Consider the following 261,780-nt stretch of genomic DNA (forward strand, 5'->3'; position numbering starts at 1 on the left):
GCCTGATTGCTATGGCTCTTGTTTCTAGTCCTTCCTAATGGACAGAGCTAGGAAATAACTATTTTTTTAAAAGAAACATCAAGAGTTTCAACTGATATTTCCAATTCAAATTTAGGATTATAGGGTTTTAACATAACTCCTTTGAGTTTATATATATATTTCCTGAAAATCATGGCTTCTAATGATCTTAGTATACTTGTTTATTTGATTTAATCTATGCTATATTCATATAATTGTTTCAGAATACAATTATTATTAATAGTAACATGATCACTGAAAACAGTTTAAAATTTCATTGCTGTTCTTTTTTTTTTTTTTTTTTTTTTTCTTTTTTTTTTCTTTTCATTTTGGATGATCTGTCCATTGGTGTAAATGAGGTGTTAAAGTCCCCCACTATTATTGTGTTACTGTCAATTTCCTCTTTTATAGCTGTTAGCAGTTGCCTTATGTATTGAGGTGCTCCTATGTTGGGTGCATATATATTTATAATTGTTATATCTTCTTCTTGGATTGATCCCTTGATCATTATGTAGTGTCCTTCCTTGTCTCTTGTAACATTCTTTTATTTTAAAGTCTATTTTATCTGATATGAATATTGCTACTCCAGCTTTCTTTTGATTTCCATTGCATGGAATATCTTTTTCCATCCCCTCACTTTCAGTCTGTATGTGTCCCTAGATCTGAAGTGGGTCTCTTGTAGACAGCATATATATGGGTCTTGTTTTTGTATCCATTCAGCAAGCCTGTGTCTTTTGGTTGGAGCATTTAATCCATTTACGTTTAAGGTAATTATCGATATGTATGTTCCTATGACCATTTTCTTAATTGTTTTGGGTTTGTTTTTGTAGGTCCTTTTCTTCTCTTGTGTTTCCCACTTAGAGAAGTGCCTTTAGCATTTGTTGTAGAGCTGGTTTGGTGGTGCTGAATTCTCTTAGCTTTTGCTTGTCTGTAAAGCTTTTGATTTCTCCATCGAATCTGAATGAGATCCTTGCCGGGTAGAGTAATCTTGGTTGTAGGTTCTTCCCTTTCATCACTTTAAGTATATCATGCCACTCCCTTCTGGCTTGTAGAGTTTCTGCTGAGAAATCAGCTGTTAACCTTATGGGAGTTCCCTTGTATGTTATTTGTCATTTTTCCCTTGCTGCTTTCAATAATTTTTCTTTGTCTTTAATTTTTGCCAATTTGATTACTGTGTGTCTCGGCGTGTTTCTCCTTGGGTTTATCCTGTATGGGACTCTCTGCGCTTCCTGGACTTGGGTGGCTATTTCCTTTCCCATGTTAGGGAAGTTTTTGACTATAATCTCTTCAAATATTTTCTCGGGTCCTTTCTCTCTCTCTTCTCCTTCTGGGACTCCTATAATGCGAATGTTGTTGCGTTTAATGTTGTCCCAGAGGTCTCTTAGGCTGGCCTCATTTCTTTTCATTCTTTTTTCTTTATTCTGTTCCACAGCAGTGAATTCCACTATTCTGTCTTCCAGGTCACTTATCCGTTCTTCTGCCTCAGTTATTCTGCTATTGATTCCTTCTAGTGTATTTTTTATTTCAGTTATTGTATTGTTCATCTCTGTTTGTTTGTTCTTTAATTCTTCTAGGTCTTTGTTAAACATTTCTTGCATCTTCTCGATCTTTGCCTCCATTCTATTTCCGAGGTCCTGGATCATCTTCACTATCATTATTCTGAATTCTTTTTCTGGAAGGTTGCCTATCTCCACTTTATTTAGTTGTTTTTCTGGGGTTTTATCTTGTTCCTTCATCTGGTACATAGCCCTCTGCCTTTTCATCTTGTCTATCTTTCTGTGAATGTGGTTTTTGTTCCACAGGCTGCAGGATTGTAGTTCTTCTTGCTTCTGCTGTCTGCCCTCTGGTGGATGAGGCTATCTAAGAGGCTTGTCATTGCCGTTCTTTTTGTTCCTAGGATATATCCCCAAATAAGGACATACCACTCAAATTGTTTTTAATTTAGCATCACTTGAAATTATTCCTTTCTGTGTGGCTAACCTATCAACTGGAAACACAATTAAGGATATTTCTTTAATTTTGCATTTTCGAGATTCTTTTATTTTTACATTTTTAAGTTTGTTTTGAAATTATGTAAAACATTTACATGGTATCCAAATTAAATCTTCAAAACAGGGTACATTCAGAGAAATCTAGCTTCTATACCTGTCCCTTCCACCCTGTTTCCTCCTACTCCCTAAGGTAAACATTGGTTTACCTTAGTTTTTGTTTTATTCTTTTTTTCTTTTTTTTAATATTTATTTATTTATTTGGCTGCACCGGGTCCTAGTTTTGGCACTCGAGGTCCTAGTTGTGGCATGTGGGATCCTCGTTGTGGTGTGTGGACTCTTAGTTGTGGCATGTAGGATCCAGCTCCCTGACCAGGGATTGAACCCAGGCCCCTTTCATTGGGAGCGTGGAGCCCTAGCCACTGGACCACCAGGGAAGTCCCTTGTTTTATTCTTCTATTTTTAAACAATAAGCAAATATGTATAGATATGTTCACATATTTTCCTTTTCTAAGATAAAAATGTAGCATACCAAATATATTGTTCTGTATTTCGCTTTTCTCTGCTGAACAACATATTTTGGAGATTACTCTATAGCAGTTTATGTTCCTTTTTGTAGCTACATCCATTGTGTGGATATACAAAAGTTTATTCAACAAGTCCCCTCCTGATGGATATTTGGATGGTGGTAGAGAGAGCTGAGATAGAGGAAATATGTTTGAAGGCCCTGTGGCTGGAGGAGGAGCAGGGTGGGAGATGAGGCTGCAGAGATAGGCATGGGTCAGTCTATGCAGACTTGTTGGCCCTGTAAGCTTTTTTTTTTTTTTTTTTTTGCCCTGTAAGCTTTTTATTATTACTCTAGAAGGAATGGAAGACTACTGAAGTGTATTAAGCAGGGTTGTGACTTGATTAAATCTGCATTTGAAGAGCTCACTTTTATTGAAGCATAGTGTGTGGGTTAGAAAAGATGAGTGAGTGTAGAGAAATCTTTTAGAAAGTATTGCAGTAGCCCAGGTGAAAGGTGATGGTGGCTTGGACTAGGGGAGATGGCAGCACAACAGAGAGAAAGGGAAAAGTGAACGGTATTTAGAAAATAAAATTGACTACTTAGTGATCTTTCCGATATGGAGCTATAAAAAGGGTATCAAGCACGACCCCGAGATTTCTCACAACACCCCAAAGAGGCAGGCAGGTTATGAGGTCCAGATGGAGAAACTGAGATTCAGAGCTAAATGCTTTCTAGGACCTCAGAGCTAGTCAATGCAGAGCAGCTGCTTGAACTCAGGACTCCTGAGTTAGGCTGTCGCAGCAACACTCTCACCTAAAGGCTTCCATTGAAAGAGGAGGAAAAAGGGCAACAAATGGAGAGAAGGAAGGACACTGTAGAAATAGCTGGGCCTCACAGGAGAGAGAAGGAGGTATTGCTACAAAGTTGTAGGGGAGTTTATGAGGTTTCCCTTGGTGCTACACAGACGTTCTCAATCTCTGAGTGCACTAACCTCCCAAAGGGTCAGCAGAGAGTTCTGCTGCAAACCCCAGAAAACAGGTTTGATTTTCTTTTTTTTTTTAATGTATTTTATTATTTTATTTTATATGTATATTTATTTATTTATTTTATTTTTGGCTGCATTGGGTCTTCATTGCTGCCTGTGGGCTTTCTCGTGTTGTGGCACACGGGATCAGTAGTTGTGGCTCTCAGGCTCAGTAGTTGTGGCTTGCGGGGTCTAGAGGGCAGGCTCAGTAGTTGTGGTGCATGGGCTTAGTTGCTCTGTGGCATGTGGGATCTTCCCTGACCAGGGATCGAACCCATGGCCCGTGCATTGGCAGGCGGATTCTTAACCCCTGCACCACCAGGGAAGTCCCAAGGTTGATTTTCTTAAAACAAAACATCCCCTGCTCCAACCCCTTTTTGTCAAAATATAAATTTTGGGATTGGGTGGTAATTTTCAGATGAACTGGTTGCAGTGGCAGTATTCCACAGTCCTCTACGTCTCTGGCCTCTAAAGGGACTCCCCAAAGGTTCATGTTTTAGCAGAACAAGAAAGATCTTCTGTGTTAGGAATGAGGTGGAAGCATGTGTCCCAGAAACACAACTGATGTGAGGGTACAGCTGCTGCTGCTTATCCTGAAAGGTAAATGGGGGAGGGGCTATAATCTCTCTCAGATGTCCTCTGAAGGGTTCTGTGCTGTTCTGCTGAGTCACCGTAACACAGCAGTTTCTGTGGTAACCAAGCCCAAGCTAGGGCAGCCCAGCAGCTCAGTGGTGACTCATGGTTCTGGAACAGCCTAAGGGCTGACCTTTCCCTAGAGAAGCTGGGGCAGTTCACCTCTGGGTACTGTGCCAGCTTCTGTCCCTGCATGACTTTCTCTGGGCTCTTCCTCCCCTCTCTCCGTGGGTACTCCATCCTGAGGTTGGCAGGGCGAATCCCAGGAGCAGGGATTCAGGAAGGCTCTAGGAGAGGAAAAGGCTTGGAGTCCGCTTGGTGGAGTTGCCTGTTTGGTTACCTGCCCCTGCCATCTTCCTGGGCATATGGGCCCAGGGCATCCATATCGCTCAGGGCTCAAGACATTTCTTACTCCAGGCAGTGGTTTTCACACTTTTTTATTCGCAAAAAAAAAAAATAGACAAAAATCCTTTTCAAAAACTATGTGTCCCGTCTCACATTTTTAAGTTGAGATCTAAAATATTTCATCTTAAATTTAAATAGTGCAAAAGATATGATTTCTGGTCATAAATACTGAATTTAAAACTCTTATATCAGGCTTTTAAATATGTGAAGTGGAATTCAGATTTCAGAGCAATTTGATACTGTAATCATCCACTAAAAAGCACCCAGACAAGTTCTTCTTTAAACAGAAGTTTTAAAATTTCATTTTTCTTCCAATATTTATATTTTCATTCTACATAAGAATTATATCCTGCTATATTTTATGCTTTATTGATCATTCTTATCTGCAACAAAATATATGTAATCTGACATTAGTTTAAAATTTTATTTTCTGTGACCATAGGGCTATAAGTGTTAAATTTCTTCTGGATTTAATTATCATTACAATATTATTAGTGCACAGCTGATCAAAACAACATTATTTTAAATTATTTTTATGTTATTTAAAGTATTATTTCAGGGGAATTTCCTGGCAGTCCAGTGGTTAGGACTCTGTGCTCTCACTGTCGAGGGCCTGGGTTCAATCCCTGGTTGGGGAACTAAAATCCCATAAGCCACATGGTGCGGCAAAAAAAAAAGTATTATTTTAAATATTAGTAATTATTGAACATAAAAAGTGAAATTTTATTGGACCGTTGGTGAAGCTGAATTTTTCCAAATAATTATTATATCTGTGGATGAATATTAATTATTGCTAGAATGAGACTGGGCTCAACGTTAATTTCTTTCTGTTTTTCATTTTTATGGACAAGCTCTGAGAAACCTAATTTGCATAAATTAGATGGGAAAGAAATTTCATTATAGGAATGTCAGCCAATTATTTGAATACCTCTGAGTTATATGATAAAAACCATATAATGATCTATCATCAAGAACTATTTTCAGTGATCTATTAGCTGGCAACTTAATTAGGTATTCCTTCAATTTGTTGAAAGCAAAGATTTGGAAACCACTCAACCTGTAAAGGATTAGTTACCCAGTCATAAGTGTCATTCCGGTTCTCAGCTTCTGGGATTATGCCAACAAAGCTTTGCAAAGATTTATCAAATGATTATTAATTATTTCTGCTACTTTTTCACTTAGAGGCACTTTATTTTTATTTATTTATTTTATAAATTTATTTTATTTATTTATTTTTGGCTGTGTTGTGTCTTCGTTGCTGTGCGCGGGCTTTCTGTAGTTGCAGCGAGCGGGTCCACTCTTTGTTGCTGTGGGTGGGCTTCTCATTGCGTTGGCTTCTCTTGCTGTGGAGCACGGACTCTAGGCGCGCAGGCTTCAGTAGTTGTGGCTCACGGGCTCTAGAGCACAGGCTCAGTAGTTGTGGCGCCTGGGCTTTGTTGCTCCGCGGCATGTGGGATCTTATCAGACCAGAGCTCGAACCCGTGTCCCCTGCATTGGCAGGTGGACTTTTTTTTTTTTAATTTAAATTTATTTATTTTTATTTATTTATGGCTGTGTTGGGTCTTTGTTTCTGTGCGAGGGCTTTCTCTAGTTGTGGCAAGCGGGGGCCACTCTTCATCGCGGTGCGCGGGCCTCTCATTATCGCGGCCTCTCTTGTTGCGGAGCGCAGGCTCCAGACGCGCAGGCTCAGTAATTGTGGCTCACGGGCCCAGCCGCTCCGCGGCATGTGGGATCTTCCCAGACCAGGGCTCGAACCCGTGTCCCCTGCATTGGCAGGCAGATTCTCAACCATTGCGCCACCAGGGAAGCCCCGAGGCACCTTGCTTAAATTGATATACTCAGGAGGATATGGAAAATAAAAGTGTTAATTCCAATACACTTTTGCTAAGACAAGTTTTTGGACCAAATCCTTTTACCCTATCATGTGCTTTAAATATATTTTTATTAGGGGAGGGGAGGGGTAAATTGGGAGATTGTGATTGACATATACACACTACTATATATAAAATAGATAACTAATAAGAACCTATTGTATAGCACAGGGAACTCTACTCAGTAGTCTGTAATGACCTATATGGGAATAGAATCTAAAAAAGAGTGGATAACTGTATATGTATAACTGATTCACTTTGCTGTACAGCAGAAACTAACACAACATTGTAAATCACTATACTCCAATAAAAATTAATTAAAAAATAAATACATTTTTATTAATATTTTGGAGTTGTAGACTTAGCCCATTTATGAAAAACATCTGTGACATTCTTATTGGCAAAGCCAGCCGTCATTGTTTTAAACTAATCAGCCAAGTCAAATTACTTTCTATCAGAAAAGATTTCTCATTTTTCAAGTAATCTTTTTTTTTTTGGTTTTTTGGCCACGAGGCATGTGGGATCTTAGCTCCTCAACCAGGGATCGAACCTGCACCCCCCACATTAGAAGGCGAAGTCTTAACCACTGGACCGCCAGGGAAGTCCCTCAAGTAATCATATTAATTCATGTCCTTGTGATAACTGTCTTGCTTCTGAATTTTAAGAAACATAAAGACAGGGAGTCTTTCTCTTCTAGATAAATTATGATACAAAGATTTTCACTATTTCTCAGTGATGCTCTTTTTGCAATATTCTCTTGGGACTCTTCTTCACATATGATGTATTTTTGACACTGGAGGACGGAAGAGGTCATTAAATTTAAAAATATTGAGAATTTTCCTTTCCTTTCCTTCGGCACCCTGCAGTTTTTACCCTCCAAGCCAAGCATCACAGTAAGATTGGGGCTGGATGAGAGTAGGCCTTTCTTTTGTATACTGGGAGAAAGGCGGTTGGAGATCGGAGATGGAGGAGAAGAACTGGCATTACTGCTCAATCACAACAGATAAATTATAGGAAAGTACATATGGAAGTTCAAGATCTGGGAAAAATGAACCCCTTAAGTCCATTCATACCTGTATGTGCCATTTAAAGTCTTTGTGAACTACCAGGACACATTTCCTGTGGTAGCCCCCAAGCTGCAAGCTTAATCAGCTTTCTGCTTATCGGAGAACTGCTTGCCTCTTTCTTGGTATGCACTCCTGACTCTGTGGTTTGAGCGTAAAAAAGGAAAATGGCTGGAGGCCAGTTTCGTTCCAGGAGTCTCCTCTGGCCAAAGAGCCCCTGGTTAATCCCAGGAGTCTGCTCCGGCTAAAGAGCCCCTGGTTGCTCCCCAGAAGAAGGACGTGCTGCCCTGAAGGGACGGTCTGTAACTCCAAAGAATGGCCCACTGGGCATGCTGACGCATAGTCAGGTGGCAACAGGATCATGTGGAAAACAAGGTTTACTGATTTATTGCCTTCTTTCTGTTCCTTAACTAACCTATATATGTGATCATGTTCTTTGAATAAACTTGCCTTGCAACCATCAGTTGTCTTGGCCCTTCTGATCCCATACTGGTGCTTTTCAGTTCCTTACCCCTCACCGCCAGGAACTCCCAGCTTTCTGCAGCCGGTCTGCGGCAATTTCCCTTGTTTGGAGACTGCTGTTTCAGAAGATCACCTGCTCCCTGGGCACTTCCACAGGTACTGTGTCACTACCATCAAAGGGTCCCTTTTGTGGGTCCCCCTGAGTAGCTAAGCCCAACTAGAACTTTGTAGTGAGAATTGTAGGAAGCAACTGGACCGCCTTACATAGGAGGGTTCCAGACAATGAGGCATTTGCCTTGATGAGGTTTATGAAAATGCTCCCACTAGGCACCCAACAGTGCAGTGTGTGTGTGTCTGGGAAATGCTGGTGAGTAGCCAAGAGGCTTCATGATGGCCTTCAGTACTTTAGAGATCACTGTGATCCAGGGTCAGACCTTCTGCCTTGTAGGCTCAAAACCCCAGCTTGTCAGCATGTGGAGAGTAGGTGTACAGTCCACATAACTAAGTTACAACATTCAGATGTCAATGTGCTAATTTAAAAGGAGAAATCATTGGCAAGAGGTCTGACCCCAAAATCTATAGGTAGATCTACATGGAAAGCCAAATGGTGAGCGAAGATTCTGGACAAGGTGGGATGATTGAGATGAATTGAATGTTTAATACTTAATCTGAGATGAATTGAATGTTTAATACTTAATCTGGCTAAGACAGCAAGATATATCCACCTCTATACCTGGTACAACCTTGCCATTAAGATCAGAAATGATATAATAAAATATATTTAGCCTTTGTCCCTGGTTCCTGGCACAGAGTTCCTGAAACTCTTGGAATTTTGTGAATGATAGGAGTGTCTTTTGTTATTCATGCTAATGAGGGGCTGGATATCTTTAGAATGGGGACTAGTCACTAGTCGATTAGATTAGAGGGTAGAAATTTTCAGCCTCAACCCCTGATCTCTGGGGAGGGGAGAGGGACTGGAGACTAAGTTGAATCAGGTGGCCACTGACTTAATTATTCATGCCCACTAATGAAACCACCATATAAAAACCCTGGAACAATGAGGTTTGGAGAGCTACCTAGTTGGTGAACACAATGATGTACTGAGAGAATGGTGCACCAGAGCATGGAAGCTCTGAGCCCGTTCCCCACCTCCGGTACCATGCCCTAAGTATTTCTTACATTTGACTGTTCCTGAGTTGTATCCTTTATAATAAAACTGTAATCATAAGTATGGCACTTAAGTTCTTTGAGTCATTCTAGGAAATTATCAAACCTGAAGGGAGGGTGGTCAAGGGAACCCCCAAATTTGTAGCCAAGTCAGAAGTGTGGGTAATCTGAGGACCTGGGAGATGTGGCTGGCTTCTGAGGTGAAGGCAGTCTTATGGGGCTGAGCCCCTTCACCTGTAGGGTCTGCACTAACTCCAGGTAGTTAGCGTCAAAATAGGACTGAATTGTAGGACACCAAGTTGCTGTCAGAAAGTTGCTGCTAGAAAATACCAGACAACTTGAATTGTTTGCTCAAAGATCCTCCCACCTGGAATGGCCCAACCAGCCTTTGCTCCCATGACTCCTTATCTAGGCTTCCCTGGCTGACCAGCTTCCACTTTTTATGGTTACATCTCCCTTCTACACACATCAGCATGTTCAGATGTTCTAGTCTTGTGGGCCTAAGTGCTACCCTTTGCATGTCTCTGCTGTAGTCCACTCTGTTTTGATAATATAGTGTGACTTTAGCCTGAAGCATTGATAGCCCAGCCTTCTGTTTAGCTCTGGGCCTTGGCATGCCTGGACTCCTTTGGAGTTGTATCTAGAAGTCCCCAAATGTTTCCTGGCTTGTCCTGCAAACCTCATGAGTATCTCTATATCGTACAGGAGCAACTGTCCAATGTCACCATGATGTAGCACTATCTGGATTCAAATAGTAACCTGCCTCTCTGGTCTCTGACTCAGCCAGTTCGACTGACTGCATTTCCTCTCTTTCTCATTTACTGAGGCACTTGGTAAGATTGCCTCAGACCCAACCCCACAAGCATAGGAAACTGATGAGTTACAGCTGAATTACATACAACTCCCTCCCCGCCCACCTACCCCCACAAAAAACCCTGCCTCTTATTAACCATGGTGTAAAACTTCTCTGTTAACAAAACAAAACAACAATAAAACTACAGAGAGCTGTAAAGTTGCTCATACTCTGACCCTGAAACTCCACTTCCAGACCTAAGGAAATAATCAGAGACACAAAGAATTATGTAAAAGTTGTAAACTGCAGTGTTATTTATAAAGTGAAAAAGTGGATATAACATAAATAACAAAGAGGAATACTATGTGATATGCAATGATTAAAATATTTTCTAAGCAATTTTAAATGAAATACAAGATTTTATAACATTATGCTATATGAACAGGGTGGGTTGTCAACCATCTGTGTTGATGATTTAGGTTAGGTTAAAATGTATATATTATGGTCGCCACTCCCCTGGCTGGCCCGACAAGACGCGCCAGTAGCGCGGCACCGATTCCTCTCGGGCTCGTGGGCGCTTCTCTGAGCAGCGTCACCCTTTATACCAGAAAGCTGGCGGGCACTATGGGGAAAAAACAAAACAAGAAGAAAGTGCAGGAGGTGCTAGAAGAAGCGGAAGAAGAATATGTGGTGAAAAAAGTTCTCGACCGTCGAGTGGTAAAGGGCAAAGTGGAGTACCTCCTAGTGTGGAAGGCGTTTTCAGATGAGGACAACACATGGGAGCCAGAAGAAAACCTGGATTGCCCCGACCTCATTGCTGAGTTCCTGCAGTCACAGAAAACAGCACACGAGACAGATAAATCAGAGGGAGGCAAGCGCAAAGCTGATTCTGATTCGGAAGATAAGGGGGAGGAGAGCAAACCAAAGAAGAAGAAAGAAGAGTCAGAAAAGCCACGAGGCTTTGCCGGGGGTTTGGAATCAGAGCGGATTATTGGAGCTACAGACTCCAGTGGAGAACTCATGTTCCTGATGAAATGGAAAAACTCTGATGAGGCTCACCTGGTCCCTGCCAAGGAAGCCAATGTCAAGTGCCCACAGGTTGTCATATCCTCCTATGAGGAAAGGCTGACGTGGCATTCCTACCCCTCCGAGGATGAGGACAAAAAAGATGACAAGAATTAACTCTCCTGAGTACCAGCCCCTGTCACATCTGACTGTGGGTTTCAAGTGGGGAAAGAAGGAGTTCTACTTGTCTTGACACCGTAGAGGGGGCTTGAGAAGATGTCCTTTGAAGAGCCGTATAGTTTCTGTGCCCTAAATTCACTAAATTGCTTTAAAGCCACTCCATGCTGTATAGTTTGCACACCCATCCCAGTGGAGGGGAAGGAGGGTCAGTGTTTCAAGGCAACCCATTCTGAACTTTGCTGAGAAAAGCAAAGGGCCTTCTATGAAGGACAAAACTTGCAGAATGGGATGTGGGAGAGCAAAAGATACTGTAGATCTTCAAAGAGCATCTCCACAACCCACAGCCTTCTTCCCAGTAGTGTTAACTCTGCATTTTTACAGTGTAGCATGTATGTAGTTTTTGGCTATTTCTGGTGTATTATTTGGGGTGGGAGGGATGGGGTGGGAAAGAAGCGAGATGGGTTAGGATCATTTTTGTTAAAATTTGGGGTCTGTTGGGGGGAAATGGTGAAACAAAGGAAAGAACAACTAATGATGATTTGGTTCTGTGTCCAGAATATTTCATCCTTTCAAAAAATGTCATTGGCAACCTACATGAGGACTGTGAGAGACTGTTTAAAAGCTGTGAATGCCTGAAACTTAGAAGCCAAGGTGTTCCCTGCCTGACCTTAACACTGTTCCCAAAAAGCATTAAGCTTTGGTAACTTCTTAACTTTCCAGTTAAGAAGTTACCAAAGCTGCCATTTGGGGGATGGAAACTGGTTGAGGAGGAAAAGTCTTATTGGAGTGTATACACAGGCAGATCATTCTGTCTTAGAGGTGCTAATTCTTGAAATTGACAAGAAGACCCTTCCTTTTCCAATTTTGAAGTTAAATATATCAGCTTCTCCATCCAAGCCACTGGCTGAAGTATTTGGGGAAGGGCAGAGGGTGGTATAGGAGATGGGGGAGTAGGCAAAGACAAGGGCCGGTGCTCTTAGGGTGGAAAACTCTTGGAGCCTCTGTTTTTTGAACTTTGAAACCATTGGTGGCAGGGTCCAGTCACTGACAGCACAAGTTCACTGACTCACTTCAAGAGTTGAATGATTTCTGAAGCCCTGGTCTCAGGAGAAGATTAAATTTTCATACTGGGGCAGTGGTTCACTTTAAAACAAAACAAATTTTTTTAATCCTAAGAATTAACTAAAACCCCAAATGCTGTCTTGAATCATGAGATCCATCAGTTCTTGACATCATTTAGACCTGCATCTAGAACTCCGTTGTAAAATCTTTTTAGGCACGTGTTAGGTTTCTGTGAAAACTTTTGTTTAAATGTTAAACTTCATACCAACACTGTCAGTTTTTGTCTTAATAAAACTATAGATTTATATTAAAAATATGTATATATTATGTGCACTGAAAAAAGACTGGAAGAAAATAACAAAAACTATCAACAGTTTTCATTTAATGTGAAATTATGAGTAACTTATTTTCTCAAGTGTTTTTGAGTGTATATTACTTTTGCAATCAAAATTATAAAAGTTTCATATAAGTACTCTTTATACCGCAGCACTGCTTGATGTCCTTTCAGTTACCCTGAAGAAAGTAGCCTTTTCTCCTTTGGCCCCATCCATCTTCCCAGTTTCATTTATCATTCTCTCATACATACTATTTTCCAGCCACACTGAACTTCTCACCATTCTTTTCACACAACAGGAACTTGCATATGCTATTCCTTAAACCTGGAATGCTTTTTGCTCTCTTCTATACTTACTTATTCTTCCAGATTCACTTCAAACGCATTTTCAGGCTCCTGAATGCACAGTTGATCGCTTCAGGCTTTACAGTTCTTTTTTTATATCTGTTACAGCATTTATCACATGGTAATGTGACTCAATTATAAATTTTCTTCACTAAATTGTAATCGTATCTGCGGTGGGGTGTATATATTATTTACTTTTGTATCAACAGTACCTAGCACACAGTAGGCTACTCAACGAATGCTAAATAAGTAAATTTTAAATGTACTTTTACCTCTAACTCAGAAAAGAATCAAGCAGCTGAACAGATAAATGAATGAATGGACTAGTGGTCAGCTTGACCACCCAGAACAAATCTGTAGTTCTTGGCACCCAAGCTCAGAAAAGGAATTGTATTGGAGGTAAGCTCCTTGAAAGGCTGTTATACAAAACCTGAAAATGGGAGAATTTTATAAACATTAACAAAAGACACTTTGCCTCAGATAGCATGCTTTTGGAATTCAGAAAACTGCATGATGATGTCAAGAAATGCCAGTGGCCTATGGTATTCCCTCCCTAGGGACACTTGGAGGCTGTACAAGCAGACTGGCCTGGGGTTGCTATTAAGAGAAAGAAAGATGCACCATGGCCAGGAATGATCAGGGTAGAATCCTGAATTTTCAAAATAGGTTATATATACTCTCTACCCTCATCGTTCTGATCATGACCCAGGAGGTAACCAAGAGGAGATGAACCCTTTCTGGGGAAGGTTGTATTCATTGACCACACTAAGTTGTGTGGAATAGGAGGAAGTGAGGGAGGTGGAATCAGAAATCTTTTTGAGTTGATTTTTGGGAAGACCTTTCCAGTGCTCAACAAAATCAGATGCCTGTAGATGGTGGGGAGTGCGGAATGTCCCTCAGATACCCTGTTGTTGGGTGGTCTTTACATTGGTTCCCCTTTTCCCCAGGTCCCACAGGGGTGATGTGGACCAGATAGATGCCACACATGCAGTGAGCTGCACTCTAGGACAGGAACACTGAGTTCAGGGAATCTATCTCTTTCAGAGCAAGCAGTAAGCAAGCTTGCTCTTGGTTCTGAAGGGAGACATCACTTCATTTTTCAAGGTTGCTTCCTGCAACATAACCCTGAAATGGTCTGCATGAAGAGTGATTAGGGCCTTGTATTCTTGGCATACCCAGCAAGATGTGTGGGAATACAGAGACTCATGGAGGAGTCTCCCAACAGATATGCCCTGTGAAACTATCAATGCCTCACATTCATGCCAATGACCAACACTAAAAAAAAAAAAAAAAAAAAAAGGAACAAATAAAGTGGACTAAGTAATTCCAATTAAAGAAGAGGATCTCTTTAAATAAGATAAATTGCTTCCTTAACTCATTCTTCCTTTTCAGTATCTTCTGCCTAGTATTTTTCAACCACAATATAAGGCATTACTTTTTCTTTAGGATCTATAGTTTTCTTCTAAAATCATAAAAGCTGTCTTTCATAGTCCTCTGATGACTTAATTTCCTTTTCTTCTTAGATATTCTCCTGAAAGAAAACAGAATATGGTTATTACTTATGAACAGTACATTATCACAATATGATTCATTCATTTATTCCATAAACGTTCGTAACTACCATGTACTAGGCACTGTGCTAAGTACTTGGAGATACAAGGATGACTGGATAGTTAAGACCCAATTCCTGACTTCAAGGAGTTCATTGTCTATTAGGGGAGATATATATACATACAATGCTCCTAGAATCTTTCATAATAAAAAATTTTAATAGTTCTTTATTTCCCAAATTTTCTATAATTGTCATGCACAATTTTTGAAAGAGAAAAATATAATTAAAAGAAAAACAAGTCAAGGAAATAGAAGTAATGAGACATGAGGGAATTCCCTGGAGGTCCAGTGATTAGGACTCGGCGCTTTCGCTGCAGTGGCCCAGGTTCAATCCCTGGTTGGGGAACCTGCAAGTGATGTGGCCGCAGACAAAGAAAAAAAAAAAATTGAGACATGAGATAAGTAACTGGCTCCTGAGTGGATATCAGCCTCATCCATCCCTCATGAGCATTCAATCACTTCCAGGATAGCCTATCCCTTCCCAGAGTAGTGAGATCTTAGTGGAATGATGTCAGCCCTGTCCTTCTAAATAACACACATTCTTTGGAGACTCTTGTAGCCCTAAGCACTCTTTAGTGCCAGCCACAGAATCTACATTACAGTGGTCAGGCAACTTCTCTGGTCTTCTCCACAGGATACCTGGGGAATTAGCCCTGGGCCACAGCTGGTAGGATAGAGTCTGGCCTCTTTAGAGCCTAATTGCTCATTTTCCTGGCTTCCTTTTCTGGATAGCTTTAATTCGATAATTAGCCCAGATACACAAGTCTCCGTTCTGTCCTCCTGCTCCTGCCCTACCCTACTGAAACTGAACCTCCCTTAAATCCTGACACCTGCTCAGGAAAGATCCTCGGTGGTTGTAATTGCCTGTTCCTCCCATGTTGGAGTTCACCCCTCCTGTTAGGTGCTTCCTAAGTTGTGTCTTGCCTACGCTCAGTCCTATTTGCTCTTAGAATACCTCATTGCCAGCTGTGTAGCATGGTTTATGACAATCCATGCCAGGGAACAATTTATGACAACTGTGAAGGTCTGTACTTATATACATTTTGTGTGTGTGTAGTTTCTGTGATGGTAGTTAATTTCTCAATTAATCCTTTAAGATTCAGCTGTCTGAAAAATGGTATAGATGATCTTATTTGCAAAGCAGAAATAGAGACACAGATGTAGAGAACAAACTATGGGTACCAAGGGGGAAAGGAGGGGGTGGGAGGAATTGGGAGATTGGGATTGACATATATACACTATTGATACTATGTATAAAATAGATAACTAATGAGAACCTACTGTATGGCACAGGGAACTCTACTTAATGCTCTGTGGTGACCTAAATGGGAAGGAAATCCAAAAAAGAGGGGATATATGTATACATATAGCTGATTCACTTTGCTGTACAGTAGAAACTAACACAACATTGTAAAGCAACTATACTCCAATAAAAATTAATCCAAAAAAAAAAAAGATTCAGCTGTCTGGAGCCCTCCCAGATTCTGCTAGGCAGAGGTCATTCATTTATCTGTTCATCAAACATGCATTAATTTCCTACTCATCATTAGACACTGTTTTAAGGACTGGATTAAGACGAAATTCTTGCCTTCTAGGGGCTCACAATCAAGGTAAACAAAGGACTCTAATGTCAGTAATAATAAAGGTATGCATAAAATACATAGCACAGTAGAGAGAAGCCCAAGATCTGATTTGGGTTTTCAATGATGATTAGGAATTTGCCAACTGGATGTGAAAGGGCAGGGATAGAAAGGGAAGATATTTCAGGCAGATAGGGCAGCACTATCGTATAGAGGCATGGAAGGCAGAGACTATCTTAACCAGCTTTGATTTCCTAGTTTATTAGGATAGTGCAGTGCACATACATATAGGTCGTCACTGAGAATTCGTTGAAAGAATGAAAGATTGGCTGCTTTCCTCACTAGCAGAAGTAGATAGAGGATTCTACTATTTCAAAGGAGTGTTCAAGTAACTCCAACAAAAACTTTTTTTAGAAATTTAAATTTAGGGGACTTCCCTGGTGGCACAGTGGCTAAGACTCTGCGCTCCCAATGCAGGGGGCCTGGGTTCGATCCCTGGTCGGGGAACTAGATCCCACATGCATTCTGCAACTAAGAGTTCGCATGCCACAACTAAGGAGCCTGCCTGCTGCAACTAAGACCTGGCACAGACAAATAAATAAATAAATAAATATTTTTTTAAAAAGTGACTACTAAAACTGCTAAAAAAAAGAAATTTAAATTTAGATTAAAAAATCTAAACACAGATACAATTTATCGTTTATTAAGCTCAACTCTCATAGATATAATTTCCCAGTTAGTTCTACATTAGATCTTTATTTAAAAACATAGAGACATGGAAGGGGAATGCAGCAGATACCAATAAGCCTGGCTCACAGTAATTTCTTTTTCCGTAGAAAATCCTTTTATAGAGGATGGCCCCCAGCAACTACATCTCTGCTTTTTTACCCTGCCCTTCCCACCTCCTAACCCCAGCTGACTGATATAAGGGTAAACTATATGACCTAAGACTTGTCAGATCAGGGTTCTAAAAGAAATTAAGAGATAGGATGCAAGGCTTGACCATGACACCACCAGGAGAGGAGGCAGTCTGCAATCGGATGGAACAAAGCTGACCCTCTTAGGAGGAGAGACTAGAGAAGAGTTCTAGCAGTGTTCCAGTCCCTGGAATCCATTTTCCTTGTGGCTCAGCTGCACTCTGCTGTGTGGTCCTTTCTGTACTCTGCACTCTGTGGTCCTTTCACCGGTTATATAAGTAACCCCGGTACCCTTCCTATAAATTCCTCCTTTCTACCCTAGCTGGTTTGATTGGGTTACTTGCAGTCAGAAGACTTGACTACCACAGGGAACAAAGACAGGCATTGGGAGCAAACTTACCCAATTTCTCTGTGGCTTCCACACAGACACTAGGATACATGCCCTCAGTGTAAGTTGCCACCAGAAGATACAGATGGGTCTTCACAACAACCACACCAGTGTTTTCCTGGATAAAAATAAAACAGAATGCCCTTCTCTTGGTTCTAATTACAGGACAAGAAGTTACGTGCCAGCCACATTTTTCACCGTTTCCTGACTTCCATATTCATTATGTTTGTTTTTGGACTCTCCACTCTTTTTCACTAATATAGTTGTCAAAAAGTTTTAGACTGTTGTAATAACAGCATGTATATTCTGAAAAAAGCTCCCGAATTGATTGTAATATACCCCTATCCCAGTGAGAACAACAGATGTCATGGAAAGGAAATACATTTTGGAATTAGATAGCTCTGGGCTTGAATCCCAGCACCTCCATTTTCTGCTGTATGACTATGGAAGAGTTATTTAACCTGGTTAAGCCTCAGTTTCCTCATCTGTAAATGAGGCTACTTAGTTTATAATGTGGGTGAAGTGTGCCTAACCCATAATATAGGGCATCCAGAAATATGACTGTCATCCCCTTAATTCCTTATAGGCAACAGTGAACCAACAGACGTTTTAAGCACAAGAGTAATATCACTTTGTTTTTTAAAGAAGGAGAATGTAGAGTATGAGGGATAATTGCAGTGGAGAGAGACAGTTCAGGCAAGGTTCAGTTGATAAATTCTGGAATGAACATTTTTCAAAACCAGGCTCTCTGCTAGTACTTTCTTTTACATGTGCCTTCCTGGCACTAGACTGCTATCTCAAACATTGCCATTGCAGTAACAGGCTTAGTCTGTTTTAAAGATAGGATCAGGAGAGGCACTGAAAATTGGAGTCAAATTCTTTTCTTAAGGTTTTTACAAAGTTGTCTTCAAATCTTGAACACTCACACTCTTAGCATAAAGAGAATAGTCATCTGCCCGGACACATTTGTAGTCCTTCTCCTTGAAATACAATCCTTCTCTTCTGGTTTTCAAAGGGTTCTTGGCAAATCCATTCACAAGTGTTCGGACATCACTGGGCATTACCTGCGGAGGTTAAATAGACTAGAAGTTGGCAACCTATGGTGGGCTGGCCAAATTTGTCCCACTACCAGTTTTTGTAGGCCTGCAAACGAAGAATGGTTTTTACATTTTTAAGTAGTTGAAAAAAAAATCAAAATAATAATATTTTGTGATATGTAAAAATTACATGAAATTCAAATTTCAGTGTTCATAAAGTTTTATTGGAACATAGTCACTCCCATTCTTTTATGTACTGTCTATGGCCTTTACAGAAAAAGATTTAAACTCTTATGCCCAAACCTGTTTTTTTCTTACACTAAATCCAGGTGATGCTACACATAGGCTCTGCTCCTGGAGTTTGATGAGGGCTGCACTGTCCACATGCTTTGTTCCCAGGAGTGTATCTAACAGTAAGTTCTGCAAATGGCTCATGCTCCCTCAGCCCTGAAAAAGGGAACTGCAGTTGAAACGATCTGCTCTGGCTAGCTTTTAAAAGCCCTGTGAATACAAATGTCCCTAAGACACCCCGGACAGCTTTAACATCAGCATGTGCACTTTGAAAAGATGAAGGGTGAAAATGGAGTTCCATCATCCAGTGCCTACCAATACTCAAGAGGAAAACAGAATCATAGAAAATCAGTTCACAGAGAGGGTTATGAGTTTGGAAAATCACAGCTCGTAATTTTCTATCTATGTCAATGGTTTGCATCAGAATCACCTAGGATTAAAACTAAAAAAATAAAAAACCTGACGAAATGGAGAACTACTGAAGTAACCAAGACTAAATGAGATATACTGGTCATGAGTCCTCACGTTCCTTTCTCGCTGACCAACAGCACCAACTATGGGCACTGATCAATACCCCAGGGGACTAAAAACACCTTAAGGCACCTAAAGAGACATTTTCTGCACAAGTTCCCGAGTCTTCTTGGGCCCTCCTCATCGGGACCAACTCCACAAACACTCGTCATTCCAAGGGATCCTAAGGGCAGGAGCCCCTAGCCCGCCATTCCCTTCGCAGCGATTTGGCCCACGGGGGTTCCCTGGAGCGGGGTTACTGAGGGCGAGGGAGTGTGTGTTAATGTCCAGTCTGGTTGGCTGCGGAGACGCACAGGAGGGGCAGAGGGTTTGGGGGATCGCGCAGGGCCAGACCAGGAGAAGCCCCCTGGCTCTCGGGAAGGAGCCCAACACTCAACCAAAGGCTGGCTTGAAGCGCATGCGGCGGTCAACGGACGCGGGGGGAGGCGGGGCGAGAGGGCGACGAGCCGAGCTATTGGCTGTGGCAGCTGCCCGTCACCGAGAATCGCTACGGCTCCGACCGCAGACGACGACCAGCCCTTGGGCGCCGGAGCTACGACTTTCCTGGTTCCTTCTCAGCCAGACGGGTCTGCGGTAGCGCACTTGCGCGGGGCTCAGGGACGCAGTGGCCGAGTCTCCGGACCGGGCGGTCCCGCGAAATTCGAAGTCCTCCGGCCGCCTCGGCGGCGCGCGGGCTCCTTGTCCGCCGCGGCGGAGGGGTCGCGGGGTGCTGCGAGCCGAATCTCTGGACGCGAAACGTTCTTAATCTACCGCGGCGACGGGCTCGAGCTGACTGGGCCTCAGGTGGGACGGGCTCACTCTCCCGCCGCAGCCGACGACTCAGGCGCCGTGGGTTGTCGGGCCCGGCCCTGTCGTGGTGCCAGAGAACCGAAGGCCCTGCTAGTCGAGGGAGGGGAGCTGAGGTACCTGTCGCGGCCTGCAGCTTTTACTCCAGGCCGGGCGGAGGCCACACGCACCTTGCCAGCGGGGTAGGAGGGAAGGGGCGGGGTCGTGGGTGCTCCTCCCTCAGGCACGGGCTGGACGGGGCTGAGGGGCTTGGGGTGGCGGTTTGGGCCTGTCAGAGCTTGAAGACAAGCTGATTGTGTTCAAAAGCCCTTCCTTCCTTCTCTAAGAAGCCCATCCTGGGTGTGCTTCAGGAACCAGAAGGCTGCAACTCTGCCCACTCCGAAAACTGCAGATGCGACTCCTAGAGGCCAGGCTGAGAGTTGCCACACCGGCTCCATTGGGGCACGTTGTGGGAAGCCTGGAATTCGAGGGGACGGCGGGTGGGTCTGGAGCGAGCTCCTTTGCTTAAAGGAGGCTGGCTCGGAAGACACCAGCAGAAGCCTGGGTGAAGGCCCCTCTTCTTAGGGAAAGCGTGGGTGTCTAAAGTTCAGAATCCGTTCCACGTCCGTTCACGGCCACGAATAGTGATTATTAATCAAATAGAAGAGAGAATAAATCTCAATTCTCGTTACTAAGTAAGCTAATTTTTTAGTTTTTCTAGGGGCTCTGTTATTTGTGACCACAATGAAAAGTTCAGACAATGATGATGTGATAACTGACAGACTTCCCAAGCTCAAGAGCTCAAACGAATGGCTGGAGCCCCAGCCACTTTCCTTCATGGAGGTACAGTAGTAATGGCATTCTGAAGTTTATACTTGGGTGGTTGCACTGACAAGTGGCCTGTGCTAAATATATTATTCTCTGTGTTTTCTATTCTATTCTTTATTATCCCTTTCTTTCTATTAAGCTTGTGTTTACTTTGCTCTCCATTTTCAGTTTAACATGGAATCATAGGTCATTGCTTATATACCTTTTCTAGTATAACAAAGTTATAAAGTTTCTCCTGAAGCACTGCTTTAACTGCATCACCCAAATGTATATATGTTGTGGTTTTGTTTTTTTAGATTCTTTTTTTCTACACAGCTTTATTAAGGTATACTTGATATACAATAAACTGCATGTATTTGATGTGTACAGTTTGATAAATTCTTAGCTATGTATTCACACATGAAGCCATCACCGCAGTCGAGACAGTGAACATATTCAATACTCCCAAAGTTTCTTCATTGTGTCCCTTTGTGAGCGTCCCCTCGCTGCCTGCTTTCTGTCACTATAGTTTATTTTATTTTATTTTTCTTAAATTTTATTTTAATTTTTTTAATTATTTTTTTTGAATTTTATTTATTTTTTATACAGCAGGTTCTTATTAATCATCCATTTTATACATATTAGTGTATACATGTCAATCCCAATCTCCCAGTTCATCCCACCACCCCCCCCACCACTTTCCCCCCCTTGGTGTCCATATGTTTGTTCTCTACATCTGTGTCTCTGTTGCTGCCCTGCAAACTGGTTCATCTGTACCATTTTTCTAGGTTCCACATGTATGTGTTAATATATGATATTTGTTTGTCTCTTTCTGACTTACTTCACTCTGTATGACAGTCTCTAGATCCATCCACGTATCTACAGATGACTCAATTTCATTCCTTTTTATGGCTGAGTAATATTGCATTGTATATATGTACCACATCTTCTTTATCCATTTGTCTGTCTCTGGGCATTTAGGTTGCTTCCATGTCCTGCCTATTGTAAATAGTGCTGCAGTGAACATTGGGGTGCATGTGTCTTCATGAATTATGGTTTTCTTTGGGTATATACCCAGTAGTGGGATTGGTGGGTCATGTGGTAGTTCTATTTTTAGTTTTTTAAGGAACCTCCATACTGTTCTCCATAGTGGCTGTATCAATTTACATTCCCACCAACAGTGCAAGAGGGTTCCCTTTTCTCCACACCCTCCCCAGCATTTGTTGTTTGTAGATTTTCTGATGATGCCCATTCTAACTGGTGTGAGGTGATACCTCATTGTAGTTTTGATTTGCATTTCTCTAATATTAGTGATGTTGAGCATCCCTTCATGTGTTTGTTGGCAATCTGTATGTCTTCTTTGGAGAAATGTCTCTTTAGGTCTTCTGCCCATTTTTGGATTGGGTTGTTTGTTTTTATGATATTGAGCTGCATGAGCTGTTTATATATTTTGGAGATTAATCCTTTGTCCGTTGATTAGTTTGCAAATATTTTCTCCCATTCTAAGGGTTGTCTTTTCGTCTTGTTTGTAGTTTCCTTTGCTGTGCAAAAGCTTTTAAGTTTCATTAGGTCCCATTTGTTTATTCTTGTTTTTATTTCCATTATTCTAGGAGGTGGATCAAAAAAGATCTTGCTGTGATTTATGTCAAAGAGTGTTCTTCCTATGTTTTCCTCTAAGAATTTTATAGTGTCCAGTCTTACATTTAGGTCTCTAATCCATTTTGAGTTTATTTCTGTGTATGGTGTTAGGGAGTATTCTAATTTCATTCTTTTACATGTAGCTGTCCAGTTTTCCCAGCACCACTTATTGAAGAGACTGTCTTTTCTCCATTGTATATCCTTGCCTCCTTTGTCATAGATTAGTTGACCATAGGTGTGTGGGTTTAGCTCTGGGCTTTCTATCCTGTTCCATTGATCTGTATTTCTGTTTTTGTGCCAGTACCATAGTGTCTTGATTAGTGTAGCTTTGTAGTATAGTCTGAAGTCAGCTCTGTTTTTTTCCCCTCAAGACCACTTTGGCTCTTCAGGGTCTTTTGTGTCTCCAAACAAATTTTAAGACTTTTTGTTCTAGTTCTGTAAAAAATGCCGTTGGTAATTTGATAAGGATTGCATTGAATCTGTAGATTGCTTTGGGTAGTATAGTCATTTTCACTACATTGATTCTTCCAGTCCAAGAACATGGTATATCTCTCCATCTGTTTGTATCATCTTTAATTTCTTTCATCAGTGTCTTATAGTTTTCTGCATACAGGTCTTTTGTCTCCCTAGGTAGGTTTATTCTTAGGTATTTTATTCTTTTTGTTGCAATGGTAAATGGGAGTGTTTCATTAATTTCTCTTTCAGATTTTTCATCATTAGTGTACAGGAATGCAAGAGATTTCTGTGCATTAATTTTGTATCCTGCAACTTTACCAGATTCATTGATTAGCTCTAGTAGTTTTCTGGTGGCATCTTTAGGATTCTCTATGTATAGTATCATGTCATCTGCAAACAGTGACAGTTTTACTTCCTCTTTTCCAATTTGGATTCCTTTTATTTCTTTTTCTTCTCTGATTGCCGTGGCTAGGACTTCCAAAACTATGTTGAATAATAGTGATGAGGGTGGACGTCCTTGTCTCGTTCCTGATCTTAGAGGAAATGCTTTCAGTTTTTCACCATTGGGAATGATGTTTGCTGTGGGTTTGTCGTATATGGCCTTTATTATGTTGAGATAGGTTCCCTCTATGCCCACTTTCTGGAGAGTTTTTATCATAAATGGGTGTTGAATTTTGTCAAAAGCTTCTTCTGCATCTATTGAGATGATCATATGGTTTTTATTCTTCAATTTGTTAAGATGGTGTATCACATTGATTGATTTGTGTATATTGAAGAATCCTTGTATCCCTGGGATAAATCCCACTTGATCATGGTGTATGATCCTTTTAATGTGTTGTTGAATTCTGTTTGCTAGTATTTTGTTGAGGATTTTTGCATCTATATTCATGAGTCATATTGGTCTGTAATTTTCTTTTTTTGTAGTATCTTTGTCTGGTTTTGGTATCAGTGTGATGGTGGCCTCATAGAATGAGTTTGGGAGTGTTCCTTCCTCTGCAGTTTTTTGGAAGAGTTTGAGAAGGATGGGTGTTAGCTCTTCTCTAAATGTTTGAGAGAATTCACCTGTGAAGCCATCTGGTCCTGGACTTCTGTTTGTTGGAAGATTTTTAATCAGTTTCAATTTCATTATTTGTGATTGGTCTCTTCATATTTTCTATTTCTTCCTGGTTCAGTAGTGGAAGGATATACCTTTCCAAGAATTTGTCCATTTCTTCCAGGTTGTCCATTTTATTGGCATAGAGTTGCTTGTAGTAGTCTCTTAGGATGGTTTATATTTCTGTGGTGTCTGTTGTAACTTCTTTTTCATTTCTAATTTTATTGATTTGAGTCCTCTCCCTCTTTTTCTTGATAAGTCTGGCTAATGGTTTATCAATTTTGTTTATCTTCTCAAAGAACCAGCTTTTAGTTTTATTGATCTTTGCTATTGTTTTCTTTGTTTCTATTTCATTTATTTCTGCTGTGATCTTTATTATTTCTTTCCTTCTACTAACTTTGGGTTTTGTTCTTCTTTCTCTAGTTCCTTTAGGTGTAAGGTTAGATGGTTTATTCGAGATGTTTGTTGTTTCTTGAGGTAGGATTGTATTGCTATAAACTTCTCTCTTAGAACTGCTTTTGCTGCATCCCATAGGTTTTGGATCGTCGTGTTTTCATTGTCATTTGTCTCTAGGTATTTTTTGATTTCCTCTTTGATTTCTTCAGTGATCTCTTGGTTCTTTAGTAACGTATTGTTTAGCCTCCATGTGTTTGTGTTTTTTACATTTTTTTTTCCTGTAATTGATTTCTAATCTCATAGCGTTGTGGTCAGAAAAGATGCTTGATATTATTTCAATTTTCTTAAATTTACTAAGGCTTGATTTGTGACCCAAGATGTGATCTATCCTAGAGAATGTTCCATGCGCACTTGAGAAGAAAGTGTAATCTGCTGTTTTTGAATGGAATGTCCTGTAAATATCAATTAAATCTATCTGGCCTATTGTGTCATTTAAAGCTTGTGTTTCCTTATTAATTTTCTGTTTGGGTGATCTGTCCATTGGTGTAACTGAGGCGTTAAAGTCCCCCACTATTATTGTCTTACTGTCGATTTCCTCTTTTATAGTTGTTAGCAGTTGCTTTATATTTTGAGGTGCTCCTATGTTGGGTGCATGTATATTTATAATTGTTATATCGTCTTCTCGGATTGATCCCTCGATCATTATGTAGTGCCCTTCCTTGTCTCTTTTAACATTCTTTATTTTAAAGTCCATTTGATCTGATACAACTATTGCTACTCCAGCATTCTTTTGATTTCCATTTGCATGGAATATCTTTTTCCATCCCCTCACTTTCAGTCTCTGTGTGTCCCTAGGTCTGAAGTGGGTCTCTTGTAGACAACATATATATGGGTCTTGTTTTTGTATCCATTCAGCGAGCCTGTGTCTTTTGGTTGGAGCATTTAATTCATTCACGTTTAAGGTAATTGTCGATATGTATGTTCCTATTCTCATTTTCTTAAATGTTTTGGGTTTGTTATTGTAGGTGTTTTCCTTCTCTTGTGTTTCTTGCCTAGAGAAGTTCCTTTAGCATTTGTTGTAGAGCTGGTTTGGTGGTGCTGAATTCTCTTAGCTTTTGCTTGTCTGTAAAGCTTTTGATTTCTCCGTCGAATCTGAATGAGATCCTTGCTGGGTAGAGTAATCTTGGCTGTAGGTTCTTCCCCACTTTAAGTGTATCATGCCACTCCCTTCTGGCTTGTAGAGTTTCTGCTGAGACATCAGCTGTTAACTTTATGGGAGTTCCCTTGTATGTTATTTGTCGTTTTTCCTTTGCTGCTTTCAATAATTGTTCTTGTCTTTAATTTTTGCCAATTTGATTACTGTGTGTCTCGGCGTGTTCCTCCTTGGGTTTATCCTGTATGGGACTCTCTACGCTTCCTGGACTTGGGTTGCTATTTCCTTTCCCATGTTTGGGAAGTTTTCGACTATAATCTCTTCAAATGTTTTCTCGGGTCCTTTCTCTCTCTCTTCTCCTTCTGGGACCCCTATAATATGCGAATGTTGTTGCGTTTAATGTTGTCCCAGAGGTCTCAGGCTGGCCTCATTTCTTTTCATTCTTTTTTCTTTATTCTGTCCCGCAGCAGTGAATTCCACCATTCTGTCTTCCAGGTCACTTATCCGTTCTTCTGCCTCAGTTATTCTGCTATTGATTCCTTCTAGTGTAGTTTTCATTTCAGTTATTGTATTGTTCATCTCTGTTTGTTTGTTCTTTAATTCTTCTAGGTCTTTGTTAAACATTTCTTGCATCTTCTTGATCTTTGCCTCCATTCTATTTCCGAGGTCCTGGATCATCTTCACTATCATTATTCTGAATTCTTTTTCTGGAAGGTTGCCTATCTCCACTTCATTTAGTTGTTTTTCTGGGGTTTTATCTTGTTCCTTCATCTGGTACATAGCCCTCTGCCTTTTCATCTTGTCTATCTTTCTGTGAATGTGGTTTTTGTTCCACAGGCTGCAGGATTGTAGTTCTTCTTTCTTTTGCTGTCTGCCCTCTGGTGGATGAGGCTATCTAAGAGGCTTGTGCAAGTTTCCTGATGGGAGGGACTGGTGGTGGGTAGAGCTGACTGTTGCTCTGGTGGGCAGAGCTCAGTAAAACTTTAATTCTCTTGTCTGCTGATGGGTGGGGCCGGGTTCCCTCCCTGTTGGTTGTTTGGCCTGAGGCGACCCAATACTGAAGCCTGCCTGGGCTCTTTGGTGGGGCTAATGGCGGACTCTGGGAGGGCTCATGCCAAGGAGTAGTTCCCAGAACTTCTGCTGCCAGTGTCCTTGTCCTCGCGGTGAGACACAGCCACCCCCCGCCTCTGCAGGAGACCCTCCAACACTAGCTGGTAGGTCTGGTTCAGTCTCCTATGGGGTCACTGCTCCTTCCCCTGGGTCCTGATGCGCACAGTGCTTTATGTGTGCCCTCCAAGAGTGGGGTCTCTGTTTCCCCCAGTCCTGTCAAAGTCCTGCAATCAAATCCCGCTAGCCTTCAAAGTCTGATTCTTTAGGAATTCGTCCTCCTGTTGCCGGATCCCGAGGTTGGGAAGCCTGATGTGGGGCTCAGAACCTTCACTCCAGTGGGTAGACTTATCTGGTATAAGTGTTCTCCAGTTTGTGAGTCACCCACCCAGCAGATACGGGATTTGATTTTGCTGTGATTGCGCCCCTCCTACCGTCTCATTGTGGCTTCTCCTGTGTCTTTGGATGTGGGGTATCTTTTTTGGTGAGTTCCAGTGTCTTCCTGTTGATGATTGTTCAGCAATTAGTTGTGATTCCGGTGCTCTCACAGGAGGGAGTGAGAGCACGTCCTTCTACTCCGCCATCTTGAACCAATCTCACTACAGTTTATTTTGCATTTAAATTTTTTTATACAAATGTAATCTTATGGTGTGTATTATTTTTGTCTGGCTTCTTTCATTCAGTATAATTTGCAGTTCATCCATGTTGTTTCATGTTTCAGTACTTAGTTCCTTTCTTTTTTTTTTTTTTGCTGAATGCTATATACCCCAGTTTGGCCATTCTGTCATTGGACATTTGGGTTGTTTACAGTTTTTGGCTATTACAAATAAAGCTGTTAGGAACATTCATGTACATGTCTTTATATGGACATATATTTTCATTACTCTTGGGTAAACATCTACTTGTGGAATGCCTAGGTCATATGGTAAATGAACTTAATATTTTATGAAACTGCCAAACTGTTTTCCAAAGTTATATTTTATATTTCCACTAGCAGTGTATGGGAGTTCCAGTGTTTCACATCCTAGCCAGCGTTTGGTACAGTCTGTGTGTGTGTGTGTGTGTGTGTGTGTGTGTGTGTGTGTGTAGTCTTTTGAGTCGTTTTAAAAGATGTAGAGTCACATTTCATTGTGTGGTTTTTTAAAAAATTTTTTTAAAAATTTTTGGCTGTGTTGGGTCCTCGTTGCACCTCGTCGGATCTTCGTTGAGGCATGCGGGATCTCTGTTGTGGTGCGTGGGCTTCTCTCTAGTTGTGGTGTGCAGGTTTTCTCTTCTCTAGTTGCGACGTGCAGGCTCCACGTTGTGTGGGCTCTGTAGTTTGCGGCATGCAGGCTCTCTAGTTGAGGTGTGCAAGCTCAGTAGTTGTGGTGCGCGAGCTTAGTTGCCCCATGGCATGTGGGATCCCAGTTCCCCAATTAGGGATCGAACCCGCGTCCCCTGCATTGTAAGGTGGATTCTTTACCACTGGACCATCAGGGAAGTCCCTCATTGTGTTTTTAATTTGCATTTCCCTAATAACTAATGATGTTGAGCCTCTTTTTATGTTTTACTTGCCATTTATATATATTCGTTGATGAAGTGTTCGTTCAAATATTTTGTGCATTTTTTAATTTAAAATTCACTACCTTAAAGTGTACAATTCAGTGGTTTTTAGTATATCCACAAGGTTGTATAACCATCACCTCTCTAATTCCAGAACATTTTCATCACCCCAAAAAGGAAACTCATACCCTTTAGCAGACATTGTCCATCCCCTTCTCCCTTGTTCTCTGGCAACTGCTAATCTACTTTCTCTTAGATTTGTCTATTCTGGAGATTTTATACAAATGGAATCATGTAGTATGTGGTCCTTTGTGTCTGACTTCTTCCACTTAACATACTGTTTTCGTGGTTCATCCATGTTGTAGCATGTATCAGCACTTCATTCTTTTTTATGGGCAAATGATACTCCAGTATATGGATATACCACATTTTATTTATCCATTCATCAGTGGATGGGCATTTGGATTTTTTCTAGTTTTTGACTATTATGAATAATGCTGCTGTGAACATTTGTATACACGTTTTTGTGTGAACATATGTTTTCAGTTGTCTTGGGTATATAACCTAGGAATGGAATGGCTAAGTCATATGGTACTTCTGTGTTTAACTTTTTGAGGAGCTGCCTACTGTTTCCCACAGTGGCTGTACCATTTTACATTCTCATCAGCAATGTATGAAGGTTCCAGCTTCTCTACTGCTTAGAGTTCATTGAACCTCTAGTATCGGTGAGCGTATAGTTCCCAACACATTTGGAAAAATTTCAGCCATCCTTTCTTAAAATATTTTTTCTACCCCACCCCTTCTCCTTTTGGGAAATAAAATTACATGTTTAATCGCCTGCTTAAAGTTATCCCATAGCCCACTGATTATCTGTTAAATTTTTTCAGACTTTTCCCCCCTGCATTTCATTTTGGACAGCTTCTATTATGATTTTAAGTTTACTAATCATTTCTTCTGTAATATCCAATCTGCTGATAATCCTGTCTGGTGTATCTTTCATTTCAGACATCGTGGTTTTTATCCCTTAAGTTTTTAGGGGGTCTTTTAAAAAATCTTCCATGTCTCAAAACGTCTGCTGTTTTGTCTAGCGAATGCACTTAATGAACTATTTTAATGTCTTGGTCTAATAATTATATCATCTGTGTCATTTCTGGGTTAGTTTTTTAAAAAATATTTATTTATTTATTTGGCTGCGCCAGGTCTTCGTTGCTGGGTGTGGGATTCTTAGTTGCGGCATGTGGGATCTTTAGTTGCGGCCTGCAAACTCTTAGTTGCGGCATGTGGGATCTAGTTCCCTGAGCAGGGATCAAACCTAGGTCCCCTGCATTGGGAGCACAGAGTCTTAGCCACTGGACCACCAGGGAAGTCTCCTCTGGGGTAGTTTTGATTGATTCTTTTCACTAGTCAAATTTTCCTGCCTCTTTATATGCCTGGTGATTTTTTTAATTGGATGCCAGACATTGTGAATTTTTCCTTGTTGAGTGCTGGATATTTTTGATTTCCAATAAATATGCTGAGCTTTGTTCTGGGATGCGGTTAAGTTACTTGGACACAGTCTGATTTTTTTCATGTCTCGCCACGAAGCTTGGTAGACAGAACTGTAGTATCATTTAGTGTATGGCCAATTTTGCTTTAGTACTTATTTTGTAAAACCCCTCTAAGTAGTCAACTCTGTTTTGTGCACCATAAAGTTTGTCACCGTGGCTGATGTTAAGAGGAATAACTCCTGGGGTTGTGTGACCTCTAGGGATTGTTCCCCTAATCCTTTCAGGTACTTCTTTGCCCAGTGTTTCTTTGGGTAGTTTCCCCACATGGATACAGTGTTCAGCATTCACCTGAAGACGCAAGGGGGACCCTCTACAGCTCTAATCCTCTGCAGACCCCCAAAGCTCCTTCTCTGTGTGACTTTCTTCCCTCTGGTACTGTGCTCTATGAACTGTAGCTACCCTGGCCTCCCCAGACTCCCAGCTCCCCTCCTCATTTCAGGAAGACAGGTGGATTCCACCTGATTTCCTCCTCTGTGTGCCACAGTCTGGAAATTCTCTCCAGGCTCTAATGAGCTATTTTAAGGCTCACCTTGTGTTCTGTATCTCAGGGGCCACTGTCCTTCATAGCCTGATGTCCAGTGTCTTGAAAACTGTTGTTTCACCTTTTTTTAAAAAAAATTATTTATTTATTTATTTATTTATGGCTGTGCTGGGTCTTCGTTTCTGTGCGAGGGCTTTCTCCAGTTGCGGCAGGCGGGGGCCACTCTTCATTGTGGTGCGCGGGCCTCTCACTGTCATGGCCTCTCTTGTTGCAGAGCACAGGCTCCAGACGCGCAGGCTCAGTAGTTGTGGCTCACAGGCCTAGTTGCTCCGCGGCGTGTGGGATCTTCCCAGACCAGGGCTCGAACCCGTGTCCCCTGCATTGGCAGGCAGATTCTCAAGCACTGCACTACCAGGGAAGCCCCTCACTTTTTTTTTTTTTAAGGTAGGAGGATAAATCTGTTCCCTCTTACTCTATTTTGTCTGAAAGTGGAGGTTTTCATCTCACCCATTAGTTCTTCAGTCTTTTTTTTTTTCTTTCTTTCTTCCTTCCTTCCTTCCTAACTTTCTTTCTTTCTTTCCTTCCTTTCTTTCTTCTCCTGTTCCATTCTTTTATTTATCACTTCTGGGACTCCAGTTATCAACTTGTTGAACTTTTTGTTATTGTCTCATAAGTTGCTACAAGTCTATTCATTTTCCTATCTTTTTTCTTCCTGTTTCCCAGACTGGATAAATTCTAATGATTTGAATTCAAGTTCACTGACTCTTTTTTTTTTTTTTTCACTGACTCTTTTTATGTCATCTTTAATCTGCTGTTAAGCCCATTTAAGTTTGTTTGTTTTTTAAATTTAAGAACTGTATTTTCCACTTGGTTATTTTTCAGTCTCTGTTTTTCTGCTGAGGTTTTCTGTTCATTCATTGTGAGCATATTTTCCTATAACTTCTTAAACATAGCTGTAGTAGTTGACCTAAAATCCTTGTCTGCTAATTCCAACATGTGGGCCATCTCAGAGTTGGTCTCCAGTTGATTGTCTTTGTTTTAAGTATGGGTCACGTTTTCCTGTTTGTCTAGTGATTTTGGACATTATGAGTGATACATTGTAAAGGGTCTGGATTCTGTTTTGTTCCTCTGATTAATACTGAGTTTTTGTTTTAGCAGGCAGTTAACTTGGCTGAACACGAACTCTGAACTTTGTCTCTCCTGCAGTTGGCAGCAGGTGAAATCACTGTTTAGTCTTTTTTAGCTTTAGCTGGGCTCCACAGAGTCTGCTTTGTGCTTATGTAGTTCAAGGGTCTGCCAGAGATTTGGTCTGCAGAATTTGTGGCATTCTGTCTATGGCTTTCTCCTTTCAGGTATTTCTCCTCTCATTTTCCTGCTGCTATGGTTGCCCTGAACTCTGTCTTCTAATTATTGAATCTGTAAAACTGTGTATTTCTGTCTGCGTTTGAGCTACCTTGTTTAGCTATGACTGAGGCCTGCTGTTAGACAAAAGTCCATAAAGAACTGAAAACTTTTCCAGTGCTGTTCTCTTTTTCCAAGTGTTGACTACCCTTTAGTTTCTTCCTGCTCTGGGTCTGTCTCCAGTGTCTTCAGGTGGTGGTTTTAATATTTCAGTACTCATCTTGGTTTTGAGAGCAGTAGATTTGCTAGGAATAGCAACTCTGTGAGGCAGAAAGAACAAAGAAAATGAATTTGGAGTTAGATACATGTGAGTTTGAATTCTGGGCTCAGTGCAGGATTTTCTAGGTCTCTGGTTGTTACTTAACTCCCTTGAGCCTTAATTTCCTTGTGTGTTAATGGGGAAGGTTAGTTCTTAGATTTCGAGATTTTACTCATCTATTCTGGAAAACAAGGGGAGTGGAACGGAAGACAACTAATTCCAATGACAGTTAATTTGAGAATATTTTATTTTTGTGTAATTATGAGAGGATTTCAAAGGCCCATCCCAAATGTCCACTTTGGGACTCTTTTATTATTAATTATTTTTTCCATTGTGGAAAAATTATATCATAAAATTTACTCTTTTTAACTATTTTTAAGTGTGTAAGTCAGTGATGTTAATTACAGTCACATGTATGCTAGAAATCAACCTCTTGCATTTTCTGACATGTTTAATTGTGGAAGATTTGTTATGAAAATGGAGAAATTTAATTTTATGAGCTATTTCCTGAAGATTGTGTTGCTTTAAAATACTGAAAATGTGGCTTGTTCATAAAAAGTATTAATATTTGATAGCTATAATGACTAAATGAATTCAAATAGAATTCATTCATGAGTAAATGAATTCAAATAGAGGCCTGATTGTATCACTTTATAGGATGTGAAAAAAGATGGGTTTTACATACCATGTGTGTCTGGGCAAAGTCATTTGACCATATTGGGACTCAAAATGTCTGTGATCTGAGTTATTTTTCCCCTAGAATGAACTGTAGCTGAGAGCAGAAAGATTCAAATACTCTTTAAAAAGTACTGATGATATGATTTGAAGTAGAAAAATTGGATTGACAGAGAACTTTCCAGGGATATGTATGTCACATATAAAACGAGTCTAGGTAGTATTAATAATTTAATTTTCAAATATTTGATTTTCAAAATGTCATTCTGTCATTTTAGGCATTAGCTAAAGAAGATATTGATGCAGCTATTCAATCAATATTATACAGAGAAAATTATATAGTTAAGGTAAGAATTGGCTGCAGAATATGTCTCAATTAAAAATTAAACTTTGTTTTTCCATTTCAGATGTAGTGCGTTGTCATTATAAAAATTTTAGAAAATATAGAAAACAATTAAAACACTCATTAGCCTTTAGGATTGAACTTAAAAGAGCTCTGAGATTGCTTTAATTTAGTTCCTGTCTTCGTATACTTTGTGAGGACTCTTTTATAGATACCTTATAAGAGTTTCCTCCTACTCACTTGTTCCTTCATGTTAGTGGGGCTTCTGTGGAGTCACTGTGTATTCTTAAAAGCTTTAAGAGCTGTTATTGGAACACACTGACCAATTATTACTCAGGTATACATAAGTAAGAACAAAGCTTTAACTGTAGCAGGATGGGCTTAATTATAAGACAAGATGAATGTCTATGTGAAGTGTACTAAACACTGGAGTGGGTAGCCTATTTTTGTTTTTAAGAATTTTCTTTAGAGTTGTTTAAAAAGGAAAGGAACTGTTCATTGAGAATGGTTGAAATGTGCTATGACCTGAAGTTAGGGAGGGATATCGCCTGGAGAAGGTTACAGGGCTTTTATTATTTTAGTTTTTTCATTTTAAATTTCATGTTGTTGATCCTAGTAATCACATGATTTCGTTTGCTAGATGAAAGGTATATGAGAAGTTTTGGTGAGAATGATTTAGTTTATAGCCTAATTTAGGCATTTTCTTTGCAGGCTACTTGTCATTTTTACCAGGTTGTGCTACTGTTCTGTCTTTTTTTTTCCCCCATAGAATATTCTTTTTTTTTTTTTTTTGGCTGTGCTGTGTGGCTTGTGGGATCTTAGTTCCCTGACCAGGGATTGAACTCGGCCCCTCGGCAGTGAAGGTGTGGAGTCCTAATGACTGGACTGCCAGGGAATTCCCTCCATAGAATATTCTTCTTGCTCATTCTGTGTCATTCCTTCTCTTCCTAGATAACTCTGTTCTTTAAGGCCCATCCCAAATGTCTACCAATTTGGAAATCTTTTAAAAAATTTAATTATTTTTCTATTGTAAAATATATATAACATAAAATTTGCTTTTTAACCATTTTTGAGTGTACAATTCAGTGACATTAATTACATTTATGTGTTGAGCAACCATAACCACTATGTATTTCTAAACCTTTTTCATCACCCCAACCAAAACTTTGTACTCATTAAGTAGTAACTTCCCAGCCCTCCTTCTGCAAGCCTCTGGTAACATCTGATTTATTTTCTGTCTCTATGAATTTGCCTATTCTAGATATTTCATATAAGTGGAATCCTACAATATTTATCTACACAATATTTGTGTCTGTCATATTTCACTTAGCATATTGCTTTTAAGGTTCATCCATGTTGTAGCATGTGTCAGAACTTCACTCCTTTTTATGGTTGTATAATATTCCATTATACGTATATACCACATTTTGTTTATACCTTCATCTGTTGATGAACACTGGAGTTGTTTCCACCTCTTGGCTATTGTGAGTAATGATGCAGTGAACACTGGTATACTAGTATCTGTTTGAACCCCATATATCTCTTGCTACATGGTCCCTCCTCCTTTTGTTTTGTAGATTTGTTTTGTAGTCTGTCTTCTAGGGAGAGCAGGCATGTTGTCTAATTTATTCATGTATTCTTTGTTTCCAGTATTGTGTGTGTCACACAGTAGAAGCCAAACAAATGATTTAATTAATGGATGATTTTGTGGGTTATTCTTATGAATATAAATGAAGTTTAAATTTTGGAACAAGAAAACTTTAAGATAATATATTTGTCTTTCCTATCACTGTTTACTAGGAACTAGGTAAGTATTTAAAGCATCATGACTTCTTAAATGCAAGAAGAAAAGAGATATTATATAAAAGATGGGTTGATCATGTGGCAGATCCTCTCCAGAAGAAAATTATAGAAAATGTTACTTCACATAAGAAGATTAAAAAAAGGAGACAAGAGGAATTAGATGGTTTTTTAAAATACGTAAATAAAAAGGTACTAAGAGATCATTTGTTACTTTTTTCAGTTGCTTTAAAAACTATAGTTATCTTTGTTTATTTACAGTCATCCAAACAGCCTGCCCTTCCCAATTCTGTATATGTGTAATCTGTACTCTGTTATAGCACATACTATTCTTAAATCCAGGGCATGTGGAAAGGATGGAGGGAAAGGGTTAGGTCTGGATTTAAATGTGTACATTAGAATAATTTTTCTTTCTTTCTCCTATGTAATTGTTAATTTTATATACCGATTAAAAAAATTGGACTCTAGGTTCAAGATATATGTTTTTTTGTTTTTTATTCTGGAACTTGATTATTTACAGGCTATAAAATATTTCTGTTCTCCTGGCATTTTTAAGAGATCTGAGATGTTTGAATATTAAGTATCTAAAAACAAATTCCTATATCTTTTAGTGCTGCAACATCCTTTATTAAAATCTTGAAAATTTTAAGTAGATTCCTTCTAGCACTATAATATTTCTTACTTAGATACATTAAATTTAATTTCCAATTTGATCTTCCCTTCCCTTTTGCATTTGTCATTAATGCCATTTCAAAGCATAAGAGTGGAACTGTGTGTTTGACTCTTGAGTCCTGTTATGCTCAAAATTAATTATGGACTTCTTGTTCTTATGTGTGGTTTTATTTCCTTCCTATAGGGAAATGCATTTATAGAGCATTATGATCCAAAAGAATATGATCCTTTTTACATGAACAAAGAGGACCCGAATTTTCTGAAGGTAGATTTCTTTCTTTCTTTTTTTTAAAAAAATTTATTTATTTATCTATTTATTTTTGGCTGCACTGGGTCTTCGTACGTGCTTTTTTCTCTAGTTGCGGCGCATGGGGGCTACTCTTCGTTGCAGTGCTCGGGCTTCTCATTGTGGTGGATTCTTTTGTTGGGAGCACGGGCTCTAGGCGGGCGGGCTTCAGTAGTTGTGGCACACGGGCTCAGTAGTTGTGGCTCACAGGCTCTAGAGCTCAGGCTCAGTAGTTGTGGCGCGTGGGCTTAATTGCTCAGCAGCATGTGGGATCTTCCCGGACCAGGGCTCGAACCCATGTCTCCTGCATTGGCAGGCGGGTTCTTAACCACTGCGCCACCAGGGAAGCCCCTGAAGGTAGATTTCTAATTTTAACTTTGGTATTATGTGGTTTGTTTTTTTGAGCAGTCCTAATATATAAGTAGTCCTTTAGTGATTCCCAACGAATGCAGTAACATCTTAAGAATCATGTCCCATCTCCATATCTTAGAAAGGAACAAAAAACCCAAAGTCCAAGTAAATTAAACCTCTGTAAAATTTGAAAATATTGTATAATAATTGGGTAATAGATAATGTTAAAAAATTTCATAGACTTTTAAATTTGTTACAAAAGTAATATATTTTTATGATATATAAATGAGAAAATCAATTTAAAAATAAAGAATAAGAAGACCACTCAAAATTCCATTACCCAGAGTGAACTCATGAACATTTTTCTGTATATCCTTCAAGACTTCTTTCTAATGGTAAACCAAGTATACTTCAATTAAAAAAAAAAAGACTTCTTTCTATGTGTAGGTATATGTACACATTTTTATTTAACAAGAATGGGATCATACCACACGTTAGGTTTTAAAATCTTCTTTTTCTCAGTAGTTTATGATTTGCTTTCTTTCTTTGTCAATAAATATACAATTGTAATCAATGCATGGTATTCTGTTATTAATAGCTAACTTGCACTGAGGGATTAACCACATGTTAAGATTTCTTTTTACTTTATTTCAGCATTCACTGATAATTTACAAATAAGGCAGGTGAGGCACGGGTAGGTTAAGTTACTTGTCCAAGGTTACACAGTTGTAAATAGCAGAGTACGGGTATGTTTCTAACCACATATACTACCTTGCTGTACCATCTTTTTTTTTTTTTTAAACATATTCCTTATTTTGAACCTCTAGATTGTTTTTTTTTTTTTTAAATAAATTTATTTATTTATTTATTGGATGCATTGGATCTCCGTTGCTGCGTGTGGGCTTTTCTCTGGTTGCAGTGAGCGGGGGCTACTCTTTGTTGCAGTGCGCGGGCTTCTCATTGCAGTGGCTTCTCTTGTTGTGGAGCACAGGCTCTAGGCGTGCGGGCTTCAGTAGTTGTGGCTCACGGGCTCTAGAGCGCAGGCTCAGTAGTTGTGGTGCACGGGCTAAGTTGCTCTGCGGCATGTGGGATCTTCCCGGACCAGGGCTTGAACCCGTGTCCCCTGCATTGACAGGCGGATTCTTAATCACTGTGCCACCAGGGAAGTCCCTCTAGATTGTTTATGACCTATTGTTGTCATAAATGACATTATGATGAACATCCCTGTAACTATTTATTTCTTAATTTTTTCCTTTGGGTAAGTTGCTAGAAGTAGAATTGCTGGGTTAAAAATTATGCATGATTTTAATTCATATCACGAAATTGTCCTCCAGAATGGTTATATAAATTTGTACCTCCTCCCGAGAATCTATTTTTTCCACACTTTTGCTAGTAGTGGATATTATTAAAGAAAATAAAACAAAAAACCTACCTTGAATCATAGACATTTTAAACTGCTGGTAGTTGCAGGGCAAAGCAGTCTTTTAAATTTTTCCCCAAATTCAGGTGTTTGTATGTGCTATTGTCCCTATTTTTATAGGTCAGAGTTAAACTGAGAGTTTAGAGTTAGATCCTTAGACATACTAACTAGTAGCATACCTGGTAAGGGTTAGAATTGGGATTTAAAACCAGATCTTTTTTTTTGTTTTTTTTTTGTTTTTTTTTTTTAAACATCTTTATTGGAGTATAATTGCTTTACAATGGTGTGTTAGTTTCTGCTTTATAACAAAGTGAATCAGTTATACATATACATATGTTCCCATATCTCTTCCCTCTTGCATCTCCCTCCCTCCCACCCTCCCTATCCCACCCCTCTAGGTGGTCACAAAGCACCGAGCTGATCTCCCTGTGCTATGCGGTTGCTTCCCACTAGCTATCTGTTTTACATTTGGTAGTGTATATATGTCTATGCCACTCTCTCACCCTGTCACATCTTACCCCTCCCCCTCCCCACATCCTCAAGTCCATTCTCTAGTAGGTCTGTGTCTTTATTCCCGTCTTGCCATTAGGTTCTTCATGACCTTTATTTTCCCTTAGATTCCATATATATGTGTTAGCATACTGTATTTGTTTTTCTCTTTCTGACTTACTTCACTCTGTATGACAGACTCTTAACTCCATCCACCTCATTACAAATACCTCCATTTCATTTCTTTTTATGGCTGAGTAATATTCCATTGTATATATGTGCTACATCTTCTTTATCCATTCATCCGATGATGGACACTTAGGTTGCTTCCATGTCCTGGCTATTGTAAATAGAGCTGCAATGAACATTTTGGTACATGACTCTTTTTGAATTATGGTTTTCTCAGGGTATATGCCCAGTAGTGGGATTGCTGGGTCGTATGGTAGTTCTATTTTTAGTTTTTTAAGGAACCTCCATACTGTTCTCCATAGTGGCTGTATCAATTTACATTCCCACCAACAGTGCAAGAGTGTTCCCTTTTCTCCACACCCTCTCCAGCATTTATTGTTTCTAGATTTTTTGATGATGGCCATTCTGACCGGTGTGAGATGATACCTCATTGTAGTTTTGATTTGCATTTCTCTAATGATTAGTGATGTTGAGCATTCTTTCATGTGTCTGTTGGCAATCTGTATATCTTCTTTGGAGAAATGTCTATTTAGGTCTTCTGCCCATTTTTGGATTGGGTTGTTTGTTTTTCTGTTATTGAGCAGCATGAGCTGCTTGTAAATCTTGGAGATTAATCCTTTGTCAGTTGCTTCATTTGCAAATATTTTCTCCCATTTTGAGGGTTGTCTTTTGGTCTTGTTTATGGTTTCCTTTGCTGTGCAAAAGCTTTTAAGTTTCATTAGGTCCCATTTGTTTATTTGTGTTTTTATTTCCATTTCTCTAGGAGCTGGGTCAAAAAGGATCTTGCTGTGATTTATGTCATAGAGTGTTCTGCCTATGTTTTCCTCTAAGAGTTTGTAGTGTCTGGCCTTACACTTAGGTCTTTAATCCATTTTGAGTTTATTTTTGTGTATGGTGTCAGGGAGTGTTCTAATTTCATACTTTTACATGTACCTGTCCAATTTTCCCAGCACCACTTATTGAAGAGGCTGTCTTTTCTCCACTGTATATGCTTGCCTCCTTTATCAAAGATAAGGTGACCATATGTGCGTGGGCTTATCTCTGGGCTTTCTATCCTGTTCCATTGATCTATATTTCTGTTTTTGTGCCAGTACCAAACTGTCTTGATTACTGTAGCTTTGTAATATAGTCTGAAGTCAGGGAGCCTGATTCCTCCAGCTCCATTTTTCGTTCTCAAGATTGCTTTGGCTATTCGTGGTCTTTTGTGTTTCCATACAAATTGTGAAATTTTTTGTTCTAGTTCTGTGAAAAATGCCAGTGGTAGTTTGATAGGGATTGCATTGAATCTGTAGATTGCTTTGGGTAGTAGAGTCATTTTCACAATGTTGATTCTTCCAATCCAAGAACATGGTATATCTCTCCATCTATTTGTATCATCTTTAATTTCTTTCATCAGTGTCCTATAATTTTCTGCATACAGGTCTTTTGTCTCCTTAGGTAGGTTTATTCCTAGATATTTTATTCTTTTTGTTGCAGTGGTAAATGGGAGTGTTTTCTTAATTTTACTTTCAGATTTTTCATCATTAGTGTATAGGAATGCAAGAGATTTCTGTGCATTAATTTTGTATCCTGCTACTTTACCAAATTCATTGATTAGCTCTAGTAGTTTTCTGGTAGCATCTTTAGGATTCTCTGTGTATAGTATCATGTCATCTGCAAACAGTGACAGCTTTACTTCTTCTTTTCCGATTTGGATTCCTTTTATTTCTTTTTCTTCTCTGATTGCTGTGGCTAACACTTCCAAAACTATGTTGAATAATAGTGGTGAGAGTGGGCAACCTTGTCTTGTTCCTGATCTTAGTGGAAATGGTTTCAGTTTTTCACCATTGAGGACAATGTTGGCTGTGGGTTTGTCATATATGGCCTTTATTATGTTGAGGAAAGTTCCCTCTATGCCTACTTTCTGCAGGGCTTTTATCATAAATGGGTGTTGAATTTTGTCAAAAGCTTTCTCTGCATCTATTGAGATGATCATATGGTTTTTCTCCTTCAGTTTGTTAACATGATGTATCACGTTGATTGATTTGCGTATATTGAAGAATCCTTGCATTCCTGGGATAAACCCCACTTGATCATGGTGTATGATCCTTTTAATGTGCTGTTGGATTCTGTTTGCTAGTATTTTGTTGAGGATTTTTGCATCTATGTTCATGAGTGATATTGGCCTGTAGTTTTCTTTCTTTGTGACATCTTTGTCTGGTTTTGGTATCAGGGTGATGGTGGCCTCGTAGAATGAGTTTGGGAGTGTTCCTCCCTCTGCAATATTTTGGAAGAGTTTGAGAAGGATAGGTGTTAGCTCATCTCTAAATGTTTGATAGAATTCGCCTGTGAAGCCATCTGGTCCTGGGCTTTTGTTTGTTGGAAGATTTTTAATCAGAGTTTCAATTTCAATGCTTGTGATTGGTCTGTTCATATTTTCTATTTCTTCCTGGTTCAGTCTCGGCAGGTTGTGCATTTCTAAGAATCTGTCCATTTCTTCCAGGTTGTCCATTTTATTGGCATAGAGTTGCTTGTAGTAATCTCTCATGATCGTTTGTATTTCTGCAGTGTCAGTGGTTACTTCTCCTTTTTCATTTCTAATTCTATTGATTTGAGTCTTCTCCCTTTTTCTCTTGATGAGTCTGGCTAATGGTTTATCAATTTTGTTTATCTTCTCAAAGAACCAGCTTTTAGTTTCATTGATTTTTGCTATTGTTTCCTTCATTTCTTTTTCATTTATTTCTGATCTGATCTTTATGATTCCTTTCCTTCTGCTAGCTTTGGAGTTTTTTTGTTCTTCTTTCTCTAATTGCTTCAGGTGCAAGGTTAGGTTGTTTATTCGAGATGTTTCCTGTTTCTTGAGGTAGGCTTGTATTGCTATAAACTTCCCTCTTAGCACTGCTTTTGCTGCATCCCATAGGTTTTGGGTCGTCGTGTCTCCATTGTCATTTGTTTCTAGGTATTTTTTGATTTCCCCTTTGATTTCTTCAGTGATCACTTCGTTATTAAGTAGTGTATTGTGTAGCCTCCATGTGTTTGTATTTTTTACAGATCTTTTCCTGTAATTGATATCTAGTCTCATAGCGCTGTGGTTGGAAAAGATACTTGATACGATTTCAATTTTCTTAAATTTACCAAGGCTTGATTTGTGACCCAAGATATGTTCTATCCTGGAGAATGTTCCATGAGCACTTGAGAAAAATGTGTGTTCTGTTGTTTTTGGGTGGAATGTCCTATAAATATGAATTAAGTCCATCTTGTTTAATGTATCATTTAAAGCTTGTGTTTCCTTATTTATTTTCATTTTGGATGATCTGTCCATTGGTGAAAGTGGGGTGTTAAAGTCCCCTACTATGATTGTGTTGCTGTCGATTTCCCCTTTTATGGCTGTTAGTATTTGCCTTATGTATCGAGGTGCTCCTATGTTGGGTGCATAAATATTTACAATTGTTATACCTTCCTCTTGGATCGATCCCTTGATCATTATATAGTGTCCTTCTTTGTCTCTTGTAATAGTCTTTATTTTAAAGTCTATTTTGTCTGATATGAGAATTGCTACTCCAGCTTTCTTTTGATTTCCATTTGCATGGAATATCTTTTTCCATCCCCTCACTTTCAGTCTGTATGTGTCTCTAGGTCTGAAGTGGGTCTCTTGTAGACAGCATATATATGGGTCTTGTTTTTGTATCCATTCAGCCAGTCTGTGTCTTTTGGTGGGAGCATTTAATCCATTTACATTTAAGGTAATTATCGATATGTATGTTCCTATTCTCATTTTCTTAAATGTTTTGGGTTTGTTATTGTAGGTGTTTTCCTTCTCTTGTGTTTCTTGCCTAGAGAAGTTCCTTTAGCATTTGTTGTAAAGCTGGTTTGGTCGTGCTGAACTCTCTCAGCTTTTGCTTGTCTGTGAAGGTTTTAATTTCTCCATCAAATCTGAATGAGATCCTTGCTGGGTAGAGTAATCTTGGTTGTAGGTTTTTCTCCTTCATCACTTTAAGTATATCCTGCCACTCCCTTCTGGCTTGCAGAGTTTCTGCTGAGAGATCAGCTGTTAACCTGATGGGGATTCCCTTGTGTGTTATTTGTTGTTTTTCCCTTGCTGCTTTCAATATGTTTTCTTTTTTTTTTTTTTTTAATTTATTTTTATTTATTTATTTTTGGATGCGTTGGGTCTTTGTTGCTGTGCGTGGGCTTTCTCTAGTTGCGGCGAGCGGGGGCTACTCTTCATTGCAGTGCGTGGGCTTCTCATTGCAGTGGCTTCTCTTGTTGCGGAGCACGGGCTCTAGGCGCACGGGCTTCAGTAGTTGTGGCTCGCAGGCTCTAGATCGCAGGCTCAGTAGTTGTGGCTCACGGGCTTAGTTGCTCCGCGGCATGTGGGATCTTCCCAGACCAGGGCTCGAACCCGTGTCCCCTGGATTGGCAGGCGGATTCTTAACCACTGCACCACCAGGGAAGTCCAATATGTTTTCTTTATATTTAATTTTTGACAGTTTGATTAATATGTGTCTTGGCGTGTTTCTCCTTGGATTTATCCTGTATGGGACTCTCTGTGCTTCCAGGACTTGATTAACTATTTCCTTTCCCATATTAGGGAAGTTTTCAACTATAATCTCTTCAAATATTTTCTCAGTCCCTTTCTTTTTCTCTTCTTCTTCTGGGACCCCTATAATTCGAATGTTGGTGCGTTTAATGTTGTCCCAGAGGTCTCTGAGACTGTCCTCAGTTCTTTTCATTCTTTTTTCTTTATCCTGCTCTGCAGTAGTTATTTCCACCATTTTATCTTCCAGGTCACTTATCCGTTCTTCTGCCTCAGTTATTCTGCTATTGATCCCATCTAGAGTATTTTTAATTTCATTTATTGTGTTTTTCATCGTTGCTTGGTTCCTCTTTAGTTCTTCTACGTCCTTGTTAAATGTTTCTTGCATTTTGTCTATTCTATTTCCAAGATTTTGGATCATCCTTACTATCATTATTCTGAATTCTTTTTCAGGTAGACTACCTATTTCCTCTTCATTTGTTAGGTCTGGTGTGTTTTGACCCTGCTCCTTCATCTGCTGTGTGTTTCTCTGTCTTCTCATTTTGCTTATCTTACTGTGTTTGGGGTCTCCTTTTCACAGGCTGCAGGTTCGTAGTTCCCGTTGTTTTTGGTATCTGTCCCCAGTGGCTAAGGTTGGTTCAGTGGGTTGTGTAGGCTTCCTGTGGAGGGAACTAGTGCCTGTGTTCTGGTGGATGAGGTTGGATCTTGTCTTTCTGGTGGGCACGTCCACGTCGTGGTGTGTTTTGGGGTGTCTGTGGCCTTATTATGATTTTAGGCAGCCTCTCTGCTAATGGATGGGGCTGTGTTCCTGTTTTGCTAGTTGTTTGGCATAGGGTGTCCAGCACTGTAGCTTGCTGGTCGTTGAGTGAAGCTGGGTCTTGATGTTGAGATGGAGATCTCTGAAAGATTTTCGCCATTTGGTATTACGTGGAGCTGGGAGGTCTCTTGTGGACCAGTGTCCTGAAGTTGGCTCTCCCACCTCAGAGGCACAGCCCTGATGCCTGGCTGGAGTACCAAGAACCTTTCATCCACACGGCTCAGAGTAAAAGGGAGAAAAAATAGAAAGAAAGAAAGAAAGAGGATAAAATAAAATGAAATAAAATAAAGCTATTATAAAGCAAAGCTATACAGACAAAATCTCACCCAGAAGCATACACATATACACTCACAAAAAATGGAAAAGGGGAAAAATTAATATATCCTGCTCCCAAAGTCCACCTCCTGAATTTGGGATGATTCGTTGTCTATTCAGGTATTCAACAGATGCAGGCACATCAAGTTGTTTGTGGAGTTTTAATCCGCTGCTTCTGAGGTTGCTGGGAGAGATTTCCCTTTCTCTTCTTTGTTCGCACAGCTCCCGGGGTTCAGCTTTGGATTTGGACCCGCCTCTGCATGTAGGTCGCCTGAGGGTGTCTGTTCCCCACCCAGACAGAACGGGGTTAAAGGAGCAGCTGCTTCGGGGGCTCTGGCTCACTCAAGCCGGGGGGAGGGTGGGGTATGGAATGCGGGGCGAGCCTGCGGCGGCAGAGGCCGGCGTGACGTTGCAGCAGCCTGAGGCCCACCGTGCGTTCCCCCGGGGAAGTTGTCCCCTGATCACGGGAGCTTGGCCGTGGCGGGCTGCACCGGCTCCCGGGAGGGGCGGTGTGGAGAGTGACCTGTGCTGGCACACAGGCTTTTTGGTGGCGGCAGCAGCAGCCTTAGTGTCTCATGCCCGTCTCTGGGGTCCGCGCTGATAGCCGCGGCTCGCGCCTGTCTCTGGAGTTCGTTCAGGCGGCGCTCTGAATCCCCTCTCCTTGCGCGCCGCGAAACAAAGAGGCAAGAAAAAGTCTCTTGCCTCTTCGGCAGCTGCAGACTTTTTCCCGGACTCCCTCCCGGTTAGCTGTGGTGCGCTAACCCCTTCAGGCTGTGTTCATGCCGCCAGCCCCAGTCCTCTCCCTGCGATCTGACCGAAATCCGAGCCTCAGCTCCCAGCCCCCGCCAGCCCCGGCGGGTGAGCAGACAAGCCTCTCGGGCTGGTGAGCGCTGCTCGGCACCGATCCTCTGTGCTGGAATCTCTCCGCTTTGCCCTCCGCACCCCTGTGGCTGTGCTCTCCTCTGTGGCTCCGAAGCTTCCCCCCTGTGCCACCCGCAGTCTCCGCCCGCGAAGGGGCTTCCTAGTGTGTGGAAACCTTTCCTCCTTCACGGCTCCCTCCCACTGGTGCAGGTCCTGTCCCTATTCTTTTGTCTCTGTTATTTCTTTTTTCTTTTGTCCTACCCAAGTACGTGGGGAGTTTCTTGGCTTTTGGGAGGTCTGACGTCTTCTGCCAACGTTCAGTGGGTGTTCTGTAGGAGCAGTTCCACCTGTAGATGTATTTCTAATGTATCTGTGGGAAGGAAGGTGATCTCCTCGTCTTACTCTTCCGCCATCTTGCCCTATCCTCCAGATCTTTTTTTTTTTTATAAATTTATTTATTTAATTTTTGGCTGCATTGGGTCTTCGTTGCTGTGTGAGGGCTTTCTCTAGTTGCGGCGAGCGGGGGCTACTCTTCGTCGTGGTGCGCGGGCTTCTCATTGCAGTGGCTTCTCTTGTCGCGGAGCACGGGCTCTAGGCGTGTGGGCTTCAGTAGTTGTGGCTCGCAGGCTCCAGAGCGCAGGCTCAGTAGTTGTGGCACATGGGCTTAGTTGCTCCGCGGCATGTGGGATCTTCCCGGACCAGGGCTCGAACCTGTGTCCCCTGCATTGGCAGGCGGATTCTCAACCACTGCACCACTAGGGAAGCCTGAGACCAGATCTTTTGGATACTAGAATTCCATTCCGTTCTTTCACCACGTTGCCACTCTAAATGAAGCTGATAGGTGACCTCTTAAGGTAAGCTGAGCACTTTGAGGTTATAGCAGCAGTTCTCAAAGTGAGGTACATAGACCTTTGACAGCCCGGAAACCCTTCTAGGGGGTACATTAGGCGAAAACTTTTCATAATAGTGCCAAATTTTATTTGCCTTTTTCATTGTGTTGACATTTGCACTGATGGTACAAAAGCAATGTTGGGTAAAACTGCTAATACCTTAGAACTACTTAAGTCAGTGTTACCAGATTATACTGGTACTGTACTCATATTCTTCACTGTCATGCACTTACAGTAAAAAAAAAAAAATTTCAATTTCACTTAAGAATGTCCTTGATCAAACAGTAAAAAAATTATTAATTTTATTAAGTCTTACTCCCCCCTTTTTTTATTGAAGTATAGTTGATTTACAATGTTATGTTATTTAGTTCCTGGTGTACAGCAGAGTGATTTGGTTTTTTATATATATATATATAGTTTTTCAGATTCTTTTCCATTATAGTTTGTTACAAGATATTGAATATAATTCTCTGTGCTATACAGTAGGACCTTGTTGTTTATCTGTTTTACTATATGTAGTCGTTTGTATCTGCTAATTCCAAACACCCAATTCATCCCTCCCCTCCAAGTCTTGGTCTTTTCTACATATCTTTTTAATATTCTGATGAAATGGGAGGTATGCAAAGAGCATTTATGCATACTGAAATACAGTATGATTGTTTGAATTGTGAGCTGAACTGTCTGATTTTTTTTTCATGGAACATCATTTTTACTTGAAAGAATGAGTTACAGACTATATTTATTAAGTCTTGGGTGTTTGGTAGACATTTTCTGGAAAATTAATGAAGTGAGTCTGTCACTTCAAGAAAAACAACTGACAGTATTTGTTGCTAATGATAAAATGTGAACTTTCAAACAAAAATTTGAATTTTTGAAATATCATACCATCGTATATGACAGTGTTCCAATACTCAAAGACTTTACTGATGAGACTGGTGATATTAATGAATGTGATTGTTGTATAATGAAATGTATTAACATTTGGAAGACCTCACATAACTCAGTGATCTAATTTTCTCTAAACAAACAATTCATGATATGGATAAAAGATTCATTCAGAGTTCAAGTTCAGGATGGACCAATGGATTTTAATGTAGCAGAGTTTGAATAATTCACTGATATGGTTTCAGATTCTACATCATAACTGACCTTTAAGAAGCTGCCACTTGTTGAGTTTGGGTATAGTATTGATATCTAAAAAGAATATCCACAATGATCTGAAAAGGCTATTAAAACAAGAACTAACCATGCTTCTTTGGCTGAAGGGCCTTGCTAGGAGATGTATTGGAGTGCCGCCATCTCTTTGTAATGTGTTAAATATATATAATAATTAGATTGCTGTTAGTTTGTAGATATTGTAATCTTGATTCTTCTGGCATAAGAGCCATACATGGATGCTTAGAATAGACTGAAAAAGAGCTGCAACCCAGTCCTCAAAGAAGTGTTTTTCTTGTAGGTTACAATCCCACCATTTCGTGACCCTTTGAAAAAGGCACAATATGACAAAGACGATGGAAAAAGAATTCTTCTGCAGTGTGAGACTGGTACTTAGTTTCTAATTGTTATGTGGTTTCATAAGCCAAGAACAATGGGAGTTGCATTTAAGGATGCTAATTTAGCTTGCTAATCTTCCTACAGGCAAAATATTTACAATGAAAGAATTTAAAGAGGTTGAGAAGGCCAAACTGCATTCCAGATTTCCAGGAATTTCTAATTCAAGGCACTTTATGACTGCAAATGAGTGGCTTAAACTGCCAACAAACTACATAGAAAGTGAATTTTGTAAAAGGAGCAGGTAATGGTTAGTATAATAGAAATTATGGAACCTCTTCGAATTTGAAAACTGTTTCTTGAGACAGTGATATATATTTTGTCATAATTATGATTTTTAAAAAATATTTCATTTTTCAATGAGAAGTCTACTGTAATTCTTGTCTTTGTTCCTCTGTATGTGATGTTTCTTTTTTCTTGGGTACTTTCAAGATTTTCTCTTTGTCTTTGGTTTTCATTAGCTAGTCTATGATGTGTGTAGGTGTTTTTTCCCCTTCCTTTTTGTTTTATCCTACGTAGGGTTCACTGAGATTCTTGTATCTGTGGTTTGATGTCTTTCATTATTTGGGGGGAAATTCTAGGCTGTTATCACTTCAGATATTTCTTATGCCCCATTCTTCCTGTGTGTTTTTAAAAAAATTTATTGGAGTATAGTTGATTTAAAATGTTGTGTTAGTTTCTGCTGTATAGCAAAGTGAATCAGTTATATATATACATATATCCACTCTGTTTTTAGATTCTTTACCCATATAGGTTATTACAGAGTATTGAGAAGAGTTCCCTGTGCTATACAGTAGGTCCTTATTAGTTATCTATTTTATATATAGTAGTGTGTATATGTCAATCCCAGTCTCCCAATTTATCTCTCCCCCGTGTTTTTTTTAACTTAAGTATAGTTGATGTACAATATTATATAAGTTTTTCAGATGCACAATGCAGTGATTCACAATTTTTAAAAGTTATACTCCATTTATAGTTATCATAAAGTATTGGCTATACAAAAATATCCTTACAGCTTATTTATTTTATACATAGTAGTTTTTACCTCTTAATCCCCTACTCCTAACTTGCTCCTTCCCCTTTCCTCTCCCCACTGGTAACCACTAGTTTGTTTTCTGTATCTGTGAGTCTGTTTTTTTGTTGTTGTTGTTATAGTCACTAGTTTGTTTTATTTTTAAATTTATTTATTTTATTTATTTATTTTTGGCTGTGTTGGGTTGGGTCTTCGTTGCTGCACGCAGGCTTTCTCTAGTTGCGGCGAGTGGGGGCTACTCCTTGTTGCGGTGCTCGGGCTTCTCATTGCAGTGGCTTCTCTTGTTGAGGAGCACAGGCTCTAGGTGCGCGGGCTTCAGTAGTTGTGGCATGCAGGCTCAGTAGTTGTGGCTCGCGGGCTCTAGAGTACAGGCTCCGTAGTTGTGGCGCATGGGCTTAGTTGCTCCGCGGCATGTGGGATCTTCCTGGACCAGGGCCCGAACCCGTGTCCTGCATTGGCAGGCGGATTCTTAACCACTGCGCCACCAAGGAAGCCCCTGTTTTATTTTTTAGATTCCATATGTAAGTGATATCATACCATATTTGTCTTTCTTTGTCTGACTTATTTCCCTAAGCATAATACCCTCCAAGTCCATGCATGTTGTTGCAAATGGCAAATTTTCATTCTTTTTTTCAAGGCCGAGTAGTATTCCATTGTGTGTGTGTGTGTGTGTGTGTGTATCACATCTTCTTTACTCATTCATCTGTTGATGGACACTTAGGTTGTCTGTATATTTTGGCTATTGTAAATAATGCTGCTGTGAACATTGGGATGCTTTTGTTTTTTTCAGATACCCAGGAGTGGAAATACTAGGTCATATGGTAGTTCTATTTTTAGTTCCATTCTTCTTTTTTTTTTCCCTTTCTGAGGCTCCAGTTGTATGTATGTTAGACCACTTGATGTTGTCCCTTAGCTCTTAGATACTCTGTTTTTATTTATTTATGTATTTTTTCTTCTTGTATTTCAGTTGGACAGTTTCTACCCACCTATCTTTAAGTTCACTGAGTCTCTCCTCAGCTGTGTCCTATCTATTGATCACCATCAAATGAACCTTTCCTCAGCTTTGTCTTATATACTGAAGAGACCATCAGAGGAATTCTCCATTTCTTATGTGATGATTTTTATTTCTAGTATTTCCATTTGATTTTTTTCACATAGTTTTAATTTTTCCTAAAATTCTCCATCTGCTCATACATATTGTTCATCTTTCCACTAGACTCTTTAACATATTAATCATAGTTATTTTAAGTTCCTCATTTGAGAGTTCCAACTCAGGTTCATTCTGAATCTGGTTCTGTTGACTGCTTTATCTCTTGACAGTGGGATATTTTGTCTTGCTTTTTTTTGGCATGTCTTGTAATTTTTAATTGAATGGCAGGCATTAGAGGTAGAATAGTACAGACTGAATATTTATGTCTAGAAATGAATATGCCTTTTCTTCTGTCAAGCATTAGTGTGGAGAATTGGGCTTATCTAGTCAGAAATTGAGCTGGGTTTAGGTATTATTATTGCTATTGTTACTTTCAATGCATCACAGACTTCCGATGCCTCTAGTGGTGGGCTGTTGTTACCTTGTGCTTAGGGTAGGGGCTGGGGTACCTGAGGGGTTTTCTCAGGTGTTCCTGTGCCCTCCTCAGTTTTTGGCTGTCCCTGCAAGGCTGCATCACAGAGGTGGAGGGAGTGAGGTGTCTCCATGGTCTTGCTTCATCCCAGAAGTATTCTTTTTTTTTAAAATTTATTTTAATTAATTAATTTATTTTTGGCTGCGTTGGGTCTTCATTGCTGCGTGCGGGCCTTCTCTAGTTGCGGCAAGTGGGGGCTACTCGTCGTTGTGATGCGTGGGCTTCTTGTTGCAGTGGCTTCTCTTGTTGCAGAGCATGGTCTCTAGAGCGCAGGCTCAGTGGTTGTGGTGCACGGGCTTAGTTGCTCTGCGGCATGTGGGATCTTCCCAGACCAGGGCTCGAACCTGCGTCTCCTGCATTGGCAGGTGGATTCTTAACCACTGCACCACCAGGGAAGCCCCCGCCAGAAGTATTCTGCTGTTGCTTGTTGGTAGGCTCAAAGAGGGAGGCAAAGGAATGTTCTCTGTTTTCTTTTTCCTAGCCTCAGTTTTAGGCAAGCCCTATATGCTTGGGCCTCAGGAGTAGGGTTTTCTTAGAGTTCCTTTCTCTTCTCCCTATAGCATCCAAACACTATCTTATGTCTGTGGTTGTTCTTGGATGGTAGTTTCCTGCCCCTCTTCCAATAGTAGCAGACCTCTGCTGGGTATAAGTATAGGATTCTGGGCACAAGGCAATTTCTTGTGCCTCCTCCTGGGACAGAGGGTTTTTACTCCTATCCCTATCTTAGTAACAATAGAGCCTTAAGTCTGCCTGGATATAAGAGGATTTCTCATCCCTCCTCCAGAGGTAGATAGATTTTGCTTTTACTCCTCTCCCAAAAGCACTAGATCTTTGCTTATCACCCTGAAAAAAAGTTTGCTTCCCTTACCCCAGCAGCTTAATGCTTTGCTTTGTAGGTGGGGGAAGGATCCAGGAAAGTGGGAGGGGCACTTGTTTACCTAGCACTGTCAGTCTCTTCCTGCATATCTTTGCGACTAATGGGGGTTTTCTCTGGTTTTCTGCTCTGTGCCCAGTCTTTCTTGTTAGCACCTGGTGCAGGCCCTTGGAAAAGCGCTTGCTCATGAGTGTAAACACTTCTTGTATGAGGCCTCCCCAGCTATTCCAAAATGACATGCTAGCCCACACTTGGACTTTAAGGATTCATTAAAATTTTAGCTGATATCTTTTAATTATTAGGCTTTATTTTTAAGAGCAGTTTTAAGTTTATCAAAAATTTAAGCAGAAAGAGAATTTCTTTATATCCCATCCTCCCCATTCCCCACTTTAGTTTCCTCTATTAACATCTTGCATTAGTGTGGTACATCTGTTACATTTTGTGAACCAGTGTTGATTCATCCTTAAATGGAAGCAGAACTCTAATAATTTTCTTATTTTTTAAAATTTGCTACAAATGGCACTGTAAATGTTAGTAAAACACAAATAAACCTTAAGACAGAATTCTGAAAGAATGGGCTTTCTACTTTTTTTCATTGTCTTTGAGAATCATAAGCCTAACTCTAGTAATTAGGTAGGGTCCACCCAAACCAGGAATCTGTTTATAACAGATTTAACTCAGGTTGTATGCAAAGGTGATGATATTGAGAATATTGATTTTATGGTGGGCTAATAATGGGCATATGGTAGGTTTCAATTGCAGTATTTTATTTTCATCCTCAGGAAGGTTCTGGAGATGACTAATATGGTAAGGAAAATGTTTTCTTTGGATGATTTTCTGGATTTTTCTCTGTGTCTCACATTGCTCCACTCTCGTGGAGGCTAGTATGTTTGGGGAAGACTGGCTTATCTGAGCCCTTGTACTAAATATTAGTCTTTGTATATATCATATGTAAATATCTTATATATTAATACTTTTAATACCTCTTTCATATTTTCCATCGCCTTTGGTAATTTCTTTGGATATATTTTCCAGTTTACTATTCTTTTTTCACTGTATTCAATATTAAAATTTTAATTTCTGAAATTTTCTCCCCGTACCCACCCCATATGCTTGTTCATTCCTGATAGGCTCTTATTGTTTTCTTGTCGTGGTGATTGGATTATTTATTTTTTTAAACATTTTATATATTGCTATTCTACATTCTATATTTGATAATTCCAAATTCTGTATTTTGGGAGAATGCTAATAAATCTTTTGTTTTTCTCTGCTGACTTTCAATTATAATGGTTTGCTTTCTCGTATGCTTAGTGAATTTTATTTGTGAGTTCATTTTATCTTTGGGTGTCCTGTTGGCCTAAATTGGGGAAACTTTTCTACACAGATGATTTGCTTCTGTTTCTGCCTCTGCCAGTAGCTGGGATGCCATCAACCTGGGCCTAGCCAGCTCCCTTCAAATGTGTAGGGTCAGTGTGGCAGTCTCAAGTGTAGTGTCCCCACCTTATAGCTGGCATAGACAGGGCTCAGTATTCTGTTAACTCTGTTATTGGCATCTGCCCTCAGGGATTATTATCTGTTATTCCACCTGCCCTTGCTGCCCACCATTATGGCCCTAACTTCCCACACCTCTAGCCTCTACTACATTTGTGTGTGTGTGTTTTTCTTAAAGACCCCCCTCCTTCTCTTGTAAGACCAGTGACACCTTGAAGGGTACATTCTATCCAGGGTCTAGTTGTTTGCAGTAAATGGATTCCCTCAAAGCAGTGAATTTCAAAATATACAGTAATGGCTTGTAAAGACTTACCAAGGTATACATAGGCATGGATAGTTTTAAGGGTCTCAACTTCCAGATTCTGAAGTCTATATGTACTCTTTCCAAAAGTTTATCTGCCTGAGAACAAGCCTGCATTCATATGACTTCTTATCCCATTTTTTAAAAGAGAGGCATATCTTTCAACCTGGGTGTGAAAAATTTTAAGGTACCAAATAAAGGAACAAATAAAAATACTGGCTTTTGAGAGACTTCCTTTAATGAAGAAGCAAGAAAACTTAACCCACAGGTCTTTCTGTATTTCCCTGTCATGTATATTTTATTTTACTGTAATTAACTGATTTAATTTAACTGATTGATTTAAAGGCATGCTACAGAATCAGGGTACTTGGTCTGTGTTGGGTTGCTTTGAATTTGGAGTAGCTAAAGCTATATAATTTAGTGATGCTTCTTTTATTTTATTTATTTAATTTATTTTTTAATTTAAAAAATAAATTTATTTATTTATTTATTTATGGCTGCGTTGGGTCCTCATCGCTGTGCGCCGGCTTTCTCTAGTTGCTCAGTAGTTGTGATGCACGGGCTTAGTTGCTCTGCGGCATGTGGGATCTTCCCAGACCAGGGCTCGAACCCGTGTCCCCGGCATCGGCAGGCAGATTCTTAACCACTGTGCCACCAGGGAAGTCCCGATGCTTCTTTTAAATATAGCTGGAATGTTTTCTGGTACTGTCAGAATTTCAAAATATAATAGCTATAATCCTCTGATAACAGTTTTTTGTGATTGCTTTCAGATTTGGTGTGCTTTATTTAATATGGTGGTTAAAATCTATTTTATCAAATAATATCCTAAAATTTTCATTTCTTATAAGACCAACACTCATTTTATCTTAATGAATATTTGATATTTTTAAAAATCTATTAACAAGATACAAACTTATTTAAAACTTGCAATGAAAAATTGTAGGTGTCAGCTTTAAAATGTTCAAGGGGTTATGTGGTTTTTCAGAACTCTTTTAAGGAGTATATAAACAAAACTGCTTGAAGATCACTGCCTCAGAGCTCCTAGTCAGCCATTATTATATATAGTATATTTTTTGTTCATATATATGTGTATATATATATTTATCTTTACATGTACTGTAAATTCCTTGAGGATAGTAATTGAGTGGCATAAAGTGCTTGTTTCGTGGACTAATGAAGTAATGAGCAGGGAGGGGGGAGGCCAAAGACCCTGCTATATAAATCTAGGTCACTGGAAGGATGGAGGTGCTGTCAGCAGAAGATGGAACATAGGAGGAGCAGATTCAGAAATGCAATTGATGAGTTCAGTTTTGTTCATACTGAGTTTTATATACTGGTAGTCCTTTCAAGTAAAGATGTATTACAGGTTGTTGGAAAAGTGAGACAACAGCTCAAGGGAGAAGGGGATTTGAGGTTGGAGAACTAAAAGAGTTGTTCACTTTGGAAATGAGAGTAAAAGCATAAGAATGATTAGATAGGCTGAGGAGAGAATACTGGGAAAAAGAAAAATACTGAGATGAAAGGTTGTGCTATAAAATTTAGGAGGTGGGAAGGAGAAAAGGAGAAAGAAGCAGTAGTCTGTGATTTGCCAGATATCAGGAGAGGAAAGGGTGACAAGAAGGATCAGGCACTATGCCAGATACAGAGAACTGAGAGGAGGCCATTGGATTCGTTGACTAAGGACATTCCTGCCCCTACTTTTAGTTGGCTCTGAGCAGGAGGAGAGGTAGTTGAGAAGGTCGAATCCAGTAATACTCTTCTCATCCAACCTTTTCATTATCGTTTGGTACCCTTAGTATTTACTCTCATCTCCAGGTTCTGCCCCAGGATAGCTTTGACTAAGAATGTTCCTGCAGACAAATGGGCCACTGCATTAGCCCTTCTCAGATATATTAACACAGGAAACCCTTTTGTCCTCTTGTTAGTAGTGCTTTATACCCTAATCTAAATGTTTGCCATACCGATTTCTTTTACTCAAAACATATTTCAAAATCCACATTCTCTAGGAAGATTCATTCTGATTAAATCAGGATCAGACTGATCCTTTCCATTAATTCTTTGTGTGGCTATTTGCATGCTGGGTGTACTGGGTATGTTAGTTACGATAATGGCTCTTGGTTTCAGACAACTGAAGCCACCCCGGAAAAGGATTCGTTTATTGAGGACTTACACCGCTCATGAAATCATTGGGAGGTCTTAAGAAACAGGACTGAATTTCAGAAATAACTCCCAAAATCACAGTGTAGAATTGGCTGGCCAAGGGATGTGTTGTTTCTGCTATGATCGGGAGACTGCAGGATCAGGAAGCTGCTGCTCCAGTGGTTGGCTTAGAACCCCACCAGCTCTGCTGTAATCTGTGCCAGCAAAATGGATGCTCCTCACAGGGCCAGTATCACCCAACCAACTTTTTTTTAAAGATTTTTTAATTATTTATTTATTTAATTTATTTTTGGCTGCGTCGGGTCTTAGTTACGGCACGCAGGATCTTTCCTTGTGGCGCACAAGCTCTTTGTTGTGGTGCGTGGGCTTCTCTCTAGCTGTGGCCTGCGGGTTTTCTCTTCTCTAGTTGTGGCGCGCGTGTTCCAGAGCGTGTGGGCTCTGTAGTTTGCAGCACGCGGGCTCTAGTTGAGGTGCGCAAGCTCAGTAGTTGTAGCGTGTGGGCTTAGTTGCCCAGTGGCGTGTGGGCTCTTAGTTCCCTGACCGGGGATCGAACCCGCGTCCCCTGCGTTGTAAGACGGATTCTTTACCACTGGACTACCAGGGAAGTCCCCCAACCAGCTCTTGACTGGGGCAAGACTAGACGGATCTAAGGCACCTGCCTGCTACCTTATGGCAAAGGAGACTGGGAAATGGGGTGTTTGGGTTCTTTCTTAGGAAAAGCATTTTACGTTTATGCTTGTAAATGACAATCTCTGTAGCTTCTTTTTACATTTAGAGTATAAGCCCTAGGATATAGGGAATACTTTAAACTTTGCCTAGCTGATTCTAGGGTCTCAGTAAATAGTAAACCAGTCTCTATCATAGTTTCAGCAACTCTGAAACACCCAAGAATGCACACCAGTTTGCAGTAATGATATTTTGGACAATATATGTAGCAGTCAATGTATAACAATGATTTCTGTATAAATGCAAGCTAGTATTGTTTTCAGAACATCCTCTCACACCTGTTATCTTATTAAAGGTTAAAAGTAAAAGTGAATTTTAACGAAAGTAGTTTTGACTTGAAACCCTCTGCAAAAACTCCTCATCTTCTGGAATCTCAGGAAGAAGAAAAAGCAGTTGTTTACAAGTAAGCCTATTATTCCATAGCTTTGTTCTTCTTTCATTTAACATGCTTGGCTGTGTTTTCATCCCCTGCCATCATTTTAAGTTGCTGGAGTCAGTGCCAAGGAATACACCGGGCTCTTGTGGCTGGACATCAGGCATTTCCCACCACTGGGAAAGGTGGCAACTTTCCTCAGCTTTTTCTGGTTTTAAAGAACAGACAACTGACACATTCAGAAATAACAAGCATAGACATAGAAAAAAGTTGTTAACAACTCATATTAAACTTAAAGGTTAGGAGGTTTTTAATTGAATTGGAGTGGTAAAAATGGAATTTTGGACTAATTCTAGTGGGTAGTAGCTGTTACAATATTGTACCCAGAGTGAAGAGAGGTTATAAGCAGAAAAGTGGTACATACTACTGTGTGTGTAACATGGCAAATCATCTCAATTTACTAGTTAATGGAATTAAAAGTAAGAGATTTCTCTGCATAGTTATATAACTGGTTAAGTATCTGATTAAAAGTAATGAGATCCCTCAGACATTGTTTTCTTGTTTTTTTTTTACTTCTTTTTTTTTGAATTTTTGAATTTTATTTATTTTTTTATACAGCAGGTTCTTATTAGTTATCTATTTTATATATATTAGTGTATGTATGTCAATCCCAATCTCCCAATTCATCCCCCCCCAACACACATACACTTTCCTTGGTGTCCATACATTTGTTCTCTACATCTGTGTCTCAATTTCTGCCTTGCAAACCGGTTCATCTGTACCATTTTTCTAGATTCCACATATATGTGTTAATATACGATATTTGTTTTTCTCTTTCTGACTTCACTCTGTATGACAGACTCTAGGTCCATCCACGTCTCTACAAATGACCCAGTTTCGTTCCTTTTTATGGCTGAGTAATATTCCATTGTATATATGTACCACATCTTCTTTATCTATTCGTCTGTCGATGGGCAGTTAGGTTGATTCCATGAGCTGGCTATTGTAAATAGTGTTTCAGTGAACATTGGGGTGCATATGTCCTTTTGAATTATGGTTTTCTCTGGGTGTATGCCCCTCAGACATTGCTGAAGGGAGTGTAAACTGGTGCAGCAACTTTGGAAAACAGTTTGTCAGTTTCTCAAAGTGTTAAACATTAAATTACCAAGTGACCAGCAGTTTAACTCCTCGGTTTCTGTCCAGGAGAAATGGAAATACATGGCCACATAAAGGCTTGTGTATGAGTGGGTGTACATGGCACCATATTCATAATAGCCAAAAAGTGGAAACCACCCAAATGTTCATAAAGTGGTGAATGGATAAACAAAATGTCGTGCATCCATACATGGAATATTATTTGGAAATTAAAAGGAAAAGAAGTACTTACACATGCTACAACATGGACGAACTTCAGAACTATTATACTCAGTGAAAGAATACAATCACAATTTTTATTCTATTTATATTTAAGTGTAATGTTCAGCAAAAGCAAATCTATAGAGACAGGAGGTTGATTATTGGTTGCCTGGGGCTGGAGTTGGGAATGGAGAGTGACTGTAAGTGAGCATGAGGTTTTGGACTGATAGAAATGTTCTAAAATTAGATCGTGGTGGTGGTTACACAACTCTGGAAATACACTAAAAATCATTGATTTGTGCATTTAAAATGGGTGAATTTTATGGTACATAAATTATATCTTAGTAAAACTTGATAATAATAAAAAAAAAGAACCTAGCAAGGCAGAAGGTAAGTGAGCTTACATGATGTTTAGGAGGTTGGCTTACAATTCCGTGTTCCTAAAAAGCCCGAAAGTAAGCTGCAGTAGTTTCCCTTTCCTCATTCTGAATAAACTCAGAATTTGTTGAATAAGTACAATGTGGCAGAAGCCAGAGGGCTCTTAGAGATGCTTGATTCTGACATGTCCAGCAGAGAGAACAACTGGTTGCCTCATGAGGGTCTTTTTAGTGATTTAAAGTAGAAACAGATAACTGTTAGAGATGGTGCTGGCCATTGTGGACTTCTCAGTGTTTCTGAGGTGTGGTTTAACACTTTGCTGCTTTTTTGAATGGGAGCTGAAGTTGAGGGATAATAGGAAGTATTGAAATTAAGCCCTATTCACTTGGTAGCTGAAGGCCTTAAAAGATGGAATGCTTTAGCATCACTCTTGTCTGTTAGGCTCCAAAAGAGTAGTAAGTTCCTCTGCAAGTTCCTCTGCAATCTGTAACTGCCATGGTCTCATACATACTTGTATGAGTCAGCTTTTAGGATAATAAACATCTTAATCCTATTTAATTTTTATATATTGTATAAAAGGAGAGGTTTTGTCCTTTAATGTCTTTTATAGCAGAGTGTGACTCAGATATGAAGGAGAATATTGCATTGTTGGAGTACCTAGGGACTTAAACTAGAGGCTTAAACTCATGAGCTCCCCCTGGAGGAAGGAGGAAGATTATATTTTCTTCCATGAATTAGGGAAGCATACCAATTACGGCATTGAGGTGGAAGAGGCATATTTGTCCTTGATAGACCTTCCCAGGGAAGCCACAGTGGACACCTCTGTGAGGGGGTCATATATGCCAGAGAATCCTCACTCAGCTATTTGATTAAGCAGCAATGAAATTTCAGATGAAAATGTTACTAGAGCAAGGTAATGCTATTTATTTGGGTTTATTTTTCATAAAAATGTGTAAATTCATATAGAACTCACCAGCTTCAAATTTAAATAAAATAGTAAATGCTACAATTGAGTTGATAGGATAATTTTTTCCTTTCTGGTTCCTCCCTCTGGAAACACAGGGTCATCCTTTCTGGAAAAAGAACCTCTGTGTTATCAGGAGGGATAGAATCCAAGTCCCAAAGAGGCCAACTCTAAAGGGCACTTTTCTTCCTTGAACTTTCTCGAGCTAGGAGGTAGACAGGGATAGGACCAGGTTGCGGTGAGAGCTGGTGTAGTTCCATTTTGTAATACACAAGGCAGCAATTGCTGATACCAAAATCTGAACAGCTGGGAACAACTTCTCTGTATGGCAGTCTTCCCAGAAGACAGGAGGCAGTGGGCCACCCTCCCTACCCTCTCCCCCTGCCAAAAGGGAGTGAGAAGAAACTGAGGCAGGTTTCCTTGATTCAGAGGGAATGAAGAGAGTTGCCCCTGGCAGCTGCACAATAGAGGTGTCCTCTAGAAGCTGGACTGTAGGATTTCCCTAGCTCCCTCTCCTGATTTGCCCTTCTTCCATCCCTCCACCATCTCTACCATCTCTCTACCACATTTACCAGTTACCACACCCAAGCCAGGCCCCAAATTTTGTTCCCCTTAATTTACCCAAGAAAGGCAAAAATTTTCAAAAGGACCATATACTAAAGTAGTAAAGTTTAAAAAGTAAAATAAAAGTCCCCAAATGTAAAATGTATAGAAATCTAGTTGTTCACAGAGCACAGATTTCTCATCCTAAGGTGACTATGGTTAAACTTGGTGCCATTTGACTTGTCTAGGCTAGCCTACTGCTTCCCGGTCTAGGGGCCACTTCGCTTCAGTTCTCTTCTCTACACCCTGTGTCCCGAGTCTCTGGAGTGTAGCTTCTTTTAGGAGTGGATTTGAAGGAGAAGTCACAGCCTATCCTCCCCATCTCCCAGTTAGAAATCAATAGGGAAATGATTCGTTTGTCTGAGTCTACAGTCAATCTATCATTCTTCTTTTCCGACTCTATTTCCCCACTCCTAAAGGATAAGGGAGCTACTTTTTTTTAACTCACGGTAAATGTATTAAGACTTAATTTTGTGGTTTCACTCCTTTTACTGTCATGTTTTAGTATCCTCCCATGTGCTTGCTTGCTTTCTTCCTCAAATTTTAACAAGAACCTTCTCTGAACCAGACAGTGTTTGAAAGGCTGGAGACTAGAGGTAAACAAAACAGATAAATCTCTGATCTCAAGGAGCTCACATTTTGATGGGAGATAGACAATAAACAGGCAAATATATAATATCACTTGAGCTAGTAATAAGTGCAATGAGGAGAATAAAACAGGAAGTTGCTGGAGAACTACCCAACCAAATGGGTTTAAATGGAAAGTGAGGGAAAAAAATACAATAAGTTGCTTTGTAATCATACCCTACACACCCTTCTTATGTACTGTACTGGTTATGGGTCTCTTGATATAACCAGCCCCAAACAGGATTATTCTTTTTTCTTTTTGGCCACACCACGTGGCATGTGGGATCTTAGTTCCCCTACCAGGGATCGAATCCGTGGCCCCTGAAGTGGAAGCACGGAGTCTTAACCACTGGACCACCAGGGAAGTCCCGAGGATTAGCCTTAATTTTGCACTTCTGCCCCTCTTCCTGCCAAATTTCTCTTAGTTCAGTGAATAGGACTATAATCCAAAAAGGACCCCCAGGATAAAAGTCTAGGAGTCATTTTTTATTTCTTGCTTTCACTCAGTTCCCGTGTCTTATAGGTAACGAGCTCTGTTAGCTCGTTCACTTCTCAGTTCTTCACTACTACCACTGGTTCAAGTTTCTGTGATCTTACCTGGCCTATTGCATTAGCCTCCTAACTCGTTTTCCTGCTTCTACTCTCGCCCCTGTATAATCAGTTCTCCATGCAGCACCATATTCTTTTAAAAATGTTAATTAGATCAGAATTCTCCCCTACTCAAAACCTTCTAATGGCTTCCCCTCACACCTTGAATTTTATTCTAACTCCTTATCATGGCCTCTAACCTCCTATACGATTGGGCACCTGCCTCCTCCCCACCCTTATCACCTGCCTTTCTTTCCACGCTCACTATGTTCCTTTTCTTGTTCTGTGAACACGCCAACCTCACTCCCATCTCAGGCTTTTGCGTCCGCCAGTCCGTCTGCCTGGAACACTCCTTCCCCAGATCTCTCCATGTCTCCTTTTCTCAGGTCACTCAGACTTCTGCACAAACATCATCTCTCCAGAAAAGCCTTCTCTGACTTCTCTACTTAAAATACTCTCCCTCATCCATTCCTCCACCCTCCCACCTCCTTTACCTGTGGAGAGGTAGGATCCAGGACTTGAGGTCAGGACAGTCCATCATTATAAGAGGAAGGAAGGCAGAGGGCATAGACTTAGATGAAACCAGCTTGGTGAATTTTGTGAAGGAAGATTGTTTACTTCTGTTTACTTTGTTTTCTCATGTAAGTCAGAAGGTCATCCATCAGCTGATAGTGAAGGTGGACAGAGATTCAGAGGTTTGAAAAGACAAGGGAAGAAAGGAACCTAGTATTTTATAAATCACAATAATCCTAGTGTAAATTAGCACTCCAGACATATTGACATCAGAAAGCAGGACCATAGGGGGTCCCTCAAATCATATCACACATCAGTGCTCTACCCCACCTATAATAAGGTTGGCTCTGTCCCGGAAGCTCTTTGTTTCTTAATCCAGATAGAGTGAGGAGAGGCTGAGTCAGGAGATTTAGGTGGGGACCCTGCCTCCAAGTCATTTAGCGCCAACAGGAGGGCTAGGTTTCAGGGAGATCAGCTCAGCTAAAGCAGAGGAATTCTTTCTGCTCTTGTAAGCCCCTCATCCCTGTATCAATTACACTTTTCTGTCATTTTCAAAAGGTTTTAGCAACCAAGGAGCACACACCCTGAGCCTTGACTGGTAAAAGAGGACACAAAAGAAGGCTGCTTCAAAGGAAGCCATCTGCCAGCAGGAATCATTCAGGATGAGGACCAAGAAAGGCACTCAAGGATTGTTCTATGTCTAAGAGCATCTGCAATAAACTTCATCTTTGAGTCCAGTGTCTGTATGATAATTAAGAAATGACAGTACTGTATATTGACAGTTATTGCAAATGTATTTCCCCCAGGAGTTAAGAAATGTTGCCTGAAAGATACGATAAAAATACTAATAGCTACCTTACTTAGCGCCCATCTCAATTCACTTGCTCTTTCCCTAAATTGTCAGGCACCCTTAAAATCCACACCCACATATTCTCCCCAGGTTACTCCAACGGTCTTTAGAAAATTTAAAAATTCATTTTGATTACCCACGTGCTGATTCTGAGTCTGCCAAGTTACAAAAATTCATTTTGATTACCCCTCTGGCTCATGTTGAGTTTGACTCCTAGTCACAGAAGACTTAGTAGGACCTGGAGCATAGGAGGAGAGACTTCTGTTTTCCTTAGGTAAAAGGGGCACTAAAAATCAGTCCTCGCTTCTACTTGTAGCCCTGGATCATACAGATAAATGGTAAGTTCTCTTTAGGATTAATTTGCATGACCTAAATTTATATATATGTGTATATATATATATATATATATCTTTTTTTTTTAAATCAACAGAAACTTACTTTTTTATTTTTAAACTTTGGGTTTATTTATTTATTTATTTTTATGGCTGTGTTGGGTCTTCGTTTCTGTGCGAGGGCTTTCTCTAGTTGCGGCAAGTGGGGGCCACTCTTCATCGCGGTGCGCGGGCCTCTCATTATCGCGGCCTCTGTTGTTGCGGAGCACAGGCTCCAGACACGCAGGCTCAGTAATTGTGGCTCACGGGCCCAGTTGCTCCGCGGCATGTGGGATCTTCCCAGACCAGGGCTCGAACCCGTGTCCCCTGCATTGGCAGGCAGATTCTCAACCACTGCGCCACCAGGGAAGCCTATATGTATATTTTTAACTAAAACCTGGGGTGGTGTCGGATTGGACGGTTGAAGGCCCGACGGGTGAAGGCGCGTCGCGCGGAAGGGCCGGGGTGGCGGCTAGGCAGAGCCAAGGGTGGAGTGGGGGGCCGGCTCCTTCCTCTCCACGCCCCCTGTAGAGAGAGGTGTAGGGGGCTTGCGGGAAGAGGGGCTGGGGTCTAAGCGTACTGCTTTAATTTGTTTTTAGAGGAGCTCCCCTTCCCGTCCCAGAACAGTGAGTCGCCGTGCCACCGGCCCCGGAGCGCCCCAAGCGCAGACCCGAGGTGGGGAGCAGAGGGCGGGCCTGCGGCCACCCGCAGCAGCCCCTCAGCGGTGTGGCCCAGGGGGGCCCAGCCCCGGGCAGACCCTGAGGCGGTGCCTGGTTGGGTCCTTAAGGCCACGGGTCGGGGAGCCTAATCACCCCCTTTTTGAAACAGGTTTAGGGGCCCCGAGGATTTATTTTTTGTTTTACTTACCGGGTCTACTAAGTGGCAGAGCAAGGATACACTGCTTTCTGAACTCGAAAGACCTCACTTTTTCAACTGTAATCACCTATCTGCTCAATTTACTCTTTCTCCCTTCGGGGATTCTATTATTTATGGCTGCCACGAAAATGTCCAACTATGATAAACATTTTGGGCCAGAACAATTAAAAAAGTGGCCAGAACCCGAGTCAGTTGCTTTGATGGAGGTAAAATTATGTAGCATTTGGGGGCCGCCTTTGGGTGGTGGGACATAAATCCCTTGAAATTAGGATCTATTGTGTCTTAATCACAGTTTTCCCCAGAACTAGAACCGCGCCTGGCATAGACTTGGCTCTTAAAGAATTCGCCGAATGGGAATGGCCAGGGATCGCATTTGGCCCAGGGTGGTTGTAGTGTTTCCCGAGGTCACCGCAGCGTCAGGACAGCAACAGGGCGGGCTGTGGGTAAACAGCAGTCCCCGAGCTGCCCTGCGGGAGAGGCGGGGGAAGCCAGGTCTGGGCTTGCCAGTTAATTCTTGATACTCCAGGGTCTGGTAAAGCAATGATTTTCTCATAAAGTTTCATTATTTTATAGAGAGAAGCTCTTGGATATTTCCTTTATTTTACCCCTTTTACTGTGGTGGCAGTAAGAGTGGTGAGAGAGTGTGTGTGCGCGTGCGTGCGCGTGTGTGTGTGTGTGTGTGTGTGCGCGCACGCGCACAGAAACATGGATTTCAAAAGTGCTGCTAGAAATCATTAACATCTTCCTTATATTTTCTGACAAAATCACCAAGAAGGAGCTATCAAAAACTATTTCCTTAAATGAAAAAAAGGTGGTTCAAAAATCTGACATACAACCAATAGTGTGTATAACATTTGCTAATAATGTTAATAGGATGGCTAAAAAAATGTGATTTCTCAAGATGATTGTTAGTGTATGTTTCTACTTCAGATAAATTGATTTATTCTAAATTTGTGTTGTATTAGGGGAAAACATTTAATTGTTTTACATGATTTTTCAATTTCCATCTTAAAATAAGTGTAAGAAGGCTTTATTTTAAAGCAAGAGTCTGTTTATATTATCAAGAGAGTTGTATTTTGGAGAAGACCCTAGTTAGCTGTCTGAATATCATTTTAGATTTCATGTGAAGCTGTTAAATATATGGGTAAAAATACAACTCTCCCTTTTGAGATTTCTCTTATTCACAGATTTGGTATTTGAGTTTGAGGTTTAGTTTATTTTGATGCACTCATTGTGGCAGAACTGAAAGACGAGCCAGAGATTGAATAACATAGTTTTAAGAACCTGTATCAATTTACACTAGATAGTTCTTTTAGGTAACAGAATTTCTCTTCCAGATGCTGAATTTTTATTGCCTTTCCATTTGTCCCTACTTAGTTCTGTAAGAGTAAAAGCTGGAAGATCAGTTCATAGTGATCTAAATGAAAAGCCCTAAAGTAAGGATTTAAGTGCATCAGCTTTACCCAAACTCATAATGGAAACAGCAAGTCCCTAGATGTAAGACCATCTTGGTCCTCAGCCAGGAGTTCCCAACTAATTGGCTCTGGACCCGTTGAACTAAATCAAACTTCTGTAGTTTTGACTTATAAATAGGTTTTAACTTATAAAGAGACCTAGCAGAAGTCAGGAAACTTCAAGGGCTTTTAAAACATACCTACAGACTGCCTATAAAGAGGCTTCATTTTATAGAGGCTTCATTTTAATTAGTAAGCTTTCTTGGTACTTTAAAAATAATGGTGTGATATAAGGGATTTGATTCAAAATAATCTGGTTGGGGGGCAGGGGAGTGAGTAGGGATTTGGATGAAATAAGATCGACTCTTTAGTTGATCATTGTTGAACCTGGGTGATGGGTTCATGGAGAATTGTGTTTGAAAATTTCTGTAATAAAAAGTTACAAAATATGTTTTGAGGTACAGATGTTAGATTTACACTCAAACTGTTGGTAAGATACACTGAGTTTTGTCACTGGTTTGTTTCTTCAGGATCTAAATGCTAATACTTAATTCTGTAATTTTAGGCATTGGCTAGAGAAGACATTGATGAAGCTGTATACGTGATATTATTTAGAGAAAATTATGTTGCGAAGGTAAGAGTTGGCTACAGAGAGTGGATTCCAAGTGTGTTCTAGGTAAGCAAGAGTGATACAGAGCAGTGTGGCCAAGAGGATGTTACCATGTCAGAGAGATTCATTTTTCTGGGAGAATGAACCTCCTCCGAATCACCCATTCACACTACATAGATCTGAGATTGTGCCATCTCCTTGCAGAATCTCTAAGAGGTTAGGAGTCCCAGATCTATCCTTAAGGGATCTGAGAGATTGTTCTCACTGCTCCCCGTCTTTGTCCTGGTACTGAATAGAAATTCTTTCCTAAAATTTACCTCTCGCTCATATGTTCCCACATCACAGTGGGAATATGTAAAGCCACGAGAGAGGAATTAGTATTTAAGGATAATGACCAATCAGTACTGATCGTTACTATGGAATTAATAAATTTAAGGAGGTTTTCATCTCAATGAGAGGGATTGAAATTTGGTGTATAATACGTTAACATTTGTACGTTCTCATTTGAGCATCAAAAGAGGTAGGTGGGTTTACCCTCCTTTATAAAAGAGTCAGAGAGAGAGAGGTGCTGACGCAAGTCTAGTGCTCTTTTTCTTCTACCACTTTTATCATAGTCTTTACTGATGATGAAGGCTGGAGACATGGAATGGTGACCAGGGAATGCTTTGAATTCTTAAAAAGAAGCAGGAGTTTTCTGAGTTAGGAGTGGTTTGGATGTGGTTTAATCTGGAGGCACAGTTGTGGTGTAGAACTGTTCATGGGTTCTTTCTGCTCTGTGCTCTCAGGTTCTCTTTCTGAAATTTATACTGTTCTTCAAATATCTTATTCTATGACTTTGCAGCCTGAATGTGCTGAGAGCTTAGGAGTGGGAACAAGTGTTCCCCCCGCTTATTCAAATGAAAATAAATGGAAAACTTCTTAATAATTTGTTTTCCTTGTTTGTATCACTTCCTTAGAGATTGGATACGTATTTTCAGCATCTGGATGTTTTTAAGGAAAGAAGAAAAGAGTTGTTACATAAAAAATGGACTGAAAATGTTGCAAAGCCTCTTCAGCAGAGAATTACAGAAAAAGTAATTTCATATAAAGGGTTGGAAAAAACAAAACAAGAGAATTCTGAATATTTTTTAAAGCACACAAATAAAACGGTATGAGAATTTTTTTTTTTTTTTTGGCAACTTTAGAATCACTGGAGCATGGGGTTTTTATTTTTATTTATTTTATTTATTTATTTTGGCCGTGCCACAAGACATGTAGCATGTGGGATCTTAGTTTCCCAGCCAGGGATGAAACCCGTGTCCCCTGCAGTGGAAGCACGGAGTCTTCACCACTGGACCACCAGGGAAGTCCCATGAGAGTTTTTTTTTAATGAAGCATTATTTGAAAAGTTGGGTCAGCATTTTCATTTATGCAAAGAGTCTCAAATTTATTTTTGTATCTAAGATGAATTCATGGAACTGTAATACAACCTACTGCATTTTTAAACCTGAAATTCCAGGTAGAGGGAATAGAAGTGTTGATTTGGAACTAGATTTATCAGGAATGCTTTTAGGTAAATGTTAATAGAATAACAGCTTAACCCTTAAGCTGTTAACCCTTAACCCTTAACCCTTATGGCTTAAACCATAAGAACATTTATTGGTTAATAAGAAATAGAGGGATAGGTGGTCTCATGGTGGGTTCTGGCAGCCTAACAATGTCATTAATTATCCAGGTTTTTTCCTGTTGTTCTATTCTGCTATACTGAATATTTTCAGTTTATGCCCGTCACCCTCATATTTGAAAGCACATTTGGTTGCTTATAGCTCCAGGTATTAGGTCTGTGTTCAAGGCAGGAAGAAAGGGTGAGAAATGATGCCAGGGGGTCCTTTTCTTACACCTCATCTCATCCTTTGATCAGGAAGCAAAAAGAGTCCCCAGAAGCTCCTCGCAGATTTCCCCTCAGGTCTCATTGGCCATAACTGGGTCACACCCCAAGTCCTAGCTAAAAGCAGAGCCAGGAAGGAGTGTGTGCCTTTCCAATCTCTCTAATAGGTTGTGGGCGAAGGAGAAGAGGTTTCCATGGCTGTTGAGTTAGCCAGCCATTAGGTGAAGGGATCACCAGTTTATACCCTCTGTTATTCAGTTTGGTTTTACAAAACAAGAACAAAATTTTGGTTTCTTCTATGGAAGATTTTTCGATTTTAACTTTGAGATCAGGACCTTCTTTTGAAATTAAGGCCCACCTAAATTTCCAGGTATTTAGCAGAGATCTAGAGTAGTTTGACTGGAATGTTAGAGCATTTAGGTATATTTACTGAGCAAAATTTCTGGATGTGTATGTTAACTACTTCTTCCTAAATGCCCTAAGAGACAGAGCTCAAGGTTGAATCCAGGTCACTTTGAAACCAAAGTGCAACGTCTTACAAGTATGCCCAGAAATGTGATCACACAAGTGTAGGATGGGGAAGCCATGCCTTAGAAAAGCCATGTGTTGAAGTCCAAGAGATTTAAAATGACAGTAAATTCAATGTGAGTCAGCCATGTGAGCTGGCTTCCAAGAAACCATCTGAGCTCTTAGGCTGTATTGAGAGGCGGTGCTTCGAGTGGGAAGCATCAGGCCCAACCTGTCCACTGGGGATAGTCACCAGTTACAGAACCTTTAGAAGAGGGTGGAGCTGGACAGCACTTCACAGGAGCGAAAGTGGAAAGAAGTACAGCATATTTAGCCCAAGGCAGAGATGATACAAGGGGAAATGAAACCTTTAAGTGTACATATTGTAAAAGACTGACATGTGGATGAAGAGTAGATGTGTTTTGTGTTGCTTCATGGGGAGAACTGGCAGTGACAAGGCAGACTTCAGCTCTGTCCTAAGGACAAGCTTTCTGGTGGTTAGAATGACCAAGAGAGTACTGCCTAATGCAGCAGAAGGTTCTCAGACAAGGCTAGTGGACGACTTGAGACTAAAGCTGGATGATTACTTCTCCCAGAAGGTGGTGGACTCACTGCAATCTCAATTACTTCTGAGGTTTCTTCCAACCCTTTGAATCTATGATTTTATATAAGAAATGGAATAAAGTATTTGGCTTTTTTGAGTCTTGCAAAAACACGTTTAAATGTAATGCTTTGCTCTTAAGTGTACTTTTTTTTTTTAAAGGAAATTATATTTGGAGACTTTTATGATCCTGAAGTATACAATCCTTTTTATATGACAAAAAAGGACTCAAATTATGGAAAGGTAAGTAAGTTTCTTACTTTTACCTATTTATTCTTAGAAGCTCTGGGGTTGGGGAAAACCTGGTCATTTTAGAAGTCTCATAGTTGTTCTGCATTCATTTAAAAAAAATTCACAAAAGCATTTCCTCTGAGTTTTAGATTAGGAACCCAAAGTAATTTTGACTACTTGGGAATTGACATTGTGAAAAAGGCACTTGCATGTGTGTGATAATTCGTCCATTCATTCATTCATCCATCCACTCCCATTCAGCAAACTGGAAGCCCAGGAGGTAGGGGAAGATAAGTGGACAGTGAGTGTGACGAGAGCGTCACAGAACCAGCGCAGGGAGAGCTCCTTTCCAGGGGAGGTGAAAGGAGGGATGCAAGAACGGCCACCCAGGGAGCCAGTAGTTGAACTTGTAATGAGTCTTCACATTTTAAACCGACAATATAGGCGTTAAAATTTTGAGATGTAGGTTTCAGGTGTTTTACTCCTGTGTAGCAAAAGTGACCATCTGATAATACTATTCATTAAAAAAATGTGTGTGGCTCTGAAGAGAAAAGTGGTTTATTTTGCTTCTCCCGGAAACCAAGGCAGATCATGGTTGTGAAGATAGGAAGGTTCTTTTGGCTCTGGGGGACTCACTGTATTGTGTTGGGCAGTCATTATGCTGTCTCCTCATTCAGTGGATGTTGTCCTTGCAAATAGCATTGGGTCAAGGTCAAGTATGTGGGGAAGTAAACAAGGGGAAATAGTCCCTCTGTCTAAAGCCTATACTTAGGATGGGGGAGGAGAAAATCTCCTTCCTCCACGACCTCTGTAGCTGGTCCCTGACCCTCAGCACACTGATGTTCTCCTGCCCCGCGGTTCTCACGGGCCCTTAGAGACCAGTGGTCAGCCCCCAAGGGGGCGCTCTTCCTCCCAAGCCGGCTTAGGGCTCTGCCTTGTGCTCCTAAAGCACCCGAGCTGACGCCTCTCATGACAAGGTGGTCGTTGTCTATGACTTGTCTGTTCTAGACTGAGAGATCCCCAAGAACAGGACCTTGCTGGGATGCAGCACGTGGTGGCATTAGCAGATATTTGTTGACTGATGCAGTGATACTGTAGAACTCTGAACAGGAGTATGTGTCTTCTCTTTGGGTGGCCCTTGCTCCATTCAGCCACTTAAGGCTCAGTGAAATATCCTAGTGTGAGGCAGGTGGCATTTACGCTTCCCTTGCTCTATATGACGTTATTCCTGGGTCCTTATTCTCAGCCGAGTTGGTATAGAGTAAGGCCACACTCGAATGCTTCAGACAGATTTAAAATGCTTAATACAAACTGTACTTGGGTCCTCAAAGAGTCATTTTCTCGCAGGTTACGGTCCCACCGTTCTGTGATCCTCTGTTTAGAAGACAGCAAGAGTTGGATGAAGAGCGGAGGGCTGTTTTTCAGTACAAGACGGGTACTTTGTGATCATGGGGCTTTGTCTTCAGAGACTTCAATTGTCAAGTGATTTCCTACCCCAAGAGTGACTGGAGTTGACTTTAAGAGTGTTGATTTAGATTTTTATCTTCCTGTAGGAAAACGATGTACCTTAAAAGAATTTAAAGAACTAGAGAAGGCCAGGCAGTATGCCAGATTGCCCCAGCTGACTTTCAGTCTCCACAGAGTGGTTCCAAAAGAGCAGCCCAAAGCTTCTGCAAGGCCTGTGGGAAGCAAAACTCGTAGCAAATGCAGGTAAAGGTCTTTTTGCTGTGTCCATAGTTTTGCCTTTTACAGAATGTCATACAGTTGGAATCACACAGTATGTAGCCTTTTCAAGATTTTACTTTCATTCTTAAAGGCTGTTCTCACAGGATTAAGAATGTTACGTTGGCAGATATTTTCTTTCAACATATATTATATCCCCCTGTCTTTTGCTCTTTCAATTGCCCATCCTACTGTTGTTCCTTTGAAGATAATTGTCTTTTTCTCTGGATGCCTTTAAGATTTTCTTGTTGCCTTTGATTTTAGTAGCTTTCCATGATGTTTCTAGATGCAGATTTCTTTTTATTTATCCTACTCAGGATTCATGGGTCTTTTTGTATCTGTAAAGTGATATCTTCAATCAGTTCTGGGAAGTTCTCATTCATTTTCTCTTTGATTGTTACCTCTGCCATATTCTCTCTCTGCTTTCTTTCTGGTACTCCAGTTAAACATATTTTAGATTTTCTCATTGTGCTCCCTGTCTCTTACCCTTTCTTGTGTATTTCCCATCCTTTTTGTTGCCCCATATTTGATACTAGGTGTTTTTACTAATTATCTCTTCAGTTGTGTCTAATAATCTGTTGTTAAACCCACCCACTGAGTTCTTATTTTCAATTGTTTTATTTTTATAGTTCTAGCGTTTTATTTGGTTCTTTTTCAGATGGGTTTTGGGGAAGGCTGTCTATACTCAGGGCCTGGGGGGACCTATTTCAAGTGCCCTTGTTTGACTCCCCCCTTCCCAGGGTGGGGTGGTGTTCAGAACAAGGTTGACTACTCACCTTCCAGGACAGCACCAGGCCTGGGAGGAAAGATCCACCAAAGGTATGCCGGGGGCATGGAGGAGTCAGTCCCTGCTACCTGATGTTGGCCAAAGCTCCCAGGGCACAAAGTAGCCAGAGATTGCCAGCTCATTCTGGAAGGGCTCTTTCCTCTCTGGAATTGTTTACACTGCTGTCCAAAGACTTTAAAATATGAATTTTGTGGGGCTGGGAGGAGGTGAATTCTTTTTATTTTTCTCTAGTTTTTGCAGCAGGAGTGTTAGTCTGTGCAGACTTCTAAATTCTACAAAAAAAAAAAAAAAAGAGAGAGAGAAAGAGAGAAAGAGAAAAAAAAAAAGAAAAAGTCCTGTTGTGTTTTCTTGGTGTTTCCTTTTTATCCCCCATCCTGAGTTTTGCTGGAATGAACAACACTGCTTTGTTTCTGTTTTCTTGTGATTTTGGAAGTTTTATGTTCTATTTCTGGTTTCATGGTTTCTTTATCAGTTTTAACAAATATTTTTATTTAAATGTCAATAATTATATAACTCCCCATCCCCTAGCAAGACAAAGACTTTATATTGCTTTATTTCCTCATCTCCCTTCTCTGGCTCCTCAGCCTTTATAGATGGTTATAGCTCCTTAACTGGTATTCTGCCCTTGGGTCTGTCTCTTCTGATGGACTCTCTACCTCTCCATCTTTTTGAAGTGATCACCCCTCCCCAACAAAAAACCCTTCAGTAGCTTCCCATAACCCTTCCAATAATGTCCAGACTCAACATAGTACATAAGATGCCCTCTGAGCCCTGCCACCTTTTCTGGCTTCTTCTAAAAAATCCCCACTCCCTAAAGAAAAGAAATATACTAAAGCACAGAAATATCTGGGTCAAGTCAGCACTTGAGAGGATTATCACATGATGATGTACCTCTACTCCCCCATTTGCCTCTTGCCTCTGCAGGAAGCCCCTTGAGGGCAGGGGCTGCTAACTTATCTTGGTGCTCCTAGCACTTACCTGGAACATTGTAGATGAGTAAATGCTTGTGGGATGAATGAAGGAAGGAAGGAAGGAATGGAGGAATGAAGGAGGAGGTGATTTCTCTAGATAGGCCTGGGCTTCCCAGGGCAGGAGTGGAGACAGCCCTGGGAAACATTCTGAGAGGACACTCCTGGAGGTGCCTCAGGTGGCTGTTCAATAAAGTAAGAAAAGGACTTAAGAGCAAGGTGCCTATGTTAGAGACAGTTTGATTACAAAAAGCAGAGTCCTTCTCAAGTTAAAAAAAAAGGCAAGGGGGCCTGGGTATGTTAGAAAGCATCAGTCTGTCATGGAAGCCACAGTCAGTGTCTCTGTCTGTTCAGGCTGCTATAACAGGATACGAGACTGGGTGGCTTATAAATGACAGAAATATATTTCTCTCAGTTGTGGAGGCAGGGAACTCCAAGATCAAGGTGCCGGCAGATTCAGTGTCTGGTCAGGACCTGCTTTCTGGTTCACACTGTGGAAGGGGTGAGGGAACTCTCTTAGGCCTGTTTTATAAGGTCACTAATCCCATTTATGAGGTCTCTGCCCTCATGACCTAATCACCTCCCAAACGCCTCACCTCCTAATAACATCACATTGGGGGTTGTGTTTCAACATGTGAATTTTGGGGGGACACAAACATTCAGACCATAGCAGTCAGGAAGATAGGCCACTTGAGGGACCACGAGGCCGGTCCTTTCCTCTTTGGGACTATGTGGCATTCGTCATAGCTTCTCTTTGTGAACCTGCTTCCTTTCTCTTTCTCTGCTTTCTTGTGCATGTCCTGGAAAATGGATGCCTTGGTCCTGCCTTTCTGGTCTGAGCCCTCTAAGGCTGCCTGAAGCCCCTCTGTCCCAATTACAACTCTAGGGACTGAGGCTCTGGGCCAGGTGCCTCAGCCACAGCCTGAGAAGGTCACATGACTTACTGCCTAAGAGTGGCATCAGCAGAGGTGTGGGTGGGGCAGGCTGATTGATTGACAGCCACCAAGTGACGTTTTCTCAGTCTCTCTTTTTCATAAAGTGAGTATTGAGTTCATTAACTTAATTTTCAGACAGTTATTGAATGGTACAATTCTGTTTATACTGAGTTAAGATAAATTTTTTCTACTTTTCTTTGCAGTCCTGAAAAGCTTGTCTGTGCAGAAGAGAAATATCCGCCTGATAAAGAGAAAACGACTAGTGACCTAAGTCAGACTGTTTTTGAAAGGCAGTTTTATTCCTTGAAGCTTGGCCAGGAGAGTAAAAAGCATGAAAAGAAGAGTCTGGTGAGCAGAGATCTGGGGGGGGAACAGGGCTGGGATGGCAGAGTTGTGTAACATCCGACAGATAGCAAGCAGAGTCCAGAATCCATTGACAAATCCCTTCCTCTCAGACAGACTCCGAGGGCAGAACAGGCAGTAGTAGCCAAAGAAGGGAGTGAGAGAGAGGAGCCAGAAGGAGGATTTACTTCATGCAGAAGAAGTGGTGGGGTCTCTTCTGGGCTCAGTACTGCTGCATGGACAGGCACCCTTCAGCAGGAGAGCCTTGGGTGAAGACACTCAGAAAGGAGATTGTGGGACCCCGGACCCCACTTCTGGGGGACAGATTGTGCCCTCATAAGGTGAGGGGAAACCTGGCCAGAGGGGATCTTCCCTCTAAGATATCCTCAGCTCTTTTTTTCTGAGTTTTTGCTCTCCTGCCATTTTCCTACCATTTACTGCTTATTACATCCAAACCAGACCAAAAATTTTGTTCTCCATAGTTTGGTCACAGTAGGTGGGAATGTTTTGAAATGAAATTTATACTAAAAAAAAAATTAGGGCAAAATGATAGTTTATATATATGAAAGGCCTTTACATGAAGGAAATTTCCATGCACAGATTTCCTACCCAGAGCTCACACCCCGGTTGGCACAGCTGACAGCTCACGGTCTATTTCCCCTTCCATCCTCTCTCCCACACCCTGTACCCTAAAGCCTGAGGGTTAGGATGCTTCCAGGGAAGGCTTCGGGCACTTGGTAGGTAGTGGGTTCCTGCCGTTCTGAGCGAACTGTAGATTTTTGCGTCTCTCCTTTCACTCACCAGCCTGGCTCCATCCCTCCACCACACACAAAGCACGGGGGGCTGTCCTTCTCTCTAGCTTGAAAACCTTGTTAGACAGGTATTTTGTGACCCAACTCCTACCCAATCCCGTTGTTCTCCTGTCTGTCCAGAGAGAAACGGATGCCTCTTATGTGGTAAGTTACCTCTGAGCGTAATTCTATCTGAGAGCACGGGGAGCCAGCCCCTCAGTCAGGTTTGAACGTGACTGTGGTCAGCCAGGCCCTTACGGTAGGGCAGCCTAACTGTTGCTCCCAAGAGATCAAAAAGTGGAGTGTGGGTTACGTACACTGGAAGTTTATTTTTTGCTCCCGTACCAGAGCCGGTGGGTCAGCAGGTTGGCAGGCCGTCCCTCTTTCATGCAGTCTTTCGGGCGCCTGGCTGAAGGAACATTTCTCATCTTCAGCACTTGGCTGCCAAGCTTGCCCCAGGAACTCATTCCTGTCAACCTGAAAAGGGAAGAGGTCATGGAGGAGGTCTGCCCTGGGGGTGTAGGTGGGCCCCCAGGACCAAGTCACAAGGCGGCCCCTAACTGCAGGGGGTAGGGGGTGCTGGGAAGAGTAGTCCCTGCTGCCCAGAGCACAGTGGCAGGGAGAGCTGGCGTCTCATGGACAGCTGGTCATCTCTGCCACACCACAGAAAGTTAGTGCTGTGTGGAGTCCAGAGACACAGGAAGCCCTGTCTGAGAGGTGCAGACCCCAGATAGAGTGAGGCTAAGGTGAGGGGAGGGCTGGCTGGGAAGCTGCCTGGAAGATGAGTGTCAGTTGGAATCAGCCGGGAAGTTCCTCCCTGTCCCGTGAGCCCCTCTTCCCCACCCTACACTCAGCTCTTCTTTCAACAGGTTTTAGGAACCAGACGGCCCAGACCCAGATCCTGGGCGGCTGGGGAAGGCCAGCAGAGGCAGGGGTCACAGCCCGTGGAAGGAAGAGTGATGACAGCAGAGGTCCTAGGGCAGCACCTGGCCACCCCCGGAACTGCGCCCCATAAGGGGCTGTTTGTAACAAAGCTTTGCTGACCTTTACTTTGCAGTGTCTCTACAACAGTTAAAACGCTGCCAACATTTTTTCTCTCCAGAAGTGGAAAAACAGAAGAAAGAAATAGAAAGTAGAAGATCAGCAGTTTGCTTTGCTCAGTGCAGCTCAGCCTGACCAGCCAGACTTTCCCTAAATTGAGGAATATCCAAATAATAAGTTACTGTTTATTGAGCTCTCCTTGTGAATCAGGAACTGCGTGAGGTACTGTGTATTCATTTAAAAAATTTCCCAGCAAGGTAGTATTATCACCTCCCATTACACAAAGCTCAGAGGTTTGGTAACTTGCTCCAGGTCAGCTGCACGGTTTGAAAGTGGCGGTGTTTTCTATCCCATGTCCAGTCCCTCTGGTGCCAAAGCACACGGTCATTCACCAGGGCGCACGCTCTCCTCGAAGCCACTCGGACTTTGTGATGTTAGACTGCTCAGAATTTGGGTCCCCTTTCAGAGGGTGGAGCTGTCCCGCTTGCCCACCTGGGCACCCTGATCCTGAAGAGCACAGGAGGGGCCGGCTGGGCCCTCCTCCAGCCACTCAGTCCTTCCCCCGGAGGGGTAGGTAGTGTAAGGTAGTCCCTTCCTCGCCCTTAAGAAATCAGGCTCCCGTTTTTGTCAGGAGAGAATGTGATTTCTTAAGGAGCAGTGCCATGTTCCTCCATCAAAGGGGGTGACTGGAGTTGCTGGAAGTACTGCCATTAACTATCCTCTGTAACTTCATAGTTGTCTGACTCACCTCTTGCAGTCTCCTCTGTCCTAAGTCCCACAAGAACGCTAACATATCTAGACATGGAGACATGGCACTAGCCACAGTTCATCCCAGTGAGGAAGTCCCACAGTCCCAGGAAAGGATTATCCTATAGCTATTGTCACAGGTAACCCCAGGACTGGTTTTAAGCCTGACCCATCAGTGGCAGCTGTATGCTTTGAAAGTCAGCTGGTCAGAGGCAGACTTGTGAACATCAGCCCACAGCTGCCTCCATAACCAACACAGCTCGAGTCTCAGAAACCTGTAGAAGATCAGCAGTTTGCTTTGCTCAGTGCGGCTGAGCCTGAGCCTGAGCAGCCAGACTTTCCCTAAATTGAGCAACATTCTTAGTTGTCTGGGTTCAGATATTGAGTGTCTCTTCCTTTGACACTGGGGCATATTTCTTTTAGGTCTGTGTTTTAGCCCATCAGTGCCCAGGGTCAATACCTGGAATGATGAATTTTTTTTCCTTGAATATTCTGAATTGTTTTCCAGTTTTTCTTTGTCCAGTGATTATGTTTAGGCAGAAACAGGGGCTATGGTGGGGGGACATTTGAATCCTTCCTTCTAGCTGTTAGAGAACACCTGCTCCCTGAGAAATCAGGGCTTCTGCAGCCTGTGTGATTCCTTCCAAAAGGCAGATCTTTTCCCAGTTGTACTCATTAACCCAGGGATTTAGTGTGCAAGAAAGACCTTATTTTTATCAGTGTTCAAGACAGAGTTCACATTTCAAAATCCAGAGGCTGAGTAAACAGCTCTGACAGGTGTGGATGTGTCTCTGACAGCATGGGGGCAGGGGGAGGGAGACAGGTGCTTCTGGAGCTGGAGGGGCTGAGGGACCTGCTGATGATCTTTAATAGTTGTGCATTTTCTTCATGGCTAAGCTACCCCTGAGGTGTCTACTCAGCCAGGCAAACAGAGGCACTCAAAAGGGAACGCTCTAGCTCCCACAGAGATCATCCATTCTAGCCATCAAAGAAATCAAGCCCCAGAAACAGTAGGTCAAGTGACCAGAGTCACAGAGCAAGTCAATGGCAGTCAGTCAAGACGAGGCTCTGGGGTCTCCTGACTACTCCCCCGCCACATTCTGTCCTTGGTTTTTCTCACTGTTGCAGAAAGGAGATTTGGATTCATTACAAGCAGCCCCTGAAATTACCTTTTAAAAGCCTTTCACATAGAAAGTAAATCAGTCAGGCTTTGAAGTTACATTCATAAACTTATATTTTTATTCTTTCTGTACATATTGGCAATGATAAAGCTTAAAGATGCATGTCCTATGACATGCAAAAACAAGGAATTTACATAAATAATTTATACTTCAGAAAATTAACGTTGAAAAATATTTTCCGCATCATTAGAGTTCACAGTATTTAAAGTAAATCAAGCTTTCCCCCTTAGATTTCAAACTATATTGTCTCAGCAGAGAATGATAAAATCTAATCAGGAATAAAATGATCAAGTTCTGTTTTTATTCAGTGCACAAGTGGACACTATTTCCGTAATCATCAGGCTGTTCCCACGCTGAGGCTGCAGCATTTCTTCCCAGTCCTTCACCTCCTGAGTGGCTGTGACCCAGCGGAGGTCACGTGGTGTGGAATGGTTACAGCATCACCCAAACCACCCACAGTGGACACATTCAACCAAGTGGTAATGTCTGTCTGGTGGTCTGATGCCTCATTTCCACATAATACTTTTTATAGCCCTGAAAATGGAAATCCTGGCATCTAAACACAGCCGAACATGTTAACACTAATACAAGGCACTGTGCTATGGGGTTTGGTTTATTTATAGGGCAGGTCATGTTTGCATAGATTGCTAGCCATTTAGTGTGCAATAAAATAGAGGCCCCAGCACGCGTGGCCTTGTGATGGATGAAGCGGCGTGATGCTCCGCCAGCACCGGCTATCTTCTCCAGCCCCAGCCTAGTGAGCAGATCCCTAAGGCCCCTACAGGACAGTTTTTTGCTCAAAAAGCTGCAGGTCAAAGCGGACCCAGACCTCCCCGGTGGGGACCTCATGCAGCAGGAGTCGGCGGGTTGTAGGGCCTTTGCTTTCCTGTTCTGTTCGAATTTTTGCCACTGGAACTTCAGTGCGACCCAGGAAATCTGGTGAATAGACAAGTGAGAGTCAAAAGTCTTCTTTAAAAAACTTTAAAAAACTATCACAGAAGGAGTGTCTGAAACAGGATTCATAAAACTTTCAAATTCAAAACAAGTAACTTCTTTTGGTTAATGGCTGTTGAATACTGTGAATGGATGGATGCATGCAGAACAAGGGATTTGTGTGAGGGAAACTCAGACTGCTGGGAATCCAAGCCCCCTTGGTCAGGGAATGGCTCACCCATTCAGTAGGTGCCAGGAACACAGCGTTTCCATTAGGTAAGCAGGGGTGACTGGGGTCAAAGACCAGAAACACACCTGAGGCCACCCCCCTTTCCCCTGAGAAGGTACCCCAACTGCAGCCACTGAGAGCTGCTGAGGACCATGGCCTGTGTCACTGCCCTTAGGTGTCTTGCGGTGAAAACAAGGCTGAGCACCCTGCTTCCAGACCCCAGATCCTGGAGTATGGGGGAAACTTCATATCCCCGCCCCACCGCCCCCCCCCCCCGAGTTATACTTTACCATCTGGTGAAAACTGGTCTCTGTCGAACATGGTAAGACAAAGCACATCCTGATAAAGATCCTTAATAAAGAACTGGCAGTTAAAATTCCACTTGGGATTTAGTGTGTCCTGAAGGGTTCTGGTGGTGTAGCTCTGGGAGCCCATGCTGATTTCACAGTATGGATTGCTCTTTCCTGAACAAAAACAAACCAATATACATGTGGCATGTGACAATAGGGCCTCCTTTGAGCAGAAGCAGGCTCTAAACAGATGTTTCTCTATCGACCATGGCCGCAGGGGTCACTGCCTGAGGGTCTGCATCTGCCTTGTGGTCTCTGTTCCCAGTGCTGACAGCATCATAAACCTGGGGAGGGACTGACTGTGTGGGCTCGAACGCCAGGGCTGCTCTCCATGAGCATGTGTCAGTGCAGCTTGCTTCCTGCTTTCTCCACTCAGAAGCACTGAGGAAGGAGGCATCGGTATTTACTGGGAAACTAGAGTGATAATAATATTGGTCCAATAACCATTTTAGTGGCACTGGAAATACTGACTTTTTAAAAGTGTCCCATTATTCAATGTTCAGAAGAGTCATCAGCAAAGAGCAGGGTAGTTACCACACCAGTTGAATGAAAGAAGCATTTACCATTTGGTTTACAGGCTTTTAGTTCTGTAGCTTCAATGACATGCACCATCAGACGCCCGATGCCTGAAGACTTTTGAGAGCGAGCTACAAAAGAGGAAGACGAGTGATGTTAATTTCTTCTTTGAGAATGCAGACAGCACAGTGATGACGCTAAGCTGTAGATACTCACAGTCTGTCTTTCTGACCAGCGCCAGCACTCCCCAGCCTCACCTGCCACTGAACTGGGCCTGGCAGCATCTGGCTGCTCTGTGACTTTGCCCAGGCTGTGTCGCCTGCTAGGGTACCTCGCCACCATCTCTGCCCATCAGCATCCTACACATCCTTCAACATGCAGGTCCAATCTCACCTCCCGGATCGCTTCCCTCCTCTGTGCATCCCATAGCCTGCTGGGTCTGAACTTCTGTGTCAGTCCATCCCCTCTGTCAGGAGGGGCCATGGCAGAGCACAGATTGTTTACTCATCCTTGTATTAACCCCTCAACTGCGTAGCAAGTAGTAATAACATCATCATACATTATATTCATTCAGCACTTAAAAGCAGCTAACATTTATTGGATACTTACTTTGTGTTAGGCATGTGCTCGACTTTTACATAAGTTATATTATTTAAACTGCACATTTACTCTACAAGGTAGCTCTTTATAACTGCCATTGTCATATATGAGAAAACTGAGTCTTAGAAATGACTATAACATGCTTATGTCACAGAGCTTCTAAATGGCAAAGTCAAAACTTAAAACATCAGATACCAAAGGCCACGTTCTTTTTTTAGAATTTATTTTTAATTATTATTTTTTTTGGCTGTGCTGCGTGGTATGTGGGATCTTAGTTCCCCAACCAGGGATTGAACTCGTGCCCCCTGCAGTGGAAGTGGACTGGACCACCAGGGAAGTCCTCAAAGTCTACTTTCTTAACCGCTCACCATAATTCCAATTACATGTAAACACTTTAGCTTATAAACTTTTACTTAAGACCTTATTCTATTTAAGGAGGTACTCAGAAACACTTTTAATATGGAGAGAAATGAGTTAGTGAACTCAGATTATCTTGGTAACTATAAAGTTAGTTAAGCAGGGTTTGCCCTTAGGGGTTTAAAAACTAACAGAAAAGCTGCTTGGTGAGCTACTGACTTTTCAAAGCTCAGGGCAAGTAGAACCTTCTCTGTGAGAAGTGGCCTACCCCTCGTATGTGCCCACCCGTCCAGCAGGCACTTGCATTCAGTTCCCCTTGAAGGCAGGGCTGGGCCATATTCATTTTGTAGGCCCAGTTAAGCCTAGCACAGGGCCTGGCACAGAGTAAGTAATAAATGTCTAAAGAATGGAACACGTGGAAAGTGCATAACAATATGTACAGATAATGGTGTTAAGCAAAACTAATAAAGAAAAACTTTGATTTATCTTTGACCAATTAGATTATATGCTTTCTGAAAAGATTCAATCATTGATTTTTCAATAGCATGCCTTTAAAGTACCATTAAAGTAAGATTCAATTAGCAAAAGCCAATTTACACATACCTTTCAGGAGTATATAACAAAATAAGGGAAACCTGAATAAAAAAACATAAAGAGCTGCAACTCCAGCAGCCAGGAACCTAAGTGGGAGGACTGGTTAGGGAAGGGCCTCGTGCCATAGCCTGGTGGGAGACTGGAGGGTCTTAATAGGGCTGTGCCACCAGGAGAGGACAAGACTATGCAAATGGGGAAGAGAACCATGGAGAGAACATGCGGGACTCAGCAACTGTCTAGAGATGCGGGGGCGATGGGGGTGGTCAGAGAGCACATTTCCAGTGTGCGCCCAAGGACAATACTACCGTCCACTGAGATTCTCGGGAGGAGCTACTTCTGGAAGGAGGTTAACCCCATGGGAGGAGTGGTGCAGGTGTTTCTGGAGAGCAGGGGCTGCAGGGACAGCAGGCCAGCCGTGACCGCTGAAGCTGGGGTGACATTAGGGAGAGGGGCTCAGAACTCCCGGGGTACGGTGGGAGGAAGCAGAGCTAGGAAGGAGATGATGAAAGAAGATCTGATGGTTAGAAGGACCCTCAGGGGTGTCATGGGGTCTGGGGGAGGGAGGGGCCTCAATTTCCTGCTGTTGGGGAAAGCAAGCCAAGTTGTTGGGGGTGGTCACTGATGTCGTGTGAGCAAGCCATTCGCACAGAGTGATGGGACAGCAAGCGGGGTGAAGGGCTCTGAGTGTGGGGTCCCGGCCCCAGTGCTGGGAGAGGGAGGCTGGCTGGACCTGGAGGAGGGCTGGGGTAGAGGCTGGGTGGGGGAGGAGGAGCAGAGTGTGTATGAGCTGAGGGGAAACAGGCCGTAGAAGTGAAGTTTGATGGAGCAAAATGGACCAAGCAGAGGCGGGGCTGGTTATGCAAAGGACAGACCCCTCCTCCTGGAAACAGGAGTGAAGAGCATGTGTGGGGCGGAGGGACAGAGACTGCCACAGAGATAAGGGAGGTCCCAGGGCTCACACTGGATGACCCCTGTCTGTGTAGGGGGCAGTGGGGGGGCTCAGGAAGGCCCCCAGGAGGTTTGAAACGCCTGCGGGAGGCCAGCGGGCTCTGCCGAGCTCGCTCGCGGCAAGTCTGGTCTTTCAGGCTGTCCCTGTTTATCCCCTCACTGCAGGAGCAGCAGCCTGTGCCCTGAAGCCGGGACCCCGCCCAGTGCCCAGGGTCCCCTGGTGGCTAGTTCCAGCCCTCCCAGGCACCCCCGACTACCTTGATAAGCCTTCTCCCGTTTCTTCTTTTCAGTGTCAATGTACTGCTCAGATGCTGCCTTGATCTTCTGGACCCAGGCCGTCCTGGAGGAGAAGCAGAGAGCGCCATCGGGCAGATTTCTCACACGTCTCACAGGTCCACCAGGAGCCCCAGAGCTCTGTGCTCGCTAACCTTGGCTTTGAGAAGTTCCCAATCATAGACTTCACAGTAATTCAACTGAAGGACTTGTTTGCTAATTGAGGATCAAGCTGAGAATTTCTAGAAAGTTCTTGACGGCACCAGGCACTTGTCAGGTGCTGGGCGCACAGAGATGGAAGATGCAATGGCAGCTCAGCACGACAAATGACAGGTTCTATTGCACAGAGAGCTGTGCACACAGCGGAGGAGGAGCTACACCCAGAGGATAGAGGACGCGTGGCTGGCCAGGCAGGGAGGGAGGAAGGCACCCATGCAGAGGGCAGTGGGGGAGGGCAGACAATCCAGCTGGAGTGCAGGGGTGGGACTGAGACCCAGAGGCACGGGACGGCCCCAGAGAGCAGGCGAAGGCGAACAGACTGTCCCTGAGGGATTGCAGTAGGAAGTGAGGTGTTGGCTCTCCCACTTCAGAAGATCCCGAGGAGAGGCTGGAAGCAGGGAAGTGTGTTAGAGGCGTTTGCGGTAACCTGGCACGTCTAAACCGAGGCCTTCCAGTGGGACTGTGGTGGAGGGGGAATGAGTAGGGCGTGAGCATGGGCTGGAGGTGGGTTTACGGCGGAGAGGTCGGGCTTTCTCCTAGGCCCCAAGGCAGGTCACGCGTGGTCAGGACTGACCTCTCGTTAACGTTGTCTGTCCGGAGGGTGTAGACCCGGTCAATGTGAGAAATGTGGAAGACAGGTTCATCGCTGGAAGGGTCTGTGGGCAGTTTCACCAAGGCTTCATTCAGGAAAATGGGCTGAAAGAATTAGGGCCAAAACACAGGCTGTGAAATGGGTCAGAACACTCCTCCCTCCCATGTCCAGAGAACTGTCTGTTCTGAAGAGCCTTGTAGAGGGGTCCAGCTTCCAGAGTCCTTTACTTAGGAGAAAAGAAACTGCCTCTGTTTCGTGAAAGTAAATATCTAGGGTAGATCAGATGTTACTAAAGTGGGGACAGGAGCTCCGAGTGTCTGTGACAGCTCACGTGACAGGGTCTCTCCTCCAGGCACTGACACTTGACCCTTCGTGTCAGCCTTGGTTTTACGGAGAGACCCGATGCTGAATGTGGATGGAGGCGGGATCACACATCGTGTTTGCTGGGAAGCTGGAATCCATAGCTGGAATCCAGCTGGTGGCTGTCAGAGGGCAGTGAAGGCCCAGCCACACTAGGCTTCTTCCCTGGGAAGTGACAAAGGAAGCGTGAGCCGTCTGGAGGCAGGTGGAGAGAGTCCCATGAGGACAGGAAAGGCTCAGGCTGGGAAGGAGGTCCTTAAAGGAAACACCTCGTTGTGCTCTTGATGCTACTGCCAGGAACGTTACACTTACCATTTTATACATTTTGAACTGAGCGTTGGACTTAGAGCTGAAAAGTTTCTCCGAGCCCGAGGAAACAGCAAACTGCTTGACCATGTAGGTGAGAAGCAGGAAGTCATTGAAGAGGAACCCGTGCAGCTCCTTGTTGCTCTTGGTCTTGTACAGCTTTCCGCTGTGCAGGAGCTTGCGGGGCCCCAGGCAGTTGGTGAGGGAGTTGAAAACAAGTTGCTTAAAGAGAAAGAAACTGTCACTTTGTAACTCCCAGCACCCCTGGCGAGGCCAGTGCCCTGGACCTGAGGGAGGTGTGGTAGACCCTTCTAGGTGGGAATGTGGCTGTAATCATTCACTTTTACACAAAAGATCCTTACATTTATTTCTCTTCAAAGTTCAAACTGGCACAGTGAAAATAATTACTTACAAAACCACAGAATACTGATTCTACCGGCTGAATTCAAAGAACTCAAAACACCTGTCTTTATGAGAAAGGAGGATGACAACCCAAGAATGGGCAGGATGGTGAGTCTGCATGGGCTGAGCGGAGGCGTAGACTGTCTACACTAGGGGAAGGCACGAACCTGGTTCCCCACCCAGAGCCTGCCTGGCGGCACCCAGCTCAGCCCCACAGGCCTCACCTCCGCGAGACCTTCACACTGCACGTGAGTCTGGATCCACTCCAGTCGGTCTGAATTTTCCTTCTCCCGAACTCCTTCATTAACTTGCGAGCAGAGCTCCTCTGCCCGCTCGAGGGCCAGCTTCAGAGAGGAGTGGTCTACGTGATTTTCTGGGGTGTTCTCCAGAATCTGGAAGAGAGGGGGCTGCGTCATGTGGGATGTCTTACGTCTTCCACCTGCCCTGCCAGCTGGGTGCTGGGCGCTGGAAATACAATAGTGGGCGAGACAGTCGTTTACCCTTGAGAGGCTCAGGGCCCCTGAGTTCTCGGGGAGACAGGTGACTCAGTGACAAGAGGGTGGGCCAAGCGCTACGTGGACCAAGTGCCCTGTGGGTCTCTGGTGGCTCTCTAGCTGGGTCTGGGGATAGGCTGTATGTGTAAGGGTGCCTCCCTACTTCCCCTAGTAACTTAAGCCATGTGCCTTTAGGGTGAACCCTCCAGTATAAACTGGCTGCACCTTTGAGAAGTATGTTAACTTGCTGAATAGCAACATTTCATTATATTTTTGGGGTCATTGATCCTTCTGAGAAATCTGCTGAAAGCAATGAATCCCCTGCCACGGAAAAAACACAATAAAACCATGTTGTCAGCATGTAGGAAAATGCATTCATTTCATTGGAAAGTGACTTCACACTAATGTTCCAAAGGTAAAGGGATAGAGGATGCAAATTTGTGTGGTCCCTCTGGAAATTAGCGGGCCCATCAGTAGACGACTCCTGTGCTTCATTTACAGTTCCAAAATGTGAAAAAGCTCTGAAAGCCTAAAGCTTTTTTCATTACTCATTTAGTGGCAAAACTTGACCTAAACTGAAGAGATGTACTTTTTAAGTCTACTTATAGTGATTATTCATGAATTTCACTGTAGAACTATTAATGTGTTGCTTATCGGTGCTGCCCAGGCTTTGTTGGGGTGTCATGTAATATACAGCATTTGAATTACATTCTGAATTCTGAAACACATCTGGCCCCAAATATTTCAGGTAAGGGACTGTGGATTAATGTGTATTAACGGGTCCATTTGGTATCAGAACTGTGACATTAGCTCTGTAACATAAGGTCTATATTGAGTTAACATGGCTTACAGACCAGAGATCAAGGCATCGTCAATAAAAGCAACAGTCTTATATTATTTCTACTGTTTTTCTTTGTAAGATGATTAAAATTACCTCAATGATTACCTGTGGAATAATACTTTGAAAGTCTGCCTTCCCCTTAGAAGGCATATCAGCTCGAGAGGCCAACACTGTTTGTCTCAGAAAGATGAGTGGAATTCTAGAGGGACTGTGTAGTCAGCCAGCTGAGGTAGGGTACAGCCAGGGGACAATGAGCTGTCTAGGACACTGAGTGGAGACTGCTGGGACGTCTAGGCTACACATTCAGCTGGTAGATGAATTCAGATCTCAGCAGGAAGACTGGACCCCAAGGTCATACTAACTGTGGACTCCTTCCACAGCTGGAGACCTAGAGGCCGTTGCCCTGCCTAGACAACATACATTCATGACCCCGAGAGGCCAGGGAGCTTCCTGGGAAGGGGGAGGACAGGTAACCCAAATGACCCTGGATACCTCTTTTATTTGCCCACTTCAAGGATTTATCCCTTCAGACTGCATGTGTGTCCATGGGCGCGTGCGCGCACACACACACACACACGGTGCCTGGTCCATCAGACAGTGGAGTAGGACCATGGGGTGGGTGGCTGGTGTATTTGGAGGCTCCCTGACTATCAGCCTCTGTGAACCTCAAAGGGTCCTGCTTCTCCCAGCCGGGCACTCACACTTCTGATGAGGAGGGGGTAGCGGGTGATCCTCTGCATGGGCTTCAGCAGAAAGCTGGAAAGGGGCATTCCTTTACATCGAGGGTCAGATGCCAGCTTCTGCAAAATAATTGAGAGGCTTATGAGGAAATCATAGCCTAAGGAAAACAAGGAAACATTGGCTATTCTCCTGACTTTGACCACCTTTTAGATTTCTAACTTCTTTTAAAAACTCAGGATCCAAAATGATACGTATCAGGTTAACAGCAGGAATATCCCACCTCATGTGCCAAAGCCAGCGGATGCTTTCAGTTCTTTCTTACGTGAGTTTGACAGCCTGTGCGATCCCTCCCTCCCATTGCTTCCGGAACCAGACTGTCTTCCCAGCCCACTGACCCTCTCAGTCTTCCTCACTCCTTTCCTCTCCTCTGCCCAAGATCCCACACGATTGAGCCCCACAGTGTGACCCAGACCAGCTGTGGAGCTCTACACTTGCCAAATTACTCTCCATCTCACCTGGATGTCCCAAAGGCACCTCAATACCCCAACATACCCCCAAGTGAAGTCCTCGTCTTCCCTCATAAAAGCATCCTCTTCTACCCCTATTCCTTCCAGAGTTGGTAGCACCATTCTTTACCCACTCACCTTCCCCCACACATACCTAGGAGTTACCATTGATGCCAGTCTGTCTTCTAAGTAGCTCTTGATCTCCCCCATCTCTGCCTGCTCATCACCCTGCTTCATTCATAACAATACATTTACTGAGCACCTGCTATGAGCCAGGCTCACAATGTCCCTTCTGCTCTTCCTTCACTTGGCTAATTCATATTCATCTCTGAAGACTCAGATTAGCCTCCTCCAGTCCAGGCTCTCCCCTTCTTCACGCCTCCCCTCCTTTTCAGTGATCCTTCTCAAGCCCCCAAGGCTTCCTTTATCATCATGCCACATCTGGACTGGGTAACACAGGTAGAGGCATCACATATGAGGTGTCTCCATAACTCCCACCCAGACTGTTAACTCCAGGATGCCAAGGACCACATTTATTTGCTTCTACTCCTAGGACTAGTACAGGACCTAACAGAGTAGCTAGTACTCTAGTATGATCATTTTAATGACTGAAAAATAATACATTTACTATAATTTACCTAATCATTTCCCACTATGGGATATTAAAATTACCCCCTCCTTTTGTTTTTGGATATATATATGTTCCTAAGATAAGCATCTTCATGGTTATTTATTTCTGTATTTTCTGAGTCTTTTTAAAAAGTAACATTTTAAAACACAGCTTGTTAGATCTGCTTTTTAATGTAATCAACACCACGCCTTTCATTATGAGACTAAACACTTTTTATTTTTGCTATTGTTACAATTGTGGTGACACTGATGTCCTATTTACATCCTATTTTTTTAATTCCTATTTTTATCACTATTTGAAAAAAATTTAAATCTTTTACTATGCTTTAGAAGGTAAATGTCCTATATTTAATACTACTATTATTTTAAAACATTCACATATACTCATAATTCCACATTTATCTAATTATTCTGATTAATGTTTGTTTCTGTGATCTTGGTTTCTTTCTATGTTTCTTCTAGTTCATTTTTAGGCAACACCTTGCCTCCCACCAATTGAAGGGTTCTGTCCTCAGTGCCTTATACTGAACCATTTTTACATCCCTGAGATCATCATAAGATAAATAAATAAAATTAGCATTTATTGAATGCTTACTATGTGCTGGTCTCTGTGCTAAAGTACTTTAAAAGTATTATCTGATTATCTCCAGGTGAGAGATGAGGGGACTTAAGGCATCAAATGTTAAGAAACTTGTCCTGGTCACACAGTGGACCATGATGGGGCTGGAATTTCAGCCCGAGCAGTCCAGTTCTGAAGGCTGTCTTGTTCTGAGCATGAAACTGTGTTGCCTCCTGGAATTGATCCTATTTGGTTATGACAGACTCTTCTTTTCATGTAATGCTTAATTTTATTCACTGTTATTTTAATTAAGATTTTAACAACTATATTTATAAAAGATATTCAGTTATAACTTTTTTTTCATTTTTGTAATTAAACACAAAAACAGGCCTTGGGGTTAGAGTCACTTTTGTCTTATATAATGAATTAGGTAGGCTTTCTATTTTTTTCTGGGATCTGTAACAGTTTATATAAAATGGAATAATCTATTCATTTATTGTTGTAAAGAATTCACCATTAAATCCATCAAGTGAAACTAGCTCCTCTTTTGGGGTAGGTTACTCAATTTTTTCCCTTGTTTAATATTATCTTCAGATTTTCTATTCTTTTTTTAAACACCTTTATTGGAGTGTAGTTAACTTTAAAATGTTGTGTTAGTTTCTGCTGTATAACAAAGTGAATCAGCTATATGTATACATATATCCCCATATCTCCTCCCTCTTGTGTCTCCCTCCCACCCTCCCTATCCCAGCCCTCTAGGTGGTCACAGAGCACCGAGCTGATCTCCCTGTGCTATGCAGCTGCTTCCCACTAGCTATCTATTTTACATTTGGTAGTGTATATATGTCCATGCCACTCACTTCGTCCCAGCTTCCCTTCCCCTTCCCACGTCCTCAAGTACATTCTCTACATCTGTGTCTTTATTCCTGTCCTGCCCCTAGGTTCATCAGCACCATTTTTGTTTTTGTAGATTTCATATTATGTGTTAGCATACGGTATTTGTTTTTCTGACTTACTTCACTCTGTATGACAGACTCTAGGTCCATCCATCTCACCACAAATAGCTCAACTGCATTTTTTTTATGGCTGAGTAATATTCCATTGTATATATGTACCACATCTTCTTTATCCATTCATCTGTTGATGGACACTTAGGTTGCTTCCATGTCCTGGCTATTGTAAATAGTGCTGCACAATAGACATTGTCTTTCTGAATTATGGTTTTCTCAGGGTATATGCCCAGTAGTGGGATTGCTGGGTCATATGGTAATTCTGTTTTTAGTTTTTTTTCTGTTTTTAGTTTTTTAAGGAACCTCCATACTGTTCTCCATAGTGGCTGTATCAATTTACATTCCCACCAACAGTGCAAGAGGGTTCCCTTTTCTCCACACCCTCTCCAGCATTTATTGTTTGTAGATTTTTTGATGATGGCCATTCTGACTGGTGTGAGGTGATATCTCATTGTAGCTTTGATTTGCATTTCTCTAATGATTAGTGATGTTGAGCATCCTTTCATGTGTTTGTTGGCAATCTGTATATCTTCTTTGGAGAAATGTCTCTTTAGGTCTTCTGCCCGTTTTTGGATTGGGTTGTTTGTTTTTTTGATATTGAGCTGCATGAGCTGCTTGTATATTTTGGAGATTAATCCTTTGTCAGTTGCTTTGTTTGCAAATATTTTCTCCCATTCTGAGGGTTGTCTTTTCGTCTTGTTTGTGGTTTCCTTTGCTGTGCAAAAGCTTTTAAATTTCATTAGGTCTCATTTATTTTTATTTCCATTTCTCTAGGAGGCGGGTCAAAAAGGATCTTGCTGTGATTTATGTCATAGAGTGCTCTGCCTGTTTTCCTCTAAGAGTTTTATAGTGTTTAGCCTTACATTTAGGCCTTTAATCCATTTTGAGTTTATTTTTGTGTTTGGTGTTAGGAAGTGTTCTAATTTCATTCTTTTACATGGAGCTGTCCAGTTTTTCCAGCACCACTTATTGAAGAGGCTGTCTTTTTTCCATTGTATATTCTTGCCTCCTTTATCAAAGGTAAGGTGACCATATGTGCGTGGGTTTATCTCTGGGCTTTCTATCCTGTTCCATTAATCTATATTTCTGTTTTTGTGCCAGTACCATAGTGTCTTGATTACTGTAGCTTTGTAGTATAGTCTGAAGTCAGAGAGCCTGATTCCTCCAGCTGCGTTTTTCTTTCTCAAGATTGCTTTGACTATTCGGGGTCTTTTGTGTTTCCATACAAATCGTGAAATTTTTTGTTCTAGTTCTGTGAAAAATGCCATTGGTAATTTGATAGGGATTGCCTTGAATCTGTAGATTGCTTTGGGTAGTATAGTCATTTTCACAATATTGATTCTTCCAGTCCAAGAACATGGTATATCTCTCCATCTGTTGGTATCATCTTTAATTTCTTTCATCAGTGTCTTATAGTTTTCTGCATACAGGTCTTTTGTCTCCCTAGGTAGGTTTATTCCTAGGTATTTTATTCTTTTTGTTGCAATGGTAAATGGGAGTGTTTCCTTAATTTCTCTTTCAGATTTTTCATCATTAGTGTATAGGAATGCAAGAGATTTCTGTGCATTAATTTTGTATCCTGCTACTTTACCAAATTCATTGATTAGCTCTAGTAGTTTTCTGGTAGCATCTTTAGGATTCTCTATGTATAGTATCATGTCATCTGCAAACAGTGACAGCTTTACTTCTTCTTTTCCGATTTGGATTCCTTTTATTTCTTTTTCTTCTCTGATTGCTGTGGCTAAAACTTCCAAAACTATGTTGAATAATAGTGGTGAGGGTGGGCAACCTTGTCTTGTTCCTGATCTTAGAGGAAATGGTTTCAGTTTTTCATCATTGAGAACAATGTTGGCTGTGGGTCTGTCATATATGGCTTTTATTATGTTGAGGTAGGTTGCCTCTATGCCTACTTTCTGGAGAATTTTTATCATAAATGGGTGTTGAATTTTGTTGAAAGCTTTTCTGCGTCTATTGAGATTACCATATGGTTTTTATCCTTCAATTTGTGAATATGATGTATCACAATGATTGATTTGCATATATTGAAGAATCCTTGCATTCCTGGGATAAACCCCACTTGATCATGGTGTATGATCCTTTTAATGTGCTGTTGGATTCTGTTTGCTAGTATTTTGTTGAGGATTTTTGCATCTATGTTTATCAGTGATATTGGCCTGTAGTTTTTTTTTGTGTGTGTGACATCTTTGTCTGTTTTTGGTATCAGGGTGATGGTGGCCTCATAGAATGAGTTTGGGAGTGTTCTTCCCTCTGCTATATTTTGGAAGAGTTTGAGAAGGATAGGTGTTAGCTCTTCTCTAAATGTTTGATAGAATTCCCCTGTGAAGCCAACTGGTCCTGGGCTTTTGTTTGTTGGAAGATTTTTAATCACAGTTTCAATTTCAGTGCTTGTGATTGGTCTGTTTATATTTTCTATTTCTTCCTGGTTCAGTCTCGGAAGGTTGTGCTTTTCTAAGAATTTGTCCATTTCTTCCAGGTTGTCCATTTTACTGGCATAGAGTTGCTTGTAGTAATCTCTCATGATCCTTTGTATTTCTGCAATGTCAGTTGTTACTTCTTTTTCATTTCCAATTCTGTTGATTTGAGTCTTCTCCCTTTTTTTCTTGATGAGTCTGGCTAATGGTTTATCAATTTTGTTTATCTTCCCAAAGAACCAGCTTTTAGTTTTATTGATATTTGCTACTGTTTCCTTCATTTCTTTTTCACTGATTTCTGATCTGAGCTTTACGATTTCTTTCCTTCTGCTAACTTTGGGGTTTTTTTTGTTGTTGTTGTTCTTCTTTTCTCTAATTGCTTTAGGTGTAAGGTTAGGTTGTTTATTTGAGATTTTTCTTTTTTCTTGAGGTAGGATTGTATTGCTATAAACTTCCCTCTTAGAACTGCTTTTGCTGCATCCCATAGGTTTTGGGTCATCGAGTTCTCACTGTCACTTGTTTCTAGGTAATTTTTTTTTTTTGAAGTAAAGAAAAGGGTGGAATTTAATCTTTATTTACAGGATACTGCAAGATATGAAATTCCACATAGAAATAAGAAACCCATTGAGAGAAGCTTCATACAGTATGCACAGTTTGGAACTGTTCAAGTATAGTTTCTTTGTAAAAAGTGCTACAATAACAAACCACATGTAAAAAGAGTTCTTAGTATAGAAACAGTAAGACAAACTTCTACCAAACATAGTACACAACAAACAACTTTATGCCTCAGAGGTACAATCTAAAAGCTGAAGGTCCCCGCAGTGCCATCCTGAACTTGGAATGTATACCCTTCAGAGGTAGTTTCCGGCACAACATTTTGATCTTCCTCTTCTTCCACAGAGAAATACTTCTCAATCAAGTTTAATGAAGCTTTGTACACAGACTCATTTTCATGGTTTTGTAGAGCTTCAATTTTGTCCAAACCTCCACATTCTTCAATCATTATACTAAGTTTCTCAGTTTCCCCTAGTTTCTCAGCAGCCTGAAAGATATCTGAAATGGCAGCCAGAATAACCAGAATAATTTTGGTGTCTTTTGCAGTTAGGAGGTTCATCAATGGTTCTATTATGCCACAATGAACAAGGTATACGATCTGCTCAACTGTTCCACCACTTGTATAGTTGGTCACAGCCCATACAGCTTCCTTTTGTGTCTTAAAGTCTGCCTTAGAGAGAACGCCAACAAGGAATGGGACTAATCCATGATTTATGACTTGTTATATCTTGTCCTGGCTGCCAGCCGTGATGTTTGACATTGTCCACGTAGCTTCCTTCTGAATATTAGTTTTGGAGTTTGTTAGCAGGCTGGGAAAGATGGCAAGTGCTCCTGCATCCATTACAACCTGAGTCTGTTCATCTGTCCCAGTGACAATATTCCCTATGGCTCTTAGCATGGGAATCACAACTGGCAATCCAGTAGCTCCTAAAAGCTTCACAAGTTGGGGTACAACCCCAGTTTTCACAACCATTTCAATCCATTCATTTGGACCATTGGTAAGGTAGGAAATAGCCCAGCAGGTATCAGCTAAAACTTCTGGATCATCGTGATGCAGAAGACAAACTAAAGTAGGAAGAATTTGCTCAACAGCGTCTAAGGAGGGGTGCGGGATTCTTGTTGTGACAAAGATTTGAAAGTGTCCAGGTAAGATTACGTAAGTAACCACATGCTAAAGATGACGTATCAGGAACCGCCAAAAGTGCCAACAGCGGGTCAACTGCACCATACTTGATAACCAAGTCTCGGAAAACTGAGCCATCACCTGCAATGTTTCCTAGAGCCCATACAGCTTGTTCACTGATGTGAGCATGGGGAGATGCCAACAGAGAAATGAATGCCGGGATAGCACCTCCATCTACCACAGCCTTGGTCTGTTTTGATGTCCCGGAAGCAATGTTAGTGAGGGCCCAAGCAGATTCAAACTGAATGGGACTACAGTCAGTTCTGCCCAAGAAGGACACAGTTTTGGCATCAAACCAGCCCAGATTATGCTGTCTATGGGGGGCTGTTTTTCCCTAGAAAGCAGTTTCCTAGCAGCTTGAGTAGCTTGGAGCTGGCTTTCCAAATTGTTGCTATTTATGCCTTTGACAATGTCATCAACAGACCAATTTACAGTGCCCTGGTTGTTGTGGTTTTCCTGCAGTGGAGAAGCAGCATCATCTGGAAAAGAGCTGACATTTCTCCTTTTCAGCATCTGGTCATCCTTCTTAGCTTTCCGGAACGCCACATTAACCTCTATTCAGTGCTGCCTCATTTCTGTACTGTCTTTCCCCTTGTTCCTGAATCTGTTAAGGCGGGCAGCTGGTGAATTAGCATTCTCATTGGTGGACATGGTTATGAGACAAAGGGAGAGAGCTACACAGCTGGCTCAAGCTTCCACAGGAAGTGGTGTGGGGCGCACAGGCTGAGGATCAGCTGCCCTCAAAATGTCCACCACGGTCAGCCTGAGGACGGTGTCTCTAGGTAGTTTTTGATTTCCTCTTTGATTTCTTCAGTGATCTCTTGGTTATTTAGTAGTGTATTGTTTAGCCTCCATGTGTTTGTATTTTTTACAGTTTTTTTCCCCTGTAATTGATATCTAGTCTCATAGCGTTGTGGTTGGAAAAGATACTTGATACAATTTCAATTTTCTTAAATTTACCAAGGCTTGATTTGTGACCCAAGATATGATCTATCCTGGAGAATGTTCCATGAGCACTTGAGAAGAAAGTGTATTCTGTTGTTTTTGGATAGAATGTCCTATAAATATCAATTAAGTCCATCTTGTCTAATGTGTCATTTAAACTTTGTGTTTCCTTATTTATTTTCATTTTGGATGATCTGTCCATTGGTGAAAGTGGGGTGTTAAAGTCCCCTACTATTATTGTGTTACTGTCGATTTCCCCTTTTATGGCTGTTAGCATTTGCCTTATGTATTGAGGTGCTCCTATGTTGGGTGCATAAATATTTACAATTGTTAAATCTTCTTCTTGGATTGATCCCTTGATCATTATGTAGTGTCCTTCTTTGTCTCTTGTAATAGTTTTTATTTTAAAGTCTATTTTATCTGATATGAGCACTGCTACTCCAGCTTTCTTTTGATTTCCATTTGCATGGAATATCTTTTTCCATCCCATCACTTTCAGTCTGTACGCATCCCTAGGTCTGAAGTGGGTCTCTTGTAGACAGCATATATATGGGTCTTGTTTTTGTATCCATTCAGCCAGTTTACGTCTTTTGGTTGGAGCATTTAATCCATTTACATTTAACATCATTATCGATATGTATGTTCCTATTACCATTTTCTTAATTGTTTTGGGTTTGTTTTTGTAGGTCTTTTCCTTCCCTTGTGTTTCCTCCCTAGAGAAGTTCCTTTAGCATTTGTTGTAAATCTGGTTTGGTGGTGCCGAATTCTCTTAACTTTTGCTTGTCTGTAAAGGTTTTAATTTCTCCGTCGAATCTGAATGAGATCCTTACTGGGTAGAGTAATCTTGGTTGTAGGTTTTTCCCTTTCATCACTTTAAATATGTCCTGCCGCTCCCTTCTGGCTTGCAGAGTTTCTGCTGAAAGATCAGCTGTTAACCTTATGGGGATTCCCTTGTATGTTATTTGTTGCTTTTCCCTTGCTGCTTTTAATATTTTTTCTTTGTATTTAAGTTTTGATAGTTTGATTAATATGTGTCTTGGTATGTTTCTCCTTGGATTTATCCTGTATGGGACTCTCTGCACTTCCTGGACTTGACTATTTCCTTTCCCATGTTAGGGAAGTTTTTGACTATAATCTCTTCAAATATTTTCTCAGACTCTTTCTTTTTCTCCTCTTCTTCTGGGACCCCTATAATTTGAATGTTGGTGCGTTTAATGTTGTCCCAGAGGTCTCTGAGACTGTCCTCAATTCTTTTCATTCTTTTTTCTTTATTCTGCTCTGCGGTAGTTATTTCCACTATTTTATCTTCCAGGTCCCTTATCTGTTCTTCTGCCTCAGTTATTCAGCTACTGATTCCTTCTAGAGAATTTTTAATTTCACTTATTGTGTTGTTCATCATTGTTTGTTTGCTCTTTAGTTCTCCTAGGTCCTTGTTAAACGTTTCTTGTATTTTCTCCATTCTATTTCCAAGATTTTGGATCATCTTTACTATCATTACCCTGAATTCTTTTTCAGGTAGACTATTTCCTCTTCATTTGTTTGGTCTGGTGGGTTTTTACCTTGCTCCTTCATCTGCTGCATATTTCTCTGGCTTCTCATTTTGTGTAACTTATGACCCCTTTAGGGTCTCCTTTTCACAGGCTGCAGGTTCGTTGTTCTTGTTGTTTTTGATGTCTGCCCCCAGTGGGTGAGGTTGGGTCAGTGGCTTGTGTAGGCTTCCTGATGGAGGGGACTGGTGCCTGTGTTCTGGTGGGTGGGCCTGAATCTTGTCTTTCTGGTGGGTGGGGCTGCATGTGGCAGTGTGTTTTGCGGTGTCTGTGAACTTAGAATGATTTTAGGCAGCCTCTCTGCTAATGGGTGGGGCTGTGTTCCTGTCTTGCTAGTTGTTTGGCATGGGGCGTCCAGCACTGGAGCTTGCTGGCTGTTGAGTGGAGCTGGGTTTTAGCGTTGAGACGAAGATCTCAATGAAAAAACCACCTATGCTTTCTTAAAGGAGTTTTATGGTTTCAGGTCTATGTTCAAGTCTTTAATCTGTAAGCAAAAACATCATACTCTGCAATTCTGCTGCAAAGCTTATAGACTTTCCTGTACTTCTTCCACTACTTGGAGTGGCAGTAGACATTGGGCTGGCTGCAGTATTATTCATCTGTGGCTTAAATGGACAGGTCACTTGCTGGCTTTATTCCAGATAGCTCATCTCTGCTCTAAGAATACTTGTAGACCTGGCTGCATGTCCCGCATGGAGAATGTGTGGGTAGAGATGGTGCGGTTTCTGCGGCGGTGGCCCAGGACATGCTTGGAAAGGGGCGGGTGGGGGGCTGAGAGTGTCTAAAGGGAAAGGGTGGCTGGGCGCAGATGGTGGGGGCAAGATGGCACGAGCCTGACTCTCTCTAGATTTTCTATTCTTATTGAACCAGTTTTCAAACTTTAATAGAAAACTATAAGTTTTGTTAATGTTTTCAGATTTATTAGCATATATTTTGAATTACATACACTTTTAAGAAATAACTTTGTATCTATTCTTGTTTTTATTTGTGTTTTTTTTTCTCTTTTTCTATTAGATTTAGCGGAGTTATATTTTATCAGTTCTTTTCACTGTACCTGTTTGCAGACATACTGATATCATTCGTGCTTTTATCTTTATTACTTCCTCTATTTTCCTCTTAGAATTTTATCCTTTGCCTATATATCTTATATTTTATGCTTATTTTTCCATTCTTTTCTGATAATAAAAATATTAAAATTATGCATTTTCCCATAAAGTACTACTGGGGCGGTATAATATATCCCACTATGAAGCACTTCACAACAACAACAAAAAAAATGCAAAAAAAACCAAGAAAACAGATTTTTCTTTCATTTCCCTCACCATTTTAACATGTGTAGTAATAGTTTCTATTACTGAACAGCATCAATAAAAATGACTTATCAAAATGTGATTTTCTATTATGATATAACCAGACATATGAAGCTCATTGCTGTATCACTCTAAGGTTGTTGCTGACTCATTATATTATATACAGTGAATATATACATAGTGTACTTTCTGAGTGCAGTTCTAGCATTACTTCTCCTTACCAGCTGCTTGTTTTTAATTTATGACCATGGCGTCATGGAACCAATTGTTTTCTGTCTTCTCATTGGTTTCTGGAAGGTTTTATGACAGCTGCGTACACCTCTTGTATATGTATAGGATCACAGATGCGCTTTTTGTTATCCTAATTCCTGGTGTCACCATTTTTTTTCCTACTCTCATTTCCTTTTGTCCCATTTTATTCATACGCTTTTTTTTTTGGCTGCACCATGCAGCTTGTGGGATCTCTATTCCCCGATCAGGGATTGAACCCGGGCCACGGCAGTGAAAGCACCAAATCCTAACCACTGGACCACCAGGGAACTCCCCATCCACTTATTTTAAATTTTATTTTATCTTGTTGCATTTTATACGTTTAAGTAAGCTATTTTATACTCCTTCTGGAATAAGATGGGTATAAAATAAATACAGTTTACAAAATTAAGAAAGTGACATTCTGGACTTTTTTGGAGTATAAAGTAGCTGATTTATGTAAGTAGGCTTAAAAAAACACTGCTATTTAAGATGGGCAAAGTCATGGTCCCAGTGCCAAGAAAAATCAATTCAACATGAAAGGCAACTCAAAGCAATCAGAAAATTCTTTGCCATATTTGTGTTTCCTTTGGAAGGTGATGGAGATGGCCTTTTCCACTGCTGAGATTCCCCACCATGCCGCCATACACCCCTGCCTCCTGGCTCAGAACAAGGCTGGCCTGCCTACATTCCCAGAATGGAGTTACCTTTAAAAATTCTTTGAAGTCTGCGTGTTCATCTGTCTTCTGCTGTAACAGAGCTGCTCCATTCAGCTGACAGCTGCAGAACCGGATGTAAGCCTGCATGTGGGACAGCTCAGCTGCCAGGATGTCCCCAATCATCTGCACGGGCATCTTCTCACCCCCGGTCTTCTTCCGTACTCGCAAGGCCCTGCAACCAACACACACTCTCACTTCCCATTTCTAACTGAATGTGCTTTGCAAATGAAGGATGAATACCTTGCGAGACTAACGGTAATGACAACCAGTGAGTTACCTAAAAATCTCTGGCACCATGAGGGAAAAGTCAGGAGGAGGAGGCAGCGAGGGCCTAAAGCCCTGCCTGCCCAGCCAACCTGGGTGAGCTGCTAGAAAGAAGAAGAAAATGAAGTCTGCGCACTTGGGTGTTCCTAGGTCTTTGGAATTGTTTTGGATACAGCTTAGTTTCTTAGCAAAGTTTCTTTTGAAAATTTTCTAACTTGTTTTCAGCTGAAGCAAGAAGAAAGAAATTTCCACCCTCTGTAAGGGAAAAAGGGGAGCAGGAGCCCACAGAGGCCAGGTGTGGAGGCGGCATCGTTCCCAGAGAGCTGCTGAGCCCCAAGGAGGGCGGAGAGGCAGCAAGCGCTGGGACTGCTCACGCCTCCCCACAGGAGCCTGTCCTCACGGGTGTAAGGGACAGAAAATCACCGGAGGGAACGGAATTTCACTCTGGACTTAGGAGAGTGCCAGACCAGCCAGTTATGTCTAGGCCATGAGCTGCAGCTTCTCTCCTGACTCTGTCTGATGCAGAGTCAAGTATATTTTGGAACCATATGTTGACATGTTGTTTGTTTAATGATTTAAGTTTTCCTTTGCTTAATCAAATATTTTCTTTGTTATATTTCTTTACTTCAATAATTATGCATTTCAGAGTTAGAGAGCATTTCATAAAATGATAATAAAATTAAAAGCCTGAGGGAGGGACTTCCCTGGTGGCGCAGTGGTTAAGAATCCACCTGCCAATGCAGGGGACATGGGTTCAAGCCCTAGTCTGGGAAGATCCCACATGCCGTGGAGCAAGTAAGCCCACGCGCCACAACTACTGAGCCTGTGCTCTAGAGCCCGCGAGCCACAACTATTAAGCCTGTGCGCTGCAACTACTGAAGCCCGTGCACCTAGAGCCCAGGCTCTGCAGCAGGAGAAGCCACTGAAATGAGAAGCCCGCACACCGCAATGAAGAGTAGCCCCTGCTCACCGCAACTAGAGAAAGCCCGCATACAGCAACAAAGACCCAACGCAGCCAAAAATAAAATAAATAAAATAAATAAATTTATATATATAAAAAAAAAGCCCGAGGGAACAGAAAACAGTGAAAGTTCTTTGCTAAGCAGCCGTGGCTGCAGAGAGTTAGGTGTGAGTCTCAGCCCTGGGGCTGGGGGCGTCCGCTGCAACGACAGGAGATGCTCACGACTCACTTCAGCAGCTTCGTGTTAGACATGATGAGCTCCTTCCAGTTCACAAAGATTAAGGCCATTTCTCCTTCAGTGAGAAAACCTGGTTCTGCCATTCGTTTCTGAAAAACCTAAATTCAGAACACAAGGGAAAGAAGTCAGCTTAAGTGCAGTACACACAGCCTGTGTGGTCTAAATAAAACATTATCTTCATACACTAAAACTAGGAAGATCATGGCACTTTTACATAAACATATTGTGACTGTTAAATTTTAAATTGCAAAATTTCCCTACTTTTTGCTCTTTCGTCTCCTATCAGAGCTGATTCTAAGGACTGAATCCAGCAGTCTCATCAAGAGGAGGAGATTCTCATACCTACCTCCTCAGGGTGTTATACAGGCTAAATAAACCGTGGGCATAAAGCACCCACACGCTGGAAGAGCCTGCAGCACTGAGGGAGCATGACCATGGTCAGGCGGAGCACCTCAGGGGTCTGGAGGCAGTTGGCGAGAAGTGCACCAGAAGAAAGAGTCATGCCTTCTCCTATCCTCAGGACTGGCCACCAAGCACATGTGGATTTCAGAGGTTAAATGATAACACTTTGGTAATCCATAGCACTTAAGGTTTCACAAAGTTCTGATATGCACATACATGCATATGCTGGTGTGTGCGTACATGCACACGTGTGGGTGTACATGCACACGTGTGTGTGTGGGTTTCTCAATTAACTTCATAGATGATGTAGGTCATGCTGAGTCAGGTATTATTATTCCCAGTTGACCCACGAAGAAATAAAAGCTGAGAGAGTAATTTGCTCAAGGTCACAAAGCTAGAATGTGGAGGAGCCAGAACTAAAACAACTTTTTGATTCTAAGTTCAAGTTTCCACTGAACAACTAGGGAATGACTTTAAAAGCCTTACGCAAATGGTGAAGTCATCTGAGACAACTCTTGTCACGTGAAATCTCTCCAAAATACTCATGACGTTACCCTCCATTGAAACTGTTCTAAATTAATGTTTACTGCATTGAGTTGAACCTGGATTCAAAGAACTCAGACAAAAGTGCCTCTACGGTTCCAGAATCAGACTGAAGATGTCTGGACACTCCTATGAGGGAGAGCCCTGGAAACTAGGTCGATCTGCTCTGAGGTTGCTCCTGAAGGCCAGGGAAAGCATCTGATTGTCTGTTCTTTCATTCGCTGATTAATTTATGTTACTGTTTATTCGTTCTGTTTACCTGCTTTGTGCCAGCCTCAGTGAGGTAAGCAGAGGAGGAGGAGGTGGCTGGGTCCTCTGGGGACCTCCATGGGGACGGTAATGAGAAGCCCTTGCCTGTGGGCAGTGCTTTTTACCCTAACCCCCTGACCCCAACATGATGCCTCACCCCTCAGAGCGTCTTGTGAGGTGCGCAGAGTGAGAAGAACTAAGCCCAAGTGGTTAAGAGGCCGGCCTGAGACGGGGAGAGCACCTGGCCCCCGTTCACCTTCTGTGCTAGTCAGAGCGGTTCTCCACACCCATTACAACCCCTTAGGACTGGAATCGGACCAGCAGCAGGGCTGACACTCGTAGGAGTTAATCAAAAAGATGGGCTTTTCTTCCAGGCCATCCATCCTGGTGAGGGAAGTGCAGACATAAACACACCTGGCCACACATAAATTCAGTCCTGTTGGGAAGGCCTATAAAGGGCCAGGCTACGTTTGGGGTGTAGGACGAAGGACACACAGTCTCTGCCCTCAGGAGCTCACAGGCTGGGGGAAGATAGACGTTATCAACCGAGAAGTGCAGGACAGTGAACGTCTGAGAGGAACGAGTGTGCCATGTCTGAGATCCCAGCCCGAATTTAGGGGAGAGAATGAATCGCGGGCAGGCCTTGCTGGGGCAGATGCAGGACTCAGCTTCTGCACCGTGTGCTCTCGAGGTCACGGCCACGTAAACAGTGCACCTGTTGGGCCTGAGTGGGGACACCTGTTCTTTAAGTGTCTTTTTTTTAAACTGGTCTCATCTGAGGGCCCTGACACATTTCGTGGGAACTGAAAGCCATGGAAACAAAAGCATAATAAAAGTATAAAATCTTACTTTGTTTGCTCAAACGCGAATCATTTAAAAGTGCCACTCTAACGGCCGTTGTCTGCTTAGGGGTCGTTGGCAACATTAATAGTCACAAACACAGTAAATATATGAGATTTAGGAGCTATTTTACAGTACACTGTTTGGTTTTCCAAACTGATATAAAGGTTAGGTGAACACTCCCACTGCCTCACAATTCCTCTGGAAATAATTAAACTTTATGAAAGCGTCAGGTGCCAGAAGAGCAGTGCAGACATCGTCAGAGAAAAGTCTGAGGCAGATACATTTGCTGTAGAGCCTTCCCACCTACTCCGTACCCTGGTCTTCCCTGATGGGGCCTCTACCACATCCGACTGAGGCACTGAGTGCCTTTTCTCTCTCTCTTCACTCTGAATTACCTAATCTGGAGAAAGAGCCGACTTGAGATCTTCAAGGCCTCTCCAAGGGTCAGAGGAAGCATTCTGAGGGTGTGAGCGCTCCCGTCACTGCTTGAGAATTCACTCGCCAAAGGTGATACCTCGCTACGAGGCCCCACCCCCTAAGGAGCCGGCAGAGCCCGCGGCGCCCCTCACTCACCTCCACGACGAGCTGCAGGTCATTCACGTACCGCTCCTCAGTCTCAATCAGCTCATGAATGTAGCCCTGCCTTTTCCTCTCCACTGGCTGCATGGTGTCCAGGGTTTGGAGATCTGCACACCCTGTGGAAAAGCAGGGTAGAGTTTCAAAATATTATTTTATCTTCTTCGGAGAAAACAGACATGAATCATCAGATACACGGGGTTTGCAAATGCTGCCGGGAAAGAACCACACGGCCTGCCAAAGGGCCCTGGAACTCGGGCGAACAGCGCACACCTGCGGAAGCGGGATTAACCACCGGCCACTCGAGCTCCAGAGCCGCAAATTAGCAACGCCTGTAACTGGTTGCAACGCCTGTGATGCTCGGCGTGGTCCCAATTTCTTTTCCAAATAAGTAATGACAGAATGAAGGATTTTCAGAAATGGCCTCAAAGAAACCAGAACTGCGCGGAGCCTTGTGAAGAATCTATGCTATTCTCACCATCTTGAGACATTTTCAAAGTATTGTAATGATTAAGTGAATCAAATGCTGGAGACCAGTGTTTTCCAAACTGCAGGTCATGAGCTATTGGTGGGCCATTCTATCGATTTTTTTAAACAAAAACAAAACAAAATAAATAACTAGAAACTACCACGTGCACAGGATCTGTAAGTATTGTCCTGTGAAAATTTTTAGTTAGGTATGTATTTGAGGATGTAAAATGTATTTCTTACTGTGAGCCACTGTTTAAAAAATGTTTGAGAAACATTTCTCTAGATTTCTCAAAGTTAAGTGCTCAGTTAGGAAACCTAAAGTCTCCAGGGCCCAGCATTTCCCAGCAAGAGCACTGTCTTAACCCACTGGAACAAAGAACTGGTGGTGTGGGGTACACTGCAGCCACGGGGGCTTTGAGGGCAGTCCCTGGCCATCGCGCATGGCATCGGAGTGAGAAGTACCATAGTCACTTCGGATCAATGTGCAGGCACATGGGAGCTGAGCTCACTGTCATGCTGGGAAGTGACGTTAACCCAGAGTCATTCAGTAAGAAGCTGAGGGTCTGCCTTACGCCCAGTGGGAGGGGAAAGGCCTCAGAAAGCCCCTCCTCAGGCAAAAAGAAAAAGCAGGTAGGTGCCCAGCAAGGGACAACGTGAGGCGGTAGCAGTGCACGTCTGAAGCGGGAGAGACGGGAGGCAACACAAAGGTCCGGGGAGTGGAGGACGCAGGAGCAGGGCCGGCCCTGCGGGAACTCCGCAGCCCGCAGTGTTCGGACCGAGGCAGATGCCCTGCACGGGGACAAAGGCACAGAGCCACAGAGGCGGATAATGCCAGGATCAGACCGGCCTTTTAAGGGGGGGTTCTCTTTCTGTTTTTGATTTTTTATGTATTTTGTATAGATTTGGGCTTTCAGAGAGTCCTCACGAAGACAGCTGTTCTATTTTCTGCACATGCTGCCGACAGCTTTAAAAAAATTACTCCCACAGTCAAACAACAATTGAATAAGGCAAAAGTCACGTTTGGCGCTACCAAGATGAAATCGCAGTGCCACTCATGTTCAGACTTATCCAGCTTTTCAGGGGACTGTGTTCCATCCTGTTCCACCAAGGAGACGTGCAGGAATGAGCTAGAGCTGGGGACGAGCAAGGCTAACACAGGTCCCTGCCTGACCCGGCTGTGTGCAACCAGGAGGCTGGACGCCAAGGCCGACGCCTGACGGGGAATGTTGCTGATCACGTCGCCACCCAGCTGATGCTGGTGGAGCCATCGAAACAGCTTCTAAGGTTGCCCTACCACTTTGCTAGTGGTTTACAAATCTCGGTCCTTCACATTCTGCCACATCCACATACTATCTCTACTATTATTTATGTAATATTTTTGTTCATGTTTGAGCTAAATGTCTAGGAAATCATGGGTTTGATGTGTTGGTTATGTTTCTTCTAATAGTCACTACCATAAACATATAACCATTAAAATAAATCGAGTCCTCCTGGGCACTATTTTGTGGGCCATTGTGTTGTGCACCACCAGGATATCACACTTTGGGAATCAATGATTGATGTTAAAACCTACAAGCATTGGCCTATCTATTCAGTATCTTGGGATAATAGGAAAAGTCTCAGGTAGTTTATCGTTTCTAAGGCTGGGACGTACACGACATTAGCTTCATCAGGATGAATGTGGGACAATCCTTGTACTCCAACCCTAGCTGACACCTTTGCATTTCATTACAATGGTTCTTAAATTTTTATTCTCCAAGTTTCCAACCTGACCCTTACCCCCACTTTCAGATGCTCTCACCTCTGACATCAGGGGAAAAAAATAAAGGCACGATGCCCCTTCTACTTCCAGCCCCATCTTCCTACTCACTCATCCCTGTACTTCCTTCCTGTGTCAGGGGGTGAGGGGATCCCTACTTCTTCTAAAGCCAGCATCCCTAACCCGCCCCCTCCTGCAGGACCCTTCCCTGCCCTTCACACTTCCATCTTCAGTCTTCACTGGTCCCTCTAGTCTGTGAACATGGTTATGTGTCCCTCCTACCACAATATTTAAAACAAACAAGCACCCTTCCTGCAACCCTGCTCCCTCCACAAACACCTGTCTCTAGTCTCATTGCCAAATGTCTGACAGTAGAGGGGTCTGACACTCACTCCCCCCGCCCCCAGCTCTCTCTGTCACTTCTCCAACTTCAGGTACTCTGGTTTCTGTCCCACCACTCCACTGACACTGCTCTTGTGAAGGTAATGATGACCTTGAGCATCGCCAAATGCAGAGTCCCCCTTGGGAGCTGGCGTCCTCCTGCACCTGCCCAGAGCCCTGACACCTGTGATGAGCTGCTGCTTCCAACACTCGAGTCTCTCCCTCAGCCTTTGTCACTCTCCTCTTCCTGGTGTTTCCTTCTGCATTTCTGCCTCTGACTGCCTCCAGGCTCTCTGGTCCCCCCAATCCAGCAAATACTAAAATGTGTTCCTGGCATTCCTGACCTGCAAGGTCAAACGAATCTGGCTTTGCATTTCTCTGCTAGGGTCACAAGGCACATCTGCATACTATGCTCTGAGAAACCCTGCTCTAAAGAAACATTTAATTTGAGTGAACCCAGAGTTCCCAACACTTATTTGACCATAGAACCCTCTGTTTTGAGGGGAGAGTGGATCTTCTGAGAACTGAGGAATCAGGGTTTGTGGATAGAATACACCCCTCTGCCATCCTCTACACCTGCACTGTCCCAATACAGTAGCCATTAGCAACATGTGACTACGGAGCACCTGAAACATGGCCAGTTCAAATAGAGAAGAGCTTTACGTGTAAAATATACACCGGATTTCAAAGACCCAGTAGAAACATCCTAGAATGTAAAATAATGCATCAGTACAAAAATTATTATACCGATTACACATTGAAATGATAATATTTTGGATAATGCTGGCTTAAGTAAAAATAATTATTAAAATTAATTCCACTTATTTCTTTTTACTTTTTAAAATGTAGCTGCTGGAAAATTTTAAATTACATATGGGCTTGTATTTGTGACTTACATTATATTTATATTGAACAGCTCAAGCCAGCCTCTACATTTTTTATCATGTTCTTTCCCTGACAGAATGTTCAATGACTTCTGTTTTTTTGCAGAATGAAGTCCTAGCTCGGGGGGAGCACAGGGCTTCGGAGTCTCCGTAATCCAGCAGCAGCCTGCCTCTGACCATGCAGCCCACCTTCTACCCACCCTGGCCTGGGCTCAGTCCTCATGATGTGCTATACAAACTGTCCACGGCCTGGCTGTTTCCACTCCTGTTGTTGCCTCTGTCCATGGCCCTTCTCTGCACAGAAGCCATCTCACTACCCCTTCAGGGTGCAGCTCACATGATCCTACTCTGGGGAAACCTTTTCCATCCCCGTCCCCAGACTGCCTCTCCTTCATGTTTTCATGGTACTGGCTTGCATATTTTATTTATTTTATTTTATTTTATTTATTTTTATTTATTTTATTTTATTTATTTTTTGCATCTATATTTTAATACTTCCCACAATGTAACGTGTATTGTAGTTCTTCTGTATATAGTTAGTATGTCCTTCTCTCCCAGTGGAGGTTAGGGACTGTGTCTAACACAGTCTATAATATCACATTTAGCAATGTTTTGACCACTGAGGTCAGGAAATACTTGTCGAGTGGAAGACTATTGTGTTGTCCCCAGACCCATTTCTCATCTTTCCCCTGCTCTGCTCCATACTGCAAGGAGGCCAACCTCTAAGGCTACTTTTGTAAGCTCTTTTCTTAGTTGACTTCTGCCTGGGTTTGGCTAACGAGAGAAGACTGAAGACTACAAGGTGGACTAGGGAAAGAGTCCTCCTGCCAGAATGGTGAGATGACAAGAAAGCATTTAGTCCCTGCTGGGTAAAGAACAGAAATGCTGGGGCTGCATCTCACATAAATGTGGAGTTCAAGAATTCCTCAACTGATGAATTAACACAAAAATTGGTCCCTGGCTGGTGATAACTTCAGGGTGCTTGGCCAAAGAAAATGTACAACTGGTCTGGAGGGTCATTCTCAAAACCTTGGTTCCACAGGATTTACAGAGAAAAACTAAGTCTCGCTAAAGATGAGTTCAAAGTAAAAAATTACAAAAAACAAGTAACAATCAACCATTCACAAAAAACTGAGGATTAGAGCAAAAGGAGATGTAAAATATGTATGTTTAAAATAACTCGAGACATATATGAAGGATTTGAAACCCTAATTAGAGTCTAAAAAACCCAACAGGAAGATTTGAAACAGAAACAAATAAAAAGGTAAATATTATCAAGGAAATAATAAATTAATAGTTGAGGCAGCAGATCAAACACATTGGAGGAAACAATTAGTAAATCTGAAAACAGAGCTGAAGAAATTACTTAGAATGCAGCCCAGAAAGACAAAAAGATGGAAAACATACAATGAAAGCTAAAAGATATGGAGGATGGAATGACAAGGCCCAACATACATCTAATGGGAGTCTAGGAGGGGAGAACAGAAGGAAAGGGAAGAGGTAATAACTGAGATTATAATGGTTGAGAATTTTCTAGAGTTGATGAAAGATATAACTCCACAAATTCAGGAGGAAAAATGATTCCTGATTAGGGAAAAAAATAAAAATAAACCCATACCTAGACTATAAAACACCAAGGAAGAAAAAATTTGTTGAAATAGTAAGAAAGAAAGAGCAGAATAACTATACAGGAACAGCAATCAGACTGGCTGTACACAACTCAACCCAACAATAGGGAGTGTTGAGAAAAAATAACTGTCAAACTAGAATTCTAATTACACTATTGTTCATGGAAGAGGGAGAAATAAAGGTATTTTCAGGCAAAGTTTGACAGCATTTACCACTAGCAGATTTGACTAAAGGAACCATTAAAAAAATGTACTTTGGGAAGAAAAAAATTGAATAAAAAGGAAAAAAAGAGGGGCTTCCCTGGTGGCGCAGTGGTTGAGAATCTGCTTGCCAATGCAGGGGACACGGGTTCGAGCCCTGGTCTGGGAAGATCCCACATGCTGTGGAGCAACTGGGCCCGTGAGCCACAATTACTGAGCCTGCATGTCTGGAGCCTGTGCTCCGCAACAAGAGAGGCCACGATAGTGAGAGGCCCGCGCACCGTGATGAAGAGTGGCCCCCGCTTGCCACAACTAGAGAAAGCCCTCGCACAGAAACGAAGACCCAACACAGCCATAAATAAATAAAAATAAATACATTTTAAAAGGAAAAAAAGAGATGTAAGGAGTGGTAGAAAAAAAATAAGAAAAAGGAATGGTGAGCAAAAATACCAGTAATTATGTGAAAAAAAATTATTGACAGTAAAAATAACAATAATAATAATGAATAAGTTGGTGGGATAAATTCAATGTTAATTTTTTTAAAAAGAAGCAAAGAAAATGCATGGTAAATAGAAAATGTCAAATAAGATAGATATAAATAAAAGTATAAAATAGTTCTAATAAATATAAGTGGCTTAAATCTGTCAGTTAAAAGAGAGACTCTAGATTGGACAAAATAATTCAGCTAGATGCTATTTACAAAGACACCAGAAACGTAAAGTTACAGAAATGTTAGAAGTAAAGGGCTGCGGGACTTCCCTGGTGAGCCAGTGGTTAAGAGTCTGTCTTCCAATGCAGGGAATGCGGGTTCAATCCCTGGTCAGGGAACTAAGAGCCCACATATCACAGGGGAACTAAGCCTGTGCGCTCTAGAGCCTGAGTGCCACAACTAGAGAGCCCACGTGCTGCAACTCCTGAGCCTGTGCACTCTGGAGCCTGCATTCCACAACTAGAGAGCCCACGTGCTGCAACTACTGAGCCCACGTGCTCTAGGGTCCCCACACCACGACTAGGAAGAAGGCCATGCACCGCAGTGAAGAGCCCACATGCTGCAACAACAAAAAAAGATCCCGCATGCTGCAACAAAGATCCCATGTGCCTCAACTAAGACCTAATGCAGCCAAATAAATAAATAAATAAATAAAAGACCTAAAAAAAAATAAAGGGCTGCAAAAAACTATACAAATGCAAAATATAAAAGAGCAGTGGGGGAAGATTCATTAGCAACAGACAAACTAGGCTTCCAAGGATCTGTATAAGATGACATCACAAACAACTCATGAAAATATAATAACTCTTATTTGCAACTAATGGGAGAGCCTCAAAGTGAGAAATAAAAAACTGATAGAATTACCTCCCTGATAAATTGGGAGATTGGGATTGACATATACATGCTACTATATATAAAATAGATAACAATAAGAACCTGCTGTATAGCACAGGGAACTCTACCCAATACTCTGTAATGGCCTATATGGGAAAAGAATTAAAAAAAAAAGTGGATATATGTATATGTATAACTGATTCACTTTACTGTACACCTGAAGCTAACACAACAGGTGGATTGATACTTTCCTTCTTCTTACACCTCACATTCAATCCACCTGTGGCTCTATCTTCAAAATAGATAATAGTGGTCCATAATCTGACCACTTCTTACCTCATCCACCACTGTCATTCTGATCCAAGCCACTGCCATCTTTTGCCTGGACTGCTGAACGAACCTCCTAACAGGTCTCTGCTCTGCCCCCTGCCCCCCAACCTCCAATTTAATCTAGCAAGCCAGAGCTATCCTATTAAAACATAGCCGATCATGTCACTCCTTTGATCAAAACCCTTCAATGGGTTCTTCTCACTCTGAGCAAAAGCCAAATTTCTTACAATCAGCCCACAAGAGCCTAAACGGCCTCCCCCATCTCCGCAGATACCTCTCTGTCCTCATTTCCTCCTCCTCCTGCTCCTCCCTTGTTCCAGCCACACTGGCCTCTGTGCTGTTCCTCAAGCATTACAGGCATGCTCCTTGCATGTCCTGTTCCCTCTAGAATGCCTAGAATGATCTTCCAGGTATCCACATGGCTTCCTCCAGATAGCCATCACATCTTTCAAGTCTTTGCTCGTATGTCACCATTTCAGAGAAGCTTTATCTGAGTAACCTGTTTAAAATTGAAGTCCCTCTGGATCCACCTCTCCCCACCCAGCACTCCCTTTCCCTAACCTGCTTTATTTTTCTAAGATACTACATACTTATTTGTTTTGTTTGTTTTCTGTCTTACCCTACTCAAATGTCAGCTCCAAGAGGGCAGGAATTTTTATTTTATAATCTGCTATGTCCCCTGTGCCTGACACATAATAGGTTTTCAACAAGTATTTATAGAATGTGATATAAAGATACACTCTGAGATAGTACACTGATACTAACTATAGGCAGTCAGAGAGAATGATGAAAACTTCCTGGGAAGTTCTTTCTGGTAGACAGGAAGAATGGGAAAGTAGGAAAAATGAGAGATCATGGCTACTACCATGTCAAAGTTCCCAGAGGAATAATTAGCGGTAGGCTGGGCCACAAGACCCCCGACACTTGTGTTTAGGATGTGGAGACTGAGAGACAAAACATGAATAATGAATAATGGTTATGAAAACTGTGTCCCACTACAGCTGGGAACCACTGTTCTAAATTACAGTGCAAGCAAGCAAACAAGATAGCTTAGAAAGGAGGAGAAAGATCTGCGAAGATTCCAAAAAGTGAAGGACAAAAGGCAATTTGTGATGACTGATACAAAGAGGGCTTGTTCAGATTATGTCATAAAGTCCCAGAATAGTCCTTGCCCATTCTGAGGAGACCAACGCCTCTGAACAATGCTATTCTCTGTGTGCCCAAAATTAAGAGCCAGAGTATCACATAATGGTTTTCAGTCTGTGTTTAAGCTCAGTGAAAAGATGAGATTTTAACAGTAAATCCAGATGATTCAACTGCATGCATTTTCTGAAGGCTGCCTTTAATACTGAAGTTTTATCAGGGCACTGGAAATTACTGGGTATCTTATTTTGTAAGAGAATAGCCTTTTACCTGCTTGGCAAATATTTACTGAGTGCAAACTGTGTACCAGGTAGCATGCTCCCACCATGAAGCCATACATATTTGTGGTTTCGTTTTTGGAAATTTAAATAATTCTTGAACAATTTTTTTGTGTCTTTTTTGACGCCTGTCAAGTTCTATGTCATCAGGTGTTAGGTTGCTTGTTTAAGCACAAAAAGGGCTATTTGTGTTATAAAATTGGGCTGTTTGTGTGATTCTAATGCTGCAGACCATCAGAAAACAAAATATTTGACTATCAGAAAATAGACACATTCTAGAACTTACAAAAGCAGCTCTGTTGATAAATGCAAGTGGATTTGCATTTATCAAAAAAAAATTTTTTTTATTTTTATTTTTGAATCTACGGTAAAATGTTATAAGCCTAAAGACAGCAAAGACCCCCCCAACAGTAGACAAAAGTGCAGATTTTGGCCTCAGAAAGCAATTAGTTCAAGCAGATTTTTGCATCACCTTCTAGTCTGCCAGACTTGACCCTGTATCACTGACTCAACTATTAATGTGCTATTCAGAATATAGAATATTACGAAGAGATGTCATGAAACAGTAGTTTCTTCATGTTCACCCAGCACAGAACTTCCAGTTTTAACAATACTAATAACCAACATGTGTGTCACAATTTACAACCTCTGTTCAATTCTCTGATTAACAAATATAACTTTGACTCCTACTGTATAAATACATGGAGAATCTGAGGCTTTGGTGGTTAAGTAACTTACTGTAGAATTTAGAGCTACTAAATACCTAAATCTAGGTCTCTTGATTCAAGTCTTACACTTTGAAATGCCAGGCCCCTTTAAATGATGCTTACACTGCAATCCTATTTGAGGTGAAATTCTGTGACAACAGCGTGTACAAACCTAATCTGGTCTTATGCTTGTTGAACTGAATTCTAGAGGGAAAAAGGTTTTAGTATAAATACTTGGAATGCCAAAGAGCCCAAAGCACTGAAAACCAACAGGGCCCTCATTCGCCTTTAACTCCTTTTTGTGTCTACGTAACATAATTGGTCCCTTTACATACCCTTCTACTTGGTTGCATATGCAATTAACAACTTGTATCTAACAGCTAATTTCAAATAGACTGTACCCTTCAGTGCTCTGTATCAGTACGCCCATTACTACAGTACTGACCTGGGGCAACAGGGGTTTCATATGCACATATGTTTTTTTCTTGGTATTATTAAGCAGACTGCTACACCTCTACTTTACCCAATGGTATGATTATACAACCCATGTTTTCCAACTTGTTTATGACTACATAATACTATGCCCCAAACTGCTGAGTCTAGGACACACTAATTCTATAGCACTGCCTGACTCTGATTTCGTGGTGGTTAACAGATGACCACTGGTGACACAGGGATCCCAGTAGCAGGTCCTCCCAGTACCTTGAAATGTAACTTGACCAGCCTGGATTCATTTAAAGCAGTTAATTCTCTTTACTCTCTTCTCACCTATATCTTGGAATTTAATGATGATTGTTCTAATTTTGTGATCTGAAGTAACAGCAACTCCAAGTTAGTGAGAAGTGGCTAAGAGCACCAGCTTTGGAGTCAGATGCTGACACAAGTTTTAACTCCATCACTTACTAACCCAGACACACACCCAAAATGTTTAGTCCATCACTTAGGACACAGCAAATGCTTGGTAAATGTTAACTGTAATTTCTAGTATCTATGTGTTAGACACCGAACTGGCGTTTCATAAATCCCTTAAGTCTCATCTGTAATACAGGTATTACTATCTTCATTATACAGATGAGGCTAAGGCTCCTAGGGGTGAGCTCACAGAGTCACGATCCAAAGCAGCCCGCCCACTACACTTCCCATTACACTCATTTTAACACTCTTTGATTTTATCACTCTAAGTGATTCTGCCTTTGACAACAGCATTAAAACATTTCTCTTAAGCACATCTTTCATAATTTGTTGTTCGCGTTTAAAATAAAGTTTTAAAAGTGATTATGAAGATAATTTACTCAATTTAAAAATGGGCAAAGGGGACTTCCCTGGTGGTGCAGTGGTTAAGAATCCACCTGCCAATGCAGGGGACATGGGTTCGAGCCCTGGTCTGGGAAGATCCCACATGCAACTAAGCCCATGCGCCACAACTACTGAGCCTGTGCTCTAGAACCTGCGAGCCACAACTACTGAGCCCGCGTGCCACAACTACTAAAGCCCGCACGCCTAGAGCCCGTTCTCCGCAACAAGAGAAGCCACCACAATGAGAAGCCTGCACACCACAACGAGTAGCCCCCGCTCGCCGCAACTAGAGAAAGCCCGTGCACAGCAACGAAGACCCAATGCAGCCAAAAATAAATAAATAGATAGATAAATAATGGACAAAGGATCTGAACACACATTTCTCCAAAGAAGACATACAATGGCCAACGAGCACATGAAAAGATGCTCAACATCATTAGTCATGGAGGAGGTGCAATTCAAAACCATGAGATATCACTTCATACCTACAAGGAAGGCTTTAATAAAATGCCAAATAATAACAAGCGTCAGTGAAAATGTGGAGAAACAGAAACGCTTGTACACTGCTGGTGGGAATATAAAATGGTAGAGCCACTTTGGAAAACAGTCTGGCAGTTCCCCAAAAAGTCAAACTGGGGCTTCCCTGGTGGCGCAGTGGTTGAGAATCTGCCTGCCAATGCAGGGGACAGGGGTTCGAGTCCCGGTCTGGGAAGATCCCACATGCCACGGAGCAACTGGGCCCGTGAGCCACAGCTACTGAGCCTGCGCTTCTGGAGCCTGTACTCCGCAACGAGAGGCCGCGACAGTGAGAGGCCCGCGCACCGCGATGAAGAGTGGCCCCCGCTTGCCGCAACTAGAGAAGGCCTTCGCACAGAAACGAAGACCCAACACAGCCAATAAATAAATAAATAAATAAATAAATAACAAAAAAAAAAAATGTCAAACCATTTGACCCAGCAATTTCACTCCTAGGTATATACCCAAGAAAGACGGTGATGTATGTCCATGCAAAAACTTGTACGCAAATGTTCATAGCAGCATTATTCATAATAGCCAAAAAGTAAAAACCCAAATGTCCATCAATTAACATATGGATAAATAAAATGTGGTATATCTAAACAATGGAATATTATTTGGCCATAAAAAGCAATGCAATACCGATATGTGCTACAGCATTATGTACCTTGAAAAGATTATGCTAAGTGAAATAAACCAATCACAAAAACCCCACATATTTTATGGTTCCATTTATATATGTCCAGAGTAGGCAAATATATGGAGCCAGAACACAGATTAGCTGTGGCTGCAGGGCAGGCAAGGTACACAGGAAGATGCGAGGGTGATAACTAATGGGTTCTGGGTTTCCTTTTGAGGTGATGAAAATGTCCTGTAATTGATTGTGGTAATGGTTGCATAATTCTGTGAATATACCACTGAATTGGTATAGCTGGGGGAACAGTATGGAATGTAAATTATATCTCAATAAAGCTGTTACCAAAAAAGTGATTATGTTCAGCTTTATCCTTCTAGATGTTATTCTTAGAGATTCTTATCCTTGTTTATTAAATTCAGTCCTTGCCTCCTCATCTCTGATTTTTCTTCTTGCCTTTTCATTCGTTCAAGTGGTGGTTGTACTGCAGGAACTTCCTTATTATGAAAATGGTGGCAATATTAGCACCCTAGTGTAGATAGAGGTTAAGAGCATGGACTCTGGAGTCGGACCACTTGGGTTTGAACCCAGCTCTACCACTGACTATCTGTGTAACCTTGAACAAGTTATTTAACTTCTCTGTGTTTTCATTTCTATGCCTGTAAAAAGAAAATAGTAATGAGGTAATACATTTGAGGGCCTTAGAAAGGTGCCTAGACTAGTAAGTACTCAATAAAGAACACCGGGACTTTCCTGGTGGTCCAGTGGTAAAGAATCCGCCTTACAATGCAGGGGATGAGGGTTCGACCCCTGGTCAGGGAACTAAGATCTCACATGCCATGGGGCACCTAAGCCCGCGTACCACAACTACTGAGCTCGTGCACCTCAACTAGAGAGCCTGTGTGCCGCAAACTACAGAGCCATTGTGCTCTGGAGCCCACGCATCCTGGAGCCTGCGCGCCACAACTAGAGAGAAAAAACCTGCACCCCACAACTAGAGAGAAGCCTGCACGCCACAACGAAACGTCCCGCATGCCTCAACAAATATTCCGCATGCTGCAGCTAAGACCTGACACAGCCAAAAATAAATTAAATAAATAAATAATAAATCTTAAAAAAAATAAAGAGCACTTTTCCTTTTTTCTTTTTACTGGTATGAGCAATGGTTATATAGCTAGAACTTCATTGATTTTATAAAAATGGTAGCAATATTAGCACAACAATCTCTTTATTTTCCCAGAACCTTTGTTTCCTGTCTTCATGGGTTCCTTTCACTACGTAACCCTTAACTGCTGATACCCTCAAAGGTCTGATTTTTTCCCCCGAGTCATCTCATTTACTTTCATTGGCTCAAAAACTACCAATAGGCATTCATGCCACCAGCTGATGTATATCCGATGCTGTATATCTTAATTATATCTCACTACCTGCTGGACAATTCTATCTGGATGTCCCACAGGTACTTTGTAGTCAAAACCAAACTCATCTTCTTCCCCCAACTCCGATTCTTTACTGTAGCTGGTGGCACCATGATTCTGCCCTGTCACCAAGATACAAACCTGGGAGTCAAACTGACCTTCCACCTGACCACGCATCCCATCAATCCCCAACTCCTGCCAAGGTTCCCTCAGAAACAAGTCTTAACTCAGTTTCATGACTTTTTCTCCACCTTGGCTTCATATCAGAATCACCTGAGGAGTTCTTAAAAATCCCCACGCCCAGGCCCCACCACAGGCCATTTAAATCGGGACTCAGGCACCAATAGCTTGTTAAAGGTCCCCAGGTGATTCCAATGAGCAGCCAAGCTAGGAATCTCTGGTTTAGCCCTCGGTCTGCTCTCATTCAGTGTTGCTGGCTTTCCACTTCCACTCCAGCAATAATGAACTTCTTATAAACGCACCTCTCCTCCTCCACCTGGCTGCTCCTTGTCTCCATCACACTCTCCACCATCCCACCCTCCAATCTGGCTTACTCCTACTTATCTTATGACTCTGGCAGTTGCCTCCTCCAGGAAGTCCTCTCTAATTCACCAATCTACGGTTGAGTTAGGTATTCCTCCTCTGTACTCTCTTGGTGCCCAGTAAAATCTAATATCAGTGTGCTTAGCAGGCTGTTTTATACTTATCTGCGTACGTGCCTGATCCCCTCACAGAGTTAGGCACTACCTGAGGCCAGGACCACCTGGCACTCATTTTCATATTCTCAGCACCTAGTACTCTGTATTTGCTCATGCAAATACTCAACATATGTTAGTTGAATGACTTTCCAGAGATGAGGAAAGATTTTGGAAAGAGGTTGTTCATGCCAGACATTGATGGATGGGTTGGATTTTGATCCATGTTTTTTTTCACTCAAGGTGAAACCACCAACTTGATTATTTAACTGTAAAGCTCTGCTTAACTCTGGTACCCCCCAAGCAACCACTTCAGTTTCTTTCACTGCATACAGACTCTTATTTTGTACTAAAAATATCTTAGTCTACATTTGCAGTGAATATTGTAAACTCCTTCCAATCTTTTTGGAGAAAAAGTTGGAATAAAAATTATAAATAACATAGTCTATTATTATCCTAGATTATATTTTCTTTTACTTTCAAATCAAAATTTCTTTTGCTTTTGAGATACATATGCTTATCTTGGATCAAACTATCTCAATCTTTACCACTTAAAATTTTCTTTTGTCCTCCTACTATAAAACAATTTGCTGGTCTGGACCCAGAGACTATGTTAAGGAAAAAGAGACATTCCCAAGAAATTCAATCAGGACTACATATAAACAATTAGTTTTAAAGGATGCTTCAAAAGAAATACACAATACAAGTAATGTAGTTTGTGTCCTTTTAATAAACACACTTGCATAGTTATATTACAATTTTGTAAAAATAAAAACGGATGACCTCATGCCAAGCGTTTCCAGCATTTGCACAATCTCAAGACCTTTAATACTATAGTTTTCAAGACGCACGAAATAAAAATTTAAGGCAAAAAAACAGCACTTTGCAACAATTTAATAATTTATTACATTACAGTAGCATCACAGCAGCATCCAATAATGCCACTTCAGGCAAAAGTCTCTCAGTATTTCCATTATAGATTCTATTTACAAGAATTTATAACCTGGTAAAATTCATCCTAAGAAAACTTGGCAAATAAAGCTTTGGACTGAAATTGGCATTTCTTTCTCTACTTTTCCTTCCCCACTTCCTTTATTTTAAACTATCAGTATTCATATTATATTTTAAAACACTAAAATAGCAGTTACATTGTTTTAATAGTTGTATTATTTTAAAATGATTCCTTAGGATAAAGTGTTAGAGGAAACTATACAACAGGTAGGGTTGATTTAGATTTTCAAGTTTTCTAAAAAAAATCAGCTTTGGTCTTAGAACTGATTTTTTCATTGCTGAAAAACCATCAGGTTTAATCATATACCTTAAAAATGATTATCACATATTGCAATTTTTAAATAAATTTTCATTCTTTACATCCTATAGGGTTCAGATTTGTTCATTCTAAAATTTTATGTTCCTGATAAACTCCTTCCAATGTTGCTTTCTAAGTAAATGGAAAGCTGCCTCTTATACTGAATGAGAACAAATATGTGGCTGAATACGAGGTATTGCAAAGGACTGCATGCTCTTTTAAGAAGGACAAGTTATTATTATATGTCATACCATTTCCTTTACTTTTAGTTTCTTCTCAAATATATGACAAAATACCTAAACAAAGAGAGGTATTTCTGTAAATACAGTAAATTTATTTCCCAGACACTCAGCTTAAATATGCCATTATGTGATTTAGTCCATAGGTACCTGATGAATATATTATTTGCGAATTGATTTACAGACACTAAGCTCTACCTGAATGTCATTCTTAATAATCTATATTTATCAGTGTAAAAGTGAAGCAATTTGAGCTACAAAAATACTTTTGAAATAATTTATCAGTGTATTAAATAAACCCAAATTCAAAATTATAAGGAGAAAATGTTATACCAAATCATGTGACTAATTAAGTGGTCTAATTTCTAACCTCAGGGTTTAAAATGGATTTAAAGTAACTGCCCTTAATTTGAACCCAACTGATGGTTGCAAAAGCAGAAAGTTCAGAAAATAAAAGGCAAGACCAAGTAAACTGTACAATTTAGAAGATCAGCTGAATTCACAAGGACTCAGTCTTTATACTCCACCCTTTAGTGACTGCAGGCAAATCTGTTATGCCACCTGTAAAATGGTATTATTGCTTTCCTATATGTCATATTTTATAAAAGTATCATGATGATGCCAAATGCTAAAAGTTGAGGTGGTCTAATAACTAGAAATCCCTGCCTCAGGGAGCACACATACATATCACCATACATCCCAATGATGTGAAGTATTTTGGAACACAGACATTTGAACTTTGTGACGTTCTAACTAAACTGTTGATTCTTTCTCAAGTGTTGTAAAGTTATGATTTAGGCAATGTATGACTAAAATCATTCATTTATAATGAATAGGCTCATTTACACAAATATTGCACAAAATATGACTCTAACTTAAAACTCAGATATATAAAAACATATTTCACTCTTCTTAAAGAACTCTGTGAGGAAATAAGACTCTGTGATTGTATGTACACTTTTCCTGATAATACTTGGACATTCATAAACAGTAGATTGCACTGCAGTTTGTAAACATTTTAAATTGCATAAACTTCTCATTGATTTTCAAATATAGTTTAATACTGTCCACTAAAACTCCCTTTTGTTTCAGCTAAGTACTCTCACGTTTATTAGTTTATAATAATGTTTATTATCTTTAAAGTTTTCCATTCAAGGAAAAGAAGTAAAATCCTATGCCAAAGTAGCCAATGTGGTTGAAGAATAGATAGTAGCCAGAGAATTCTGAATGGTAAAATCAACCCTCTAGCCACAAAGCAGCTTCATGGACATAGAGCAATGCCAGCTCTCACACATCTTTCCTTCACTGAATTCATTCTCAACTAGATAGAGACTGTCTGCCTGCTTCATGGGCATTTAAATTCTTCAAGGATTCCTTATGATCTTTACTAAATACATTAAGAAGAGTGTCAACCAGTGTCCCTTTGTGACCTGGGACAAGTAGTCACCTAATTAAAATAGATAACATAATTCTGACTTCAAAATGTACAGATGTAAATGCTCTAAGGTAGGGAAGGTTTCATATCTCACGGTCAATTAAAGGGAGCCTTTCATTCCTCAAAAATAATCCATTTTTAGCTCATTAATAAAGAAGTAACAACTGACCGCTGCAGCACGTGAAGCTTCTTCATGAGCCCAGACCACAGAGATCCCAAGGGAACTCCCATGTACAGGACTCATTCTTGGGCAGCTGGAACAGATAAAACATACCCTAATATGCCCCACATATTGCTGGGGCAGGCCACTTTCCTCTTCTGTGAGATAAGAAAAGCTCCCTCAAAGTGTTATTGCTCCCACCCCAAAATACACAGAAAATAGAGAAAAGGATATTTCCAATTCTTGGCCTTTAAACAAATTTAAATATTGGTACTCATAGTGGCATATTAGAAAGTAATAAACAGTGCATATTGAGGGACAAATCGCATATTGAACCAATTAAGAGCTCACTGTGATTAGGATTAGATCAAACATAATAGCAAAACATAAGCAATTCTGAATTCTGTAATGAATATACATGTTGCAATAACATTAGAAAAGCATGGCAGCCCATTCCAAACCAGCGAGAACAGTTTGTGCAAATAGTGGGTCTTTGTGTGTTTGAACTCCCACCATGTAAGAGCAAACTCAACATGCATGCTAATGACCTACAATTACCAAATTAAAAAAGAAGAAAAATGCTAAAGGATGCCAGAGTGAACAGCAGGGAAAGCCACACAAAGACCCACTATCCTTTAACTTGTTACAAATAAATTTTAACTGTAAATTAGAAACACGAAGAAATAATCACAAGTGGCTCTAACATTCGAACGAAGTTAACGAATTGTGTAGGAGATATTTGATCAGGGCTGCCTGCCCTGCCTCCACGCTAGAGTCAAACTTGGATAGTGGGTCTCTGGGGTGCTTTCACACTGGAAGACAACATTGGGTCCTATAAAAAGAAAAATGAGGAATAAAATGAACATAAAGCAAATCAAGTGGGTGAGAAAAAATTCTACTGATTACATGCAACATCAACAAATTTGAACTATTAAAATTCTCAACCTTTAGAAAATATCCTAACTACATAATAAAATGCAAGTAATATTTATAAGGGCTACAGAAACACAAATGATAGTCTAAAACTTAACCAGTTTTCACTGACTCATACACTCCTGGCTGTTCTTCCTTTAGAACAGCTTTTATCTGTTCTTTGTATTCCTTATTATATAAGACTTAATTGGAAAAAAGTTCCGCCACTGAAAAACAAGATAAACAACAACAAAACGTTTGGAAAACTATCACTTTACATTGTAGACACTATAAAAGCCAAATGTACTGACAAACCAGAATGCCTCCAGGGATCACTTAGTCAAAGATCTTCCAGACCCAGTAGGTTTGAAAAGTACCTTCCTCTCTCAGGTCCAGGAAAGACACCTCAGGTATTTCTAATTAATCAGATAAACTCGCAAGCACTGAAAACTGCCAAACCATCAGCAGAGTTTAAAAATGGTCATTCATTTAGGTAATCCAAGTTGTTATAATTTTCTTTACTACCTCTCCTGAAACCCTGAGATACTTTTAGGAATATTCAAACCATAAAAAACTGGACTCCACCTCCAAATTGGGAAATTCAGTTGCTTTATCTAAAGAAAAGTCTTCTCCCAAAATCAGAACGATCTTATAAGCTCTAAAGTGAAAATAATGCACTAATATTTTAAAATTATAGATACAGTACAAAGTAAATTCACAATACTTGCACTGAATCATAAACACATCTCAGCTTTTTACCATTTATATGTTCTTAGAAGCTAAGTTAAAACGAAAGGCTAAAGCTTTTAGATAATTTCACAAGAATGATAAAAATATAAATCATGATATATTTTATTTAAAAAGACAAAAAAATCAAAAGGGTGGGGAAAAGTGACATCTATTTTATAAAAGTAAAAAATATTTCCAAGTACTGTTTATTCTCTGATTATTAATGCTATGCTTATTCTCAAATACAAGAAAGGCTAGGTAACTACCAAGAGATAATTTTATGTAATACCAAATCTCATACATTGAGATCTGGACCCTTGTTGTAAAAGTAGTGAAATAGATCTTAATTCATATATCTCTTGCAGTATGAGTTATCTACCTAAAAAAATCACCTAATGAGTTTTGCAAGCACTTTATTTATAAAATAAATTTTATAATTTTCTTTTAAATTTTCTCCTAACCTGGATGATGCGTAAAAATGTGGGAAATAAATGAGAAGGTTGCAAAATTAATAGCACCTGTACACTAAAAGGGTCATTTTGAATAGGTGAATAGGGTAATTGCCAGCTACTCTTTATTAAGCTGAAAAAGGCTGGTGTAAAGGGAAGTTGCAGTATAGACTGTTATCATACCAAAGAACCCATGAGAGAATTAGAACTTTTTTCATTTAAAATCTAATAGTAGGGTCTGAAGCTAGGAAAAAAGTATTTGAAAAAAAGTAGTATAACTTCTTATCTTGTGAAAGTTTCCTGTTATATTTTCTTACTTTAAACGTTAATATAACATTTGCTAAGAGTGCTAAGTTTAAGATCTGATTCAGAGCGGCAATGAATGCAGTGCTGCATATTAAAGCTTATGCACTAGTTAAGAAGTAAATAATTTGATATAACTCACACTGCTGACTTGGATCCGTGTCTGTCGTCATCTTAACATAATTTGAAGGAAAGAGACCAGTCACCCCATTGATTTCTCCTTGCCACCAGTCAGGATCATCTTTGTTCAAAACATTAATAAGTTGTCCCTTGGAGAAATTTAGCTCATCCTCATTATTTGCTATATAGTCATACATGGCGATCACCTGACACACTACCAGAAAAAGAACAACAAAGTAACAAATTAAACAAAATAATTATTCCTACAAGGATCATATGTTAAAATTCAGCTAAAATTTCCCTTTGGCTGTTTTCTCCCACCCTCCTTCCCCCATTCCCTGTTTTACAAAAACAAGAATTTCCCAAATGCAGTTAGAAATCCAAGCGGTTGGTTTGCTTTACAGTATGACGGTACAGCAATTAAAATATTTCAAGGAGTGAGGTAGTTCAAGTATCACTGAACAGTTGGCTGTTTCTACACAGAACTTTTTAGAAAGGAAGTTCTCATTGCAATATTACTTTTAGGCAGAGGTAAGGAAAGAACAAATTTTAAAATATTTTTCAAAGAATCAGCGAATCTAAGAAGTGCTAAGCTTTAACAAAACTTCTCTAAGATGAAATACAAGTTAACCCATTTCCATACCAGGATGAAAGGCAGGTGTAGTTCTTTCACTACTTGGACCCAAAAGTTTAACATGGCTGGCAGGGAACCATCCCTTCTGTCGCTTTTTTCCTCTGGCCTATAAAATTAGCAAAAAGAATATAAAAGATGAGACTAAAGACAATTATTGAGACATAAACTAAAAATGAGAAAAACCCTGGCTGTGTAGTAAAGAATTTAACCTTGCCCAAAGAGAGGTCTGGTCTTTGCCTTTGGCTCCTGGAAGGTAATCTCTAAACCTCTGGAATGTCTTGACTGTTAAGAGTGTCTCACTTTACGTGGGGGCCTTAACCATGCCAGATAGCCTAACGATGTGATTTATGGTGGGCCCTCTGGGTCATAATATGAACTCAACCTCTGGAGGGACTGGAGACTGAGTTCAGCCATGTGGGCAGTCAACTGTGTCTATGTGATGGAGCCCCAATAAACACTCTGGAAACCAAGGCTCAAGTGAGCTGCTTTGCTTGGCAATACTCCATGGCTATTGTTGCCAGGAGGATTTAATGATGTCCATGACTCCATGGGCAGAGGACAACTGGAAGCTCTGTGTTTGGAATCCTCCTGAACTCTGCCCCATACATCTCTTCCCTTGGCTAATTTTAATCTAAATCCTTTTGCTGTAATAATCCATAACCATGAGTATAATAGCCTTCTGTGAGCCCTTATGGTGAAGTACTGAACTCGGGAGTGGTCTTGGGGACCTCCAAACTTACGACTGGTGTTAGAAGTGAGGGTGTCTTGTGAACACCTGAATTCTGCATCGGCCTTCCACGTCAGTATTAAACAACTGGAAGATTCAATATGCATCTCAACACTATTTGTAAAAGTCTATTTGGAGATCTTTCAGGCTCAAATTTCTCTGCATATTTCACACAAATAATATTTATAAACTAAAAAAACCTTTCTAATTTTCTCCTAATAAGTTCAAGTCAACACTTAATGATATAGCTCACAGTAAATACCTCTTGGGGCTTTGCTAATAATTAATCAGGAGATCATAAACAAAATTTGTGGAAAGCCACATCTCCCACTTAGTTGGGTCAATCTTCAAAGCAAATCAGAACGTGAAATTTCAGGGGGTTAGTCAAGAAGATACTGAATTTTGAACCTCCACTGCTCTTTAGAAACTGTAAGACCCTGATTTGCAAGAATGACACTAAGTTAATCGTCCATATTACAATCATATATCAATTTCACATAAAAATCCAGCTCTTATACCTGTCATCATCTTTTAATCCTAAAATGCTTTTTAGTTTTAACTAGTAAGGAAATTTTAGGAGTGAGAAAAGAACTCCTCTTTCTGTATCAAAACATGCAATTACTATCTCTGTTAACATTTTATGAAAAAACCAGGCTCATTTACTCCTGCAGTTCCTTTCCTTGCACTGCTGTTTCAAAAACGTAAGACTATGGGGGCGGGGGGGACTGTCCAGTGAATAGTATTTTCTTAGCACTCAGCCTGGAAGTTATACCACAAGCCTGGGGTTATCCCAGGCAAAGATGATGCTAAGCTTTCCTTTAAGAAGGTGTCCTGTGGTTTATTAAAACAGCTATTACTGGAAAACAATTATGTCTTTAGGGAAATTACTCTTCATATTATTACTTGTAACATCAACTGTGCTAAAAATAAACAGGGAAAAGACAAGAGAGAAACATAAGATACTAAAATGGTAATACTGACTACCTCCAAGTGGTATGATTATAGGTGATCTAAAGTTTTTATTAACCTTATTTTTCTAATGAGCATGCATTACTTTTATGATAAAATTAATAAACGTTATTTAAAGGTTATTACCTGTAACTCCCCTTGCCACCAGCCACTTGTATTTTTCTTTAGAATTAATATTAACTGTCCTGGTGCAAGGCTAAGCTGTTCAGAACCAGAAGCCACATATGCTGAAGTTACTTGAGCAATCTCTGAAAAGAAGAAAAATAAGAAACTGAATTCAAGACTATTAAACACTTTAGAAGTTTTTCAGTTTCATTATTATACATACCAGGTTTCTTGTTTGATGTTCCAGATTTGCTAGCACTCCCAAAACCCTGTAAGGAAAAGATATACTGTTTTATCATTTTCCAACAATCTAGATGTAAAAGTACAAAGGCTTTTAGGAAGTAGAGATTTCTAATTCCCAGGGTCCTTGTTTCTTTCAAGTAAGAGCAAAATAATGATTAACCTTACATTAACCAAATAAATTAAGAATCCAACACTTATGGGGAGATCTGGTTCTGACAGAATACATTATATACAAGTAGCTGAAGTTGGCATCCACTGACTCAACAGGAATAGCTCATTTTCTGAATCTTTCCTGAATATTAAACGTAAACACAAATATATTTCATTTATCAATGGGGTTAGAATCAATGTCTACCACATATAACAAATGTGCTCCGTGTATGTTAAGGCATATGTGAGTTTAGCTCCTGCTGCATACAAGGTAATGTTATTTTAAATTTTTTGCCATGTTCCTCCTGAACTTGACCTAAGAACAAAAAATGCACACCCCAGCAACTATGACCTGTTTGACTTTATAGGATGAGCAAGACAAGGGAAGCAGTTAAATTTTTTTTTCTCTTAGTCAACACAGCTGTAGTAAAAGCACTCAAGCAGAGTTGATGGTAGTCAACAGCTAACATTTTTTGAGTACTTACTATGTAACAGGTAGTGTTGCAAGAATTTTACATATATTCACTTAATTTTTGCAATAACACTATTAAGTAATTATGAGTATCCCCATATTACAGAGAAGGAAACCGAAACACAGAAAGGTGAAGTAACTTGTCCAAGGTCACCTAGCCTCTAAGTGGCAGAGCCAGAAGCCAACCTAAGCAGTCTCAGTGGTTCTCAATGTGTGGTTTGTGGATCCCTGGGGGCAGTCCTTCTAGCCCCTTTCAGGGGTCTGGAAGATAAAAACTATTTTCATAACAGTACTAAGACATTATTATTTGCCTCTTTTGCTGTACTGACATTTACACTGGTGGGTAAAATTGCTGATGTCTTAGCACAAATCACAGCAGTGGTGCCAAATAATACTAGTAGTCGTAATACTCTTCACAGCCACATGCTCACAGGAAAACAAGGCCAGTTTCACTTAAGCATGTCCTTGATCAAGCAGTAAAAATTTTACTAAATCCTAATCCTCGGATACACATCTTTTAAAAAGTCTGGGTGACTAAATGAAGTGTGCCCAAAGCATTTCTGCTGCAATACTGAAGTACAAGGGTTGTCTCACGGTAAAGCCTTAGGTGATTAAATTGTGACCTAAACTAGGTTTTTCATGAAACAGCATTTTTATTTGAAAGAATGACTAATGACAAATTATTCAGACTTGAGATTTAGCAGACATTTGCTCAAAGATGAATAAAGTAAGCCTGTCCCTTCAAGTTAAAGAGCTGACAGGATTTTTGCCAACAATATAACTCAAGCTTTCAAGGGAAAACTAAAATTTGGGAAAACTGGTATCTACCACCATGAGCTTGACCGCTTCAAAGTACTTAAGGACTTTTGTATGTTAACAAATGTGATTTACTTTGTATTGAAGTATGGTTGATTTACAATGTTGTGTTCATTTCTGTTGTACAGCAAAGTGATTCAGTTATACATATATACATTCTTTTTTTTTTAACATTCTTTTCCATTATGGTTTATCATAGGATTTTTTAAAAATTAATTAATTAATTAATTTAAAAAATTTATTTGGCTGCATTGGGTCTTCCTTGCTGTGCACAGGCTTTCTCTAGTGGCGGCGAGCGGGGCTACTCTTTGTCTAGGCGTGCGGGCTTCAGTAGTTGTGGCTCTCGGGCTCCAGAGCACAGGCTCAGTAGCTGTGGCACACGGGCTTAGTTGCTCCGCGGCATGTGGGATCTTCCCAGACCAGAGCTCGAACCCGTGTCCCCTGCATTGGCAGGTGGATTCTTAACCACTGTGCCACCAGGGAAGTCCCTATCATAGGATACTGAATATAGTTCCCTGTGCTGTACAGTAGGACCTTGCTGTTTATCCATTTCATATATAATAGCTTACATCTGCTAACCCCAGCCTCCCACTCCATCCCTCCCACAACCCCCTCCCCTTTGGCAACCACAAGTCTGTTCTCTATGTCCGTGAGTCTGTTTCTGTTTCATAGATAGGTTCATTTGTGTTATATTTTAGAGTCCACATATAAGTGACACCATATGGTATTTATCTTTCCCTTTCTGACTTACTTCACTTAGTATGATAATCTCTACTTGCATCCATGTTGCTGCAAATGGCATTATTCTGTTCCTTTTTATGACTGAGTAGTATTCCATTCCATACATACATACATACATATATATACATACACACACATATATATATATATGTATATATGTCACATCTTTTTTTATCCATTCATCTGTTGATGGACATTTAGGTTGTTGCCATGTCTTACCTATTGTGAACAGTGCTGCTATGAACACAAGGGTGCATGTATCTTTTTTCTTTTAATTTTTATTGGAGTATAGTTGATTTACAATGTTGTGTTAGTTTCTCCTGTATAGCAAAGTGAATCAGTTATACATATACATACAACCATTCTTTTTTACATTCTTTTCCCATATAGGTCATTACAGAGTATTGAGTAGAGTCCCCTGTTCCCAGTAGGTCCTTATTAGTTATCTATTTTATATATAGTAGTGTGTATATGTCATTCCCAATCTCCCAATTTATCCCTCCCCCTGCATGTATCTTTTTGAATTATAGTTTTGTCTGGATATATGCCCAGGAGTGGGATTGCAGGATCATATGGTAATTCGATTTTCAGTTCTCTGAGGAACTTCCCCATACTGTTCTCCATAGTGGCTGAATCAATATACATTCCCACCAACAGTGCAGGAGGGTTCCATTTTCTCCACACCCTCTTCAGAAATTGTTATCTGTAGACTTTTTAATGATGGCCATTCTGACCAATGTAAGGTGGACCTCATTGTAGTTTTGATTTGCATTTCTCTAATAATTAGCAATATTGAGCATGTTTTCATGAGCGTATTGGCCATCTGTATTTCTTCTTTGGAGAAATGTCTATTTAAGTCTTCTGCCCGTTTTTTGATTGAGTTCTTTGTTTTTTGTTCTTGTTGAGTTGTATGAGCTGTTTGTATACATTGGAAATTAAGCCCTTGTCTGTTGGATCGTTTGCAAATATTTTCTGCCATTCTGTAGGTTGCCTTTTCATTTTGTTTATGGTTTCCCTTGCTGTGCAAAAGCTTGTAAGGTTGATTAGGTCCCATTTGTTTATTTTTGTTTTTATTTTTATTGCCTTGGGAGACTGACCTAAGAAAACACTGGTATGATTAACGTCAGAGAATGTTTTGCCTATGATCTCTTCAAGGAGTTTTATGGTGTCATGGCTTATGTTTCAGTCTTTAAGCCACAAATGTGATTTTTTTAATATTATATGATGAAATGTAGCAATATGGGGAATATTTGCATAATTCAGTGATTCAATATTTCCCAAATGACCAATGAATGATGTTATCATATTAAGTGTGCAAAATAGACTGGTGAATTTTAATGTTACAATAAGAAATGTTCACTGATATGGCTTCAGATTCCATGTTGCAACTAACCTACAACAATTTAGCACTTCTCAAGTTTTGTTGTAGTAATATTGAAAAAGAGTATCTGCAGATATCTGCAAATGTTATTAATATACTTCTGTTTCCTCTCATATCTGCGTGAGGTTGAATTTTCTTCATATACTTCAACCAAAAGAATATACCATTCTTTTCACTAAACTTTTTTGGGGAAGGAGAAATACATAGTTATTTTTCATTAAAAGCATGTTATTTGGGGCTTCGCTGATGGTGCAGTAGATAAGAATCTGCCTGCCAATGCAGGGGACGCGGGTTCGATCCCACATGTCTGGGAAGATCCCACATGCCTTGGAGCAACTAAGCCTGTGCGCCACAACTATTGAGCCTGCACTCGAGAGCCCATGAGCCACAACTACTGAAGCCCGTGTGCCTAGAGCCTGTGCTCTGCAACAAGAGAAGCCACCACAATGAGAAGACCACAAACCGCAAACAAAGAGTAGCCCCCACTCGCCGCAACTAGAGAAAGCCCACGTGCAGCAACGAAGACCCAACACAGCTAAAAATAATAAATAAATAAAATAAAGACAATCCTGCAGCCTGTGGAACAAAAACCACATTCACAGAAAGATAGACAAGATGAAAAGGCAGAGGGCTATATACCAGATGAAGGAACAAGATAAAACCCCAGAAAAACAACTAAATGAAGTGGAGATAGGCAACCTTCCAGAAAAAGAATTCAGAATAATGATAGTGAAGATGATCTAAGACCTCGGAAAAAGAATGGAGTCAAAGATCGAGAAGATGCAAGAAATGTTTAACAAAAACCTAGAAGAATTAAAGAACAAACAAACAGATGAACAATACAATAACTGAAAAGAAAACTACACTAGAAGGAATCAATTGCAGAATAACTGAGGCAGAAAAACGGATAAGTGACCTGGAAGACAGAATGGTGGAATTCACTGCTGTGGAACAGAATAAAGAAAAAAGAATGAAAAGAAATGAAGACAGCCTAAGAGAATTCTGGGACAACATTAAATGCAACAACATTTGCATTATACGGGTCCCAGAAGGAGAAGAGAGAGAGAAAGGACCCGAGAAAACATCTGAAGAGATTATAGTCAAAAACTTCCCTAACGTGGGAAAGGAAATAGCCACCCAAGTCGAGGAAGCACAGAGAGTCCCATACAGGATAAACCCAAGGAGAAACACGCCGAGACACACAGTAATCAAATTGGCAAAAATTAAAGACAGAGAAAAATTATTGAAAGCAGCAAGGGAAAAACGACAAACAATATACAAGGGAACTCTCATAAGGTTAACAGCTGATTTCTCAGCAGAAACTCTACAAGCTAGAAGGGAGTGGCATGATATACTTAAAGTGATGAAAGGGAAGAACCTACAACCAAGATTACTCTACCCAGCAAGGATCTCATTCAGATTCAATGGAGAAATCAAAAGCTTTACAGACAAGCAAAAGCTAAGAGAATTCAGCACCACCAAACCAGCTCTACAACAAATGATAAAGGAACTGCTCTAAGTGGGAAACACAAGAGAAGAAAAGGACCTACAAAAACAAACCCAAAACAATTAAGAAAATGGTCATAGGAACATACATATCGATAATTACCTTAAACGTGAATGGATTAAATGCTCCAACCAAAAGACACAGGCTTGCTGAATGGATACAAAAACAAGACCCATATACATGCTATCTACAAGAGGCCCACTTCAGATCTAGGGACACATACAGACTGAAAGTGACAGGATGGAAAAAGATATTTCATGCAAATGGAAATCAAAAGAAAGCTGGAGTAGCAATACTCATATCAGATAAAATACACTTTAAAATAAAGAATGTTATAAGAGACAAGGAAGGACACTACATAATGATCAAGGGATCAATCCAAGAAGAAGATATAACAATTATAAATATATATGCACCCAACATAGGAGCACCTCAATACATAAGGCAACTGCTAACAGCTATAAAAGAGGAAATCGACAGTAACACAGTAATAGTGGGGGACTTCAACACCTCACTCACACCAATGGACAGATCATCCGAACAGAAAATTAATAAGGGAACACAAGCTTTAAATGACACAATAGACCAGACAGATTTAATTGATATTTATAGGACATTCCATCCAAAAACAGCAGATTACACTTTCTTCTCAAGTGCGCACGGAACATTCTCCAGGATAGATCACATCTTGGGTCACAAATCAAGCCTCAGTAAATTTAAGAAAATTGAAATCATATCAAGCATCTTTGCTCACCACAACGCTATGAGATTAGAAATCAATTAAAGGGAAAAAAACGTAAAATACACAAACACATGGAGGCTAAACAATACGTTACTAAATAACCAAGAGATCACTGAAGAAATCAAAGAGGAAATCAAAAAATATCTAGAGACAAATGACAATGAAAACACGACGATCCAAAACCTATGGGATGCAGCAAAAGCAGTTCTAAGAGGGAAGTTTATAGCTATACAAGCCTACCTCAAGAAACAAGAAAAATCTCAAATAAACAATCTAATGTTACACCTAAAGGAACTAGAGAAAGAAGAACAAACAAAACCCAAAGTTAGTAGAAGGAAAGAAATAATAAAGATCACAGCAGAAATAAATGAAATAGAAACAAAGAAAACAATAGCAAAGATCAATAAAACTAAAAGCTGGTTCTTTGAGAAGATAAACAAAATTGATAAACCATTAGCCAGACTCATCAAGAAAAAGAGGGAAAGGAGTCAAATCAATAAAATTAGAAATGAAAACGGAGAAGTTACAACAGACACAGCAGAAATACAAATTATGCCAATAAAATGGACAATGTGGAAGAAATGGACAAATTCTTAGAAAGGTATAACCCTCCAAGACTGAACCAGGAAGAAATAGAAAATATGAACAGACCAAACACAAGTAATGAAATTGAAACTGTGATTAAAAATCTTCCAACAAACAAAAGTCCAGGACCAGATGGCTTCACAGGTGAACTCTATCAAACAGTTAGAGAAGAGCTAACACCCATCCTTCTCAAACTTTTCCAAAAAATTGCGGAGGAAGGAACACTCCCAAACTCATTCTATGAGGCCACCATCACCTTGATACCAAAACCAGACAAAGATACTACAAAAAAAGAAAATTACAGACCAATATCACTCATGAATATAGATGCAAAAATCCTCAACAAAATACTAGTAAACAGAATCCAACAACACATTAAAAGGATCATACACCATGATCAAGTGGGATTTATCCCAGGGATGCAAGGATTCTTCAATATACACAAATCAATCAATGTGTGATACACCATATTAACAAATTGAAGAATAAAAACCATATGATCATCTCAATAGATGCAGAAGAAGCTTTTGACAAAATTCAACACCGATTTATGATAAAAACTCTCCAGAAAGTGGGCATAGGGGGAACCTACCTCAACATAATAAAGGCCATATACGACAAACCCACAGCAAACATCATTCTCAATGGTGAAAAACTGAAAGCATTTCCTCTAAGATCAGGAACAAGACAAGGATGTCCACTCTCACCACTATTATTCAACATAGTTTTGGAAGTCCTAGCCATGGCAATCAGAGAAGAAAAAGAAATAAAAGGAATAGAAATTGAAAAGAAGAAGTAAAACTGTCACTGTTTGCAGATGACATGATACTATACATAGAGAATCCTAAAGATGCCACCAGAAAACTACTAGAGCTAATCAATGAATCTGGTAAAGTTGCAGGATACAAAATTAATGCACAGAAATCTCTTGCATTCCTATATACTAATGATGAAAAATCTGGAAGAGAAATTAATGAAACACTCCCATTTACCACTGTAACAAAAAGAATAAAATACCTAGGAATAAACCTACCTAGGGAGACAAAAGACCTGTATGCAGAAAACTATAAGACACTGATGAAAGAAATTAAAGATGATACAAAGAGATGGAGAGATAGACCATGTTCTTGGATTGGAAGAATCAATATTGTGAAAATGACTGTACTACCCAAAGCAATCTACAGATTCAATGCAATCCCTATCAAATTACCAATGGCATATTTTACAGAACTAGAAAAAAAAATGTTAAAATTTGTATGGAGACACAAAGACCCTGAATAGCCAAAGCAGTCTTGAGGGAAAAAAGCAGAGCTGGAGGAATCAGACTCCCTGACTTCAGACTATACTACAAAGCTACAGTAATCAAGACTATACGGTACTGGCACAAAAACAGAAATATACATCAATGGAGCAGGATAGAAAGCCCAGAGATAAACCCACGCACCTATCGTCAACTAATCTATGACAAAGGAGGCAAGGATATACAGTGGAGAAAAGACAGTCTCTTCAATAAGCGGTACTGGGAAAACTGGACAGCTCCATGTAAAAGAATGAAATTAGAACACTCCCTAACATCATACACAAAAATAAACTCAAAATGGATTAGAGACCTAAATGTAAGACTGGACACTATAAAACTCTTAGAGGAAAACATAGGAAGAACACTCTTTGACATAAATCACAGCAAGATCTTTTTTGATCCACCTCCTAGAGTAATGGAAATAAAAACAAAAATAAACAAATGGGACCTAATGAAACTTCAAAGCTTTTGCACAACAAAGGAAACCATAAACAAGACGAAAAGACAACCCTCAGAATGGGAGAAAATATTTGCAAACGAACCAACGGACAAAGGATTAATCTCCAAAATATATAAACAGCTCATGCAGCTCAATATCAAAAAAGCAAACAACCCAATCCAAAAATAGGCAGAAGACCTAAATAGACATTTTTCCAAAGAAGACATACAGATGGCCAAGAAGCACATGAAAAGCTGCTCTACCTCACTAATTATTAGAGAAATGCAAATCAAAACTACAATGAGGTATCACCTCACACCAGTTAGAATGGGCATCATCAGAAAATCTACAAACCACAAATGCTGGAGAGGGTGTGGAAAAAGGGAACCCTCTTGCACTGTTGGTGGGAATGTAAACTGACACAGCCACTATGGAGAACAGTACGGAGGTTCCTTAAAAAACTAAAAATACGGCTTCCCTGGTGGCGCAGTGGTTGAGAATCTGCCTGCCAATGCAGGGGACACAGGTTCCAGCCCTGGTCTGGGAAGATCCCACATGCCGCGGATGTGGGATCCCAAGTAAGCCCGTGTGCCACAACTACTGAGCCTGCGCGTCTGGAGCCTGTGATCCGCAACAAGAGAGGCCGCGATAGTGAGAGGCCCGCGCACCGCGATGAAGAGTGGCCCCCGCTCGCCGCAACTAGAGAAAGCCCTCGCACAGAAATGAAGACCCAACACAGCCAAAAATAAATAAATAAATTAAAAAAATAAAAAACAAAAAACTAAAAATAGAATTACCATATGACTCAGCAATCCCACTACTGGGCATATACCCTGAGAAAACCATAATTCAAAAAGACACATGCACCCCAATGTTCACTGCAGCACTATTTACAATAGCCAGGTCATGGAAGCAACCTAAATGCCCATCAACAGACTAATGGATAAAGAAGATGTGGTACATATATACAATGGAATATTACTCAACCATAAAAAGGAACGAAATTGAGTTATTTGTTGAGATGTAGATGGATCTAGAGACTGTCATACAGAGTGAAGTAAGTCAGAAAGAGAAAAACAAATATTGTATATTAATGCATATATGTGGAACCTAGAAAAATGGTACAGATGAACCAGTGTGCAGGGCAGAAATAGAGACACAGATGTAGAGAACAAATGTATGGACAACAAGGGGGGAAAGTGGTGGTGGTGGTGTGATGAATTGGGAGATTGGGATTGACATATATAAACTAATATGTATAAAATGGATAACTAATAAGAACCTGCTGTATAAAAAAATAAATAAAATAAAATTTAAAAAAAAATAAATTAAAAAAAAAAAAAGATCAGCAGCCAAGGAGGAAAGAAAAGGATTCTAAAAGACTGTCAATTTATTAGATTAAATTAAGGTGTTCAAGTTAGTAAGCAAGGGGCTTGGGAGGCTCTAGGATTTTTGTTTTGTGATGTTTTAAAGTTTTTAATATCTTCAGAGCTGAGTTACGTATTTGGTCAATCAATGACAAACCTATAGAACATCTATGATTTCAAGTTCTTAAAATGAAAAAGACTCAAGCCCAAGGAATATTACATAAGGGAATATTTTGGCTAAGACAATCAGGACTTGAGTAATATCTTCCTCTGTTTCTCAAGAATAACAAAATCTACCTTCTGCTTTTGGATGTAGTGTTTTAATTGTAGTCTACATCGTTAATATAAGGATGTTAGAAGGGGAAAAATGGTCTTTTTTTTGGGGGGGTAGTAATTTTGCTGGAGTGAACTGAATAAATGGCAATAACTCTTTAGGGAATTTTTAAGAAAAAGGAAATTATCATGATCAAATTCTGAACTAAGAAAGCAATGTAAGTTACTTTATTCTAAATTAGCACTTTACAATAAGGTAAGCACAAAAGCAAGGATTTTATATTGTTTTCCTAGCTGCAGAAGATTCTATTCAATTCCATGAAATACTAAGGAACAAAGGACTAGTATCACAGAGTGCCTACTATGTGGTAGGCACTGCGTAGTAACTTACACTGCATGTAATCCTCAATGAGGTACTAGTATCCTCATTTTTCAAATGAGAAACTGTGGTTCAGAGAAGTGAAGCAACTTGTCTGAGATAAAATCCAGATTTGTTTTAATCCAAGGCATGCAATCATCCCACCTCCCCACTGTGACCCCAGGGAGTTAGCTAGTGTCTGATGATGGATATGACACTCAAAAACATATAACCAAATTAATGCTATAAATGCCTTTAGAGATACATATCTTGGTACTTAAAGGAGAGAAAGAGAGAGCGATCTCACAGAGCTGGAAATGGCAAGTTCAGGCTTAGCCTTCTCAGTAGAGAACAGTCTGGAATTCCTTGGCACAGCAGAGTAGCAACCACCCAACCAGAACCCTTCAGCGCTGCCTCAGAGTCCTCAGAGACCAGTAGAGACACATCCCATCAGGACACGGGAGCTAGTTGAGTGTCCCTGAGAAAAGGCTAGGCCTAGCACAGTTCCGGCTTTGGCTACGCATACCTGCTTGCTCTGGCTCTTGCCTGGCTCGCCGGCGGCACCCATCTTATTCACTTGCTACCTTTTTCACTAATGCTGCCACTCGGGGTTTTTCTCGGTTCCTCCAAGCTCTCTCTCCCTCTCCTCCCACCTTAGGGCTATTGCACATGTGTCTACCTGAAACGTATTCCAGTCTATCAGGATTTTTAGATGGAATCATCAGAAACCGACTCTGGCTGATTTAAGCCTAAGAGAAATGGAGTGTATTGGGTGGCTCACAGAATTTCCAGGAAGGCAATACGAGGTTTGGAGATTAGGAAGAGACAAAGCAAAGCTGGACAAACAGAACTTCAGGCAAAATCACACCCAGAACCAGCCTGAAGAGGGCTCTGTTGCCTTTGCCTCTGAATGCAACGCTCCCTTAGACAAGGATATCCTGGAATCACTGCTCCAGAAACTGAATATTGCTACCACACTCATTGCCACCAAAAGAAAATTCTCAGCTCTGCTTTTTGTTATCACTAGTTCCTGATTCACTGCCTTGGACAGATGACTCTGACCAAGCCTGGGTCATGTTCCCAAACTCTAACTGCAAGGAAGGCTAGGAAAGTGAGTAGGTGGGCTTTGGAGAAGCCTGCCCCTTACCAAGACTCACACCGTGGGAAGGAATACAGAGAAGGAATTCAGATGCTAAATAGCCAAAAAGTTCCACCCCTCATTTCTTCCCCTGCTTGCCTTTTCAAGACTGGCCTCTTTACAGTTCAGGTCTTTGTTGAACCAGCTCCTCAGAGGCCTTCCCTTGACCACCTCATCTTAAAAGATCTTCAGTCTGTTGTTACCTGCACCATGTTTGTTCCTTCACTGTACTTATCACAGTCGATCATCATTTATTTGGACTGTACCTTTCATGAGTACCTTGACTGCTTTGTTCACCTGTTTCCTAGTGCCCCCGACCAAGCCTTACACAGATGCTCTCAGTGAACAGCTGTTGAATGAACGAGTAAGTGCATGAATACTTAAGAAGGCAGAGACTCTCTCTGCTTAATTTTCTCTAGATTCAATGTAGCTTTACGTTAAATGAGTTTCCACACATTACACTGGGAATTAATCGAATTACTTTATAGGCGCAGTCACAGTCTTATTAATCAGTACAATACCATGTTCCATTTTGTATTTCCATTATTATTATTTTTTACTTGAGTGGTAATGCTTATCTTATTGGCATGAGATCATGCTATGGATTTTCACTAGGCAGTTTCTGCTCATAATTGGCCACTTTTCTTACCTGAACACTTAGAGATTTAAAAATACGTTTGAAAAGGTATATCTTGCTCTCTGTAACAAATCAGGTATAATCTTGTGTGCTATTATACGCCAAGTGTTTTCTTATAGAGAACTTCATAATCGAGATCCAGACGTGGCATTAATGACTAATGACTTCCCGGCTATGTCAGGATCTGAGATCATTAAACCTTTCCGGGAATGTCTTCCCCACCACTACACTGTTAAGTCCCTTAATGGTGCCTTAATTGGGGCTTTTATTGACTGCAGCAGCTCAGTAATTATGTTTGTAATTCATCATTAGCTTTACAGTAATGAGTGTAGCCACTCAGTCACCACTTCCAGCAAGCTGGCTCCTGGCTCCGTGCCTCTGGACTTTGAACATGACTCTGGTCTAGAATCTGAGACCCTGACGTCTAGAGTCTTATAGATCTTTGCATTTTACAGAATGTTCAACAGAGGCTTGGACACATATTAATTATTACTCCGTTGAATGCTGGCTACATGAGGTTAGTGGTTATTTTAAAGTCTCTTTTAAATGTGTCTGTGTTCTATCTCCACACGTTAATACAGTGCTTGTAAACACTGCCTATAGAACTGCATCTGGCTCCTTGTCCCACCACCCTGGGAAGTCTAGAGTTTATGCTAAAAGGGCTTATCCCTTCTAAGGGTCCTTATCCCACTGGCAAAATTGTGTACAATATTTTGTGTGTAGATGAATTTACTCAAGGAGAGGTTGTAATTTTCACCAGCCTCTCTGAGTTAGAAAAATTTAAGAACTACTGCTCCAGAGGCTTCTAAATCTCAAATTGTCTGTCGGAAGTAGAGGTGGAGAAAAATTCTACCTACATGCACACTTCCTCTCTCCCTGTATTCCTAAAAGAGGAGAAGTAGTGGTAACAGTAATGATAATAATAGTAATAATAAATGTTCACTGGACACTTACAAAAAAAAAATAATAAAAAATAAAGTGGGATAGGTTCTTAAAATGAGGAAAAAAAATATATTTATACATACGTGCTTATGACTTTTATGTGCAAGAGAATATAAATTTAAAAAAATAAAAATAAAATAAAAATTTTTAAAAAGCAAGTTATTTATGTCATCATATAATGGGTTTAATTTTGTTATTTCAAAATGAATTAATAAATATTTTTAAAATTTCTGTTTTAATTTCTAATATGGAAAGTATTGCTAGATATAATCCATATATTTTCAGAAACTTTGGAGTCCCTAATAATTTTTAAGAATGTAAAAAGTTCCTGAAACCAAAAAGTCTGAGAACTGCTGCACTATATCATACTAGTGGTGGGATGAAAAGCAGCAGGAACTCAGAGTGTGGGCTGGGTCACATTAATGTCAGAGCCTTAAAGATTTACAGACTTCTTCAAGGCAGTCCCTTGTAAGCCTCCCTGAATCCAGACCATTCCCTAACTTCAGTTGTCATGAGGCCCAGCCCTATCTATGGCTCTTGTCCTTGGAATTTCATAGAAATAGTTTTGCCCTTATCTCTCTAACAGGATCCCTATAATAAACTACATTTTACTGGAGCTACCTTAAGTGGTTTCCTTGTATACAAAGCAGCCTGACCAAAACCATATACATGCATCTGTTTTAAATATGAACCCTGATCAACAGGAATGGAACGCTTCTGTTTCTATATCAAAATAACTCTACCTCGTGATCTTTTGGTTTGACGTAATTTGATGGAAAAATTCCAGTTCTATCTCCGATACTTCCTGTCCACCATTCTCCATCTTTCTGGGTCACCAATATTTCTTCACCTTCAGTGAAAGTCAAATCTCCAGGTTCTACACTTGAATACGGATAAAGTGCAATATACTCTGTAGGAAACAAAGCAAAAAGAAACTAGTTTTGGTTGCAAGGTTACAGAAGTAAAAAAAAAAAAAACGTTGATCTCCAAGATCTTGAGTAATTTTGCTGTAAAAGACCTTGTGATTTAAGGAAACCTAATGTAAAGAGATGTTAAGGTAGAAAATGGAATGAAGTAATTATTTAATAATTTCTTAGAAAAAGATTACGTCTTTGACTGAACATAAAACTTTACCACAGGGTTTCTTTTTTCCCCAACTGTATCGTCATCACCATGATCATCATCATCATGTCACAGAGAATAACCCCAAAACTACAAATAGATATCAGTATCTTTACAGAGAGTCAAGACATGAAAAGTTTTTTTTAACCTTACATAAAGTATAGTTTAATCTGCTAAGTTCTTTTCTCTTTAATTCTTTTACATACAGTTATGGAAAAGCCCACTATTCAGCTGACATCAGTACGAGAGGCCAATTTCCATCACAATGGCCCAGCTCCTAGCACAGTGCTTGGCATAGAATAGACGCTCAATAAATATTTGTTCATGAATAACCTTAAGGGAAATGTCTAAGTTTTTATACTGGCTTTGTTTTTTTGTTCAGATGATTACTAGTACTTAGAAGAAACAGTCAATGACAGGTTTTAGAAATCTCTTTTTCTTTCTTCTAGTACTATTTGTATTTGTTGACATGAAATTTGCTCTGTAGATCATAAACTGGAGATGGCCAGAACCAGTATCCAGAAACTATTTACCATCGACATTCCCATATTATTCAATTTAGCTGACTTAACAAAACGAAAAATGATTACAAGGTTAAGGTATGTTGCAACAAGCAAGGTCCTTTCCAAAATGCTCCTCACCACTTTCCTAGGATCATTCCACTGCAGTTATTCCACAGTAAACGTCTGGTTCCAGCCTTGCTGGTGACTCGAGTTCCCTAACCTTTCACAGCTGAGCCTTGGCTCATACCTTTCCCTCTGTCCACCTATCTTTCTCTTCGTCACTAAGCAAGAACCTACTCATTGTTTAAGACGATTCAACATGGCCACCTCTGTGGATTCATAGGTCCTACTCAAAATTATGTTTTTGTTCATTCATTATAGAATTTATTACAATTATATGCCTAGCCTTCCCATTTTTCTGTGAGCACTTGGGAAATTGTATTTTATTCATCCGTGTATATTTCAGGCTCTAGCATACAATCTCTAACGCAGTAGATACTGAATAAACTGTTTAATTTACCAATAAACTGATTTTCTTGAGCAATATAAACAAAATGTACTTAAACTGTTCAACTAATTTTACAATGAATATATAATTCATTTATAAACCTATACAACTATTAAATACAAATATTGTCTGAAATAAGGGTAGACATTTTTCAGCACATTATCAAAATTAAGATACTCAAACAACCCAAAGGGTAATAAAAAATTTCTTTGTAATATTTATGATTAAAGTGTATCTTGATTTCAAATCCTACTTAATGATTTATATGGTACACTGTAATTAAAATGCAATTCAGGGAATTCCCTGGCGGTCCAGTGGTTAGGACTCTGCACTCTCACTGCTGAGGGCCCGGGTTCAATCCCTGGTCAGGGAACTAAAAATCCCACAAGCCGTGCAGTATGGCCAAAAAACAAAACAAACAAACAAGTGCAATTCATAAACAACTAAATGTACTGAAATTTCCTTATATTCTAAACATCTATAATCTAGATATATAATAAAAGGAAAACAAAAAACTTCATGCTGTCTCACTGCAACACTTATCTATGATCTTATTTATTGAGGCAGTCTATGCTGAATTTTTATAGTACTGTTTTTCTAAAAGCGTCACGTATTTTCAGCTATATATTTTCTATATCCTCAATATTCATGTGAAATAGAGCGGGAGCAGGTTTTCCTAACCTCACTTTAACACTGAAGACACAGAAGCAAGGAGAGTAACAACTGTGGGAAGTCAGATAATTAGTCAGTAGCTAATTTGACTTCCATCTAATTTATAAATCACCAAAAGCTCACCTTCTCCCACTGTACAGGCTGCAGAGGTAGGTTTCTTGTTTACAGCTGCATACAAAGCTTCTGGTCTGCCAAATATACACACAAACAGATTAAAAAAAAAATAATAAAATAACAAAAAAAGACATCAACAAGTAAATAAACAAGAAAGGTGATTTGACGAAAACAGGAGGTTTTAGCAGTGCATTCTTTTAAGGGCTAAAATTAATTGAAATATGGTCTCAGTATACAGGCTAGAAATACCCTCATACGCAAAATCCTAGTGGATTAAGAACTGCCTACTTACAAACTACTAAATTTTTTAAATATATTGAAGTAATTTCAATATGATTTATAAATAGTTTTTCAAATGTGAGATATTTTGCCTTTCTAAAGTAACTTAAAAGACATGAGACATTGGTAAATGGGCAGTTATTTGGGAAAGCACACATGGGACTTGGCTTGGTTTAGAGAAAAATAAGGGCAATATATAAATTTTACTACTTGTTTAGAGCACAGTACATTTAAAAATATGTAAAAATAACAGAACTTTATTTTTACATTTTGGAACATACATAGCTTTTATTTCCAACTTAACCCAGGAAACTGTTTTCAAAAATCTGGAAAACTGTGGCATTTAAGAACTAGACATCTGTAGAATACACCAGGGCTCCCCAGGACCTGTGAGTAAATTGTATAGTGAAGCAGTTTACAGGTTAACAGAGTGGGCCCTTACTACAACTCATGGGCACAATGAATGGACTGCCTTGCTGAATTCTCCATTACCGCAGAATTTCGAGTTGCATGCCTTATCTGTTAGAAAAGATCAGTAATTGAATGAAAAGTTAGAAGAAATGTCCATTAAGGCATTTAAACTTAATCCCTTTGTGTTTAAGTTTTCCTTCTCTGTAAAATGTCATGGAGTTTAAAAGATAATTACTATAAAGGGTCTAGCACAGTGCCAGCATACACATCAGCTATGTATTATTGTTGTTCCTGTTATTACACACTCTAAATCTAAAATTCTATGTCAGTCTGAAAAGTAAATTTCTGCATTTGAACTGAAAATTGATGTATAGAACCTTAGCACTGAAAGGATTTTTAAAGATTTTTTAGTTTATTATTTTCACTCAATCAATTAAAAAACTAGAGACCGAGTAGGTTACCCCATACAGTCTGGTAAAAATAGCAGAATCAGAACTCAAGGCTCTTGATTTCCAAAGACCCTGTTCCTTTTCAATAAATCATTTTGCTTTTCTATTTAGATCAACTTCCATATAAAACACAAGTGATAATTACCCACAGCTATATTAGAGTACTTATTTGTTTGTATTAAAGATGTCTGATGACCTGACTCCCCTACAGACTGGGAAACAAAGGCCAGAGATCTTATCTGGTTTTGTTTTTTGTTCACGCAAAAGTTCATTCATTTGATTGTCCTTTCATTTGCTTCTCTCCTCATTTACTAAGCGAATATGATTGAGCAGCTACTATGCATTAAGATCACACTAGGTATGGAAAAACTGAAAAATGAACAAAAAAGACATGAATCCCACCCTCCTGGAGCTTATGACCTAATAAGGGATACAGGTAAGAAAGTAAATAACTACAACACAGTGTGTCATGAGCCGTAAGAAACGTGATGTTCAGGGAACTCTGGAGGCCCAGAGATGGGAACGCCTCACTCTGGCAAAGGCGAGGCCCTCAGTATTGATTTGTCTAAATATTGACAATTTACAGTAAATAATAAGGGAGAAACCTCCAAAGGAAATGAAAAATAACTTCTCTAACTGACCTGATGTTAGTACAAAGAAAGCAACAGATCTAAAATTTTAAGCACTTTGAAAACTTTAGGAATCTGAAATAACTAGAATAAAAGATATTCTAAAATTGGTACAAATCATCTGAGGTATGATTTTTTTCCCTCTAGGAATCACCCTTCTGATATCAAACTCAAGTGTAAACTTTTAATTTTCCTGCACAGTCAACTGTACTGTGGCTGACTCATCAGTGAAAATACCAACATCCACGCCTCATGTAAACACACAAAAATGCTTACTCTTCCCGCCTGACTTCACTCCCAGGGATGATTTTGACGTAAGATTTTGGAAACCATCCTCTTCCTCCATGCACCTCCCCAAACCACCAATTTTCTTGCTGCTCCAAGACAGTAATGATGTCATGTTTTGAGAAGTTCAAGTGGTTATCTTTCTTTGCAGTCCAGGAACAAAGGGCCTGTGCTTTTAGGTTTTCTACAACCTGTCCCTGTGAAATCAAAATCACAAAAATAAAAACAAACAAACAAAAAACACAATGGTAACCATGATTTTTGTCTTCTAGTATATAACATACTTACTGTTCAAACAGCAGACCAGTTTGGTATGGTGGTGACTTAATATCAATGGTGACTTAATCTGCTAACCGACTTAAAATTATATATGACAGACAACCACCTGAATAGCCTTCTGTGAAGTTAAAGACCCAACACCTACCATTCAAGGAGACATCTTGGCACTAAGTATCACAGGTATGGAAGGTAAACCCTGGGTACTCAAGAAGTGTACTCATAGATCCATCAAGTATGTATCATAGAACAAATGAAAAGGGAAACCCGTTCTCTCCTCCAATTTCCAAAGTCTCCTCACTGCAGTGGATTCTGTTTATTCCACTAGGAATGGAGATGCAGTTGTGATGGGCCTCCCTCCACTTTTCTGTTTTCTGTCTCATAACGTCTTCGTATTCTTATTCATCCTCATTTCTTTCCTTCTTCTCTCAGAGGAAGGAGTGTTTTCATTTTGTTGATAGGGCTAGCCTCTTTACCTGTGCCCTAAACTTTCTATCATGTCCTCCCACCTTCTAACAATATTTTGTAGCACTGTGAATTCTCTCTCTTGAATCTTTAATTTTCCACTTCTCTACTTACTTCTACTTCTCTTTTTTAATTTTAAAAAATTATTTATTTATTTATTTGGCTGTATGGGGATCTTAGTTACTGCATGTGGGATCTTTAGTTGTGGCATTCGGGATTTAGTTCCCTGACCAGGGATTGAACCCGGGCCCTCTGCATTGGAAGTGTGGAGTCTTAACCACTGGACCACCAGGGAAGTCCCCTTACTTCTACTTCTAACTTCCTTAAAGAAAGAACAGTCTTAAACTTGCTTTCCAATTTCACCCCTCAGTCCATTCTAATTTAGGTTCTGTAACCAACACAATACTGAATCTCTTGACAAGATCATTGATAACATCAGAGCCAAAAGCTTCTTGCAAACCCTTACCTTCTCTGATCTCTGAACAGTGTTGATATCACTAAAACACCTGCAGTTCACGAAGTTCACTCTCTGGTGACTGATGGCTCCTCTTTGGTCCAGTCTCCTTCCCTTCCTGTTTTACATGATTTCCCTAAATAATCTTATTTATGCCTATGATTTCTCAAATCTGTATCTTAATTATAACTTTATCTTTTGAGCTCCAGACCTGTAAATCAAGCTGCCTGCTGGGCCTTCCCAGCAGGTTGTCCCTCCTACAACTACCTAAGTTGCACGTCTGAAATGTAATCATTTTTAGAATCCACAAAACCCACTCCTCCGGTACTGCCATCCTCTCAGTTACTCAAGCTAAAGACCCGGAAGAGGTATGTTTAACTCCAACTTCTTCCTCACTCTTCACATTCAATGAATTGCCAATTTTATGTTGACTCCTAATACTCTTTTAAGTCCATCTCCTCTTCTATATATTTTCATTACTGGTTCACATCATCTGTTACTTAGCTATTGTAATATCCTCCCTTTGTTTGGTCTCCTCCCTTTGCTTCCTTCCACCAATCTGGCCTCTATACTACTGCCAGAGTTATCCTTCTAAAATATACACTTCAACTCTCCTCTTAAAAACCTTCATGGGCTTTCCACTGCCAGTTGCTTAGCATGGTATTAAATGCTTCACAAATAAACCTCAACCTCTTTCTCCAACTTCACTTAACCCTTTCTTCATGAATCCTGTACTCTAGCCACACTATAAACAATACTTGCTTCCTATAAACTCCTCTTGTTAACATGCCTCAGTGACTTTTCCCAAATTGTTCTTTCACAGGAATAACCTTCCTTTTTTTTTTTTAAAAATAATTTCTCTGTCTTTTTTATTTATTTATTTATTTATTTATTTATTTATTTATTTATTTATTTATTTATTTTTGGCTGTGTTGGGTCTTCGTTTCTGTGCGAGGGCTTTCTCTAGTTGCGGGAAGCGGGGGCCGCTCTTCATCGCGGTGCGCGGACCTCTCACTATCGTGGCCTCTCTTATTGCGGAGCACAGGCTCCAGACGCGCAGGCTCAGTAGTTGTGGCTCACGGGCCCAGTTGCTCCGCAGCATGTGGGATCTTCCCAGACCAGGGCTCGAACCCGTGTCCCCTGCATTAGCAGGCAGATTCTCAACCACTGCGCCACCAGGGAAGCCCAACCTTCCTTCTTTGTTTGGTGAAAGCTTGCTCATTTTTGAAGATTCGTCTGAAATGCCTTACCTATTGTGAAGACTGCTCCAATTCCCACAGATTGAATTGAAATGCTCTATCCTCTGTATACCCCTCAAGATTTCATAAAATATCTTTATTACAACACTTCTCATACAGTTATTTATTTATATGTTTGTCTTCATTAGATTATGACTTCTTAATGGCAGAGTTTTTTTTTTTTTCCCATTACATTTCTAGCACATAATAAATGCCTGGAACCTGTGGTCACACAATAAACATTTTTTGAGTGAAGGACTCTATTCTGATGAAGTCTGCAATTTCTTTTTAATAATGTTAATGTAACAATGCTGGCATCTTGGTTACATCTAAACCAGACGCTAAACATATATATAACATAGCTCTCACACAAATGACTTATTTAAGGAAAACACAAACAAAAAAACCCCAAGCCCAAGCTCTTCTTACAATAACTACAAATTAAGACTATAATCAGATTTGTAAAAATGATATTTTGAGCTCAGAAACCTTAGCTGGTAGCAACTTGCTACTATGAGAATAAATTGTTGAGAAATCTCTAATAATAATTTCTTCAACTTCATATCACATATGAATGGTGAGAAAAGAAACTAAATGATACAAACTCTGGTTAAATGAGTAAATGATGGCCTTGTACAAAAATCTTCATTCTATTTTATGTGAACCAGGAGCAATGTCAAAGAACAAAACACAAGAAAATTAAAGATACATACCTGTCCGTGAATAGGTGATGTAGATACAGGGGACACAGTGCGAGTAAAAGCTGATTTTTTCTGCCATGATGTGTTAACAGTTAGGCTTGAAAATGATACGTTTTGATAATCAGTCACTGATGCTGGTTGATTTGAAGAAAGTGATCTATAAATATAACAGTATGACATAAGTATACTTAATTGTTTAGAATCTAATGAAGTACTACCAATTTATCTATTTGTATATAATATACATTGTATTGAAACACAACTTAGGGAAAAAAAAAATTTATGAACTACTGACCCATGTTTTTATTTACTAAACTTCAGTATTAAATTTGGAACAAAAGGTACTCTTAGAGAGGCCAGTGCAGATTACAATATGATTAAGTAGCAGGTTGACACAAATACATATTAGGTGTTCACACATTTGCAGAGACATGTAAACTCCATTATTAGCTAAAAACTTACTCAGAAGTTGAGGTAGCAGATAAAGACACTGTAGGAGGAAGTAAGGCCTTCTTAGGCGACACAGATTTTTCAGACGTTATTTTTTCTACATAGTTGCATGGAAACCAGCCAAAATTTCCTTGAAAACTACCATAAAGCCAACCAGGTTCTCCTACGGTTTTTTCATCAACCTATGGAAACAAAAAGTAGGGTTAACAGTGGTTAGAAAGCCACTTATTTACAAAGGAAAGAGATGCAGACCACCGTCCAGCAGCCTAATTTTCAGAATTAAGTCCGTCTAACTAAACAGCTAAAGCACTTTCTACAGTAGATTATTATCTCGAATGACGGACAAGGTGCCTTTTTAAATTTAAATTTTTAATTTTATCCAAGCTAATACATAAAAATAGTTTACATTCCTATCAGAGTCTTTTTGAACTCTCTAGGAGAAATAGAAAACTTTTTCTGAATACTATTTTCCAACTGGTAAAACACAGAGGTGATTTATAGTTTCATTTCTTCTCCCAGACATTTCCCTCCTACAGTCTGGCATCCTCTGTCCTCACAGCACCCCTTCTTCCGCTTCTTGGTCCTTTGTGCTTTAAACACTGATGATACCTCAAGTTTTATCACTGGCTCTCTTACTTCATACTACACACTTCTGGAAGAGGCCCACTCACTTCTATAGTGCTCAGTTCTTTATACAATATATTTGCAGAACTGACTTCTTTTTTCTAATGGGATAAGCCTGTACTTTCAACTACTTCCCAGATATCTTCAACTGGATGATCCACAGGAACTTCCAACTCAAGTCTAAGATTGAACTTGTTTTCTTCCCCAGTCTACTCCTTCTCCTAAATTCCTGTATCTCTGTTATTCTTACCATCAAAGACCTAGTCATTCTAAATAAAAAATCTTTGGATAGGGAGGGTGGGAAGGAGGGAGATGCAAGAGGGAAGAGATATGGGGACATATGTATATGTATAACTGATTCACTTTGTTATAAAGCAGAAACTAACATACCATTGTAAAGCAATTATACTCCAATAAATACATTAAAAAAAAAAAATCTTTGGCTCTTACCTCTCTTACACTTCCATATCCAAACTGTGTTGATTTTGCTTCTAAAAGCTCTTTCGAATTTTTTTTTTTTCAACCCTACCCTCCTAACCTACTTCAGGCTTTTTTCATTTCACACTTAGTTTACTGTAATCTTTACTCATCCTTCAAGATTCTGTTAACTGCCCCCAACCTAGGTCAGAGTTATCTCATACATACTGCCATGAGATAGCATGCATTATCATACTGTGTGATTCTTTATTTACATGTATCTCTTACATTTGTCTGTGAGCCTTTTAATTGATACCCATTGTCCAGCATGATACATATTTGCTTAATTCATTGAATAAATAAATATGCCAACTATGTCTCTGTTCTCCACTCCATTTTCTACACTTTTCAGATAACCTTTCTAAAATAGATTTGACAGTGTTTTATCTATCAAAATCATGTAGAATTTGTACGGTGATTCCATATCCATTAAGGTTTTTAAAAACACTTTTTTTGAGGTATAATTACTATATTATAAATTTCACGTTTAAGGTATTAAATTTGATACGTTTTGACATATGTATACAGTTGTGAAAAATCACACAACCAAGATAATAAACATATCTATCACCCCAAAATGTATCCTTTTGCTCTACTGAAAGCACTCCCTCCCACTCCTCTACTTGACCCACACCCCATCTCCAGGAAAACACTGGTCTGCTTTTTGTCATTATAAATTAGTTTGCATGTTCTAGAACTTTATATAAATAAAATCACACAAAATACATCCCTTTCTGGGGGGTCTGACTTTTACTCGGCCTATTATTTATTATTATTTTGAGATCCATCCATGTTGTAGTGCATGTGAATAGTTCATTTCATTTTATTGCTGAGTAATATTACATTGTATGATGTACCACAATTTGTCTGTTTACCTACTGATGGAAGATTGAATTGTTTCCAGTTTCTGGCTATTACAAATAAAGCTGCTATAAACATTTGTCTTTGTATGGACATATGCTTTCAATTCTCTTGAGTAAAGATCTAGGAGTGAGAGGGCTGGCTCATATGGTAGATGCATGTTTAACTTATTTTATTGATAATAATGACTTTACTGAGATATAATTCATCATACAATCCTCCCATTTAAAGTACACAAATCAATGGATTTTAGTATATTCACTTATGCAACCATTATCACAATCAATTACAGAACCTTCTCTATTAAAAAGAAACCTTGGGCTTCCCTGGTGGCGCAGTGGTTGAGGGTCTGCCTGCTAATGCGGGGGACACGGGTTTGGGCCCTGGTCTGGGAAGATCCCACATGCCACGGAGCAACTAGGCCCGTGAGCCACAACTACTGAGCCTGTGCGTCTGGAGCCTGTGCTCCGCAACAAGAGAGGCTGCGATAGTGAGACGCCCGCGCACCACGATGAAGAGTGGCCCCCGCTTGCCGCAACTAGAGAAAGCCCTCGCACAGAAACGAAGACCCAACACAGCCAAAAATAAATAAATTAATTAATTAAAAAAAAAAAGAAACCTTGTACTATGTTGTATCTAAGAGTCTAAGAAATCCTTGAGCAGCCTAAAGTTGTAAGGATTTTCTCCAATGCCTTTTTCTAGAAGTGCTACAGTTCTAGGTTTTACATTTCAGGATTTACCTCTGATCTATTTTGAGTTAACTTGCATATATGTTGTAAGGAATAAATCAGAATTCATTTTTGTGCATATGGATATCCAAATGTTCCAATGTCATTTGCTTTTTTGAAAAGACTAGGACTTCCCTGGTGGTGCAGTGGGTAAGAATCCGCCTGCCAATGCAGCGGACATGGGTTCGAGCTCTGGTCCAGGAAGATCTCACATGCCGCAGAGCAACTAAGCCTGTGCACCACAACTGCTGAGCCTGCGCTCTAGAGTCCACGAGCCACAACTACAGAGCCCGAGAGCCACAACTACTGAAGCCCGTGCGCCCTAGAGCCCGTGTTCTGCAACAAGAGAAGCCACCGCAATGAGAAGCCCGCGCACCTCAACAAAGAGTAGCCCCCGCTGGCCGCAACTAGGGAAAGCCTGCGCAGCAACAAAGACCCAATGCAGCCAAAAATAAATAAATAAATAAATTTATATTAAAAAAAAGACTATCCTTTCTCCACTGAGTTGCCTTTGCACCTTTATAAAAAATCAGTTATATAAATATGCAGGTGTAGATCCATTTATCTATTCTGTTCCACTTGTCTATTTTCCAATCTAGATACTAATACTACACCATTCTGATTGCTATAACTTTTATAATAAGCCTTATAATCAGGTAGCATAAGATCTCCAACTTTGTTCTTCTTTTTCCAAAGTTGTTTTGGTTATGAATCAGCTTGTAAATTCTATTCTGTTCCACTTGTCTATTTTCCAATCTAGATACTAATACTACACCATCTTGATTGCTATAACTTTTATAATAAGCCTTATAATCAGGTGACATAACATCTCCAACTTTGTTCTTCTTTTTCCAAAGTGGTTTGGTTATGAATCAGCTTGTAAATTTTTACAAATAAGTGGAGAAGTACTGAGATCTTCCTGAATGGAACACTTGTAGGATAGAGCCTGAGGATTTGCCCAAACTGTTCTCATTTAAGTATTATTTCCTAAGCTCTGTATTTATCTAAAACAGAGATAATTTAGGGAAAAAAAAAAGATGTTAAAAAATATATATATAATATGTATAAAAATTCTCAATTAAAAAGGGCTACCCTTTTAATACGTCTGATGAACTTAATGTGATTGAGAGACACTGATATTGCTGTTTCTGTTATCTTGTGCGCGAGACCTACTAGACATGTGAAAATACTGACCCCTTGGAAAAGAAGTCTGTGTTAATGTAATTGTACATTCTATGTTGTCATATGTAGCATATCACGTAGACAACTGTCTGGCTGTACTTGGAAGATTTTTTGAAATCTGATTGCTACTCAATGATTTTCTGTTTTAAAGAGTGTTAAACAGATCACATATGCAAGTAATAAGACCAAAAATCTTAACACCAACGTATACAATTAAACCGCATAGCTTATATTCTTAAAAAAAAAAAAAGCCTAGTGGGAGTTTGATTGAAACTGCCTTGAATCTATAGAACAATTTGAGGAGAATTGCTTTCTTATCAATACGGAGTCTTCCAATCCATAAACATGGATTATTTAGGTCTTCCATTTTTCTCAACAATACTTTGTAATTTTCAATAAACAGGTCTTGTACATCTTTTGTCAGTTTTATATCTAAGCATTTCATATTTTTTATGTTACTGTAAATGTTATTTTTAATTTCAATTTCTGAATATTCATTGCTTGTATGTAGAAATACAACTAACTTCTGTATATTGATCTTGTTTCCTGCAACTTTGCTAAACTCACTTATTACTTCTAGTAGCTTTTTTTTTCTTTTTAAGATTCTATGGGATTTTCTACACAATCATGTCTTCTGCAAATTAAAACTTACTTCTCCATTTCCAATCTTGATGTCTTTTATTCTATGCTGAGTCACTGAAGATCCATTATGATTTTTATCCTAGAAGATCACATCTCTCTAGTTTTAAGCTCTTCAAAGTTCAAACTTCTTAGTGCAGAATTCAAGGCCTCTGAAATTGTGGTTTCTTTGTCAAGAACCAACTTACCTTTCTAGCTTCATCTCCTAATATTTGTCCCATATTCTAGGCAAGTGTTATGTGACATTCTTTAAACACATCAGGCGCTCACCTGCCTCAGTGTTTTTGTTCAAGATATTCCTCCTGCCAGAATTTTGTCAGGTTTAGGGGAAAGAACACAGACTTTGGAGTTAAGAGAACCATGTTTCAGTCTTAGCCATGCCACCTGGCTGGTAATCTGCTGTAAGGTAATGAATATCATCTAAAGCCTCAGTTTGTTGATCCATAAATTTGGGGGGAAAATACCTGCTCTACCTTCCTCCAGGTTATTCTGAGGATTAAATTAAGAATATTTATAAAAGTGCTTAGTAAACTGTAAAGCTCTAAACAAGTATAAAGCATAATACTTTGAGCCCTTTCTCCATCCTATCCTTGGGGAAAATGTTCCCAATGCTATTTGGTTGTGTTATTGCTTCATCTTCTGGGTTCCTATAGCACTTTATTTCTTTTTTTTTTTTAAATAAATTTATTTATTTATTTTTGGCTGTGTTGGGTCTTCGTTGCTGCGCGCGGACCTTCTTTAGTTGCGGTGAGCGGGGGCTACTCTTCGTTGCTGTGCGCGGGCTTTCTCTAGTTGCGGCGAGCAGGGGCTACTCTTTGTTGCGGTGTGTGGGCTTCTTATTGCGGTGGCTTCTCTTGTTGTGGAGCACGGACTCCAGGCGCGCGGGCTTCAGTAGTTGTGGCTCGTGGGCTTAGCTTCTCCACAGCATGTGGGATCTTCCCGGACCAGGGCTCAAACCCGTGTCCCCTGCACTGGCAGGCGGATTCTTAACCACTGTGCCACCAGGGAAGGCCCACTTTATTTCTTTAAATGGTTAATCTAAACATATCACATTATATTTTGTACAATTATACATAGTTCTTTTTTCTTCCTAAACTTTGCCTTCCTTATTCATTTTTATATATCCTCAGTAGGCACATGGCTAGAAACTCAACAAATGTAAACTTGAATGTACTATTCTAAATTAGATAAACAACAGATTCAAAGTTTAATTAATAACAAATGGATTTATTATCAGGCAACTTCAGTTGTGTTTATAGTAAATAATTCTCATTTTAATGCCATACGTCTGGCTATTTATTGCATCATGAATGAGATATTTAAAAAATCCCTCAATCTAAGCTGATTTGGTTAACTACATAGATAGTATCATAACTATCTAATTACCATAAAATGGTGTTCTGAAATAGAACAAAAGGAACCATTGATAAAATATTATCCTGTAGATCTAGTTAAGACTAGTTTAAAATAGCTAATCCAGAGGGCTAAAAATGAAGGCGAGAACATAATAAACCCTGAGGAATATGCAACCTAAACCTGATTTAAATATTTGGTCTAAAGGCAAGGAATCACTGGAAGGTATGAGTTCTGGCATTCAAACACTAACTTCCTCCTTTTCTTACAAACTTTTAAAAGCAAAATTTCTTTAATACTATTTCCTAATATTTTCAACCTTCTGAAGAAGAAAAGGCCCAATCATTTATTATTCAGAGTTAGACCAAGTTGGCTCTGTAAGGGGTCAATTTTAACCAATTTCATACCTGTCGTTTATAATTCTAACTGATTTCTAGTTGTCAATTTACATAGAGAGTTAAACTAGAAAATTTTATATAAATTCTCACAGGCCTAGGGAAACTATTACTTCAAAAATAGCATTAACAGATAAGGATAGAAAAATAGGTTGTCATGAAAAATGTTGCCATGGTTCAGTGGAATTTATCATATTTTTCACTTTCACTCAAACCCCCTCTGCCACCTTCATTCATTAAGTTGACCAGATGTTGCCTCCTATCTTACCAACAATACAGAAGCCCTCAGATTTGACCTCACCTCTACCTCAGCACAAGTTATGATCCCATCCATCCCTTCGTCCAGCCCTCCAATCACAAAGGAAAATGTATCTAGCCCTTCCACCTCCCCCTCTTCCTGTGCTATAGACCCCAAGCCCTCCAGATTATGAAGAATCTTCCTCCTCTCCATCTAGTGGTCAGAACAGAGAGGTCTGACAGGGAGGCATGAGGTGCCTTCCTGAGTGCTCTGTGTTCTGTATGTTGAAGTGAGTGGTGGTTTCAAAGATCTATATACATGTACAAATTATTTGAGCTGTACACTTATGGTTGTGCACTTCACTCAATGTAAATTACATTTTAATTAGAAAAAGCACCTCCCTCCATTAGTGATTTACTCTTTCTGGTATCATTAACCCTTTTCCTCTGCAGATCCTTTCTATTATTTAAACTTGCTCAAGCTTCTGCCAAGTTAAAAAATAAAAAACAAAAAACAAGAACAACTTCCCTCAACCCACATTCCTCATTATTCACCACCTTTGCTCTCTCCCCTCTTTCAGAAGTCAAGCTCCTTCAGAGAGTTTCATATATTCATTGCCTCCTCTTCCTCCCTTCCAACTGTTCCTCAACTCACTGAAATCTGGCTTCTTCCCCCACCACTCCACTCAACTAATACTCTTCTCCTCAAGGTTAACAATAACTGTGCTGTTGTTAATCTAATGGTTATTTTTTTAGTACTGCCTTATTTTACATGTGGACCACTCTTCTCAAATGTCCCTGACACTAAACTGTTTTGTTCCTACCTCTAGTCAATCTTTTATGGCTCCCCCTCCTCTAACAATCCCTTCCATGTCCGTGTTTTTCAGGGATTGCATCCTCAGTCATCTTCCCCCTTCTTTATTACACCCCTGGATGAGCTCTGTCACAGTCGTCTTCAATAACCTTCACAACACACTGATGACATCCAAAATGTCTCTAGATATCTAGAGCCTCTAGATATCTCTGGATATCCAACTGCTGCCTAGAAATCTGAAACTCATCCCAAACTGAACTCATTGTAATTCCCACTTAAATTTCCTCCTTCTGATCTTCCTCTCTTAATGAATGAACACCATTATCAACCAAGCTGTCCAAATCAAGTATCTGGTAGTAACTCATGACTCATTCTTTACATCAAAGACTCGGCAGAGAACACAAGCACTCAAGAATCTCCAGCTAACATTATGTTCCTGCTGTCACTACCACCAGACTGGCTCTCTGACCATGGGAGACGTCTGCTCTAAAGCTGGTAGCAGTCTACACTCTTCCTTCCTCTACTTCTTTAGGATGTCTGTCTTTCTCATTAAACTATAAACTCACTAAGAGCAGAGACTGTCTTGTTCACTATATCCCTAGCCTATCATAGCTCCCAACAAGTATTTGCTGAAACAAATAAAAGATATAACCAAAAATATAAGTAAGCTCTTGACCAAACATGCCCAGAGCTAGGCTACATTGCTTCATTCTTGGACACTACCTCATCATCACCAAGTAGAAGAGGAGGAACGGCAGGGCCAGAAGCCTGTGGACTCAAGCTCCTCAGCTGAGGAGCAGCTATGGCACTGTCAGTGTGGCAATGGCAACAGAAGGAATGTGTAGCTGGGGATTGTCTTGAGCATTTGAATAGATGGTTCTGGTAAACCCTATTCCAAGTATCATTAAACATTTGCTACCTAACTGATAAAATACACCAAACTGGTGACAGTGCAGGTTAAAAAAGAAAACAGACACTGGCTAGGTATTCTAGGTAATATTGCCTTTATTTACTAAGAAGAAAACTGAAGCCAGGATTAAAATCGAAGTCGGTATGCTTCTAAAGCCTGTATTCTTTCCAGTAAATCACATAGCTCTGTCAAATGCTATTCCCTGCATCTTCTCTTATTCATCCATTTTACATGGTTTGTGATTATACAAAAAAATCTTTTTGTTCCAAGGAACAAGGGTCTGCATCTAGTTAGAGCTACAGAACCTAACTCCTTCAACTCTTTTAATGGTTGCCAGAAAATAACCAGCTCCCCCAAATTTCATTGGTAATTTATTAAAATAACAAAATATCACCTTTTATGACATAAAGCAGTATGGCAGAGCGGAAAGAACACTGGATTTGGAAATCAAAAGACATGTACTTGCACCCCACATTGGCAGTGTGGCAGTATGCTGCTGACAGTTACAACTTGTGTTAAGTCTTCCTACCTAGAATATGGCAGTAATAATAACTGTCCTATGCAGCTCTGCGGTATGTCATAAGAACCAAATGAGGTAATGCTTAAGATATATTTTTAAAATGGTAAATCACTATATAATAGTGTACTCAATATTATTAATAGAAAGTAATATAGTACATTGCATTCAGCTTATTCATGAGAAAAAAAGATTTTGTTTCCTACCTGTATTATATCCCCAGAATTAAAACTCATTTCGTCATGGTTCCTTGCTTCAAAGCAATATAATGCTCTGTAATTTACCAAAGCACGGGCTGGCTCACCTAAAGAGAAGATAATTGTCATTATTTGCTTTCTTCATATATAAACATTTTTGCTATGACTCAATAAAGAGCTTGAAAAGAAAAAAACTGAGCATCAAACAGTATCATGAAAATCCATTTAATATAGGCTTGTTAGAATTTAAATATTTTCAATAGTCACAGAATCAATATAAAAACAAACAAGGATATTCGTCTTAAGTAGGAGTCAGTAAAACAAAGAGATGGCTTGCAGGGTGTGCCATGCGCATGGATGAGGAAAGGTGGGGTGGTAATTGAGGTGTGTCAAGTGGAGGGAGACTAAGTTGCAAGAGGCTTAACTTGATCTGAGAGGTCAGAATATCACAGGGAAGAAGAGCACAAAAGGGAGGTCACAGACAGAAGGTTAGTCAGTAAACAGGGTTGACTACAGATGTATCAGTATGGTTCTAAAAAAAAAAACAGTACAAGAGTTCACAAGTGTACTAGACAATAGATGAAAGATATTTTACTTTGCTCATTTGTAGAATAAATGTTTTAACTTAGAAAATTTACAACACATTGTATCATTAATAAGGATTCAAAGGTTTGTGCATTCAGAAGAAATACAATAATATTTAAAGTATTTTAGGAATGCACTCTGGGGTGTATCAAAAACAATGTATATCTTTTGAGAAAATTTCAGTGTGCAAAGACTTAAAACTTTACTGTTGCTTCATTAAAATAAACAGTTTAGTTACACTGGTGGAATAAAATATTTTAAACTATTTACTTCAATTATGAAAACTGTGTCAGGGTTTATGCACTGTTAGTGACGCCTATCTTCTTTTCTTTGTGTTGCTTTAAGATTTCTACCCTCAGTCTGTTTTTTTTTTTCCTCAGTCTGTTTTAATAAACCCACGAACTTCTCATCCAAGTTTAATTTAGAAAAAGGTCTTTTCTGACTCTGATTAGCATTCATTTTAATTTTCTTCTTTTTTTGAACCTCATCAGAGTCTATTTTTTTCTTGTTGCTTTTGTTGCTCTGTTTCAGAAAAATCAAATCAATTATTTTCATCCTTATCCTTACTTTGTTTCTCCTCAGCTTTCCACTCCACTTCTTGAACTTTTTCTTGTGTTTTTTCTTCTTGGAGTCGCTTTTGTTTTTCTTCTTCCTCCTTTCTAAGATTTTCTTTCCATAAGTTTTCTTTTCCTTGTTTTGCTTTCCTTTACATGAAAGAAAAAGAGTTTGCATAATGTCCTCAATTTTTTTTTATGCAAAATAAAAATGTAATAGAAGATCTTGTTCCTGACAAACTAAAGAAAAATTATGTATTTCTTATATGTTTAAATTTAATCTTAGGGACTTCCCTGGTGGCGCAGTGGTTGAGAATCCACCTGCCAATGCAGGGGACACAGGTTTGAGCCCTGGGCCAGGAAGATCCCACATGCAGCGGAGCAACTAAGCCCGTGTGCCACAACTACTGAGCCTGCGAGCCACAACTACTGAGCCCATGGGCCACAACTACTGAAGCTCACGCACCCTAGAGCCTGTGCGCCACAACTACTGAGCCCATGCACCACAACTACTGAAACCTGTGTGCTCTAGGGCCCACATGTTGCAACTACTGAGCCCGTGTGCTGCAACTACTGAAGCCCGTGCGCCTAGAGCCTGTGCTCTGCAACAAGAGAAGCCACCGCAATGAGAAGCCCGCACACCGCAACGAAGAGTAGCCCCTGCTCGCCGCAACTAAAGAAAGCCCGCGTGTAGCAATGAAGACCCAACACAGCCAAAAATAACAAAATTAAAAAAAAAATACAATCTTATATAGCTACATATTTATTATATATAGCAAAGAGATATTAGTAGGGGGGTGTGGAGAAACCATGGGGATCAGGGCTGAAGGGGAAAACCAATTAATCAATCACTTAATCAAGAGAGAAACTAAGCACAAGTAGATGAGCTAGGGAGTATGACTAACAATTTCTCACACTCTCAAATTTCTTCCTGCCAGCCAACTTCCCAAACCCAAGAAAAAAATTGTAATGGAACTGTTCAGAAAACAAATCTAAAAATTACATCTAAATTTCCTTCCCTTCTCTCCAGATTCTTCACAAGGACTGCTGTCAAACTCTTATTCCCACTATCCTAGCTAATCCCTGTTTTCGGGATTTAGTCATTGCTGTGAAAATAGGAAATGCTGCTGGACAGATTATCTACTTCTTATGTTACCATTTAAAAGTCTTTTTCATTTGTTAGATTTTAGATAATAGAGCATTTTTCCTCTATAGGTCCATACTTCTGTACATGTTTCTATGACATTTGATATAGCTGCAGCTTGGTTTCTAGCTGGTCAAGATGGTCTAAGATCAGCTTAGTTGTTTTAGTATTAGAATTAATGCTCACTGGAGTTCTCCTTGCATATACTTTTTATGATCTTACTGGAGGCAGAGCAGTCACCACTAATTAGCACCTTCTTCAAGTCTCAGCACACATTATCAGGGGCTGTGAAGATTGTGACTGGATGCATCCCTAGGATTTGGGGGCATTTATGACCCACCAAGGTGAAAGTCTTGGCTTAATTCCATATCTCTCTTCCTATAATTCCTGGAGGAATTTGGAAATCCTGGATAATTCCAAAAACTGTAGACCCACTCAGTCATGAACCCTTCCTCCTCATCCCCCAAATGTCTTATAATTCATACTCCTGGTTCATTATCCCACAACTAACTTCCTCTCAACTCTTTGCAAATCCTCCTACACCCTCTATCACTTTGCAGAGTGCTTTCTCTAGCACTTTCCGTAACTGACATCCAGCTCTCCTTTGACAGGCATGCATCTCTTGCAGTCCTTAAGCAATTCCGACCAATATTCCCTTTCTCAGTTCTCGGTAACTTTCCCTGACACTCTCCCACGCCTAGGATGACACAACCTACCTTTATTTAAATTCCCATAGCATTATAAACACCACTATCAGAGTACCTGCCACATATTTACTGGGATAGAGAAAAGACTAGAGAGTTAAGAGAATAAAAAATTAAATTTTGGTAAAGTTTCTATGTGCGTGTTTGTGGATGAGAAACTGGTCCACGGCCAGAAGATGCTTCAGAAGTTGGACAAAGAGGTCACATCTACAATGTGAAAACCTGACTATTACCAATAGCTTGGGACGAGAAGGCAACATACCTGAGCAAATGGCCAAGAAATCAAGACGCAGTACTAACACCCAGCTCTGGACCAATTCTACATGTTCTGATTTCTTCCCTCTACTAAAGCAGGATAATGTGCAAGGACAATGAATAAAATGAAAATGTGTATTACTAATATGGTCTGTTGGCCTGAAAGGAATTGTGAGCAATGATGGAGATATATCAAGATACTTGCATGTGTAAACAGAAAATTCTTAACTAGCACATGACAGTCTCCATCTCTGTCAATCAAGAAGATTATTTACTACTAATGAATGAATGAATAAAAGTCGTTTTATTTGAGGATGCTCTTCAGAAGAGTTAAAATAATATTTGTGGAACATTCTGCATGTGACTGGATTTATTTTGATGACTGTCAATTTCTTTGACAACTACTCATTTTACTTTTTAGAAATGGACTTATTATATCTAAGGGAGAGCCCAATAAATTCAAATAGAACTAAAAAAAAACAAAAGAAAGAAAATTCTAACACAGGGACTAGTTGCGCAGCACTGCACAGTTCCCTTGTGCAATGTTAAGTGGCACAAGTTAGGTGGCAAATAAAAGCCTTCTGAATTTGAACTTTACTGTCTCTACATCTATATTATTCTGGTATCTCTTATTAGGGAATCACAAAAGTAGTAGCAATATTCTTTAGAATAAAGAATATTATAGCCATTTGTTTAGCTGTCTGACTCTCCTACTAGAATTATGAGAAATCTAGGGGCAAGGAGTAACCCAGAGTCTACCTGCATCACAGTCAACAGTGACCACTCAGTAAAAATGTGTTAGAGTGGTTATTCTAAAGCCATTAAGAAAAGAGGCCTGCAATATGGTAATGTGTCTTTCTTGCCTTCCCAGTAACTATTAGCTCTTTCATAGACATTATTGTCTACTCTTCTCCAGGGCAAAGAAATGTTGGTTTGTTGATATTTGTTAACTAATTATAATAATTTCTGACACTAGAGAACTTGGGAGAAACATAGGAACATATTAGAAATAGAATCTTACCGATAGAAAAAAAAATCATGCAAAGTCTCTAAATGAATGGTTCTAAGCTTCAGATACCACAACTGTCTCACTTTTCCTTGCTATAAATGTAGGCAGTTGATATAGCTCAGATATATACAAAGAAGCCTGCATCAACATGGCATTTCTACACTCAGTATTACACTCTATAAAATTAAGTACTTGGTTTTTACGATTTTTCAGGAAACGGTAATGGATTTATTATGGAGAGATAGAAATAATGAGTGCTTATTACCTGCAAAACATTATACTTGGTTCTTTAGTTTTATTTAATTCTGAGTTACTTATGAGGTATGCATTAATGTTTCTATTTTTCAGATGGAAAAACTGAGGTTCCAAAAGGTAAAGTGACTTAACCAAGATCATCCAGATAGTAAGTGGTAGATCAAGAAGTCTAAACCAGGTCTGACTCCAAAGTCTGTATTTTTCACTAATGGAACATAAAATTGGTTACTGTAAACTCAGTCCACAAAAGAAGGACTGAACTTCTAAAATTTAGAATCTAATTAGCATCTTAGGATAATCATTTTATTCCCCTTAATTTTTCATAGTCAAACTAAAACTATGGACAACAAAATTAGAATTCTAATAGCAATATAGTATAATAAATTTATCAACTATATTACCTTGTAGCCTCGTCTTCTAGTTTCTTTTTCTGTATTAGCTCTGATCTTTTTCTTTCAATTTCCCTCAGTTTGTCCCGTTTGATCTTATAAAGTTGTTCAAGGGCTAACTGCTGTGTATTGTAGCTTTCTCTCAGTTCCTAAGGAGAAGATAAAAAGTCAACGTGGCATTGCTTTAAATACTTTTGTCTTATGCAAAAATGTGGCAACTGCATTAAAAGATAAAAATCATAAAGCAAGTTAAACTAAAGTAAAAAGATTAAAAGTCTTAAAAAATCTAGATGATTGAAAAATTCTTGAAAACAGTAAGTATTTAAGGTATGTGGCCACTGAGGACAAATGCATGTTAAAATCATCTGCTTTTATATTAATTCATTTCTAAGGAACACAGAATCTTTCACAAGCCAATTCTTTGATTTAGTACTTCATTTTCAATAAAAAACCAATCTACTAAAAATACGGGGAAATAATTTGCTTGTTATAACATTTGAAGAGGAATTTTGTTCAGTCATATTTTTGACACATGTAATTTAACCAAGTTACCCATAACTTTTACCCAGTAAAATAGTGAACTAAACACAGAAGCAATTATTCAATAATTTAATAATTATTCAATATTTATTTAATTTAAATAATAATATATTAAATAATTTAATAACTAAAAATGGAAAAGATAATGTCTACCTAAAACCATGACTAGAATGGGCCAAAATAATGAAAAGTATTCCAAACAGGAATTAAAATAAACAACTGTTTATTGAGCATCTAGCTCTGTGCAAAGTGCTATGAAGATTCACAGCGATCCAATCCAAGGCCGTCTGACTCCCAAGTCTATAGTTCTTGTCTTCAAAGAGTTCACAGTCTCAAAGTAAAGTGCCAAAATCTGGGATATAGATAAGTGTCTCCGCAGAAACTTGTGATTATCTGTTCAGCATTTCCTTTCCCTCTTCTGCTAACAGCACCCTTCCTCCTTTTGGGAAGCTGATTTACCCCCCAATCCCACCCTTCTATGTGGTTTTGATGAGTCTGTCAGATTCAGTGCTCCTCCCACTCCCACCCAAGTGTGGTCACTTATCTAAACAATCACAGCACCTCACCTCCCTGGCAAGAATGACTGGTTCAAAGGATGTGCACATGATCCAGGCTGGGCCACAATCCCTTCCCGGGATTCAGATATATTGAAGAGGGGAGAAAGAAGTCTTTCCTTCACTAAACTCATTAAAATGGGATAAGGTAAACCTGGAGCTGCCCCACTTCCTAGTGAGGCCAGCAGGGGTAGGAATGAAGTCAAAACAGGAAAGAGAGAAGCAAAGATTAGAGATAGAGCTGGAGAGAGAGGGAGTGCTGGGGGAACCAAATCTCCAACTTCATTCCTGTGTCTAGGAACTGCCCTGTCTACTGATTCAGTCAGTGGTCTTAGTACTCTTGCAATAACCACTCTTTTCAGCTTAACTATTTTGAACTGAATTTCTTTTACTTGGAATCTATAGAATCCTGAACAAGGGAGTAGAAAAAGCCTGGGATAAGAAAGAGGAAAAAAAAACAAAAACCTAAGAAACTCCCACAAAAACCTGAAGTAAACAAAAGAGATCTCATGGCAAAGGTGGGAGCTTCGACATTTAGATAGAATTTTTTGGTAAAATATGTCTTGGGGCATCCATCTACACACAAAAACAAAACTCCAAACCACAAACAAACAAACGAAAACGACCTAAGCTCTACTTCTTTTCAGGAATAAAAATATTTTATAGGTGAACCCTTTTAACTTGATTGAAATGGTAGATCTAATCTGAGTAAATGTGGTATCCAGAGACTATGTCCAAAATGTCTAAGATCAAGACTTGCAGCTTAAGACAACAAGAATACAAATACTACATTCATAGAAAAGTTTTCACAGATCTCAGCTTCTGTAGTTCTCTTTGTTGCACCTTTCTCTAAACTCTATTGACGGGACTTCCCGGGCGGTCCAGTGGTTAAGACTTCGCCTTCCAATGCAGGGGGTGCGGGTTCGATCCCTGGTCAGGGAGCTAAGATCCCACATGCCTCGCGGCCAAAAAACCAAAACATAAAACAGAAGCCATATCGTAAAAAATCAATAAAGACTTTAAAAATGGTCCACATCAAAAAAATCGTTTAAAAAAAACCCCAAACAACTATATTGAAAAGCAGAAGACTACAATGGTTACAATCTGTGGAGAAGCGGTGTGGTTTAGTGATAAGGACTCATGGAGCATGGGTCTGGAATAAGAATGCCAAGGTCTGAATCAGGCTCTGTCTGTGACTAGCTGAGTAATCTTAGGAAAGTTACTTAACAGTCTCCTCATCTGTAAAATGGGGTTAATTATAGTACATGCCTCACAACACTGCTATGAGGACTGAATGGGTTAATACACATAAAGTGCTTACAATAGTGCAGGGCACATAGTAAGTCCTCAATAAATATTAGCTATATTATTGGCTGAAGTCATAAATAGAATTATAAGTTTAAAACGAGAGTAAAGAGGAGCCAAATTAATGTCTGATCTTAATATGGCTGTAAGGTTAGCCCCCTAACTTGTCCTTTAAAATACTGTTCCAAGTCTTCCTTCATTAGCCCATTCCTCCAGTGTGTGAGTTAACGAGCTTCCTTGTGCTCCCCAAGACGTTCTGTGCATTCCCCTATCACAGGCAGTGTCTTCTGACTGTGTGACTGTCTCCACTGGAGTGAGTTTCTTGACAACAGGACTGTCTTTCATCAAGGTATCCCCACACAAGAGAGAGCCTGGTACAGTGTAGTTATTTAATTAGTATTTACTGAATGAATGAAAATACATAAACCATAGTCAATGCATATTAATAAGATTTGAAGAGCACCACAGGGCTTCCCAAAAACATTTCCTCTGCCTGACTTACAATGATCCTAGAAATTCTTATCATTAGACTCACTCCTCTGAGTTAAGTCATGCTTCCAGGAGGTCCTGGTTAAATCTATCAGTTAACTATCACTTTGCTGTACAGTAGAAATTAACACAACATTGTAAATCAACTATACTTCAATTAAAAAAAAAATCTATCCGTTAACTGAAAAGAAGTAAACAATCTGCACTTACGAACAGAACTGTACTCCATCTTAATGGAATAATAGATCATTCTTTTCAGGTTAAGGAAGTTCTCTTCCATTCCTAATATGCTAATAACTTTTTCATTTTTTAATCATGAATAGATGTTAAATTTTATCAAATACCTTTTCTGCATTTAGTGAGATGAGCATACTATTTTTCTCCTTTAATCTGTTTATATGGTAAATTACAGTCAACAGTTTTATATGTCAAATCATCTTTGCATGGCTAAGATAAATCCAACTTGGTCATAATGGAGTATCCTTCTTATAAATTTCCATATTCAACTTTTCAATATTCTTTAGAATTTTTGCCTCTATGCTAAATTGGTCTATAATGATCCTTTCTTATACTATTCTTATCAAATTTTGAGGTTTATGATAGTTTCATACAATAAGTTGGGAATATTCCCTCTTCTACATTTTGAAACAGATATGTAACACTGGAGTTATTTATTCCTTCAGTAAAATTCTGGGTCTGGATTCTCTTTTAGGGAAGATTTTAAACTATGGAATTAAAATATTTTGTGACAATAGAGCTACCTAAATATTTTATTTTTCTTGAGCCAGTTTCAGCAAATTCTGATTTGTTCATTTCACCTATGTTTTCATATTTATGTGCAAAATTTTTCATAATAGTCCCTTCTCTTTTATTGTTTGCAATGTATTTAGTTATAGTTCCTTTTCACTCCTCTATTTTTATTTTGTTTTTAAATTAAGTCTTGCCACAGGTTTGTTAATTTTATTAATCTATAAAGAGAGCCAAACTTTGGCTTTCTTGATTCTCTGTATTAAATATCTGTGTTCTGTTTCACTAATTTCCTTCTACTTTTTTCCCTTTATTACGCTAGTCTTTTTCTAGCTTCTTAAGTTGAACACTTAGCTTATAAATTTTCATCTTTTTTAAAAAAAAAATAACCATTTAAGGTCAAATCCTGACTCTCTGGGTTGAATTTCTGCTTGCTACCTGTGTGACCCTGGGCAACTTAATTTACTCCTATGTGAAATGTGAACAAATAATAGAACCTACCTCATCGGGTTAATATTAAGGATTAAATAAATTAATATAAGTAAAACATTTAGAACAGTACCAGTCACAGATAAAGCCTTTAATAAATCCTGACTATTATTAGTATATCTTGATTTATGAATTAGAAAATAGTTATTGACTCCTGATATGGAATATGGGGAATCTGCTCATTTACACTATCCCCCATCTCCTCTCCATTTTCCAGTGTTTGTTATAATTTAAAAATATACTTATTCTACTATTTCATTTCATAAACATTTGACAACATTTTGCAACTCAATTTTTCTCCAAGTTTTTATTTTGAAAACTTTCAGATCTACAAAAAATTTGACTAAGTTGAAGATGCTGATGCTTTCACCCCTAGAACTTCATCATTATTCTACGTAACTACGGTGTCAATGTCAGTACCAAACTAAAGAAATTTGACAGTGACATAATAATCTTAATACAGAATTCATATTCAAAAGATGTTCCCTCCCAATAGTGTAAATATTATCCTTAATAACAGCTTTTTTTTTGGCTCCATAATCCAATCAAGGACCATACACTTCATTTTGTCATTGTGAGAAGATTTCCTCCATCTTTTATGAGATTCACATTTTTAGAGTGTGGGTTAGTCAGCTATTTTACAGACCAAACCACAATTTGAGTTTGTCTAATTATTTCCTTACACTTACATGGATGAAATATTTTTGGCAAAAATAGTATAGAAGTGATGTGTCTTTTTCAGTGCATCATATCAGGAGACACATAATGTCAGCTTCTGCCATTTGGGTAATGTTAAATTTGACTGCTTGGTTGAGGATGGTTTACCAGTTTCCGGCCCGAGTATTTTCTTTGCTCTTCATTGCCATTTCTAGATGATTATTTCTTCTCACTCTTACAAACTCCATCTTTTTCTGAGGCTCAGAATAACATCCAGCAGTACCACCCTCCCCTTCCTCTTTATTGTCATCTATGGATCACCTGGTCACTGATCCTCATTCACTCATTTTCATTATTCTTCCAGTCTTTGACATCAACGTAGATGACCCCATCAAAACCTCAACTCAGACTGATCTCCTCAAACACGGGGAGGGGGAAGTGTAAGCCTGGACGAAGTGAGAGAGTGGCATGGACATATATACACTACCAAATGTAAAACAGATAGCTAGTGGGAAGCAGCCGCATGGCACAGGGAGATTCGCTTGGTGCTTTGTGTCCACCAAGAGGGGTGGGATAGGGAGGGTGGGAGGGAGACGCAAGACGGAGGAGAAATGGGGATATATGTATATGTATAGCTGATTCATGTTGTTATACAGCAGAAACTAACACACCATTGTAAAGCAATTATACTCCAATAAAGATGTTAAAGAAAAAAAAAAAAAGAAAGGTAGGGGTTGAAATAGTAACATGGGAAATATCAGAGTCAAGTAACAACTAAGAACATGTGGTTTATTTGATGCTGAGTTGAAAACTGTAAGAACTGGTGTCCAGGGTCCTGATAGGACTTGAGCAGCTCTGCTAAGTCACTCTAAGTGACCAGAAACTATGAATTCAAAAGCATTCTCAATGTTCATTCTTGGGGCTAAACATATATTTCAGCACACTGGAGGAAAATTTTCCAAGTGAATATTATACAGATAAGAAGGCTTAATTATCCCTTGGCATTGTTCCTTTCCTGCCTCAGAATTATTGAAAAAAATATTGAAAAACACAAATAGGATTTATGCAAATGTAAGTATTTGACATTAGATTTTCTGTATAGGTAGTTTTATAAAACATAATTATAATAAAGTGTATATGGTTTAAGAAGGTTATAAAGTTTAAAAGCATCACAGTAGGAGGATTATAACTTTCTATTGTGATAAAATCCATCGAAAATAAAACTTCCCATTTTGACTAAAAAAAGAAAAAACAAAACAACTGATCTCCTCAACAATCACTTTTTTTTTACTCCATTTAATCCCTCATTTGCATTATTATACCCTGAATCTTGTCATCATCACAAAGAGAACTACCACTAATCAGTATCCCATTTTCCAAACATAAGTTCTTATTCTTCAAGCTTTTCTTATATATGGTACATCCATTTCAACAGGTTTCCAACCTCACTGAGACCTCCATTCTGTTGACCCTATCATCCTCTCTTTTTTCATCAGCACCCCTTCCTCTCTTCATATCCCTTCATGTCCAGTACATATTTGAGTTCATGTTTATCACAATTACTGTGTTAAGATCTGTAGCTCCCTTGTTCCTCCCTCTCTGCCCATGTCTATTAAAACCTCAAACCCGTATGAATCTATTAACCTATGTAATCATCCTTTTCCATGCTTACACATAAACAGCTGAACTTCGGTGGAGAAAAAAAAATAGACACAATTAGGACTGCTGTTTTCAATTTAAATTCATGAACTCCAACTTCAAATAGGCATTCAACATTGCTCAGGACACCTACTGTTTTCCTCTACTAAGCTTGCACTCCCCACCCCCACTAAGATGTGTATTTCATGCCTACTTTTTACTCCTGAAATTTCCCAATCTTCCATTCATTCTTTTCACTACCAGCCAATAATCTTGCCTCATTAAGCCAGACTGGAACTCCCTCATCTTTCCATCTCAAAAGCAATAAAACTTCCTGCATCTGTATCCATCTCCTTCTAGCCTAGTTTGAGTTATTCCATGTCCTCAACCACCCATGAAGACTCCTTGTAATGATCCAACTTGCTTCTGATTTTAGGTTTTGAAGCTATCAACTTCCTACTCTCCACCAACAAATTTAACCGACTTCACACCTATCTTATCCCCATATGTTACACTGGAAGTATTCTTTTTCTCTTGTCCTTCCATCTATGCTCCAGATTATATCTTAATCTGCTTCCTTGGGACTTTGCTCTATCAATTATCACTACTTTATACAGTCAATCTCAATCTCTCACTTTCCTCCTCCTTCCCTTCCTCTCTCTTCTACTTTAACTCTTGTCTTTCTTTTCTTTCTTCCTTTTTTTGAATTTAAAAAATAGCCTTTACTTAAAAGAATAAATTACACGGAATCAGAAGTTTTCCTAAAACCTGGGATACATGGTTTTCTGCTGTTTTTTGACTAATTTCTTTCTACTTTTTTCTCATAAACTCTATATACCAATACTAACTCTAAATGCTGTATATTTTCTGACTGAGAACATTCAAAACCATTCATTCATTCGACAAGTATGTATTGCCACACATGATGTTCCATGCACTGTTCTAGGTGCTGGGAATTCAGCAACGAAATATTTGGCTTGAGCCTGGCAATCATCTTTAAGATGTTGAGATGGATAAGGTTAGTTACCTAAAAAGCTTAATTTTCTCCATTTCCATTCTTCTGTCCTAACAGAAACTATCCATTTCTCATGTATCCATATGCTGCACAAAAAGGTGAGACCACTTTCAAGGGTGGTCCTAATTATTCTTTTATTTTTCAACTTTATTAAAGTATAATTGGTAAATAAAAACTGTATATAGGGCTTCCCTGGTGGCGCAGTGGTTGAGAGCCTGCCTGCCAATGCAGGGGACACGGGTTCGTGCCCTGGTCTGGGAGGATCCCGTGTGCCGCGATTGCTGAGCCTGCGCGTCTGGAGCCTGTGCTCCGCGGCGGGAGAGGCCGCGATGGTGGGAGGCCCGCGCACCGCGATGAGGAGTGGCCCCCGCTTGCCGCGGCTGGAGAAAGCCCTCGCACAGAAACGAAGACCCAACACAGCCATAAATAAATTAAATAAATAAATAAATAAAACTGTATATATTTAAGGTATACAATTTGCTGCTTCAATACACATATACACTGTGAAATGATCACCGTAATCAAGCTAGTTAACATATTCATTTCCTCATATAGTTACCATTCCCTCCTTCCCCCCGCTCCTTCTCTTCCCCCCTCCCTCCCTCCGTCTCTCTCTCCCTCTCTCTCTTGTCTCTCTCCCTCCCTCCCTCCCTCCCTTCCTTCCTCTCTTTCTTTCTGTGGTGAGAATGTTTAAGATATATACTCTTAACAATACTGTATTGTAGAGTTGAAATTTTCTAACTATAGTCACCATGCTGTGCAGTAGATTTCACAATTTATCCATCTTGCATAACTGAAACTTTGTATCCTTTGTCATCTTTCTTAAGCAAAGTTTTCCTCATGCTCTCTTTTCACTCTCCTAGAGAGCTGTTCACACGCACTCCACCCCTCCTCAGCTCCCATTCATTCCTGATCTGCCGCAGTCCAGCCTCTGCTGGTCACTCAACTGAGACGGCACTTTCAGCAAGGTCTTCAAAGGCCTCCTTGTTGACAATTCAATGGATACTTTTCAGTACTAAGTTAACTGACTGCTCTGTATCATTTCCAATGACCACAGAAAGCCTCTTTTCTTGCTTTCTGTAACAATAGTCGGTCTCCTGACCACTCTGACAGTATAGGTTTCATTCCCTTTTACATTCCTAAATTGCCTCTGATGAAACCTCAACAAGCAGTGAAAGGTTGGAAGGCAGGAAGCAGAAGGAAGAAAGAAAAACAAGAGACAAAAATAATCTGCTAGCCTGTGGAGAATCAAATGCTAACTTGAAGAATCAGACTTCTGTGTGTGCGTACAGTCCACAAATATCATCAAACTGCACTGTATACGTGAAGAAACTTAGGTTTACATTTCTGTGTGATCTGCAGCAAAAGTTCTAAGACCAGATAATCTGGCCATTCATGCTATAACCATAAAGGAAAGGATGATACCATCTTTCCAACTGCCCTACCTTTGCTTAGGTAACAAATGAGCTCTACTTATGTTCCTGTCTTCATTGTGTGTATATATGTAATTGCCCTATTGCCATCCATTTTAGTACTGAGTAGAATACAGTCGAAAATCTACTAGGGTCAGCAAGTGGTAAATATAAAGCAACTTTCTTTAAACTAAATTAAAATAGGAATTCATTGAATGTTTTAAATATTCTTTGTGCTATCTATACATGACAAAGTGAACTACTTATTTATAAATATGATTTAAACATTTTTATCTGTGGTGCAAGCATATCTAAATATGAGGCCTGATAACTAGACAAAACTAAAGCTGCACCTGCATTATTGGTTCTTTAAGATTTTTCCTTATAGCAGTATTAGGAAGCAGCCTGATATATACATGACATAACCTTGCACGAGATTTCAAAAGGTATAAGTTTTATTTTAAACAGTAATTTCAGTGACATGGATAAATAATTTAATCTCACATTCCCTTAGTTTCCCTTTTAACTGAATGAGTAATCATCCCATCAGTTAGCCCAACTCACAGGGATGCTGTATGGGAACCAGGAAATATTTCTCAGTGTCTTGGGCTCCTCATGAGAAAGGTTACTCTGGGCAACCCTACTGATTCCTGGCATTAGACTCAAACAGGCAGTGAGACAGCAGAAGGATATTTAAGCAAGCAGAAAGAAAAATGTCTATACTGTATATGTTATTTCAAACAAGGATATTTAGATAAATGCAAAGAATAGTCTAGTTTTTAAAAAAAGACAACAGTAAAGTAACTCAAAGAAAAGGAGCTAGATATTAGAAAATAACCTTAAGTAAGAGGAAGAGGTTGTTGAGACAGCTTAGCAGAGACAAAAGGCACTGAAGAAGAGAGTCATCCATATTCCCACACTGTAAGATAAGGCAGATAAAAAGCCAATTAAACTAGGTACAGATTTTTAAAAAAATAATGTAGGGAAGATAACTTGGCTGGTTTGTCTGTCCATCAATGACAAATTATTTGGTTTTCTTTAAATTTTTTTTCTACAGAATATATGCTTGTGTAGAATGTATTATTAACATTATTCACCTCAAACTTCCCTTTCTTAACGGAAGCCACCATGGTTTCTTTTACCATTCTGTTTACTCTATGGTTGGTGTAACATTATTCTAAATAAGTTAGCAAAATGAAAGTCACATGAAGAGACACAGAGCTGCCTGAAAAGCTTTGTAATACGTTATGCTCTAAAAACTTCATGCTTCATTAGCAAGGGAGTAACTGAAACTAGTCCCAAATTTTAATCATGTGCCATTACTCTGGTTGCTAGCTTTTAATATTTTCTTTCACGGGCATGGCTTCAGTATACAACTAACACTGCACAGAATGATAAGCATATGGTATACGTTTTGGACATCTGTTCTGCCACTGCAGCAAATAATGAATCATGAATCTACTTTTCATGCAAAATTTTTAGTGCCAAATTATGCTTTGGATTTCATTGGTTATGGCATTATTTCACAAAGGTTAATTAAATTGTAAAAAAAAAAAAAAAGAATTTAGCGTGTTAAAAGAGCCTCTACAACCTGGACTATTTAAAATTTTCCATATTTCCCATTTTCAAATTTGCCTAAGATCATTCTGGCTGAGATCTAATACTGACTAATCTAATCTAATTGTAATACTGACAAAGGTAATTATTTTTTAAATGTATAGATGCCAATAAAAACAGTCATCAAAAACTGGAAACTATGGTAAATTATATATTTACACGACTCAATGTTTACAATACACAGAGAACATTAAAAACAATCCTGCAATTCTGGTATAGCTCAAATTATAAAAATAAATTATGAAATGTACTATATATAACAATAATAGCTTCAGTTATTCATTAAATCAAAATAAGGAAGGTAAAAAGGCAGCTAACTAAAAATGAATATAATAGAAGATAAATACCTTTAGTTGATTGTTAAACGAATCCATTTCTGATAGCTTAGATGCAGTTTCTTTTTCAAGAGCATCTAATTGTTCTTTAAGTCTTTGGCATAATTCTTCCTTTTCTAATGATTTTTTATGAAGTAAACCGACTCCTAAATCTGAAAAACAAACATCATACAGTTTACATTTGGTAGAAGTTCCTGTCATTATCAGTAATTAACATTTACTGTCTGGTCAAATTGGTATAACTAGAGAGCCAAAGGCTATACACACATAAGGTGGATCAACTCAAGGGAAAAAACAATCAGCAGTCATTTCCCTTTTTCAGATATCTTGGAAGATCCTCATATGGAAATGTTATAAGCATTGGTTCTGTACTCAAAAGTACTAGAACTTGAAGCGACGCTCCATTTTGGGTAAGGTGCTTCACCAATCTGATCTGCAGGCTCTCCTATTCAATGGGCATTATGTATCACCCACCTCATATATGAGGTGATGATATAAAGCCATTAGTACAGAGTCTGGCCCATAGTAAATACTCAATTAATAGCACCTATTGTTAAAGAAGCTTTCTATTTATTCTCAGTGCTCCCAAGAATAGGGGAATATTCACTACAAGGACTCAATAAATATTACTAACTGGATCATTCAGTGGTATTATTTTAGGAGGTAGGAACAGAGAGCTTCATTTTATATGACCTTTTCTTACACATTTAGGCAAGGATGAAAAAACTGGATGGAAATATATGATGCAGACTACATTTCAATAAATTAAGATAGCAATCTTACCATCTATTTAAATACAGCTGACCCTTGAACAACTCAGGGGGATTGGAGGGCTGACCCTCTGCTCTGCTGAAAATCCAAGTATAACTTGCAGTTGGCCCTCAGCATACGTGGTTGCAGTTCCTCCATATCCACAGTTCTAAGTCCTTGGATTCAACAACCACGGATCTGTGTAGTACTGTAGTATTTACTTATTGAAAAAAATCTGCATAGAAGTGGACCTGTGCAGTTCAAACCCACGTTGTTCAACGGTCAACTGTACATATTTTAAAACTTTATTGTATTTTTTAAAGTACAGAAATCTAGTACAAAATTCAAATAAAATGAAGCATATAGAGTAAAAAGTAAAAAAGTCTCTCTTCATCTCACCTCCTACCCCCCTCTTAGGTACTTGATATGTGCATATTCAGCATTTCCATGGGGCTTTAATGGGATCACGCTGTCTACACTGCTTAGCAACTTGTTTTAAATTTAATAACACATCTCACCATTAAAGACATCTAGATCTAGTTCATTCCTTAAAATTGCTCCCTGGTAGTCCACATTATGGCTATTCCGTAATTTATGTAACTATTCCCTTTTTGATTGCCATTTAGGTTGTTTCTGATTTCTACTATTAAATAAAAATGCTGCCATAAACATACTTGTATGTACATTTTAACGCACACATGGAAGTATTTTAAAAGGCTAGGAGGTGAAAGAATTGCTACATAAAAGGATGTGCACACTTTAAGTTTGGACAGAAACTGCCAAACTGCCCTTCCAAAAAGCTGTACCAGTAACAATGACACCAAATTACCTGTTTCTGCATATCCCTATCACCAGATACTATCACTCATTTTTCTTTCTTTTTTTTTAACATCTTTATTGGAGTATAATTGCTTTACAATGCTGTGTTAGTTTCTGCTTTACAACAAAGTGAATCAGCTATACTTATACATATATCCCCATAACTCCTCCCTCTTGTGTCTCCCTCCGACCCTCCCTACCTCCCTATCCCATCCCTCTAGGTGGTCACAAAGCACGGAGCTGATCTCCCAGTGCTATGTGGCTGCTTCCCACTAGCTATCTATTTTACATTTGGTAGTGTATATATGTTCATGCCACTCTCTCACTTTGTCCCAGCTTACCCTTCCCCCTCCCTGTGTCCTCAAGTCCATTCTCTACATCTGCATCTGCGTCTTTATTCCTGTCCTGCCCCTAGGTTCTTCAGAACCATTTTTTTTTAGATTCCATATATATGTGTTAGCATACGGTATTTGCTTTTCTCTTTCTGACTTACTTCACTCTGTATGACAGACTCTGGGTCCACCCACTTCACTACAAATAACTCAATTTAATTTCTTTTTATGGCTGAGTAATATTCCATTGTATATATGTGCCACATCTTCTTTATCCATTCATCTGTCGATGGACGCTTAGGTTGCTTCCATGTCCTGGCTATTGTAAATAGAGCTGCAATGAACATTGTGGTACATGACTCTTTTTGAATTATGGTTTTCTCAGGGTATATGCCCAGTAGTGGGATTGCTGGGTCATATGGTAATTTTATTTTTAGTTTTTTAAGGAACCTCCATACTGTTCTCCATAGTGGCTGTATCAATTTACATTCCCACCAACAGTGCAAGAGGGTTCCCTTTTCTCCACACCCTCTCCAGCATTTATTGTTTGTAGATTTTTTGATGATGGCCATTCTGACCGGTGTGAGGTGATACCTCATTGTAGTTTTGATTTGCATTTCTCTAATATTAGTGATGTTGAGCATCCCTTCATGTGTTTGTTGGCAATCTGTATATTTTCTTTGGAGAAATGTCTATTTAGGTCTTCTGCCCATTTTTGGATTGGGTTGTTTGTTTTTTTGATATTGAGCTGCATGAGCTGCTTGTAAATTTTGGAGATTGTATCACTCATTTTTCATTTTTGCTAACTGGCAAAAAAATGCTTATTGTCATTTTAATTTGTCTTTTCTTGACAACTACTGAAATCAAATAAACATCTATTTATATGGCCATCTGGGCTTCCCTGGTGGCGCAGTGGTTGAGAATCTGCCTGCCAATGCAGGGCACACGGGTTCGAGCCCTGGTCTGGGAAGATCCCACATGCCGCGGAGCAACTACGCCCATGAGCCACAACTACTGAGCCTGCGCGTCTGGAGCCTGTGCTCCGCAACAAGAGAGGCCGCGACAGTGAGAGGCCCGCGCACCGCGATGAAGAGTGGTCCCTGCTTGCCGCAACTAGAGAAAGCCCTCGCACAGAAACGAAGACCCAACACAGCCAAAAATAAATAAATTAAATAAATAAATATATGGCCATCTACTTACATTTATCAGCCATCATCTTGAATTGTCTCATCTCAACCTTTGCTGGCTTTTTCCTCCTATTGGCTTGTCTTAGTTTCTGACTTGTATAAGTTCTAAATTCTTGTTGTATCATACATATTTCAATTTTTTTTTTTTTTACTGTTTATGACATCTTTCATCATGAAAAAGTTTTTCATTTTTATTTCATCAAAAACTAAATATTTTCCTTCATAGCTCTATGTATTGTTTGAAGAGACTTTTCTGACACCAAGATTATAAAAATGTTTTCCTCTGTAACATTTTTTTCTAGAGTTATATTTTATGTTTAGCCTCCCACTTTACCTAGAATTTATATCTGCACAGAGTGAGGTAAACAGCTTCTTCACCCCCCTTTCAACTATCCCTCAAATCACTTAATGAAGAGACAGTAACTATCAAAAGCCCATCCCTTCCCCACTGATGTTAAATGCCAACTTTATCTAATCCTAAATTGCCATATATATATATATATATGGGCTTGTTTCTAGACTCTCTATTTAGTTCCAGTGTTCTGTTTCTATTCTGGATTCAATAATACATTATTTTAGGTACTATACCTTTCATAACTCATGTTTCGGTATCTGATAGGGCTAGACTCCTCCGCCTACCAATGTTTTTTCTTTTTAAGTCTTGGCTCATCTTGTGTATTTTCTCTTCTAGGTTAATTTGTGAATTATCTTGTCAAGTTTCATTTAAGGAAACCTGAATAAAACTGAATATATGGATGAATTAGTAGAGAACAAAATAACATCTTTAAAATATTGAGCAAGTTCATTCAGGAATATAATATGTATCTACTTATCCAGGAATCTTTTATGTCAATCAGTGAAGTTTTTATGGCTGTGCATTTCTTCTTTGTTCATTTAACTATGAGAATGCTGATGTGAATGAGACCTTTTTTCCCCTTATTTTCTAAATAAATACTTTTGATATATAGTAAAGTTGCTGATTTTTATATGCTGATTTTGTATCCAGGCACCTTGTTAAATTGTCTTATAATTCTAACAGTTTTCCAGTATTTCAATAAATATTTAATCATTAAATTACACATCTGCTATATGCAAGGCCTTGCACTTTGTTCAATGGTAGGTAAAAGTGAAGGATAAGGCATGGGTCCTATTCTAGTCAAGGTGGGAGACAAGCAATGGGAAAAACAACAGTAAAAGAATATTCATTCTTAGTATTCAAAATGAGCATCAGTAATAATGGATGCTTTCATACTGAATGTGATCATATCACATCTACGAGCACTGTGTTAGGTAACTGAAAGAGGCAACATGGTAGTGTGGTGGGCTTTAGGAGTCAGACACACAAGAATTTGAGACCTACTATTACATGATCTTGGGTAATTACCTATCCTCTGTGAACCTCAATTTTTCCAAGCTGCACAATGGAAATAACAACAACTACTTTACAGGGTTGTTGTAAAGATGAAAGGAAATAATGCATGAAAACTGCCTAGCATGGTGCTTGGCACATGGCTGATAATCTTAAATGGTTACTATTATGGACAGAGGAATCTAAGGGATACTGGGTACTTTGCAAACTCCAAATAAGAGCTTCCTATTCTAAACTGGACTACAGCAAAGATTAATAAATTTATAAAAGCTAAATTGGATCACATTCCACAGAAAAAGAGTAGCTCTACCAGGCCCCTAATAAGACATATTCTACATTCTCTTCACAATCCAAATACTAACAATGAAGATGACAATATACTTTCTACCCTGCACAGATCAGGAGTGCTGCCTTATCCTGCCTCTGGAATGCCTGTGAGGGGTAAGGTAGGAGCTGATACACTTCGAACGGCCAAGAAAAGCATCCTGTGCAAGGAAGATTGTCTGAGACAAGACATCAGTGGAAGGTGGGAGACATAAAAATAGTTCACAAGATCAAATTTTCTATTCCTGGTATTTCTTCGATGTAAAGGGACCTTTACTAGAACAACAGTCCCAGCTTCTTTCTAACTCTTAAATACTTGGTGAGATCTAGATAAGGACCCGGGTGTACACAGCCCTATACCTTTCCTATCCCTTGCTTTCTTGAGGTTGAACTGCCTACAGGAATCTGCATTCTATTTTGTTCGTGCACCCAGTGTCTTACAGGGGCAGCTGTACTGCTCACAGATAAGCCATGCTGTCTAACATCAGCTTTATTAATAATGAGGTGATATTCTGGTCTCTCATGTCTTGCTCCTTTGCCTTATTTCTTAATTTGTTCAGAATTTGGGCAAAGAAGAGGGATGAACCTATTTACTGGCCCGCCTAAAAAACCAAAAGTGTAATAAAGAGCCCTAGAATGAAAAAACTGACAGATACTCAGTGGGAGACATTTAGGATACTTTAGCTAGTTCTAACACATTTGCAGAGTTACTTTTCTTTAAATAAATCTTTCTTCTGCTACATTGTTATTGGCATGCTATCCAATGTAGAGATTTTTTTTTTTCTTCAGTTTCCTGGTTGAGACTTGAATCAAGAGAAGTATTACATTCTCATAAATTACACTGGAATATTTTGTTCCACAGGTGTCAGAGGGCCAAGGTGGTAAAATTCTTTACATGAATCACAAAGTTAAATGATATAAAAGGTCTGGGAAGAGCATACCAGTCTGCTTAGGCCTATCACTGCTGTACACTATCACCCTAGAATCCAACAGGTTTGGCTCCATAGAAAAGTCCCCTCACGAACAGTTCTTTACAATTAGTGCAGGATTTTGCCAAAATGCACATATAGCCTTGTGTTCAAGCCAAACTGAGGTCTTGTTTAACTGTAATGTAACATTTTATTTGATTGATATTTGAAATATATAAATAAAAATGGTATCAAGACAGGAAGTCAGACCACAATTGTTATTTTATTTCTATTTACGTTTTATTGCTAAAAATGCTCCAACATGAGGTAGTATTTTTCACATTATTTAAAAAATTTTAACTATAGACAAAAAATGTTATTTATAAGAGAATAATGCTATTTTAAAACATAACAGAATATAACTGATACATTCAGAAAAGAATAAAAGAGGCAAAACAAACCTTAGAGACTTACCAGGTGTGTTACTGAGCTGCATATTTTTAATTCTTTCATTTAATAATTGCTTCTCTGGCACCAAATAGATAAGCTTATTTTGATATTCCTTATAAAAAGAAAAAGAAACTCTGTAATGTTGTCTAAGAATTTTCTGAAAATGTAAAAACATGATTTAATCACTCTTGAAACTTAGTATAGGAATAATATGTAGAATAATATGTAAATTGCTTACAACTTACGGATAAACTAAAATGGAATTAAATGATGTATTTATTTATTAAAGACTTAAAACTCAAAGTGGTAAATGCCCAGATATTGTATAAATATTAAGCAGAATTTAACCAGATGTTAAGCACAGTTTTAGGGAGTCCACGAGATTCCTGATATTGTACAAGATTGTGTATATCTACATGCCTTTAGGAAGGATGTCTATCAGAGGCTCAAAGGGGTTCATGCCCCCAACAGTGAAAAACACTCTATTAGGAAGAATTATTAATAACTGCTCATGTTTAAGGACAATTCAGCAGCAAAGGACTTACCTGAAGTTCCTGTTGAAGCTGCCTGATTTCCATAATTTCCAGGTCACACTGCTTATCCAGAACTTCCAGCTCAGTCTTTTGAGTTTGCTTCCTGAGTCGGACGTCTTGAAGTCTGCCTGAGATCTGCTGATGTTTGCCATTCTACAGGAAGAGAAACATATGGCAACATAAAATGCTAATAGGAAATGTTCCTATCAAGAGAACAATATTTTTATTTAAATTCTAAATGTCATTTATCATTTATACTCCGTCTAAGATAAATGTCTAAAACCAAGTTAACTCAAGAGCGTTATTAATGGAGGCTACACAATACACTACTTAATAACGAAGTGATCACTGAAGAAATCAAAGGGGAAATCAAAAAATACCTAGAAACAAATGACAATGGAGACACGACGACCCAAAACCTATGGGATGCAGCAAGAGCAGTTCTAAGAGGGAAGTTTATAGCAATACAAGCCTACATCAAGAAACAGGAAACATCTCGAATAAACAACCTAACCTTGCACCTAAAGCAATTAGAGAAAGAAGAACAAAAAAACCCCAAAGCTAGCAGAAGGAAAGAAATCATAAAGATCAGATCAGAAATAAATGAAAAAGAAATGAAGGAAACAATAGCAAAAATCAATGAAACTAAAAGCTGGTTCTTTGAGAAGATAAACAAAATTGATAAACCATTAGCCAGACTCATCAAGAGAAAAAAGGAGAAGACTCAAATTAATAGAATTAGAAATGAAAAAGGAGAAGTAACCACTGACACTGCAGAAATACAAACGATCATAAGAGATTACTACAAGCAACTCTATGCTAATAAAATGGACAACCTGGAAGAAATGGACAGATTCTTAGAAATGCACAACCTGCCGAGACTGAACCAGGAAGAAATAGAAAATATGAACAGACCAGTCACAAGCACTGAAATTGAAACTGTGATTAAAAATCTTCCAACACACAAAAGCCCAGGACCAGATGGCTTCACAGGCGAATTCTATCAAACATTTAGAGAAGAGCTAACACCTATCCTTCTCAAACTCTTCCAAAATATTGCAGAGGGAGGAACACTCCCCAACTCATTCTACGAGGCCACCATCACCCTGATACCAAAACGAGGCAAAGATGTCACAAAGAAAGAAAACTACAGGCCAATATCACTGATGAACATAGATGCAAAAATCCTCAACAAAATACTAGCAAACAGAATCCAACAGCACATTAAAAGGATCATACACCATGATCAAGTGGGGTTTATTCCAGGAATGCAAGGATTCTTCAATATACGCAAATCAATCAACGTGATACATCATATTAACAAATTGAAGGAGAAAAACCATATGATCATCTCAATAGATGCAGAGAAAGCTTTCGACAAAATTCAACACCCATTTATGATAAAAGTCCTGCAGAAAGTAGGCATAGAGGGAACTTTCCTCAACATAATAAAGGCCGTATATGACAAACCCACAGCCAACATTGTCCTCAATGGTGAAAAACTGAAACCATTTCCACTAAGATCAGGAACAAGACAAGGTTGCCCACTCTCACCACTATTATTCAACATAGTTTTGGAAGTGTTAGCCACAGCAATCAGAGACGAAAAAGAAATAAAAGGAATCCAAATCGGAAAAGAAGAAGTAAAGCTGTCACTGTTTGCAGATGACATGATACTATACATAGAGAATCCAAAAGATGCTACCAGAAAACTACTAGAGCTAATCAATGAATTTGGTAAAGTAGCAGGATACAAAATTAATGCACAGAAATCTCTTGCATTCCTGTATACTAATGATGAAAAATCTGAAAGTGAAATTAAGAAAACACTCCCGTTTACCATTGCAACAAAAAGAATAAAATACCTAGGAATAAACCTACCTAAGGAGACAAAAGACCTGTATGCAGAAAATTATAGGACACTGATGAAAGAAATTAAAGATGATACAAACAGATGGAGAGATATACCATGTTCTTGGATTGGAAGAATCAACATTGTGAAAATGACTCTGCTACCCAAAGCAATCTACAGATTCAATGCAATCCCTATCAAACTACCACTGGCATTTTTCACAGAACTAGAACAAAAAATTTCACAATTTGTATGGAAACACAAAAGACCCCGAATAGCCAAAGCAATCTTGAGAACGAAAAATGGAGCTGGAGGAATCAGGCTCCCTGACTTCAGACTATATTACAAAGCTACAGTAATCAAGACAGTTTGGTACTGGCACAAAAACAGAAATATAGATCAATGGAACAGGACAGAAAGCCCAGAGATAAGCCCACGCACATATGGTCACCTTATCTTTGATAAAGGAGACAAGCATATACAGTGGAGAAAAGACAGCCTCTTCAATAAGTGGTGCTGGGAAAATTGGACAGGTACATGTAAAAGTATGAAATTAGAACACTCCCTAACACCATACACAAAAATAAACTCAAAATGGATTAAAGACCTAAGTGTAAGGCCAGACACTATCAAACTCTTAGAGGAAAACATAGGCAGAACACTCTATGACATAAATCACAGCAAGATCCTTTTTGACCCAGGTCCTAGAGAAATGGAAATAAAAACACAAATAAACAAATGGGACCTAATGAAACTTAAAAGCTTTTGCACAGCAAAGGAAACCATAAACAAGACCAAAAGACAACCCTCAGAATGGGAGAAAATATTTGCAAATGAAGCAACGGACAAAGGATTAATCTCCAAGATTTACAAGCAGCTCATGCAGCTCAATAACAAAAAAACAAACAACCCAATCCAAAAATGGGCAGAAGACCTAAATAGACATTTCTCCAAAGAAGAGATACAGATTGCCAACAGACACATGAAAGAATGCTCAACATCATTAATCATTAGAGAAATGCAAATCAAAACTACAATGAGGTATCATCTCACACCGGTCAGAATGGCCATCATCAAAAAATCTAGAAACAATAAATGCTGGAGAGGGTGTGGAGAAAAGGGAACACTCTTGCACTGTTGGTGGGAATGTAAATTGATACAGCCACTATGGAGAACAGTATGGAGGTTCCTTAAAAAACTAAAAATAGAACTACCATATGACCCAGCAATCCCACTACTGGGCATATACCCTGAGAAAACCATAATTCAGAAAGAGTCATGTACCAAAATATTCATTGCAGCTCTGTTTACAATAGCCAGGACATGGAAGCAACCTAGGTGTCCATCATCGGATGAATGGATAAAGAAGATGTGGCACATATATACAATGGAATATTACTCAGCCATAAAAAGAAATGAAATGGAGGTGTTTGTAATGAGGTGGATGGAGTTAGAGTCTGTCATACAGAGTGAAGTAAGTCAGAAAGAGAAAAACAAATACAGTATGCTAACACATATATATGGAATCTAAGGAAAAAAAAAAAAAAAAGAGGTCATGAAGAACCTAGTGGCAAGATGGGAATAAAGACACAGACCTACTAGAGAATGGACTTGAGGATATGGGGAGGGGGAGGGGTGAGATGTGACAGGGTGAGAGAGTGTCATGGACATATATACACTACCAAATGTAAAATAGATAACTAGTGGGAAGCAGCCGCATAGCACAGGGAGATCAGCTCGGTGCTTTGTGACCACCTAGAGGGGTGGGATAGGGAGGGTGGGAGGGAGGGAGATGCAAGAGGGAAGAGATATGGCAACATATGTATATGTGTAACTGATTCACTTTGTTGTAAAGCAGAAGCTAGCACACCATTGTAAAGCAATTATACTTCAATAAAGATGTTTAAAAAAAAAAAAAAAAAAAAAAGAGCGTTATTAGCAGGAAACGTACCACTGTGAGTGTAAGAGCCTATTATGTTAAGATGAGAAAGCACAAACATAACACACTGAATTTTTTTTCTGAACTCAGCATTTTGGCACTAATTCATAATATTAAAATATAAACAATCTCTTAGAATAATAAGGAGGAATAAGTGTGTGTGCATATGACAATTAGCATTACCTTCTCTGAACTTCTATTTCTATCCTCAATGCTGCCATCTAATTCTTCTAATTAAACAGTGCACAGGAGGGCCTTTTGGGGCCACACTACTCTTCTCCTATACCAATATTCCTTTCCCCTTGTTCTGAGAATAAGAGGAAAAAAAAAAACCACCAGAACAAAAAACAGCAGAGATTCTCAATGGAAGCTAATAAGAAGGGTGAGGTGTTATGAGCTGAACTGTGTTCCCCAAAATTTATATGTTGGAAGTCCTAACCCTCAGTAACCTCAGAATATGACTGTATTTGGAGATAGGACATTTAAAGAGGTAATTAAGATTAAATGAAGTCTTATGGGTGGGCCCTACTCCAATCTGGCTGGTGTCCTTATAAGAAGAGAACATTTAGACACAAAAGAGACAGCAGAGATGCACAGGCAGAGAAAAGACCACGTGAGGACACGGCGAAAGGCAGCCATCTGCAAGCCAAGGAGAGAAGCCTCAGAAGAAATCGAACATGCTGACACCTTGATCTTGGACTTCCAGCTTCCAGAACTGTGATAAAAATTGCCACCTGGTCTGTGGTATTTTGTTATGGCAGCCTTAGCAAATACAGTGGGGTGAGGAAAAATGAGGCTCCTGGTTAAAAATCACCAATAATGAAAGTTTTTACTGAAAAGTATGTTTCATATTTGAGAAATACACACTGAAGGGAATATGCTGTGTCCACCCTGGATATCATGTTGTTATCTTCAGCAAATATAAGCATAGGCCCTGGACCTCTCCAGACTCTGCACATTAATCTATGCTACTGCTTAGTGTGTTACCCCAGTTCTTGGGGGAAAAACAATCAAAAGGTTTCCTCCCATTGTATTTTTAAGGAAAAATACACAGTCAAGATAATGGTTCAGACAGATACCCAAGTAGCTACATAAAGAAGTTAAAGTTTTTAGGACTGTTTTGTAGTACTATGGCATGATTAACAACTGTGGTATGCTTTCCTATTCATTTGAAGGCATAAAATAGTACCTTTCTGATGAAAGATATTGTGATTTTTTAAAAAAATGTAATTCAATTCATCAACCAAATAAAACATTAGACTACAATTAAACAAGATGTAAATATGGCTCTACTACATAGCTACACATGCATTTTTTGCAAAACCCTACTGTATTATCAGGTCAGGCTTATGTGATTACAGGGTCATAGTAGAATAGTATGCCTTACTCAGACCCTTTCTATCTTCTCACTTTGCATTTCAAGCAAAGTCTTTTAACAGATACTCTGACATCTGATGTGTAAAAACTGATAAGCATAATGGCCAATATTAGTTAACAACCATAGTCTTTTAGAACTGAAAGGAATCCTAAGAGATCATTTAGGTCAGCAGTTTCCAATCATTTTTTCTTTTTAGCAGTAGAATCCTTTTTTCCAAGCAAATTTTAGATAAAACTCCAATAGAAGTACAGCAGATAAATGTGGTGATTCTCTGTTGTGAAATGTGGGACGAAGAAGTAGGGAGAGGAGACGCTGTCCTAGCGCCTAGGCTCTCCTCTCCCACCTTCTGATTATCCCTCTGTAGCCCACCTTCCAGAGACCAGTTTGAAAACGGAAAATCACAGAACCAGCACAAACTTTTATTTTATAGACGCGCAAAGTGAGGCACAGAGAAGGGAGATGTCTTGCCCAAGAGTACCTTGTTTATCCACATCTGAACTAAGACCACAATATAATTCTCAGCATTTCGAGTCACTATCCTTTTTTAGTAAACTATACTGTCTAAACTGTTAAAAAGCACATATGAAAATATGATTATTTAATTACATTAAAACATAACATATTCATGAGGTAGATTTAAAAAACAATAATATTTTTCAACAGGTAACTCTAAGCATCATTCAGATAAATTTCACTTAAACCTATAGCCATACCAGTGCTTCCAACTCGAGATGAAGGCTTTTCTTTTTAGAGTTTAACCTGACAATTTCTTCCTGTTCTCTATTCCTTCGATTGAGAAGCTCCTGTCTACGAATTCTCTCCCATTCTAAACGACGTTGTCTTTCAAGTTCCTGTTTTGCTGCCTGAAAATAATGAATTAAAGTTAATTTTTAAATTAACAATTTTGCCTCATTCAAAAACTCATGGAATGACAAAGTAAAGATGAGGCAGCATTTAGCACTTAGTGGGCTTGAGTTTCTAAGGGTAACTGGGCAAACCTAGTTTTATCAATGGGCCTAAACTAAAGACTTCCACAAAAGCAAATTCATCCACCAGACTTTCTGATTGCTTCATAGGGCCATCCTCTTGCTGTAGTTACTTTTCCCTTAATAAACAAAAGGATGACTTCATAAATGCAAATGTTAGTAGGAGTAACTGTACCTTTATTCTGTTATCAGGGAAGAAAAAAATTTTATTTACCTTATTTCAGTGCCACTGTAATTTACTGTGGTCCACGCACAGCCCCCGAAAACACAGCCAGGCCTCCCAGGGACCCCACACAGCACCAGTTATCCCAAGGACCTGCGCAAGCCCACCCTCGTGATCCCTCTCAAGGCCTTCAACTCCCCACTCTCTTCTTTCTGCCTCTCCAATTACTTGGCCTTTTACTCTGGATCCTAAGCTTACTTTCGTTTAATGACCTGATCACACTGACTTCCTCCTCTGGCTCCTCACTCAACTCAGCTTTGCAACCAATCTTGCACTGATTGAGATATCACCTGCAGACATGCTTTCTCTACCAGCTGCCAGCCCTGAAACCCCTCACAAGCAAGGACCCTCTATCTCTCCACAGGAGAAGGAAGATTCAGATTCGTACAGGGTAAGAATGAACGAATGATGCTGAGAAAAAGCACAGCAAAAATTACCATTTTTTATCCAATGAAATGTAGCCACTTACTAAATGAAATGATCTTCCTGGGAAATAGAATAACTTAAAAAACTAACCTCTCGTCTTTCTATCTCTTTTCTCCTTTCTTCCTCCCGCTGTCTCTCCAGTTCCCTCTGCTTCTCCAAGCGCTTTTCAAATTCCAGTTGTTTCTTCCATTCCTGCTCTTGGAGCTCCCTCTGCTTCCGCTCCCACTCCTCCTTCTCCTTCTGGGCTTTGCGCTCTGCCTCCCTCTGCTGCTGCTCCATCACGGCCTGGCGTCGCTTCTCCAGCTCCATGTTCCCCCGCTCATAGTTGGCTTTCCGCTTGTCCTCGAACGTAACTAGGTAAGGTATATCGTAAGCGTTCTTCAACATCAAGCCTACTGAACCTGTAATCTAGTCTCAACGTCCTCATGCCTCGTGGTCACGTGACTGCTATTTCTCTGTGGATACTTCTCCGAAGGATAATTTTAACTCAAATGTAAACAGTAAAATATTTACTTTCTTATAAGAATATTCATTTTTGGAAAACAAATCTCTAAGTTTGAGTCCATCCAAGCGAAAAATAATTTTACTATTCCTGCCAATGAAAATACTTTTCAATTTTTTTCTCAGCATTTTCTTCAAGGATAACCAAAGTTGTATGGCTATATATTTGTTACATTTGGTATATGTCATTAACTTTTTAATATTTAAAAATATCTACACATGTACTTTTTCAACCAGTATTTAAACTTTTTTTAAAGCTCAAGATTTCGTTACAAAGCTTGCTATAATGATTTTTCCAAAAGTGGGAGAAACACTTTAACTAGGACACCTAATACATACACTCTTGCCAAATATACATACCTGTCTCTTCCTCTCAGTTTTGACTATCTTAATTTTACTGATGTTGAAATCCATCCCATTCATCAAACAGTTTCTCGTACAGCATATAAAATATTAAGAATTTAAAAATTCTAAATATTCATTTATATTTCACAGTAAAATTTAAGAGAACTCACAATAAATATACAACTTGGACACTCGATGTTACCTGGTAATTTTTTCTGAGGTTCCTCTTCTTGTATTTTCTGATATGAAGGCAGAGTTCCGTTAATGGAATCAATTTGTTTTCCTCCTCTAAGAAAAGCAAACAACAAATAAATTTAGCATCATGAGATCTGAGAATTTTTAGACCAGACTATATAGACTACCACTGACTAGAGCAATTTAATATTTAGAATGTAATTAAAGATATTTAAAATATAGTGTGGTCTATAGTTACATTGTACAGCAGTATATGGATTATCAAGCCAGAGAGATGTGGATTCAAATCATGGTTCAGCCAATTGCTATTCTTGCGTACATTTATTCTTAATCTCTTTAGTCATCAGTTTCCTTATCTATAATGTGGTGAAAATACACACCTACTTCTTTTTTTTTTTTTTTCAGTTGCCCTTTGAACAACCTGGGTTTGAACTGCACAGATCCACTTATACATGGATTTTTTTTCAATAAGTAATACAGAACTACATGATCTGTGGTTGGTTGAATCCTCAGATTCAGAACCACAGATAAGAAGGGCCGACCATAAAGTTATATTACACACCTACTTCTAATATCTACTCTCTTCTCAGTGTAACTCATTAAATACCGAAATCAAATGGCAATGTAAATGTTTGATTTTCCACGAAAATGGAGCAGAGGCCTCAAGAAATCCCAAAGTAATAATCATGTCTGCCAAACATGATCAAAACAACACCCCTTCATCTACAGAAGCACTCACCTAAAAGACGGAGGGACAAGCTCCGGAGGTAAAGTCAGTGGCAATGGTTGTCCAGCTTTGGCCATATCAGTGAGGTGCATTGCAAGGATGAACTCCTCAGCTTTTAGCTGCCCATCACCATCAATGTCAGCCAGAGTCCTAAAGAAAATATGAAAATTCACAACTTAGAAATAAAGTCTATTTAGAGTAAAATATTTTCAGCAGAGTTCCATTTTTTTATTTTTAAAACAAGAATAATGACAGTAGAACAGCTGGGTTAACATATTTTAGTGAAAAGTAAATACACACAGAAAAGTGAGCTAATTTTTACCCTTAATTTTCATATCACAAAAGAGAGGGAAGAAACGTTGAAATGGAAAGGGAAATATTCCTTCTGAAAAGGTGGCTTGTCTTGGTTCAGGGTTAATTCACCCATCAAATCACATTTAGCTCCACATTAAAAATGAGATATTCTCTAATTCTCCATAGAAGGCATTATATAAAAGCAAACAAGTTTTACTTGTAAAATAATTAAATGCCAAATTCTCGAGGATAACATTTTACAAAGCAATTTTATTTGCTTACAGGTTTGCATTAATTTTCACATGGCCGCTTTTATGGAATGTTTTTGAGTCACAAACTTTTACAGAAACAGTATAACAGAGAATGTATAGTTAAAAATCATAATCAATGGGCAAACTCACCAAATAGTAGCTAGCTGAGTTTGAGAAAGGTTTGACTGAAGAAGGGCATTTCTAGCTTGAAAACCTGATTGTGTGAGAAAAAGCATAAAAAAATTCTTTAGCCTCTTAAAGTCATGCAAACTTAAATAGCTGTACCCTTGAAATAACACTGCTGCTATCCTGGGATAGCATTGGCTTTTACCATGCACCAGACACTGAGCATTCAGTAATCATCAAAACAAACACATTCCCTGGACCAAGGAGTTTAAAGTCTACAGTTAGTAGAATCAAGTGCTCCCGCGTCCTTTCAGAAGATAATGGTACACACAAGTGACTGTCACGAAGGACTAAGCCAGCGACACAGAGTATTAGAGGCCAAGCTCTCAAAGCACAGCTTCCTTAAGCATTTTCAGATATTCTCTTATCTCTCTGATCATTCCTTTGTCTCTACTCTTCCTCTTCTAAATGACGTGTAAGTGCTGGCATTCTTCACAGATCTATCCTGGCCACTCTTTTCTCTCTGTGCATTCATATCCATTTCTATGACTTTAAGCAGCACCTAGAGGCTGAGGATTCCCAAATGTACATCCACAGCCCAAACCTCTCCTCTAAGTTTAGACTTCTATATCCAACTGAAAAATCAATGTATGTATTTTATAAGCATATCAAACCAAATACATATAAAACTACTCTTTCAATCCCCATCCAGGCCCCTCTTCCTAATCTTCACCCAAATCATTCTTCCTCAGTCCTCCCTTCTCTATGAGTGGTATCACAATCCATCCAGTGGCTCAAGCCAGAAATCAAAAAGTCCCCCCTGAGCCCTCCCTCTCCTGTACACCCATGTCCAACATCAAGTCCTACAGTTCTACATCATTGCATGTCTAAGTCCTTCTCACTTATGAAGTCGAAATCTAATGTCACCTTCTCAGAAAGGCCTTCTCTGTCCACCCTACCATTCAATACATTTCCTGCTTTTATCCTTTATATCTCATATCATAATTTGTAATGTAACATTTGCTTGTTTACCTGTTTGTCTATTTCCCCTATTATGCTAAGTTCTATGAAGACAAAAGCCTTGACTGTTTTATCCACTAATGTATACCCCACACCTAGTAAATAGATGCTTAATAAATATTTACTAAAGTAATGAAGAAAATTGTAATCCAAAATTATCCTCTATCTAAGGTGCAACAGGGGCTTACTTATGTGATAGCAACTGATAATAACAATAGCTAACATTCATGGAATGCTTACTATGTATGGCAAACTGTTCAACTTCTTTTCTCTCCCTCAGTGTGAGAAAACAAAAATATGTCTCTGTAACAGGCTCCTAATCTTCAATGAATATATTCCAGAACAGAAAATCCCTCTCTGCTTCAGAGGAGCATTCGCTCCTGGTGAGCTTGTCTGTGGCTTTCTAACCATGATGAATCCTGAGGCTTCTCTAGGGAAGGTCACCTAGTCAATAAAGCAGGTGCTACACCTTCCACTCTCAGGTGCCTAAGCCACAAGTGCCAGAAGAGTCAGCCCTACCCTGCGTTTAGCCTCAGTCAAGGACTCTCCAAACAACTCTGCACAGAAGAGATACAACTGCCAGCTCTTCCTCAGCAACAACTTGCACTACAAAGCCAGCACAGATGCCGTTAAACCCATTGCTTCACTGAGCTTTGAACACAGAGATCTGGATAACCAAAGCTACATACTCTATATGGAACAAACTCAAATATACCACATATTATAACAAGCAATCAAATGTTTATATTATATAATTTTAAAATCTTTTCCATTCTTTTTTTATCTGGCCATTTAATAGAAATCACATAAGGGAAACACACTGGAAATAGCTCACAGCCTCACTCAATTAATACTTCTCAATAGATTTCATATAAAAAGTGAGATTTGAGGAGGTTTTTATGTTAAAAGGAGGATTCTTCCAATAAAGAAATGGCAGGCTATTTCAAACCTGAAGAAAGGTTCTATAAAGTTTCAGCTCTTGGACAAAGATAACAAAGCAGACCTCTCGCACTAGGCAACAGAGCAAACAACAGGAGGAAGGGAAGGAATGCAATGGTTAAAAGTGCACTGGCGGAAGGCTTAAATGTGTGCAGGCCATGTGAGTAATAGAGGCCAAAGAGAGGCAGTAGAGGAAGCTGCACTAAGGAAGCTCACTCAAGCATGCACACTGCTGGTCTGCCAATCCTTTGGGTATCCTACTTCCTGCGCCTAAAATGCTAGTCCCCCCACTCTCTACCAGGCAGTCTATTTATCCTCTAAGATCCAGCTCAAATGTCACCTCTCCTGCGAAACGCTCTCTTACATCCTCAGCATTAGTCACTTTCTCATCCGTATTAATCACAGCACTTTTAAACCACCATTCACTGAGATTATGTGACCTATACTATGGGCTCTTCAAAGACATGGGCCATGTCTTCTTGTCTGCATTCCAGTGTCAGACTGAGTGCCCAGAAGATATGTGACTCAGGAAATATGTGAGTCAATGAATCAATCTAAATAAATCATGACTGAGGGTTTATGGGGAAGAGAGAAGGAAGAACGAAAGGGAAAAATTAGACCACTAACTGCTACATTCACTGAACAAAGCATACCACATAAGTCTATGTTAGCCCTGTCCTCATATACGTGGGGCTCGTGCTCAGTTTCAGGACACCAGAGACAACTTCTTCTTTCAAAGAAAATCAATCCTTCCCTTAACTACCGATATATAGCTTTACTCTTGTAAGTCTAAGAATAATAACATTTTCTGAAAACACAATACACAACCTTCATGCAATGTGTCACATACAAATAAAGTAACATTAAGGGAACATTTCCTCACAGTTGGCTCCCCACTGCCCTTCATACTGCAACACAAACCCACTTTTGTTTATACTCTATGTTTGCAGTACATACACAAAGGGTACTAATTTTAGGTGTAATGATCAGTGGATTTTTACATGAGTATGCACACATGCAACTAACACCCACCTCAAGATACAGAATGTTTCCAGCACCCCAGAAGGTTCTAACATGGTCCCTTGTCCAACAGAGTAACTACACTATTCTGATTTTTATCACCATCAATTCAGCTTCCTGTTCTTCAACTTCATATAAATGGATTAAATATTATGGATCTTTTGTGCCAGACTTCTTTGACTCATGCAACATCTGTGAAATGATCCAAGTTGTTGCATGTATCAGCAGTTCAATCATTTTTATTGTTGCAAGGTATTCTGCTAAAGAAATACACCATAATTTATTTCTCCATTCTCCTGCTGATGGACATTTAGGCTATTTATTTTTTGGATGTTGTGAATGAAGCTGCCATGAACACTTCTGTACGTGTCTTTTTAGTCCACTTCTGTTAATCTGAAAAAAGAAACTTCTTCAATGCAAAATGTAGGGCCCAAAGAAGTTCATTTTTTCAAATATGAGAATTGTCTGACTTTATGTTAATCTTAAATACTATAGTTTGAATATCATTTCACAGAATCTAAGATGCCATTGATTATAAGACACCCCATTATTTTATGTAACACTAAGAAGGAAAAATCACTGCCAAAAAAAAAAAACATGACACAATGCTAAGATACCACTGATGATAATACATATCCCAATTTCAGAGATGTTAAAATGAAAAAAAAAAAAAAAGATTAAATATATAGTATAGTTCCACATAATTTAAGTTACAGAAATTTATAGTTCTTATATAATATTTGATACATATATAGTATAGTTGTAAGTTATGAAGTATACTAATAAAAGTCACCCACTAACCTACTATACAACTTAACTAGATCATTACTAAATTCTTTGAAGCTATCTGTGTTCCCTGATTTTATCTCCACGCCTCTCCCAGAAAAGGCAACTACTACCCTGAATTTTGTGTGTATAATTCTCTTGTTTTTTTTTTAAAGATTTTATCACATAGATATGTATCTTTAAAGAAAATATTGCATATTGTGTATTAGCTTGTCCAATCAATTCCAAAAGTTTTATTGCTCCCTTGCCCCAATGCACAACTAGAGACCCCATACTCCTATTTCATATGCTGCTTTTCATCCTCCAAACATGTCGTGTACTTTTTGCTCTTAGGATTTCTTCCTCGTCACCCTCAAATGCCCTCACCTTCAATCTCTATCTGAATCCTAACTTTTTTCTTTCATGATAGGGCTTCAATGTTCCCTTCCTATAAGATGTTTTATCTTATTTCTTCAGTATTAGTATCTCCTATTCTATGTTCCCTAGCACTTTAAAGCTCTATTATTTTTAAACACTCATTTTACTCTGTCTAAACTATAATTCGTTGTTAAGTGAAGAGAGAGGCGAAAGTTAGAAGATGGGAATTCTACTTGCCTATTACCCTCTGTTTATGTCCCCCTTCACTATCCTCAATTAGTGAAGTTTGGATGTTTGTTCTAGCATGGACTCAAATGTTCTATGGGGATCTCAGGTCAGGTTTTATGGCTACATTTGGGTTGGAGCTTCAAAGGGGGAACAATGCTCACATGAGGTGTTCGGAAGGACAAGCAGAGAAAGAACCAATGAGGAAGGAGACTCTCAGGGAAACTGAGCTGAAGCTTAGTGCCACACTCTCTTATCACATGAAGTTCTCCATTCCCTGCATTGGAGGATGAGGTTTGACCTTCTCAAGGGAAAGGTCTTCTTTCCAAAAAGTTGGGTGTATATCTGTGTGCTCAACTTGATTATAAGAACTTTTAACTCGTACACAACTTAAACATTATTTGTATTTATCAAATGCCTGCTAAATTTTTTGGATGTTAAAATTTTAAATGAGCTACAAAATACAACTTCAAATAAAATTTCTTTAATAGAAGTCCATATAAAATCCTAACTCTCTCACATTCTTAAGCACTGTATGCCGCTTACCTGAGAGGTATCCACTCATGCTTTTGTCAAGACTATTAAATTTTTGCCGATATTTTAATCTTGAAGGCTGCGGAACTGCCCACTCTGAGGTCCCAGTCTTGGGTGAGTTCCCTGAGAGGGAAGCAGTTGAGGAAGTTGAGCTGTAACAAAATTTATTTAAAATTTTTGTTACTAAATAAAATACGTTAAGTCAGAGACAATAAGAATCATACCTTCTATAATAGAACAGTAATTACGTTTATACTTGATACTGAAAAAAATTTAATCAATTATCCTTATTCTTAGGAAAGCAAATACCATATGAAGTATAGAACTACCATATACCAAGAACCTACTATGTGCCAGGCCCCACATTGTGCTAGGGTTTTTACAAATATTATTTCTAATCCTCATGACAAACTTAAAAGGTATTACTGTCTCCATCCTTTAGATGGACAAACTATGGCTCAGTGATGTTGAGAAAAACAAGGTCACACAATCAGTGAGTGTTTAAACAAGGATGCAGACATTGTTCTTCTGGGTCATTGCTTTAAAGAGTATTATTGTGATTTATACGAGTGGTGATGAATGAACACTGATGCTTTTGTGCTTTCTGAAATTTTAAGGACACTCAATCAGCAGCTTTTGCTCAAGAAATAATAATGTACAATGATTATGAGATGTTTTGAGAAATATTTTTGAAAGGAAAAATGTAGCTTTGTGCAAAAAATTGATCGATTAAAAATATAGCAGGATATTTTTAGTTTACATAAGATATATTTTTCAAAAGTAAAATACCACAGACAGTTAATAATTCTTAAATAAAATTATTTTATGTGAATTACAAATAGTAAATTTACCAAGTGTTTACATTTGGCCACTATAAAGTAAAACCTGGATAAGCTCAGAGCTTTAAAAAAAAAAAAAAGTCATTTGTTAAATACTCCTTACTGAAAGCCTAAAAAGTTGGAAGTTTTAAGTATTCATACCTACTGGATCCTAAATCAATCAGAGACTGGGCTTTCTGTATACTAGCACCACCAAATCCTCCCATCATCAGACTGTAAGACGACGTATGAGGCAATGCTAAAAAAAACGAAAAAAGAAAAAGGTTCATACTAAACAATTTCACAAAGTATGAAGGAAATCTATCTATTGGGATGCAAATATAACAGTTTCTTCATATAAAATACTGAGTCATTAGAAACACAGCACTTACTTGAAGAAGAATAAGGAATGGATAAAGGCTGAATGAGACTGGCGGTTCCATTTGGTAATGATGAAGTGCTAACAGAAGGCACTAGGGGAGCAGGCATCATTAGGGGAGGACGGGTGGTCCCTGAAGCCGCAGAGGACAAGGGAGTTGCTATGGGTGCGACCGGAGGCAGTGACTGAGGAAGGGACAGATTGGGCATGCTTCCCATTCCTAAGGACAAAACAGAACACATTCCCCAGTGCTGCTAAACCAATTATAAAACACATGACAGAAAACAAGTTCACAGTACACTGAGCAGCTGCTGTGTTACAGAAACACTGTCGGCAAACTAGTTTTAAAAACTTCACTAAAGCAGCGTGGACCCAGTGCAGTGCAGGAGGTAAGCTACTGCTTTTAATATCAATATTCTGACCTGTGTGAACTAAGCGAATGCCTACTAAGGAGTTAAAAATTCTCTTCTAGTATCATGAATAAAACTAAAGAGCCTTTTCCAACCAAATATTAGTATCCTCAATGAGAGAATGTATTACCTGATCAAATGTGGGGTTTGGGTAGGGATAATAAATACAGTGCTGTTGAGTTAACACACACACACACACACACACACACACACAGTCACTCCCCAAACTCTCCCCTCCCCCGTAAAGGATGTTCTAAATACTGCATACTTTAAGAGAACCATTTATGCTCACACACTATGTGCAAGAAGAAAGCATGCCACATGTTTCGCTTTTCTTATACGTAACACAATACATATGGGTTCAAGGACAATTCTTTAAAAGGAACAAAGTGATGACTCATTTGTTTACTAACTGCAGAATATGAAGTCCACTATATAAATATGGTTACACAAGGATTTGATATTTTCTCTAGAATTCACTGCAATAGTGAAAGAATTTAGTATTTTAAGGTCTAACATCTGGAGTGGAAGAACATGTTTCAGATACACAGAGATATCTAATTGAATGTTCCGTTCCAATGAGTGCTTCTCACAAATAATAGGAAAATGGCTAATCAAAATTAATGGAAAACTAGTTACCTCTGATGAACATGCAAATTAAATAGCACGAAGTCTCTAACTTTTAGCCCTAAATTTAGCTGGCTAATTAACCTTTAAAAAGAAATTTCTACTTATGTATAATTTTAAATTACCCCCCCAAATCAAACCATTTCGAGTTTAAATTGTTCACATTTTTTGTTATGCATACAGAGTATAGAGGAAACTAATTAAGAATAGTATTTAGGATCAGCTATAACTAGCAGGATCATATAATTTATCATCCAACTGGGAATTATGAAAGGGAACACTAACCAGACTAGATGCCAGGACAACAGGCATAATCACAACTGTCCCTGGAAAACTGGGACACATGGACTCCCTAGCTACGACAGCGAACTTAACACTTCTAGTCTCAGACATGGAAGTTAACTTGGAGTCTGGGGACTGTCATTTTATGCCAACAAATCCTTTTCTGATTCTCAAATATTATGCCTAGGAATCAAGTTTAACTATCAAATGCATCTAATTAAATTAATAAACACATACCAAAACGAGCAGAAATTAATGGAGAGAACATAGGAGGTTGTTTCATAATAGGGGGAAGAACCACGGGCAACTGTTGGCCTTGAAGCTTTAGTTTGATGAGTTTCATAGCTATGGAGAACTCTTGTTGATCCATCTTGCCATCCTTGTTCAGGTCTGATAAAGCCCTAAAAGGACAATGAGGGCGGTAGATTGTTTTGTTTTGTTTTGATGTATTGAGCTCCCCTGATTTTAAGAGCTCAAAGTCAGTCTTTTATTCAGGATGGAACAGGGCCCTCCCCACAGAACCTGACAGCAGATCAAACTAATGCATCTGCTACTTAGTTTGGAGGGTGGTAGATTGTTATTCAGGGTCAACATTACTTTTGAGGAGGATGATAAAATGGAAACAATGACATAGCATTTACATGTAGATCATCACTTAATTAAATATGTGTGTGTATGTGTATAACAAAAAGCTAAAACCTGTACATTAATATATACTGACCAAAGATAGTATCTAATAAAATACTATCAGTCTATATAGTATCTAGATACCTTTGGGATGAATTCCACCAGTGCAGATGGAAAGAAATTATGTAAGAGTATAACCACTGTAAACAATTTATTCACTTGTTCAAATATTTACTGAATGCTTGCTATGTGCCTGGCATTCTGCCAGGCATGGGAATATTCTGAATGGAAAGAAGGATGGAGTAGGGGTTGATGTTTATTGTAAATACGTTAAAAAACCAAAACCTTAGATATTATAGAGAACAATTTCTTTAAGGTAGGAATAAGGGAAGGGAGGGCTAATTTGGGGTTTATAGATGATGAAATAAATGAAACAACTACAAAATAACAGAATGAAGATCAAGACTCTTGCCAAATTGTAAAGAAGTGTTTTTTTTAATAGAAAAACACTTAGAAATTTCCTTTCCTTATAAATTCTAAGGAAATTAGAAATTTATCCTATAGAACAAAACCCCAATTGATTTTTAGTCATTTACTCAACAAAATTTATTTTCTAAAAAGCTGAAGAAATACTCTTATTAACAACAGACTACAAGTAAAAACAACTTTATGTTAACACTAAGTATTAAAAACAGAACAAAGTCAGACTATCAGAAAGTTAAGCTCATCTACAAAAGAAAACATTTTACCATATTTCAGCTAACACAGGAGCCGGCAGGCCTGACTGTAAGAAAAAGGTACGTGCTTGATCACCTGAAGACAATAAAAACAAAAAAATCAAACAGCGTATTAGTAAATGGAATTACTTTGATGCCTCTGAATAATAATAATGGCCAATAATAACAATGTTATTGATTTATTTTAATTACAATTATTATTATTTTTTATAAATTGATTGATTGATTAGCTGCGTTGGTCTTCGTTGGTGCGCGCGGGCTTTCTGTAGTTGCGGCGAACGGGGGCTACTCTTCTTCGTGGCGCGCGGGCTTCTCATTGCGGGGGCTTCTCTTATTGTGGAGCATGGGCTCTACGTGTGCGGGATTCAGTAATTGTGGCACGCAGGCTCAGTAGTTGTGGTGCCCGGGCTTAGTTGCTCCGTGGCATGGGGGATCTTCCCAGACCAGGGCTGGAACCCGTGTCCCCTGCATTGGCAGGCGGATTCTTAACCACTGCGCCACCAAGGAAGTCCCTAATTACAATTATTAAAGAAAAATTATTTATATTACTTTAATAAGACTTAGAGGTTTTAAAACAAAAATGTCACAACTGAAGTTATATATGCATTAATCAGTGATGAAAGATTACATTATTCATCTTTAGTTTTTCCTCATAATTGGGGTCTTATTTGATAATACACCTATCTAATAAAATTTATAGTTAAAAACACTATTCCCTAGAAGAGTTCTAATTAAAAAAAATACCAGGTTTGGGAAAGATACTCCTCATGGGTGTCTGATATGTCCTATATGTCCTGCTGTGTATGCCAAGAACGTAAGATCCTAATTGCTCTCTACCTGGATCATGTCTCAGAATTGGGTTTGCAGTGAGCAGTCTTGAGGGATGAGGTAATGTTTCCCTCTGGGACAAAGAATAAGCTTGCTTACTGCTTGCTGAAAAATGGTGGGTTCCCTGAAGCCCAGTGTTCCTCTTCTATAACACAACCACTGCATGTGCAGCATCCTTCTGGGCCCTCTGCATGGCCCCTATGTGACTCAGGGGATGAGGGAAATGGACAGAAATATGCTGATGCTCATGCTACCAGCTGTGCCATTAGAAAGAGTGTCCTTGGTCTCTGACTCAGGAATTCTGGGTCTTCTGCCAGCATCCATGAGACAGTAACAGACCAAATTATTACCTTGCAAGTAGGGTAATCAAATCCCAACCCGGATACCAGGTAAGGTAGTTTTTATTACAGAAGTGCAAATAACATTAAACTATAATGTTTAAGAGGATGGACTCCAAAGTCAGACTGAAAGGTTACCAAGCCCAGATCACCACTAACCATCTCTTAGGCAAGTTACAGAACACCTCAAAGTTTCAGTTCTATCATCTTTAAATACAGACAACGACCGGGCAACCTCACAGGCTTGTTGTGAAGGTTAAAGGAGACAGTGCATTTAGTATAGTATGTGAAATACAGTACAGATTTGGTAAATATTAGCCATTATATTTACTACTACTGTAAATAAAGCCCTTAGGTGCTTTAGCATAGAAAAGAAAGTTTCACTTACAGAAAAAAATTTGAAAGACACACCTAAATTAATCCTCTTTTGGTTCTGGGGGACTTCTTGCAAAACAAAGGCTATAGCATCAACAATCAATGCTTATAAAGCCTCTCAAAGATAGAGGACTAAATGTTAGAAAAACAGATTCCAGAAAAAAAAAATTCTAGATTATTTTCAAGAAAATTGATCTGATATATATATTTCTACTAGGTTTTAGTAATACTGATCATTATACTAGTAACTGGCACAACATGTTAAGAACACATTAATAAATTTGCTTAGGGAAAAAAGTCTCAATTACCTTGAGAAATAAATGGAAAACTTTCCAGATACGAGGTTAAAATGTGAAACTGGACAATTAAAGTTTAGGATCAGGAAAAGATCTTCTATTATGCCAAATCCAAAGACAACAAATTAAAATGGTTCCAGGTAAAATAAGAAAGTCACATTTTAAAAAAATTCTAGAATTCTGATTGATATGAATTTTATCATTAAATAATACAAATTGATGGCAGTCAAATTAAAACTAATTATAAGATACTACATGAAAAGGAGCATACTTTACAAATAAAATATAAACACAAACCTGTTATGTAACCTCCTGAGGGTTTGAGGTTATCAAACTGCTTGTCATGCTTAGTCCGTTCTTCAGAGGTAATAGCCCACATGTTTGGCCCTCCTAAAACATAAATGAAAGACAAAGATTTTATAGTGTATACATGAGAATACTTAAATACAATTCCAAAATGTAAACAAGAATCACAAATATCCATTTAATGACAGTACTTAATACTGAAGTGACACAAAGAGGAAAGCTCTATCATAACCATACATAGCATGGCCCTAAGGCTTTTCACTCACTCACCCAATTAACATCTACTTGAACAATTACTGTGTACGACTCACTGGAAGTGGGCAACAAGCTAAATACTGGAAATGAAAAGATGAATAAAGTATTATTCCCATCCTCAAGGAACTCTTACTCTAGAAGATGACTACCAGCATTTACAATGTTAACCTGTGAAGCATCCTAAGCAGAAATACATACAAAAAGCTGTGCCAGTACTGAGTTAGAAGCCTCAATGATGAGTTAACAGGAAATGTAAGACCGAGGCACAGCCTTGAAGCTTGGCTTTAATGTTGCCATGTGAAGAGGTGGGATAAGGGCATTTCATACAAAAAGGGGCAGCATGAGAAGTCAAGGCATGTTCAAGACACTGCAACTGCACTGAGTAGACTAATAGCTAAAGCACCACGTGAGTGTGGGAAAGTGGTTAAGAAATAGGTAGGAAGAATTAACTTTAAGGGGTCTTAAATACCATCCTCATCTGACCTTTACCCTGGAAGTTACAGAGTGCCATCTGGTACTTTTTAAAGTAATTTTTCAATTTGAAATACTTTTAGATTTACAAGAAAGTTGCAAAGATAGTACGGAGTTCCTGTATATCCTTCATCCAATATCCACTATGTTAACAATTTACATAACCACAGCATGTTTGTCAAAACACATAAATTAACACTGATATACTACTACTGGCTAAACTAAATACCTCCACCAGCAGAACTGGCTGGTGAACCCCAACACAATTAGACTCTGGGTACTGGAAACAGCACAAATCTTTGTTACTGAGGATTCTGCCAAGTGGAGCCTTTGGCAAAGGGAAACAGCCTCCAGCTGGGTCTGAACGCTTGATCTAGGCAGGCCTAGTGACTCTCTGGCCTGATAGTCCCATTTGGGGGTGGGTCAAACTTAAATTCCACAACTAACAAGGTGAGAAGGACCCCCAAATGCCTTGCTTGCCAAATGGAAATGGTATATTCAAGAATACAGGACAGCCTTGCCCCAGCGGCATTTTGGCTTTATATGAAAAAGTGGCAGCCAATCCTCTGAGGGGAAACTTTATTCCTACTCCACTGTCCGAAGCAAAGCTGCTGGATCAATGAGGTTCCCTGAAATGCCTCAGCCTGGTTCACTAATGGTTTATAGAAGCTGAAGCTGACAGTGTCCACTGGGCTGCCATGACTGTTCAGCTTCAGAGCTATGCAGAACCAAAAGGAGACACAGTCATTCTCTTCAGTGGGCAGAACTCAGATTCTTGGGCTGTTGCCAGTGGCCCAGCTGTTTGGTTTGCCACTTGGAAAATTACAACTGACAGATTAAAGGTAGCCTCTCTGGGGCTGCAAACTGAAAACAAATTTTAATTGCTAATTGAATGGTCTGGGTCACTTATGTAGCTACCCAAGGCAAGAGCCCATTCTCTAATTTAGACTGAAATCAAGCTTCTGATTAAGTCTGACTCTGTGTTTCTGATGCAGAGGATACCACTGCATGCCAGACTTAATGATTCCTGTCTGGGAGGTCTCACTGCACAGGACATTGCCCTTTTTTGGCTCTTGGCAGATGGACTACATCAAACTTTTGATCTCCCCCTAGGGCTACTGGTGGTTCCTCAAGCTGTTGACACTTTTTCAGGTTACCAATCAGCCCCCTATGTCCACACTATTGCGGCCCTTGAAAGTAATCTGTGTCATGTTTTTAGCTTTGTGGACTATTCGCACTGACGCTAATGAATCATTTATCAGAAAAGCTGTTCAACAATGCATTGATGATGTCTGACTCTGCTTCCATAACCTCCTCCTGGTTCACCTTACTCCTTAAACTAAGACAGTTTGGCCACTGAATGTGCTGTCCCTAAGAAAGGGATCATCATCGCCTCTTAGCTGGTTGATGCATCCTCCAGGTGGCAGCTCAGCTAAAAAGGGACCTAGAGGATTCAAAGTTAATTCTGGTTAGGGTTTACAAAAATGTCCCTGTCCCTCTTGCACCTAACACTTCTAGATCACTAGAAAATAGTGAAGTTATACCTAAATGGAACACCGAGATCTTTTGGCAGTGGAGAGCAACGAGCAGGCATCTGAAGAGACACTTAGACCCCAAGAGGTATGGGAGTGGGAGAAGCATGACCTTTTCTCTTTCAGAACTGGCCCTGGAGTCTTCTTCCCCAAGGAGAATGCGCTGGTGTGGCTCTCCTAAACTGCTGGAAGCACCTTAAAATTTATGTGACTCTGAGTCTGCCATCCCCCACCAGACGGCTTTCACTACCATCTGATCCTCATCCACTCTCAGTCTTAGGCAGGCCATGTGCACCTGAGTCCCAGGGGTATGGATTTCTCTGTTCCTGCCCCTCCACCCTGGGGCATCCAAACTTCTCCTTGTATCTGTGATTGGTCTTGGGAAGCGCTTTCCTGCTGCTCCACCAGCAGTAGTAGGAGTAATACCTCTGCTTGGTATTGGTATAGAATCTTAGACACAAGGTTTCCTTACCCAGCTCAGGGGTAGACAGGTTTTTCTTCTACCCTTACCCCAGCAGCAATGTGTCTCTGCCTGTGTCCTTGGGGTGAGGCTTTACTGACCCCCTCTCAGTGGCTTAAGGTTTTTACTTAATAGGAAAAAAAGATGCAAGGAAATGCATGGTACTTCATGTCTGTCCGCCTACAGCTGCCTGCAACTGAGGTGGGGGCTCTTTCTGGTCTCCTGCACAGCCCCCATCTTTCTCATGAGCACCCAGTTAATGCACACAGGAAACAGCTTGTAAGTATAAACTCCCATTGTGTCTATGGCCCCCAGTTATTCCAGACCAACATGCTGGCCCTCACTTGTCTTTCGGTAGTTCATTAAAATTTTATCTTATTTCTGTAACAAATGCACTACTTAGAGTACTGTTTGCATCCATAAAGTTTGAGGTTAAATTCTGTGGAGAACTGCTCCAACTTCATTGGAGTCACAGAAATCCTTCAATTTGCCATCAGTCCCATGTTCCACCCTGCATTCCAGCCCCCTTTACTCAATAGCTCTACTGAAAACATCAGTCCATTTATTTATCAAACATGACTCTCCTATGCCTATGTTGAATCCAATCTAATCTGCTTCATAATTTCTAGAAACTTTCAAAGTTTCTGGCACAACGATGGTGACACGATTTCCTAAAGCTACCTTGGATTTTTCTTTTTTATGTTCTCTTTGATAATTTAAATAGGATCCAGGAAGAGAAAGGCCAATAACATAGAATTAAATCACTATCTTGAAACAAGACTTAGTGTTGAGTTATGAGTGCATATTTCAATAGGAACAACAAAGCAGCTCCAGAGAAGAAGGTGGTATGAGAGGTCTAGAAATATTCTATGAGGCAATTAAGGAACTAAAGATATTAAGCCTGAATAATCAAAGGTTAAAGAAGAAAAAGTAGAAAAAAAAATCCCTTTTAAAAATCGCACCAAAATACAAAAATACTTATGGATAAACCTGACCATGGAGGTGAAAGACTTATATGCTGAGAACTAAAACACTGATAAAGGAAATTGAAGATGATTCAAAGAAATGGAAAGATACACCATGCTCTTAGATTGGAAGAATTAACATTGTTAAAATGGCCATACTACCCAAAGCAATCTACAGATTTAATGTGATAGGGATCAAATTACTCATGACATTTTCCACAGAACTAGAACAAATAATCCTAAAATTTATACGGAACCATAAAATACCCAGAATTGCCAAAGCAATCCGGAGGAAAAAGAACAAAGCTGGAGGCATAACCCTCCCAGACTTCAGACAACACTACAAAGCTACAGTAATCAAAACAGTGTGGTATTGGCACAAAAACAGACATATGGATCAATAGAACAGAATAGAGAGCCCAGAAATAGACACACACCTATGGGCAATTAATCTTCGACAAAGGAGGCAAGAATATACAATGGAGAAAAGAAAGTCTCTTCAGCAAGTGGTGCTGGGAAAGCTGGACAGCCGCATGTAAATCAATGAAGTTAGAACACACCCTCACACCATACACAAAAATAAACTCCAAATGGCTTAAATACTTAAATATAAGATGGCACCATAAAACTCCTAGAAGAGAACATAGGCAAAACATTCTCTGAAATAAATTGTACCAATATTTTCTTAGGTCAGTCTCCCAAGGCAATAGAAGTAAAAGCAAAAATAAACAAATGGGACCTAATCAAACTTATAAGCTTTTTTTAAAAACTTTTTATTTTATATTGGAGTATAGTTGATTAACAATGTTGTGTTAGTTTCAAGTGTACAGTACAGAGATTCAGTTATACATATACATGTATCTATTCTTCTGCAAATTCTTTTCTAATTTAGGTTGTTACATAATATTGAGCAGAGTTCCCTGTGCTATACAGTAGGTCCTTGTTGGTTATCCATTTTAAATACGGTAGTGTGTACATGTCAATCCCAAACTCCCTAACCATCCCTCCCTCCCACCAATCCCCCCTGGTAATCATAAGTTCGTCAAACTTACAAGCTTTTGCACAGCAAAGGAAACCATAAGCAAAATGAAAAGACAACCTATGGACTGGGAGAAAATATTTGCAAATGATACGAATGACAAGGGCTTAACTTCCAAAATATACAAACAGCTTATACAATACAGTAATAAAAAATAACCCAATCAAAAAATGGGCAGAAGACCTAAATAGGCATTTCTCCAAAGAAGACATACAGATGGCCAATAGGCACATGAAAAGATGCTCAACATTGCTAATTGTTAGAGAAATGCAAATCAAAAACCTACAATGAGGTACCACCTCACACTGGTCAGAATGGCCATCATTAAAAAGTCTACAAATAAATGCTGGAGAGGATGTGGAGAAAAGGGAACCCCTCTACACTCTTGATAGGAATGTAAATTAGTGCAGCCACTATGGAAAACAATATGGAGGTTCCTTAAAAAACTGAAAATAGAGTTGCCATTTGATCCAGCAATCCCACTCCTGGGCATATATCCAGATAAAACTATAATCCAAAAAGATACATTCACCCCAATGTTCATAGCAGCACTACTTACAACAGCCAAGACATGGAAGCAACCTAAAGGTCCACTGACAGATGAATAGATAAAAAAGATGTGGTATGTATACACAAGGGAATACTACTCAGCCATTAAAAAGAATGAAATAATGCCATTTGCAGCAAGATGGATGGACCTAGAGATGATCATACTAAGTGAAGTAAGTCAGAATGAGAAAGACAAATACCATATGATATCACTTATATGTGGAATCTAAAATATGACACAAACGAACTTATTCATGAAACAGAAACAGGAAACAAACTTATGGTTACCAAAGGGGAAAGGGGGTGGGAGAGAGATAAATTAGGAGTTCGGGATTAGCAGATACAAACTACTATATATAAAATAAACAACAAGGTCCTACTGTATAGCACAAGGAACTATATTCAATATTCTGTAATAAACCATAATGAAAAAGAATATGTATATATATATGTATAACTGAATCACTTTGTTGTACACCAGAAACTATCACAACATTGTAAATCAACCATACTTCAGTTTAAAAAAAAGATTAAAGAAGACATGGTAGCAACTGTAAGTGTTTCTACAAGCTGTTATGCAGAATACGAAGTGGTTATTTGCCTTCCATACATGAATTAGGAAAAGGACCACCATTTTGAAGAAAGTTAGGACTGTATGAAGAGGGAATCAACCCCACCAGCAATTACTCTTTTGTTACCAGAGGTGTTAAAACAGACAATGGTCTACTAAACCTGAAAATGTCTGAGGGTCTCTCAAGCCATGAAAAACAAACAATGATTTTATGATCCTTTCCATTTGCTCTGAACATGAGACCCAGTCTCAACTCACTACCCCCAAATACATCTTCACTCTCTTCCTTTCATAGCTAAACAGCAGCAGTGGAGCATAAAGGAACACAGTGGAGGTTCTGCTCCTGTGTGCTAACCAGTTTTGTGACTTGAGCAGGTCTTTAAACTTCCTCATCCTTTGTTTCCTTACCTAGGACTTGTTGTAAGAATGGTGTATGTAAAGATGATTTCAAAAGTATAAAGTATGTAGCAGGCAATACTTGACTAGCCAATGTCCTACACCAGAGATATGCAACCCCTGGCTGAATCACCTGGGGAGTTTAGGAGAAAAAAAGCTATTCCAGCAGACCAAGCAAATCAGGATCTCTGGGGAATGAGACACAAGCTTCACAATTTTTAAAAAGCTCTCCAGGTGATTCTTTTGTGCAGCCAGGGTGGGGAACCACTGTCCTCTACAAACCAGGTTTGCACCTTGCCTCCCCTTCTTTCTATCACTCCACCGAATATTCTGCTCCACCTCTACCCTTCCAGCCAACTCAGGACAACTAGCAAATAATGCTGTCCAAAGGCAACAACTGGTGGCTGTCAAAGTGAATTATGTGGTCTCTTTCTCCTAAGGATGCCACAGGCATCTTGCAATTATACCCTGTTAAAAGATGAGTTAATCTCATCTTACTTTTTCTCATAGAGATATACACAGATCTTTTTTTAATCCCCTTTACCCTACTGTTCTCTCAACTCTTGACCATCTCAGAGAAACAACCTTCCCTCTCTTATCATTTGTTTTTAAAGTCCAACAACATTAGCAGAGTAATAGTACTTAGCAGAAGCAGCAACTACTATTGATTATTACTTTATACCAGCAACCAGGCTAAGCATATTAATATTACGTTTCATTTTTACAACAGTTCCGTGAACAAGGTTTACACAAGTTACAGACGAAAAAAACAAAGCTAGGGAAGTTAAATAACTGGCCTAACACCAGATAGCTGATTTAATTTTTAGCTAGAATCTTCCTGTACTTTAGAGTATAACTCCAAAGTTTCTGCTCTTAACTATTACACCATATTGCCTCCCTGACTACTTTGATATTTATTTTAGTTCAGTAGTATTATTTTTGTAATTTAAAAATGACAAGCAACAAAATGTAAAGGAGATACATATAAATTGACATTTGAATATAAAAATATGTGTCTCTTTTACATGTCAAAGCAACCAAATTTTCCCTTGGAATAATGTATCTTAAAAATTTGGGGGGAAATTCCCTGGCGGTCCAGTGGTTAGGACTCCATGCTTCCAGCACAGGGGGCCCAGGTTTGATCCCTGGTGGGGGAACTAAGATCCCGCAAGCCGCGCAGCATGGCCAAAAATAAAAAAAAAATTTTTGAACACTGATTATATAACAAATATGTAGAAAAATGTTAATCGTGATACTATTATTTACTATTTAACAAGAAAGAAATCTATACAAAACAAAAACCAAGAACAACAAGAATGCTGGTAGTGTATCCCTATCGCAGAAAAGTAAATTCTTACAAACGCCATATACATAACATCCTCTTTCTCATCCCGTGACATATGTTCCCTTTACTTGGATTGCCATTCATATCACCGTCTTCCATTTCAAACTTTCTCTTTCAAGGTCCAGGGCAGGTGTCACTTTCTCCAGGAGGTCCCTGACACCTGCAGGTCAAATTAATTGCTTCCTCCTCTAGATTCTCAAGAGACTTCTCCATGCTTCTACAGAGCACTTAAAAAGGTTCTGTAATTGTTTTCTATCCATCTGTTCTACCAGACTATGAGCCCTTGGAGGACAAGAGCTTTGTGTGTTTATCTTTCTATGCTCGGAACCGGCAGAGTACCCAGCACAAACACTTAAAAATGATTGAGGAATAAATGTCTGAAAAAATTAGAGGGAGTAGAGAAAAAGCAGAGAGGCAAGATCAGGGCTTGGGGAAAGACAAGAGTCATTTACAAATCTTTCTGTTGTCTATCCTTCACATATAGTTATATCAGCTCTCTGTGGAGGTCTTTAAAGCTATATATTCAACATGGCTAATAATCATCTATACTTCATTTCTGATTACCTTTTCAGTTTACTCAGCTTCTACCAATAAGAAACCAAATATGTTTAGGTATGTAAACTCACACATATTTGCTGACTATAGTCCATAAAAATCTGCCTTACAAAGTTGTTTCCAGGAATGCATATCACTGAAATACAGGTGCCCACTATAATTTTAAACACTAGATGGATTTAATATTTCTTAGCCTTAAATGACTGGATTTTTAAAAAAAATCTATAAACATCCTCTCTTAAAGACAAGATGTAAGATTAGAGTTAAAAATAAAGAAACAGGGAATTTCCTCACAGTCCAGTGGTTAGGACTTGGTGCTTTCACTGCGGTGGCACAGGTTCAATCTCTGGTCGGGGAACTAAGATCCCATAAGCCTTCCATTGGGGGTGGGGTTGGTGGGGTGGCGGGGGAGGAAGGGAGGGAGGGAGGAAGGAAAGAACAGATGTACTGAAGAACTAAAGACCTAAAATAGCTAAACCTACACACTTTTTAAATAAATACCATACACATGGTAAAAAAAACCCTACTTTATTAGTTTATCATAAAATAAATAAATTAACCAATCATGATTCCTGTGACTAGGAAGGCAAGTAGTGTGGCTACAGAACTGATTTAATACTGTATGACTTTGGAAAAATGATGCTGATGATAAAAAAAATAATGACCACAACAAAAAGGATTACAAAGATGGAAGCAACTCACCTTTATTGAGCCCTACCGGTCAGGGACTTCAAATACAGTAACTCACTGACTGCCACCACTACCTTATACATAAGGTACTACACTATTACCCCCATTTTACAGATGAGGAAACCAAAACTCATCGTGGTAAAGTAACTTGCTCAAGGTCACACAACTAACAAGTGGCAGAACTGAGATTAGAACCTAGGTAGCCTGAACTCTCTACACTACACTGTCTCCCAATGTACATAGATAAGATGTTCACACTCTCTGTACCTTCACTGCCACCTCTATAAACAAGAGTATTACCTAACTCCTCAGGGTTGTTGCAAAGATTACACGTAATATGTAATAGATCCACACTAAAAAACACTAAATATCATTTTTTATCTATTAGACTGACAAAATAACAATAGCTAACATTTAACAAAACTTACCATGTGTCAGGTACTTTTCTAAGAGTTTTACATGTATTGTTTCTATTAAGTCTCACAAGAATTCTATGAGGTAACGATTATTACTATCACTGTTTTTCAGAGGAGAAAACAGAGGCATGGTGAGATTAAATAATTTGTCCAAGGTAACAAAGTCAGCAAATGTTAAAGGCAGGATTAGAATCCATGCAGGCTTAATTAAGGGTCTTAATCTGCACCTTGATGATAATTAAAAAGAAACAGACCTACAAATATGTTGTCAGTTGATTTCAACAAAAATATCAAGATAATTCACTGGGGAAAGAATAGTCTTTTCAACAAATTGTGCTTAAAGAACTGGACATCCATATTAAAAAAAAAAGAGTCTCAAACTTGTACCATATACAAAAATTAACTCTAAATGGATCATATCTAATGTACATGTAAGGGCTAAATTATGAAACTTCCTGAAGAAAGCAAAGAAGAAAATCTCTGTGACTTTGGTTAAGGCAAGACTTTTTAGGACACAAATGGCACAAACCATTAAAAATTTTTCGATAAATTGAACTTCATCAAAATCTAAAACCTCTGCTCTCATAAAGACAGTGTTAAGAAAATGAAAAGACAAGCTACAGACTAGGAGGAAATATCTGCAAAACATATGTGATAAAGGACATATATGCAGCATATCTAAAGAACTACGGGTTCAACTCAATAAGAATACCTGCTTTTAAAAATGGGCAAAAGATCTGAATAGACACATCAAAGATACACAGATGGCAAATAAGCATATGACAAGATGTTCAATGACACTGATCATCAGGGAAGTGAATACAAAAACCACAATAAGATATCACTACATGTCTATTAGAATGTCTGGAATTAAAAAAAAAAATGCTGGCAAAGATGCTGGGCAACCAAAACTCTCACACATTGCTGGTGGGAAGGCAAAGAGATAATTTGGAAAAGTCTGGCAACTTCTTATGAAGTTAAATATACATTTACCATAATAACACCCCAACAATAACCCTTGGGGATTTACTCAAGAGAAATAAAGACCTATTTCCAGATAAAAATCTGTCATCTGATGGTTATAGCAGGTTTAGACATTATGTCTAAAGTTCCAAAACCTGGAAGTAACCCAAATGCCTTTTGCAGATGAATGGGCAAACAAATTGTGGTACACATTTATACAATGGAATACTACTTGGCAAGAAAGAGAAAGATATATGCAACGCCATGGATGAATCACGAAAGTATTCTGTTAAGTGAAAGAAGCCACAAAGATACAAAAGGCTTCCTATTGTGTATTTCATTTATACAATATTCTGGAAAGACAAAACTATAGAGACAGAAATCTGATCAGTGGTTGACAGTGGCTAAGGGCAAGGTGAAGGGACAAAGGGAAATTTTAGGTGATGGAAATGTTCCATATCCCAATTTACATGGCTATATACATTTGTCAAAACTCATCAAACTGTATTAAAAAGGGGTGAATTATATCTCAATAAACCCAACTTAAAACAAAAATATAAAGCGTCTAACACATGCCTGTCACATGGAGAGTGCTAAATAAATTAGTTTCCTTACTCAACCCAATCCCAGGGAACAACATAATTAAGGAGAAGGCAGAGCATTAAAATATTTCTCAGGTTCTTCTTGTGATAAAGGTACTCTTGCCAGAAAATACTGAAAGTGAGGCTTTTTAGTCAGAAACCTTACGACTATTTTAAGTCTGAACAGTCTGGTTGGGGAAGCTTGAGCTGCTCTAACATACATCATCCCCAGGCAGTGACAGACTGCTATCCTAAGACTACAGAGAAGTCTGTTGCAGCAGAAGGGAATCTGTGTCTATCCTTATCACATTATAACACTTTCTTATATACTACTATCTCCTCACCCTTCTTTGGGTACCTGTTTTTGCAGTGGCCAACTCACCCTATCTGATAATGCTTACTGCTTAGTTCTTCATGACTCCAACCAGCAACCTTGACACCTTCATATATTGTACATTCATTCAACAAACATTTATAGGGCACCAATGTGTGTAAGGATGAGTGGTACAAAAATAAAATGAACCCCTTAAATGAGCTCAGAGACTTTCTGATATTTAAGGGACACCACCAGCCAAGAGAGTCACACACAACAATCATGATTAAATATTATCATGATTAATGTTACTAACAGAATAAAAATGTTCTAAGTCATATGAGAAGGAATAATTTTTAAGTAGTATTCAAATCGTCTTCAAATCTGAACACTTCCCCAAAAATGACCATATTAAAACATAAGTTATTAACGCACTAGAATTTTACAGAAAGGAAAAGTCACATAGAAATAAGAAAACTATGAAATATATGTAATTCAAAGCCAATTTTAAAATAGTTGATCCAATTCTAGCTTTCTTATATAGAATATATACTAACAGAACCTTTTAAAGAGCCAACAGTCTATTATTTTGAACTTCAAGTAAAATATATCCTAAGGTTAATCTACATTTATTCGTAAGTCTTACAGAAAGGCAGGAAAACCTAAGTTTTGGGGTTGATGTTTTCAATATTTCCTTAAAAATCTAAAATCTTTTACATTGTCTGATGATCACTTTAGAAATCTATTACAATTCTATCCACTGCCCCTCAATTCATCACTAAATTGAGAATGTGGTATTTTCATAAAGATTTCTGTTGCTTAGTCTCATCTACTGGCTCTGTCAAATATGTTCTTATTGTCTATGTAGCAGGAAAAATACACGTTTACAGAACATCCACGGTATGCTAGATCCCATGCAGTAAGTAGTGTCATCCCTGTTTTACATATATAGATATACATACATATGCATATGTTCATACACACACACAAATAAGTTCCACATGGTTAAGCTGCATAGCTGGGTAGTGGCACAGCAGTATTCTAACACATAGTTCTGAACATACATGATTCAGAAAGGTTATATCCCACTTGTATGCTATAAAAATTAAATGATATCAGAAATAGTCTTCACTGGTACATTTCTCCAATTCAAAGTAATAGTCAAATGATATATGTTGACCCAGTACTAACTTAAATCTCTAAAACACAACTGGAATACAGGTCTAGATAGAACTAAAGTCTCAACTGTAGGGACCTGAGTAATAAATGCTTGGGTTGTTATATATGCAGTACAACACTACAGCTGATTCTACAGGTCCAATGCTCAACAAAAATTTCTTAATTACACAGTTGAAAACAGTAACGAGCTCTAAAATTCTAAAAAGGTAATAAAGCTCTAAAATTAAAAATGGTATTTTTTTCCTCCTAAAGCCACTAGCTGTTCCTTTTCTCTCCTTCTCCCTTCTCTCTTCCACATTTTAGACAAAGCCACTGTCATGGACTTCAGCACTTCATACTCACATAATCAGTCTTTAGTACCTCCATAATTTTGACTGAAACAAGCCACATTACACTACAATATCAACTGGTAGCAACATGTATCTGAAGTGGCCTCTTGCCTATCACCTTATGGCTCATATATCATGCCCTCTGTATTTAAAATTTCATTAAATTTTTGAAAAGCAGAAAGCAAAGCTACCATGATTAAGGAAGGCTTTGGCAAGGATGATTCTGCTGCTGCAGAAGACATCAGAAGTAAAAATCACAAGTGGTTAAAAATACAATGCAATGATCTTTTTTAGTTCTGTTAAGGAGATGGGAGGTGAAGCAAACAGACTAAGAAAAGAATATCTGTTCAACAGAGCTTTCTGAGATGTATCTGCATTGTCCAATACAGTAGTCACTAGCCATACATGGATTTGAGCACTTGAAATGTGGCTGTGTGACTGAGGAACTGAATTTTTTATTTTACTTAACTCTTATTAATTTAAATTTAATTTTTATTAATCTAAATATAAATTTAAATAGCCACATGTAGCTAATGGCTACTATATTAGACAACACAGCTCTAAGAACCAAAAAAGTCTAAAACGTCTGTGGTTGGTCTCAGGATGATAAAGTAGACATGGCAAAATTTGAAGACTGTGTCAGAAGTATTTAGACAAATAGCTTGGTGTAGGAAGAGCACTTAGAGACAAGCTCCAATGGTACTGGGCATGAAAAAATTTTAACCCAATCAATAACTGAGAATTTATTAAAGGAGCAAACACTGCTTCTGAAGGTTCTGTGCTATACATGGATGCTTATTTCAAAAAGATCTTAAACCCTGAATTGGACTTAAATTAGATATATACAAGATTATCTTCAATCTTCAGCTACTTTATAAACTAAGTAGGAGGATAAGTACCTCCTAAGTACTACAGTCTGCATTAGCTGTCAATTCTTCAGAAGTTTAAAAAAACTGACAATTCTGCAGCCTGTGGAAGGAAAACCACATTCACAGAAAGATAGACAAGACGAAAAGGCAGAGGACTTTGTACCAGATGAAGGAACAAGATAAAACCCCAGAAAAATAAATAAATGAAGTGGAGATAGGCAACCTTCCAGAAAAAGATTTCAGAATAACGATAGTGAAGATGATCCAGGACCTCAGAAAAAGAATGGAGGCAAAGATCGAGAAGATGCAAGAAATGTTTAACAAAGACCTGGAAGAATTAATGAACACCTAGAAGAATTAAAGAACAAACAAACAGAGACGAACAATACAATAACTGAAATGAAAAATACACTAGAAGGAATCAATAGCAGTAAAACTGAGGCAGAAGACAGATAAGTGACCTGGAAGACAGAATGGTGGAATTCACTGCCGCAGAACAGAATAAAGAAAAAAGAATGAAAAGAAATGAAGACAGCCTAAGAGACCTCTGGGACAACATTAAATGCAACAACATTCGCATTATAGGGGTCCCAGAAAGAGAAGAGAGAGAGAAAGGACCTGAGAAAATATTTGAAGAGATTATAGTCGAAAACTTCCCTAACATGGGAAAGGAAATAGCCACCCAAGTCGAGGAAGTGCAGAGAGTCACAGGCAGGATAAACCCAAGGAGAAACATGCCGAGAGACACAGTAATCAAACTGACAAAAATTAAAGACAAAAAATAATTATTGAAAGCAACAAGGGAAAAACGACAACATACAAGGGAACTCCCATAAGGTTAACAGCTGATTTCTCAGCAGAAACTCTACAAGCCAGAAGGGAGTGACATGATATATTTAAAGTGATGAAAGGGAAGAACCTACAACCAAGATTACTCTACCCGGCAAGGATCTCATTCAGATTCAATGGAGAAATCAAAAGCTTTACAGACAAGCAAAAGCTAAGAGAATTCAGCACCACCAAACCAGCTCTACAACAAATGATAAAGGAACTGCTCTAAGTGGGAAACACAAGAGAAGAAAAGGACCTACAAAAACAAATCCATAACAATTAAGAAAATGGTAATAGGAACATACATATCGATAATTACCTTAAACGTGAATGGATTAAATGCTCCAACCAAAAGACACAGGCTTGCTGAATGGATACAAAAACAAGACCCATATACATGCTGTCTACAAGAGACCCACTTCAGACCTAGGGACACATACAGACTGAAAGTGACAGGATGGAAAAAGATATTCCATGCAAATGGAAATCAAAAGAAAGCTGGAATAGCAATACTCATATCAGATAAAATACACTTTAAAATAAAGAGTGTTACAAGAGACAAGGAAGGACACTACATAATGATCAAGGGATCAATCCAAGAAGAAGATATAACAATTATAAATATACATGCACCCAACATAGGAGCACCTCAATACATAAGGCAACTGCTAACAGCTATAAAAGAGGAGATTGACAGTAACACAATAATAGTGGGGGACTTTAACACCTCACTTACACCAATGGACAGATCATCCAAACAGTAAATGAATAAGGAAACACAAGTTTTAAATGACACAATAGACCAGATAGATTTAATTGATATTTATAGGACATTCCATCCAAAAACAGTAGATTACACTTTCTTCTCAAATGCACATGGAACATTCTCCAGGAAAGGTCACATCTTGGGTCACAAATCAAGCCTCAGTAAATTTAAGAAAATTGAAATCATATCAAGCATCTTTGCTCACCACAGCGCTATGAGATTAGAAATGAATTATAGGGAAAAAAATGTAAAAAACACAAACACATGGAAGCTAAACAATACATTACTAAATAACCAAGAGATCAATGAAGAAATCAAAGAGGAAATCAAAAAATACCTAGAGACAAATTACAATGAAAACACGACGATCCAAAACCTGTAGGACGCAGCAAAAGCAGTTCTAAGAGGGAAGTTTAAAGCAATGCAAGCCTACCTCAAGAAACAAGAAAAATCTCAAATAAACAATCTAACCTTACACCTAAAGGAACTAGAGAAAGAAGAACAAACAAAACCCAAAGTTAGCAGAAGGAAAGAAATCATCAAGATCAGAGCAGAAATAAATGAAATAGAAACAAAGTAAACAACAGCAAAGATCAATAAAACTAAAAGCTGGTTCTTTGAGAAGATAAACAAAATTGATAAACCATTAGCCAGACTCATCAAGAAAAAGAGGGAGAGGACTCAAATCAATAAAATTAGAGATGAAAAAGGAGAAGTTACAACAGATACCACAGAAATACAAAGCATCCTAAGAAACTACTACAAGCAACTCTATGCCAATAAAATGGACAACCTGGAAGAAATGGACAAATTCTTAGAAAGGTATAACCTTCCAAGACTAAACCAGGAAGAAATAGAAAATATGAACAGACCAATCACAAGTAATGAAATTGAAACTGTGATTAAAAATCTTCCAACAAACAGAAGTCCAGGACCAGATGGCTTCACAGGTGAACTCTATCAAACATTTAGAGAAGAGCTAACACCCATCCTTCCAAACTCTTCCAAAAAATTGCAGAGGAAGGAACACTCTCAAACTCATTCTATGAGGCCACCATCACCCTGATACCAAAAACAGACAAAGATACTACAAAAAAAGAAAATTACAGACCAATATCACTCATGAATATAGATGCAAAAATCCTCAACAAAATACTAGCAAACAGAATCCAACAACACATTAAAAGGATCATACACCATGATCAAGTGGGATTTATCCCAGGGATGCAAGGATTCTTCAATATACGCAAATCAATCAATGTGATACACCATATTAACAAACTGAAGGAGAAAAACCATATGATCATCTCAATAGATGCAGAAGAAGCTTCTGACAAAATTCAACACCCACTTATGATAAAAACCCTCCAGAAAGTGGGCATAGAGGGAACCTACCTCAACATAATAAAGGCCATATACAACAAACCCACAGCAAACATCATTCTCAATGGTGAAAAACTGAAAGCATTTCCTCTAAGATCAGGAACAAGACAAGGATGTCCACTCTTGCCACTGTTATTCAACACAGTTTTGGAAGTCCTAGCCATGGCAATCAGAGAAGAAAAAGAAATAAAAGGAATACAAATTGGAAAAGAAGAAAAACTGTCACTGTTTGCAGATGACATGATAGTATACATAGATAATCCTAAAGATGCCACCAGAAAACTACTAGAGCTAATCAATGAATTTGGTAAAGCTGCAGGATACAAAATTAATGCACAGAAATCTCCTGCATTCCTATACATTAATGATGAAAAATCTGAAAGAGAAATTAAGGAAACATTCCCATTTACCATTGCAACAAAAAAGAATAAAATACCTAGAAATAAACCTACCTAGGGAGACAAAAGACCTGTATGCAGAAAACTATAAGACACTGATGAAAGAAATTAAAGATGATACAAAGAGATGGAGAGATATACCATGTTCTTGGATTGGAAGAATCAATATTGTGAAAATGACTATACTACCCAAAGCAATCTACAGATCCAATGCAATCCCTATCAAATTTCCAATGGCATTTTTTACAGAAATAGAACAAAAAACCTTAAAATTTGTATGGAGACACAAAGACCCCAAATAGCCAAAGCAGTCCTGAGGGAAAAAAACGGAGCTGGAGCAATCAGACTACCTGACTTCAGACTATACTACAAAGCTACAGTAATCAAGACAATATGGTACTGGCACAAAAATAGAAATATAGATCAATGGAACAGGATAGAAAGCCCAGAGGTAAACCCACACACCTATCGTCAACTAATCTATGACAAAGGAGGCAAGGATATACAATGGAGAAAAGACAGTCTCTTCAATAAGCGGTACTGGGAAAACTGGACAGCTACATGTAAATGAATGAAATTAGAACACTCCCTAACACCATACACAAAAATAAACTCAAAATGGATTAGAGACCTAAATGTTAAGACCGGACACTATAAAACTCTTAGAGGAAAACATAGGAAGAACACTCTTTGACATAAATCACAGCAAGATCTTTTTTGATCCACCTCCTAGAGTAATGGAAATAAAAACAAAAATAAACAAATGGGACCTAATGAAAGTTAAAAGCTTTTGCACAGCAAAGGAAACTACAAACAAGACAAAAAGACAACCCTCAGAATGGGAGAAAATATTTGCAAATGAACCAACAGACAGAGGATTAATCGCCAAAATATATAAACAGCTCATGCAGCTCAATATTAAAAAAACAAACGGGCTTCCTTGGTGGCGCAGTGGTTGAGAATCTGCCTGCCAATGCAGGGGACACGGGTTCGAGCCCTGGTCTGGGAAGATCCCACATGCTGTGGAGCAACTAGGCCCGTGAGCCACAACTACTGAGCCTGTGCGTCTGGAGCCCGTGCTCCGCAACAAGAGAGGCCGCGACAGTGAGTGGCCCGCACACCGCGATGAAGAGTGGCCCCCGCTTGCCGCAACTAGAGAAAGCCCTCACACAGAAACGAAGACCCAGCACAGCCATTAATAAATAAATAAATAAATAAATAAAACTCTGTAACCATTTAAAAAAAACAAAAAACCCAATCCAAAAATGGGCAGAAGACCTAAATAGACATTTCTCCAAAGAAGACATACAGATGGCCAAGAAGCACATGAAAAGCTGCTCAACTAATTATTAGAGAAATGCAAATCAAAACTACAATGAGGTATCACCTTACACCATTAGAATGGGCATCATCAGAAAATCTACAAACAACACATGCTGGAGAGGGTGTGGAGAAAAGGGAACCCTCTTGCACTGTTGGTGGGAATGTAAATTGATACAGCCACTATAGAACAGTATGGAGGTTCCTTAAAAAACTAAAAATAGAATTACCATATGGCTCAGCAATCTCACTACTGGGCATATACCCAGAGAAAACCATAATTCAAAAAGACACATGCACCCCAACGTTCACTGCAGCACTATTTACAATAGCCAGGTCATGGAAGCAACCTAAATGCCCATCGACAGATGAATGGATAAAGAAGATGTGGTACATGTGTACAATGGAATATTACTCAGCCATAAAAAGGAACGCAATTGGGTCATTTGTTGAGACGTGGATGGATCTAGAGACTGTCATACAGAGTGAAGTAAGTCAGAAAGAGAAAAACAAATATCGTATATTAACACATATATGTGGAACCCAGAAAAATGGTACAGATGAACCGGTTTGCAGGGCAGAAATAGAGACACAGATGTAGAGAACAAACGTATGGACAACAAGGGGGGAAAGTGGCGGGGAGGGGGGTGGTGGGATGAATTGGGAGATTGGGATTGACATACATACACTAATATGTATAAAATGCATAACTAATAAGAACCTGCTGTATAAAAAAATAAAATTAAATTAAAAAAAAAAGTTTAAAAAAATTACTATCTTTATTCCTATATACTACTCCTAAATTAACTTTACAACATTTTAGACAATTATTCAAGTAATCTTTTTTTTTGTTATTGAACATCGTTTGTTTCCAATATTTTATGTATAATGCAATGAGGTACAAAGTGATCCGTAAATGTTCAGAGAATGGAAAAAAAAAACAAAATGAAGAAAGACCAGGTCTGTACTGATTTCTTTCATGTTCATTTTGTTTATAAACCTGCTTAACATGTTGGTTGAAGTTTATAACTAAACAATGTGTTTACAGCAAACTCCTTTGTATGGGGCATAGAAATCCTCAAATTTGAGTAGAGCACATTACTACTACAATTATTACCCTGACTCTAAACTTAACATTTATCACTCATTTTGGAAAAAAAATTAATTTCAAAAAAATTATCCATGGCCTCAAATAATCTTTATAATCCCATACCATTTCCAGAGAAGGAGAAAGGCTCACATGTGAAAAGGCAAAAAACAACAAAACCCTTATCTCAAGTCCATCCTTAAATGACAGAATCCTACACACATCTGAATTTATTTTTACGTTTTATGCAAATAATTCATTTTTCTAAAACTTTTCTAAATCTCACAAGGTCAATCCTGAGTCTTAAAACTTTAGATATACAACATACATTTTCTTTATTAACAATGTACTGATTTGGGCTTCCCTGATGGCGCAGTGGTTAAGAATCCGCCTGCCAATGCAGGGGACACGGGTTCGAGCCCTGGTCCAGGAAGATCCCACATGCCGCAGAGCAACTAAGCCCGTGTGCCACACTACTGAGCCTGTGTTCTAGAGCCCACGAGCCACAACTACTGAGCCCACGTGCCACAACTACTGAAGCCTGCTCGCCTAGAAGCCAGTACTCTGCAACAAGAAAAGCCACCACAATGAGAAGCCTGCGCACCGCAACGAAGACCCAACGAAGCCAAAAATAAATAAATAAATAAATTTAAAACAACAACAACAACAACAAAAAACAATGTACTGATTTGGCCCTATGAGTGAGAACATGGTTTGTTTTTTTTTAAATGTAACTGATCAAATACTAGATGGTAACATTAACACAATCCCTTTGTGAAGGTGGTAGAATTACTGGTGATTTTTTCCTCTTTTTTTCTTTCTAGTGTTCTTTACTATTACGGTTTTCAATTCAAGTGTTAAAGAATTATTGACTGGACCCTCTATTTCTTTATATTTTTAATTAGCTAATAAAATTTACCTCAAAATTAAGAACTCAGCATCTTTGATTTGTTTAGTGATTTAAAAATATAATGCATATTCTCAATTATAAATGACATACACAGTAACAAGACCTATTAAGGGTAATTAATGTGTATCTGGGAAATAAAGCTAGAATCAGAAAAAAAAACTTTAAAAACTTTTTATTATTGCAATTACCTAAACATTTTCCTCTAATATGTTTCCTATTAAACAACTGGGTATAGGCATACATAATCCTTTATAAAAGGGAAAACGAACCAATTTTATATGTATATTAATAATTGAATATTTACTGGTTTAATCAGTTTACAATCATCTCATGCTATCAAAAACACCTTTAATATTCTCCACTTATGGCACTAAGCTTTTCGTCCTCCAGTTTTACGCATTAAACACAATGTTTGTTTAGGTTATCCTCAACTGCTCAAAGGCAAGCACCACATTCCAGATGATACTGCAGAACATGCTTATACTGAGCCGTGGGATTTACTGCATAATATTCTAATAGAAGATACATGCAGTGTTCTGAAATAAACTATCTAAATACTTTCAACAAGACTACTTCAAGTTTTTCATTTATAAGTTTAAGGAAAAATATCTAAATGGATATTTTATAACCTCTACCAAAGAAAAAAAATCTCATAACCTCTTTATCTTGCCACAAGCACGAAGCTACTTACCATTCACAGCTGTGGGAAACTGAGCCATCATGGTCCTGAATTTTCCTTGCTAGCACTCAGCCATCTACAACATGAAAACATTGTGCCATTAATAACACAACAAGGGCAGACTGCAGCTTAGTGCTTCCGCTAAGGAGTAGGAATGTCTGTCCCCTTCAGCTCACACTTCCAACAAAAAACAACGCAGGGCTTCGGCTGCTGCCGAACACAGAATTTACATTTGGGGAAGGGTAGGAGATTTTGTTGGGTAATGGTGCTGCCTTTAAAATAAAACTATTTAATGGAAAAACAGTCATATTTAATAGCAAATACTTAATAGAGAAACCTTTGGCATGAACCAATTTTGTAGAAATTAACTTGGGAAAGAGGAGGGTTGTTACAACTAGGCTAGAATTTATTTCAAAGAAATCAACTCTATAAATTAATTGTACAATAACATGGAAATCCATAATACTCTTCTTCAAAAAAAAATCCCCAAACAAGAAAAATATCCAAAATAAATGTAGCATAGCTGTAATTAAGTTCTACAGGTTTATAAAAATGGACTAAAAGTAACTATTAAAACATGTATGTTGGGCTTCCCTGGTGGCGCAGTGGTTAAGAATCCGCCTGCCAGTGCAGGGGACATGGGTTCGAGCCCTGGTGCGGGAAGATCCCACATGCCGCAGTGCGCGGGCTTCTCATTTAGATATTAACATTTTTAGAAGCCTGAGGAAAAATGTTTGCACAAGCCATCTGAACAAAGAAGGCATAAAGAGTTGCATATCGTGGTGGAAGGTGTCACCAGAGAAGTTGGCTGACTAAGCTGCCAAGAAGTGTTACAAGGTACCATATCATAGTGAATGCAGTGTGCTCAAGGAGAAAGATGACGGTACCAGTATGACCACCAAGGTAAGTCACGAAAAAACTGGTATATAAATCCAGTTTGTTCATTTACAACGATAAATTTAATGGCTAAGAGAACAAACAGCAGCTTTTCTTCCTATAAAGCAAACAATCATCTACTAAATTTTGGCCAGATCATTGCATGGTGAGCAAAGGGATTTAACTGTGATTAAAATGCTTAACGATATCAGGCATCAGCAGTCTGACACATCTACCTACACAACAGGGTAAGCAAGGACTGGCAGTAGGGATGAGCAAACCCCCAATAATGCTTGGAATGGCACTGCCAGTTTTAGTCTTCTGACTCCCAGCTTTTCTGTATGTTACCATGATATACCACCCTCCCTCTCAAAGTGCACATTCTTTTTTAAGCTTCACTGCAATGGAACTTTAAACCTTTTACAACACTTAGACTTCACCTGTCACTACACTCTTCTTAGGTAGGAGGAAATTTTACCCATGTACCAGTTAGTTTTCTTCACTCCTTTCTCAAAAGGTAATGTTAACTCCAGGTTTGGAGTTGCTTACTATACAGAAAAATAATACCTAAACTATGGTGGGGTGGTCAAGAACTCCTAGAGGAGGTACTGTGTAGAGCTTCAACAGGTGAGTAAGAATTAGTTATAACTATAATGTTAAGAACCTTGTACTTGAACCTGTGGCTGACAAGTTTTAAAAGGTTTTAAGGAGGGACACAGTCATATTTCACTTAAAATAAGACACTCAATTGTGAAGAAAAGGCCAAGACTGCATCGGGGAGATCAGTTAGAGTATCTGGCACAGATGAGAATGCTATCTGGCACCTGATCTAGAACAGTGGCCTCAGGAAGAGAGGAGAAGGGATGAACTGGAGAAGCAATGAAGTGTTTAAAGCAGGTGGAACTCAGGGACTCTTTAGACATAAGAGATCATGGAGAAAAAGGAAGCAAAGAGACGACTCCCATAATGATACTCTGTGAGACTGGGTGAAGCGTGGTGTCACCAGCTAAATAAAGTGAACACAGAAGGAAATTTCATAAATCAAGTTTTGATTACAACTTCCTCAACTATAGAAATTCTACAAACAAGTATAACACTTTTACCTCCCCAATTTTAAATTATTACAAGTAATGTTAAACCAAAATAAGCCAAATCTTGCAAAGAAACTACTGACTTAAGATATGCAGTAGCTAGGACCCCTATTTTATTAGGAGAGAATTTTTTTCCCCCAAATTTTATTTTTTTAAATTTATTTTTTAAGGCAAAATATACTTTAATATATCTGAAAATACAGTTAACAATAATTGCTACCACAGTATAACTTTTAAAAAGATTTCCTTGACTCCTTTTTGTTCTAATCTTCATTCTGCTTGATTAATTTGTAATTGCAAACTATTTACTTTGTACTCTAATATGTTTACTGTACCCACTTTTTAAAAATTAATGTTATTGGAGTATAGTTGCTTTACAATGTTGTGTTAGTTTCTACTATACAGCAAAGTGAATCAGCTATACGTATACATATGTCCCCTCTTTTTTGGATTTCCTTCCCATTTAGGTCACCACACAGCACTGAATAGAGTTCCCTGAGCTATACAGTAGGTTCTCATTAGTTATCTATTTTATACATAGTGTAAACAGTGTATATATGTCAATCCCAATCTCCCAATTCATCCCACACCCCCCTCCTGAGATTTTTTAAACGTGGGAGAAATCCTCCAAAAGCATTACCTACAATGCATTTTATAACTGCATAAAAGCATGTGCATTTCCAAAGATAGCTTAAAGAAAAAGCACAGGCTTACAAAGACAAATAAGGAATAGGATCCCACAGTCACAAAGCCTTTATCAGTTAGACCTAGGTCTAAAACTTACACATCATCTATCTAGAACCTCTGGCTAGTCATCATGTACTCTGTGAATACAACAGAATGCCACATAACAAATGCTCAATAATCACAGATATAATCCTGAAATAAAACCAAAAAAATGAATCAAGGGCTTCCGTGGTGGCGCAGTGGTTGAGAATCCGCCTGCCAATGCAGGGGACACGGGTTCAAGCCCTGGTCTGGGAAGATCCCACATGCCGCGGAGCAACAGGGCCCGTGAGCCACAACTGCTGAGCCTGCGCATCTGGAGCCTGTGCTGCGCAACGAGAGGGGCCGCGATAGTGAGAGGCCCACGCACCGCGATGAAGAGTGGTCCCCGCTTGCCGCAACTAGAGAAAGCCCTCCCACAGAAACGAAGACCCAACACAGCCAAAAATGAATAAATAAATTAATTAATTAAAAATGAATCAAATAATGTGAGGGGCAGGGAGGGCAAATCCTCTTAGGGAAGCTGAAGGTACTGGTATTACAGAATATTCTTCACCTGGTACATGGGATTTAGCCACCCATGCATGCCGGTACCACATTATAACATGTATGTACATAGGTTACATCTGATTGACTATGGTAACATCTGAATATGGTAGCATAATTGGTTGGAATCAATAAACTTCTTTTTTAAACTTTTATATATGCTATATTTAGGAATTTTTAATGCAAAATATTACATTATCTTTGCCCAACTATATCTGGATTGTTCAGATGACTTTTTAAAAATTTATTTATATATATGTTTGTATGTGTATATATATTTCAGATTATTTTCCATTATAGGTTATTACAAGATATTGAATACAGTTCCCTGTATTATACAGTAAATCCTTGTTGCTTATCTATTTTATGTATAGCAGTTTGTATCTGTTAATCCCATACTCCTAATTTATCCCTCCCCACTCCCTTTCCCCTTTGGTAGCCATAAGTTTGTTTTCTGTCTGAGTCTGTTTCTCTTCAGTATATAGATTCATTTGTATTATTTTTTTAGATTCCACATATAAGTGATATAATATTTGTCTTTCTCTGCCTCACTTACTTCATTTAGTATGATATTCTCTTGGTCGAGCCATAGAACCATTAAGCTTTTAAAGCCTACCATTTCATATCTGTTATGTTTATACCAATTCTCTCTGGCCTGTTGTAGAATAATTACTTCACGCTTATCAATTCTAATCTATATTTGCAGAGAAATAATAGTAATTGAAAATTTGAAAAATACAAGATACATTTGATGTTTTTTTAAAAAATCAACATTTTTACATTATGTAATCATAAAAGTTACTATTTACTAAGTGCTTACTATCAATGCAGTATACTTTATTAATTATCTATCTGTCTTGTTCAATAGTCATTGAGAATCTAAAATATTTCAGGTTCTGTACAAGGAGCTTCACACACAGGAGCTTGTAGACTAGTCTAACAGGTGCCAGACAATGCTAGGTACCTTTGATAATACTAATAATCCTCACAATATCCCTGGAGGACAGAGATACTGTACTCATTTCACACTTGAAGAAACTGAACTATTAAATTACTTGCCAAAATTTAGTAAGTGATGAAGCCAGGATGCAATCCTAAACCTGTCTAATTCTAAAGCCCATGAACTTCCCATGGACTTTATCTGCCTTTTCCTCTCTTAAATGGGGATAACAATTAATGCTGAGTGGGTCACAGGTTCCTGCAAGCAGCAGATCAACTTCCTCTTGCTACATTTCTAAGGGAAAGAAACACAAGCCAGAGACGCCCTCCAACACTTAGGTCTACAGCAATCACATACATAAATTACGGAGTGTTAATTATTTCTTACCTCTTGGTATAACCCTCTGAGAGGAAGAAAAGGATAATCAGCATCTCCCCAGTTACAGGGCTGATGTCTGTTTCAGGCATGTGTGATTGAAGTCAGCATCCAATAAACACCCCCTCTACTCCTTAAAGGGGGTAACATGTAATGATCGGCAATCTTGGCAGTTTGCAGTTATCATATAATTTGAACAGTGTGCTAATTATCAATGGTTTTAGAATATTTATGTGGAGATTTTCCTGCTCATAAGTGGAGAACTGACATTGTTACCTTTTTAGAAACCAAGAAAATATGTGTGGTAGATAGCAGGCATAAGGCAAAGACCACTGTTTCAATTTAATATAATCCAAATGCAATTTGGAGAATGTGGTAAATATATTCATACGAAGGCAGAGAAAAGTAGAAATGCTTGAATAGGAGTAGGAAATCCTTCTTCTACAAAGGGTCTGTAAGACCCAGAAGGAAAAAAAATTGTAGCCATTATAAATAAAAAGTAGTTCAATTAAGGTTGGATTTGTTTAGAAGCACAGAATCATAAGGAAACAATTACAGTAATTATTTAGTCTAAAACCCTCAATTTTCAAGATGGGAAAACTAAAAGACTTCTATGAGCTCAAATAGCTAGTCAGTAGCAAAACTGGTCCTAGAAACCACATTTCTTATGTCCAATGCTTTGTTTTTAAGTTTCCCAACTGCCTGATTATATCACCTGGGACATTTTCTAGTTCTACAGATTCCCAGGCCCATCACCGGGAGATTGTGACTCAGTAAGTGGGTCATTACATTAATTAGGGCATGAACCTCCTAAAATGGTCTTCCTGTCTTCCACAGAGCTACTACTTTTTTCCACAACATCCACTGATGCCCTTCTACTTAAATTCCCCCACTGATTACAAGTTAAAGCCCAAACTTCTTAGTATGAAATATGGCACCCTTCAAAATCCCACCCCAATCTACTTTACCACACGCATGTCTAGACACTTCCCCTAGATTCAGATGTCCTAAGTACACCAACCTTTCCTTGAAGCAGAGAGGCTTTTTTCACTCCCCTATTCCTTTGTAAAGAGCTGTTCCCTCTGTCACGTTCACCACACTTTCTTCTCATTCTTCAACTCCCAACTCAAATGTCACCTCTTCTTTGGAAGACTTCTGTCCTCTCAGGTAGTTAGTCACTATCTCCTAGGTATGCCCATAACACTGTTCATGCCACAATAACTTCACTTATCATACTGTATCCCAATTTCACATGTTTGCCTGTTTCACTTGTTCTGGACACAGACCATTTTTATTCACCTCTATGCCTAGTGCCTAAACCAGATCTACTTGCTAAACAAATGAACTGGGTAAATGAATAAGATGGTTGAGATATGGGGAAAAAAAAAAGAAAGTGAGGCAGGCATGGAGAAAAGTAGTATTGAATTGAATACGTATGTAGAAAAGAAACTGGTAAGAAAGCAGAGCAGGCTCCAAACTACTTCCTTGAAATCCTGCAGGCATCGGAGTTGTGGATTTTAAACCAAATTGTTCCTTGCAACATGGCCCTTCTGTAACTTGTTTATTTTTTTTCTTGTAAGTACACTTTTAGAGATAAAGGTTTATTTCCCATTGAATTCTAAAGGCTTTTTATTGGGATGAGGAGAAAGGCTTGGGTTTTTCAATTATACTTTGAATTATGTTGGTTGAATGCTGATTAGTGTAAATAATTTGACTGAAGGTCTTACATTCAAACGCAAGATAATCAAGTTCCTGAAGGCATATCTTGTAAAACTTTCTCCAGTGCCTCCTCCACTTCATGTGCTACATACATAAAAGGCAACTCTCCAAACTTGCTGATTAGTTTGGAAAAATGTTCTTTCCCCATCTGATTCCCAAGGAGATCAAGGTCAGTTCCACGAGAGAATGATTAAAGCAAAATACCTACTTCTTTATAGTTCTTGCAGTAATATGAAACTTACAGAGTACATATATTCTCCATACCTGTTCCCCATCTATCTATTCATTCATTTTTTCTTTCATCCACATATTTATTCATCAAACATGAATAGTCACAGAAGTCATGACTAAGCCATTAGTTTTGGCAATCTGTTGTGAGTAGTGTTCCAGTATGGTGAGCTGGCTGTAAAAGTCAAGTTGAAGTAGATTAGGCAGTAAACGGGAGGTGAAATGTAGGTGACTCAAGATGTATGTTGTTAAGGGAACGGGAAAAACAGGTGCCAGGTGCGAGGAGAGATAAGAGGCTTTAGGAAAGAGGAAAGATTATAAGGGTTTACTTTTTAGATGGGAGAACAAAACTACTTTTAGAGGAAGAGGGAGAGATTTAATTTTGAAAAGGGAAAAGGAAAGGAGGTTACCTAACAAAAGTCTGGGTCCAGAGAAAGTGGAAGTTGACAGCTCTAGCGTATAAAGTTAGACTCTGGGACAGAATAAAAGACAGGAAAAGTGGTAAGGATGAATATATATAAGTTTGGAAGCAGAGGAAAAAGAAGTTGAGAAAATGAGAAAGTAAAGCTTTTCTTTGCAACCCTTCTTTCTCTCTTTTCTTTGGGCCCAGACAAGAGTTCAAAGGGACAATAGTCCCAGGCCCCCAGGTGCCTAAACACAAATTTCTCTCTACAGGCCAAAAAAGAGAGGGCCACATGCAAATCAGTTCCCATGAATCAACCAGACATGTGCATTTCAAATTAGCTCATGCCTTATACATCAAAACGTTTGTTAAATGAATGAATGTGGGGAAAAAATTTCTAGGCAGAGATAATAGTACATGCAAAAGCAGAGGGAAGAGTGTGGTCTGGGAAAATAGGCGGCAGCTTATTCATATGAAATACTGAAGAGCTAACAACAATGCAAGGAACTGTAACAATAGCTGTAAAAATAAGTATTGCATCAATACTTAGCTAATATGAACTACAGAAATGATCCCTGAAAGTATAGTCTTAATACCTAGCTAAAACAAATGTAAATCAGCACAACCTTTCTGGAAAGGAATTTGGAAACATATTTATAGGCTGCCTTATTACAAAAAGAATTAAAGCCCCCACAAAAATACAAAACACATTTAAGTAAAAAGTAGATTACTAACTGAAGTAATACAGAAAATAAATGATCACTGTACTTCAAACTTTTGCATATGTTTGACATTTTTCATAATAAAAGTTGAAAAAGAAAACCAGCTTTTGACCTTCATGCATCTGACTTGACCACTGGCTCTCCTCCTTCACTGCTGTCCCCTACAATCACCAGAGTAATTCCTTGACTGCTTTAACACCTAGCTCACTATCTACTCTCCAGCATTATTCCCAAAATAATTCTTGGTGATGTCAATATTCACACAGATGATCCTACCCATATCTTGGCCTCTAAGTCTTTGACCTCCTTTGTTCCAAAAATCTTACCCTCCATCTTATCTTAGCCATCTACTCCCAGGTCACACCCTAGGCCTTGTTATTACCAATAACTGTACTCTTCTGTAATCCATTTCAAGTCTGCCATGCCCCTTTCACCAGCACCATCTCAACAGCCCTATCTCTCCACTTTCCTAACTCCAACAATTCTTTAACCCTACCTGGACCTACAAACTATTGGTCTTATCAACTTTTCACTGTCCCTCAATCTTCCTTATATCCTCACACCCTTCCTGATGTCCCAATGTCCCTCCTTACCCAAATTAAATATCACAGTCCACCATTATAAGCAGTTAGTTGTATACACCCTCAACTTCACTCTCCTCTCTCGCTACATACTACAGATCTGGCAAAATCTCAGTCTTTTCTAAATCCAACTCTCTAGTTATTCCATGACTATATAAATGAAGTTGCTGACTGGTCTCACTTTAGATTCCTGAGCACTAACTCAAGTGGACCCTACGTCCTGCCTGACAAGTCCACATTTCCCTAGTCCATTTGCTTTCCCACTCGCTTAGATGACTATTTCACACTTCGCTCTTTCAGTCTCCCAGACTTGTAACATGTTACAAATACTTTTTATCCAGTTTGTTGTTGTACCAACTTTGTTATACCTTTTTGTCAATCTTTTCCTTTATGACTACTGAGTATGCTATCATGCTAAGAAAGGGCTGTCTCACATCAGAAAATTGCCCAAATTTTCTTCTAGTACCTGTATATTTTTCAAAATTTATATATTTGATCTATCTGGATTTTTATTTTAGAACGGAAAGACAGATATGAGTCTAAATTATTTTCTCCACTCTTGCACCACTAGTGATGTCTATCACTTTTTCTGAGACCATTTATGAAATAATTTAGCTTTTCCTAATCGACCTAAAATGCATCTCTTTTCTTATACACTAAGTTTACTCACAGTCTATATTTCTGTTCTGAGGGTCTTCCTGTGTACTCCTATCTCAGGGTTCTAATTACCATAGTGTTCGAATATGCAAATCCTTCTCTACTCACTAACCTATTTTTTCATAATTTTTGAGGCTATTCTCAGATGCGTATTTTTGCATCCTTCAGTAGATCCCTCCTCCTATCTCATTTATTTCTAGGTACTTTATGGTTATAGTAAAAATGACACACTAGCTTTATATATGTTTGGTATACAAGAAACATATTCATTTTGGTAAATTTACATTGCAATGAATACGTCTGGTTCATTTGCCTGCTTGGTCCATGGTTGTTTATCTCATGACAAAAACATCAGCCAAATTCCAATAGGAGAGCATACTACAATATACCTAACCAGTACCCCTCAAAACTGTCAAAGTCATCAGAAACAAGTAAAGTTTGAGTAACAGTCACAACCAAGAAGAGCCTAAGGAGCCAGGACAATTAAATGTACTATGGTATGGGATCCTGGAACACAAAAAGGACATTAGGTAAAAACTAAGGAAAAGTAAATAAAGCATGGACTTTAGTTAATAATAATGTACCAATATTGGTTCATTAATTGTAACAACTGTACTGTACTAATGTAAGTTATCAATAACGAGTAGAAAGGTATATGGGAAACTCTGTACTATCTGCTCAATTTTTCTGTAAATTTTAAACTGTCCAAAAAAAAAAGTATATCAATTTTTTAAAGAAGGCAAATACCACAGAAGTAGAAGGTTTATGGTAAAATATGTGCCTTTAAATTTGGCAACATTCACCCAAAACAAAATACCCACTTGGCCCATTTATAAGAACTTATCTTAAGAAAATAATCCAAAGGAGGAAAATAGAATGCAAAGATGCATATCACAGTGTCATCAACAGTAGAAAAAAATACAAATAAGGTAATTTATCTAACAGAGAAAGGAACAAGAAAATAAAGTTATATTAACTTAGAATAATATGCATCTATTTACGAATGATAATTTCAAGGCCACAGTAGATAGGTAATGTTTATGATACAATGTGTTTCTAAAAAATACAAAATTCTAGAATAGGATACAAATATTCAAAATTGTTAGCACATGTCAAGGATTAGAAGAAAACCTCTTGAGGAAAATGTATAATAAATGTTTATTATACATTCACTAAATAATAATATTCATAACAGTTTTATTTATAATAGCAAAAAACTTGAAACAACCTAAACATCAGAGAACAGGAGTATGGTTAATAAATCATAGCCTACTACTAGATAAAAACATCACAGCCATTAAAACTTACGAAAATTATGAAACAACACAGAAAAAAAAAATCTTCCATGTAATGTGTAGACAAAAATCTACACTATGATTACAACTACGTAAAAATTATATATGGGTGTGTGTGCGTGTGTATAAACAGTTCAAACTCTAGCACCTACCTCCTCTTCCTGGAGGTTGGTGAGTGGGGCTGAAAATTCCCACCCTCTAATCCTCTAGGTCTCTCTGGTTGTCCAGCCTTATGCTGAGGCTATCTAGGGGTGCCCCTCTCAGTCACCTCATTAACATAAGCTCATGTATGATGGAAAGCAGCTTTCCTATCACTCAGGGAATTCCAAAGGTTTTAGGAGCTCTGTGCCAGGAATCAGGGACAAAGACCAAATATATTGGTATTACACTACATCATCTTTTAACCCTATAGCCAATATCAATCACCCAGAGCCTCTCCCTTGTCAATTTCTTAGTCTATTTTAAACAATATTAAGTAACAAGTCTGTTTTACCAAAAACATTTAACTGAAATCACCAATCTCATCTCAAATCCAACCATGCTACATCCAGTGCTAAAACAGGAAAAGTACACTCCACACACACCGTGCTGCAGAGGCCTAAAGAGACTGAATCCAAACTGATGCCACACCAGAGCAGGGCCCACATGGGAGAGCTTCTACCGGTTACTGGTAAATTCCAATCTCCACCAAAACACAAACAGAACAAGAGAGTAAAGGAAAGAAAAACTAGTGGCCAATGGATAGAAAAGCATTCATACATTTTCTTACTCTGGCAAGCCAATTAACTCTTTTTTTAAATATCAATACATTTCAAGTAAAGCATGCAATCACTGCAGCAAAAATAACACTCTTAAATAGAACATCCCAGTCATTCAAGAAAGTGAATATAAAATAATAAATATGCAATGAGGACTTTAAAGGCAAACTCCAAGTTCTGACAGGGACAAAAATTACCAGGAAAGAATAAAATAGAGATATTCTAACATGGAATGAGTCACACTTTAAAAAAAAGTGTATCCAGAAAACATCTACCACTGAACAGCAACACCTAACCAAAGTAAGGTCTCACTTTTCCCAACTACTTCAAATCACAAATTTACAAATTCTCTTCACCCATCTGAATTCTTTAATTTTGAGGGGTCATGGACTATTTTTTTTTTTTTAAAGAAATTTGGCAAACCCAGTTTCTCTCGGAAAAAACACAAATGCACAAAATGTGGCATACAATTTCAAAGGTTTCAGGCTTCCAAAGCCAATCTGTGGACTTTCAGAGATTCATGTATTCCATAGTTAAGACCCTTAATTAAATGTACACTAATACCCATTTAAAAAATTTATTAGAGTGGGTATCAGAGTGGAAAAGAATCTGTCCAATTATGTAGTCCATTCATTCTCAAACTATTCTAACCGTGGCCCACCTAAGTGGAACAAGAGATCCAACCTACCCACTTGCTCCTATATTCCAGTAGAAAAATAACTCCACGATGAAGAAATTATAGCAATGAAACAGTTACACAAGAGCAAAATGGTCAACAAAATTAAATCTAACATTCTTTAATTACAGTTAATTCAAGAGTAGCAGAAACGGGAACCAAATCAAACTCAAGGCAATCCAATGATGCACTGAAAATAGTATCCATCAGTGTGGGCGTGCATAGTAGGAATTTTTCAATTCAATTCAGTGCTGCCAAAGTTTTGTAGAGTTAACAGATTACTTAGAAGAAAACTAAGAACCCTCAGGAAGCTCTAGAAATTGGCTAGTTTTAGTTTATGAACACTAAATTTCAGTAATCCTTAATAACTCAGATTATAAGTAGCCTATAGGAATACATAAAAATCAAAGACTATGGAAACGGAATAACAATAGCCCCCAAGAATTGAGGAAATGACTTGCATTTTAGTTTCATTCGTCAGAAAAAGCCTTCTGACCTAGCATATGTCTTGAACTTATCTGGGAAGCAGCAATAGAATCCAATAATTTTCAACCACTGTGATTCTGTGATTCTGCTCACCAACAGTATAAAATCTAATCTCCTACTAAATTGGATCCCTCGTACCTTGCTGGTGAGAATGTAAAATGATTTAGCTGCTTTCAAAGACAATTTAGCAGTTCCTCAAAATGTTAAACATAGGTTACCATAAAACTCAGCAATTCCACCCCTAGGTATGAACTCAGGAGAAATGAAAACATAAACCTATGTCCATACAAAAACTTGTACACGAATGCTCACAGCAGCATTATTTATAATAGCCAAAAGTGGAAACAACCCAAATGTCCATCAACTGATGAATGGATAAACAAATGTGGTATACCCACACAATGGAACCTTTGGCCATAAAAAGGAACTAATTACTGATACATGCTACAACATGGATGCACTTTAAAAACATTACGGTAAGTGAAAGAAGCTAGTCACAAAAGACCACATACTCTATGTTCTCATTTATATGAGGTGTCCAGAATAGGCAAATTCATAGAGACAGAAAGTAGATTAGTGGTTCCCTAGAGCTTGGGGTATTGGAGGGAAATGGAGAGAGGTTGTTAATAGGTATAGGGGGTTCTTTTGGATGATGAAAATGTTCTAAAATTTGTGATGATGCTTGTGCAATTCTGTGACTCTAATAAAAACCACAGAGCTGTAAACTTAAAAAGGGTGAACTTTATGGTTTATGAATTATATCTCGATAAAGCTGATTTTTTAAAAAAAAATCTAATCTCCTTCACATGGCATACAAGGTGTTTTAGGGTTTATCTTCTGCCTACTTTTCCACTCTTGGAATACCTTCCCCCTCCACCTCTGCCCCATCTTATTCCTATTCCCCCCTCTCTGAATCTGTGTAACTACCTACCTTCTCAGTGACACTTCCACTTACAAAAGCTTTCTTTGCCACATTCTCATTTTATCTTGTATATATCTCCATTAAACTACATACCAACTAGTAATGTAACCTTTGTTTTCATTCCTGCCCACCTCTATTAGACTGTGAGTTCCTGTGAACGTCTCTTCATCTTCATATACCTAGTGCTCAGCAGTCAGCCACATGGTAGGTACTAAAATATCCTTTAATAAACACAAATGCTTTGACTCTGCGAGATTAGCATCCTTTCAACTGCACTGACGACAAGCAAGTTGACAGTCTGGAACTTGAACTTTGAAAGCAGATCAACCAACTGAGTTCTAATCCCAGTGTAGTTACTTCTTAGTTTAGTAGACTTCCACATGACATAGCTTCAATTTCCTAACCTATAAATGTGGATAATGCCAGGCTGTTTTAAGGCTCAGCTATCATGTCTGTAAAGCATCTGGCGCACACAAGGTGATAATAAATGATGGCTATTACTACTATTATTTCAACATGATTTTCAACTATAATACAGTCAGCCCCCTACATACGAACCTTCAAGTTGCAAACTTTCAGATACGAACATCTGTTCGCATGTCCAATCACGTTAGTTCACATGTCGGGTGTACACTGTCACGTGCATGCATCCTCTACAAGTGGTTGTGCTTTTGTGTACTCTACTGTACAGTACTGTATAGAGTTCAGTAGTACAGTATCTTTATTTCAAGCCCAGCATGTCCGGAAGAAAGCGTAAAAGCAGCACTGACAGAACTGGTACTGCTAAGAAACGCCAAGCGATAACGATGGAAACAAAAGTGAAAATAATTGAGAGAGTGGAGCGACAAGAGGAAGAAGAAGTGACTGAAGAACCGAAGAGATTCATGACACAGGAAATGGCAAGGGGATTTTCTTTATTTGAGGAGGCACTGTTAGTTTTTGAGGCACAGGACCTGAACGTAGAATCGTACATGAAGGTTGCAGCAGCAGTTCAGAATGCAATCCAGTGCTACCGTGTCATCTATGACGAAAAAAAAGAGCTACTACCCAAACATCACTGGATCGTTTTTTCAAGAGGGTAGACAGAACTGAATCCAGCAAGGAACCAGAACCTGTGCCATCAACGTCAGGCATGGGTGAAATTGCAACTTTCCCTCCTTCTCCTATTGCTGACGATCCTTCAGCTCTACTATCTCCCACCTCCTCTCCCTCCTCCAGTCAGTAACTCTTCTTGCCTGTTCACTTGATGCCAGCCCCTGTATGCCAGCTGCTGTATTGTACTACTGTATTTGTCAAGGTACTGTACTGTAACATTAAACATGTTTTCTTTATTTTTTGTTTGTTTTTTTATGTATTATTTGTGTGAAAAGTATTATAAACCTATTACAGTTCAGTAATATATAGCCAATTGTGTTAGTTTGGTACCTAGGCTAATTTTGTTGGACTTAGGAACAAATTGGACTTACGAACACGCTCTCAGAACGGAGTTTGTTCGTATGTGGGGGATTTACTGTAGTTGGCTTGATTTCACTGAATTGATGTAACAAACCACAGTTGTACCAATTACTAATAAAAAGGACATGTTTTTCTTACAAATATTGATTATACTTGAGTAGAAGGTGACCACTATTTCTACCGAGAGGCTTAGCACCCCAAATACACAAAGCATGTTGAGACTCAAAAGCTTCAAAAAGAGAATTGTTCTATACAAACTTAGTTCTTGGTTCTAGTTCTTCAACTTAGCATCTTCAGTTTAAGACATCTGAATATAAATTGTAAGTTTGGACTTTTATAAATGTTAAGTTTAGCCCACAAAGAATCAACCAATAAACAGGGCAAAAAAAGAACTGGAATGGTAAACTAATACTGAAGTAGCTAGCACTCCAATTATATCAAAGATTTAAATTAAACCAATTTTAGAAGAATTAGTCAACAACTCTGAACAAGACAATTCACCCACACGAAGGGGGAAAAAACATCTAAGAATAGCTTGTGACTCAGCCTGCACTGCTGTAAGGGGAGGGTTGGGGGAGCTGGCTATTTTGTCTATTCTCTTCTGTCTCATATCAGGACTAAATATTAGTAGAAGTATAGAAGGAGAAGTATAGAGGGAAAAAATTCAGGTAGATTCTTCACCTTCCAGTAAAATATCACCTCTCTGAAATAAAGACAACTTTCTAAGTTTTGAAGCCATGCAAGAAAACACAAAGGAAATAGCAAAAATTCATTTATATAAGTATTTTAAACTTCTGTTGAAAACAAAATTAAAAGATATACAATTGGAAAAAAATCACAACAAATATGACAGCCATTATTTTTAATATACAGAGAACTACTAAAATAATGAAAACAAATAGACAATTTTCCAAAGAGGAAATAAAACTGGCTAATAAACGTTAACATCACTAATAATCAAGAAAATACAAATGAAGTTTTCTTTTGTTTCTCCTTATAAACTTATTAAAAAAAAACACAACAATAGACACTAGACAGTAGTCAGGGCTAGCAAACGTGAGAAGAGATGAGTACTACAGACATACTCATGGGGGTGCAAACTGGTAGAGCTCTTCAGAAGGCAGTGTGAAAATATACAGCAAGAATCCTAACAACGTTCTTATCCTGTAAGTCAATAATTTCACTTCTGGAAATCTGTCATAAGGAAATAATAATAAATGTGGGAAAGACTTCACTTACAATGATACTCACTGCAGTTATTATTAGTTACTACACAAAAAAATTGGAAATAATATGAGCATCCAATAATGGGAGAACACACTGAGCCAAGTATTATGCTGCCACTTAAATTCATAATGATATGTAAATTATATCTCAATAACCTATTTTTTAAAAAACAATTTCAGCTAGACCATGTAATAACCTGGAAACTGGTTATGCTCTTATAATTTATGATATACTATAAATGTGTATTTATCATTATTAAAAATAACAGCGGCTAACAATCACTGAATACTTACCAAATACCAAGCCTGACACTCAGGTCTTTACTTGTCACTGTTATCTCATTATCATTGATATCATCATTATCAGGGCCATCCTAGAAGTCTGAGGCCCAGGGCCACTTACCCACTGTGAGGCTAGCCCAAGATAAATCACACTTTAAAGGAGGTCTCAGTGTAAACATTTTCATAGGCCCCTTGAGAATATTAAAAAAATAGTTTGAAGTTATTTATTTCAGAAAAGAAAGGTACAGTACCCCTGACCCACCCCCCTCCCTGCAAGCACAGCCCAGAGCAGCCCTAGCTGACCTAACCAAAAGACAGGTCTGATTATTATTGTTACATTTATTGAAAAGTCATTATGAGATGGTCACACTAAACATACATTATCTCTTCATCCTCATAACAACTCTAGGGATAAATATTATTATGAAATCTCCACTTTTTAAAGAAAAGAAAACTGAGGCTTAGTGAGATTGTTACACTCACAAAGCTAATGAAAGGCTAAGTTGGAACTAAAACCCCAGACAGCACAAGCCATGTTCCTAACTACAGTGTTGTATTGTAAAACATGTACAAAAATATATATGCAAAAACAAAGAGAAAAGAGAGGGTGGATGGGAGACACCAAAATATTGTTGTCATTGGTTGTTGGACTTGGAATAACTTTTTTCTCCTACTTTTTTTCCCTCTATTTTACAAAGTTTCTTCAATCAGCATGCATTATTTTCATAATGAAAAATAGTTTCAGTTACATGATGAGACATAAAGAGGAAAGGAATTTGAAAAAACATCAAATTAAATGACAAATAAATTACGTTGTTAATATATAAAGTGCTCACTTGTTATTCTTCTAGATCAGCAGTCAGTATACCTCAAGATTAGGCTAGTGGAACAAGAGAATGTCCCTTAGTCTCTTATCAAAGCTAGAAGAACAGAAACGTAATGAACGCTGGAGAAAAAAGGAGTTGAGATCTTATCCAGTGTGCTGACAGCCAGGGAAAGGTGTGCAGGAACCCAAGTCTCCAAAGACAAAAGCTGCAGGGTTCCTTCTCTCCCCAAGCCCAAGGCTTCTACTTCCGGCAAAGGCTGCCAGTGGGCCTACCCACCAAGTCACCAAACTTCCCTGGGCATTTCAAGATCTTACCAAGTTTACACCAGGACCCTCCAACTTCCCCCGTCCCCTCACACTGAAAAAAGGGGGAAGTCAGAAGAGAAACTGAACCCTGTTTCATAGCAGAAGGAATCTAGAAGGAAGATTTAAATATTCTGAACACTAGACCAGGTATGCTGGGTGAAAGAAGAACTTATTTCATCAGGCTTTCCCAGAGGCAAGGTTGATAATCCTCAAAATCACTCTAAATAACTTGCGGTTCCCAGAATGGGGAATTTCCACATCTGTTTTCACTCGGTTTTAGTCTCTGGGCCCTCCGTCTCTCCCTCCTTCCCCACTGGCCTTCAAAGCCCAGTTCCAAGGTTACTTCCTCAGTGTAAGTTTCTCTATTTTACATACTGGGAAGGTTGATTTCCTTCTTGATATCACCAACATCATCATGAGCACCTTTAATTCAAATCAACAAATCTTTACGGAGTCATCAGAGGTATAGCACCTGTATAAGATGTGTAAGCGCAGGGAATACACAAGAGGAATAAGACCAAAATTGAGTACTGCATGTTAAGTGCTATAGGTATAAAGAAAAGACAGAAGATGGGCACCTAACTTTGCCTTAAGACTAGAAAGTTGTTAGATGAGTAATCCCAGAGGAAATGACTCCTAAACTGAGTAATGAAGAACTAAACAATAGGTATCACGCAGTAGGCCAGGAAGAGAAAACAGATTTTTAGGAATTGGGAACAGAAATGGTCAAGGACACAGAAGAAAAAACTGTTTTAAAATTTAAAACATAATGTCAGAGGACTTTGTAAATGGAGCTAATAATAGCACCTACATCACAGGGGTGTTGTAAAAATTAAATGAGTTAATAAATACAACGAATTAGAATAGTGCTACACATGCGGATTACTACATAAATGTTAGCTATTATCATTATCATTGATAAGAATCAATTTACAAAACTAAGGAACAAACTTGGAAAAAAATTTACACCTATAAGCAAGAGTTAATATTCTTAATATATAAAGAATTCTTAGAAATAACCAAGAGATGAACATGCCAATGAAGTGAGAAAAGGGCAAAGACAAATATTTCTCAGAGAAAAAAAAAATTTAAGTATAACCTTATTAATATTCAGAGAAAGAAAAATTAAAACAAGGGTCTCTATCAAATTATTAGATTAAAGAAAAAAAAGCCAGTGTTTCTGAGGATGTGGGGAATAGGACTGATTACATCTGGTAGGAGAACACTTTGGTACTGACAAGTTTTTCTAGAAGACAACTTGGCAATACATTTACATGGGCCTTAGGAAGTGTCCATACCTTTTGATCCAATACCACTGCAACTACTAGAAATTTATTCTAAGGAAATAATCATAGACGTAAACACAGATATGGTTACAAGGATGCTAACTGTGGCACAATTTAAAATAACAACAACAAAAAAACTATAAACTACCTTAATGTTAGAGAACCAATATGAGACAATGATATGAGCACAGTACATAGAGTCAGACTAAGTTCATAACGTATGGCTGCCACTTATTGGCTGTGGGATCTCGGGAAAATTACTAAACCTGTCCTTGCTCAATTTTCTCAGCTGTAAAATAAATAATAAAAGAACAGCTCTTATAGAGAGGCTAAAGACTAAATGGGCAAAAATATGTAAAGTGTCTCAAAAGTATTGATAACCAGGATATAGTAAATGCACAATAAATATTAGACATTATTAACATACCGTAGTAGCAAGGCAATATTATTAAGCCAATAAAAATTATATTGTAGATAAATATATAATAAAGTAGAACCATGGTTTTTGATAAATGCTAGTAAGCTAAAAAGCAGATTATATAAGTAGAGTATATAATTCCATTTTTCCCAAAGAAAAATTTCTAGAAGGAGATCTACTAAAATATTAACACTGAACATTTCTCCAGGTAATATGAATTAGGGACTATTATTTTCTTCTTTCAAATTCCCTGTAGCTTTCCAGTTTTACACAAGGAACATTATATTACTCATCACAATAAAAATGGTACAAACAGAAAGTCTATAGAATTTAAAAACAAACACAACATAGCACTTTTAGAAAAAACCAAATTAAGGTATCTATTCTAAACTATTTGATAAATCTCTGCTCTAGGTTCATGTTGTGCCTGAGGTTTTTTGTTTTTTGTTTTCTGGCTTAAGTTACTAGAAAACAGAAATATTAAGAGATCTGCTGGGTCCAAACCAAATAGTAAATGATAAACATTTCTGTTAAATACAATGACCTGAAATACTATTAAATTTACTCATAAAATGTGTACAATAATCCTTCCCCAATCTTGAATTCCTTAATAATTTTGAATGAGGCCAATTTACTTCTCTCAATTCACCCTCACCCACCTACCCACACATTCCCTAGCCTCATTTCCTACCTTACTTTTCTCCATGGCACTTAACAAATTGTAACTCCTAGACATTTTGTCTCTGCTCCCCCTTCTTGAATACAAGTAGCACAAGGGCAAGGTTTTTGTGTATTTTTTTTCACTGTTTATATTCTCAGTGGTTGGGCCAGTTCCTGGCATGTAGACACTCATTATTTGCTAAAAGAAAGAATTAATTCAATACCAAGAATTACAAGTGATTTCTGTTGGGTTTAACTTTTTAAAGAGGAAAGACAGTGTTTGAGAAAAAAGAAAAGAAAGTTAAAGCAGGTGGCAGAAAAGGTGGAAAGAGGGGCTTTTTTTTTTCATTGAAGCCCCTGGAAAGACAAAGATGGGGTAAAGTCAACCTAATGAGGAAAGCAATAGCAAAGATGGATTTAAGAGAGAGCTGCAGCATGTACTTTTTCAAAATGGGATTACCACCAGGTTATAAAGACTATAAAACCCAGGTATTGAAAAGTAGTGTTCAGAAAGTTTTGGGTTATCTGTCTCTAACCTAAATGGCTCTTTCCATCTCAATCATCCAAGTGACTTAGCTTTCCAGGACCCAGTGGAACCCTGGATCCTGGATGTAGGAGCTAGTATGCTGGAAGAAGAAGGCAAAAACTCAAATCAGAATCATGGAATAAAGACCAGACACCAGAATAAAGGAGAGGTAGTGAGGGAAAGCCTTCCAATACAGGTTGTCTAAGCATTTCACTGGAACTTTAGCAGAGGGAAAGCCTAAAATGTTTCTAGTGAGGAGAATAGAGTAAGGGAAATTAAATCTCAAGTCTTAACCATGACTTCTCCTCTACAATTCCGGTTTTTAGGGCTTACCACAAAGTTAGAGAATGAATGCTACACAAGTGTTCCCAGCCTGCATCATTCTCAGCAAACTTCATTAATCCTGAAGTTCTCACTTATATTCACCAAAAAGTATCTCATACTTACTAAAATTAAAGTCACCTAATGTTACATAAATTGAGAAGTTTATTAACTTGACCTACTTAATTCTTTTATTTAAGCCGTCATTCTTAAGTGTGAAGGAGGAGTGGTAGGGGGGTGAAGAAAGTGTCCAAATACATATTTTAAGCAAAAATGAAACAATAAAGCAACAGTTATCAGTGTCCTCCTAACTGTCGGAGCAAACCCTGCTGGGTCCTTATCTGTGTGGACTCTGCAGTTTCACACTGCCACCGTCCTTGATCATTCTTTCCTATTATCAACCTCACGTTAGCCAAGCACTCCTCACACTGAAAAGTAGAAGTTATTTAAGCATATGGATTCAAAGACTTTGAAGTAATAATCCAAAGCTGTTGTTTCTTTTGCAGATATACAATATTTTCTTCTTTCAGGCTATGCTTCCCCATCTCTCCCCCCACCCCAAATTAAGGGGACTAAAAGGGCAGATTCTTTGTTGGGAGGTGGGATTGTGGCTAAATTCTACTCTATTTTCCAGCCTTCTTTTAGGAATGTTTTGATGGTAAGATTAAAAATTAAGGGCTAATCATCATCAAAAAATCTACAAACAATAAATGCTGGAGAGGGTGTGGAGAAAAGGGAACCCTCTTGCACTGTTGGTGGGAATGTAAATTGATACAGCCACTATGGAGAACAGTATGGAGATTCCTTAAAAGACTAAAAATAGAACTACCATACGACCCAGCAATCCCACTACTGGGCATATACCCTGAGAAAACCATAATTCAAAAAGATACATGTACCACAATGTTCACTGCAGCTCTATTTACAATAGCCAGGACATGGAAGCAACCTAAATATCCATCGACAGATAAATGGATAAAGAAAATGTGGCACATATATACAATGGAATATTACTCAGCCATAAAAAGAAATGAAATTGAGTTATTTGTAATGAGGTGGATGGACCTAGAGACTGTCATACAGAGTGAAGTAAGTCAGAAAGAGAAAAACAAATACCATAGGCTAACACATATATATGAAATCTAAAAAAAAACAAACAAAAAAAATGGTTCTGAAGAACCTAGGGGCAGAACAGGAATAAAGACGCAGACGTAGAGAATGGACTTGAGGACACGGGGAAGGGGAAGGGTAAGCTGGGACGAAGTGAGAGAGTGGCATGGACATATATATACTATATACACTACCAAATGTAAAACAGATAGCTAGTGGGAAGCAGCCACATGGCACAGGGAGATCAGCTCTGTGCTTTGTGACCACCTAGAGGGGTGGGATAGGGAGGGTGGGAGGGAGACGCAAGAGGGAGGCGATATGGGGATATATGTATATGTATAGCTGATTCACTTTGTTATAAAGCAGAAACTAACACACCATTGTAAAGCAATTATACTCCAATAAAGATGTTAAAAAAAAAAAATTAAGGCCTAAAAAGCTAATTTCTTTTCCAGTTACTAGGTTAAAAAAATTTTTTTAATAAATAAAAAATAAAAAGGAGACTAAGTTTAGTTTTGAAATTTCTCATCGACGTAAGTTGGAATAATAACAGGTAACATTTATTAAGCACTTATACTAAGCAGAAGTCACTGTACTAAGCACTTTATATTATATACAACAGCACTATGTGTTGGTAATGTTACTTCCCCCATTTTACAGATAAGGAAACAGAAGCTTAGGAAATTAAAATAAGTTGCTCAAGGTTGCTATTTAGTGTTGGAGTTGGGAGCAGGAGGCTTAACTTGAAAGCCTGTACTCTTATCTACCACAGTTAAGATAAAAATAAATAAAATTTTCATTGAAACACATAAAATGAATATGTATTAGTGAAGAAAAGGATCTAGAAAACATGAAACTGTTGCTTAAGTAAAACAAGTTAAATGTCTGCCATCTGGTATTAGATCCCTAAATGTCTACCATAACCACTGCTAACTAGCTTCACAAACAAATAAATCATTCAGTGTCCTGATATAGCTGTGAAATTAATTTTTAAGTGAATCTCTCAAAATAATACATTTGCAAATGAAATATGCTGCCCTCTTAGAGTTGTAAAAATACATTATCTCTTGATGTATTCACTGCCCTACTTCTATTTCTGCTCAGTTTCCTCCCCCCTCCCCCACTTCCTCTCTGCCTTCAGATCCTTTAAGGCCCGTTCAGTTCCTCCTTCTCAACAATACCTATATGCACACTCTACTCAATAGGACTCTAACATTAGTCACTGCGCTCTGTAGTTAAAGGATGATAAAAAGTCAGGAATGAACTCAAGTAAAAGATACAGCGTTTCTGATGCATCTTCATCTTTAGAACTATTCTTTTACAGAACTAATCCTAAATATGATTTTTCTACTTCACACTTGGAATCCGCCTTTAACAATTAACACACACAAAAAAATCTGCCGTTTTTTAGCTTTTCTTCATAAATAGTTATTCCATACATTTTTCCATAAATAAGGTATTGAAAAGATCAGAATATAAAAAAGAAAAACAAGCAAATGCACTGCTGTATGGTAATAAAATACCACATTGAGAAATGTAATTAGTTTATTTTGAATCATTCCTGGAACTTGTTAATATAAATGCTTTACAAGTAAATATAGTATATAAAAATGCTAGTTACTTAACGATGGAATAATATGTACTTTCGTTCGTCTACTCAACAAATATTTATTGAATGCCCAAATAACCTTCTGTTTTTGTTTTAATTTCTGAACCAAGATGAGTGTACCAGATAAGGGAACAGGTGCTGAAGTTAGAAGGATCCTGGTTTGCAACCTGGCTCCTGTACTTACTAGCTCAGTGACCTAGAGCAGCTCAGTTAACCTAGAGTAGTCAGTTAACCTTCAGGTTAACATTTCATTTATCTATTTGATGGGAGGGAAAGAAGTACTCATAGGGTCTTTGTGAGCTTCAAATGATTATATAGCACAGCACAGGGCCTGGCAGGCAGTAAGTGCTCAATAAATGACAAGAATGGTAAATACATTTTAATACTGAGGAAAGTAGCTGAGAAGGGAGATGACCAATAATGGTCTTTTTGTCTTAACTAGAAAGAAATTTGTGAAACTCTGTATTAAAGATACAATAAAATAAAAATCTTAGGGTTATGTAAGAAAATTTCCACTTTAAAAAGAGATATGATAAGTATATAGAGTGAAAAAACTAAAAAATAAAGATAAGGAAGAAAGAAAGAAATGGGTAAAGAAGATCTTGAAAGCTGCTGAGTTTGGGTGACGGATGTATAGAGGTTCCTTTTACTATTCTGATTTTGTGAAAATACAAAAATTTTTAAAACCATAATTCCAATCCCAGCACATGCCTAACACATTTCCTCATATTCAGGAGAGATCAGGATTTTACCCTTGAGATGTGCTGAACTAACAAGAGTACCTCCCTGCTCAATAATTCAGTACAGGTCAAGTTTTCTCAGACAATTCTACCTTTCGTTATAAAGGTAAACAAAAGGAACAATTACGTGCATTGAAGTATAAAATGCAAGCTTTTCTGAGGCTCATTAACACTGCACTAAAACAGAAGCCATGCACATTTTTTCCATGTCCTCCAAAAAAACACAAAATTCTGTTTGTCCTTAAACGAAGCTTTTAAAAACAACTTCCACCTTACATACTTTTGAAATAATAAAGGATATATGTCAATCATATCTCAATAAAGCTGGGGGAAATAAAGAAATTACAAGAAAATCGTAGGCACAGCCAAAGAAACTTAGCACATCAGAATTGTTACTATCTTTAAATTCTGAGGGACGTCATTATTAATTTATGTAAAGGTTTTACTTGATGTTTCTAGATTGCGTTTAGGTTTTACCACTGATTAACAACATAGCAAACAAGCACAGGGAGAGAGGCAATTTTCTTAAGAGGCTTAAGAGGCTTAACCTACAGAGTCTAGGCTACCTAAATTAAGCTGACTGGGACAACATAAAATTTCAAGGCACACCTCGCCTATTTCTGGTTAAGCAAGTAAACACTAGTAAAAACAAACTAGAGCATTTAGTAAAGCAAACATTTTTGTGTTAACCTTAACTCCTATCACAAAGCGGTTGGCTCCATTAAAATATTCCTAATTCCTAAATAACACAAGTTTCAAATGAAGCATACTTGCCATCAGCAATCATTCGACGATAAAGCACAGGATTAATAAATCCAAATACAGCATCTTTCTACAAAAGGCAAAGCCATCTGCAGTTTCAGCCTCGGTTTACCCATTCACTATGCATATGCAAGCGTCTTTTTAAAAAAAATTATAAAAGCAATAAACTTTACTCTGGTCCAAGAAATTACATCTCTCCGTGCTTCCTGTACACCCTGTAAGTCAATAACGCCAAAGTCAAATTGTAACATTTCCCAACTTTGGTTTAAGGTGAGCGGTGGACGCTGAGCATCCGCCCACTGGCCTCTCGTGACTCGGGCTACTTTGACGCACGGGGATGCGGCTCACCTGACATTCCGCACCAACCCTTAAAAAGAAGGAAATCCAACTCCGTGAAAATAAAATGGGGCTCCGAGGAAGTATGCGGGTGCCCCTCAGGGCTGGCTCTCTTCTGCCCGCACCCCGAAAGCGAGGGGGCCACGCCGCCCCCGGCCCGCCGCGGCGTCCACACCTGCCAGAAGAGGCCGCGGCCGGGGGCCGGGGCTCGGCCGTGGAGAAGAGGCAGCCCGGCCCCGGCCCCTCGTCGTCCGCCCTGGCCCCGCCGCGGGGGCAGGAACCCGGCGCCGGAGGTTTCCGCCCGGCGCCGCCAAGCCCGCCAGGGGCCTAGCTCGGGGGCCGCCCGGGCTCCCGAGGGCCCGTCCGCGTCGTGCGGGGCGCGTAGCTGCCTCCCAGCCCGGCCCGCGAGCCTCCCCGCGGCGGACGCCGCGGCGCCCGCACCTGCCCTGCGGCAGGCCTGGCAGCAGCTTCACCCACCTGGCGCGCCACCGCGCCTCCCGCACGTCACAGCGCGGCCACGCGCCCCTCGGCACCAGCGGCGCGGGCGCGGGCGGACGCCGGGAGACCCTGCCCAGCCGCCGCCGCCGCCGCCGCCGCCGCGCCCGCTTCGTAGTCAGGCCGCCGCCAACGAACCTGTTGCGCAGCCTGTCACGGCCGCTCGGGCTCCGCGGCGCCGCCTCAGCCCCACAACAACATGGCGGCCGCGGCCTCCGCAGGAAGCCGGGGGGCGGGGTGGGAGGCGACGGTCCGGGCAGCCGAGTGCCCGCCCGCTGCCGGGCACCGACTCCTCCACCCTCGGGAACCCGAAATTGGCCCGGGCGCGGCTCCTCACCCCCAGAGCCCCAGGGCAGCGGACCCCACGGGCCTGGTCCTAGTGCTCTGCTCTCCCCTCGGGGAAGCCCCGAAGCCCCGGACGCGGCAGCCCTTCCTGGAGGGGCGCCGACCCACCTGGCTCCTCCTCCGCGAGGTGACATGTTGAGGCTGGGTGGTGCTTTTCCCGCCGCCGCCGCCGCAGACCCCACAGTTTTGGAAAAGGGCCAAACGGTGTATGGTGCGTGCCTGCTGCACCTCCCGTGGCGCTCTCCCTGGAGCCTTCTCACTCACTACAGTATCTTCGCCGACCTGGGGGCTCGATTCCCCTGGAATGGGGAGTGGGGCGGGAGGAGGTTGTTCCCACCCTTGCTCGTGGGTGTGTTGCAGGCCTTTCCCTCGGGTAGCGCAGAAGGACTCACTGTACCCAGCGGTGGTCCATGCAGCGTTCCTCACCCTCCTCCATCACAAACAAAAAAGGGCAAGAAAGGGGCCTTCCAACCCTCATCCACGCGCAGAGCAACTACCCCGTATACTCTGGCCGGGCAGTAAGAAGATAGTCACCTCTCCGTGAACTCCACGACCTGCGGGTCCGCAGATGCTGGACGTTCTTCCCCGCCTGATAGCTGCCTGACAGGTGAAGCTCAAATTCAGTGTCTCTTTTTTCTCCCCTTTCAGCTCCTCGTCTCTTCGCAAAAGACTAGATAACACAAGTCACCGCCACTTATGGAGGGCTTGCCCTTGACACAGCGCTCCTTAAAGAGAAAGGCTTTTTGTTAGTTGGGGTTAGAGGAGTAGGTGGTTCCTCTGGGCATAACAGAGTGGGGGTCCGAGACCCAAGAGTTCCGTTGGCTTTCAGAGGCAGGGGCGGGGCTGGTCCCATGTGCAAAACTCATATCCCCATGACTTGTTGGAAAAGGAGAAATCTGTGCAGATCAGATGATCCCGTGGCTTGCTTTCATTCTACCTGTTGGGGCATGTGAAGGTAGCAAGGCTGGCTTGAGAGGCATGACTCCAAAGCCCAGGCCTATCTGAACTAGTCAACCAACTCATGTGAGGAACTTAGCAAACATCAGAGATGATAAACAGGCTTTTCCCCGCTCTCACACTCAGTGTTTTTCCTAACTCTTAGGTTTGGACCTGACCAAGACCTGACAGACAGGTCCTGAGCTTCAGTGACACGGAGAGACCTGACTCCTTTGCATTAGCCTAGGAAGTCCTTTATCTACTAGAGACCAGTCAGTCTATCCCTTATCTGCTGGGGACTAATCAGTCTGCAAACAAACCACCCAAGCTAGAGATAGCACTCTTGAGCACATAGTCTCATTCCCATGACAGACATCACCAGTTAATTGTGATTCCCTTCAGAGCCCATACTTCAGTCCAGGCCTCTGAATCCTTCTCAACATAGTGCTCCAGAGAGTTGGCTTGTAAGGTGAAACCTATTTTTAATTCCTGATAGGCAGATTGCTAGCCAGTCTCCATTTCCCTTCCATCATTTGATCAACGTCATTTGTGTTTCTGAGTTCTGGACCTGATACAATTCAGCCTGAGTCCTCTTTCTTTCTGAAGGAGGAGCCAAATCCTTGGCAAGACAAAGATGAACTTTATAGAAAGGAATGGTTGTAAAGAAGTAAAAAACATTTTAAAAGTCTTCGTAAAATAGACCAAAAAGCTAAGAACCTCTGATGGAAATTGAGGTCCTGAATACAACTGGGAGCCCAAACACTAAAACAGTTATATCCCAGGGTTCCATTCAGAGCTCTGAGGCCAGTTTGTCCATCCTATCCTACTTTTCAGCATTGATGATTCACTTAGGTGATACCTCCACCATCCCAGTTCTTTGACTTCCTCTTCTCTCCATAGGGCACGCCTTGGAACTGTATCTATAATTTCTCTCCTTAGTATTTCCGAAATCCCACCATCTCTTTTTTTCATCTCCAGCACCAACTGGAAATCAGATACCTGGAGGAACTAAGTACTACCTAAGGCATATAGATGTACCTGCCAAGTCTAAAGAAGTTTAGGAATTATTGTAGGGTGAGAAGGTTGAGAAGTTAGGTAGGGGGTAGGTATGTTGCATTTCTCTTCCCCAAGTTCTGACACAATTTAGGATAGATTCAAGGCGTGTTCCTGGTAACATAGCTTTTACCATGGGAGCATTTAATCTCAATCTGTTTTCCTTCTCTGCACCGATCCTCCCTCCCAACCATATATATCCTATGTTCTAGCAATCTCTGTTTCTGTTAGTTTTCAAAGATTCTGTCCTTCACCCCATTCCTACCCAGTCAACCCACATAAAAATTCATAGTAATGGAAAGAGGCTAGAGTAGAGTACAGAAGCAATTCCAGACTCTAAGCGTCTCATAAGATAAATATAGAATAGGAAGAACTTGGAGCTCATATGTAATACCTCTACTAGTAATAAATCTCCCAAGACAGTGCTATAAACAATTTGTAAAGAAATTAAGAGAAAAGGGGCAAAAAATAGTTTTTTAATTTACTCAGATACTTATTTTTGATGTGCTTCATTCTTTCCTGATGATCCAAGTTTCCATCTGATAATATTTCGCTGTAACTGAAGAACTTCTTTTTGTGTTTTTTATAGTGCAGGTCTGTTGGCTACAAATCCTTTTAGTTTTATTTTATCTGAAAATATTTTTATTTTGCTTTCCTACTTGAGTGATATATCCCCTGAATATAGAGCTCTGGATTGACAGGGGAGTTTTTTATTTATTTATTTATTTAAAATATTTATTTATTTATTTATGGCTGCGTTGGGTCTTCATTGCTATGCACAGGCTTTCTCTAGTTGCGACGAGTGGGGCCTACTCTTTGTTGCAGTGCGCGGGCTTCTCATTGCAGTGGCTCTTGTTACAGAGCACGGGCTCTAGGCACGCAGGCTTCAGTAGTTATGGCACGCAGGCTCAGTAGTTGTGGTTTGTGGGCTCTAGAGTGCAGGCTCAGTAGTTGTGGCACACAGGATTAGTTGCTCCGTGGCATGTGGGATCTTCCTGGACCAGGGCTCGAACCTGTGTCCCCTGCGTCGGCAGGTGTATTCTTAACCACTGCGCCACCAGGGAAGCCCAGGGGGGTTTTTTAGTTTCAGCATTTTAATAATGTTTTTCCATTCTCTCTGACCTCCATGGTTTCAGATGACCATTGGCTGTTGAGCAGATCATTTTTTTCCTCTGTGTAATATGTTATTTTCTCTTGCTGCTTTCAAGAGTTGCTCTTTGGCTTTGGCTTTCAATAAGTTGACTCTGATGTACATCAGCGTGAACTTTTTTGTGTTTATTCTGTGTGGTGTTCATTTATAATCTTGTATCTGCAAGTTTCTGTCTTTCATCAAATTAAGAAAAATCTTAGCCTTTATTTTTTAAAATACTTTTTTTCTGCCCCATTCTCTCTCATCTCCTTCTGGGATTCCAGTTACATGTATATTTGACTATTTGATACCATCTGGGGTTCATGTAAGATGTGCTTTAGCAGTGGAGCAGTGTTCCACCACTGAACACCAGAAAAACCTGGCTCTACCCTCCTGATCCTCAGGGCATCTGGAGATAGAAGTGGTGAGTAGTATGATTTTAAAGCTGCGCCCCCTCTACCTTCTGTCTTTGGTGGGAGTTAATCTGCCTCTACTGTTACTTTCCAGCTAGGGTGTCTCTTCTGTTCTCCTGTAGGAAATAACACAACCTCACCGTCTTTCCATGCCACTACCAAACACACACACACACACACACTTATATACAGTCACATTGACTCTATCCCTTCTGAGAAATAGATGGAAAGTAAGGTTTGACCCTTTTTTAGTTTCTTTTTCCTCTTAAAGCTCACAAGAAAGAATAGATGTGCTGACTGGTCCTTTGCATAAAGAACTAAAGTCAAAGTTAATCTGGGAAACCAAGCTGAGGCTGCCCTAGTTTCTGAATATAAAAACAGATGAAAGCAGGCCAGGAATAGGGGAGGTCAGGGTCCAGGAAAAGGCCTTGGGCTTCATTTGACACATACAGATGTACCTCATTTTATTGTACTTTATTGTGCTTCACAGATACTGCCTTTTTACAAATTGAAGTTTTGTGGCAACCCAGCATATCAAACAAGTCTATCAGAGCTGTTTTTTCAAAAGTATTTGCTCATTTTGTGTCTCTGTGTCACATTTTAGTAATTCTCACAATATTTCAAACTTTCTCATTATTATTTATTGTGGTGATCTGTGATCGTGATCTTTGATGTTACTACTACAACTTGCTAAAGACTTGGATGATGGTTAGGATTTTTAACAATAAAGTATTTTTTACTTAAGGTATATATGTTTTTAAGGCATAATGCTATTGCACACTTAATGGACTACAGTGTAATGTAAACATAATTTTTATATGCACTAGGAAACCAAAAAATTTACTTTATTGCAATATTTGCTTTATTGTGGTGGTCTGGAACTGAACCCTCAAAATCCCCAAGGTATGCCTGTATTTGCTGATTCATTAATCTGATATTTGTGTTCCTTTGGTAAATGGTTATTAAGAACCTATTGTGTTCCAGCTATGGAACACAAGAAGTTAGCAAGGAAGTAGCACTAGTGGGGAGCAGTTGAGACTCAATTTAGAGGAATGGTCAGTGGGACAAACTTGTTCCTTTGCTCTTATCTTAGCTTCTTGACCTCCCATACCCTAATCTGGAGCCCTAGAGCAGATGAGAAACAGAGAAGTGGAAATAGGAGTGACTTTAGGAGAAAAAGGAGGAAAGTTCCCTAGTGTGAAGGAAGGAATGTTCTCATTATTGGGCTACTTGTTCCCTGCAAAATTTGAGACTCTGGCTTAAGGCCTGATGGTACCGGAAAGGCAGTACCAGGCAAACTAGAAGGGGAAGTTAACCAGACTTGGCCCTGGGCCAGCACTGCAGGGTGGAGCCAAAGGCCAGACTGGGGTGGGCCCTGGAGGCTCTGGACAGGGCATGCCCATTCATGACTGAAGCACCAGGGGCTTCCAGTCTGGCAGGTATAGCTCAGCAAAAGGGAATCCAGCCTGTATTCAAGAGTCAGACATGTGGATGTCTGGCGGATTTGTCCAGCTGTCTGTTTAGTTTATTGTTGCTGTCTCCAGCACAAACCTGGAGTGATACCAGTTTCCTTCTTGTAATAACCTAACTAATATTTATGTGGCATTTTGTACTTAACAGAGTAATTTTATTTCATTTAATCCTCACAGCAATCCTAGAGAGCAGGCTAAAGTTCTGTTTGTGATTATCTAACTTTGGTTGGTATGAAGAAAAAGAGGTAAAGTCAGGCATAAGCCTTGTGTTGGGAATTTCCCCATGCAGAGTTGTGATTTTTTTTTCCCCCTTTTAGATAGAGAAACACAGGCCATGCTATTCTGGGTTCAGAAAGCAACAATATTTTAGTTTTTTTTAAAAAAAAATTATTTATTTATTTTGGCTGCACTGGGTCTTAGTTGTGGCACACAGGATGTTTTAGTTGAAGCATGCAGACTCTTAGTTGTGGCATACAGACTCTTAGTTGTGGCATGCATGCAGGATCTAGTTCCCTGACCAGGGGTCTAACCTGGCCCCCCTGCATTGGGAGCGCAGAATCTTACCCACTGGACCACCAGGGTAGTCCCAACAATGTTTTAGTTTAAAATTTACAATAGATCAGATCATTTTGTACTACTTGGCCCAGACTAGTGGGACAAACATTTTTATTTCTAGTATTGCCATTTTCTTCTCCCTAAGTAAGTTATCTTGAGCCAGTGAAATATAAGATAACTGCCCCTATCCCGACCTTATGCCCACTCTCAGCAGAGAGAGATTGAGTAGCCATCCTTGCTCTGGAGCCATAACACTATAGGAGTATAGACCTCATGCCAATAGGAAGCCACAGTTTGCTTGTTTAGGTGATATAATTGATTCCTTCTGGTGTATTTTTCATTTCAGTTGTATTGTTCATCTCTGTTTGTTTGTTCTTTAGTTCTTCTAAGTTTTTGTTAAACATTTCTTGTATCTTCTCCATCTGTGCCGCCATTCTTTTTCTGAGATCTTGGATCACCTTTACTATTATTACTGTGAATTCTTTTTCCGGTAGATTGCCTATCTCCACTTCACTTAGTTGTTCACCTGGGGTTTTGTCTTGTTCCTTCATCTGGGATATATTCCTCTGCCATCTCATTTTGTCTAGCTTTCTGTGATTGCACTTTCCATTCTGCAGGCTGCAGGACTGTAGCCTGTCTGCTGTCTGTCCCCTGGTGGATGAGGCTGTCTAAGAGCCTTGCACAGGCTTTGTGGTGGGAGGGACTGGTACCTGCCCACTGGTGGGTGGAGCTGGGTTTTGTCCCTCTGGTGGGCAGGGCCGTGTCAGGGGGTGTGTTTATTGGGCAGCTGTGTGCTTAGGAAGACTTTAAGCAGCCTGTCTGCTGATGGTTGGAGCTCTGTTCCCACCCTGTTGGTTGTTTGGCCTGAGGTGTCCCAGCACTGGAGCCTCTAGGCTGTTGGTTAGGGCCAGGTCTTGGTGAGAAAATGGTGGCCTCTGAGAGGGCTCACTCCAATGAGTATTCCCCAGAACTACTGCCGCCAGTGTCCTTGTCCCCGCAGTGAGCCACAGCTGCCCCCCCCCCGCCTCTGCAGGAGACCCTCCAATACTAGCAGGTAAGTCTGGCCCAGTCTCTTATGAGGTCACCGCTTTTTCCCCTGGGTCCTGGTGCACATGAGACCCTGTGTGTGCCCCCCAAGAGTGGAGTTTCTGTTTCCCCCAGTCCTATGGAATTCCTGCAATCAAACCCCGCTGGCCTTCAAAGCCAGATTCTCTGGGGGCTCCTCCTCCTGTTGCCAGACCCTCAGGCTGGGGAGCCTGACATGGGGCTTAGAACTTTCACTCCTGTGGGAGAACTTCTGTGATATAATTATCTTCCAGTTTGTGGGTCGCCCACCCAGCATGTATAAGATTTGATTTTATCACAGTTGCACCCCTCCTACTGTCTCGTTGTGGCTTCTTTTTTGTCTTTGGAGGTAGGGTATCTTTTTTGGTAGGTTCCAGTGTTCTTTTGTCGATGGCTGTTCAGCAGTTAGTTGTGATTTTGGTGTTTCTGTAAGAAGAGGTGAGCTCATGTCCTTCTACTCTGCCATCTTGTCTGTGATCCAAGGTGGTATACTTGAAACTTGCCCTGTCTTGACTTCCCTCAAGAACAAGATGAACATTTAAAAATTAGAGCAATGAAATCACTGCCCAAAATGAGGTCAGCAACCTGAAGTCAGTTGCCATCCTCATCCACACTTCCACGAGAATTTTCTGCCTTGGAGGTTAGGATTAGGTGCTGGTGTTATTTGCCATTTCTGACTTTTTTCCTTTTGTATTGCATGTATCCAATAAACAGACCTTTCCCCCCATTTCTAGCATCTAGTTTTAAAGTGCTTAATTCAGTAGACATGTGTAGAAGCACAAGAAAAGACAAAAATAGACTGCTTGCAAATTAATTTAACCTCAGAAGCCATTCTTCAACAGGTGGATATTTTTGGCTTTTTTTACAAATGAAAAATGTGAGTGTCAGAAAAACTACAGCCCTTGAACAAAGCCATTCAACCATAAGTGCTAAGAATGGCTGGTATTCAGTTCTAATATTTAATAATCACCACCACCATTGTTTGCTGAGCATGCCAGTCACTCATATAGTCTCCAATCCTTAAGATAACAGTGTATAGCGGGTATTATAAACCTCATTTCACAGGCAAAGAAATTGAAGTTTAGAGGAATTGGATCATTTTTCCACAGTCACATATTTAGGAAGTGGAAGAGCTAGAAGTTGACTCCTGACTTTTATGACTCTCAAGTCCGTGCTCTTTATGAGACTTCCTCTCACTATATTACAGTGTCAATAATTTCTCTGTTTTTGTATTAAATGTGCATAAGTAACAACTTCCAAAATTATTTATCTTGGAAGAACATTTACCCAAAATATGAAGATGCAAAGAGTAGGTCAAGCTCCTCTTTACAGTCAGACACACGGTGTGTTACTCCTGGAGCTTGGGATTCCTCCCTCTGCAGCCAGGGCCTCATGTCACCGTGCAATTGCCCCTTCTCTATGTTGGCCACAGAGTTCCAGGCTGTGACTTACATGGGCTTATTTCTTATATTCCTTTAAGAGTCTGTCATGTAAATAACATAACTCTTTAGGAAAGAGAATCCACCCGATCATTTGAAGAGGAGAGGCAGCAATGGCCTTAAGATGTACCCTCCGTCTGGCCAATGTGAGCCATAATAACTAATTAAATGAACATCTTGCCATTCATGACCACCCACACTGACCCAAAGTTAGTAAGGTTGGATTACTCAAAATACTTAAAAAAGCTTCATTACATTCCAAATAGGCAGTTTAAGGAACATGAAATCTTCTCAATGGCTTTGTCTGGTTTTAATTCTGTGAAATGATCTTATCTAATTACAAACCATTTTTGTTCTTCTTTATTGAGGTACAATTTGCAGGCGGTAAAGTACACACATCATAAATTTGCCAGCTCCCAGATTTTATGTAAGTAAAATCACACAGTATGTACCCATCTGTGCCTGGCTGCTTTTTTTCAATGTTGTAAACAATCCACTTTGAAGCAACAGAATTTTCACCACACTTTTGAAATAGTCTGCCTAGAATTTACTCATTTGTGGGAAGAGGAACTAAAAAAGATTTCAGACTAAGTCATTTTTAAGAGATCGCCTTTTCTCTCATTTTCATCAAGAGGTATTTAATGAAAATCTTTGTGTAAATGTTATGCATCCATCTATCTGTCCATCTCTCACTTTGGTCCGAGAAATAATTTCAAGTTCTTTCTATTGCTGCACTAAGAATTTTCAGTTCTGTGTTCTGGAAAATGCCAGCATTGTTTTGGTAGTTAAGAGGGTTGTTGACCAAACTCCCCATAGCCAGCAAGTCTTAACTCGCTACAATGTTCTTTTCCTAGAATTCAATTTTTTCTTCAGAGAAAGGGGGTTGATTTTGTTTTTATTTTTATTACCCAAATAACATTGTATCAATAATTATAAATAAATTTAGAATTACATCTAGATTCTGAATAATGCAGTTGCACCATTCCAACAAATTAAACTTTCATTCTACTTCTAGGAGTTGTGTATATGGATATATATTTATTAATTGACTGTAGTCATAGTGTAACATAATTTTATTTTCAGCTTTTTTTCACTTAACATTATGTCATAACTATTTTTCTACAATAGTATATTTTCTATATTTTCCATATTTATCTTCTTTAAAAAGTGCGTATTATGTATTGAATGAAGTACCATAATTTACTTAAGGATTCTCCTGCTATTGGCTGATTTTAATTTTTTATTATTATAAATAACGTGGAATCTCTTTTTTTAAAAAATATTTATTTATTTATTTGGTTGCACTGGGTCTTAGTTGCGGCAGGCAGGCTCCTTAGTTGTGGCTCGTGGTCTCCTTAGTTGTGGCATGTGAACTTTTAGTTGCAGTATGCATGTGGGATCTAGTTCCCTGACCAGGGATCGAACCTGGGCCCCCTGCATTGGGAGCACAGAGTCTTATCCACTGTACCGCCAGGGAAGTCCCAACAGGTAACTTCTAAACACCTAAACATATATAAAAAACATTTCACAGTAAACATTTTCATAGATATCATTTTTTCTTCTTTTGGTATCCATCCTTAGAATTAATTCTCAGAACTTTGCTGCAGCAAAATAATTATTGATAGTTTCTATAAAAATATATTTATTTAATCTGCCATAGCAGCATAGGAATATACCAGTTTCATTACACCCTCATCAAAAGTATATTTCATCTACATTTAAACTTTTTAATTACTAGGCAAACTAATCTTTCAACTTGTTTTTCTTAGATCAGTCCTGATGATCAACATTTTTGTTACTTTTTATTAATAAAGTTAACTTTTTTCTCCTATGAACTATTCACATTCTCTGTCCATTTATATATTATGGTATTCCTATTTTACCAATTCATATGAATTCTTTATATAATATATACAAAAGAGGGTTGTTTTAAAATCATCATTTAGTCATTGTCTCATTGGACAGATTATTTTATTCTCTACTTACCAGATAACATGGATTGATTCTTATTTATCTTTCAATATTCTTGCTTATCTAGAAATATTTAGTGTGTGCCTTTTATATGCCAAGACTGTGCTAAGCGAAGAGGATATAGCAGTAAACAAGATAACATGGTGCCTGCTCATATTAGATGTTCAATAAATGTCACTGGATGCTGAAAAAATAAGTGTTATAACAGAATAATGTCATCTACATTTCAGCAAGGTAATTATTGTTGAGTAATTCTCAGGAGTCCTTGAGGAGGTTTCTAAGATTGTCCTACCTGATCAGAATAGTCAGGTGGTTCTTTTCCAAGTTCTATTTTTAAAACTTTTTTCTAAGATATATGTACTAATAGTACTACTTTGTAGAAGTTATCTTTTACTACTTTGTATGACCTGTTTGAACACAAGCTGCTGGTGGTAACCTAGGAGAGGCCCAGTTTGTTTTCATTGTATAGTACTACTCTATGCAGTAGAACTCTTAAAACATAATAAAAATCTTTGTTTTTACAAATGTAAGTTCAATGTTTTCTAAGGCTTTTGATACATTGAAAATAATGTTATGCAGGGCAAGGATATTTATCAAATTCTTACAGAGAATAGCTCCTTTGATGAAGTCTACTGAACGAAGCTTCTTTACCTATAGGTTCACCGTGGTGAGATTTTTTCCATGTGTTTCAAAGGGACTTAGTCCCACCCTAATAACTTAGGCAAATGCTTTTCTTATGTCTTTGTATAAGGAAACATAAAACTCTCAGTTCCATGTCAGAGTGACCAGGTTGAGTTAACATGTTTGGTTGGAAATAACAGGAGTCAACTCAAGGGGCTTAAGCAAAAAAAAAAAAAAAAAAAGTATATATTCTATATAAGGTTATAGGAGGGTACAGTGTTGAATGCTGAATAGGCACCCTCTCTCTCTCATCTCTGCACTTGTGCTTCATTTTCTCTCTGTAGACTGACTTCCTATCCTTTTCCAGTTCTCCTCACAAGGTGGAAGATGCCCTCACCTCATCCCCACCCCACCCCCACCTCGATGTTCTAGATCTAGTCACCTAAGGAAAGGTTGAATTGATCAGTTCTAATTTCAGATTTCTTGGGATGAGACTCTGATTGGTCCAGCTTGGGTCAGGTGCCCACTCCTGGCCCAGTCAGCTGTGGTCAAGGGGGTGGGATCAAGCTGTATAAACAAGTCTGACTCAGCTCCACTCTTGTGATTTTGGGGTTGTAGTGTCTGGAGACCAAGGGGAAAGGAGGAGCAATAGGAATAGACAGATACCACAACAGATGTCTCCTGCAATATTTTTGTCAGGCAGACATATTGGTACTGATGGCTGGTTTTTATAATGAAATAAAAATAAATGTTAAAATCTCTTTGCAGTATTATGCTATCTTTGGGGCTCTTCTTACAACAGCTTGATATATTTTAGTTCACTGAGATGATTGAGGAGAATCTAGGTAATATCAAAGGGTTTTATGTTGCTGTTTGATATTTTTCATTTGGGACAACGAGAGAGAGTAACTGAAATTATATTACAACCCTAGTGTTCTCTTCTTAAGTTAAATGTTCTTCCCTGGAACAGTGGCATTGTTAGAAGATTAAAACAAAAATACAAAATTGTATCTTCAAACCAGCAAGTAATTCTGGTTAGAATTTTGGTAACTTCTTAGGGATTTATAAAAAAAAGTTTCCTGAAGTTTGTGTCTTTCAAGTTTAGCCTTGCTTTTAATTTGATGCAGTGTATAGTCTGAATTGATTTGTTTTTGTAATATGTGTCATAAGCCTTGGGGCAGGGACCAGGTTTTGACATGTAGTTTGATACTTTATACTGCACTCTCAATACTTAGAAAATGATGATTAATAGTTAGGTGTTGGGTTTTGGGCACAAAACCCTAACTATAAGTAAAATTAACTTTAAGAGCTATTTTGGTGTATGATGAAAGTGAGATATGGAAAACTTTTTATGGCTTCTTAGAAGGAGTCAAGAGTGTTCCAGTGGCTGAAGCATGTTGAAATTTAGAATACATATATGTAATTGCCTGATGAATGTGAATGTCTGGTGGTTTTAATGTTAAAAGTTCTAAAAACGCTTATACTAGAATTAATATCACCAAGGTTGGATTAAGAGTTTAGAGGCCCTAAACTAATGTGTGAAATTAAAACAACAACAACAACAACACAGACACCAAAATATACTAAACCTTAAAGTAAACATCAGGAAATCCAATAAGTTCTATGATTTGTTTGTTTTGTAATTTTGCATGATGACTATTTGAATGCCTTTTAAAAAAACCTCTCAAATATTGAAGTATTTCCAAATAGTTGTGTGTGTGTGTGCACGCACAAGCATTGCTAGCACCCTAAGAATGTGCTTAGTTTGCCTTTTGGATGATTCACAGTAGGTAGACCATGTTCGTAGAATGTTAAGTAGATTGTGTGGACTTTGGTTCCAATTACAGAAAATTTGGATAGCTAAGTTGGCAACCAAGGAAGCTACACCAAGGGGCAACTCCTCTATGACCACTTCAAGAGAGAGAGCTGGGCCCGGTGTCTTCTGCCTCATGTGGTAGAGGCTCAGTTTCATATCTGAGCATAAAAATTTTACCCCAGGGTGGTACTGGTTGAAGAGCAAGTGAGCAGTTGTAGAAGGCCTTGTGTGATGGTTCCTAACTTCTTCACCAAAAACCCTTTCCATTATTTCCCCTTTAGATTTGGAATATTTTTTACTAATTAAAAAAATACATTTACTATTGAAAATTTGTTGTATGTCAGTGTATAAATAAGACGCCTTTTTAAGAAAGGGAAATTAAGAAAATAAGATAATCTTCAGAGTTAAACTACATAAAAACAAAATTGCAGAGAAGAAAATAGACGAAAATTACTTTAAAGAAATGGAATGGCTCCAGATCTGAGCAAATTATGACAGTATATGCTGAGGGCATAATTGGAAGGAAATGGAGATTTGTTAGTCTGGAGAGATTTTTATAAAAGAGCATCTGAGATGAATTTTGGCAGTGTCCATCCAATTACTACTGTCCTGGGAAGAGAAAATCTCACACTTGTGGTAGTTATGGTTTCATCAGAAAGGCCATGTTTATTGAGGAGAAGAGTACTAATGCCAGGTCGCATTAAACTTAAGTTACTACTTGCCCCTGGTATGATTCCAGTCTAAGTAAACAACATTCTAATCATAATTTGATTCCCTATGTAGTTCACCCCACAGGGAAAAAAAATGTGCTGGTCATGCTTAGAATACTATTCTGGCCCATGTGACTGTGATAATTCTCAGCACAAATTAATACATTATCCGAGTTTGTTCATCAACCTCTGTAAATTTGCTTGACGTGAGGGATGATCCTGAATGGGCTGACAAATGGGCTTTTGAAGCCAGCAAGACTGAGAGCCAAGGAACCTCACCAAAGAGTATGGCCTTTAGACTCTTGGAGGGCGGAGAATGTGTCCAACTCATCTCTATCCCCAGCTTGTAGCACAGGGCCTGGCACCCAGTAGAAACTGTGTTCATTTATCTGAACAAGATGCTCCTTAATGTTAAAGCCTATTTTATAATTGCAATCTCATTTTATAATTACTCAAAAGTATAACTCACCAATCAGAAATTTTTTTAAAACTTTAAAAAATTTAACTTGGTAATATACATTTTGTAGAAAATATATAAAATAGATATAAGTGAAAAGAAAAAAACTAACCATCCAAATTCAATTACTTGGAGAAAACCATTGTTAAGATTTTGGTGTATACCCTTTCAGACATTTTTTATGCATAAAGTACATATATGTTTAAATATCTATATTCTTACAAAAATGGTATCTTACCATAATACAGTTTTGTAGCTTGCCTTTTTTTTTTTTAAATTAAACTATATGGTGAAAAATCTTCCTGTCAATAAATAGTCTATGGAATCATTTTTAATGACTGCATAGTATATTCCTTACTATATGGATGTACCATAACTTGAACATTCTCCTATTGTTTATCATTTAAGTTCTGCCCATTTCTTTGTTATTATAAACAACACACTAAAGAACACATTATTTCTTTAGAATAAATTCCTGGAAGTGATATTGATAAGTTAAAGTGTATGCATGGTTTAAAGCTTTAGACGTATAGCCAAATCGTCCTCTAGAAAAACTGCTTTAAATTATTCATTCACTAGCAGTGTTTGAGAGGGCCCATTTTCCTACCTTAGGCTTTCTACAACTTAGTATCACTTGACAGCCCTGGACCTTAGGGCCACTACAACCCACAGGATCCTTAACAACTAATTGGAACCCCAGATGCAGCTTTTCCAGTCAGCCTCACCATGCTCCTCAATCCCAGCCCTTATCCCTCCAAATCTAACTCTAGCATCCCCCTTCCTTTCTCCCTCCCTCCTTCCTTTTTCCCTTCCTCACTCCCTACTCCCCTCTTTCCTCCCTTCCTCCCTTCCTCCCTTCCTTCCTTCCTGTCTTGAAGTTCCTTCAGGGAAGCTGTGAATGGGCTCTGAGTATGATCACCAGACAAAATACAGGATGCCCAGTTAAATTCGAGTGTTAGGTAAACAACGAATATTGCCTGAACATAGTATAAATAGTTTTTCTACTAAAAAAATTTATTATATATTGTTATCTGAAATTCACATTAAATTGGGCAACCTGTATTTTCATTTGCTAAATCTGGCAAACCTACCTGAGTATTCTTTAATCTAATACCATCTGCCATAAATCTAGTAAAATTCCTCAAAATATCTGATATTTGGATGCTTCTCTTCTCTGTCTCAATGCTGACACAGATTATTCCTTACTTTACATTTCTTTTGTCATTTTTTCGGGGGGAGGGGAAAGGGGAAGGAAAGGAATCAACCATGTCTTCTCAATCTGCCATCTTTTCCCAGAAGTATGAAAGTTTTATGAAAAATGAAACAAAACAGTGAATTTGAAGGCTATAAAGTAGGAGAACATTCATGACTTATCCTTTGGATAAATTAGTTACAAAGCATGTGTTATGATCTCATTTCAGTTTAAAATATACTACTTTTATTTTAAATTTTATTGAAGTATAGTTGATTTACAGTGTTGTGTTAATTTCTGCCGTACGGCAAAGTGACTCAGTTATACATATATATATTCTTTTTCATATTCTTTTCCATTATGGTTTATCACAGGATATTGAATATAGTTTCATGTGCTATACAGTAGGACCTTGTTGTTTATCCATCCTATATATAATAGTTTGCATCTGCTAATCGCAAACTCCCAATCCTTCCCTTGCCCACCCCCTTCCCCTTGGCAACCACAAATCTGTTCTCTATGTCTGTGAGTCTGCAGTTTTGTAGATATGTTCACTTGTGTCATATTTTAGATTCCACATATAAGTGATACCATTTGGTATTTATCTTTCTCTTTCTGACTTACTTTGCTTAGTATGATAATCTCTAGGTCCATCCATGTTGCTGCAAATGGCATTATTTCATTCTTTTTAATGGCTGAGTAATATTCCATTTTATATATATATATATATATATATATATATATATATACCACATTTTCTTTATCCATTCATCTGTCGATGGACATTTAGGTTGTTTCCATGTCTTGGCTATTGTAAATAGTGCTGCTATGAACATAGGGGTGCCTGTATCTAAAATATACTACTTTTAGGGCCTGCCCTGGTGGTCCAGTGGTTAAGACTTGGCCTTCCAATGCAGGGGGTGTAGGTTCAATCCCTGGTCGGGGAGCTAAGATCCCACATGCCTCATGGCCAAAAATCCAAAACATAAAACAGAAGCAATATTGTAACAAATTCAGTAAAGACTTTAAAAAAAATGGTCCGCATCAAAAAAAAATCTTAAAAAAAAATACTACTTTTAAATTATAGTAAAAAATAATAATTTTTAATGAGATTCTAAACTCAGATTTCAATTATATTCCTCGTTCTACCTTTCCAGCAGTTTACCTTGGACAAGTTATTTAGCCTTTCTAAATCTTTTTCTCATCTTTAAAGGGGGCATACATTCTTCTTCGTAAGTTTATCTGAAGTAGTGAGATAACAAGCATGGCGCTCTGGCATATCCTAGGCCTTTTCTCCCTGTACACTGAGTGAGAAAGCACACACAGGACAGTCTTGATGATTGGATTACTCTGTTCAATTTTTGTTTTTTATGACACATTCTAGGGAGTCTTAGATTAAATTTAGCAATATTATTCAATCTAGTTTTGGGTCTGGAAAAATAAAGAGGCTTTAATATTTAGATACATTCTTTCTAAGTCAAAATGTATGTGTGTGTGTGTGTATTTATATTCAGTTATATATATATCATCAAGATCAGTTGTGTGTGTAAAAGATTTTTGGATTCTTATCTCCAAATACTCCACCAGCCACCTAGATGGACACCCCACTAGATTGCTGAGAAAAATATATGAATGGAGGATAAGGACATTATTTTTTTTTGCAGGCTGGGAATTTGGCCTAATTTCCAGTCTAATCTGCTAAGCCAGGCAGGACTTCAAGAACAAGGCCTGGGTAAAAAGCAGGCCTCTCAGGTCCTTTGACCTCAGGGCCACACTTGATCTTATCCTAGGAAGAGTGAAAAAAAGAATGGAAAAGGAAACCAAGAGAAAAAGAGCCCCTGCTCCATAAACCCTGACAAAGACTCTCCTTGACCAAAGCCGAGGCTCCTCTGAGAACCTCTTCTCAACTAGGCTTCCAACTTGGCCTCCCCCACAAGCCCAGGCCTGCGTAGCCCAGTTTTAGCAAGAATCCTGCCAAGCCAGTTTAGAGAGACTCTCTCACCCTTGATATCTGATAACTCTCAATATCTGATCAAGTTCTTCACCTGTACTTTTGATGTCTAAGTCCTTGGCCAGCCTTCAGTAAGAATCCTACTAAGTCGGTTTAGCAAGACCCTGACCCTTGATTTCTCCTCTTAATAATTTTCCATCCACTGAATTTTCTATCCACTGACCTCCCCTCTCTGCTCCTTGGCTGTAAATCCCCATTTGTTATTATATTCAGAGTTGAGACTGATCTCTCTCCCCATTGGGATAGTCTTGACACCTACTGCAAAGTCTTGAATAAAGTCTTCCTTACCATTTAAACAAGTGTCAGAATAACTTTTTCTTCTTTTTCCAGCTTTATTGAGATATATATGACATATACCATTGTGTAGATTTAAGGTGTACAACATAATGATTTGATACACGAATACGTTGTGAAATGATTACCACAGTAAGGTTAATCTCAGATAGTCCTGATACTTTTTGGGGGAGGGGTGTGCTGAGAACTTTTGAGATGTATTCTCTTAGCAACTTTGAAGTATACAATACAGTATTGTTATAATAATTTTTTCTTTAACAATCCTGGCAAATCCAGCCAAGGCTACCTCAGAGCACCACTTTTTTTTTTTTTTAATTAACTAATTTATTTTTGGCTGCGTTGGGTCTTTGTTGCTGCACGCGGGCTTTCTCTAGTTGTGGCAAGCGGGGGCTACTCTTTGTGCGGTGCGCGGGCTTCTCATTGTGGTGGCTTCTCTTGTTGCAGAGCACAGGTTGTAGGCACGTGGGCTTCAGTAGTTGTGGCACGTGGGGTCAGTAGTTGTGGCTCGTGGGCTCTAGAGAGCAGGCTCAGTAGTTGTGGCTCACGGGCTTAGTTGCTCCGCGGCATGTGGGATCTTCCCTGACCAGGGATCGAACCTGTGTCCCCTGCATTGGCAGGTGGATTCTCAACCACTGCGCCACCAGGGAAGTCCCAGAGCACCACTTTTTAAGATGCAAAGATTTAAATAGGAGCCAGGAGGAAAGGACATACCACATGTAAGCAAGTGCTTTTAATCTTTTAGATCCTTACATTCTTTGCTCCACCCTTAGTAATAAAGCCCCCAAACGTCCTTGACCTGTATCAGATTTCCTCCCCCAGGGAATGGAGCTTGTGTGTGGAAATCCTTGGGCTCCCCCTAACGGGTAAAGTGTGCATCCAACAGTGACTGGCAGATGTGTGTGTGTGTGTGTGTGTGTGTGTGTGTGGTGGGTGTTGGGGGTGGGTTTCTTGTTGCCTCTGTTGTTTACTGTTAAAGTCAGGAAACCTAGGGTGTTGCTTTCCTTCTCCAAGGAGCTTAGCAGAGTATCAGAAATGTCCTGTCTGCACCTGCATGTAGCTGATTCTTCAGTCCTTGCTAGTTCTCCACTTGGAACTCATGAAATGGGTAGTTCAGTCCTTTTACAAGTGTTCCTTTGATGTTCTACCCAGGGAGCCAGAGAGCTAGTTCAGGACATATCAAGTGCAACCCAAGTGTTTTTCCAAGTATGGACCAGCTGCATAAGAATATCCTAGAGTGTTTTTTAAAAATGAAGACTTCTGTGTCCCACCCCAAACCTTCTGAATCAGAATTTCTGGGGCTGGGTGTTGGGGAGGAGGGCAGGGAAGGTGAGGCAATTCTTATGCACACTGAGGTTTGAAAATCAGTGCTATACACTACTTGAGAAGGCATTCCTCTATTCTATGTCTCATTTAAAATTATGCTGGGGCTTCCCTGGTGGCGCAGTGGTTAGGAATCCGCCTGCCAGTGCAGGGGACATGGGTTGGAGCCCTGGTCTGGGAAGATCCCACATGCCGCAGAGCAACTAAGCCCATGCGCCACAACTACCCGCACTCTAGAACCCGCGAACCACAACTACTGAGCCCACATGCCACAACTACTGAAGCCCGTGCGCCTAGACCCTGTGCTCCACAACAGGAGAAGCCACTGCAATGAGAAGCCCGCGCACTGCAACGAAGAGTAGCCCCCACTCACTGCAACTAGAGAAAGCCTGCGCGCAGCAATGAAGACCCAATGCACCCAAAAATAAATAAATAAAATAAATAAATTTTTTTTTAATTATGAAAAAAAATAAAATTATGCTGTATGATGCTGTAATCAGACTCCTCAGGGTTACATATACAATGAGCACAATATAATAATATTGCATGCCAGTTTTTTACCCTGAAAACAGAACACAGCAAACACCCTTCCCTTATTCAATCTCTTGAATTTAAATTCTCAAATATGTAGAAAATGCTTTCCTCTTCCCTTTTTAAATCTTATTCTGTTCAGTCTAGATAAAGGAGTCTTATTCACTCCTTCAGCTGTGGCAAACTTGGGTTAATTCAGTCCAAATCTCAAGTGTTCCAGGGAGCTATCAGGAACAGGCCTTCTCACCAAATTTAGGAAGCCTAACTAACTGTGCATAAATATGATTTCTTAAAATCTAACCATAGTTTCTCTTTAGAAGGATAGTTAAAATGCAAATTCGTAAGTTTCACTCTAAAAATTCTGTTTTGGTAGATCTTGGTTGTAGCCAGGAATCTGCATTTTACCAAGTATCCTAAGGTGACTCTGATGCCGGTGATCCTCAGACTATA

At 39.3% G+C, this 261,780-nt stretch overlaps 4 protein-coding genes and 1 pseudogene across 11 annotated transcripts; 2 read left to right on the forward strand and 3 right to left on the reverse strand.

Moving 5' to 3' along the window:
- Positions 1–10,527: 10,527 nt before the first annotated feature.
- LOC133105289 (chromobox protein homolog 1-like) lies at positions 10,528–11,115 on the forward strand. Its single transcript, XM_061211277.1, has one exon. The coding sequence runs from the start codon at positions 10,558–10,560 to the stop codon at positions 11,113–11,115; it is 558 nt and encodes a 185-aa protein (XP_061067260.1). The 5' UTR covers positions 10,528–10,557.
- Positions 11,116–14,361: 3,246 nt separating this feature from the next.
- Positions 14,362–20,141, reverse strand: PFN4 (profilin family member 4). 2 transcript variants are annotated; one of them, XM_061168754.1, is made up of 5 exons: positions 20,121–20,141; positions 18,711–18,839; positions 18,282–18,419; positions 17,368–17,473; positions 14,362–14,390 (listed from the first exon to the last, which is right to left on the reverse strand). In XM_061168754.1, the coding sequence occupies exons 2-5, from the start codon at positions 18,825–18,827 to the stop codon at positions 14,362–14,364; spliced, it is 390 nt and encodes a 129-aa protein (XP_061024737.1). In that variant the 5' UTR covers positions 18,828–18,839; positions 20,121–20,141. The 2 variants fall into 2 exon arrangements, with proteins under 2 accessions (XP_061024737.1, XP_061024736.1); XM_061168753.1 differs by lacking the exon at positions 20,121–20,141 and having other exon boundaries at positions 18,711–19,028.
- Positions 19,700–84,594, forward strand: LOC133074779 (protein FAM228B). Of its 2 annotated transcripts, none has more exons than XM_061168751.1 (10): positions 19,700–19,997; positions 20,692–20,822; positions 32,813–32,881; positions 34,678–34,869; positions 35,534–35,614; positions 46,940–47,027; positions 47,122–47,284; positions 61,202–61,831; positions 64,760–64,870; positions 65,761–65,897. In XM_061168751.1, the coding sequence occupies exons 2-7, from the start codon at positions 20,724–20,726 to the stop codon at positions 47,280–47,282; spliced, it is 690 nt and encodes a 229-aa protein (XP_061024734.1). In that variant the 5' UTR covers positions 19,700–19,997; positions 20,692–20,723; the 3' UTR covers positions 47,283–47,284; positions 61,202–61,831; positions 64,760–64,870; positions 65,761–65,897. The 2 variants fall into 2 exon arrangements, with proteins under 2 accessions (XP_061024734.1, XP_061024735.1); XM_061168752.1 differs by lacking the exons at positions 32,813–32,881; positions 34,678–34,869; positions 35,534–35,614; ... (1 more) ...; positions 47,122–47,284; positions 61,202–61,831 and adding exons at positions 67,942–68,022; positions 69,358–69,445; positions 69,564–69,720; ... (1 more) ...; positions 74,425–74,818; positions 81,342–84,594 and having other exon boundaries at positions 19,916–20,182; positions 64,760–64,828; positions 65,761–65,952.
- On the reverse strand, positions 76,682–242,760 carry ITSN2 (intersectin 2). Of its 6 annotated transcripts, none has more exons than XM_061168747.1 (39): positions 242,454–242,760; positions 216,654–216,717; positions 195,781–195,873; positions 193,659–193,722; positions 192,520–192,683; positions 190,977–191,183; positions 190,747–190,843; positions 189,779–189,918; positions 184,910–184,973; positions 184,227–184,364; positions 183,495–183,580; positions 182,537–182,799; positions 181,525–181,674; positions 175,655–175,795; positions 175,134–175,221; positions 168,983–169,122; positions 158,185–158,321; positions 154,430–154,566; positions 153,287–153,384; positions 144,356–144,525; positions 143,906–144,050; positions 140,751–140,956; positions 138,716–138,780; positions 136,531–136,697; positions 122,920–122,965; positions 122,718–122,839; positions 120,905–121,001; positions 120,284–120,475; positions 100,938–101,059; positions 98,319–98,425; positions 96,853–97,036; positions 85,240–85,338; positions 83,428–83,595; positions 82,808–83,023; positions 82,118–82,239; positions 81,309–81,391; positions 78,600–78,683; positions 77,977–78,150; positions 76,682–77,460 (listed from the first exon to the last, which is right to left on the reverse strand). In XM_061168747.1, the coding sequence occupies exons 2-39, from the start codon at positions 216,682–216,684 to the stop codon at positions 77,303–77,305; spliced, it is 4,965 nt and encodes a 1,654-aa protein (XP_061024730.1). In that variant the 5' UTR covers positions 216,685–216,717; positions 242,454–242,760; the 3' UTR covers positions 76,682–77,302. The 6 variants fall into 6 exon arrangements, with proteins under 6 accessions (XP_061024730.1, XP_061024731.1, XP_061024727.1 ...); XM_061168748.1 differs by lacking the exon at positions 242,454–242,760 and adding an exon at positions 242,338–242,408; XM_061168744.1 differs by lacking the exon at positions 242,454–242,760 and adding an exon at positions 242,139–242,297.
- Positions 91,156–92,745, reverse strand: LOC133105337 (importin subunit alpha-1-like; annotated as a pseudogene).
- Positions 242,761–261,780: the final 19,020 nt, after the last annotated feature.

This window comes from Eubalaena glacialis, chromosome 14 (assembly GCF_028564815.1).
Source record: "Eubalaena glacialis isolate mEubGla1 chromosome 14, mEubGla1.1.hap2.+ XY, whole genome shotgun sequence".
Lineage (NCBI taxonomy): Eukaryota > Metazoa > Chordata > Mammalia > Artiodactyla > Balaenidae > Eubalaena > Eubalaena glacialis.

Coding starts and splice junctions, on each gene's coding strand:
- PFN4 (XM_061168754.1), bottom strand. CDS start 18,827: ATGAGCCATTTGCAGAACTTACTGTTAGATACACTCCTGGGAACAAAG. Junction 18,420..18,710: donor TAGCATCACCTGGATTTAGT/GTAAGAAAAAAA, acceptor TAACCTCCGCAG/GTAATGCCCAGTGATGTCCG. Junction 17,474..18,281: donor ATTCTCTTTATGCTAAGAGT/GTGAGTGTTCAA, acceptor ATTTTTATCCAG/GAAAACACTGGTGTGGTTGT.
- LOC133105289 (XM_061211277.1), top strand. CDS start 10,558: ATGGGGAAAAAACAAAACAAGAAGAAAGTGCAGGAGGTGCTAGAAGAA.
- LOC133074779 (XM_061168752.1), top strand. CDS start 20,724: ATGAAAAGTTCAGACAATGATGATGTGATAACTGACAGACTTCCCAAG. Junction 68,023..69,357: donor AGGACTCAAATTATGGAAAG/GTAAGTAAGTTT, acceptor ATTTTCTCGCAG/GTTACGGTCCCACCGTTCTG. Junction 69,446..69,563: donor TGTTTTTCAGTACAAGACGG/GTACTTTGTGAT, acceptor ATCTTCCTGTAG/GAAAACGATGTACCTTAAAA.
- ITSN2 (XM_061168747.1), bottom strand. CDS start 216,684: ATGATGGCTCAGTTTCCCACAGCTGTGAATG. Junction 182,800..183,494: donor ACCTCAGAAAAAATTACCAG/GTAACATCGAGT, acceptor TACCTTACCTAG/TTACGTTCGAGGACAAGCGG. Junction 154,567..158,184: donor CTAGAAGACGAGGCTACAAG/GTAATATAGTTG, acceptor TTTCATGTAAAG/GAAAGCAAAACAAGGAAAAG.